Source organism: Pholcus phalangioides, unplaced genomic scaffold (genome assembly GCF_987345545.1).
Source record: "Pholcus phalangioides strain wild (caught in Gottingen) unplaced genomic scaffold, Ppha-v1.0 ptg000007l_1, whole genome shotgun sequence".
NCBI lineage: Eukaryota > Metazoa > Arthropoda > Arachnida > Araneae > Pholcidae > Pholcus > Pholcus phalangioides.
The window spans coordinates 10877385-11153572 of NW_028301600.1; the positions used below are offsets into that span (position 1 = coordinate 10877385).

A 276188-nucleotide genomic window follows, 5' to 3' on the forward strand; every position below is an offset into this window, starting at 1 on the left:
GCCTCTACCGATGAGTACCCAATGGGGGGGGGGTGTTACTTTATAAATATTTCACAAGTATTGATTACTTGTATTGCAATTTCCGTTAAGTAATCTCGAGTATCCGATGGCACTTATTTTTTCGTTTCCTTTTATTTTTTTTTATTCTTCAAAAATATAATGATATAATTATAAATATAATTATTTGCGTTAATTATAATTATCAAAAAGAAGAAGATTTTAAAATTCATTCTTTTAGTTCAATGTACACGTCAAAGAATTCGTTGCATCTTTTTCAATTGTTGACAGATTCACAGATCCTCTGATCTTCCATAAAAAACATGATATGGGTGCAATTATAATTTATATAACGTGTTGATAAATTTATATGAACAATTACTCATTGAAAAATTTTGCATTTCCATTCAAAACAAAATCGCAATTAAAAGTACTTCATTTATCTTGTGACAACCAGTAACGAATTTGCCTAGGGTAATTTTGAAACACCCTCTGAAGGTTCATTGACAAACATTTTGGATAATTTTGATATTTTCATCCGGAACAGAATTTTTCAGTTGGAAAGAAATTCGTAATTTTTATGATGCAAAATCATTTACGCCATAAAAAATCACGTCATTTAATGACCTTCATGGCTAATAAGGTCATGAAATGACCTGATATTTCATTAATGTCATCAAGAATCACGTTATTTCCTGACCTTTACTGTTCGTAGTCATTAAATGACTGAAATGGCGTGATTTTTTTTTGACTGACGTCATTCAGAGAAAATGACCAAATTTTCACGTCATATTTGACGTCAGGCGACTACTTGGGCTGATTTTCATGTATTTTCAACGAAGTCAACTTGAATTTTATTCTTCAAATCAACGAATAAAATTATCTCTCCCCAACTCAAAAATTACATTACGATACTTACGACTACAAATAAGAATATTTATTTCACATATTTGTCATGCTTTTTTTAATTCACTGCAGGTTGAGAAGTGGTGCTTCATTTTCCTCGATTAGAGACTTTTCTGTGATTATAGTGTAAATTGGAGACTTTGACTACTTTCTGCATCATTTTTGGCGATAATTGGCATGTCCCGTATTTTTCAGTATTTCGAAGCTCAATTTCACTTATTTTTCTTGAGCAAATGTGGTCAGCTCAGGTAAGTTGGCTTCGTCAACAGAAAAATCGGGTGACTTTCGTGAAACGTACCGTATTTTTTCGTATCCAAGAACTCTTAAAATACTCAATGATCATGAGGTCAACCGAATTTACGATTTAAAAAAATATCCTGTTTTTTTTCGTTTTTGCATCAAATTTACTTAAATTCGTTATCTTTACTCCTGTAAACGTGGAATGAAAATCGCTGTTTTTTCAAACTAATCATGAATCGAAGTTCTAGCCGTCTAGGATACCAATTGTTTGTTTGCGTTTGCAGTCGCATGTTGATGTGCTGAGTAATTCGTAGTAGCGAAAGCATACAAACTCTTTAACTTATTCATGTTTTTATTTCCTTAATCAAACATTACCTTTTCATCTAGTTATTTAGAAATAATTTTAGAGCCTATGTTTCGGTGGTCATGGCTCGCCATAGAAATGTTCGTGGAATGGATCTTGATGAAGGTAATGAAATAAATGGGAATTTTTTTTTCTTATTTATATGAATTATCCGAGATAATTTAGACCGGACCTACTTTGGATAACCGAAACTACGAATAATACGGACCTCACAGAATTTCTGGGTTAAATAAAAGTGATAAAGCCGTTTGAATGTCGAATATTACTTTGCTTTAAAATTACTTTAAACGTTATTTTCAATAAAAAGGATGAAATGAAAAAAGGTAAAAAGTTTCATAAACAACTTAAATGTAGTTACAGTTTACAAGATTTCTAAGATTGTTGCATACAGTACAGTAGTGTCGTGATAATTTGAAAGTTCGAGGTTCCAGATAATCTTAGGTGTGAAATTTTTCTTTAAAACCTCTTTTTTCTGCCAAGAACACAGTTTTCCCCATTTTCCTATGAATGTGAGTAATTTCAGTTTCATGTGGTTTTTGTCCCTAGGCTGAAGTCTTTTGGCAAACGTAGGCTACAGACCCTTCCATAGTGAATTTACAGATGTTAATGAATAATAATATTCATATTGGTCCCCAAAGGAGTTCCTTTCAATTTCCTCCCTTATGAAAAGCATTCGTCTTGGCAACACTAATCTCTAATGAGTTTAGCCGTTGAATTAAGAACAAAACAAATAATAGTATGTGTGAATATGTTGGTCCAAAGAAAACAATGTAAATAATTATATTTCATGAAATAAAAGTTCCTGTTTAATGTTAACTTCAGTTAGAATGTCCATTTCTTCATATAAGTGAATGTCACTTGTAGCACCCCCAAATTCTAAAAGTTGTTTTCTATTATTTTTTTAGTGTTTCTAGTTATCTGACTTGGTTTTGGTTCTGTTCACCCTAAATTTTCAAGACTAGTATTTTAAAAACATTTAAAAAGGAAGTCTTTCAATTCCATTTGTTATTGCACATATTAAAATGCTTCAGCAGTGCTGGCTCGTCCCAAAAAACTCTAGGAGGGGCACAAAAATCATTATGCATAGTATCATGATACAGGCTGGGCCTGATTTCTACATGGGCTAGTGAAGCATTTGCTGTGGACCTTGTGACTTTTGAGTCCCAAAATTTTAACATAGCCGATATGCGGCCAACAACCAAGGTTTAAACCTAACAACCCGGAAGGGGACCCCCACTAGTTTCTGCTTTTCTCAAAGTCCACTGAAGTCAAAATCTAACAAATGTTAAAATTGGGTGTGGGTTATCTACTATTTTTGTTTATCAAATTATTTTTCACATCTGTACACTCAGGGCTTGATAAACTTTATCAAGCCCTGGATGTATGCCCGAGGTTTAAGAGTCTAAAAATGACATGAAATTTTCTGATTTCATAATTATGTGTCTTTATACATGAAAAAGGGTCATTAAGTCTCAAATCAGTCAAAAAAACGTTATTTAGGACTTTTGCTGGGAAAAAAACTTTTGACTCCTAAAAAACTTGTATGGTGCCTAAGGATAGAGAGCAATATAGGCATGTGTAGTGCTTTCAATGACATTTTTTGCGTCCGTTTTTAATAGAGAAAATGATATCAATGTACGGGTGTTGTATGAGGTAATAAAATCCTCAACGATATTCGAGTGGAAGACATGGAGATCCTAAATCTTCTAAAAAATGTATGTGTAAGCAAAGCACCAGGACCAGATGAGATCCCAGATGACATTCTCAGGGTCCTCAGGGAATGTGCTAATGAATTGTTGGGGCTAGTCGCACAGATTTACAGGAATAGTGTTGCTGAGGGTATATCGTCCCAAGGAATTGGAAGCTTGCTAAAGTTGTTCCGATATTTAAAAAGGGTAGTAGAGAAGCTGTGTCCAATTATCGTCCAGTGAGTTTGACAAGCTCCCTCTCGGAAATTTTGGAAATTACTATCAAGAGGCAATTGGTAAAGTGGATAGACGAGAATAATGTATTGTAAATAATTTGTGCAGTGAGCCTAACAATGTTGAAAATCGAATGTGGTTCATCATTTAGGTTCAGCAGTTGTAAGTGGCAATCATTTTTTTGCAAATTGTGAAAAATTCACAGTTGTCAGCATAGAGTAAATCAGTGGTCTTAAACCTTTTTTTCAAGTAATGAGCACTGCCTATGCCCATTATCAAATGAAGATCATAATTTATAGTAAGTTTGACATATTTGTGCCTGAAATTTACATAATTTTAATCCTTTATTGTAAATTTTACAGGGTGTTTAATAAACGCGTTTATCAAATGCTCCTAAGCATGAAATCGGACACAAGCATTGAGCACTCTTAGTACTTTGAGGAGCTCCATGGTGCTTGCGAACAACCGGTTAAAGATGACTGCAGTAGACTCTCAACAATCTGGCCGTGTACTAATATCCGGCCCATCAAGTAATTCAGCTTGTTTAGGCAGGTTTTCTTCGAGCTCACGAAAGAAAAACATGCCATTTCAATTCTGTACACAGAAATTTATATAATTTATAAGTGGGTTTTTTCAATTAACTTATTATTATCCGGCAATATCTGTAATCCGGCATACTCTGGTTTGATGTGCAGGGCTTCCCCCCCCCTCCTACTTTTCTGTAAAATGTCCTATTTCATTCTACTTTCTAGTTTATGTTTTACTTTTCCTATTTTTTAACCAAATCGTATCGTAAAAATTATTTTTGTAATTAATTTTAAGGGAATCATTGATATATTGCTAAATACTACAAATGTAGTAGATTGCAACAAATGATTCAGCCAAAGCAAAAATTGTATTGTTTTTTAGGTTATTTGGAGGCGTATTTGGACCATTTAGTTTATTAATTTTTCTTTTGCTTAGTTGACAAGAAGAGTATAAAAACAAGAGACATTAAAAACTTCTGTCTGGGTGGAAAAAATAATTTTGTATTTACTACTTTATGGTCTTGGACAGTAACTAGCATTCATCATTTAAAATTATGGTGCACATTTTGTGTATAGGTGAAACAATTTGCATAACAAACCAGTTGGATACATAGGCTTATTCTAGATTTAGTGATTCTGATGCTACTCTGTATTTTTAGGGCACACAGGGGCATAAACAAGTTGCAATGCTCAGCAAAGAGCTGGAAATGAAAGTATTTTATTTGTCAAAAATAATGATACTGGCAATGAACAGTGAAATGTGAACTTGACTTATTTACATTGAACCTTTTAATTTACATATTTTGCACTGTGCTTTTGAACGTGGTTTCGTTTTTAAAAAACTTGCATGTCTTCATAGTTTTCAGAATATCAGCTTTTCTTAAAGTTCATCACATGTATAAATAAAATTTTTACTTTTTGTTTTAAATTCATTATAATATTCAGGATAATTTTAAGCAATTGGAAATGATCTTTTATTAAACACTTTGTTTTTTAAATATATGTTGAAAAAATAATTTTTTTAATGTCATGATATCGTTCATCAAATTTAATAAATTGTTCAGTATATCGTATCATAATATGGTATTATATACAGTCAACTTGGTTAATTCAAAGTCAAAAGTCTCTGCAAAAAAGTTAACAAATTGTATAATTAATCTATCCTGTATCTGTAAAATGAATGCAAATTGCAAATTAATCAAATATTTCCATTGGGTAATTATTATCAATTATTAAAATTTAATATCAGTTATAAAACTGTTTCCCACATTTTAGTAGTTTATCATACCTGCTACATCGTTCTAAGAAACAGTTAGAATATGTTGACCATGCTCAAAACCTGATTTACAGAAATGGTTCATGATCATCAACGGCGAAACTGTTTCCCAAATTTTGCTTATCATTCTTTTGCTATCAAGTAAATATACTTTTAATGTAATATAATTTGAACTTTCCATACTCTTAATAACAATAAAAAGTTTCAGATTTTGAATAGTGCACCTTCATCCATAGGTTAAACAACATAATTCATATCAAGAGGTACATATTCTCGATGCACTCCAGCTGAATGATGTTAAAATGGGCATTAAATTACCAAAGAAATATAAAACACTGAAACAGATTTTAAGCTTAAAAATGATTGTATTGGTGTTTTTCTATACAATTCATATTTGAAATAGCTCACTCGTCATTTAAACACTGTTGTTAGATTCATTCAGTGCTGATAGCCTTTTTACGGAATTAGATCATGGAGTTTTGCCTGTTTTCGTACATTAACAGCAATTATTTTTTTAACTGAGTTACAATAAATGTAACACGAAAAGTAAATTAAATTCTGACATGCGTTTTAGCATACAAATTGTGCCATTTCCAAAGGAAGAAGTATTCAATTTTTGTCAAAAGTCTATCATATACAACATATATGTAAAAAACCCTTTATCGTCATGACTGGCTCTATACACGTTGCCCAGTGGACAGAATTTCAGCATGGCAGTTTGAACCAGAAGTCAAGATAAAAAAAAAGACATCTATAGCAGGGTTGGCAGGTTTTTGACTCATGTCAGTTTTTGACGGTTTAAACTGTCACGTCCAAAACTTCTGTCAAAAACCTCAAATACTGCTTTTCAACATATAAATTCCCATTGAAAATATGCACATTGATTGCATGTAATGCTTAAAGTGACTATGCTGCAATACATAATGTGTGATTTTAAAATAATCTCCCCCCCCCCCTACATAATTATTTTGGACAATTATATACATGTATATATACTTGTAAAATATAGAATTTGAGTAGAGCATAGCATAAAACTACGGAAGGATATGTAATGTATTCAAGATAGTTTCAACCTTCTAAAATTTCTTCAACTGTTTATTTATATATGAATATATATATATTTGCATATCAACATCTGCTCTACTTTTCTTTTTTACAACAGATACATGTTTAAAAAGTTCTTTCATGCTTGCTATATATAATGTTGATTTCTGTTATTACATTATCTAGACAATCCCAGATATTTAAAACAATATTATTATTGTACATAACATTAGAATATATATATCCAGCAATCAAAATACTAAATTATCCTAAAATAATTTTTCCCCTGAAAAATTAATTAGTTCATTATAAGTCAAAATTTTTCATTGTTACCACAGTTTCTATTCTTGGGTTACATTTGGTGGTATATTTTTAAATGATAAGTGTTTTTTTTTCCCTTCAAAAAGACCTTATAAAAGTAGCCTGAATATACATATTTTTTATATAAAGTATCTTAGTTACTTAAGTTACATTACAATATCAAAATTGCTAATTCTTACCACATTTTCTAACCTTGGGCTATGCATTCTGACGTTCTATTTTTAGAAAATTCATGAATGGGGATTGCATCACAGATCTAAATGTAGTGGTATATTATATATCTCATAGGGTTTTCTTTTTCTTTTTCCTTCACCAAGAAGCAGCAACAGTAGTGACTGCATTATTATGCTAGGGGCAGATGGTCTTATAATCCAATCAAGACACCAGCTGCCCTTAGAGGACAAAGACCAGTGTACTAGAGAAAAGTCCAACTTTGCTATTTATTGTTTGAATTGTAAAGTAGTGAGGATTAATATGGAAACCAATTTCAGAAATTTCATTTGATATTTTTTTATGTTTAGTGAAACCAATTTCTAAGAAATCATAAATATTTCGTCTATTATTAGTTTAAAATATAATGAATCGTGGTGGAAGGCCACAGCATATAGCCTGGCAAAATTTTGATAAAGTAGAGAAAAATGGAAAGATATATGCAAAATGCATTAATTGTGGAGTTATGCGATGTAATCGTGTGGACAGGATGAAGAGCCATATAGCTCAGTGTATTGGAAGGGACAATGATGTTAAACAAATACCTGATGTACAAAAAGCAACTACATCAACATCTACAGAGTCCACTGCTTCACAGCCTATTATTTTGTTGGAATCAACAGAACCTGAAATTTTCACTCAAAAAAAGAAGCAAAAAATTGATGACTTCATTGTGAAATCAAATTCTGCTACAACTAAAAAAATGGATTTATTAGTGGCAAAGTTTTTTTATGCCAATAATATCCCATTCAGTGTTGTTGAACATTCAAGTTTCAAAGATCTAGTTTCTGCTTTGCGACCTGGTTATAATACCCCAAGTAGAAAAGCTTTGGCTCAGTCATTGCTTGATGAAGTTACAAGAGAGGTTGAGAAAACTGTAAAAGACAATCTCAGTGGAAAAGCTGTAACTTTAATTGAAGATGGATGGAGCAATATTCATAACGATCCAGTCATAGCTACATGTATACATTCTGAAGGTAAATCCTATTTTCTTGAAGCTGTTGAGTGTGGTGCTATTATGAAAAATGCAGAGTACCACAAGCAAATAATTGACAATTCCATACGTTAGCCCATGATAAATATTCTTGTGAAGTAAAGGCAGTTGTAACTGATAATGCGAAAGTAATGGAGAAAGCCAGGCAACTTTCGCTTAATGAGATTGACCAAAATTTAATAGAATATGGGTGCTCTTCTCACTGGCTCAACTTACTCGGACAAGATCTAACACCTGAAGCTGTGCTCAAACAGGTGATTAAAATACAAAAATACATTAGAAATCATCATTTGCCTTCGGGATGGCTTAATGAACATATGGGGTCAATAAAACCCCAATTACCTGGTGATACTTGATGGAAGAGTACACTTACTTGTCTTGAAACATTTTTACACAATAGGCCATTTTTTCAGAAAATAGTAGAAGATTACGAAAATGGCATTGACAAAGGAATTGTTATTTTAATCAACAATTATAATTTATACAAACAGTGTAAAGATCTTTCATTCCAACTCAAGCCAATAAGTGTTGCATTGGATATTCGTCAAACAGATACAGCTACAATAGCTGACTCATGCCGTGTTTGGCTAAGCGTTCTCAAAGAAAATGCTCTTCAGCCTCACATTGAAAAGATACAAAACAGGATGAACCAGATTCTGAGACCATTTCATTATTTGGCATATAATTTGCACCCAAAATATAAAGGTGAAGGACTGACTGATGTGCAAAGTGATTTGGCTCGCACATGGGCAACAGAGAAAATTAACGGTTGTCTGCCATTGCTAATTTCATATGAAGCGGAAGAAACTCCTTTTCCACCTTCTTATTTCAGTGCAGCAGGAAGAATGACAAACCCTGTGATTTGGTGGAAAGGACTTTCTAAATGTAATGCTTTTTCAGCTGAGCCTGCATCTGAACTCATAAAACTAGCAATGCTTTTGCTGTCCAGTCCCACCAGCTCAGCCTCCATTGAACGAGTATTTTCTAACTTTGGATTTGTCCATTCAAAACTTAGAAATCGTTTAGGTGTAGAAAAATGCGCAAAATTAGTTACATGTTATCGGATGCTACGTGGTAAAAATGAACCATACTATTAATTATATATCTATTCTAGACATTTTGTACCTCAAATTCAAAATCGCAAATTATAATTAATATTTTGTTTCAATTTTAATAAATTAGTGTTTGAAAATGAAACATTGTAATATCAAAGTGCCTCATCAAGAAAAAAGCGTGTTTGTACATCACACCCTCTATGGTTCACGGATAGCGTGCGGAACCTTTATCTTGAAAAGAAAAGAGCATTCAGAGAGTATAAAAGTGGACGAGGTGACCTATCATTGTTTACTGATAAAAGAAGACTGTTGAAGAAAGCGATAAGGGATAGTAAAAAGCAAGTTGAATCTAGGTTGGCAGATAACATTGGCTCTGACCCAAAATCATTTTTTCGATACGTCAATAATGGATGTAAGGGGACAGTTGGCCCCCTCTCGATAGGAGGCTCAAAAGTAGAGAGCAATGTAGGCATGTGTAGTGCTTTCAATGACTTTTTCGCGTCGGTTTTTAATGGAGATAATGATATTCGATATACGGGTGTTGCATGGGGTAATAAAACGCTCAACGATATTCAAGTGGAAGACGTGGAGGTCCTAAATCTTCTAAGAAATGTATGTGCAAGCAAAGCACCAGGACCAGATGATATCTATCCCAGGGTTCTCAGGGAAGGGGCTAATGAATTGTTGGGGCCAGTCGCACAGATATACAGGAGTAGTGTTGCTGAGGGTATCGTCCCGAGAGATTGGAAACTGGCTAACGTTGTTCCGATATTTAAGAAGGGTAGTAGAGAAGTGGTGTCTAATTATCGTCCAGTGAGTTTGACGAGCTCCCTCTCGAAAATTTTGGAAATTATCATCAAAAGGCAGTTTGTGAAGTGGATAGACGAGAATAATGTATTGTCGGATAATCAGCATGGGTTCAGGAAGGGGAAGTCATGTGTAACTAACCTCCTTTGCTTCTATGATTACGTGACTAAGGCTTTGGGTAAGAGCAAAAATGTCGACATTGTTTACCTTGATTTCCAGAAGGCATTCGATCGGGTCCAACATGGCAAACTCTTGAAGCGTTTACACGAGATTGGAATAGGGGGCAACTTGCTGAATTGGATAGAATCGTGGTTAAGAGATAGGTCGCAACGAGTTATGGTGAACGGGGAATTCTCTGGTTGGACAGACGTCACAAGTGGAGTTCCTCAGGGAAGTGTCCTTGGCCCCATACTTTTTTCACTTTTTATCGATAAACTCGATCAGGGTATCGATGGAATTACTAGCAAATTCGCAGATGATGTGAAGCTAATGGGGGTAATCGGGAATGAAAGCGATAGGGAGTTGCTCCAGACCAACTTAAACAAGATTGCAGCATGGGCAAATGAATGGAGCATGACGTTTAGCGTAGATAAGTGCATGGTCGCTCATTTTGGTTCGAACAACCCACGGTTCTCTTACGAGTTGAATGGTGTCACTATCCCGGATGCAACTAGAGTCACCGATTTGGGAATTCTCATTGACGAGCGACTTAAGTTTTCTGAACATTGTTCAGCGGTTGTCAAAAAATCGAATAGAATGCTTGGTCTCATTTTCAAAAAGGTCTCTTCGCGTTCTCCTAAAGTCATTCTTCCTCTTTTTCGAGGCTTAGTTCGCCCTGGACTGGAGTATGCTGTAAGGTTTTGGAGACCATACCTACAGAGGGACATAGACTTGGTTGAAGGGGTGCAGAGAAGAGCTACGCGTGTCCTTATTGGCACACAGGGCTTGAGTTATGAAGAAAGACTTCATTTTTTGAATATGTTTACATTGGATGAACGCAGGTGTCGAGGAGATATGATCGAAGTGTTCAAAATTTTCAATGGGATGGATAGGATGGACCATGAACTTTTAGTACACCGCCAATCGACTGCTTTTACAAGGGGACACCAGTATCGATTGGTGAGGGACAATGCGAGGTTATGGTGTCGCAGGGAATTTTTCTCCAATAGGGTTGTCAATAAATGGAATAGCTTACCCCCGGAGGTAGTAAATTGTAACACAATTGACACGTTTAAAAAGAAATACGATAAACATGTTGGGGGTAAATCGAGAAGCTATCCATTCTTAGAATAAGACAACCATAAGTAATCTTTATGGGCATCGTATAATATTTTATCATGTGTATATATTGTTTGTAATTTGTGTTAATTGCATTTTTAATTGGGTTGCTGTATTTTTGAAACATATGACAACCATATTTTTATGGGCATCTTTTTATCAGCCACCTCGTTGGGCATTTTGCCTGTTGTGGCGTTGTATTTGTATTTGTATTTGTATTTGTATCATTAAGTTATATACCTATTCGAAATATCCCAAAGCATTCATTTAGGTTTTTGACGGTTTTTGACAGTTTTTGATGGTTTAAACCAGTTTTTGACAGTTTAAACCAGTTTTTGACACTTGTCAAAAACCCAACCCTATCTATAGTGTGCCCAAATTATATCAGAATTTTCAAACTTTTATTTGTCTTTAAAGATTTGTTTGAGAAAAGCAAAGTCTGACTTCTTGTGGAAGTTTTCCAAACTACATTGTCTCATACGAAAACCATAATTTTTTCCCCTCAAACTCTATTATCCAAAACATTTGAAAAAGTTAAACAAGAAATTCAAATAAACCAAGAAGTTTTAACATTAAATTAAATGGAAAACTCAAAGGGGTTTCGTAAAAGTTTGAATTATCCAAAATTCAAATTAACCAAGTTTCACTATTACTGAAAGCATTATTTTTTTAACTTATTACAATTTTAGAACAAATTGTGAGCACTATTTCAAACTATAATTTACCAGGGAAAGTCAGGCAAATGAAAAATAGCCTGGAAAATGTAAAATATTTGTCAAAAGTCATGGGAAAATTTTGTTAAGTGAAAAAACAAACACGAAAAAAAAATCAAAATATAGAATGTTAAGGTTTGGAATTATATTTCTTTTTTAAAGAGTTTTTGTTGGAGAAATGATCAAGCAAATTTTGCTATGAGCCCTGTATGACATTTTATTGGACATTCCCATGTTATCTATAATTTTTAGCCATTTCACCTCTATGATAAAGTTATTTTTTTGCCATGAACATTATTTGAGTTTTTACTAAAATCGAATATGAAGTTAATCTGGGTATTGGTCTTGAAATCGCAAATTTTTTTTTCCAGTTTTCACCTGATGTTTTGATTTATTCTTATGGTTTCAGCCGAAAACTTTTCTTTAAACACTTAGCACTACTTTTTTAAACACTTTTTCAACAAACAGCATGCAAGTATGTCAATTTGAGTGAGCTAGCAGATTCTAACATGTAACCTATGTACAGTACATTTTCTGTTTACACTCCTGTATCTAAGTGTTTAAGCTGCAGCGTAAAAAGAAGTCTCCAGGCCTTAATCCAAAAAAAAGTCACAAAAAACTTATTTTGGATCATTTTTCTCAGAGAAAAAAATGTTTGGCTGGTGCCTAAATTATTTTTTGATTTATCAAACTATGGCATAGATCATACTCTCCTAAACTTTTTGTTTCATTGTCCCCCTTTAGAAAATTTCTATTCCGGGAAATTGCCCCCAACTCAAGTCAGCCCATAGGATCCTATACTAAACCCATAGCTTCTACTGCCCCCTTGGACCATTCCATCGCCTACTATGGGAACCACTGGTATAGATGAAGGGTTTTTATATATATGCTTTACTGTTTTATATTATATTAGATGGTGTATTTTTATATGCTCTGATAATAGAAATATAATAGAGATATGCGTACGCTCTGATTTAAGCCCGAAAATTCACCTTTTATGGTTATTGTTTTTTTTTCTTTGGCAGAATATGAGGGTTATTATTCCTGTTATGGACATTCTGTTGAAGAGGACAGTTGCATTTCCCCTCATACAGGTATTATGCATGTTGTGTAAAATTTTCAAATGAGAAATAAAGTGAAGTATGGAGAGATGAAAAAGTGTAAATTTGATCCAATACTTGTCTTCATCTTGGCATGCTGCCGTATAAACCCTACCAAGGAGCTAATTCTTTTTCTCTTCTTAACTGTTTTAATTTATATGAAAAACAGCACAATCATGTGATATTCAAATGACTGTCAGGAAGCTGAAAGTTTTTTATGACTTTTCAACAAACTATGTGCACATTTGTAGCCCCTTGTTTCTGTTCAATTTTTGATACTCTATGATCAGTGACCCCACTCAGTGTGATGTTGCTTTATTTTAATTTTCCAGGGATGCAGGATTTTACATAGTAATGTACAGGGTTTCTCGATTTAAATCCTGATTTAAATCAGGTACGTTTGGTATTTCAAGCAATTTTGAATGATATGGTTTTTTTTTCAACTTGTATGGTGTAATACAAGTAAATAAGAAATAATAAGATTCATATTTTAATTATTTACACATTAATTACTATTTAAATAAATGTGATACAGATATTTGTTTTTTGGGTAAATACAGCGAGCGTGTTCATTTAATTTTGCTTTTATGGGTCAAAGTTACTTGCTGTGTTAAGAATCAGGAATGTGAAAAATCGACCATCGCCGCTCACTGTTGGCAAGAAGGCCACAGATTCAAATTTCAAGAAGCGAGAGTTTTTCACAAAGTCAAGTCCACAGTTGATTTAGATTTCTACGAAGGTACATATATTCGGGCCTTCAAAAATACACTAGTCAACGATAATAAATCTACACCCCTGATCGCAACACCATGGCTTAAATTCATTTCGAGCGGGAATTATAAGAAAATTCGAATAGACCAATCAGATAGCACTGTTCCGCTAGTGTCCAATCAGGACGATGCATTAGTATCTCATGCAGGCTCACAGCTTCATTCTGACCACGAAGTTTCAAGTGAACAGACATACTTCTTCCGCTGAGCAACCGAGCGTTAAGATTTGGTATTCAACCCAAGTGGGAAACTCGTTCAGCGTGACTAGTGGTTATATTTTCCTCTGAGGACGGCACCCATTGGTGTTGAAATGCATTAGGACTTTTATTTTCGTGTATTTGCCTTATTCGTTGGTGTCTTCTTAATATTCTTGGGCAAAGTTGATCAACTCTTCTACTATTTAATACCACTGAATAAGTCAACATTTCAAACTTTTAATTAAAAATGTGTGAGTAAATATTGAATTTAAATAAAATAAAATGGAATTTATTTGATTTTTTTATGAAAAAAATCACAATTTTTATTAACCCTGGACGTGATAGAGGATAAAATTAGCAATGAATGAATGAACGCCAGAACTTTGCCTCTGTACTTATCCCATTACCAAGATTTCTTCCAGCCCAGCTTCGTGGCAGAGTCCAGAACACTTTATTTTGTGTCAAAAAAAAGAAAAAAAAACCATAACATACAAAATTTTTGCTACATATTTTCCCTGGTCAATTGGGTACTGTCGCGATTAACAAATTTTGTGGTGATTACAGATGAGATGGGATTGGGAGTCTGAGAAAAGTTTCTCTGTTTCGTTAAGACAGATGAATGGCATATTAGGAGGGAGGTATATTTTAAAAGCAATTTGCAGAGACTGCATGCCATCTCATCTGTTATATTACACTTGTCATATTATATACGCAGCATAAAAAAAAAAAGAAATGAGAATCTCTCTTATTGTGAAATACAAATATCCATCGGAGCGAGTCATCTCGCTTAACACCTTATTGGTGAGCAAATGGGTTTGATAACTTGTGGACTAGAAGCCAGCATCAGTTTTATTGGGTTGAGTTCACTCGCTCCAGTGGATTTGATGAAAATATACAAAATATAAATATATTGTGTGGGGGAATATATACAATTAGGGATCATCCGTGCCATCTCGCTTAGTACCTTATTTGGTGAGCAAAATAAATGTGACAATATGAGTACACGTGTGTTGTGGACATGAAATGCATGAAGAACTTGAATGAAGGAAAAGGATAAAATTAGCAGAAATTCTATCATTTTCCCTCTATGCATATAAATAAATTTTTGTTCCATATATGGCTATGCATTTATTTTATTTATCAAGTTCAATATTGTCTAAAAAATTAGTGTTAGTCTTATTTTTATACTAAATCCTAAAGATAAGTATATATTTTTCAATAATGTTCAGTCATATTTAGAGACAACATTCAAATTTAAAATTTATTATTTAAATTTTAGAAAAACAATATTTAAAAAAAATCAAAAAGTCTGATTTAAATAAAAATCATGATTTTTATCAACCCTGGTAATATAATATAACTGAAACAAATGGTATTGATGTTAGGCACAATATACATTGACTGATAAATCAATATATAGGCCTAGAGCTGGTCAGATTAATCAATCAATAGCAATTGTAAGACTAATCTGACCAGTCAAGTATAAATAATCATGTTTAAAAATTTTAATTGAATAAATTGACACAATATCAATCCAACTGAAATGTGACTAAAATTTTCATATGAAAATCTGCAAATTTACTTTGTTTATTTGAAAATCTGATTTGAACTTCTAAATTAGCTCCTTTACATAAAATGTTTTTTCTAGATGATCATATTCATAAAAAATTTTGCAGTTTTTACCAATGCACAACTGAAGACTGGAATTAAAAAGGCTGTAAGTGTCAAAATGTAAATTCCGAAGAAAATCAATGTAAAGGAGAAACCAATGTATTGGTAGATACATCAAATGCTACGTAGTGGGAGCTACAACAAACTAACCAATTTCCAGAAAATTTTCAGCCTTATTTCTTTGCATTGGAACTTAATAAGTGTCATGGCCGACAGCATCAAAAAGTGGCTCAGCGGAAATGAGTGATGCTACAAAACTAGTTGGACAAAGATCTAGCAAAGACAGCAAGGTGAAGTGAAGGTGGTTTGAAGCTGTAATGTTAAGGGGTTCGGTGCTGAACTTTTCCAATTGAGTGTGTCATAGAAGATGAGTTCATTATGAACGAGGCATTCTGGGAAATCAGTGAAGTAGATTACAATGTCGAGGATGGAAATGCTGAATGAGTGCCACATGGTTTTATCCTTTCGTTGAGCGTTTGCTCGTGCTAGTGTTTGCCGAGAGCCTTTGTGGTAACATTTCATTTTTGGCTTTAGTTTTTGGGGGTTATTATTATTTTGTCTATTGTTTCTATGATTTTGGGTAACTTTCATAATGGCAGGTAAAGGTAAGAGAGGTATACTTCAGAAGTCAGAGACGAAGAAGATATGCATGAATTTGAGGGAAAGGGGGACAGAAGCAATGTGTCTATTGAGAAGACAATGGAATAGGGTAGAGTAAAGGAATGAGATTTGGAAGCTTGAATCCTGGAGATGAAAATTCAGTTACAAAAACAGCAAAATGCTGGTAGCGAGATGGAAGAGGAGCTGAAAAAACTCAGAATGGAGCGATTGGGTAAAGAATCGTCCATGGATAATCCATCTTGTACAGGCACTAACACAGCAGAGAGAAAAGTTGATATAGTGGGCCAATTTTTTAGGCTAATTAAATAATCATTGGGAAGCTTTCCCAAGAATCTGATTGGGGTGATATAGGATTTTTCGAAACTTTCTGTGCCGGAATCATTAAAGAACAAAGTGTTACTGTGTTTATTGTAAGCAGAATTAATGAATTAGGTTTACAGAAAGTTGTATAGTGAAGAGATAATGACGTTTAATTTAGTTAAAAATACATTTTATGAAAAACTAAGAGTTTCTCCAGAAAACTTAAAGGCAAGAATTTAATTTTTTAAAGAGGCTGAAAGAGGAATCTTTTTTCCAGTTTGTCACAAAAAACAGTATTTGCGCTATTACATAGATAGTAAGTATGTCGAAACTTTGAAAGACCTCACACAGTTGTTGACTGCAAACAAGTTGAAAAATTGTCTACAACCAAAGATTAGGTCACACATATTACAACAGTAAGGCCAGGATAGATTAACAGCCCATGAAATAGCACAGAAAAAGCTGATATTTTCACTAATTCAATTTCATCCACAAATATTAATGGCACGAGTCCCCTAAACAATCATTTCCTAATCACAAAAATTTCAAATCTAAATTCACTTCTAAAAATCAATTTAAAAAATACTACATTTATAATTCCGCAATGCATATTGCAAGATTTTGTTCTAAGATAAAAATGGGTACAAAGGGGGGCATGGCAGAGGAAGGGGGACATTCAAGGGATGACTTGGTGGCAAGGGTCGGTGTGGACTTGAGAGCAATGAATCTCCTGCTCAAGGCCAAAGATATTCCTTTGACGCTGAAGAGTGTTGTAGTGGTGAGTGTGGAAGGGGAGGCAGATTTTAGGTTGGACTCGGGTGGTGATATCACTTGTATTCCTCAAGGATTGTTAGAGGAGAAAAAAGAACCAGTGAAAGGTTTTGTCTGCTTATGCATATCCTTCGGGGACAGTATAAGGGTACCTTTGAAAGTTCCAAGGTTGAGAATAGCTGAAAGAGGGCTACATTCCGGAGACAATGGGATAGAGAACGTGCGCTATTGCCCTGAAGCTAAATAGGGAAGATCTTCTGTCTCTCAGGGATATTAATGCATTGGCCGTATGGACAAAGAAGTTTTTCTGTCGTCTGAGAGGGACGTTCATGTCAGTCAAGTATCACTGCATTTTCAAAGGAGGAAAGAAGAGGTGGTGACCAATTTAGAGGAAGCCGTTTTACCACCCACAGAAAAACTGCAAGAAGAGATGTCAATGGGTGGATCTGATTGTGACAGAGCAGGAATGAGAATGTTTAGGGCCCATAAATGAGCAGGCAAATTCCAAGAAATCGGAGGGAGAAAGTTTGAAAGAAGAACAACAGGAAGACAATAGTTTGAGGGTAAAGTTCCAGATGGCTAGTAGAGGGGAAGAAGGTTTTGTTGTCATAGATGGTTATCTATACCATTGTGAATACATTTAGTATACTGTAATTTTCAACTGGCTTTGCAGATGAATCAAAGAAAGAGGGTTTTAGAAATAGCACATAAAGCTGTTTTTGCTGGTCATTACAGATTTAGAAAAGTGTTAGAAAGAATAAAACTTTATTTTTTTTTGCCTTGGATGAAGGCAGAAGTGAGGGACTATTTTGATCGCTGTCATGAGTCAGTTGAGAAAAGAAAAAAAAACTAGATATGACCATATACCCATAACTAAGGTAGAAAGACCTGAAAAAGTTTGGTCAGTAATTATTGTTTATTGCAATTTCTCCATCATTGAGAGGACATAGTTACATTCTTACGGTCATCCATCAAGATTCACGATATGCTGAAGCAGTGTGTTTACAATCTTTGTCTGCAAAGGCTACCTGTGATGCACGTTTGACCATCTTTCAGAAATATGGCATCCCTGATGATATTACGTCTGATTAGGGAACAAATTTCACTGAGTTAAATTTGAAGAGGTATTAGGTATATCTTCCCCCAAATTTAGTACTCCAGGTTATCTTCAGAGCTCGGGATTAGTTGGGAGATATATCCAGACTCTGAAAAATATAATATGTTTTGAATTAAGGAAGAACTCTCCAATGGAATGGGATAAATGCATTCCATTTTGTGTATGTGTTCCATTTTGTGTATAATGAGGTACCCAATAGCACTATTGGATGCACACTTTTTGAAATGATGTTTGGGCGAGAACCCAGAAAAGTGTTTTTTGTTGTTTTTTTTTTGAAAATTTTTTTGACCAATGAATTACCATTACCAACAGGAGAGAACTACTAAAAGTGACTATTAATAAAACTTAAATCCAGATTAGAAGAAATAGCTGAAAATGCTCATATTAATACTGAGATAAATAAACAAAAATATGTTAATTACCATAACAGGAACTAGACTCAAACAATTTAAAAAAGGTGACTAAGTAATAGTTTTGGCTCCGGTTTCCATCAATAAACTTTTTGCCAGATGGCAAGATCCTGTAACAATTTTGGAGAAGGTCAAGCAGAATAGTTACATTGTTGAAATGCCAAATGGAGGTCAGAGGACTTTTCATGCCAATAAGCTAAGAGAATCATGGTAATGAGGCAATGTTATAGGGGTAATTTTTCAGGAGGATACTGTCTTTGGAGAAATTGAAGAAGCCCCAAGGAAACAAATATCAGCATGATAGTATGGGAATGAGATGTTAGAAAATGATAATTTATCAAAAATTCAGGAAGAACAATTAAAGGAATTACTTGAATTTCCAGATTTCTTAGAAAATAGGACAACATGAAATTAAACTGAAACCAGGTAGTCAGCTTAAAATATTACATCGTTTTTAAGGTCCAATTCCAATGCAAGATAAGGTAGAGAAACAGAAGAATTGTGTGTTGCAATTGGATCCTCATTGAACCATGCGATGCAGAATTCAGTCATCCTATTGTATGCGTAATTAAAAAGGATGGTGGAATGAGGTTGTGTTATAATTATAGAATGATCAATGCCCATACACTACCAAGTGAATATCCAATGCAGCACATTCCAAACTTATTAGCAAAAGTTGGAAGGGCAAATTTCATCTCAACAATCGATTGTCCGAGAGGGTATTGGCATGTAAACATACTTCTTTTTTTCATTGCATAGGGGTCAATTTCAGTGGAAAGTTATGCCGTTTGGATTGTCAGAGGCAGTTGCTAGCTTTCAGGGAACAATGAACGTCATATTGTTGAAACATAAAAAGTACACTGACGTTTATCTTGATAATATTGCTGTATATAGTCAGACATGGGATCACATCTTGTACATTTAAGAGCTGTGTTATAGTCCGTTTCACGTTAACTTTGCAGTGAAGGGGAAGCTACGACGGAACCGCATCAGTAACGATCCTCCCTCTTCGTGGTCGAGTAACTGAACACGTACTCATTGATGAGTCGTCTTTCAAAACAATAATCATATTTATTTTGATTAAGGAGGATAGAGAAAAGTGCTACACAACGAGCACATCACACCTTACAACACCACACCAATCATAATAATAATCAGGAAAAAAGACCCCAGGGGGAGCGTTTCTCTTTTCTTCTCTCTGTGGCTCCCGCGCTATATTTTTCAGGGTAGTTTTTCCCTCTTTTGCTTCTTCGTTTAGCAGCTTCCCTGACGATTCGTCCCGGAACCTTACTCGTCCCCCCTTGGGAGCTCATTGTCTATCTTTTTTTTCAAGACAACTGAGCTTACCACATTTAGGAAAAGAAATGAACAAAGAAAAACATGTTCAAGCACACATACAAAAAAAAAATCACAAAATCAACAATTACCATCGTGGGATCAATGAAAATACCATACTGAATACACATTAGTAATACATATGCACTGAAATGCATTCACATTTACAAACATTTTCCGTGTACTTTCCTAATATATACATTCCCCGACTGCTGAACACGTCTAAAAATTCTTTCGGTTTCGAATAATTGCCGTTGCTGTGAACTTCCAGCTTATTAGATAACCCCATTACGTGGTTCTGAATGTCCTGGACTGATTTCATTTTTATGTGAACAGGAGCGTAGTCCACATCTCCAAATTCTACGTCCTGATCAAATATCAGTCCCACGTGTTGTACTCTGGCAATGTATGGCCTCTGCTTGACTTGGGTTCTAAGGGTCCAATGTAGTCAACGCAGCAGACCTCGAATGGGTTTTCGGGTCTCACAATTGGTTGGATGGGTAGGCGATCTCTATACGTGACGGTGCGTCTGACTTGGCATTCTCGACGACTCCTACGAAACTTCTGAACATCCTTTTTGATGGTAGGCCAGTACGACGAATACTTCATGCGTTGTTTCGTTTTGCGCTCCCCTAGATGTGCTGCCAAAGGTATTTCATGGGCCATCCGAAGCGTTTCCATTCGTTTGCAGGTGGGAACGACAACCTGTACGATATTTTCGCCGTTTACGTTCTCGGAGTGAGTGAGAACACCATTCCTTACGCCATAAGGTCTTTGGCCCAGACGTACGAAGTCCCAGCCCTTCTCGAGATCGCCATCTCCAATTAGCAAACCGATAAAGTCTTTGTCTCCTTTATCGGGGACTTGTGATGCATCAGGGATGCAGTTCCCTCCTTCCACGTTCGAATCCAGGAGTTGTACGACCGACATCGTTGAGTCTCCGGTATGCCGAATGGACCCAGTGAGCTGCACACTTTCCGACAGCGCCTCGTACGCAGTTGAGCATATTAACATGTCGTTAACAAGTTTCTTCGACACGGCACAAGTTACAGGAATGTCGCTGTGCATACCATCATCGATTCTCATCGGGATAACTTTAAGTGCCGCTACCTCAGTTTCCCCGAACGCAGATATTATTCGTATAGTGCCTTCTCCGTCGCAGTTCGAAGGCACCAAATCCTCTCTCAGAACTGATATCTGAGCTCCATTATCAATAATCGCTTTAAATTTTTTCGTTCCGCATTTGATGGGTGCAATTTTAAGTTCATCGATTTTCCCCGTGACCTTCGCAGAAGACACAGGAACCGAAACCTTCACCGTCAAAATATTCGAGGCTTCACTTGGTTCCACCGTCGTTAATTGACTCTGTGCATTCACAACGGCATGCCCTTTCGCGTTATTGTTGCAAGCCCTCGATATGTGCCCAACCGAGCCACAAGAATAGCAAGTTGGCTTCACAAAGGTTCTACGTGTTTCGGTTTTGAGTCCTGGCCTGGAATTCGGTGCTTTAGGAGGAAAACTTCTACTGTTACCATATTTGCCTGCTTCATCTTTCACGTTATCATTGCCCGAGCCCAACTTCTTGAAGTTTGACCGCACACTTTCGTATTCATCTAGCTTGTCAGCTAGGATAGACGGAGATATGAAAGAGGCCCATTCGTCCACGAAATGGTCACGTATATCGCCGGGAACTCGTCGTTTTAGTTGGTCAGTAATGACAAGGCTTTTCAGTGTCTCGAAGTCACCAACGTCCAGACCCCGGATCCACTCTTCGAAGAAATTCGCTATTTCGAAGACAAATTCTCGCCATGATTTCGCCGGGCTGCGTTGATGTTTGGTGAATTTTTGCCGGAAATGTTCCGCACTTAATTTGAATTTTCTAAGGAGGATCTCCTTAATGTACTCATAATCATCAAACTTCTCTTCCGATTCTCGGGCGATTAATTGGGTTATGTCTGACGGCAATAAGGTCAGCAAAGCTGACACCCAGTTTCTTTTGTCCACCCCGATTCTATTCGCCTGGCGTTCAAATATTATGAGAAATAAGGCGATATCATCCTCCTTGGCGTCAAATTTTGGAACAAGCCTCGTCAGTTCCGTACTGAATGAGGTAAAATTCTGTCGTCCATTTGTGGACACGTTCGTCCTTTCCATCTCCAGGCGGAGTTTTTCCATTCGAAAGAGGTGTTCTCGTTCTTCATGCATCCTCCCTTCAGCTAGGTCACGCTCTTCTCGTGCTTCCCTGTCTCCCTTGATGACGGCTAACTGCTCTCGGATGAACTCCTCGTCATAGCCGTCACATTTGAGGATGCTATTCCTCAAGTCCAATATGTTCGATCTGTCCTTGACCACCAGACCCAACTCTTCTGCCAAAACCACCAAATCATCCCTCCTTGCACGCCCGAGGTATGCCATGTTGCTTGGTATAGCGGTTTTTTTTTTTCACTTATATAAATGTTCGCACCTAGTCTACGTCATATACTAATGACTAATCATTCGAGAAAAAAAAATATATATAGATAGATATATGCACAATAATACTGACGTATTTCAAACAAACCCCCCAAAAAAAAAAAAAAAATATATATATATATATATATAAAATCGTACATTCGAAGATAATTGTAAAAAAAAAATTAGTATGTGCGATAATACTGCTGTTCAAAAAAAAAAAAAAAATCACATTCTCAATAATAAACTGACGTTTCAAAAAAAAAAAAAATCATTTTCTGAACGAATAATACTGACGTATCTTTCCAACAAAAAAAAAAATCAGTACTCGCGTAATTACCGCCGTTTCAACACACAACAGAGCAATGATGCTCTCACTTGATAAACAACAGAGCAATGATGCTCTCACTTGATAAACAACAGAACAATGATGCTCTCACTTGATAAACAACAGAGCAATGATGCTCTCACTTGATAAACAACAGAGCAATGATGCTCTCACTTGATAAACAACAGAGCAACGATGCTCTCACTTGATACACAACAGAGCAATGATGCTCTCACTTGATAAACAACAGAGCAATGATGCTCTCACTTGATACACAACAGAGCAATGATGCTCTCACTTGATAAACAACCGAGCAATGATGCTCTCACTTGATAAACAACAGAGCAATGATGCTCTCACTTGACACACAACAGGGCAATAATGCTCTCACGTATATCACTAGAGATGATGCTCGTCAACTATGCCGCTGGAGCTGATGCTCGCTGAATACGCCACTGGAGCTGATGCTCGCTGAATACGCCACTGGAGCTGATGCTCGCTGAATACGCCACTGGAGCTGATGCTCGCTCAATACGCCACTGGAGCTGATGCTCGCTCAATACGCCACTGGAGCTGATGCTCGCCACCTATGCCACTGGAGCTGATGCTCGCCACCTATGCCACTGGAGCTGATGCTCGCCACCTACGCTGCTGGAGCTGATGCTCACTGAATACGCCACTGGAGCTGATGCTCACTGAATACGCCACTGGGGCTGATGCTCGCCACCTACGCCACTGGAGCAATGATGCTCTCAGGAACCACCCGTCATCAGCAGTCCATGCTTTCTCTTTCTCATAGCTTGACAATGGAGGAACGCTGTGGCCATTTTGCCCTTCTTCATAAGTGTTATTCTTCAAAATGTTCCCCCGATTTTTTTTTCAGTTCTAAATCCTACCGACTGCGCCAGTAACGATCCTCCCTCTTCGTGGTCGAGTAACTGAACACGTACTCATTGATGAGTCGTCTTTCAAAACAATAATCATATTTATTTTGATTAAGGAGGATAGAGAAAAGTGCTACACAACGAGCACATCACACCTTACAACACCACACCAATCATAATAATAATCAGGCAAAAAGACCCCAGGGGGAGCGTTTCTCTTTTCTTCTCTCTGTGGCTCCCGCGCTATATTTTTCAGGGTAGTTTTTCCCTCTTTTGCTTCTTCGTTTAGCAGCTTCCCTGACGATTCGTCCCGGAACCTTACTGCATCACTCGTTGCTATGGGAACAAAAGCCTCTTAACAGATTTATTGATGCAAAGCCTTAGTAAGGTATGGCCGATTCTTGCCGATCTCACTGAGAAAAATCTTTTTTTGCATGTAACGAGTGTAAAAAAATTGCACAGTAAATTAGTAATAGTTATAGAATTAAAAAAAAGAAACCAGTGCCGATACTTTCAGAAATTAAAGTGAGGTTTTTGAAATAATTTTTGTTTTATTAGAGAAGTGTTTTAAAATTTAGAAAAATAATTATCTTACATCAGCGTGTCACTTACTCTTCATTGATGAGCCGTAAGTAACACTAAAAATTTCAAAAAACATAGTAATATTTTTCTGCAACATTTCCCTTCCCTTAGGTGAAATTTATTTATGAAAAATATTCCAAACAATAATCCGAAAGCAACGTATAATTTTAAAATACTGTATATTCTCAAAAACTTGGGGGGATTTTTAATTTTTTTTTTAAATTTATATGGAAAAAAATGCACGTTAAATAAAATTTTTGAAGCCAATAAAAAAAAAAGAAATTAAGAACAAGCAGATTAATTCTGTTTTCACTTGAAAATGCAAGAATAGCACCTAATAATAATAATGCAGAAAAGTTTAGAATTTTTTTACTCATTTTTCTTGCCAAAATTTCCGTCGCTCATCCCCCTCCCCGAACGGTATACGTCGATAACACTTGTTTTCACTACAATTTTAGTCTTTTGTTACCGTTGATGTGCCACTCATGGGGTTATTACGGATTATTCTTATCGAGTTTAGTTTACAGCAAGTATTCAAAAACCAAAAATATAGTATTGAGGAATGGAAGAGCCAGAGAACGTTTTAGCGTGAAAAGAGATATAACTGTCACATAAATGATGAAAGTCTAACCCACTGTGCCCCCCCCCCACTTATTTTATCTGAAGAGAAACTAAAGGCAAGGGGCATCTGGAGAAACAGGTGGCCTTTTGCTGGGTGGAACATGGTGTTCATGTGAGTGAAGACGTGACTTGTGCCAACACTCTCTATAGGGGATTCAGCAACCACTACTCTCCCAAGAAGATGGCAAGAAATAAATAATTAAAAAAAAGGAGCACCTAAAACCAAAACTTCTGCACCCATAAAGGGCCTCTCACAACGGTATCAACGCTCTCGTGGAAGAGAAACACTTCCTGTTATCTATGAGTAAATATCTGAATTCACTGAAGCCTATTTTCGGGAGAAAAAAAACTGATTTAATGTTTGTATTGATGTAAGCCTATAACTGCATGTAAAACTGAATGAAAAATTGTATCGTTATGGAAAATTCAACCGAATAGCGATGTAAAATATGTATGTATATTCAGTATATAATTGGGTGTAACAAAAAAAGCACGACAGTGATATTGGCGGAGAAAATTTCTAAGATATTGCACCAGAATGTTGTTGCCATTGCTATGGATTTTCGATAATGGTAACCAATTTTTTTTTCTAATTTAAAATTTTTAAATGATTAAACATCCGTTAAAAACAATATTTTTTTCAGTATTTTTTTCAAAACCATAGAAAAAATTGAAATATTCTGCATAAAGGATCACCGTAAACCTCCAATGTATGGGAACTATATTTTGCGGCGAAGTAATCCACTCTCTACCTTTCTCTTCACTGCAAAGTTAACCTGAAACGAACTATAAATTAACTTATAAATAATGGTTGGGACAGGTAATGAAGGAGAATATAAATTTGGGAAACAAAGTAAAATTTTTAGGATATATTTTAGGATCACAAACTCAAGCTCCTGATCCAGAAAGTTAAGTGCAATTAAGAAACTAGATCACCCAAAAACTAAATCCCAAGTTAAAAGCATGTTAGGATTCTTTGGATATTATAGAGATTTTGTATCGAATTATGCTGAAATAGCAGCTCTGACTGAAACAACTGGAAAAAGTTAGACAGGGTAACAAGGAAGAAACTGCATTTCAGATTCTCAAGGAGAAATTGTGTAATTTCCATTTATTAATGGCTTCAATTATTGGGAAAGATTATTTAGCCTGTGATGCAAGCCAACACAGCATCGGTGTGTGTTAGAGCCAGATGGATAATAATGTTGAGAGACCAGTCAAATTTACTAGTAAAAAATCAACTCACACCCAAAGTAAATGGCCCACAATTGATAGAGAAACTTACGCTATAATATATGGACGTAAAAAATTTTAAGAATGGGTTTTTGGCGAAAGGATAATGGTAATGGCTTCTGGGAAAGTAAAGTGAAGTAGTACTGTGTGTCACGTTCTACTCTTTGAAAAATTTTTGAACACTTTCTGCATTAAATGGTGGCCCTCCCTCACTCACCAATTCTGGTATTCCATGCCTTGCGAAGATGCTTTTCATTGCCTCTATTACTGCCTTTGCATTAGTATTCTTCATGTTTTTAACTTCTATGTATTTTGAGAAATAATCAGTCATCAAAAGGTACTGTTGACTTCTCGAATAGAAAAAGTCACATGCCGCTTTTTCCCGTGGTCTTCCAGGCAGATTTTGCTGACAGATTTTACATCCATTGATGTAGTTTTACACATCGTCATTTATTTTCGGCCAGTAGAAATATTCTCTAGCTTTCAATTTGCAAGCAATAATACCTCGATGCAAGACATGCATTTTTTCCAAGACTTCTGGTCTTGCAACTTGTGACACAACAAGTCTCTGGCCTCTGCATATTATTCCTTCTTTAGAATAATACAGCTCATCTCTACAGTGCCAGTAAGGCTGAGCTGCTGCTCTGGTTCTACTCTTTTTTGGCTATCCCTTTTGAACATGATGAAGCACATCCTGCAGCTCTGCATAACTCGCTGTCATCGAAGCATATTCGTGCCACTTATTGGGTGTAGCACATGCAAGGAGATTAATCGAGACAGCTGCTTCTTGCTCGTAATCCTCTTCAAATTTATCATTTGGTGACTGAGCTCTTGACAAGGCATCTGCAATCTTTAGCTCTTTACCAGGTATGAACAAAAGTTCAACATCATATTTGTTCAATCGCAACAACTGAAGTCTGGGAGAGATTGTATCATATTGCTTTTTACTCAACCCTAGAAGGGGCTAGTGATCAGGGCTTGTGAATCGATTTGAACAACTACTGGTCTTCCATGGGTGTAATAACTGAAATGTCCATAGATCACAGCTAGCAGATCCATATGCAACTGGTTTGTTATCTTGTAGGAGAACTGCTCCTAATCCATGCTGGCTGGCTGGCATCCACTGAAACAGTCACTGACTTTTTCACATCAAAATATTGTAGACATGGAGCTTGCTCTATCATTTGTGTCAACTTGTCAAAATCATGTTAAGTATTTTCATCCCACAGCCACTCAGTATCTTGTTTTAATAGCTGACGTAGCGAGTGAGTTAAACTGGACAAGTGAGGAGTAAACTTGGCTAGATAAGTTATCATTCCAAGAAATCTTTGTAGATCCTCATGACATTTGGGAACAGTAAACTCATTAATGGGCCTTAACTTTTTGGGATCTGGAGTTATTCCAGTATCAGACATTATATGTCCCAAATAGTTGACTGATGTTAAGGCTAATTGTGTCTTTTCAATATTGAACTTAAGATTAGCTTCTCTGGCTCGTGTCAGGGTTCAACAGAGTAACTGACAATGTTCTTGCATGGACAAAAATCCAAGGGCTATGTCATCAAAGTATAGATTTATTTCTGGATCATCTTCAAAAATTTCATTGATGGCCCTCTGGAACTCTTCAGGGGAATTGTTTTGTCCAAATGGTAAAACTAAAAATTGATATCTTCCCCAAGGTGTTATGAAAGTTATTAAAAATTATGATTCTTCATCAAGTGGGAACTGCCAGAATCCATTTTTTGCATCTAAAATTGTAAATACTTTACATCCTTGCAGCTTTGTTATCAGATTATCTGCTGCTGGTATTTTATAGTGAGGTCTTTGTATGGCATCATTCAATGGCCTTGGGTCTAGACACGTAATTTTTTGGGTGTATTTACCACAACCATGTTTCTAACCCACTCTGTTGGTTCCTCTATTTTTGCAATTATTCCATTATCACTCATGCATTTAATCTCCTCTTTCACTTTCCCATGAAGAGCCAATGGCACTTTTTGTGGTGCTGCCACATTTGGTGTATAATTTTCTTTCAATTTAATTTTTACAGTATCTTTGAGTCATCTCACACCAGTGAAAACATCTGAGATTCCCTCATGATTTCTTCCAGTGTATCACTTATGCGAATTTCTGTTCATTTCCATAAGGTCATTCAATCTTTTAATTAGTCCTAATTCATGGCAAGCAACTAGGCCTAATATAGGGCGGGAATTTAGGGTTGTTACAAGAAATTTGAAACTTTTCTTCTGATTCTTGACCTCACAAGTTAACGAACACTCACCCAATATTGGAACTTCATTATCACTGTAGTCTAGCACTGGTTGTTTACTCTTCTTTACAGTTGGTTTTATTTCCCATTTTAGCAGTTTACTTTTAAGTATGTTCACTTGTGCTCCAGTATCCAGCTTAAATTTGACTTCATTCCCATTAACTAGGATCTTCTGAAGCCACACATAGTTTGGTTTTTTATTATCTAAGGCATCGATTGATTTTAATTCACCTAAATGAACAGTATCTGAGCTGCTGTTGTCACTGGCACAATCTACTGTGTTAACTTGGTGAGTATTTGTTCTTTTATAGAAAGTTTTTCCTACATACCTTGGCCCAGTGATTTTTTCCACCACACTTGCGGCACTTACTTCCGAAGGCCGGATACTCTTTCGGGCACGCTGTGTTTTTTTCCACACTGTTTACAGTTTCTCTGCTCTGCGTTTTCGTTGTTTGTTGGCCATGACCCAGCTGTGTGGCGTTTATTTCTCCTTACGGCATCAACCGTTATTTTGCTTTCATCCATCTTTGTTGCCTGTGCCTTACTATATTCGCACTAATGATGTCCTGCAGTGTTTCAATGTTTTTGTTAATCTACTTGTTTCTCTGACCAGTTGTTCTTGTAGTGCTTTGTCACTTAGTCCTTGGATGATTTTTTCACGAAGCATTCTTTCCATTGACTGCCCGTTATTACACTCAATGACTGTGCATCATAGTCGCGAATAATAGTAGGCAAATTGTTCACCTTTTTCCTGTTTTACTTCAAGGAATTTGAAAGATGCATAAATCTTGTTCTGATAGTCTAAGAAATATTTGTCGAATTCACCAAGGATTTGTTCGATCGAGATCGCAGTGCTTGCTGCTGTGGGTGCGATGTCAAAGGATCGCAACTGCTTCTCCAATTCCTCTCTACACACATGACGAAAAAGAGCAGTTTTTGTAGTTTCTGCCTCCGAGCTGTATCTAAGCGCTTCTAAGTAATTCAGGGAGAGTCTTCCTTCCAATACCTCCATGCTTCAGACAGGTTTTGCACCAGCATCAAATGGCTGGATGGTCGGCAGGCTGTTCGCCATCTTTTTCAGATCTTCTTTTAAACGTAAATTCAGAAATGTGTGAGTATTTTTCTAACTGACACCATGATATATATTGATGTTTGGCTATTGACTGTGTGGTCCACTAACTATCGTGATGGACATAGATTGCAGGAGTCATAGTTTACTACGACCAGTTTGTAGAGCATCCAGAGTACGACTGCCATTCTTTATTATAATTATTACCATGTCACTAGGCAGGATGGTGCTGCCATCTATTAATGATATTAAGTAGTAAATATATTACAGCTGGAAGGTGTGGCGTTACAACCCCTCTATTTCGACTACCTATAACTGATACAAGGAAGAAGAGAAACAGAAGCAGGTGAACGGAAGGAAAAAGAAAATTAGAGACTCAAGGGGTAACACCTTCTAAAGCAGAAAGCTTTCGCTTACAATATTATCGATGTCGTGACGTCATCACGTTCTGGCCTTTTTCTTCCCCGTCGAAAGCTGCTTGTCCCTGATAATTGCCATATTAACAGCCGTTAGCACGCACATGCGCACAGTTTTTTAATGATAAATTTCTAGTTTAAATTTATTTCTTGGCAGGGAAATAAACAGTATTGTTTCCCAAGTACTTTAAAAAGAATAGTTAAAAAAAACAACAGCTAATCCGGCTGCCAGCAAGCTTTGTTTTGGGTGAAGGAAGTATACAAAATCAGGCGAGTTCATTTTTTACTATTACATGAAATGCATTAATACATATTTTATATTATTATTATTGCAAACATCGTTAATCTCATAATCCCAACTTCCATGAACTCAGTACTGTACATAGAAGTAGGGCTTTATGAAGTTAATTGATAATATTGGTGCTGTGCTATTTGAATCAGTTTTTAATGTTATCCTTCAACGTAAGAAATTTTTAACAAATAAACAGTTGAAAGGAAATTAAAATAATTATGGGAAATATATTTCATGCCCCTCCCTCCCTTCACATCCTGGAGCCAGGCTTCTATGATAAAATTTTTTGCGAATCCCACTCCAATATTTCTCACAGTAGCCTTCGATGGAATTTTAAATAATTACATGAAAGGAAATATTTTATTTCATGGTCCTCCCCCTTCTTCTGAAACTAGGTCTCTTTGTAAGCTCTGTGGAGTGCGACCTGCTAGGCTCAAAGTAATGAAAATCCCAAATTTTTTTAATGTTATAATTTCAACTAAATACATCCATAAATTTTGAAAAACTTCAAAGTGTCTAATGATGCTTTTATTTCATGTCAATTGAGGTGTGTATGACTTGACAGTATCATGGGATCATGTGAATTTGCTGAACACCCAAGAAAAGAGAGGACTGGAACTTTCTTCATTTTTAGGTTGGTGGTTATAATCATGGCAACAAATCTAGCAATCCATTGCCCAAGCAACGGTCTTGACTGAGATGTCTTCCATGGGAATTGCTTCGTGCCATCTTGCGAAACAGTACACAGGTGAACTGAAAGAGGAAAAAGACTAGCCAAGTCGAGGTGTGTGTGTGCACACATAAACATTTGTGAAACATTTTGATCAGATATAATTAACAATGAAGTAGCATGCTTGAAATGCAGAGAGGTGAAAAGCGTTTCGCCACATCCAAGTATCTAATGAGTCTTTTGGTAGACTATTTGTGCTTGTGTGTTTTATGTTTAAGCAGATGATGCAACGTTTGATATAGAATACAATTTGTCACTACAGGTGCATTCGTGTCACCAGATTTCACTCAGTAAATGTGAGTGATCTCAATGTTCCTGCATATTTTGAAAGTACAGTTGAACCCTGTTATAGCGCCTCCATTGTAATGACAACCCTGCTTACCGCTGGAAATTTTCAGTGAAGAGATCTTCCATATAGAGATTATAATGTGAAAAACCCGTTATATCACCAACTGTTGTTTGGATGTATCAAGTATGTATCATAAAAAGTCAGTCATTTTTTCCAAGAAAATTTACACATCTCTTCTCCCATTATTTTTTTTCTCTAAAAGGAGTTGAAAGGTGTTCTTTAACATCTGAGAAATGAGAAATTTGTGAAAAAAAAGCAATGCCACCATTGTTTTCCTTTGTTTATGTACTTATAAAATGCATAGTTAAATTTATGTAGAACTAAAATAGTTTCAGAGGTGAGTGTAAAATATGTATCTCTTAAGTTTTATATCAAGAAATATTCAAGTAATATTGCACAGTTTTTAAAGTTTTCTGAATTTTCTGAATGCGTGTAAAATATGTTATTTTACTTATGGAATAACACTAATAAGACAGAGATACAGTATTTCATTATAAATGTGTGAATTTATGTAATGAAGCCTCTCCAAAACGCTATTCCAACCATGATCGATATAACGCCAGAATTCTTTGGGACAGATGGTGCTGTTATAACGAGGCTCGGCTGTATTATGTTAAAAAAAAGTAAATTTAATTTTTCCATATAAATTAACAAATTTCTCTGACTTTATTAATACATTAGAAACACTTCAAAAGGCAAGATTTCAACTATACACTAATTCTTCACATAAAACAACTTAAAATATTGATTATTAATTAGTGATTAACAAGTGATTATTATATTATTGATATCAACGTGAGAGTAGTGTATAATCATAGAGTATTGAATAGAATTTTGCCCCATGTCTATATAAATTTGGTCAGATACATATTTTTCCTGTCTTGAACATAGATGGCTCATTGCTTCATAATGTAAATCTCAAAATTGGTCCAGGTTTGGATGTTATTTGCTTTATTGTTGTAGCCATTGCAAATGATAATTGCATTAATAGCAAAAGAGTGGGTTTGTCCACTAGTCCCCATATAAATTTCCGTGTCCATCCTCGCCATTCAATAGGGCCAGACCATTTTTTTCTCTGATAGTGCTTCCGATTAAAAATATCAGAAAATCTAGCTGTATCAAAAAATGGTGTTTTTTCCCCAAATAGAATTTTGCCTCCGCCTATAAATATTGTGAGGTTCATGTTTTGCCTTTCTTGAACATAGATCACACGTTGCTTCATGATATAATTCTCAAAATTAATCTGTTTATCGATGATGTGTACAGAAGGTGCATTTTCAAAATAGACTTGTTATGTGTTATGATAAACAACTTTGGGTTCTTTAGAAATTAAAGAATACTGTGTTGATGAATTGGGATTTCCATGTTTTAACTGGGAAATATATACAATACTAATTCAAAAGCCAGGTTTGGGAAATATAAACAGGTACTGGTATTAACAATATTTCTTTGAGGTAAGTTTTAGAATGGGGGGAATTCTGTGGACTCTTTTCTAACGTATTTCCAAAGAACCTTCGAATAAAAATGCACTTTTAAAAGGAAAGTTATAGTTAAAAAATTTTATAAAAAAAAGAAGCTGATGACATTTTTAAAAAAATCACTATTTTTGAAATAGAGTTTTACTACTTGAATCACATCTTAGCATAGAATGTTATGCATCTGTGTATGAATGAGAATCATGCAATATATCATCCATATCCAATCCATAGTGGAAAGAGCAAAGCAAAGTATATGTGTTTATTCATGGATGAGTAAACATTTTTTCTTCCCTTTAATGAAATACACATTACATGAAAAGTTCCTTTTACATATTTATTTTTTTTTATAAATGACTGAAAATATATATGGCATGTGTCTTAATGAAAAATAAAAGATATTACAGTGAAACCTGTCTAAAACGGACACTGTATGAGACGGAAACCTGTCTTAAACAGAATCGAAATATAGTCTGTTCAATGATTAGTGCTTTCATTTGCACCTTTTTAAAAAATGGAAATCTGTCTAAAACGGAATATTATTTCATTCCCTTGATGTTCCCTCTCATACAGGTTTCACTGTATATAGTTGAATTGGTCTCAATTTTCTTTTGGTATTCAATGAATATTTTTTTGGTTAAATCAACAGAAATGAAGAGTTCTGGAAAAAAAGCTCTTGGGGAAGTTTTGAGGTCAAAGAATAATTTTTTCAAATATTGTCAAGTTTTTATTAAAAACTCTGGCCCTAATTGATACTTGAAAATATTGTTGAATTATAAGCATAAACTCGTCTATTCGAGTGCTCAATTCTTTACTGATTCAACCTCTTTTTCTATGACATTAAGAAAAAATATACCAACGCGGGGCAAATGTATAGCATATAGGCATTACAGTGTGTGGTGCTGCTGGAAAACGATCTTACAGGGAAGATGGGTTCCGAGGACAGATCTCGATGACGTCACAAATCTTGGGGCGAGGCTTTCTGCTTTAGAAGGTGTTGCCCAAGGGGGTGTGAAGAAAAAGACTCTGAGAGGGAAAAAAGAAGAGAGGGAGAGAGAGAGAGTGACTTTCAGGACCAAAGTGAAAGGTCAGGGACTTGGATGGTCAGAGCAAAAAGAAAACTTTTACGTATGGATTTTTTAAATATATCATGATAACTATATAATATGACATAGTCAAGAGAATATAATGTTTTATGTTATTCTGTATTTTGTCTGGGCTACTTCTTTGTTCGAACTACACAAAATGAACCTGTGGAACCAGCTGGCCTCACATACGTTAATATGTAACAGTACAAAAAAAAAATTGATTTATTCAGTGAACACACAAATAATTTTCTATTTACTTTCTTCATACTTGCATTTTTAATAAACTTTAATCAAAATATAGAAAAAATTCACAAAAAATGTCAGATTTCAAACTTCAATCTAAATAATTTATAATTTGAAGTTTCTTAATTGATTAAAAAAATACTTTGAACTGTCTTTTAATAATAAAAAACTGAAAATATTTGAATCAATTTTGTTGAAAAATATTTTTCCAAAATCATAGACAGCACTATCACAAGCTTCTCAACAACCTCCAGTATGCGGGAACTATATTCTGAAGTGCGAAGATACATTTTCTACCCTTCTCTTTATTGCAAACGAACAATAGGGGTATTCTGCAATCTTGCTTGCTACAAAATCTTTTTGTAGAGAAACAAAAGAATTTGGTCTATCAACTGAATCTCACCTGTTTGATTAATAGAGTAGCCAGCCTATCATCTCAGGCTCTTCAGAAGTGCCAAGATACACTATTACCAGAACTTCTTAAGCAGGGTTTGACAAATTGAAAAAAAAAATCTAGACTCCCCAGAACAATTTTTTTAGGAGCCAAACAAATTTTTTTATCCAAAAACAATCAGTCCAAAACAATGTTTCTTTTGACTTTTCCATGGCATAGTGGCCATCTTTCATGTTTGCAAATATACTGATATAAATTCCATACATTCTGTGCTGTACTCATACTCCAATTTAGTAACTACACGAAGAAGGCTATGAAACGAATCTTTTAGTTGACCTGGTGCCTGGGATTTTTCAAGCCCTGTTCTTAAGTCCATTCAGCTTGCAATTTAAAACTGTCAAAAGCACATAGTGTTTATGAAATCCTGTTGGGTTTTGATTATCCAACTTGATTAACTGAGATACTTATCATATTCTATTTTGTTTAAAAATTAGGTGCAGTAACATTACATGTGAAATGCCTTGCTTCAAAATACACTGGTTCACAGAATGGCGCACACTGAAATGAATGCTTTACAAGTTGTGAAGGTAGAGACTTAGATCAGTGTTTCCCAAAATGGATGATATCGCACTTTGAGGGGTAGATGGTGGGCAATATAAATGCAAAATGGGATCATGGAGGGAGAAGGGGGGATTTAACCAGTCAAAAAATAGGGGGTAATGGGAATTCACTTTTTCAACATGGTTGTAGATAGGGGGGCAATGTCTCCTTTCCAGCATCAATGAGGGATCTGGTGTATACACACACACATATATATATGAATTGGGGCATCTTGATCATCATGCCCCCCAGCCTTCCATGTCCATCTCCACCTATGTTTTTGAGAGAAGGGATACAATGAGAAAAAAATTAACAAGTCTCTGGGCTAGATACAAATCTTGAACCTGTTGCTTACAAGCTACATGATGCTTCTTGAAGCATTTTGAAGTGTTTGATGAAAGAAGAAATTGAAAGACTATTTCCAGAAGTGTTGTATGTAATTTCCTAAATTGTCATAAACTAACAGTACTTCATGCATAGGCACCAGAACCTGGGGGCTGAAGCCATTTGAGCCCCCCTTCCCAATAAATTTTGTGAGGGGGTTGAGCTCCCCAAAAATTCATGAATCTACAATGGAAAATACCAATCTGCCTCCTTCACATGGGACGAATGGCAATTTTCAGCCCGTCAATGTTGGTGTGCTATTCAATCTCGGCATCTCTGACTTCATGTAATATTATACTATATCCATTTTATCATTTTATTTCATTATGTAGTAATGGAAAACAACTTTGAAGTAAATTTATGCTCCCACCATTCATGCCTTTATTTAATTTAACCTGAAAATTTTGTGAAGTTTGTATTATCTGGGGTTTTGGTTATCTGAGTTAGGTCCGGTATCCATTAGCTCGAATAATGAGGGTCCTGCTGTAGTATTAATTGAATATAGTTATGCATCATAAATTTGCTAGATTTACTTATAAATTTTAATAATCAATTTATTCAAGAAAGCAGGAAAGTTTTTCTGCTTCAGGGTGTTCAGTTTGAATTTTTTTATCTCTGAAGTAACACCATAGGTAAGATATGAATGTCCTGTCTTACCTATATTTAATTGACACATCACAAGCAGGGGACTGAAATCTCAGTCCAATCTTGTCTGACTGGAATATAAAATTTGTTCTTCAGCTACAGAAAGTTGCAGAGCATCGAATTCTTTGTCTCATTTTTAAAACTGTGAAAGAAATAGTTTTCGATTTAAGATATTTTTCTTCTCCTTTTAATTGGATGTTGATGAGAGGGGGAAAAATGGCAAGAAGGGCGATAGGGTTGCAATATATTGTGCCAGTGTTTGCGCCTATAAGAAACAACACACTTCTGCCATTACAGCTGAAGATCGTCTGCATAAGAAGTGTTAAACTCCATTTATACAATTTGATCTCGTGGTTATTTTTTCAACCAATTAATCTCATAAAGTGAGGTACACCTATATCACATCAAAAACTGCTTAGAGATGAATGTTTTGTTTTTTTCTATCGCAAATAGATGAGTAACATAGTAATATGCTGAACATAGACTTAAACTTGTATCCAACCTATGGGGCCCTAAGTCCTGCCCCCCCCCCCAATATTTGCCACACCATCCTCTATAATAATACTTATTACACTGAAACATTGGGTTTGAGCCTTCCCAATATTTTCAAAAAATTTATGCCTATGCTGCTGAATCACTTAATGCTGATTTGTGATAAAGGGGAAAAAAATAAAAAATTCTCTTCTTCATACAGAAATTTTTGACTGTTTGCATAGTTAATGGGTTAATCAAAACAAAAATACAGAAAGTGAGCTTCAAGTCAAAATAAAATCTGCATCATATTACACATTCACATGTGACTTTTTTTTTGCCTTGAAAATGGTTTTTTTTTTATCATTTTGTACACAGTTATATAAAGAAACCATTTTTGTTTTGTTTTGAATGTAATTTATTGTGTCTTTTGATGTTTAATATTTTAGGGGCACAGTTTTTATATAACAGACGAGGTAATGGGCAGACTATGTCTGCATTTATGGGCTTGCAGTCTCCAGTTGAAGATGAATACAGCAGTGAGGATAGCTTGAATGTGAGTAACAATGAAGTATGCACTGATGATTCTCGGAAAAACATAAATCCAATTGAAATAGGTGAGCACAGTTTTATTTTTTGTTTTCATGTTTCTTCATACTCTTTTCTTAATATGTAGCTGAAACATAGTCTATAATATGTTCAGTGAGTATAGAAAATAAATAATTTTTTTATTGCAATTGTTTTTTCCCAAATTTTTGTTCTCAATCAACTAAATATTTTTATTTCAATTATTAACATAGCATAAATAGTAAAGCATACGGTATACTTTGTGGATAGTGAAGTCAACCTATTCCACCCTGCCTAGGTGCCTGAAACCATATTGTTGGGAAAATCTGGGTAATTGCTGAGTAAAAGTGTATTGTGTTGAGTGGGGTTAAATAAAATTTTTACTTGTACTTTCCCAGGATTTCAAGTATTTGACACACTATAGAGCAGTAGTTCCCAACCAGGGCATGGGAAAGCAATTTTGGTGTTGAGAGAGGGAAAAAAATATAACATGTTCACTGTTTTATCAAGGGAGATTGAATTGAAAAAAGCCGAATTTTTCATCTCTCTTTAAACAATCATGTCTACGTTTTGACACCACATTTTTTAGCTTTCGCTCACTGAAATGTGTTGTGCAATGTTTGAATGTTCCTAGTTTGAAGGAACTTACAAAGACACTATGTTCACATCTTGCATGCAGTTTTCAGATTTTTTTGTATAAATTTCTTTTTGGATTAGTGATTGTAGGGGAAAGGTAGGTAAGCAGGGGTGTCATCAATAATAGCAGTTTTTTGAGACAGTTCACAACACATATAACTTAACTCAGTCATGGCACGGCCAAACTCAACACATGAATTGTGTTAGCCGTGGTCATGGTCACTTTTTACTTACCCTGTTGCCAACAGCAAAAAACTTACATGCATACTCTTGCCCACCTTTTCCTTATTTGTTTTCCATTTCAATTGAAGAAATATACTATTATTACACCCAGAATATTTTTGGCACTTTTTTTTATATTCTTACCTCGTGTTTTTACTGGCATGCTGTGTTTAAATTCAATATTGCTATGAGCAGAACTTGAGATAAATGTCAAAAAATTGTAATAGTGTCCAACAATTAATATAACATATATATAATATATCATTGTTCCTACTGGAACTAGTAAGTGAGATCCATTGAATTTTTCTCTCTCAAATTGTTTTAAAATATATATTTTTTGGTTTAGTTTTTGAAGAATCATCAATTTTTTTATTACTAAAGACAAAAACTAATTGCAGTCTGTAGATATTTGTGCAATATCCCGTTTGGTATGTGCCGTGTTTAACCTCCCTACCTCCACCAAGTTGAGGAACCAAATCACAGCAAACAATTAAATACCCACACATAAACTGCCCCCAAAAAAGTAGGCATGATCCAGTGCTGGAAATGGGGAGGGGCAGAGGAAGCAAAATTTAGGCGGTTAAAAATTTCATGTGGAAACAAAGAAAAAATGTTGTATAATCAAATTTTACAATGGTGCTCTCAGCCAAATTATTTTTTGTATGGCCCCCCATGAGAGTTAGGCTAACAGGGGTCCAGGCCTTGGATGATTCTCAACCGGGAATTTAAAATTTTTGATTTGGAACAATTCTGGTGTGTTCAGATGGAAAAATTTTCAACATTGGCAAAAAAAAAAAAAAAAAAGCTTTGCAAACGCTTGTACCATTTGCTACCGCCCACCTTTATGAAACAGGATTTTCTTCACTATTACAATTGAAAACAAAAACCAGAAATTGCTTGAACTTGAATGTAAGCAATGATATGAGGGTAGCTCTTTCGAAGTCCAATGTGCAGCGAATTATACACTGCTTTCCATTAATTTCATATCGTTCTAACAGACGATGCAGAAAACCTTGGATGACTCATGATATTCAATCAAACATAAATGAGAGAAATACACTTTTCTCCAAGTTTGGTAGAACACGCTCTGTTGATAACTATAATACTTTTGAAACATTTTGGAACCATCTACATAGTGATTTAATCAGGCAGAAAAGATATTATTTTCTTGCAACATTTCAAAACTCTAACACTAAAGAAACGTGGAATAAAATCAACAATTAGCTCGGTAATCAGCATGACAAATCTCCAAATTTTCTGATCCACAACCATTCCCGCATCACCCTTTTCCCTCAAATTTGCAACCTTTTCAACAGTCATTTGATCATTTTTGTTGCACCACAGTCATTTTCTGCACACAAGGGTGTAATTAGACTGGGACCTACAATTTTATTGCCGATTCCAAACGGCAGGCTTGTTTTTTTATACTCATTGAGAGGTTGGTGCTCTAACCCCTCGATGGGGGACTCCTTGCGGTAGCAATTTTTTCTGCGGTCATGTCGCCGTTTCTGTGGTACCCCTGTGTCAGCAAAGTTTTCTGACAAGGACGAACCAGGTATCGAACTCGCGACAGCTCTAAACATTCTTTGGTACTTTAGGCGAGTATCTTATCAACCTGGGCTATACCGGGCCCCCAACCTTTTTAACAATCATTTCATTCAATTACCCAATACCACAGCAAATTTTTGGGACTATATAGCATTTCATTCATCAACCATGTTTTTAGAGCCTATCAAAATAGGCAAGGTGGAATCTGTTATTTCTGTTCTTGCTTCGAAAAAGGTTTCTGGAAACGATGTTTTTTCTCCTTATGTTATCAAACAAACAGCAAAGCAAATTTCTGAACCTCTTACTTTAATTTTTAACCTTGCTGTTTCTCCTGGGACTTATCCCGATCTAATCAAAATTGCATGGATCTCACCAATTTATAAATCTGGCAGTCATTCAGATAATAATTATCCTCCCATTACAGTTTTACCGTGTTTTAAATTCTATTTTCAAAAAAAATTCTTTATAAGAGATTTAACTCATATTAAATGTCCCATTGTCAACATGGGTTTAGAAAAAATCATTCGACGGAAACTGCCCTTGTTCAAGCCCTAAATTTCATACACACCTGTCTTGAAAGTAAAGCTTTCGATACTATCTCTCATAATATCTTAAGAACAAAGCTCTATCATCTTGGAATTTGGGGACATCCACTTCAACTATTTGCTAGTTATCTTTCTGGCCGAAAACAATATGTACAAATAAGTAACATTAATGCGTTGTGAAATTGGGGTCCCCCAGGGTTCCTGTTTGGGACCCCTACTCTTTAACATATATGTAAATGATCTGGAGGTCTCCTTTTGGGTGGTAATGAATGTAATGAGGGTGACCTTGATTTTATTTTGTACGTGGATGACAAGTCTTATATCCTCTTCCACAGTTGAAGAGTTAGTTTTTGTCACTAACCACTATGCCAACAAAATTTTCGATTGGTTTTGTTGCGATTCTTTAACAATGAACTACATAAAAACAAAAAGTATCTTATTTCGACAAATTAACCAGCTGATTCCTCTTGTTATCCAACCAGTTTCCATTATCAACTTTGAAATTCAATACAATTCTTCAGTAAAATTCCTGGGTGTGATTTTCAGTTCTTACTTAGTATGAGATGACCATATACATACCACCCGTATTAAACTGAGACAGGCAACGGGCATCATTGCCAAATTATCTACTATCATTCTGTTAAAAATTAAACTTTTACTGTACAACACTCTTATACTTCCTACACTCATGTACTGTCACTTGATTTGGGGTCGTACATCGTCTGAAAACCTGAATAATCTAGCCACCATCCAGAGACGCTTCCTGAGAACAATTTCTCATCATTCCCCCTCCCATACTACTAAGATCCTTCCTGTTCATATACTCCACAATTATCTTCTTTCAATTTTTATGTTCAAGGCAATAAAACTACATATGTTCTCAGATGTTATACAACTGACTTCTATTAACCATGAATATAATACCCATAGATGTAATGTACTTTTCCCCGCTGGGGCTCACACTAATGCTTTTCAACGATATTAATACTATGGGCCCACGATGCTAGAATATCCTACCTGCCACTTTAAGAGAAATCAATAGCCTACGCATGTTTAAGACCCGTCTAAAAGTTTATTTAACACAACAGCCATCAGAGATTTAGTATATTTTTTTCTTTTTCCTAATAATAGCATCAATTTATGTTGTTTTTTTTTCAGACTTTTTCATTTTGTTTTTGCCAACCCTTCTTATCAGCCATGGAGCTCGTCAGGGCATTTCTATGCCCTTTTCTTCGTGATTTGACTGTACATGTACAGTTTTTGTTTATTGTTCAATGCTCTCACCTGTATCAATAATCATACAAGTTTTATAATGCACTGTAATATTTTCATGTACGGAAATAAAAATTGAAAACTGAAGAAAGAACCTCAGTTTCAAGAAATTATGACAAAAAGGCAACCGCAAATTACTTACTGATAGTCGAACAAAAAAATTAGTCAATTTACAAAAATTGATGTAGTTTTAATTTTTTTTGTTGATTTAATAAATTATAATAATATTATAATTATAATAATAAATTTCAATTTTTATTAATAAATTGATTTTATAATCCTTCAAGTTTAGTATTTTCGTAGTAATTAATTTAAGAATGATTAATGTAATTAGTTCCAAAAAATATGAATTTTATAATAGACAACATATTAGGGGTCATTCAAGTATTAAGTCATCATCGACGGGGGAGGAGGGGGTTTCCGATTTGCTGACTTTTGATGACAAGGGGGGGGGGGTTGGATAATGCTTACGTCATCAACCACCCTTTATGAAAATATGAGTTAGGATTCAGAAGGGGCAGAGCTGATGACGAAATTTTGCTGACAAGGGGGGGGGGGAAAGGGTCAAAAATGGCTGAAAATTTGCTACGTAATACTTGAATGGCCCCTTACACAGAGGGGTGCGGGAAGTAAATCAAATCGCACTGGGGGTGTGGCACGAGGAAAAGGTTGGGGAACACTGCTGTAGAGCATTAGTCCAATGATGGAAAAAAATGACGAGATAACAAATAATATTAAATAATACAAATTCTGTACTGTTATCATTGTCCATCTGGTTGAATATTTGTTCATTGTATAGATGCATAATTAATTTTGATGTACTTGTTTGTCTCCATTCACAGCTTTTTTGTTCTGTCCTTAAAATTGCATAGTAATTATTCACTAAATACTTTGTGTTCATCAGTGTAGATCCCTGGTGATCTCTTGATGAATTTGTTTCCCTGTTATCATGTACCATTTTATCATGATTAATAGACTTTTTTTAATTTTTTTTTATGAGATATGAATTGGTTATTCTGAAGCTTACCAATTTATTAATATGTTAATTTGTATAGTGATGCTGCAGTCCTGTGTGGAAGCTATTCAGAATGTTGTTGGTGATACTATTCCTGAATTTCTTCTAATTGAAGCAGCTAAAAATAACAATTTTGATTTCGAAAAAGCTTTAGATGCGGTTTTAAATAGTAAGTATTTCTTATGAATGAAATTATTATTTTAATGGAAATTGGTCAAAAGTAATTAATTTTTTTGATCGAATTGAAACATGACTTGGATTTGATGAGTAAATTGAAATAATCAGATGAGCAAGTGCATTTAAGTAGTTGAAAAGGGAAAAAAGCAGAAAATATATTACCAGTTCACTTGTTTAGAGTTGTAAATAAACTTATGGTACACCTCTTTCGATTCTGAATTAACTTTTCTGAACATTTGTTATGCCTTTTGTGTCGTAGATAACTTTCTTCATTTCTCATAAGAATAAAGAAATGGTGTTGTATCCTTTCCCATATTATGAGCATCTATATATTCCCATTATCTATGAATCCATTCCTTGATCTGTTTTAATTCACCATTACCAAAATGCAACTTGCCGTCTACACTACCTTTCATTGTTGCTATTCTGTCATCGTGCCTGACAATTGAATGTTCATTTTGTTTTCTTTGTGACATTTCACCTAATTAAACCTCACATTGAAATTCCTATATATTTGAAAAATCCTCTGCAGATCTCTATTTCTGTGTCCATGTAGTTCTGCTGCTTTTCAAGTGAGCTACCGTGGTGTTTTACTCGATTATTACTCCATTGCTGTGTTTATTGCAATCTTTGTTGCCAGAAACACATTTCCATGATTACATTTTTTTTTACACCCTATGTGTCTACTATGAATAAAGGCTTCACAGTATCTTTCCCTTTAATCTTGATCCATCAGATTATATTCATGTTCTTATTCTTTTGTTTTTCATAGTTCCAGTCAGGTATATGCAACAGTTTGATGTTTTCTAACTTTTGTTTATTCTTGATTGATTGCATGTGATTTCTCCTGCTGTTGCAGTAACTTTTCTTTCAATTAAATCTCATTTTTTCTAAGTACAGATGATTCAAAGGTCAGAAAGTATTTCAAAAAGTTCTACCACAATAAATAATCATGTTATAGTCATGCAATAAGAACAGCTAGGTATTGTATGGCATCATGTTTTATTTAACAGCAAAAATAGTTTAATAAAATCAGTTCATCATGCTGTACTCAAAATAGTTTGTGAGAAGCTACCATTCCAAGGAATCACACACAAGAGTTGGTAATGGTATGGATTGTTGATTTTAATTTAATGAAGTCGTGTTGATTCTATCATAATAGGGCAAGGATATCCTTTTGCAGAAAATAATCAAAAATGGATTCTTAATTCACATTTAAAAAATATATGTCTGAAGAAAATTTGTCATATACACCAATAATGAATTTCAGGATTTTGTGTGCACTGAAGCATTTTCACTGTATGCGCATGCACATGCTTAGCTTGCATGGAACATTCGTCCCAGCTGAAGGAATAGGATAACTAATGTGGATGTCACTTTGATATACCATCACTAATTTTGTATACCACTATTTAATTTTCATACCACATACATAATTTTGTACTTTACTTTGATATACCATAACTTCCATGTAAAAAAACATATCCTTTCTCTATTAAACCATTGAAAAATTTGTTATATTTTGACTTTTGGGAAATAAAAGTCAACTTTGTCACCTATTATAAAGCTGGATCAAAATTGGTTAAACATTTACCTCCTCGCGTAGGGGGGGGGGGCATGAACACATTAATGGTATCCTGACATCATGATATAGATCATGATAGCATAATCAGATCATCTTCTTTTGTTCAAAGCCACGTGGTTATATTTATGCTTTTTTAATCCGCTTGTTTTCCTCAGCTAAGCAATTTCTGATTACAAAAGGTAGTAAGATTTGCATTATCCCTATTCTTTTTCACGTGCAGATTGGCAAGATGTCTCAAATCTATCTTTTTTGACTAGGATTATTGGCTAATCAATTATCTCTATTCTATAGAAAGCTCTAAAAGAAATCAGCAGCATGGCACAAATTTTCAGGGCTCAAAATGTACCTAATATCAGAACCATTTTGATGGAGAAATTGGAAATTCATCCATTGGAATCATCACTTGAAATACATCATTGGAAATCATTGCTGAATTTTCGCTCCCAAAACTATGTTTATTTACTAATTTACTTTTTTTACCTCCATCATTAATCTGTCCTCTTTCATGGTTATTCCTCTAATACCATCACGTTTTGGGTTCCCCAAAAAAAACCTATAAAGGGATTTTTTCTATAGTTGTTTTAACCAATTTTTCCTTTCAATACCAAAAAAGAAAAAAATGTACACATAACAAAAAAGAAAATTTTTTAATAGCACTAAAAATGGTACATATGGAGACACAGGACAAGTCTGTTTTTCTTTTTCACATAACAGGTTTTAAAATATTAAATCACACATTTTTGTTTTTTCTTAAGTTTTCTTAAACATGATTTTTTCCCCCTCTAAGTTAGATTGTTTTTTTAATTTCAGAAATTGTATTCGAATGGAATTGTGTAAGTGGTGTATTGTGAATTATACAATACTTTTTCTGATGTATGATACATTCCATAGATACTCTTGTGAAAGAAAGTCTTTTAACCGAGGCAATGTGAATGTGGTCAGTTGGAAGAAATTGACCAAGAATTGAAGAAAGGAACTTTTTTTTTTACCTCATATACCAGAGGTACTAGTTCACCAAACACCAACTCTGGCCATATTTCTATATTTCAATTTACTGCCATTAATGAGTTGGATTGGAAATGAAGGTGCCATCTATCAGTGGTTGCCTCAAGCTCATTAAAGAAAATATCTTATCTACAGTGTTCCCCTGGTTTGAACCTGGAACCGTAATGGCAACCCTAACGGTGGTAGACGAGCATCTTACCACCATGCCACTCTGGCGCTTATACCAGGGCTGGAGAAATCCCAGGTTGCCATGATGACTTAAAAATTAGTACTGGTGCTTAGAATTCTCTTTGTGCAGTTACTAGATTGTAGGCTGAGAGCAGCACCAAATGTTCGGAATTTATAGCAGTGTATTTGCCAACATGCGTGTGTACGCACAGAAAAAATCAAAAACATTATTTTGGACCTTTTTGGGGGATAAAAAATTTTTGTATCGTTTTTTTAGTATCGTTTAGTAAAAGACAATTCCAGGTTGTTGTGTTGTGTAGGACGTTTTTCTCTAATAGATTGTCAATAAATGGAATAGCTTGCCTCCAGACGTCATGAATTATCACACAATTGACAGATTTAAAAAGAAGTGCGATAGACATAAGGGGATTAAATTGAGAAGCTATTCATACTTAGATAAGACAACCATAATCGTTTTCATGGGCAGTATTATATATTATTAAAATTTTTTTGGGGATATATTTTATATTGGGTGTTTTGATTATAGATATCCATATTTTTTATGGGCATAATATTTCTTCTACTTTGTTGGACAATTTGCCCATTTTAGCCTTGCATTTGTAAGGAAATTTTTAGTGATAAGGAAGCCTTCTGACTCTTCCTATGTAGTCTTGCAGATTGATAATGATAACTTTTTTGGGAAAAATTAGTCTGGTTATATATATTTCTTGGCTGAAAAACATGAAAATAGATCAAAACTAAAAAATTCATTCTGACCTCATTTCTTGTTGGAACAAAACAGGCTTTTCGGCTTTGATAATGGCACCCATGAGTGAAGAAACATATGTCAGTATGTTATAAAATGTCATTTGTTCTCATCACATCATGAATATTTTCTATAGATCAAAACTTTTAGTGAAAAAAATTGTGTGAAAAAAACATAAAGCAAAGTCCTGACAACTATAAACAAATTTTTCCCCAAGTAATACAAATACAAAGCCACAACAGGCAAAATTCCCAACAAGGTGGCTGAGAAAAAGATGCCCATAACAAGTATGGATGTCATATATCACTAAAATACAGCAACCCAATTAAAAATGCAATCAAAAAATTTATAAACATTATATATATACATGAGAAAATATTATACTATACAATGCCCATAATGTATTTATGGTTGTCTTATTCTAAGTATGGATAGCTTCTCGATTTACCCCAACATGTTTATCATATTTCTATTTAAACGTGCCGGTTGTGTTAGAATTTACTACCCCGTAGGTAAGCTATTCATTTATTAACAAGCCTATTGGAGAAAAACTCCCCGCGACACCATAACCTAGAACTGTCTAATATGAATCAATACTTGTGTCCCCTTGTAAAAGCAGTCGAATGACGGCAAATTAATAAATCATAGTCCATCCTATCCATCCCATTGTAAATTTTGAACACCTCGACCATATCTCCCCAACGTTTACATTCATAAATGGCCGCTGTGGTGGTCGAGTGGTTATAGTGACGGACTCGCGATGGGAGGATCCGGGTTCGAACCCCACAGTGGTGGTCGGCTGAAGTTGGTTTTCTGTGGTTCCCAACTTCACTCATAGCACTTCATAACAGCTCATAGCTCATAACACTTCACTCATAGTTAGAAAAACTGGTGGCAGATGGCAGTACTACACATAACAAGCATTACAGAGAAACAAAAAAAAACTTCACATCAGGTTTCACTACACGTACATGCACATTCCCGCATGTACCGATTCGTTGGGGGTTCAGCGGGGGGTGTGGGTGGGGTGCATGTGTGATGTAGCAGCAGTAGTAGGTAGGGCCTCCAAAAAATGGCTCGGGGATACATGATGTTCTTAAGTCAGCCACCTCGTTGGGCAATTTGCCTGTTGTGGCGTTGTATTTGTATACAATGTAAACATATTCAAAAAATGAAGTCTCTCTTATACAAATACAAATACAATGCCACAACAGGCAAAATGCCCAATGAGGTGGCTCCTAAAAAGTCATGTGAGTATGTATGTGTATATATGAAGGTATTGTGAAACGAAAAGGAAAATTCATTTCATAGACAAATTATTTATACAAGAAATATCTTAATTCAACAATTTCAGATCTCACAATTCAAATTTTTAGAGTGCATAAATTTTTGAAATATTCATATATTATTACATAACATTTATTAACAACATAACTCAAGCCCCTTGTGCAATAAGGACATGCGTAGCCCTTCTCTGCACCCCTCAGCCAAGTCTATGTCCCTCTGTTGGTATGGTCTCCAAAACCTTACAGCATACTCTAGTTCAGGATGAACTAATCCTCGGAAAAGCGGAATAATGACTTTAGGAGAATGGGAAGAGACAATGAAACCAAGCATTCTATTCGCTTTTTTGAAAACCATTGAACAATGTTCAGAAAAATTAAGCCACCCGTCAATGAGAATTCCCAAATCGGTGACCCTAGTTGCATCCGGGATAGTAACACTATTCAACTCTTAAGAGAAACGTGGGTTGTTTGAACCAAAATGAGCGACCATGCACTTGTCAATACAAAACTTCATGCTCCATTTATTTGCCCATGTTCAAATCGTGTTCAATTGGGTCTGGAGCGGCTCCCTATCACTTTGATTCCCATAACTACCCCCATTAGCTTCACATCATCTGCGAATTTGCTAACAATCCCATCAATACCCTGATCGAGTTTATTGATAAAAAGTGAAAAAGTATGGGGCCCAGGACACTTCCTTGAGGAACTCCACTAGTGACGCCTGTCCAATCCGATAATTCCTCGTTCACCATAACCTGTTGTGATCTATCTCAACCACGATTCTACCCAATTCAGCAAGTTGCCCCCAATCCCAATCTCATGTAAACGCTTCAAGTATTTACCATGTTGGACCCAATCGAATGCCTTCTGGAAATCAAGGTAAACAACATCTACATTTTTGCCCTTACCCAAAGCCTTAGTCATGTGATCATAGAATCAAAGGAGGTTAGTCGCACATGACTTCCCCTTCCTGAACCCATGCTGATTTTTTGACAATATACAATTGAAAGCACTACACATGCTTATATTGCTCTCTACCCTAGACCCTCCTATCGAGAGTCAGGACTGCTGCCCCTTACGCCCATTATTGGTGTATCTAAAAAATGATTTTGAGTCGAAAACAATGTTGTCTGCCAACCTAGGCTCAACTTCTCCTTTTTATTATCCCTTATCGCTTTCAATGCTTCAATGCCTCTCTTTTCTCAGTAAGCAGTGATAGATCACCTTGTCAACTTTTATACTCTCTAAATGCTCTTTTCTTTTCAAGATAAAGGTTATGCACCCTATCTGTGAACCATAGGGGCCGCGACGTACAAACACGTTTTTTTCAAATAAAATGAATTACTTAGTGCAAAACAGAAGATAGCTTTCTACTAAATTCTTCCCATTGACTCACCACCCCGACTGATTCTATAACTGGTCTTTAAAAACTTCCGCTAACCTTCTTCTCAAAACATCAAAGTTAGTTCTCCGAAAACAAGGAACCAGTCTTTTGTTATCAACCTTACCCAAAGAAAACCTACAGAGAAAACTGATGGCACGATCCCTGGAAAAAAATTTGTCCCCCCCACCGAAACATGCTCAACAAGATCTTCGGAACTAGTGAGAACTAAATCCAAAATAGCAGTATCTCTAGTGGCTTCTGATCAGGGCTGCAACTAGGGGGGAGCAGGTGGGTCTCGTGCCCCGGGCGCTGGACCAGAGGGGGTGCAAATTTTATTCTCAAACCTCTCCAACATTACAAGGGGACGCCAAAATTCGCACTTGGCCCGGGTGACCAAACATCTAGTTGTGGCCTGCTTCTTATACATGCTGATGTAAAAAATTATCGAGCACAAACTTAAGAAAGTCCCTTTCATGTTGATCTCTAGCTTAAAGATTCTCCCAATGCATACCTGGGTAATTGAAATCGCATAGTATTACAACCCTCTTACGTTTACATATGTAGGAAATTTCATCATGAAGTTTGGCGATGTAGTTTGGTGGATTGTGATAAACCCTAACAATAAGTTTACAGAGATGCTGCTGTGGGGCCCATTTTCCGGGGACCCAGGCTATTTGAAAAGTCTGGGTCCTTTTTGAGTGAAAGTGGGTCCCTCTCAAAAAAAAATTTATCTTGAAAAACATTATGCCCTCCCCCCTCCTCCTCATAATTCAGTGGTGTTTCTATGAATTTTCTTCCAGCATGCCCCAGGTATTTGATCACCTTCTTATATTTCTTTGTTGAGACTGTGCAGTGGGTCTTGTTCTGGGTAGGAGAAGGTATCTGTGAATCGAGTATAATTTATTTTTAAAAACATGTTCTATGCAAAGGTTCATACACTTTAATTGTCTACTAGTCGAAAAAGCTTGCAAAGAAGCTCATTAGCACTGAGAATTTAACGTATGGAATTCTGCACATGTAATAAATTTAAAACAAATATACATTTGATCCCGCTTAAAACGTTTCACCCATTTAGAATGTTTTTCCACTTAGTACACCTTATTTTCGTGGTCCTAACAATAAGTAATTCTCATTAGGATTTCCCGTTTAAAGTGTTTTCTTATTTAAAACATTTTTTATGACAGTTTTTTGAAAAACGTTATAAGCAGGATCCACTTTAATTAACAGTTGGAGGCACACATTTATATATACTTACTAATAAATCAATCTATAAATTCCCTTCTGATTTATTTTACATTTCGTTTAAAAATCGTAGCACTTTCAATATCTTCTGATCAAATTTGAAGCAAATTAGATTCTTTGTCCTTTCTCACACACTTATCTTCCGATTCCCTATTCATATTTTGGTTTTCCTGGTAAAATGATTTTATTTTCCCTTCCTGATGGTCCACCATTCTGATCTGTCGTCATTTAACTGCCACATATTTTCACACCTGAATATGGGAGCTATGTCAGATTTGTGTTACAGAAACTTAACAGTGTGCTTATGTGTGTGTGTATACTTTCTCAAAGGGGGCAAACACACATTTTGGCACACCCATGTAATGTACAAGAAGCAGTTATAAAGGGTGAATTTGGTGCCCCCTCCCCCCTAGTCCAGAGCCCAGGACACTAGACGTGCTTGTCCCTCCACCCTCCCAGTTGCGGCCCTGCATCTATCCTCCAAACTGGTAATGCATGCATTTGAAGTTTAATGTATACATATTTGTGTTGTAGGTCTGTGTGATTGCTGTGGCAACCAAAAGTTTTTCAAAGGAATAGCCAACTCAAAATTTGAAAACCTAATAGAAAATCACTTTTTAGCTGATTACCATTGTGCAATCGTGGGAGCCAAACTTGAATTTTCACCAAAAGCAAAATTTGGGTTAGGTTATAAGGGGCCTCTTCCCTTCCCCAAGATTAAAAATTAAAAATATTTTTGTAGAGAATTAAAATATTGGAATAATATAATTTTTTTATACTATCTGTTAATTTAAAATTATTTTCCAGTGTTAGTGACCCAAACTTTCTGTGAAGAATTGGATCCTTGTGCCCTTCCAAAAGTTGATTCTGCATACACACCCGTGATTTTCACAATGCGAAACGGTGTCTACCACACAGCAGATAGATGACAAAACTGTGGATATTAAAGGTCGAGTTTTTACAGATTTGGTTTTTTTTCCATGATCTCAGGATAGTTTTACAATTTGAATGGGCGTTCCAATCCTCTGAAAAAAATGTGCATTTGCAATATTGTAGGAACAAGGCAAATTTACGCCGTATAGACGCTGTCTTTGAATGCCGGCAGATAGCAGCGAAAGTACCGTAATTTCTGGTATGTAACCGGAAGGGAAAATCCATAGGGGAATAAAAACTCCAAAATTTGACAATTACACGGGCCCTCATTCAGGGAAGCAACAAGAGACATCCCTCATTTTATTCGTCAAAAACCCATGTGTATATTAATACAGTACAGTGTACAAAGTAGTAAAACCACTTTTTCAAGGGCGTGTGATCATGATGCACGGTAAAAACAAGAAAAAAAAAGAAAGGGGAAACAAAGTTGTGGAGGTTTTTCTCCCTACTTTTTTTCTTTCTCTTAGAACTAGGAAAGAACCCATCCTGGAGGACATGTGAACAAAAATTTTATGCGTCCTTTTCCGAAATTCCGGGTATTTAGCGCATTATAGCACGTCAATGGCATCTCTGGTTTGTGACATGTTTTGTTTTTAAGCTCAACCCATTAGTTTCAATATCACTTCTCTGCACGTTACTCTCTCTAGCCTTCAAACATGAATTCACGTATATCAACACTCCACCCCCTTTCCTATCAGATCTATTTCTCAAAAAATTATCTAACCTGAGATGTGTAAAAAAGATACATCCCCATCGTTTGCCCAAGATTCTGTAATGGCTATAACATCCAGGGCCTCCACAGCTATCAGTTTCTAAAAGATCATTTTTATTACCCAAGCTCCTGGCATTTATTAGCACACATTTTAATTTGCCCTGTGATTTAGTGTCAATCGAGCAGTCATCCAAATCGAAGGTGGGTAATTCCCTGTCACTACTGTTGTGATTATCATTAACTAACCGGCATTCCCGACTATGTGGTCTGGGAGTAAAAAACCTGACCTAAGCCTATCGTAAACCTCCCAGAACCCCCCCCCCTATTCAGACGGATCCCATCCCAATGAAGCCACCTATCGGTGAATGCGGGAAGCTTCAAGAACGTGATCCCAAGTGAGGAGCAAATGTCCTTCAGGGCTAAATTGAATTAGTGGATCCTACTCCTATACCCCTAGGCAGTACTAGAATCACTGCCAGACCTGAACTCCCTCCCTAGCAAATAGTAGTAAATCCCAGTAGTCTGACGGAGACTCACTAATATTCGCTCCTACATGATTCTTTCCCACCCACAGGATTACCCGCAAGGGCAACTGTCGGCGATGAAAAACGTCTCGAACGTTGCTAATGTTCCCCCAGGAAGACAACAGCACTCAAAACCCAGAAAATCCCTACACATTCTGTTCCCTAATTCCCTAACCATAGAATCGCTGATGATTAAACCCCTATCACGATACCCCTCTACTCATCCATGATCACCCATTCACCCTATAAACTGTTGTTGTTCATCGAGAATGCTTCTTCATAGACAGGTGGCTCCATAATAACTGGGTCCTCTAAAACCTTAACTCGCTCTCGTAACGCTTCCACCTCGAGTTCCAACCTTGCCCTATCCAAACACCCCTTATAGTTGAAACTATCAGCTACTATCCCCCAGATCACAGGGAAACCTCCCATCGCAACCCCTACACAACACTAATCGAGGTCGAAGCATACTAACACTATTGCTAAAAACTAGATTATAACACTTAAAAAATAAGAAAATGAGAAATGTTAATAGGAAATTGAAATAATGTAAATTGCATCACATTGAAAAATATACGTAAAAGATTATATGAAAAAAGAAGTGAAATAAAATGCTCAACACTAAATCACGAGGAAGAAATATATATGTATATAAAGAATGGAACACACCCCTAAAAAAGTATTAAGATAACGCAAATAAAATTTATACTTATTAGTATTAGCTAACTATCTATTCACTAACACTAAAACAATAGGACCCAAAATGAAAAAAAATTACTGAAAATACCCTGGAAAAAGTTTGCTAACACTAATGCCCAAAAAATTCACAAAAAAACATCAAAGAAACTGGAAAAACACAAAAAAATTATTATCGACAAAAAAACAACAGTCACAAACCTGTAAAAAGTACACTGGAAATGAAAAGAGAGAAAGAAAATAAAATTTAAATCGACCAAAAATACCAACGAAAATTGAAAAGTTGAGAGCAATAAGAAAAAACACTTGCAAATTGAGCAATAGAAGTCCAAAAAATTCAGTGACAAAATCGAACTAAAGAGAATAAACTCACAATCTAGAACAATAAAGAAAACACTGCAGTGTTTTTGATCCAAAAAATAAACACACTAAATAAAACTCATGAGAACGATGAAAAACACAAAGCAAAACAAAAAATATGTAATATTAGTCTATTCTGTATTTTGCGAAAGTGATAGAAACATCTAAATTACAACATTATCTGGTATTCTAATAAGCAGCATCTACAGTGCTTGAATTTTTTTCTTCCAAACTCATAAAATCAGTTGTCAATTTATATACAGTGACACTCCTGTATAATAATACTCAAGAAAAGTGGAGAAACATATCGTTATAGATGAAATATATCAACAATGTTAAAAGTGCATCGGAACCTGCGGTTAATATAGTTAAATAGACTATATCATTATAAAGGGTATCGTTATACAAGATTTTCAATGTAGTTTTATTGTTTCATTTGCAGAATCAAACAAAGAAAGTAAAGACAGTGCAAAATCTTTTTCTATAATGAATTGTGCTGATATGTCATCATTATCAGATTATGAAAACAAGTATGTGTTTGTATGGATATTAAAAATTTCTTATATTTTCAGCATGGCACATACAACTAGTGGCCAAAAAATTAGGAACACCCTACTACTCACCACTAATATCGTGTGCGACCTCCTCTGTTTTTGATGATAGCAAATATTCTTCATATTCTTCTAGGCATGAACTCTACAAGTTGCTCAAACCATTGAGGAGGAATATTAGCCCATGCTAACAAAATGGCAGCCCTTAATCCCCTCAGATTAGAAGGTGGTGTTTCACAGCTTTAAACAGACCTTTCAACCTTGTCCCACAAATACTCAATTGGGTTGAGATCGGGTGACTGAGGGCACCATTGAAGCTATTGGCTCTCTGAATCATGTTCCTCAAACCAATCTGAGATAATTCCAGCCATGGACTGGGAATTGTCCTGCTGCCATCATCTCAGGAAACATTATGGTCATAAACGGTTGCAGGTGGTCAACAATGATGTGGAGGTAGGTGCTGACATTGACGTGTTTCCAATGGAAATAAGGGACCAAGAGTATACCAGGAAAATGCTCCCCAAACAGTGATTCCGTTGCCACCCACTTGAACAGTTGTCATGTGTCATGCCAGATCCATGGCTTTGTGCTGCTGTGCCACACATGGATCCTGCCATCAACATCATGGAGAAGAAATCTTTACTCGTCAGATCAGACAACCTTCTTCCCTTCATGCAGTGTCAAATTTCTGCGGTCTCTAGCCCACAAAGGCATTTTTTTTCGGTTTTGCAGCGAAATCAAAGGGACTTTTGTTGGTTGCTGGCTATTAAACCCAATTTATTTCAAGATCTGTCTTGTACAGCATACGGATATGCTTTACAACGATTCTGAGTTGTATTGCGCTGCCTTTTGTTAGCATTGTAGTTCTTATGATACTTCACACAATGTGTATTAGTCGCCTGGCAACTCCTTCATTCACAAGCGATTTCCACTTGAATATTTTTGACTTAGTTGCCATTCATTGAAGACTCGAAATACTGTTGTATGAGAAAAGCCAAGAAGGTTAGCTGTTTCGGAGATACTGGCACCCACAATCATGCCTCTTTCAAAGTCACTCAAATCTCTTCTTTTCCCCATGAACAGGCAAATTGCAATGTTAACCGGTGCTTCTGACCGGGAGAAAGCTTTTATCAACAAATCCAGTTTATTACATCAGAGCACATGCTGCACGGATGAGTCAAAGTTTGAGTGAAGGGCATTTCTAATTTTTTGGCCACTGAGTGTATATACGACCAAACCTTGATTTAATGATTTCTTCAATTTAAGGATAAAGTTATGTAATCTGAACAGAACCTTAAATCTATGTGGCTATTGGGGGATTACTCCTGGGCTATGCTGCTGTGTCTTGAGTTACTGTCATCTATGCTCATTTTATGCATTTTCTATGTGCAGATACTTTGCTACCTTTGGCATTTTTTCAATCCCCCCATCCAAAGAACTTTCCCGCTTATCACATCTTGTTTATTTTGTAATTTTTTCTACAGATAAGGGCTTAGAAACCATCACCTTACTTAAAGCATACACATAGTTCAAAAGAGCACAAAGCTCAATGAGGGAATGTCTCACACATATATTAAGAAGTTTGGAATCATACAGAAAGTGTGAACAGGCAATTTTGAAATTTTGAAGACTTTTATCAGAAAAATTATTAAAATAAGACAACTGATAGAGAAATACTCTTAATTTTGTACCTATTGCATGCATTCAAATATAATTTTTACAGTAAAAATAAGGAAAGAAAAGACCTCCATATTCTCTAATCAGCAACATCGCAATGTTTGTCCGAAACAAAAGTATTTTAGTAATAATGATCTTGCTCATTCCATAGAGGTTTTTCAATTAAACTAAGAACAAGTACTCGGCCAAAAAACTAACAGAATACTATGTCTGACAAGTATTGAGTGGGTACTAAACCTGTAAAACCTTTGCACAGAAGGTGAATGTCTTGGCGATGTGGCTACTACACCCCTTTGTATATATTAATGAGTAGATATATATGCACATGTTTATATTCATTATTTAATATTATATTTATCATGCTTGGTTCATTGCAGAAATGACAACCAAAGAATTTGTACGGATATGATTGGTAAAGATATTATGAAGTTGACAATATCTTCAAAAGTTGATACCCAATGTCAGAACTCTCAAATAGATGAATCTGTTGTTCAATCAGATGTATTTCCTCAAGTGGTGTAAGGAATTTTCGTATTTAGTATTTAGTCATTCACTTTCATGGTATGATTGACACTTATTGCATTATATATGGGGAAATTGGTACCTTGAGCATGGTAAACATTGAAGCACTTATAATAAATTTAATAGGATTGCATTCTAGCTAATTTTTTTGGAGTGCATGAAATTAGAAATACATAACCTCACAATTGAATGTTATTTCAGCTTTTTGTGTGGGAACAGCTGTCGTATGGTCTGCCACTTGGCGATTTTTTGGCGCCACACATGTCTGATGGCCCGACGAAGAGTCGCCAAGGCCGTCAGACACTACGGACGCCGAAAAAAAACATCAGCATGCAAAACATAATAGAAACCACCAAGCATAAAAATATAAAAAAATATCAGTTAAAAAAAATTACACCTGACCCATTTTTTTAATAATAAAAATATCGGGGCATAAGGAATTTCGGGCATAAATATTCTATGCATTAAAACTAAAACCTGGACCCTTTTTTTTAATAAATGGATCCGGGCATGTTGAATAAATAAATATTCTATGCATTAAAACTAAAACCCGGACCCTTTTTTTTTTTAATAAACGGATCCGAGCATGTTGAATAAATAAATATTCTATGCATTAAAACTAAAACCCGGACCCTTTTTTTAATAAACGGATCCGGGCACGAAAAATTCTGTAGGTTCATTTTAAATAATAAACCGATAAAACAGAAGGCATGGCAATGGATGAATAACTAATAAATACAACAAAATAATAAAACGATATGATACAACCTGAGCAGTAGATAATAATCCAAATGACATAAGCTACAGAAGGGAAGAATAATAATCAAAGAGAGAGAGACGCGCTGGAAATGGAACAACGGCTGCTTAGAATTTTTTTAAAAACGCAGTGAACAAGAAAAATCCTGTTTGGCGAAGCCAGCACCATCTAGTATCACCCAGCGAAAACTGAAAAGATGTTAAAAAATACGGCAGCCCATAGCCCCATTATGACGGTCTTGGCGACTTATCGCAAGGAAAAAGTCGCCAAAGTCGTGGCGGACCATACTGCATCTGTTCCTTTGTCTGTACCCTTGACAGAGATCATCTAAAAGTATGCACATTTTAGTTACAAAATTGTATTCTTATTTTTTTGCTGTGTTTCTTCTCAATATTGCAAGTGTAGTGGACTAAATTTAGTAATTACAACCTACGCTGCCACCTGATAAATCATATATCATAACAAGTACCGTGAATAAAGTTATCTGTATTTTTTCACAATTGGTTGAATAGAGATTACCTTGGAACAGTTTATAATGTGAAATGTTTTTGTAGTTAACCTTGGAATTCTCAACTTCTAGTAATTTTTAAACTCTTCTTCCTTTCTTTTTATATTTAAATTTTAGTTTTATACTTCTCTCCTGCAAAAACTTCTGCTACACTGTGGAATACGCTATACAGCATGTATATATTTGACAAGGCTTGTATTCTGTGCTGTTGTGTTTTTTTTTATCTGAGTGAATCACTGTTTTCAGAATATTTGTGCATATGTAAATGCTTTGTAAATTTGCACTCTGTAGCATAGTGAACTGGAGTATCTACCATACCACAGGCATATTTATCTGTTCGGCAGCGTGTTTGTTCATGTAGATATTTAGGGAATGGGTCATGCCCTGTTATGAAGATAGTCATCTCCCTATTCCAGTTTAATGTGTTGTATGGGACTTGAGGGACATTTCGTGCACTTTCCTAGCTGTTGTTTCTTGGTCACAAAGTTGCTGCCATTTTTGGAGGGTTGCTTGTTTAAATTGTCGCTTCAGGAGCATTAGTAGGAAAGGGTTATGAAGTTTATTGTCACAGTTGATGGCAGCCTTGGTTAGAGAGTCTAGTTTCCAAGGATGGAGGAATCTTTTCATAAAGCTATGATTATGTAATCTTAAGGGTGGGGGGGGGGCTCCCCTTTTCTTGTCATACTTTTTCTAGTTTTTTGAGTGGGAGCCTTGTTGTGTGAATGCAATTTGTACAAAGTGTTTGATTGGAATGTGGATCAAGTACTCGAGGGCACAAAATCAGACCTGACCATGGAGCATTCTGAGTACATCAGGGAGTGCCATAGTGCTTGCAAGCACCGTGTTGAAGATGCCTGCTTTACAGAGAAACAATCGCAGGGCTCCCACTTGTCCTACTTTTTGGTAAAATGTCCTACTTTTGTTCTACTTTCTCAGTTTTGTCCTACTTTCTTGGTTTTGTCCTACTTTCTCTGTTTTGTCCTACTTTCTCTGTTTTGTCCTACTTTCTAGTTTTTGTCCTACTTTTCCTACTTTTTTACCAAATCCTATCGATAAAATTTGTGTAATTGATTTAATCGAGCAGGAAATTATTGATATATTGCCAAATATTACAAATGTTGGAGAATGCAATTAATGATTCTGCCAAAGCAGAAATTGTATCATTTTTAAGGTAATTTAGAGGTGGGGGGGGGGGGTTATGTGGACCATTTGATTAATTTTTCATTTGCTTAGTTTGAGGGTTCAACAAGTATAGTAGTCATTAAAAACTTCTGTCTGGATGGAAAAATAATTTTGTATTTATTACTTCGTGGTCTTGGACAGTAACTTTCACCATTCAAAATTATGGTGCAAATAGGTGAAACAACAGTTTGCATTTCAAAGCAGTTGGATACATAGGCCTATTCTAGGTTTGGGGATTCTGATGCTACCCAATAGCATTCAGTTGTCTTCTGTATCTTTAAGGCATGAACAGGCATAAACAATATTTACAATGCTCAGCAAAGAGCTAGAAATGGAAGCGCTTCATTTGTCAAAAATGATTACACTGGCATTGAACAGTAAAATGTGAACAAAACAGAAAAATTTAAAAAATGATGAGCAATGCAGTAAAACTATCTGGTTCACCTTGCCTTATATACGTCGGATCTTGTAATTTACACATTTTTTTGCATTGTGCTTTCGAAAGTGGTCTCGAAGGTGCATCATTCTTAAAAAATGTATGTCTTCGAAATTTGCCGTGCCTTGTTGAAGAGAGTTGACAAGCTCGTCACTTTGGAAGACTCCGAAAAAGAATGTAATATATATGAGGAGAGACAGCAAAGAATTATCTGTGGTTGCTAGTGCACTGTTTTGGCCAAAAATTGGTTTTGTAACCAAGTCATTTGTCATTTTGTTTTGGCTTGACTGAAATAGTGCTAGGGGGAAAAAAAGTTAATTCAAAATTAAAAAAAAAATTTTAATTATTTAAAAATAATAGCCTTTTTAAAATAATAAAGTCACAGCACTCGTCCGGCAATCGAGGGACCCGGGTTCGACTCCCGGTAGAGGCAGAGATGAGTTTTTTCCTTCCTTAAAAAATTAACATCTCAAATAATAAATATCTTCACAACATCCAGTCTTCCGTATATCTTGTATTAACAAGTGGAGAGCGACATTCATGTCATACATGTCATAAAAATTTTTCTTTTGCAAAAAAAATTTTTTTAGTGATTTTTTCCATTATTCTATGATTATGTTGTCTAAGGGGGTTACCCTCCCCCATCCTACTTTTTAGTCCTGCGTTTTCCTACTTTTTCTCATTTTTTGAGTGGGAGCCCTGCAATCGGAGACTATCCCAACCTTACCAAATTATGGGCTCGTAACCCATACCGGTAGAGAGCTTAGTCATCTCTAGTTTTGTTAATATAATTTATAATCTCAGTGTCAAAGTCCTCAAAATTTCTGCCTGCAAAAAAAAATAATAATAATACCGAATTCATAGTTCTGTAAGTCACTTATACTGCCAAGCTTTATTTATAAGAACTGTGAGCAATGTAGTATATTGAATGATGTTTCCAGAAGTGAGTGAGTATTAATTCTGTTTCAGAGATTATTGATCATGTGTTATATACATGGAGTGCATTATGACATGTTTTTCACACACATGCAATTGTTTTTGCCACTGTCCCAACAAAAATATCATTTTGTCAGCAAAATGACCAACCCTGATAGATGTGTAGTCCAAATTTGTTATGTAATGGAACTGGATCCAAATTGTAATGCCGGCCTCTTCCAGATACGCAGGTATGAAGTTCTTGAATCTTGTGAGGGTCATTCTCATGAAATTAAAAAAAAATAAAAATTATCAAAAATGAATGTCAATCCCAAAAATCCAAAAAAATTTTCCTTGATTTTTCTTTATTTTCCTATAACCAAAATATAGTCAGCAGTGAAGTGTGTTCAAAATTAATGGTGAAAAAAATGCATTTAAGTTTAACCATGTTAAGAGATAAGCCGACATGGCATTTTGTCTTTTTCAACTTGATATTTATGCTTGACACTTTCAACATGTTTCATATATTTTGGTAGTTCACTTTCAATGTGGACAAGCACTGATACCATGAGTAATTTTTTTTGTCAATCTTTTATTTATTTTTTATTTGTGTTTTTCGCTCTTTTTTGTCAATTTTATGGGAACAACTGATTTCTAATTTGTCTCAGTTTTGCTAAAGCATGAGTTACTCTCTTTAGATGCAACATTACTGCAGCTTGATGTTGAAACTAAGTAATTTTGGAATTTTTTTTACTACCCCCCCCCCCCAAACTTATGATCAAACCTTCCTTCTGGTTACCTAATGCCAGGGGAGAGACATTTTTAGATGTTTTGCAAACACTGATAAAAAATGTTGAAAAAATGCTTTTCAGAAATAATAGCAATCATGAGGTGAAATGAAAATAATTTTCAGTTATATATTTCTCACAAAAAAAGTAGCCAGAATAAGGACATTTGATAAAAAATAATCGCCTCTCTTTTCTCTAGAGTCTAGACTAAATATAATTTACGAATTAATTTCCAATTCTAATTGATGTAAGAAGAAATTCAAGTTGTTGTGATGCTCCCCGCATGATCTTGCTGTGGTGTCTCGCCAGGATATAATTATCATTTCATTTCTTCTGGTGGCAACACCACAAAAATCTAAGAGTAAAAGCAGTCTAGGTATTTTTATGTTTACGTTATGCCACTCATCGATGTATATGTCTCTGTCATCCTTGCGCACATGCTGTATATTTCTCTTTCAGTATTTGTTTCTAAGATGTAAATATATTATGTGTTGTAAATAAATAATTGTATATAAATGAAAGTCTAAAGAATTCACCAAAGATTGGCGACACCGGACATGAAACAAAAGAAACCACCATGGCAGAGGTGAGTGCAGTAGTTATACTGCCATTCAAATGTGCATGATGTTTCGTTATGGTTCATAACATGTGAAATCACTTTGAAGTTGGCTGTTCCGAAACCAATCACAGAGTCAAAAACAAAATACAACTACATCATTGTGAATCTACCTCCCGATAACACATCTCTAGTACAAGACATTCTCATGAACCCGCCAACTTCTGAGACATACGAAAAACTAAAGCCTGAACTAGTCATGCGTTGCAGCGAATCTTCATCTACCAGGGTGTCTACCATCAGGGAAAAGTCACGAAGTCCCAGAAAAGTCACGGAATGAGAAAAAGGTCATGGAAGTCCAGAAAAAGTACAAAATTTGAGTGAAGGTCACCAATTTTTTTGATTCTCCAGAGATCTTTTTTTTCTATTTTTTCCCTTGAATCTAGGCTTTAGAGAAACTGTGGTATTTAGTATTTTTTTCTTCTCTCTCAGGTTACTTTTCTCCCTTTTTTTATGTTGGAGGGATGAATGGGTGAGTAGCAACAGAAAAGAACAATGCCAATGTGTAGCCACTCAACATTGGGACAGACATTATATGGATGGGGCAAAAAAACTATTTAGCCTGGATGAAAAAAGTACTTTTCTTTCAATGCTTGTCTGGACCTTTCAACATCTGTAATATTCCCCTAAAGCAGTGTTCTTAGGATCACATGTAATTCTGAGGAGGGGTTGACCACTGCAGTAGGGAGTCCTCTTGGGAACAATATTGGTTTTCCTTAAAAAAGGATATGAACCAAAGCAGAGCTGACAGGACTTGATACCCAAAGCATTTGTTTTGCACGTTTAAATACAACTTCAATTGGAAAACCATTGCATTATAAATGCTAGTAAATATACCATATCATAGTGCAAAAGTAAGAATAACTAAGTTTGACTAAGGATAGATAACAGGAGTTTCTTAAGCATCATGTACAAGCTAGCATTGTCAAATTAAATGGCATTTTAGTCCTACAATTTAGTATTTTGATGCTAGATATATTTCAGTGTTATGCACAATAAGAGTATCGTTTTAAGTATCAGTGATTACCTAGATAATTTAATAATAACAGAAATCAACATTACATATATGATGTAATAAACTTTTTTAAACTCTTATCTGTTGTAAAATGAGTACAGCAGATGGTTTATATCAAAGCACATATATAAGCAGTTGAAGAAATTTTGGAAGGTTAAAAACCATCTTGAATCAGAGAATGTCAAATCAATTCCATGGTTTCCCCTTCGGTGTTTATGTTATGCTTTGTTCAAATTGTATAGGGGAGTGGTAGCCCAGGTCGATAAGATACTCGCCTAAAGTACCAAAGGATGTTTAGAGGTGTCGCGAGTTTGATACCCGGTTCGTCCTTGTCAGAAAAACTTCCTGACACAAGTACAACAAAAACAGCGACAAGACCGCAGGAAAAAGATTGCTACTGCAAGGAGTCCCCCATCGAGGGGTTAGCGCACCAACCCCTCGACGAGTATAAAAAACAAGCCTGCTGTTCGGAATTGGCAATAAATTGTAGGTCCTGGTCTAATTAGTCCTCGTGTGCAGAAAATAACAGTAGTGCGACAAAAGTGATCAATGATCAAATTGTATATTTTATAAGAAAAAAAACATGTGTCCCCCAAAATAGTTCCGTAGAGAGTAGAAAATTATGTTAGTCATATTAAATATTTATTCTTTGTATAACATAGTCACTTTAAACATTACATGCAATTAACGTGTGTATTTCCAATGGGAATTTTTATATTGAAAAAGGTATATTGAGGTTTTTTGACATCAAAAACTGCATGTGTCAAAAACCTGCCAACCCTGGGTTGTGGTAATCTACTCAGAGCCTTTTGCATTCTGTGATTATGACTTAGAGTCATCGGAAAGCACTAAAATGGCTAATTTGCTCCCTGTATAGTCAAGGTTATACTCTACCTTTAATGAAATTATCAATACCATTCAGACTATAACTCCAGTTTTGTATAGATTAGTTTACTAAACATGCTGTTTCATAATATTGTTTTAATGTTTTACTTTTATATTTGTTAACTGTTTTGACACTTCTTTTATTCAGGAAGAATACTGCTGACAATATCCTCCAGGTTTATAAAAAAGAAAGGGATACAGAAAAACCATTGTTAAATCTTGTTGTGATCGGACATGTAGATGCTGGAAAAAGTACACTGATGGGCCATCTTTTATTTAGGTAAACCTCTGTTTAACTGGCATGATCAAAGCCGAAAAGTGCACTAGTTCAACAATATGAATTTACATTATCATCATCATGCCCCCCCCCCCGACTTTCAAGTCTATCTCCGCCTATGCTTGGTAACTAAAGTGAGACCCAGGAACCATTGTTGCCCAACAGTTTTTCGCCCATTTCAGGCATTTGCCCAGCTTTGACAAACTTTTAAAGTAACCTATTGTTCAATTCAAATCCAGTTTGACATATATGCAAAATTTGTCAACGATAGATCTAAAATTGTAGAATTTGTACAGAGAACACAGACACACAGAAAATCAATTTAATATATATATATAGATGTACGTTGATGCTCATCAAACATTGAAGCCATTGTTGGAATTAATTTATTAATTTACCTTACTAAATGATATTGGTGTCCCCTTGGCAAAGCAGTCAATTGAGAGTGTATAAATAACTCACATGGTCCATTTTATCCATCCCATTGAAAATTTTAAGCATTTCAATAATTCCCCCAACATCTGCATTCTTCCAATTTAAACATTCAATAAATCAAGTTTCTCTTTATAGCTCAAGCCTTGTGTGCCAACAAGAGCATGCATAGCTCTTCTCTGCTGCCTCCTCAACTGAGTCTATATCCCTCTATAGGTAAAGTCTCCAAACGCTTACAGCATACACGAGTCCAGGATGAACTGAGCCTTGGGAAAAGTAAAAGAATCATTTTAGGGTAACAGCAAAGAGACCTTTTTAAGAATGAAATCGAGCATTCTATTCACTTTTTTGACCAGCACTAAACAATGTTCAGAAAACTTGATCCGCTCGTGAATGAGAATTCCCAAATCAGTGAGCCTTGTTGCATCTGGTAGTAATACCATTCAAACTCATATGTGAAACATGGGTTGTTTGAACTAAAATTAGCAACCATGGATCAAGACTGAAGGTCATGCCCATGTTGCAATTATATTCAAGTTCATCAGGCGTATCTTCTTATCCCTTAAATTCCCAACTGCCCCTATTAGCTTCGCGTCATATGCGACTTTGCTAGCAATCCCGTCGATATCATGGTCAAGTTTATTGATGAAAAGGTAAAAATGTATGGGCCCGAGGGCCCAATATTCTCCTGTGTTACATGTTTTTTGCGTATAAGATTTGTTACAGAGATGTGAGGCATGTATTTTCTCACATACAGTAGAACCTTATTAAAAGGTTCTCAACGAATAAGGCAAATACTCAAAAAATAAAAAAATTATAATGCATTTTGACACCAATGAGTGTTGTCTACAGAGGAAAAATATTTATCCACTAATCATGCTGACCGAGGATCCCACTTGGGTTGAATACCAAATCTCAACTCTCGCTTGCTCAGCAGAAAAAGTATGTCTGTTCACTTCCAACTTCGTGGTCAGAATGAAGCTGTGAGCGAGACTGTGTGAGATACTAATACAGCGTCCTGATTGGACGCTTGTGGAATAGTGCTACCCAATTGGTCCATTCAAATTTTCTTAGAATTCCTGCTCGAAATGAATTTAAGCCATGGTGTTGCGATCAGGGGTGTAGATTTATTATCGTTTACTAGTATATTTTTGAGCAACAGTCCTACAAACAGAACAAATATTCAGTCACTACACATCACTCACTTCACTTCTGAGATATAGATGGCAGCACTGAAAAATCATACACAACACTAGATATGCACTCAGACTGTTAGGCACACACACTTACACTTCCGGCACAACTCACTAGGTAGTAAATTGCCTATGGCGATAGACCTGAGTTGTGCTCGGTTTGAAAGAAAGAAAGTATATTTTTGAAGGCTCGAATATATGTACCTTCGTAGAAATCTAAATCAACTGTGGACTTTGTGAAAAACTCTTGCTTCTTGGAATTTAAATCTATGGCTCTCTTTGCCAACAGTGAGTGGTGATGGCGGATTTTTCACATTCCTGATTCTTAACACAGCGAGCTTGTTAATTTAATCTTGCTTTTATGGGTCTCCTTGTCTGTCCTATATAACCAAGAGGGCAATCACCACATGGAATGTAATTAATGCCCCATTTTTTATTCTGTGGTATAGCATCTTTAGGGGACATGAAACCAAAGTTTTTAGTTGGCACATTTATGGTTGTTAGAATAAACTTTTTGAAAATCGGTTGATGAGAGATGGATAAATTTTTGAGAAAATCTGATGTTTGATGTTTATTAAATAAGGGGGTAGTGAGACAGAGAAAGTCTTACAATGGACCAAGGTTTGGAAATGTGATTTCTTCTTAGCTACTAATATGTTCAAGAGAGTGCATTGCCAGTTTCAAATTCAGCTGTGAACTGAAGGTGAAGTTCTAAGTCATTCATAACGAGTAACAATTGTTTTAAGTCATCTTTAGAGTCCTCCCAAAGCACAAAAGTATAGTCCACATATCTCCAATAAAATGAGAAGGGCACGACGTTCAGTAGCTGACTCTCTCAATTTCAACTTGTCCATATATATATATATATGCATGCCTCTCCCTTGTAATTTTGAATAATTTAGTGCTCACTCTGGTCTAGTGCGCTGAGCATCAAATCTACCTGCACCCTTCTCTTTACTTGGAGGGAGGGTGGTTCCACCTTTCCCGGAAAGTTCAGTGTCTGAATTTAAGAGGTCTTGGACCAAAAATTTAAGTTATTGCTTTACGAAAAAGATGAGGTCAAACTGTGATTGAAGTATTTTTATCCCATTTTTGCGGCTCCTAAAATTTAGCGGCCCGGTACGGCTGCAACTTTGCACATGCCCAAGTCTAACTCTGCTTTATTTCACTGTTATATAGCTTTGTTTGGCTAGGATAGATGCTCCCAAACTAGTGTGCAATGCATTCCACATACCTCTGCCAGACTTGCAGATGAGAATATGTTGTTTTGGGTCACAACATTTCTTTGGTTCAAACACTCGACCCGATTATGTATCGTACAATAGCATCAGCCTCCTCGAAAGCTTTGACATCTGTGGCAAACTTCATTTGTTCAGGCTCGGTTGCATTTTCATTCAGCAGAGTAGGATAGGTGACTTCTCCCGAAATAACAGGCATCACTTTTTGGATAGTCAGCTGTAGTTCCACATCAAATTTCCAACTTGTCCAGTTTTGTATACCTTCCCTTCTGACTTGTCGATCATGGTTCGTATGGTTCTTGAAAACCTTGAAAAAAAAGTTCATTTTCAAGGCCTTGAAAATCTTGGAGAATCCACAAGAGTCCTTGAAAAAGAAATTTTTTTTTGAAGTCCTTAAAATTCTGTGAGAGTCCTTGAGAAAAAAAACCTAGTGTTTTCCAAAATAGTTTTTGCCAACTTGCTTTTTTTTGCTCCGTAAGTGACGTGCAAAGCACGGAAAAAGCTTTATACAAATACAAATACAACGCCACAACAGGCAAAATGCCCAACGAGGTGGCTGAGAAAAAGATGCCCATAACAAATATGGATGTCATATAATTCAAAAATACAGCAACCCAATTAAAAACGCAATCACAAAAATTATAAACAATATATACACATGATAAAATATTATACAATGCCCATAAAGAATATTATGGTTGTCTTATTCTAAGTATGGATAGCTTCTCAATTTACCCCAACATGTTTATCATATTTCTTTTAAACGTGTCAGTTGTGTTACAATTGACTACCTTCGGGGGTAAGCTATTCCATTTATTAACAACCCTATTAGAGAAAAATTACCTATTACACCATAACCTCGCATTATCCCTTACCAATCGATACTGGTGTCCTCATGTAAAAGCAGTCAATTGACAGTGTACTAACAATTCATGGTCCTATCCATCCCATTGAAAATTTTGAACACTTCGATCATATCTCCCAGACACCTAAGCAGCCAATAACCCTGGATAATTGGATTTAAAGATTGAAAGAGCGTTTTTTTCCCATTATTCTTTAGCCGGATTTTCCTAGGAGCAGGTTTTCTGTGCCTTAACCATCGACAGTTAATCTTGTAGAGACTTCGCAGTGAAACAAAAAGTTCAGATCTCACCACGTTTCAGGGCTCTCGAGCGACTACATCTCAGATGACTTTCTCATTTCTCCGCGAAATCCTTCTTGACTCCTGGAATCAGGTACTGCATATTCCCACGCGAGTCTACGAAATCAAGCATTTCAGTCCAGGAACCATACCACTGTAGATAAATGTGCCAAGGTTTCTCCATTGTTGCTAGAGTGTCCATGCATAAGATTTCAAGGCAAGAATCATATCTGAAGATCAACTGGAACAGTCCATTTTTTTTATCTTGATAGGAGGAAACAACTGGTTTTGCTTCAACGAGACCAAACTCCTAAGATATCTCAAGATGAGAACATTGTAAGGTTTATATTAACATTTATCCGGTCCAGCCAGAAGCAAAATGAATAATTGATTGATTGTTACATTTCAAACTAAAGAACTTTCAGCCGATGGCTGAGGATTAGTAACAAATACTTATTGCTAATTCATAACAAATTTAATTGGAAGGAAAGGTAGTGATCAATTTGTAGGTAGCTGAGGTATTTATACCAGTGGTTGAAGAAGATATTTTAGGATCAATTGTCCTTCTTGAAACTTCTGCTATAATATCTACGATTTACATAATTTCTCATCACAAGAAAAATTATTTTTGAACATTCTCGCTGCCATTCCACTGTAAAAATATTATCTACAATTGTTTGAATCTCAGGCAAAGGTCTGCGACCAAACACTCAGAAAACGAATGAGTACAATTATGCATTTCAGTTATTTGTTCATAATATGATGTTGGCGGTCAGTTTATTTCAATTATTCATTCACAATATAATGTTGCAGATTGCGACCAAACCCAGGGACCCTCAGACTGATTGGCACTGATACAGTCGATCACGACCAAATTAAGACCGATTTTCAAACCTCCATGCTGGCTTGTAACAAGTATTGTTACACTTTTTGCCAGACAATCTCCAGGGAGACCCGATTTCCCGCCAAGATGGGAGAGTCTATGGGGAGTATGATGTGTCAATACTAAACAATGAAGACACCCCCAATTATCATTATCTACTATAAAAGCTTGAATATATTAGTAAATAAAGATGATAGCCATGCAACATACAGCGTCGAAAAGACCCTCCACGAATCCACAGAAAATAGAAAGACCTCAAACTTTGACCAAAGACAACAGCATCAACCTCCATCTAAACCAGTGTTTTGCCAGCCTTTTTTGTCCCATCGCCCCCTTCAGAAGTTTTTTTCTCCCATAGTTATACTTATAACTTCTACTGCTCCCCCCCCCCTCGTAATATTCCATCGCCCCAGGGAGCGTTAACATCCACAATGGAAATCACTGATCTAAAATATTCAATGAAAACAGATGGTGTCAGAGCCTCTTCTATTAGTAAACCTACACAGACTATAATTTGAACCAGGAAACATAAAAACAGGGAGAAAATGGCTTCTTTACGGGCCAGGTGGCTACATATGGCATTTTTTTGTGTTCAAAAAGGACTTATCATAGCAACAAGTGCACCTGCAGAATTAAAATACATGCAAAAGACTGCTCATTCAATTCACCAGTTTTTTTGTTTGAATTTGCAGTGTATATGGCAGTGCCTCCTGAATGTATACTGGCACATTACAGACATGCAGAACGTATAAGTTCTACTAATACAACACAATTCTGACTCGGCCTGTAACATGTCACAAATCTCTTTAGAGCTCTGGCTTGTAATGTCCGTAACTTTTATGTAAATCATTAAGTTTTTGTTGTATTTATTTATATTTTGGTATCTGTCATTATCTTTGTTTAATGACTGGATAAATATCAGTCATGAATTAGGGCCGAAGCTAGAGGGGGCATCTGCCACCACCGGCGAAATTCAGGGGGGGGGGTGGCAGTTTTAGGTGGGAACAAAGAACATAGTTAAAAAAATTACCAAATTTTAAAGTTGTGAGGGTGACAAACATTCTAGTTACGGCCCTCCATGAAATATCTTTAATCATGTGTCCTATGTTTCTTGTTCGGTGTGTGTGCGTACAAGCATCCATCATTTGTGCAGAACCATTTTCACACATATTATCCAATGGATTATATGTTAAAAATATATCAGGATTTCTTTGCATCGATTATAAGCCACTGCATATCTGCAGCTTTTTTTTCTGAGAGGTTGTAATAATAACAAAAATTTTTAATAATCCATAAAAAAAAATCTAAAGTGTGGCATGTAGATGTTAATAAAAGGATCAGCATTTTTTTGTAAAAAAACATAACTCCTTCCCTTCTTCAAGATTTCAGTTGCAGTGATGCAGATAATTAAAAGCAATTTTTATATTCAGATTATATTAAGACTGTTTTCATCAAACATAGAGAAATTTTTATTTGTATAGATAGTATGCAATGTGTAATTATAGGCAGGAAATCATATTGTTTTAACTGATAAATGGAGTAGATACAAATCTAAATTTTGGGTTTAGATACTTGCTTAAAAGAAAAGTCAACATTAGCAAAAATGTGACATAAATCTTTATTCAGAAATAGGCTTTCAGTCATTTCAAAAATTTTTTGGTATCTTTACAACAAATTTTCTTATATAGGTCAATTTTATCATATGAAGACTTGCTTTTTTTCAATTCTTATTTCTTTTGTGTGTGCTTATTTCACAATTTCATTTATGTTGAAAAAATTTAGAGATACATTTTTTAAAACTTATGGGATACCTCTAGTTTAGGATGTGTACCAAAGAAAATGATGCACAAGTATGAACAAGATTCTAAAAAACTAGGAAAAGCTTCATTCATGTACGCATGGGTGTTAGATGAGACATCTGAAGAAAGGTATTTTCTAATGTTTTATGCATAATGTATTTATTTTATTTTATGTGTGAACCAAATTTGTAAGTAACAGGCTCATTCATAGTACATACTCATAACTGAGCTTTCTTTTGCAGTATTGCTAAAAGTTTAATCTTTCATATTTTTCCAAAAACATTAATTGAAAATTTAAGCTCCGATAACCTTAAAAATATGACTTGCCAAAATTTTGATGGACTAAAGTATGTTGCACTTTTGCAATCCCTGGTAATAAGGTTGTTTATAAGGTACACTTAGAAACATAATTATGCATTATATAATTATGTATGGAATGAATGAAATGTGTCAAAAGAGTAAAAATGGAGAAATATGTCATCTTCATTTGGAATGCTTCTTGATTAACATCATATTGCATCATGATGAGTACAGGGCTCCCACTCATCCAGTTTTTCTTACTTTTTGGTAAAATGTCCTACTTTCTCGATTTTGTTCCTACTTTCTAGTTTTTATCCTACGTTTAACCAAATCCTATCTACAAAATTTGTGCGATTGGTTTTAACTGAGCAGGGAATCATTGATATATTGCCAAATGGTACAAATGTTGTAGATTTCAATTATGATTAGTTTAGATTTCAATTTCAATTATATATATATATATAATGATATATAAAATTGTATCATTCTCAGGGTTATTTGGGGGGGGGCGGTATGTGGACCATTTGGTTTATTAATTTTTCATTTGCGTAGTTTCGGGGTTCAACCAGTAGAGTAGTGATTAAAAACTTCTGCCTGGTTTGAAAAAAAATAATTTTGTATTTACTACTTCATGGACTTGACAGTAACTACTAGTCATCATTTAAAATTATGCGCACATGTATAGGTGAAACAACAGTTTACATTACAATGCAGTTGGATACATAGGCCTATTCTAGGTTTGGTGATTCTGATGCTACCCAATAGCATTCAGTTGTCTTCTGTATTTTTAAGGCATGAACAGGCATAAACAATATTTACAATGCTCAGCAAAGAGCTAGAAATGGAAGTGCTTCATTTTTCAAAAACGATTACATTGGTATTGAACAGTAAAATGTAAACAAATCCCTTTAAAAAATGGATGACAATGCAGTAAAACTATTCAGTTCACCTTGACTTATTTACATCGGAACTTGTAATTTACACATTTTGCACTGCACTGTGCTTTTGAAAGTGGTCTTAAAGAAGTGTCATTCTTAAAAATCTTACATGGCTTCATAATTTGCTGTGCATTGTCAAAGAGAGTTGACAGATTGGACTGTGGAAGACTCAAAAAAAAAATGTAATTTTATTGTGAGGAGAACAGAAAATAATTATCTGTGGTTTGCTAGTGCAATGTTTTGGCTAAAAATTGTTTTTGTAACCAAGTCATTTCTGTCATTTTGCTTTACCTTGAGTCAATCTTATAGGATACTGAAATAGTGCTATTAAAAAAAATTAATGGGGGAAAAAATTATTTTGATAAAAAATATTTTTTTAGGATTTTTTTTGTTATGCTATGATTAACTGCTTTGATGATCCTACTAGATCCTATTTTTTAGTCCTGCTTTTTCTAATTTTTTGAGTGAGAGTGAGTAACATTTTTCTGAGAGGTGCACAATTCTGATTTTATACAAAAAAAAATTAAATTTTTATATTAACCCTTTGTACTAAAACTTCCAATCGTTGAAACCTGGTCTGAAAAGTCATTCACAGGAAATTTCATATTTTTAAATGCAATATTTATGAAGATATGAAAGATTTAAGCGATTACTATGTTATTTAATAGTCATATCTTACTATTAGGAATCGGGGAATAACAATGGATGTAGCTCAATCAAAATTTGAAACTCCTAACAGGAGCGTGAATCTGCTAGATGCACCTGGTCACAAAGATTTCATTCCAAACATGATAACAGGTTAGTTAAAAATTTCATGAGGTTTTAATTACATTTTTTCAAACTGAATATTTCTTTTAAAGGTGTGTGTGTAGTTGGATATAAATTTCAAGTTAATATGACAAGCAAGTTGTCTTGGTCAAATGTTCTACAGTGAAACTTATGAGAAATGTGAATCTTTCCCATAACATCCGTAAGCTGCTTACACTTCTTTCACTTGAATGAGTCCCTGATCCTGCTAACCTCTCTATTGTTGATCTAACTGTAAGCAACAAAAGAGGCATTCATACTCCATGTTAATTAAATTCCCCCTGTTGAATGTTTTACAACTCAACATCAGTATGATCATTTCTATTTGTTATTTAATTTTGGATTTTTGACGTTGGCACAAACAGTCCTTTTTTTATTTATCTTATGTATAAAGGTGCAGCTCAAGCAGATGTTGCTATATTGGTGGTGGATGCTACAAAGGGTGAATTTGAAACTGGATTTGAAGCTGGGGGACAAACACGGGAACATACTATGTTGATTCGTTCCTTAGGTACTAAATAGGCTAATGATTCGTATGTAAAGTGTTGCTTTTCATCCTTTTGTTATAGATTTATTTTGTGTGAATTTTTATACTACTCTTAGTACAAAACAAATTATTTGTAAAATATCATTTTTTAACATAAAAATAATTTAAGATTTATGCGGTAAGTATTTCACATATGAGGTGGAGGAAGTAAAATAATGATGATTAATATATTTTTTTCAACCACTTTTTGGAATTATAATTTAAATTTAAAAAATATAGCATCTCTCTCTCTCTCTCAATTGTAAATTTTATGGATGTGTTTGAATTTCATTCAGGTGAAGTAAATAAAAGAATAGGTTTTAATTTTAAAAAAGCCTAATTTTTTAATGAGATTTGAATCAGTAGCTTTTTTGGCTACATAATTTTAGCCTAAATTACCTTCAAGCAAGCAGACATTGGATGTTTACTGATTTACATGTTTAGTTATCTGAAATAAACCACAGAATTTACAGATGTTCAACAATAATCTACAATATTTTACAATCAACAATAATTTTACATTTCCTGACCTCAAATGCCAAAAAAAATGATATTGTATGTTCTTCACTGATCGAAGTTCCAAGTAAAAATTTTCTATCATTGAAAATAATTGTTAGGATACTTATGGTGATTGCTTATCAAGTACATTTTATTTTTTAATGTTTGCTACAATTTTTTGAAACAGGTGTGTCTCAACTTGCTGTTGCTGTAAACAAAATGGACAATGTGATGTGGGGTAAAGAACGTTATGATGAAATAGTTTCTAAACTTGCTTCATTTCTGAAGCAGGCTGGCTTCAAAGAATGTGATGTAACATTTGTTCCTTGTAGTGGACTAACAGGAGAGAATCTAACAAAACCACCTGAAGCACCTCAATTAAAAAAGTGGTACATAGGCCAAACACTCATACAAGTAATAGGTAAATATGATACCTTGAAAAAGTGATACAGTAAAACCTTGATTATTCTATACAATTGGGATATGCCTAAGTCAGTAAATCAAAATTTCTGTAATCAAATATCCATCAATTTAACAGTCCAGTAGTTCTCAACCTTTTTGAGCTGGGATACGTTTTTTGTTTTGTTTTTTTTTGTTTTTTTTATGTTAACAAATGTGAAATTTTTTATATTTGTTTTTTTTTTTGCAAATAAAAGCAAGATTTCTGATGTTGAAATTTTTTTGTGAAATTTGTGCATCTCCAGTCAATTACTATTGGCCAATTAAGTGACTGGAATATTGAAAATGACAGAAAAGAAAATTGCTCTGTTAATAATTTTAAAAACTGTAAATAACTTTTAGAATACAAGTCATGTATTCAACAGAAAATAAAATTTTAAATTAAGAAAATAATGGGACTTTTTCCATCTTTGTTCCCATATATACTTCATATTTTATTTTTTGTCCAAAAAATAATTGCAGTGATATTTTTTATGTGCGTTCACCCTTATACATGCTCCAAGTCGAGGGTGAAGGGGCTCTTTTGAATAAGCACCCATGCTTTCTTTGTATTTTTTAAGATAAGAATGAAAGATGCGATGTTTCGTATGTACTGTAGCTACAGTATAGAATGTGGGATATAAAGAACTTTCCAAAAAAGTCAAAGGCTCATAAAGAAGCATGGGATATCTCTGTTTGCATGCTTAACAGGTTCTTAGGTAATTGCTGGACATCAAAAGCCATCTTGAGTTTGTCAAAAAACAAAAATCAGTATAAAAATAGAATATCCAATGTTTTGCCATATGGCACATGGTATTCTCCATGCTTATCTCAAAAAATTCCAAGAAAGCATGGGTACTTATCCAAAAAAGCACTTTCAGTAAAGAATTCTTGACTTGAAGCATGTTTATGTCGCTACTAAAAACCAGAATCTGTCAGTTCGTAAACTTGCTGGCCCAGTTGACTTGTCAATGTTTGAATTTCATCCTTTTGCTGGCCCTGATATATTGCATCTTACATCATGCCTCCACCAATTTTCGCTATCGTAGCAGTAATTATTATTATTATTATCAGCAGCAGTATTATTAACAATTTTTCGAATTGGCTTAATGAACATAACCTCAAAATCTCAACAGAAAAAACACAATTTCTCTGTTTCACAAAAAAAAAATAAGTATCCCCCCAGGATAAAAATTAATGGTAAAAATATTAAATGTTGAAACAATCTCAAATATTTAGGCGTAACCATCCAAAAAGACCTCGGCTGGCAATCATACATCAATGAACGCAAACTAAAAGCGACTCGCTTCCATTTTAAACTAACTAAAATAGCAGGAAAATCCTGGGGCATCTCACAAAGCATTAGGAACACTATCTACAAGACGGTGGTCGAGAGATTCTTGGCCCATGGCGCCTCAGCTTGGTATAGGCATCCAACCAAAAAAACACAACAGGCTTTAGATAGTGCACAGAGGAAATTTCTTTTAACAATAACCGGAGCCTATGACACAACAGCTACGCTCGGACTCCAAGTGATCACAGGCAACTGCCCACTACACCTAAAGCTCCAAATGGAAGCAGTCTACACAAACACAGTTAGGTTTAGGAAAAACATTCAACCAGAACTTCTAGACTTTGACCCCAATAACTTTGAAGCACAGGAGCATGGCTGGCACCACCACCCCTCCTGCTCAACTATCCCCAATCAAATTTCGATTGACTGCCACGATATAAAACTAGCAAACATCCACATATACACAGATGGCTCCAAAACCGATAAAGGCGTCGAGGCAGCCTATTGTGTATCACAAAAAGTACAGAAAAGCAAACTATCAAGCAGCGCTAGATAAAAACAATAGTAACTATCGCTAACAGAATTGTTAGCGATAGAAGCAACTGCACAATACGCAACAGGAGCAGAAGAACGAGTTTTAATAATAACTGATAGCCGCTCCTCCCTTTAAGCACTTCTAGATCCAACAAATAGAAACACAATAGTACCGGTATTGAGGCGGCGTCTATTAAATAACCCAAAAATTTTCCTATGTTGGACCAAAGCCCATGTAGGTAATATTGGAAACGAGAGAGCATACTCTCTAGCCAAAGCTGCAATCAACTGTGACAATAAACTTGATAACCCTTTCCCACTAATGCTCCTAAAGCGACAACTTAAACAAGCAACCCTCCAGAAATGGAAGCAAATTTGGGACCAAGGAACAACAGCTAGGAAAGTGCACAAAATTGTCCCTCTAGTCACATACAACACACTAAACTGGAATAGGGACGTGACTATCTTCATAACAGGACACGGCCCTTTCTCTATGTATCTACATGAATGGAAACGCCGCCGAACAGACAAATGTGCCTGCGGTATGGTGGGTACTCCTGTTCACTATGCAACAGAGTGCAAATTTACAAAACATCTACATATGTACAAATATTCCGAAAACAATAGAAAACAATGGTTCACTCAAATAATCAAAAACAATAGAAAACAATGGTTCACTCAAATAATCAAAAACAATAGAAAACAATGGTTCACTCAAATAATCAAAAACAATAGAAAACAATGGTTCACTCAAATAATCAAAAACAATAGAAAACAATGGTTCACTCAAATAATCAAAAACAAAAACACAGCAGCAAGGATTACAAGCCTTGTCAGATATATACACGCCAATGAAAAACAAAAAATCTGTCCACCAGATTTATAAAATAATGTTTTAAATGTTACAAAAATAAGGGGGAGAAAAACAGAAATGGATAAAATCAACAACAAAAATCATATCCACATGACTTCCACTACTAATACATAACCATTACATGTACAAGATATAGCATGTGCTAACAGGACCCGAACAAGAATTTTCATGACATTCGTTACAATGATGTAAATGTGATAACTACAAGTGTCCTTCATGTTGCTATTCTAGCTAGGGTGCTAGGGGGGACGACACGAATGGTTTCATAATAACCATTACACATGTAGTTTATATTTTATATATATTCATTTTTTTTAAAAATATAAATATAACCAGCCAGAACGAGTCAACCAACACACCAAGACCGAAGCTTAGCTAAGGCTCTCTCCAGACAATCCCCATTTAAACCATCCCACATTCCTCACCAAAAAAGGGTAGTGTGAGACGACTCGACCTGGCAGTTATATATATGTATGTAAATGCGTATATATGTGTATTTCCTCTTTCCTCCATTCAAGTTCTTCATGCATTTCATGTCCACAACACACGTGCGTACTGATATTGTCGTATTCATGTTGCTCACCGAATCAGGTGCTAAGCGAGATGCCACGGGTGATCCCTAATTGTATATTCCCCCCACACAATACTTCTATTTTGTATATTTTCATTAAAACCACTGGAGTGAGTGAACTCAACCCAATAAAACTGATGCTGGCTTCTAGTCCACAAGTTATCAAACCCATTTGCTCACCAATAAGGTGTTAAGCGAGATGACTCGCTCCAATGTATATATATATATATATATATTTATTTCACAATAACAGGGATGGGATTGCTGCGCCATTAGCAATTTCCTGCTACATACTGCGCCATAACGTTGATTTTCTGAGAAAATTTGCGCCATAAAGTTGATTTTCTGAGAAAAAATAGAGTTGGAAATTCAGTTGTCATCATCAAAAGCTATGCTGAACACTGCAGAGAAAATGATAGAAGTGGGGATAAAGAGAAAATACTTTGTAGACATCAAAAGTGGGCAAGTTCGTCTGAAAACTTTGTTTGATTTGTAAACTTTTACTTTTTCTTCTTACGCTCAGCTTGGATTATGACTAATTTTTACATCCCTATAAGTGGATGCAAGTTTTATCAAACATATAAAACTGATTTTTGATGCAGAAACCCTATAACTGTTTAAAATTTTCAAAAAATTGAATAATCTGATTATCTCGGTTCAAAAAATTTCCATTTTTGATAAAGGTAATAATGATCCTGCACAGTGCTCCGAAACACTAAATTTACTGCTCTAAAACTGCTCCAAAAAGAGTCAACAGCAATCCCATCCCTGCAATAAGATTCTCATTTCTTTTTCTTGTTGTATCCTGTGTATATAATATGGCAAGTGTAAGATAACAGATGAGATGGCATGGGGGCTCAATTGCTTTTAAAACATACCTCCATCCTAATATGTGTACATTAATTTTAACTAAACCCCGAAACTTATCCAACTCCTAATCCCATCTCGTCTGTAATCACCACAAAATGTGTTAATCGCTACCATACCCAATTGTCCAGGAAAAATATGTTGTAAAAGTTTTTATGTCTTTTTTTTTTCTTTTTTACAACACAAAATAAAGTGTTCCAGACTCTGCCACGAAGCTGGGCTTTAAGAGATCTCGGCAACGGGATAAGTCCAGTGGCAAAGTTCTCGCGTGCGTTCATTCGGCCCTGATATAGTGATTCCTACGATTTAGGGTTGTCACCACCTTGGCGTATTTTTTGTTTGATAATTATGGCCATTTATAATTATTTTTTGCTATGGCAGCCTTAATGATCAAAGGAATCAGAATTTTGATGTCTTATGAATATATAAATATAGGGGCCTGGCAAAAGCTTGAAATTTGGACATTGACTGGGCCAACTGGGCTTGGGATTTCAGGCTTTGGCAGTAATATATATAAGTGTGTTCATATAAAAAATATCATGGGAAATATATTTTTGCGAACAAAAAAAATAGAAAATATGAAGTGTGTATGGGAACAAAGAAAAAGTCCCATTATTTTTTAAATTTAAAATTTTATTTGAACTCAAATTTTATTTTCGGTTAAATGTATAGATACGTGATATATTGTAAAAGTTATTTACAGTTTTTAAAATTATTATCAGTGCAAAAAGTTCTTTTGTTATTTTCAATATTCCAGTCGCCCAATCAGCCATTGGCATAAATTACAAATTCACGAATATCAATCTCCACATCACAAAAACAACGTTTAAGAGAAAGAATCATAATTTTCATGATTATTCTGGCTAAGCAAACACAGGGATCAACTTTTATCCTGGAACAAAGAAAATGTTTTTTTTATGTTAGTAGTGTAATCAATTTGAAATCAGTGAACACTTGATTTTACAAACCTTCAATTTATTAACTGCATGTTTTTATGAACCAGTCTTCTGGTTCCAGACAATATACCATTTGCTTAAACATGTTTTCCATTTACAAAATTTCAAATTTTATTAGCCAATGATTCAAGTCTGTATGGGTTTTAAAAACGGTCCTTGACTGTATGTTGAAAAGAAAAGGTGCTGAAAAAATATTTTTATTGAATGTTATGAAAGAAAATAGAATTATATTGTTTTTCTAAGCATCAAAATGTGTCATGCATTTTCCTAAATATGAAATGGCATTTTTAGATCATTTGTTTTTCATGTATAGATGCATTCAAGCCACCTGAGAGACCAATCATGAAAGCTTTACGAATGAGTATAAATGATGTTTTCAAAGGCATGGGCAGCGGAATATGTGTGTCAGGAAGAGTAGAGACTGGAATGATCCAGAATAGCTCTAAAGTTTTACTAATGCCTTCTGGTGAGCAGGCAGTTGTGAAAGGTATTAGTGATTTACTGTTGTGAATAGCTTTTTTTATTAATCGACTGGTTTAAAAAACCTGGTTTTTTTTCAACTATCATAAGCAAATTTTTCACTCTTTGAATAAACAAAAAAAGTCTGACATTCAAATACTATTTTTCTTCGGTTATAAAGTATCAGACACATAATTTTGCTCATTGCATAATACTGGAGGCTTATGCTTGAAACACTTTCAAGTTAGACATTTTCAGTAAGATTTTGCACACAGTAAAAGTGCCACACGTGTATCCTCTCCAGATTGCCCTTTCCCCCAATTCTTTGGCCTGGGTTAACACCAGCTTCATTTCCATTGGGACTCCAACTTTAACACCCTTTTAGTTTGGAGGATCTGGAGGACCAGTTATACCTACTCTAGTGCCTGAGTGGCGTGGTGGTAAGATGCTCATCGACCACTGTGAAAGTTATCATGTCCCATGTTTAAACCGAGAGAAGATATAGATAAAAAAATTTCCCTAACAAGCTTGAGTTGACCACTGATAAATGGCACCTCAATTTCTGACCCAATTCATTAAAGGTAGTAAATTGCAGTACAGCGATATAGCGCCTGAGTAGATGTGTGGTGAAGTAGTTATATCTACTCTGGACAAATATGCTGCAGGATATCATAGGGATCAGTAGGGTCTCTATAACACAACTTTACTACCAGCCTGGAGGGGGTCCAACAAGGTACCAGAGCCTCCTTTCATGTATTCAGTTTTTTATAATGTGATTCTGACTGAATTTGTTTTGATCTGATTTTCTTAAGCATTTGCTTACATAACATTGTAATCACATACATTAAGTTAACTTGATCCTGCCTACGATTTTTTATGACAATGAGCATACCATCAACGGAACAACTTTGCCACATTTTTGTTTTCTTTCAACTGCTTTAACCGTAATATACAAAAATGCTTCAGAATCACCATAAACCTATTCGTTTTGATCTCTAGTTCCACAATCTATAAAAACATGATAACATTAAAAAAAAAATTTTAAACTGTGTTGGCCAAATCACTCTAGAAGCGAGGCAACTATGTGAAAACCAGAGGAAATCAACAAAAAAACCAAATAAAATATTTTTTGAAACTAGGTTACACTTTACACACTTAGAACGTTAACACTTTACATGTTAGCATTAACTCTTTATTGTAAAGAAAGGTACACACAGAAATATTCAGAACATTAAAATCAGAAGGTTTAAAATTCACAAGTCAAAGTTCAAAGAAAATTTTGATATTTTTGTCAAAAAAAAGTTATATTTGTCAGGGTTTTCACTATAAGGAAGGTCAATATATTAAGGTTCTTGTACAATGAGTTAAGCTTCATCAGGTACATTTGAGAAGTAAAAACTTTTCATTCTGTCCGTCGTTCTAAAGATGTGACAACTCAAATTCTCCCTCTCCATAGAATTGAGTGAGTTTACCAATAAAATGCTTGACACCTTTTTTCGCCGAGAACTTTACTGCAAGAAACATTTGTTTATGAACCTTGTCATCCATCTCCTGGACCAGGTTAACATTCATGATTTTATTATGTTTGGCTATGATTGAATCATGCCCATCCTCACAGGGAAGAAGCAGAAGCGACTAAACTCATAATTTCTGTTCAAGCTCTTCAATAGGCTCTGCATCTTGCTCAGGTTCTGATTCAGATGTGTCATGTAAAGAAAACACACAATCAGATTCATCACTGCTCTGTGGTCATTCCTCCGATTGTTCTTCCTTTATGAATCCCACCAATATGATTCATTGTAGAGGTACTCAGAACAAATTGGTCCTTCTCCAGCTAGTGCGATTCGCCAATGGCTTCTCTCGGTGGCGCATCAAATATTCAGCTTCTTCTTTTCTGTGGACTCTGGCTGCAGCGTAGTATCACCATAATTTTGATACTAGCAGCCTCCCAACTAGGTACTAATGTATCTCGGCATCTGGATGACCTTTAAAACAAACCCAAAAAATTCATGATTAGAAAAACAAGTATGCAAGAATCTGAGAAAATTACAGAATCATAGGTTGGCAAAGGTACTCAATTTTCACCTAGCTTTCCTGGTGCAACATTGCCAAGTTAAATTATTAAACCTAAATGTAAAAAATAAAATTTGCATCTTAGAGGGGATTATAGTCGAACCTCATTAACTTCAAACTCAAGATTCTGTCAAACTTTTTCACATTTGCAGAATTTCATGTTAACCCATAAGCATGGTAGAAAAAGAATTTTTGACATTATCTTTGTGTTAGTCTAAAATTTAATACATGATAAATTTATACAAATATAATACATTGAACTGGTAATCAAGTTTTCTTTTTTTCACAACTTTTAAAAGGGAAAATTTACATACCCGCAGCATTTTATTATTTTTTGAAAAAGCGTGTAATAGACGACTGCTTAATTTTCTTCGTAGCACACGGGTACTGAAATTTTTCAATTTCATCCAAATAGTTTATAGTGGAAGGAGCATACTCTTGGTCCATCAAAAAATTCCTAAGTGTTTTCAAAGCTTCCAAAGCTTGATTTCCCAAGACATTTTGTGTCAGAAGCCTGCTTCTAGTTTGATCTTGGTTACATGCAGTGTTAATATCATCATCTGCCTGAATATCAACAGTTGGAATGTTTTCATTGACATATTCTTCAAATTGATCTCTCATCAGAATTCCACGATGTTCAGCTTCTTCAATAAAAGATGGTTCTTGTGTTTCATTTCAATAGCATTTGTTTTCATATCGGTGAATCCACCATGCCAAAAGCAGTTCTTGATTGTTGCAGAAGTGACAATTCCATGCACTTCTAAGCTATGTCATCGCTTCTAACAAATTCACTGAAAAGCTGGTTTTGCTGTCAAAACATTCAATCATTTTTTGCATGATTCCTCTGCAGTAGTGCATCTTCAAACATAAGACGATCCCCTGATCACAAGGTTGTAATTTTTTTGGTTAAATTCGGAGGCAAAAAGACATACCGTATATACTCGTGTATAAGCCGACCCCCCCCCCCCCCACTTCAGGACCACCAAAACCGCAATAAATTGAAAACCCGTGTATAAGCCGACCCCCAAAAAATCAGTGCATTTCAGAGAAAAAATCCTTACATTTTCATGCAAAATGAATAGCTTGCGGAAATTTACATTAGAAAATGATTCAAACTTTTTAATCCGTTTTTTCTGAGTCTTCAAGCTTATCGTAATCCCTCAGATCATGATAGGGGGTGCGGCCATCGCCCCTACAAGGGGTGGGCTGACAAGGCTCTGGCCCTGGGGCCAGGAGGATTTAAATCATTTTTTTGTTTTTCACACTATAAATTCATCATAAAGGAGGCCCCGTGAAAGTCTGGTCGGGGGGCCCGTAAATGATCCCAGCCTAGGGGCCCTGGAGATGAACTATCTCTGCAGTCCTTAGTAGTAACTACTAGTCCTAATGAATTACCGGTCGGAGGACTGAAGCTAAGGACCGCTTCAACTACTAGTAGTTAAGAGATACTATGTACTACCAGTCCTTAAGGTCACGTGACGTGAAACAGTAGTTAGAGGGGGAGAAAATTTTTGGTTTCGAGAGTAACAGATCTCTAACCAATCGGGATGCCGTTTGAAGCCCACAACTACTACTAATTATTTAACAATCGTTTTTCCGCAGTGGGTTGTGGCAGCGATTTCATGTTTACAAACAAACATGTTGTAAACAAACTTTTTTTTTTTCCGAGGGACTCGCCATACATTTTTTTGTCACCTGTATTTTGCATTTTTTTTTACTCTAATATCGCTGGCTAGTTTAATTATTTTGTAAATGTATGAGGACGTTGCATTTTTCATCTTGCGACTTTTTTTTAGAATAAAATTCAGTATATAATAATAGTCAAAGTATTTTTCTTGTCCGAGCTCATGGACCCCACTTTTGGATGCTTGAAGAAGCGAGTACAGAGGCGTCGGAAATGTTATGTACATGTGGGTGCTTGGCTTGACCTTTATGTGGAAAATTTTGATTTCTGGATGAATTCTGGGGGGTGCTCAGACCAGTGGTACAGAATACTGTGGGTGCTCAGGCACCCCCGGCTCCGACGCCACTGAGCGAGTATATGGGACCCCAGCTGAATATAAGTGGGTCGCATACTGATGAAATCAAAATTTGAAAAAAAAAAAAAAAATTCTTACAACAAAATGTAAGATTTTAAATTAAGGTTACTGGCACTAGTTGAGCCTATGGCCGTAATGTGCCTTTTCGGGGCAGACTTTCCCTTTTTTTGGGGGGGGGGCCCTCTTCTTGAAAGGGTTATTATGCAAAATAATTATAGATTTTTAGGCCCCCTATTCACCTCGGGAGCCCTACTTGAGGCCCCAGCTGAATACTATTTTTAATATTGAGTGCCACTTTTTTTTTAAAGACTAATTTGTTAAATGATTTTTTATTACCCATTTTTATTCCTTTTAAATTCATTGAAACAACGAATTGCAAATTCTTTTTGGAGCAACTAAAATAATAAATTATTGATAATTTAAAATGAAAAGAATTAACTGCCTTGCTGCGTATTGTAGTTCTGTATTTTGAACTATGGGTTTCTCCTCAGTATTAAAAAATATTATCAGAACATGATTTTCTATGAATGAGCACTTACCTGTTAATGCAAGTGAATACTTCAATATTTAAAAGATATATACTTCTATATTAAAGATCTTTCATCAATTTATCTGTTTCATATTTAGCTTCCAACAAATAACTTCCCCTGATAACTTTCATTTGATCGTATATTTCATTGCAGTTGATTAGAAGATGAATGATTGATTGAAGTTGATTAATAGAAACATGAATTAAATAACAACTTGCACACATGATTTGTCATACAAAAAACATTTTATTTCAAACATATGTTCATAGAGAGTTATCATAATCACAATTTATTTGTTGTACTTTTCTTAGAAATCGCACCTTTCAAGAATATAATTTTTTGAGATTCATTAATTTTCATCTGCATCTTCAAATGTTGATTTACCTGAAATTAGAAAGAGGAAGAAAAAAACACTTTTATTATGCTTATCAATCTTTAAATGTACTGTATATTTGATTTCAAATTATAACAGTCTTTAGTTGCATAAGTAGAGATAATTCGTGCACAATAGCACTTTGTCGACTCGCCACCATTTTATCACAGTAGGATCCAAAATGCATCAACTGTGTTTTACAAGGGAGGCCTGGCATTGCGCATAGATGCACTTGTTCATGTCTAGATGTATTTACCTAGGGCTTCACAAATCTTAGGAGCCAACATTGCAAAAAAGAAAATCATACTGACACCTAAAATTTTCTATGCAGATCACAAAATATTTGGAGTTTATGTCTGCATCTTCCAATATGTGAAGATCATCACTAAGTGCTGAAAAAGTTGAATAGAATTTTTTTTACTTTGGATTATTTCTCCTAAAAATATGATTGGCTGCCAAGAAATTTGGCTGGCGCCTAAAAATGTTTTTCAATTTTTCGAGCCATGTTTCTACCCTAAAATTTTGGTCAGACAGATGAAGTGAAAAAACCTATTGGCACGCAGCTTACTTAATATTTTCACTTTACTTTCAGCTTCGCTCTAAAACACATCCTTAGCAACCTCTTGTGGATCGGGGAACCCTATTTAAATTAACATAGAAATTTTGCAGTGTTGTATGGTCTCGCTAGTTAAAAAGTATGATATTATTTGTCGTCAATTATATTAATTGTTTTAATATTTCCATTCACAAAATTTGCTAATCAGTAAATATGATAATAACATTTTCAAAGAATTAATATTGCCTTTCAGTTAGCAAAGCTTCTAAAGGTTTTTTTTAATGTCCTCCCTCTCATTTATATAGCCAAGACAAGTTTTTCAACAGTATACATGTTTTTACTTGCACTGGTCAAATTTTGAGTGGTACAGGTAGCCATTGAGAAATCTATCTTAATTTGCTCAATTCAATTATGTCAAAAAGAGTTGTTCTTTCAATACTATCTGAAAAAATTATGATTATAAAGAAAATTACTCATAGCAAGATATTTCTCGAGAAAAACCAATATGGTATGGACTAAAAACAATGCCACCTTTCCCCCCCCCCCCCTGCTTATTTTGTTTTTGCACATATAAAATGTGTTGCTGAAATTACAATAATTTCAAAGGGGAGTATGTTTCTGTTAAGTTTTATATTGAGAAATATTCAAGTGATTTTACAGTTTACAATTTTTATGAATTTTCTCAGCTTAAAATTGAATGTGTATAAAATAGGTTATTTTATTCATCATGCAACATAAATGAGACACTGAAATACATTTCATAATAAACATGTGAATTTATGTAATACAGCCTCTCCGAAACGTTATTATGTCTGCGATCTGATATAGCACCAAAATTCTTTGGGTGGGATGGTGGCATTAAATCGGGGTTCGACTGTAGTTGTTCCGCTAGGGTTGTTGATACAAATGAAATCAGTGAAAATGATGCGACATAATGTTAAAATTCATGTCATTAAATCATGCATGGAAATATTTTATTTTACATGAAAATAATAATGGAAACTGTTGCTCAAAGTCAAATACAAAGAATTAAAATTACCTTTGTTTGCTGTGGTAGAATTTTTTGGTAACCTTGAAAACCTTCACATAACTTCGTAGCTACCTACAGCCAAGTTCCTGGGAAACAAAATTTTTCAAGAGTTAGAAAAGTCTCACAAATGTATATACAATATATATATTAGCTGTTTACTAACAACATCATTACAAAATAAATGCTTGTTAAAAGTTTAAATGTTAAAAGTTTCAGTTCCATAACATGTCAAAATGTTATATTTTAAAGTTCTTAAGTATTTGACATGAAAATTTTTTTTCTGTCTTTACCCATACACACAAAATCAAAAACAATTTTTGGCAAAAAATTAAATTTGAACACACACAGCAAGGCCATAACCCAAATACTGACATAGTAATATGTTTCAAACACTAATCTGCTTCCTTTCATTATAATGTATATATCTCAACACTAAAAACTGTGCCTGAAATTAAAATTTCATTTTTTATATCAACAAAGCAATATATTGATTCTTTATTAAATATTCTTCATCTCAGAGCAAGTTACAGAGTGCAATTTTTAAAGTAGTAGCACATGATTTTTTTCTGAAAATTTAACTTTCACTAAGTATTACAATATTGTTCATTTGAACAGTTCAAAATATCAAATCTATATTTTAATCCTTTACACTATATTTAGTGCATGAGTTTTACAAAATTTAATATTTAACATTACTGCCAATTTTTACCATGCTTTATTTCAATTTCACCATTACTCATCACAAAAAAATAATTAAAATTTTTGTCATTTAGGTGCTATAATTTATTATCAATGAATTGTAGCTTATTAGTTATTTTGTGCATTGAAGGGAGGTTGATCTAAAACACAAATTTTCAATTTACTTATTTATAGGCGATTATTTATAGCATAGTCATCCAAGCACAATTTTTATTGTGCCAACAATATTCAAATTATTTATTTACACACATGCTCAATTTATTTAGACATAATTTTTCATAAAAAAAAAATTAATGCAGCAAAAAAACATAGAATGTAAAATTTCAATCTGATATTATCGTAATTGCAGATTCATGTTTCATTTGCCATGTAAATATTTTCAATACAATCCAAAATATACATAGGCTATTTGATATTTTTCAGCATTACCAAATGGGATCCACTGCCCTATTGATTGCGTGACATTATGTCCATTTATATTTTTAAATAATGCATTTACCGAGCAAAAAAATATTGAGAATGTTTCTAAACACTTTTCTTATATAGTTCAATAGCAATAAAATAATTCTTACCTCAGTAATGAACATGCTAGCACTTCGTCGTGGCTTCGATCGCCGATGTCAACATACACGTATAGCACAGGTTTTGGAGGATATAACGATGAATCACTTCAACTTTGATGACACCGAAGATATAATCTAAGTTTTATCTGTCATTATTATCGTAAAAAAATTTTTAATTCGAAAAAAAAACAGCATATTTCATCGCTAAATATCACAGCGAGAGCTCGCGGCCAGAGGCAAAATTTCCTCTTTTCCAAGATGGCCACCGTGAACTACTTTTCTTGCTGCTTTAAGACTGGTGCTAGGCAGTCCTTAGAAGCGGTCCTAAGTAACTACTAAAAAAAAAGTCCTTAGCTTAGAGATAATACAGAAAAGTCGAACTACTGGCCAGCTAAGGACAAATCGGCGCTTAACTACTTTTTTTCGGCTAAGGACCACAGAGATAGTTCACCCCCTGCTTCAGGATGTGGGGGCCGTGGGTGCGGCATCTTTGTTTTTATCCTCATCTGGGCGGTCATCTTCATTGTCACTTTCAAAAAGAATATCTTCAGTTTCGTCCATCGCATTGCTGATGCAACACTTTTTGAAGGATGATAATTTCAGCGGAAACAGAATTCCACGCCTCATGTACCCATTGGCACACTAGGCTAATGTCAGGTTTCTTCAAAGCACCACTTTTTTGTAGTTTCTTTATCATCGGAACTCATCAATTCGATCCACAAATTCCTTAAATAGTTTTTGAGAGGCTTGTTGATGCTCACATCTAAAGGCTTTACAATCGACGTTAGCCCACCTGGTATCAAAGCCAATGATGTTTTCGATTTCTTTGCCTCTGTTGACATTATCGGTTCTGTGAGTTAGAACATATCCCATATCAATAATGCTGGTTTCTCGAACTCTGCTACAAAAATGTCTACTGATTTCGGAGGTCAATATTTTTTCATCAAAAACTGACCTGATTATAAGACGACACCCCCCCCCCACTTGAGGAATGAATTTTTCCACAAAAAAGCTCGGCTTATACACGAGTATATACGGTACTTTATAGCCTTTAATCTTGGGATTTCATGATGCGCACTGCAGTTGTCTGGAATCAAGTATATTTTTTGTTTTTCTTTTGAAAAGTTTCTGGTCTATATCTTTCAACCATGAGGTGAAAATTTCTTGGTTGATCTAGGCTCTTCTGCTAAATGTGTAGGTCAGTGGTAAAGTTTTCACATGTCACATGCTTGAGACAGCCTTGTAGCAGAAGTATCTTTTCAGAACCATCTATATTGCAATTGACAAGAACAGTAATTCTCTCCTTGCTCAGTTTTATTCCGGAACAGTTTTCATTTCTTAAATTTAATGTTCTATCCTGCAAAGCTTTATAAAACAAACCGGTCTCATCAGCATTGAAAATGTCTTTGGGAGCATAGTTTTTTTGCTAATGATTTGCTGTTTACTGCCAAAAAAAGTTAAACAGTTTCTTGTACAATGAAGCTTCTTCCCCCGCAGATTTTTTTTGCAGATTACTGTGTTTATCATTGAATCTTTGCAACCAAACAATAGAATAGGAGAAGTTGGTAATGCCAAAGGCATCAGTGAAAACCCTAGCTTTTTCTTAAAGCATTCTGGCTTTGAGTTCTCTTAACTACTTTATTAATGCCGCTTCAATTTCTTCATTTTCTCCCATTTTTAGTTGTTTTCTTGCTGGTTTAAATTGATATAAATTATAAATGGCTTCCATGTTTTCCTTTTTTTCAAAATTGCAGAAATTGTGCTGTTAGTGATTCTGTATTTCACTGCGATTTGTAATTTTTTAAAACTTTTTTTTCTTTCTTTCAAACCAAGCACAACTCCAATCTAGATCACCATGGGCAATTGAGTTTGTGTCAAAAGTGTGAGTGTGTGCATACCTGTCTAAGTGTGCATCTATTGTTGTGTCTGATTTTGCAGTGCTGTCATCTATATTTCAGGAGTTAAGTGTAATGATTGAATATTTGTTCCATTTTAGGACTGTTGCTCTCTTCGGCGAGACTTTTTAATGGGGAGATTGGCTCGCATTCATTTCGAAGTTGGGAACTGCAAAAAACTTCAGTCAACCACCACTGTGGCAATGATGGGGCTCGAACCTGGGTCCTCACGATGCAAGTAATAAAATGATGAGCCAGCCAGGATTTTTTACACTACCATCATTAATTTCATTCAAGATTTTTCGCTTGACCTTGAGAGGAATTGACTACTGCTGGCAATTCATGGCGAGCCGCTGTGGTTGTGGAGTGGTCATAGTGATGGACTCGCATCATGAGGTCCTGGGTTTGAACTCCACCATTGCCACTGTGGTGGTTGGCTGAAGTTGGTGTTCTGTTCCTAACTTCAAGGCACAAATGTGAGCCGATCTCCCCATTGAAAAGTCTGGCCACAGAGAGCAACAGGCCTACAAACAGAACAAATATTAAATCATTACACTTCACTCTGCTTCTGATGTATAGATGGCAGCACTGAGAAATCAGACACAACACTAGATACACACTCAGACTGTTAAGTACACAAACGTACACTTCCGGCACAACTCATTAGGTAGTAGTGCCCATGGTGATAGACCTAAGTTGTGCTCAGTTTAAAAAAAAACATGGTGAATAGACAAGCAGCTAATGATCCACAGCACATCCACAGAAAAGTAAATGATGGATACGGCAGCAAATTTCAAACAATCGCAACACTTAATGATGGAAAACACAACATTAACTATGACATTCACTGGAATAAAAATTACAGACAATACACGGCGTGCGCACACGACATGATGTTCAGTTGCCAACTATGTATAACATGGAAGAAAAATATGCAATAAGCTTTTCTTTCCTCCCTCTTCGAGGGTTCATGCCACCTTAAATCATTACAACAGCTTTTGAAAACAAGACAACAATGAGAGATGTCTATTTCTATGGTGGAGCCGCATGTAGGCCTTTTTTTTTACTTTATCAAATTTATGGATTTATTTTCCCTCGAGTTACCACAGAACCCCTAGGATGTGCACATGAAGCCCAAGTTGAGAACCACTACTTTATACCATCATTGGTAAATAGGCTTTTGTATATTATACAAATACAAAGGCCACAACACAGACAAAACGCCCAACAAGGTAACTGAAAAAAGGCCCATAAAAATATAGATGTTGAATTCAGAAGCTATCTAAGACTATATCAAAAATGCACAGCAACCCAATAAGAGCAATAAAAAAACCAATAATTATGATAAAATATAAAAAATTATGGTTGATTATATGGTCTCATCCAAGTATGTCGCTCCTTCCCAATGTATGATGCTCAGAGGCAATAAATCCCTCTCCATAATGACAAAGTCATGTCCCCTGTTTTCTAGCGCATTAACTACATTCAACCAATTCTTGCTTTCCCAGGATCCCCCTGGATTCTACCAGGCATATTTTTTTTATTAAGGTTGACGAATCCTTTCAAGTTAAGCAATCTTCTATATTTAAAAAGCTCACGTTGAGAATATTTTTCAACATTATATTGCCATAGAAGATGATAGGACCAAGAATTATTTTCATATTAAGCAGGTTCATGTTAACAAAGTTTAACTGTAGCCTATATGCTGTATCAAGCAAAACACATATTTTCTACTTACTTTTGAATGAATGGGCAGGACGGGCACTTTTTGTAGACCATCAAACAATCCTATTCTACAAGTTCAAAACACTAACTCTGATAGAGACCTGTAAACAGCTGATGAAACTGAGGAATGCTTTAAAAGGTGATCATTAAATGTCTTCTCTCCAAGATGAAACATTGGCGTCTCTATTGGTTGGTTCAGGAACTTGGCAGGACACAAAACATAATATCTTTTCCTAAACTGGGCAAAGTTGTCCTGTTGGCTGTACATACATTTGAAGAAATAATTATAAAAAAAATTAACCAAAGAGCTTAATATTGGGGAATATATATGTATAATAATATATTTGTGAATAGAGTAGAGTCTCGATAATCAGAGGTAAATGAGACCAAGGCCAACGAGAATTACTGAAAACTCAGATTATCCAAAAGAAATTTTAAAAAATACTTTCTAAGTGGGGAGGGGTGTACTACTCCCCGTTTTGCCCTCAATTCATTACACAACTGCCTTTAAACTCTGCATATGACCCATGGATTCTGCATAAAGGTGGCTGACAGGGGCTTCAGGCCCTGATATGAATGGTTTTTTTTACACTATAAACTATCTACAGAGGGTCCTGTGGAAAATTCTAGCCTGGAAACCCCCATTCTAGGAATCAAGACCTCCTTCTGAATGGAGTTACTCACATTAAAAAGGTAAATGACACAAAATAAAACACAACTGATTCTTTGTGCAAGAAGTGGGTTCTTAAAGGAATTTTGAAAAATTCTAGTACCTCGGATTATCCTGAATTTCATTCAGTATCCTCAAAATTTCAAGACTTAAATTATCGAGATTCTCTACTGTACAGTATTATTCACATAAATATTAGTATAGTAAATAAAATCATTTGTTTAATAGCAGTTTGGTATCTGATTTATATTGATATAGCTATTTCCATATTAAATATCTTTGCCATATCTAAGTTTTCTTTTCTAATGATAGGTGTGACAATTGATGGTACAGCTTCGCAGCATGCATTTGCTGGTGATAGTGTGGTGCTTCAGCTTGTTGGGACTGATATTAACAATATAACTAGTGGAAATATTTTGTGTGATATAAATAACCCGGTCAAAGTTTCTGATCATTTTGAAGCACGATTAGTTGTGTTCAGCATTACAAGGCCAATAACTAAAGGTTTTTCAGTTGTTCTTCATTACCAGAGCTTGAGTGAGCAAGCAATTATAAAAAAACTTGTGTCTCAGCTCCATCGCACTACGGGTGAGGTAGTAAGAAAACATCCAAGGTAAATTACATTTTCCAAATTATTTTTCCTCAAACATATATATAGAACTTATACTGTTTTGAGTATGAACCACAACATTGAATTATAATAAATATAAATTGAAACACTCAAGTACAGCAATATTTAACAAAAGAATGCTAATGTTTTGATAGGTGGTAGACCTGTGTCTTTGTTTCTTTTTTGTATTGCTCTGTTGCCATCATCATTCCTAAAGCTTTAATAAACCTGATCCGACGTTTTAGATCTGCTAATAAGAAAATGTCCACAAAATATTGGTTTTTTTTTCCATTTCCAAGTAGAATTTTCTTTGGTTGTGGGGTGCTTTTCTAGTTGGCCATGTCAAATCCACTGTTCGAAATGCAAAAAAAATATGGGGTAGTTTAATTCTCAAAATTTAAAGGGAGATCTGTGGTTGCTGAAGCAACTCCAGAATTTTTTCAGAAATCAAAATCTCTCATACAAAGCTCAAGCCTGGCATTCCACAGGTCTAAAACACTTCTGTTGCCCCTGGACCAGATCCTTGTTTTCCCACAGATACACACTTATAAGTTTAATGCAGAATCAGCTAAATCAAAAAGTTTACTAAAATTTGGTAATTAGTGTAATTTAATAATAAAATATCAACATATCAACTGTCACACGCTTGCTTTTTCTCTCCCCTATTCAAATAGCCTATATTCCGTTTATGTGTGTTACAACAGTCGTGGATGCTACCCAGAGGTGTACGCCAGGGGACTTGTGTTGTAATGTACCGATTTACAGTACATTCCCGGTCATTTTTTGTTACCCAACATAGAATTAGCATTTGTGAATGACAACAATGAAATACACAATTTTCTTTCCACTAATAGGTTTTATTACAATATTAAGTTTTTTAAATTTTTTAGAACTTTTAACTTGCTAAAGGAGTAAACACAAATACAACAATTTTTTAGAGTTCTTAACTTTAGTAAATATTGCACATTAATTGAGTGACACTCATCGATCTGTCAGTCTGTTAGACGAGGTTCACCACGTTTCCATCTCAGCATCTCTTTTCTTCAAACTATGCGATATGCGAGTATCTCCTGCATGTGTCCCAGGTGGTCAAGGTTTATGATGGTGTCAGCTCAGTGCTGCTGTCATAAGCGAGGTCTCGTTTCTCCACGTTAACTGTATGAGACCAGGTTTCCAGATGGATGATGGGTCGGTGTCTCTGCAAGACATCTAATACTCTATCAGGCTCGTGCTATTTGAATATTATGGCTGACAGGAACAAGAGCCCCAGGTGGCTTTAAGCCACTATGTCTGAACTCGATTAGACTGTCGGATCACCAAAATATGAAGACGGAAATGCTACCCAGCGCACACCTATTTGGGGCAAAATGCCTTAATGACTAGATCGTTCTGTAAGTAACTTTTGTCCATTGTTTTCAGCACACTGGCGACCTTTAAAGGGAATCTTTCCATACCAAGATCCAATCAGACAGCAGGATCAGTAGCCTGTAAAACTTAGTATATTCCAGAAGTAAAACTCATTTGCATATCATACAGAATAAAACATTATTTCAACTTTTGACATATAGAAGTTGGCAACATATAAGGAATACACATTGAAGACCTGGCCAGGGTCCCCAACACTAAGCCTATTGTACATTGATTTATATTATGAAGCTATAAACCGTAAAGTGGTCCATGTCCCACAGACAGCATGAAGGTAAAAACATTGCACATTTTTCTTGTATATTGCAAAACATTTATCACAATTTAATATTACACAATTATATTTTCATATTCCTTATACGGAGTTAGATGACGACTCTGCGGGATCCCCACCAGTGATCCGTGGGACCCTAAGATCGGGAGAGGTAGGTAATATGACAAGCTCCAGGATCCTCCACGCGGGTATAAGTGGAATTTATGCGGGACATCGGTAGCCCGACCTCTGGCCCCGTTCTCACCCGACAGCCAGGAGACCCCACCCTCTGACTGCCAGACTTAGTGAACATAACTGGCACGAGCTGGAATGCCAGCGGGTACATCGGGTGGTTTCTGGTAATCGTAAGGTCCCTGAGGCCTAAACTAGAATTAAATTGAAATGAATGACTTCATGAAAGATCATAGGTCGTCATGTTCTAATGTTACCTCCCCCCCCCCCTCAAAGACAACACCCTCCCTTTATCCTTTACAAATGTTTGAGATTTGTAGTTTGAAATATGAAAAAATTATTCTCAATCCTCCCACTTGCATAACAATGTTTTTGGCATTAACCCCATTGCTTCGGACCCTATAGTGTTCAGTTGTGAACATTTTCATCCCATACTGATCTTTATTTGTCTTTATGATTGCTTAAAAAACAGGGTGTTGTATATCTTGGCATCATAACATATATAATGTCCTTTAAGTCCTAATATGGCCTTCATCTCATCAACCGTTCGTTGTAGAAGTAATTTAAAAAATGTTCAAAATGTGTTGAGGAATCACCGTGTACCAGTTTTGAAAGTGAAAATAGTCAGTCATAAAATAAAAAATCTAAATTTTCATACAGCTCCGTCCTGTTTCTTCCAATTAGAAAATTGTTGCAGTATCTCTCCTGAGACCAACAAAAAAGGTTCCATGTTTCTAAAAGCAATATATGCTTAGGTAATTGAATTCAAAAATCAGAGAAGGGGTAGGAAAGAACAGCAAAAATTAAGGAAAAGAGCTTTGCATTAGTTTATGCTGCTATTTCCCTACTTTTCTCTGATTTTCAAATTCAAATATCTCAGAGAATATTACACTTGGAAATGTGGAACATTTTTGTTTGAATTAGAGGACAATGGAGAACATATAAAAACTTAGATGACAATGGAGAACATATAAAAACTTAGATGACAATGGAGAACATATAAAAACTTAGATTTTCTATTTTATGACTCACTGTATTTTAACTCTTGAATCTGGCATAGAGTCATTCCTGAACATATTTTGAGCATTTTTTAAATTGGCATCATACCTCTACCGTGAACAGTTCATGAGATGAAAGCCGAATTAGGACTTACAGGGCACCCCATGGTTGTAGATCATCCTCATTTCTTCACATTTTTGGCTACTCTACTCCTACAGTTGTAAAATAGCCTTTCATCGTGATCTGGACTGAAAAAAAAAAAAATCATAGCCATGTCATAACTTGCTATGTGCTTTCTACAAAAGCAAAATACCTACCCAAACTCTTTCTACTTAAAATTCAGTGCTTCTCTTCAGATCTTATTTCCTTTGTTCATCTGTTATGTTTTCATGAACATGGTCATAAAAATTAGTCCCATGTAAGAGGTAAGAGCGACTTTCTTATTTTTTTGCTTCAAAAGCTCTTTGTATAGTTTTCACATTGTGGTATCAGGATTTGTAGTTCTCATGTTGGCTGGTACAGTTTTAAGATTTGAAACTGGAATCTTGCCCCCCACCCCTGCTATTTCTTTCCCAAGCAGTACTAGAATTTTCAACAAATATTGTCCATTTTTTTTTTGTATTGCATCATGATCACAGTATTATTGTTATGTCACAGTAATTTTTCTAATTTCCTGAGAATTTTTCTTGGAATTTCGAGAATGGAAAATCATTAAAAATTCCTTACTGGAATTTCTTCCCACTCAGAAAATCTAATAATGACATTACTAGATTTATTAATAGGCATTACTATTTTTAATTATTATTATCTAGTTTTAGCAATAGTGTTAGTATGCCTCAACTAGTGTTGTGTAGAGCTTGCCCTGATCTAGTGGTACAGTAGCTGATAGTTTTAATTGCAAGGGGTGTTTGGATAGGGCAAGGTTGGAAATCGAGGTCGAAGCGTTACAGGAAAAGGTTAGGGTTCTAGAGGGCCCAGTTATAACAGAGCCACTTGTAGTCGAGCCACCTGTTGATGAAGAAGCAATCTCCATCAACAACGACAGTTTAGAGAGTGAATTGGTGGTCGTGGATGAGGTAGAAAGGGATAGTGATAGGGATTTAATCATCGCGATTCTATGGTTAGGGAAGTAGGGAGCAGAGTTTGTAGGGATTTTTGGGGTTTTGAGCGCTGTTGTCTTCTTGGGGGGGAGATTAGCAACATTTGAGACTTTTTTCATCGCGAAAGTTTCCCTTGAAGGTGGTTCCCCCTGAAAGTTTCCTCTGTGGGTGGGAACGAATCAGGTAGGAGTAAATATTAGCGAGTCTCTGTCAGAGTACTGGGATTTACTATTATATTACTATATTGCTCCTCACTTGGTGTCACGTTCTTGGAGCTTTCCACATTTACCAATAGATGGCTTCGTTGGGATGGGATCCATCTGAATAGGAGGGGGTCGTCTGGGCAGTGCCGTCTTCAGCCATGGGCCCGGAGGCCTCACAAAAATGGGATGTTGTTGAGATTTTCAAAAATTTGCCTGGTAGGGCCTCAGAAAAATCATTTGGCCCAGGGGCCCATGATGCTCTTAAAACGGCCCTGGGTCTGGGAGGTTTATGATAGGTTAGGTCAGGTTTTTTACTCCCAGACCACATAGTTGGGAATGCCGGTTAGTTAATGATAATCAAAACAGTACTGATGGGGAATTACCCACCTCTGACTTGGATAGCTCCTCGATATAAAAAATGAGAATCATCCATACAGAAATAAATATTCCTTTCTGCACAAGAGGGATGCTAACAGGACTGAGTGCTGGACAATGCTGTCTTAACACATGGACAGAATGGGAGACTCATAATACAAGAACTGCTGCTATAATTTTTGAATTTGAAAACAGTGGAACTCTGTTATAATGGCACCTCAACGATGATTTCAATAATTTGTAGTGTGGGCCGATTTCCATTGAGAATAATGTTAATAAACCTAGTTTATAATGGAGATGAAAACACAATGACATTATATATCAACCACTTCAGGGTCAATCAATGACCTCAAAAAAAGTTTTTGACATTATCTCAAAAAATTCTTAGAATTACAGCTGATCATATTCAAGGAAAGTTCGCCTGTTATTCTATTGATAGGCCTACCTATTGATAATTTTTTTTACATGTTTGGCATTTTGACTTGCTTGTTGATATAACATATATATGAGACATTCCTGTATTTTCTCTCAACTATGCCACCCTTGTAACTTTCTTCATAGAAATGTCCTGTTTGATTATTTGTTATTTGTTCTTCACACATCACTACAGTATTGACTTTGGTATATTCAACTGATTAGCAATGGCCCTGATGTTCGATTGACAATAAATGCCAGTAATTCATGCCAAGAGCTTGGGTAATAAGAAAGATTTTTTAGAAACTGGTGGTTGAGGAGAGCCTGGATCTTATAGCCATTACTGAATCTTGGACACATCTCAGGATACGATACTTTTTTGAGAAATAGATCTGATAGGAAAGGGGGTCAAGAGTGTTGATATACGTGAAATCATGTTTGAAGGCTAGAAGTATAACGTGAAGAGAAGTGATATTGAAACTATATATGGGTTGAGCTTGAAAACAAAAGACTGGTACCTTTTGTGTGTGTGTGTGTTTTCTCAGAGAACTAACTTTGATGTTTTGAGAGGAAGGTTTGGGGAAATTTCAAAGATCAGTTGGAATCAGTCCGGGTGGTAAGTCCATGGGAAGAATTTAGTACGAAGCTGTCCTCTGTTTTGCACATTATACCTTTTGTTCAAAAAAGCGTGTTTGTACATCGCACCCTCTATGCTTCGTGGATAGCGTGCGTAACCTCATCTTGAAAAGAAAAGAGCATTCAGAAAGTATAAAAGTGGACGAGGTGGCCTAACATTGTTTACTGATAAAAGATCATTTGATCATTTTCGTCGAACCACGGTCATTTTCTGCACACGAGGGTTAATTATACCATCACGTATGTTTTTGTTGTACCCCTTCGTCAGGAAAGTAGTACTTATAAAAGAAGAGCGGTGAAGAAAGTGAAAAGGGGTAGTAAAAAGGAAGTTAAATCTAGGTTAGCAGATAACCTTGGCTCTGACCCAAAATTATTTTTTATGATACGTCAATAATGGATGTAAGGGGACAGTTGGCCCCCCTGTCGATAGGAGGGTCTAGGTTAGAGAGCAATGAAGGCATGTGTAGTGCTTTCAATGACTTTTTCGCGTCAGTTTTTAATGGCGATAATGATATTCAATATATGGGGTGTTGCATGGGGTAATAAAATCCGCAATGATATTCAAGTGGAAGACGTGTAGTTCCTAAATCTTCTAAGAAATGTATGTGCAAGCAAAGTACCAGAACCAGATGATATCTATCTCAGGGTCCTTAGGGAATGTGCTAATGAATTTTTGGGACCAGTCGCACAGATTTACAGGAGTAGTGTTGCTGAGGGTATCGTCACAAGGGATTGGAAGCTTGCTAATGTTGTTCCGATATTTAAAAAGGGTTGGTAGTAGAGAGGCTGTGTCCAATTATCATCCAGTTAAATTGACTAGCTCCCTTTCAAAAGTTTTGGAAATTTCTATCAAAAGGCAATTGGTGAAGTGGATAGACAAAAATAATGTATTGTTGGATGGGTTCAGCAAGGGGATGTCCTGTGTAACTAGCCTCCTTTGCTATGATCACGTGACTTAAGTTTTGGATAAGGGAAAAAATGTAGATGTGGTTTATCTTGATTTCAAGAAGGCATTTGTTTGGTTCCAATATGGTAAACTCTTGAAGCATTTTTGCACAAGATTGGGAGCAACTTTCTGAATTAAATACAGGGCGTCCATAATTAAAAGACCCTATTTTAAAGTAGCCTACAGGTGAAACCAGTCATCAGAAAATTGTGAAATTTTGTGGAGGACTTCATGAAGTAATGAGAATTTTTTTCAGGGGGAAAATAGTTGCATATGTCGCCACCAGAGGGCGTTTTATTAAGAAATGACACATTTAGACAAATGTTTACAATTTTAACAATTTTTAAGCACTTTTATAATCGTTACTGCGACAAAACATGTTCCACATGATGGCCATCATTTTCAGATTCCATGTGAAATCGCAAGATGGCATGTTCCACAACTGACCAAAGTATTTACGGGGAAATGTTCAGCACGTGACATGAAATGCTGCCTTTAAGGTCCGGTAAAGTTTTTGTATTGTCTCAACTTACCAGACGCTTCAAATGCCCCTACAGCCAAAAATCACATCGATTAAGGTTCGGGGATTGGGGAGGCCATAGAGTAGGGAAGTGCCGGCTGATGACACATTCTTCTGTAAAATGTGTTTTAAGAACATTGTTAACACACACTGTAATGTGTGGAGGAGCTCCATCTTAAATAAAGATTGTGTCTGCAAGGTAGTGACTTGCTTGCAGAGCCGGAACAATTTTGTTCTGTAACAGCAATGAATATCACTTCCCGGTGATCGAACATGGGAAGGATCACTGGGCCTGTAGAACGTAGCTCCTCATTGAAGTAGGGACCGAGAATAAATAATGCAGTAAATCCACACCATACCTTCACTTTTGGTGAATGCAACAGAACCTCTAAGATAGCATGCAGATTTTTTGGTTCCCAAATTTGACAGTTGTGAGTATTGACTGCACCATCCAAGTGAAAATGCGCTTCACCTGTTCAGAGGATATTCCAAGGCCATTCTGAATCACCCTCAATGAGCTAGAAACTGCAGTGAGAACCAGAGTCGAGCTACATAATCATGTGGAAGCACCCGCTGCACAAGTGGTTGCCGCTGTGGTGGTCGAGTGGTCATAATGAAGGACTTGCATTGCGAGGATCCGGGTTCGAACCCCACCGGTGCCACAGTGGTGGTCGGCTGAAGTTGGTTTTCTGTGGTTCCCAACTTCAAGGCGCGAATGCGAGCCATCTCCCCGTTAAAAAGTCTTGCCACTGAGAGCAGCAGGCCTACAACATTACAAATATTCAATCATTACACTTCACTCACAGTGGCAGCACCGAAATATCAGACACAACACTAGCTACACACTCAGACTGTTAGGTGCACTCACTCTGTTCCAGACTCTGCCACGAAGCTGGGCTGGAAGAGATCTCTGCAATGGGATAAGTCCAGTGGCAGAGATTCTGGCGTTCATTCGCTGCACAAGTGAAAGTTTGTGCTGATAATATTCTGCATGATCTTATGGAACGGGGCCTAACCAACGCCTATGCTACATGCCTGACACCGGTGCTACCATAGAACTTCCCTTAATAGACACTCCCCATTAGCAGACACCTCCCTCCCGACACTGGATGGACACTTTTCAGATCCCCAGTTCCGTGAAATAGGGCTTTAATGTATTTCACTCCCCGTTAGCTGACACTCTCGATAGCGACAGTAAAATCGGACAAAATTTAAATTTTTTTTCAAACTCTAATGATATTATTAATTCAAATTTTATATTATAAATTATTATATTTTTATTGAGAATTTATCATACTCAATGGTGATTATGTGTAATTCCAAGCTTGTATTGCTAAATATGACAATTTGTCAATTAATTATTTGATCAACTCAACATAACTACGCTCCAGGATGCTGATTCCAAATGGTAATGTTGGTTTTGTTTGCACGTGTTTATACATGTGAAGAAAGCCAACATAATTAATAATTTTATGAGCATTTATTTTTATTGCAAAATATGTCTAGTGCACATACCATGTACGGGCAAAAATAATTAATGAGTTTAATGATGACAACAAAGGTTATAATTTGATAAGTATTTATGAGACTTTATTTGGGAATTATACACAATCACCAGTAAAAAGTGATAGTTGAAGTGAACTTTCTTTATCGAGATGATTGGTGATTATGCATAACCACCAGTGTAAGATTTTTACACATAGTAACGTATAGGAACCAATTGCAACCGAAACCAAATGCCGTATAAATGTGAAAGTCGTATAAAAGAGGTTCTATTGTTCATTGTATCTCCCCAATAGTGGACACTCCCCGTTAGCAGACAATTTTTGGTACCATGGGTGCGGTTCCAGAGGTTCTACTGTATCACGAGAATTTGAAGCTCTGTCCTCTTCCACCTGAATTGAATCCTCTTGCACTGTGTCTATAGAAACAGGTTTTCTTCTTCTTTCAGGACGAACAGCCAACGATCCTGTGATTTCAAATTTTGTTATCATACTCAGAAGGTTTTTAACATTCATTGGACCTTCTTCTGTAGAGCAGTTACTGTGGAATTTCTGTTTTGGTAAAACAATTTGACCAAGAAAGCGTGATCTTGTAAACTTACCGTCGTTGTGCACAGCAAACACATGGAGAAACTAAGATCTGCGCGAATGTTTCTAGGTTTTTGTAACAGCTGCTGCGTGACATCACATAAATTTACATGTGTACTACAGGTATTCAAAGTGAAATACCCTCTGGTGGCGACATGTGCAACTATTTTTTCCCCCAAAACAAATTCCCATCACTTCATGAAGTCCTCCAAAAAATTTCACACTTTTCTGATGACTGGTTTCGCCTGTAGGCTACTTTAAAATAGTATCTTTTAATTATGGACATCCTGTAGAATCGTAGTTAGGAGATAGGACACAATGGGTTATGGTGAACAAAAAAATTCTCTGATTGGCAGGCATTGCAAGTGGAGTTCCTCAAGGAAGTGTCCTTAGCCTTATACCTTTTCCACTTTTTATTGATAAACTCAATCAGGGTATCGATGGGATTGCTAGCAAATTCACAGATGACATAAAGCTAATGGAGGTAGTTGGGAATCAAAGTGATAGGGGGTTACTCTAGACCAACTTAAATAAAATTGGAACATGGACAAATGAATGGAGCATGATGTTTAGCACTTTGATGATTTTTGCACTTTGACAAGTGCATGGTCTCTCATTTTGGTTCGAACAACCCACATTTCTCTTATGAGTTGAATAGTGTCACTATCATGGATGCAACGAGGGTCACCAATTTGGGAATTCTCATTGAGGAGTGGCTTAGTTTTTCTGAACATTGTTTAGCGGTGGTCAAAAAAGTGAATAAAATGTTAGTTTTCATTTAAAAAAAGTTGTCTTCGCGTTCTCTTAAAGTCATCCTTCCACTTTTCGGAAGCTTAGTTCATCCTGGACTGGAGTATGCTGTAAGGTTTTGGAGACCATACCTACAGAGACACATAGATTTGGTTGAAGGATTGCAGAGAAGGCCTACATGTGTTCTTGTTGGCACAAATGGCATGGCCTCCACAAGGGGTGGGCTGGCAAGGCTCCAGCTCTGGGGCCTGGGACGATTTTCATTATTTTTTGTTTTTTAACGCTATAAATCCATCATAAAAGGGCCCGTGAAAGTCTAGCCGGGGACCCGCAAAAGATTCCAGCCTAGGGGCTCTACTCCAGGATGTGGGGCCATGACAAAGGGCTTAAGTTATGAAAAGAGAATTCATTTTTTGAATATGTTGGCAACAGGTCATCGATGTTTACAAACACGTTATCGGACAGCTCTAGCAAAATAATTCTAAATATAAGTGTTGTATAAATAAATAAAGCCAGAAACTCATTTGTAAAGTTGCTGGAGCATAACAGTTGATAAATATGTTATTCTAATGGAATATTGGTTGAAATAATACCCGAAGAATAAGTAAATGTGTAAGTAATACGTTGAAACAACATACCAAACAAAGAAATACAGATTCGCCTTCTGTGAGCAAAAATACAAACTAAAAACGTACCGGTTTTTTCCCTCACCTTTTCTGTGCTTTCAGTTAATGACTACAATGGAATATTCTGGATGCAGTGTATGTAAGGATCCAGTGATAGACGAATGAATTCTACAAGTGTTCAAAATGTCAAGAATTTACGCACCCTGTATGCATTGGAGTGAACGAATCTGCCTTCAGGAGAATGTCTAAACAGGAAAAAAATAATTTTATCGGAAAAAAATGTGAAAATGAAACAGCAAAAAGTAATAGGAAGATGCTGACAAGCAAAACTGGATGGACAAATACGCAACAGAACTTAAAAAGGAGGTGAGAAATACTATTGAACAAGCAACAGAAAAAATTCTTCAGAGACAGCAAGACCTGGACAAAAAAATGAAAGAAATTATGAAATCGGTTGAATTTACCTCAAAATGCATAGATAATTTCACAGGGCAGATGGAGAATTTGAAAGATCTAATAGGACAAACAATTAAAAAAAACAGAGAAATTAAAATGGAAAACAAGAAGTTGAAATCAGATATAGAAGGCTTAAAGTACCGTATGAATGAACTTGAGACAAAGAGCCGAAGGAACAACATTGAACTAAACGGAATACCAGAGATGCCAGATGAAAATTTAAATGAATTAATACAAGCGGTAAAGACACAGTTGGGTATCCAGGCAACAACAGAAATTGAAAACGCACAGAGTTCCAACACATAATGAAAATATACCAAAACCAATCATCAGATTTAATAGCGAGAACTCAACAAAAAATCTTGTTACAAAAAGCCAAGGGTCAAGACAATCTTACAGCAGACAAGATAAATGAGGTTTTTCGAGACACCAGAATTTATGTAAATGTACACTTAACCATGGGAAACAAGAGATAATTCTACCTCACGAGACAGTGTAGAACGAGAATCAAGTACAAGTTTGCCTGGGTGAAGGAGGGAAGGATTTTTCTCTGGAGGTGCACACACGATAACACAAAAGTAATTTGAGTACTAAATGAAGAACAAATAAGTTAGAGGCAAATGCCAATAATTCCTGAGGACTTTTTCGAGAATCAAGATCAACAATCTCTGGAGGAAATCATTGAAGTCAAGAAATTCATCAATAAATATGGAAAAACAGATAAATCATTAACATTTCTTATATTGAATATTCAAAGTCTTAGGTCTTAGTCTTTGTAATAAATTACGAATAAATAAATTAAAAAGAAAGATTGTACAAAAATACAAAAAACACCTACTTATTTGTTTCATACGAATTAGAATACAAGAAATATAATAAAGATCTGAAAATGTATATTAAAAAATAAAACAGGAGCACATTAGGGATACATTTATGCTATGTGGAAATAACAAGAAACAGCAATGGAAATGTATAAATCACAATGTTCTAAATAAAAATGTAAAGCACAATACACATTTCTGACAGCAATAAACATCTAGCAAAAATATTCAATGAGGACTTTATAACAAGAAACAGAAGAAATGAAATTAGGTACAGACTAATTGTGAGAAGGAGCAAACAATAACTCTAACAACTCTATGTATTTTTTCGAAATTAATGATAATGAGATCAAGGAGATTATGACAAAATTAAAGATTAACAAAGCAAGTGGATACGATCAAATAACCCCTAAGATGTTGAAAATAATTGTCCACTATCACATAGGCATAATAAAAAACCTAATTAACTCATCTATACTAAATGAATTCTTTTATAGGGAGTTAAAATATGCCATTGTACATCCCATTTATAAAATAGGAGAAACAGATAACTTATTGAACTACAAACCTATATCGATTCTTCCCATTTTTTCAAAAATAATGGAAAAGTGTATGAAAAAACAGCTCGTGAGTTTCTTAAATTATCAGAACTTTATAGTACCTAACCAATATGGGTTTCAAAAAGGTAAAAATACAGAAATGGCCATTTTAGAACTAAGTAATTATTTTAACACCAGGTTTAACTATAATAAATATTCAATAACGGTTTTTCTTGATTTAAAAAGAGCTTTTGACTATGTGGATCTAATGATACTAACAGAGAAATTGTCATTAGCTGGTATACACAAGATAATACAATAAACTGGTTTACAATATATTTCTTTAATAGAAAACAAGCAGTTAAAAAAGGTGAAGAATTCAGTACATTTCTAGAAGTGAAAAAAGGAGTACCCCAGGGATCGGTTCTCGGGCCAATTTTGTTTCTTGTTTATAAGAATGACATATTTAAACTGAATATAAAAGGTAAATTAATTTCTTTCGCTGACAACACAATACTGTATGTTGAAGATACTAAAATTACAAATTTACTAAATAAAGTCGAAGAGGACCTATTCAATATCAACAACTGGCTTAAGAAAAATAAACTTAAACTAAATATACAAAAAGAGTAAAATACATATGCTCAAAAGCAAGAAATATAAATAATTTAACTAACATAAAAATCAAAATCCACGATCACTGTCCATGCCAATATATTTCATAATGTAACTGCCATGAAATTGAGAGAGTTCAGGAATACAATTACCTAGGAATAATAATACAAGATGACCTGAAATGGAACCCGCAATGTGAAAAAATAATAAAGAAATTAAGAACGCATGCTGCCATTTTATATAGATTAAAATACACAATCGACAATAACTTTCTAAAAGATTTATTTTATGCTTGGATATACTCAATTGTAACATATGGAATCACTGCTTGGGGAGGTGCTTATCAAACAAATATACAAAAACTAGATAATATATATAATAGAATAAGATCCCAAATAACAAACACCACAGCAAACAATTATATAACAGAATGTCACAAACTAACTAAGACCAAACTATATTTATAGACTAATAAAATTTTAATTCTTAAACAATAAATTGCTAGAAACAAAACAAAATACAACCTCATCTAGATTGAATAACATATATCAAGTGCCGGGAAAAAAAAAAAAGGGCGCGGTAGCCCAGGTCGGTAAGATACTCACCTAAAGTACCAAAGGATGTTTAGAGGTATCGCGAGTTCGATACCCGGTTCGTCCTTGTCAGAACACTTTCCTGACACAGGGGTACAACAAAAATGGCGACATGACCGCAGCAACAACTGCTACCGCAGGGAGTCCCCCATCGAGGGGTTAGCGCACCAACCTCTCGACGAGTATAAAAAACAAGCCTGCCATTCGGAATCGGCAATAAATTGTAGGTCCCAGTCTAATTAGCCCTCGTGTGCAGAAAACGACCGTGGTGCGACAAAAATGATCAAAATGATCAATGACAAATAAAATGTTATTCCAAAAGAGTTATAGATATAACCGCCCCAAAAATAATGAACCTATACCATGCAATCAATCATACAAATAATAACATAAGATATATTTATATTTTCAATAAACACTTGTCTTGAATCCATACTACAATAATAGATCATAAAACAACACAAAATAAATCATTTTAAAAAATATATACATAACCATTCCTGCTATCAACTGAAAAGTACATGTGATTATATGACCATACCTGAATTCGGTGTATGTCAACTGAATAATTTTTTAAGTTTGTATTTACACACATATATGTATGTATGTTTCCTTTGTTCAGCTAAAAAGGAAAAAAAACTAAAAATATAAATACGACTTTATAAAATATTTAACCAATTAGTACATTAGCAAGGCTGTTGTAAAATCCAATTAACTCTTGAATCTAATTTGTATTGACCACTGGAAGGACTTGTAGTCCGGGGTCACAGAGTGTCATTGTAATGTCATTTTTTGTGGTTTTTTTTTTGTTTTCCCTTTCTTGGTTGTTTTGATTGTATGTTTTATGCGTTGTGTTCAGTCCAATAAAAAAAATATGTTTGCATTCGATGAGAGCAAGTGTTGGAGGATATGATCGAAGTGTTCAAAATTTTCAACAAGATAGATAGGATGGACCATGAATTATTAATATGCCGTCAATTAACTATTTTGACCAGAGGACACCAGTATTGATTGGTAAGGGCCAATTCTAGGTTATGGTGTTGTAGGGAATTTTTCTCTAATAGGTTTGCCAACAAATGGAATAGTTTATCCCTGGGGGTAGTAAATTTTAACACAATTTACATGTTTAGAAAACAATAAGATAAATATGTTGGGGGCAGGGTTGTTTGGTTTAAGCCAAGTGGTTTTTTTAAAAAAACCAGTTTGCTTTTTTTCAAAAAGTCAAATAAAAGTGGCCTAAATATTGTTCCGGATAATTTTCCACAAGACTTCGTGGTTGCAAAACAAGAAGCGGTTCGATGGACAAACACAGATTTATTTACAGAACAGCAATTTACACGTATTTACAAGCTAATCAAAGAGCTTACAACTTTCTCGTAAAGTTTAAACACAACTGACTGTTCATCGGATCTCTCTATTCGAGTCTCTTTGAGCCTGCCATCTTGTGAGCGCCACGGTATTTATAACCCCGGAGAAACTTCGAGAAAAAGAACATTCCACAAAATTCTATTTTACAGTTTCCTAGTCGGCGGCGCCACCGTATGGAGGGACTGAACCAACGTCTGGAGGGGTGGGACCTTCTAGAATATTCTCACCAATAGCATCTCTTTCCGATAAACCGAAACCGGCATCAGCCGATTTCGATATTTCTGAGAGCCATCGAACAAATCTCGCCATCTATCGCCTACAGATCGTAACAATATCATTTTTTCCTTGAAAAATATATTGGTTCATTATTAGCCAAAATTTTTCATTTTTATCACATTTTATATTCTTGGGGTATATTTTGATGGTATATCTTTAGCAAATTCATGAATAAGGATTGTATCACACATCTAAATGTAGTGGTGTATTATCTCACAAGGTTTCTTTTTCCCTTCACAAAGAAGCAGCAACAGTAGTGACACTATCATGTTAGGGGCAGGTGGTCCTATAATCCAATAAAGACACCAGCTGTCCCTAAAGGACAAAGACTAGTGTACTAGTAGTTACATTACCTCACAGACATTTTCATTTTCTTTCCCATAAGAAGTAGCGCATCTCCTACTGTATATCTCTCAGTTTTAATATTCAATAGTTTTTTTTATATTTTCACTGTTAGGCCCAGTTAATCAGGGTTCTACTGTATAATAGTAGTAAAAGATTTATGAAAAATAATCAGCTATATACAGGGTGATTATAATTAAAGTTTTTATTCAAAAACTATACAATAAGTACTGGTCAGAATGACTTGGAAATTTACATGGATACTCCTGAAGCAATTGAATTTTCTTTGGCGAAAGAAAAAAGTAGTGCAAAATGCTCAAGTAGATGATGCTGTACTTGGCCAGCAGTATAATCTATTTTGTGCAACCACATCATTTCGGTACTTCCGCAGCATCAGTGTGTGGATAGAACAACTTTTATCAAGATGCACATTGCAATACCAGCAAAACAGCTGTTGAAGACCCATTTTGACAATAACAGGATTACACGCCACCTTGCCCGCCATCATTTGACCTTAACCCTTGCAACTTCTGGCTGTGGGGGGTACCTCAAAATGTTATGAACAGTGGTTGGATTGCAAACTTTGGTGAATTGCAATCTTCAGCACATCCTCTCCTCAGGAATATTAACGTGGGGGTGCGTTTGATTTAATAAAGGTGAATTTCAAGCGCATCCACATCATGACCATGGCATACGCTGATCTGTTGTTAAACAAGAATTTTTGTGCTTTCACCTCATAGCCAGAACACGGTGGACAACATATTTAACTTTTTTTGAGTAAGTTGTAGTTATTTGTTCAATTATTTCACTTTTTGTGATGTTTCCATGAATTATGAAATCGTGTAATGTTATAATTAAGTTATTTTGCCATGACTGGCTATTGTTTCCATTCTGCAAGCAAATTTGCCATGTGCTGGATGATGTCATTAATTTTATATTTTAAATTTTTTTCCACCCCTTTACTTAATAAAATTATATTTCTTCAAGAATATTCATGCCAATTTTCAAGTCATTCTGCCAATCACTCTTTTTTTTACAGTGTTTTGAAATCAGAACCTTAGTTATAATCACCTTGTATATTGTAAATCATCGTTAATTAATCCGCATTATTTATGCTTCATTAAATACATTATATTCACCTAATTTTTATTATAGTTTTTGCAAAATAGCTTCCTAATTAAGCATACTGAAAGTAACTGGAGAAAACATCTTTATATTATATGATTAATAATAACATTAAAAGAATTTTCAAACACACAAAGTAATTCATTGAGTTAAGCAAAAAAATAATTAAATTGCCAAAGTTGGTTTTTGTTAAAATATAAGAAATATTTATTGATTAATTAAATATGGGAATAGTGTTAATCATATTAATAAACATTTTATTTTAATTAATTATTAGAAGTTTGAATGATTTTTCAGAAATTTTATTGTTTTTAATGTTAGTGCTATTTAAAACAAAAAACCTGGTTTAAACCAAAAAAACTGGTTTGAATGAGACAACCATAAATATCTTTTATGTAGAATATTTTAATCATGTATATATGGTTTTTAGTTTTTATGATTGTGTTGCTGTTTTTTTTAAATATATTACATCTATATTTTTGTGAGCATATTTTTCTCAGCCACCTAGTTGGTTATTTTGCTTGTTGTGGCCTTGTATTTGAATGAAAAATTACTATATTTCAGAAAAAGTTAATTAAAATTGTTTAAACTTTACTTACCTCAAGTAACTTTTAACTTTTCAGATGCTTAAATAAATACATGAGTGCTGTTGTTGAAATAAAAGTATCACGAGCTATATGTTTAGAGCTTCATAAAGACTTCAAAGATTTAGGAAGGTTTATGTTAAGGTCAGGAGGCTCTACAATAGCAGCTGGTATAGTTACAAGGGTAAGCTATTTTGTTATTGATCTTTGATATTCCCTCAATATTAAAACTATCAGGAACACCCAATAGTAATTAAACTTTAGATTAAGTTCTTTTGTTGATGATGTCAACTATAGGGCATGAGAAACACTAATTAAAAACACTTGCCAGACTGTCTTTTTCAGAACTTCAAATGGTTTGTAAAATAAGAAAGACATAAATATAGAAAGCATAATTCAAGCACTCTTGAAAAAGAAGCTTTTGCAGGTATTTAAATAATTGGCATGAATTGCCAAATAGCCTCAAAAAAATGAGTTCATGTCATTATTACGTAATACTCATAAACCAGGAGCATATTTATAGGCAGATAAAAAGCTGTAGAGTGAGTAGGAGCCATGTAGGCCATACACAAAAACACACTAGCTGCGAGCTGCACTCAAAAAAATCAATTGTATCTATCAGGCAGAATCAGTAGCAATAGAAGCAGCTGCATGATACGCAGATTTGCACTCTCTATCTCCCTTTTAATATTATTTTCCCATAAGAAAAAGTTTCTTACTGGCAAACTGAATATTGAATCCAAAAAAACCGATCATGTCCTTTTTATTTTTATGCTACTTCTAAACTGCACCTGCACCTCATAAACATTCCTCTGAGGAACTTCTAACAAATTGGTGCATGTCTGAGTGTGTCATGTATGTGTTGTGTACCTAATGTGAGGTTTGTCTCTATAAACTGCCTATTATGTGTTTAAGAAATGCTGCCATTTTCATACCAAATTCAGAAGTAAACACTTCGGTAATTTATTTTTTGCCTTTGTATTATAATGTGAATTTTTTTCAGTATTGTAAACCTGATTGCTCTCTCTCTCTCTCTCTCTCTCTCTTTGAAAAGTCTCTGCAGAGAGACTTTTTCAAATGGGATATCGGCTTGCATTTCCATCTCAAACCAAGGAAATGACAGAAAACCAATTTCAGCCAACTACCATTGTGTTGCCTGCAGGATTTGAACCTAAATCCTCACAATGTGAGTCTATCATGATGCCTACATGACTGCACAGGGGCTCTATCTTCAGCCTGTTGTTCATCCACCTGAGTCACTTTAACCTTAAAGAATTGGACCAGAATCAGAAGAAAAAATTTTATTTTCTAAATGAAGGTGTGCTTTGTTTAATAAATAAGCATAATTATATAATGAAGAAAATAAGCATGAATAATGAAAAAAAAAATAATCTAGATAAAACTCTAAATAAATGAATACTTTAAAGAAAAGCTTTAATAATAAAGTGCTTATTACCTTACTATGACATCTACAAAGATCTTTCCTCTAACAGCAAGCTAACAAAAACAATTTTTTTTTCTTTTACAAAAAATTAAAGCATGGAAATGAAAATACTGCTAAAGGAAGCTCAAGAGATGAGGATATTTTGCTCTGGAAAAAAAATGCTTTGTGTGTACAAGCTGAGAAAAACAAACAATTAGGCTACTTTGAAACAAATTTCAAAACATTTCACAGCTAACACGTCTACATTTCATATCTTGGGACAACCATAAATGTTTAGCTATGCTTAAGTTCAACATATTTTCTTAATTTTATAAGAAAATAATTATATATAGTTTTTTTTAAACTTCTGAACTTTTTTTTAACCATATTTTTGTAGTGTCCCTTTTTTCATATAGCAACATTTTTTAGGAAAATAATGACCATGTTTTCTAGAAGGAGGAGTACTTGTAAATTTAAAAAAAAAAATTGTAATAGAGAATACCAAGGCAAGTGTTGTCTAATGGGGTAAGATGACAAATCATGTATTTCTCCAAAATTTCAATAGGTACCAGCATTTCCTGGATCCATAGTTGAAGACTGAATAATTATGAAATAGTTCTCTGTAAGCGTGGTGTTGATCTTACGAGACACTGTTCACTGCTCAGGTAATTTTTATTTTCTTTGTCTTATAAAAACAGGCATTGCCATATAAGATATTAGCATATATTTAGCCCCATTTACAAGGGAAATAAAATATCCTGGGAAGTTACAGATAACTTTGATTTTTGCTAAAACCCGTTTACATGGCGTTTAGTTTATGCCAGCATTCCCCCTTCCTTCTGGAAGTTATCAGTGGTCAAGTCGGTTGAACAGAAGTTGTTTGCTCGAGATGACTGACAAAGGATCTAACAGTAGTTTTTGAGGCGCAAAGGATTTGGGGAGAGGAGGTTGGAGTTACCCACCATTCCTCTGCAAAAAGGATGGGCTTCTTTTGAGGGATCTCCGTGCCTCCTTTTTTTCCCGATGTGGAAAAAAAGTTGTTGTGTAAATGGTAATCACCAAAGCAGTCTTGCACATGTAAGGGACCATTGTGCACAAGGAAAAAGTGCTGGAATTTTCATGTTATTAACATCTGGGAACATACTTTAATGCAGTGTTACTCAAAGTGGGCAATATCCCCCCGGGGATGATGGAATGGTCCAGGGGAGCAACAGAAGCTATGGGTTTAGTATAGAATCCTATGAGTTAGCTTTAGAAGGGCGGCTGGACAATGAGAGGGAAAAATATCTAAGAAGGGGGCGAGATGGAACAAAAAGTTTGGGGAACTATGTGTTAACCCTTTTTAATGTCGTGGGAAGTATACTTCCCATCTTACGCAGGGTTTAAGCTAGATAAAAAATTCCTTTATCAAAAAAGTAAAAATGGGGGGGGGGGGAAGCTTTAGGAAAATGCTACAATGCTAATGATTTATCGTTGGATATCTTCTCGTTTAGTACCTCCTGTACTCATTTTTGCGGAAGTGGCTACTAATTCTTTTGCATTTTGCAAAAAATGCGACCGTAACTTAAACCCTGACCTCACTTCTCACCTACTTATTCTTATTGAATACTCTTTTGAGAAGTGCTATTCTCACTGTGATAGTTTTGTGTTGCTATTATATGACTGAGATCACTGGTTGTCACCTCAAGATTGTAAATTTTCAGGGGAGAGGGAGACAAATACCTCCCATCCCCAATAAACTTAGCATGGTGGGAACATATTAAATGAAATAAAAATTTTCTTCAGTGGTATTCTCAATGGATAATAAATCACTAAAAAAATTCTAGAAATTCGAAAGAGGAAAAAATGATTCTTTAAAATGTAAATTAAGAGAGCTTGCTGTCTGTGGGGGGGCGCGTGTTTAAGGAAGTGGAATGGGGTTAGGCATCAAAATTACCATCCTGCTGCTTACAGGTTAATCTTGTATTAATGACAAAGACTAGCTTTTATTTTAGTTATGTAAATATTTTTTGTTGCAACAAATAATGAAAAAATATCAAATATTACAAAAAATTACTAAAACAACTCAGAAATAAGTTTTAAATTATTTACTTGGGGTATACTTTAAAAAAACATTTAAGTGCTATAGTTGTAGGCTACTTATTTTGTTTTATTTTATGTTTCAGGCTAAACTTGTGCAATGTCCAGTATAAAGAAAAATGGTGCATATAGAAGCTGAATAAAAACAAATAAGATTGCAGCAAAAAGAAAACTTGAGTGTCAGTGCTCATGCTTTAGCATATTCTATTTTAGCAGCAACTCTTCTGAGATATTTAAGAAACGGCATGATTAATCTGAAATTTCCAATTCATTCTGGATGGATTTTGTTCTGGATTGTTATTTATTCATCAATTTACTTCAGTTGGTTTGTCATCTTTCCCAACCCAAGGAAAAGAAGATTGACAAAGTAAAATTTGCATTGATAAAAATATTTGACCGCCTATTTCGTTTTACAGTGGTGTCACTATGCCATGGAGAAGCCTATATAATTCCCTGTGAACTTGAGTTTGGTATCAATCTTTTCTTAAGCAATAGTTTTTTCCCTTGGTATATTTCTCACCCTGATTCCATTCAAGTTGTAGACAGAACCAGCACACTATTTCAGAGACTTTATTTTAGTTCATGTGAGGAAATGTTGATGATTACAAGACTGTTTGTTGAAACAAAATCATGTAATATGTATGTAATCTTCTCATGGTTTTAAAATTATAGCCACTAATATCATTGCTATCAATGAAATGGTTAATATTGAAAATCCTTAGTTAATTCTGTAAAATAAGTTTAGATATCACATATGTGAAGATGTATGCCTATATCCTGCTCAGCATTGAGATAATTTCAATATTTCGATTTGTTGCTATGTATGATGAGAATTTGGTCTCATAGAAATACTGTTGACAAATGGTGCAGACAGTTGTAGAGCTGCAGCTAGTAGATCTAGGAAGTTGTTGGTCTTATCTGAAAAATCCAGCAATGAGTAGATCCATAAACTTTTCCTTCAATGGTGCACGCAATTGACACTTGCAGGTTGATAAGCTGATAAGATTGGCTCAAATTCATAGTGGGATAATTACCCCGAAAAGCCAAAAATAATATGAAAAATAATGTGGTTCTGTCATTATATATGAAAAGAAGCTTTGCCTGATTTGAATTCAAAGACATTTTTAACACATTTTATAAACAAATGTAAATATTTGTCTTAAAACGTATTAAATTTCTCTTTGAATGGTTCTTTCTTTTGAAATACATTATGCTGTTCTTGTTCTTGCCAACTACCATACCATGCTGAAAACACTGGTTCTCGTCCAATCACTGAAGCATGTATGTTCACCATATAACCTTTACCCCCATTAAGTTGCCCCCCAACAGTTTCCCAGGATCTGCAACAAGCTCTGAGATGAACAAGTGATGATATTGGCTTAAAATTGGGCAATTAACTCAGCATAATACTGTTTTCCTCAAGGAAGTCATGCAAAAGAAAAAAAGAAATTGACAATGATTTTCTCCATAGCAGAGAACTTATTTGTGGGTTTTTTGCCCTGCACAACTATGTTCAGCTTAGTGAGTTTACCAAACACATTCGTTAAATATGTGTGGTTATATAGCCATTCAGAATCGTAGAATTCATTTTTAAATAGTTAAAAGTGGTGGTGTGTCTGTACCCAAAAACAATAATATCTATCAGAGATTTTGAAAATGTGGATCAATACATAACCGTGTGAAAGCTTTGACTACTTTGATGTTTGGTAAGAGAAATGTGTGCCTTGGCATAAAGTTTTGAATACTCTTGATTTCAAAGGTTGGGCTGATTTGATAAGATATGCAATCACTTTGCTTTATCTACTATAACCTTCAGTGCTACCAGGACTGGTTTTGCCTCTAAAATTTTGCAGTTGCTATCAATTTTGCTTTTTTGTTATTTGTTGTACCCAAGTTACGAAACCTTTTAGACAACCGGTCCTTGCTGCTGCTACAATAACCAGTGTAAGCTACATGTTTATGCAGTTTACTTAAAGGAAACTGTATGACTCTAAATAGCCATTCATAGAATGAAATGCAGTTTCTCCTGTAATATTAGTTGCCAGAGATCCACACAGTAGAAGATGCTCACACACAGTGCTGACAAAGATGTATCTAAAGAAAATGAGCAAAACTGATACACTACTGTGGACTTATCAGCCGAAGCGGGAGTATTCCAAGCTGATCGTTGGTATACTTCTGCAGCTAAACATTGACATCTAAAAGTATCATCAGTGGGGCAGACTTAAGGGCCTCAACCTTTCTTCCCTTCAGAAAAGTGCTGTGCTGCTTCAATTATACTACACTGCTCAACCTACTACTTACCAGCTGTTTGAGATTCGCCAGCATGACTAGTGAAATAATAAATCCTGGAAAGTACACTTCTGTTGAAACAACTCAAAATCTTTGGCATCTTAAACGTCTTCAAAAGTGGGATGGTGAGTGCCTTATGAAATCTGGATGTTTTGTTGTGAAGTGGTTTTTGAAATGTAGCAACAAATTATTGCTAAGGAATGCTTGACAAACAAAACAAAGAGTTTCAGGTTTCTCTTTATGTGTCCAGTAGATACAAATATTTAGTTCACAGAGCTAGGGTCATATTTTTTCACAGTCTGATTAGAGTTTCATGCTTGTCTTTTGTGGAATGCTTTTAGCTTTTAACAACTGGTTCAGACGCAACAATGTGGGCATTATTTGTTTTTGCTGAGCTTGGCCTATCATTTATTTTCCACTCACTTCCAGCAACAGACCTAGCTGATTTCATGGCAATTACAAACCGTTATACCAACCTATGTATACCAACACTCTTGTAAACCTTTCATCAGATATTCTAGTTTTAAGTTAACGTTTCATCTTGCAATATTGATATTGTCCCATATGAAGGTATTTCTATGAGTGTGAAAAGAACTCAAGAATCATGAAATGGCTGACACAACATCAAAGAGTGGCTCCATCACAAGTAAATGCCGAGTTTTCTGGAATCTGCCATGTTTTTCATTTGTCTCTTAACCTTAACTCTCAATTGCTGATTATTTGCTGTGAGAACATTGCTGTGTTATTTGGAATATGGCATCTCAAATTTTTCTCTGTGGTTTCTCACATAATTATGTTATTTTCGCAAATGTGGTAAATGTATCTCCAACATACATATCACGCAATGTTCTCTCTAAGCTGCATGCGTGTGTGGCCATATAAGGCTAAAAATTCTTCCATGCAAACAGATATTTTGCTGTGCAGAAAAAACTGAAGATATTATAAGTGGTAACATGTTGTTTCATCAATTCTATGCAGATGTAAAAATTTAGAGCAAAAACACGTCTAATCAAGTAAAAGAAAAGTTGGAGGGCCTGTTGATTATATGCATATTTTCCAGTTTTCAACAAACCTGACAATATGTAGTAGTCTAGGGTGGTGAATTTGATAAGTAATGAATGCATCCTTGCTGAGTAGGTTTTCTTTTAACAAGATTTATTTGAGTCTTGTAATTACATGAAATCACTGGTAAAACATAGCATTTCGGTGAAATTTATCAGACTCACCAAAATGATTGGTGATTATATATAATAACCGGTCATTTCATGCAGTTATCAATTAATTAATTTTAAGACCCCATGAGGGCAGAGATGAATTTTCCTTTCCTGAAACATTGATATCTCCTCACTCAGTAAGTTTTTTGCATCTGTCACATTAACAAGGGAGAGTGATGTCTTTTGTCATATATGCCGCTATCTGATAGTCCTGATGTCATCTGCAAGCTATTAGCACAATCTTGCCGCAGTCCATTGCACAGAGCCATTGAACATATGCATATGCTCCAAGGAGGGGAATTCTGTCTTCATAGCTTAGTTGGTAGAGCACTCATCCGGCAAATGAGAGATTGGGATTCGGTTCCCTGTGAGGGCAGAGATGAATTTTCCTTTCCTGAAACATCAATATCTCCTTACTCAGCCAGTTTTTCATGTCAGATAATGCAATTGTTGTATTATTTGTTTTTTGCAATTTGAGCAGGAAACAAAAGAAAGCCCCCAAATTCATGATGAATTTTGCCTTAAGCAATCAACACCTGTGAATAGACATGGAGTCCTATTGCTCCAGGATAAAAGTGCTTGGCCATGTACAACAAAGTCAATCATATGGCAAATCAACAATTTGGGAATGAAATTAATATAAGATAATTTTATAATTGTTTTTCATCCTCCATACTGTTCTGATGTTTCTTAGAATTAGTATTTGTATATGTTCTGTATATCATGTATTTTTGCTAATAAATTTTCAAAACGTTCAGAAAATATTGACCAAAAGCTATATTCATGCTGTATTGAATTTAATTATATACAAATACAACACCACAACAGGCAAAAAATGCCCAACAAGGTGGCTGAGCAAATGTTGCCCATAACAAATATGGATGTCATACTTCAAAATTAAAAACAGCAACCCTAATTAATAAAAAAAACAATTACAAAAACTAGAAACAATATATATATACATGATAAAATATTATACAATGCGGATGAAGAATACTTATGGTTGTCTTATTCTAAGTATGGATAGCTTCTTGATTTACCCCAACATGTTATCATATTTCTTTTTAAACGTGAATTGTGTTAGAATTAAACAATATGCTGCTTATAAGCTTATTTTCTATCTGCAACAATCCCTTAATAATTCCATTTTATGCATTTATACAACTGCTACATAATCTAATTTCAAGACCTTGCTAATATATAAAAAACATGTTTTTTTATAACTAGAGCCCGGTGGGCGTAATGTGATAGGCCTCCTCATGGTGCACACCCTCTGGGTAACTCTAAATCTATCACATGTCGTTGTCTTCACATATGTGTGCTCATATCCTTCACTTTCAATAGCCCAGATTATGTGTTATTTCCACACATCATACAGTACTTGTCTTTGTTATTATTTGGTCCTGTCCATGTGCTTGTCTTTTGTGTACAACCCCTCATTGTGGGCCCCACTTGTTCATGGAGGTGGGGAGGGGTCCTCCCAGATAGGACATTGCTTCAAGCATATGCCCTATCTGTGATGCTGTTTATCCCTCGTGTTTGTTCTGTGTGGAGACCCGTAAGGCAGGAGATGGAATCCTGGTTAGCCTTATGTGTTAACTTTGGCCTCGGATTCAGTTGAAATAGGATGCCTGGATTAGCCCCCGTCCGGGTCAATCGGCTGGTTGCTCAGGTTTATCCAGTGGCTTAAGGGGTTAAGCTATTTGGCAGGTAGAGAGACTAGGTCTTCCCGGATGGTGTGGGGTTTGTCGGTGCGGCCTCATGTCGATCTTGGGTCTAGAGCGCGTCTACTCGCCTGCTGTGTGTAGTCTATAGCTCTCTACCTAACCTGGTGTTGCATGCTAATCTTCATTGGTTATGCATGCACGTTCCCTCTTAGGGATCCATGGTGAGCATGGTTGATAGAAGTGGAACATCACCCATTTTAAAATGGGAAAAAATTAAAATGCACTGAAATGTCAAAAAACTGCTCATGAACAATCATCAGTAAAAGATACTGCCATAGAATCATTTTTCTTCCTTCATTCTACTGACGCCAAAAAACAGCTTGCTAATAATGTATCTCACATTTTTTATTGACAAAGCTCTGTATGTTGCAATAGACACATTAAAATCAGTGAAGGCTCTCCGATCTGGAAACCTTAGGGAAACTAACACCATCGAACAATCACGCAATATCCGGGAAACCAGAGTTGGTAAAAAAACCGGGTTTTTTTTGTTTAAACTGGGTTTTTTGTTTTAAATAGTATTGACATTAAAAACAATAAAATTTCTGAAAAATCATTCAAACTTCTAATAATTAATTAAAATAAAATGTTTATTAATATGATTAACATTATTCCCATATTTAATTCATCAATAAATATTTCTTATATTTTAACAAAAACCAACTTTTGCAACTCAATGGATTACTTTGTGTTTGAAAATTCTTTTAATGTTATTATTAATCATATAATATAAAGATGTTTTCTCCAGTTACTTTCAGTATGCTTTATTAGGAAGCTATTTTGCAAAAACTATAATAAAAATTAGGTGAATATAATGTATTTAATGAAGCATAAATAATGCGGATTAATTAACGATGATTTACAATATACAAGGTGATTATAACTAAGGTTCTGATTTCAAAACACTGTAAAAAAAAGAGTGATTGGCAGAATGACTTGAAAATTGGCATGAATATTCTTGAAGAAATATAATTTTATTAAGTAAAGGGGGGGGAAAACTTTAAAATATAAAATTAATGACATCATCCAACACATGGCAAATTTGCTTGCAGAATGGAAACAATAGCCAGTCATGGCAAAATAACTTAATTATAACATTACACGATTTCATAATTCATGGAAACATCACAAAAAGTGAAGTAATTGAACAAATAACTACAACTTACTCAAAAAAAGTTAAATATGTTGTCCACCGTGTTCTGGCTATGAGGTGAAAGCACAAAAATTCTTGTTTAACAACAGATCAGAGTATGCCATGGTCATGACGTGGATGCGCTTGAAATTCACCTTTATTAAATCAAACGCACCCCCACGTTAATATTCCTAAGGAGAGGATGCGCTGAAGCTTGCAATTCACCAAAGTTTGCAATCCAACCACTGTTCATAACATTTTAAGGTACCCCCCACAGCCAGAAGTTGCAAGGGTTAAGGTCAAATGATGGCGGGCAAGGTGGCGTGTAATCCTGTTATTGTCAAAATGGGTCTTCAACAGCTGTTTTGCTGGTATTGCAATGTGCATCTTGATAAAAGTTGTTCTATCCACACACTGATGCTGCGGAAGTGCCGAAATGATGTGGTTGCACAAAATAGATTATACTGCTGGCCAAGTACAGCATCATCTACTTGAGCATTTTGCACTACTTTTTTCTTTCGCCAAAGAAAATTCAATTGCTTCAGGAGTATCCATGTAAATTTCCAAGTCATTCTGGCCAGTACTTATTGTATAGTTTTTGAATCAAAGCTTTAATTATAATCACCCTGTATGTAGCTGATTATTTTTCATAAATCTGTTACTACTATTATACAGTAGAACCCTGATTAACTGGGCTTAATCATTAAAGTATAAAAAAAAAAATACAGAATATTAAGACACGGTGATATACAGTGCGAGATGTGCTACTTCTTATGGGAAAGAAAATGAAAATGTCTGAGGTAATGTAACTACTAGTACACTAGTCTTTGTCCTTTAGGGACAGCTAGTGTCTTTATTGGATTATAGGACCACCTGCCCCTAGCATGATGGTGTCACTACTGTTGCTGCTGCTCTGCTTTGTGAAGGGGAAAAGAAACCTTGTGAGATAATACACCACTACATTTAAATGTATGATACAGTCCTTATTCATGACTTTGGTAAAGATAGAGCATCAGAATGTAGCCAAAGGTTAGAAAATGTGGTAAGAATGAGAAATTTTGGCTTTTGTATATAACTTTAAATCACTAAGATGCTTCATATGAAAAAAATATATACATTCCGGCCACTTTTATGAGACTTTTGAAAAAAAAACCACTTATACCATTTTATGCCATTTAAAGATATAACATCAAAATATACCCCAAGAATATAAAATGCAATACAAATGAAAAATTTTGGCTAATAATGAACCAATATGATATTTTTTAAGGAAAAAATGATATTTAAGCCACTTTTATTTGACTTTTTGAAAAAAAACCACTTGGTTAAAACCAACGTGTTTTAAACCAAACAACCCTGCGGGAAACTAACACAAGTTGGAGACGTACTCATTACAGTGAAAATCCATCCTACGCTGAATTATTCATGTGTAATTTCCGATAATAACTTAATTAATATGGCCAAAGAAGAACTAACCCAAGATCTGGTGTCTCAAGGCATAACATCTGCCAAACGAATCATGAGCCGCAAGGACGGCAATCCAGCTTTCACATGTAACATAATTCTAACATTCGCATCATTGACATTACCCAAAGATATGAAGGTTGGTTATTATAACCTCAAAATCCAACCATACATACCTAACCCTGTTCGATGCTTTAACTGCCAAAACTTTGGTCACTCACTAATTGTGTGCTGTAGTAAGACCACCTGTGCTAAATGCGGCAAAAAAGATCACATTTCGGCCAACTGCACTAATTTATCATTCAAGGTCAATTGTGGTGATAATCATCCCGCATTTGATAGGAAATGTCCAAAATGGACTGAAGGAAAAGAAATCCAGAAGATCAAGGTCCTCAATAACATCTCGTATATTGAAGCACGTCATCATATAACCTCTAATCAAGGGCCAATAATAGGTAGATCATACACTAAAATATGTCAACAACACCATCGTTAGCTAATAAGACTAACAATGTCACTAAAGTATCCATTGCTACTCAGACTGAACCCATAGCTGACACATCTACTCAAACATCATCCAACCAACCATGCAATAGTTATGGCTGCTGTTGCTCTGCTAGATTCCGGAGGGAGTCTACCTCCAAAGAAGCAGGAAAAGCAACGGCTAACACATTTAAAACTTGGGTACTAAACCTAAAACCTTAAGTAAGTCCAAGAAAGCACATTTCAAAACTGGATACTCTAAAAAAGCCGTTCAAAGAGCACTAAAAACCCTACACTGAAAAATATGGCACTACTTGATGATAAATCAATTGGTGACATGGATCTCGATAATCCATCAGAATTGGCTAGTACTCATCGTAAACAAGACAAGAATAAATTCAAGGACCTTGAACTGTCCACCTCTATTTAATTTTTTAATTTAAGGCCGACAAATTCAATGGAACATTCATGGTCTTATATCCAATTACAAAGATCTCAAGGATTTGATCAATCGACATCATCTTGTTTGCATGGCACTCCAGGAAACTTTCACGAAACCCTTGGAGTCATGAAACATTAGGCGGCATTCCCTGTTTTGTATTGATTACGATGATGGGAGTAGAGCTTGCTTTGTTGTTGCTTCTACATCATGTGTTGTCGCACATTTTACCGTTGCGCACGAACCTGCAAGCCATCGTGATGGAAATCTACAGGCCCAAGAATTACCATCTATTCTATTTATTTGCCACCAAATGACACCGTCTTACAGAGAGATCTTGAAGATCTGATTGATCAATTACCTCCGCAATTTTTTCTTCTTGAAGACTTCAGTGCTGATAACATGGTATGGGGGATCTAACAGCAACACCCCTCATGGGGAAATGGTCGAACGACTATTAGACAAAATTGACCTCGCCGTGATGAATGATGACAGTTTCACTCATTTCCCTGCCCCAAACAGTAGTTTCACTACAATAGATTTATCCTTATGTTCACCTTCACTTTTGCCCAACTGGCCCTGGTTGGTTAATCCAGACCTCCATGGGGGTAATCATTTTCCTCTAGTGGTTAAGTCCCTTGATCACCGCCATATCATTCCTGAGGGGCCCCTCTCGGTGGAAGCTTGTGGCAGCCCAATGGGCTGACTTCACGGACGAGGCAGAAATCATGAAGGATATGGTTTCCCAACCTGACGTCGACCTCGTGACCAGTTGCATGATCTCGGCAGCTAATGAAACAATACCCAGTCTCCTTGAAACTTCCTAAATTTCATATACCTTGGTGGAACCACGAATGTAATCTTAATATTAGAGTACAAAAGAAATCATGGAGTAGGTTCTGGCAGTGCCCTATCCATGACAAGTTGGCATTTTTAAAGGCAAAAGCGATAGCAAGAAGAACTAGGCGCCAGGCTCAATGCAAGTCCTGGCAAAAGTTTACCATGGGAATCATTTAGGACCGTATCCGAAAAATTAATGGTCATTATCAGTTTCACCCAATCACTATCTTAAATACCAATGGCACTATCATCAGCGATGTGAGGGATATTGAGGACACCATCGCGACTCATTTCACCGCTGTCTCCAGTAATGCGAATTATCCCCCATTGTGTGTGTGTTTCATCCCATTAAATCATCAGCTGAATGCACATCGTACACCTTCCAGCCTTTTACACCAGAGGGGTACAAGCCATTGTTCACCATTCATGAATGTATGATGGCCTTGCAGCGAAGTCCAGACTCCTCTGTAGGACCCGATGGCATACATTATTTCATTGTTTGGCACACCTCATTTGAATCACTCTCACATTTGCTCATATTTAATCAGATGTGTGTCAGTCATTCATTTCCTCATGTGTAGCGAGCAGCCATCGTACATGCATTCCCGAAGCCTGGCAAAAATCCTCAGCAACCCAATAGTTATAGACTTATCGCATTAACCAATTTTCTGTGTAAACTCATGGAACGCATGGTCAACTATCGCCTTATGCACTACCTTGAGGTTAATAATATTTTATCTAATCATCAAAGCGGCTTTAGACGGTTCAGGTCCACAACATGCAATCTGTTACACCTTGAGACATCAATCAGACAAGCTTTTGTACAGAGGGAGCACACGATAGCCATATTTTTTGACATAGAAAAGGCTTACGACTGTGCTTGGAGGCACATAATCCTTTCTGACCTCTATAATTATGGCTTGCAGGGCAACTTGCCCATTTTCATTAAGAACTTTCTAGCTCATTGTATCTTCCAGGTACGGATTGGAAGCATATTATCAGTTCCCCAAATTCAAGAACAAGTTGTACCTCAAGGTAGCATTTTAAGTGTTATGCTTTTAATTTTAAGACTCACCGGGGTGTTGAACCAACTCCTGTTGTCTGTTACTGTTTGTCAGACCAGATACAAGCCCTTTACCCATGTTGGTTGGGTCATGCTGGGGGAGGACCAGGGGTGCCGGGCCGGAGTGCCCACCGATGAAACCACCAGCAAGCGCCCCCTCCCGGCATCAAGACCCTCTAAGTCCTAGCTGCAAGCAAAGAGCCTGGTCTTTAGGTTGTTCGTTGTCTGTTACTGGCGCACTTTACATGGACTATCTGCTAATATCGTATCAATCAGTGAATATGAGGTCAGCCAAGAGACAGTTACAAACCTCACTCAACAAGATCGGCAAATGGGCACATAATAACGGCTTCTCATTCTCCGCTGACAAAACTGTTGCTATGCTCTTGACGAGTATAAAAACAAGCCTGCCGATCGGAATCGACAATAAATTGTAGTTCCTGGTCTAATTACCCCTTGTCTGCAGAAAATGACTGTGGTGTGACAAAAATGATCAATGATATCTCTCTATTGAAATTTAAGGTTTTTATGAAAATTTAAACTTTGAAATTTTAAAGTTTCTTAATTTTTAAAAACACTTTCACTTTACATATCTTAAAGATCTAGTTCATTGCATTCAAGAAACATTTTAAGACACAAAACCGTTTTTTATACAGGAATTCAAATTTGAGCAGATGAAATTGCATATGCTTTGGTGGTGTGTATGATTTTTTTTAAATTTGCAAATTTTGCTTGTAAACAAAAACAAAAAAATATTTTGCAAATTTGATGGATGCACATCAAATTACACATACTTTAGATGTGACCCTCAGAAATTTGAACAAATTTGGTGAATTAGGAATTTCGAATTATAAATATTTTTATGAATTTGTAAATATATGCTACATTTTTCTGCATTTCTCGACTTTCACGTGTTCTTTGTCCTTTTAAAGGTTGAGCACCCTTGGCCTACACTGTGTATTTAAAAGGCAGTTGAAACCTTAAAAAGTATGTTATTCTCATACTTTTCTTAAAATGTAAAGGGTTCTCAAAGCTTTTTCACCCATGGTGCCTCTCTCTAATCAACGCTTATCCATGGCTCCCCAAAGCAGTTTAACAAAGAGTCACTTCGAGAAACCTTTGTCAGAGCCACCACTCCGCAGTGCCGCTGACAAAGGTGGGTGGTGCACAATTTGAGAACCTATGTTGAACGGAAAAATGTCTAGTCGTGAAGTGTGAAATTCATTTTTCTGTTATACATGTATTTTGTTTGTCCCTACAATTGGTGATTGGTGTGTGTGAATGGTATGTATGGAATCAAACATCTTCCAGAAAAAAAAATTAAAAACTTGCTCTCCAGTTTAGCATATGAACAGCATTGCTGTCTTTCATTTGTTTAGAAAAACAAAACATTGTTTCTCCTGCATTGAATCTGTGTGCAAGGAAAATGCAAAAAAAATCCAGTATAATATTCAGGTGACCGAAAATAGACTTATTTATAAAACAAAGGTTTATCTCGTGGCAAGTTTTGTGGGGTGAGAATTTTTCTTTGGAAACTGACGTAGGGTGAACATAATTTCCCAAAGTTCAAATTACCGAATTAATTAAAAAATAATATTTTTGAAAATTGACCACTCATTGCAGAATGAATGTTTGTTTTGGTGCTCCCTCCCCTACAATTTTCAGCCACAAGCCGCTACTGCAAGTTACCAACCTTTCAGTCTGCTGGCTAGACTTGCAAGATGACTACCATTTGCTGGATACAAACTGGTGTACTTATTGTGTTGTGTTATTGGTATATACAGGGTGATTATAAAAAAACTATCCCGACATATGGGCCCCTAACTATCATACAATTCACAGAAACTGAATGAAATTTTAGCATAAGGTATTTTGATGTATGCGCTCAAGAATGATATGGAAAACAACAGTGTCACTCTAACAGTTACGGTTACAGTGAGAAAATTTCGGAAATATCAAATGGCAACACCAAGTTTTTTGTACTGGAATGTGATCTCCATTGTGAAAAACCCTAAACAGCGTTCGAACTGCAACTGTAGCATGAAAATCACCGGCGGTAGATAGGCTAAAAGTGAGGACAACCAATAAGGACAGAGAAGCAGCATAAAATAAAGCATTTTATTGTGTTTCACAAATTTTCCACATGACCTTGTGGAGGACTAATCAGGCTGGGATCTCAGCCGAAGAAACGGTGTGACGAATGAAACGAACATTAATGCTCTGGTGCACGGCAAAGTCCTTTTTACTTTTTCCTTGCCTAGCTCTGGGGATTTTCGTGCTACAGGTGCCATTCCAACGCTATTTAGTGTTTTTCAGTATGGAGATCGCATTCCAATACCAAAAACTTGGTGTTGCCATTTGATATTTTCGGAATTTTCTCACTGTAACCGTAACTGTTAGAGTGACACTGTTGTTTTCCATATCATTCTTGAGCGCATACCTCAAAATACCTTATGCCAGAATTTCATTCAGTTTCTGTGAATGGTATGATAGTTAGGGGCCCATATGTCGGGATAGTTTTTTTATAATCACCCCGTATTTTTTAATAATAGATCTCACGCAAGAACTGTTTCGTTGCATTTCGGTGCAGTTGTTTAACTTGATGGTAATTGCTCATAGGCATAAAGTTATTGGAAATATTGGGAGGGACAAACCTAATATTTCTATAGGAATTATGGAGATTGTGACAAATATATATATTCAGGCAAAGGTGTCGACATGAAGAAAACATTGGAGGGGCTGAAGAAATTGTCATTCATCCCGTATATACAGGACTCGAGCCTGTAAGCAGGAGGTGGAATGGTGCGTTCCATTGTATATTCATGAACTTTTATGAGTCTCAAATGCCTCAGTCCCAGGTTCCAGCCCCTATGTATTTGAGGAGGGGACTTTGACCCATGGGCCAGATACAAGTTTATGCCTATGTAATTGCTGTGTGGCCGCGAAAGTTGGGTTGGATATAACCTTTTTTTGGTTGGCCTGTTCACACCTGCTATAGGGAGTATTAATAAAACCCAGATTGTATTTTTATCTTTGCAAAATCTTACCCTTGTATAGAAGACGTTATCCACCCTCCACAATATTGAAATGAATTTTTGAATGAAATTACTTGGCTGATATATGAGTATATACGGTTTATTTACAAACTTTTAATGTACTGGGCTGGTCTCAATCTTAAGCCTCTCCCTCAATAACTTGTAACAAAAAATTTTAATGAATTTCAAATGTAATGATCAAGTTGATTAACTCCGCTCAAATTTCTTACAGGGGGTTAACACTTGATTGGTTAATTGGGCAAGCCATAGTTGTAAGTTTACTTGACTGTGTATGAAATGGCAAACAGCTGGTCGATCTCTTTACAAATTGGCCAGTGTCTGAACTCTGAACAATGCGCGAAGGTGCTAAATTTCGGACTTCGACCATAATAAAACTTTTTGTGTGAATGTATTATATATGCAGTATATTAACAAATAACTTATTACTCTTTTTTTTTTTGCCTAGATTTTTTGAAGATCCGATATCTCAAGGGAAAAAACTTTTGAAGAAATCTGAGAAGAAATTAGATTTATCTGAATCTGTATAAAAATTGCCTTCAATTTTGAAAGATTTGTAACTACGCTATTATAAAAACTTTTTCTCTATCTTACTGAGCTATTTTGAATCAATAGTTTGGTTTATTGAATATTGCTGATGAGATTGATTATATTATGTGTAATAACTGCACTTCTCAGTAGTGCTGGAAGCATATAGACTTGAAAGTCTGGGGGGGGGGCACGATGATGATGATGATGTAAATTCATATATACACATATGCATTAGATCAGTTGACTCCACTTTTTGATGCTGGGGGCGCAATCCCCTCCCCATATCTCCACCCATGGCCAGAAATCAAAAATAACTGGTGCATACTATATACACAGGGTGTCTCATCAAGACTGCCCAAACTCTGCACAGCCAGATTCCTTGCTTGGAATACAAAAAATGCCCAAATAACTGTATACCTGTACGACCCATAGTTTTTGAGAAAAATGTGAAAGAAAAGTATGACATCATATCCTGTGCAAGAAAAAACCTTGAAATGGCTTTATATGGTGCATGCATGTCTCGATATGCACGGTGGACATTTTGAACATCTTCCTATGTAAACATGAAAATGCTGATGTTCGTGTTTCATATAAAGATTTTTTTTCATGCACTGGATATGATGTCATACTTTTCTTTCACATTTTTCTCAAAAACTATGTGTCGTACAGTTCTTTGGGTATTTTTTTATGTATTCCAAGCAAGGAATCTGACTGTGCAGAGTTTGGGCAGTCTTGATAGGACACCCTGTATATATTTCAGTGGCATTTGAGCAGGGCGCCGTCTTGAAAGCATCATGGGCTCCCGAGCCAAGGGATTTTTCTGAGGTCCTACTTGGCAAATTCTCGAAAAATTCAACTACTATTCATTTTTCTGAAGCCCCGGGTGGGCCCATTCGTTAAGATGGCACTGCATTTGAGTGCATATGTACGATGAATGTATGCAGGACTGGCACCAGGCATGGAGCGACAAGGCAGCCGCCTAGGGTGTCATTTTCACATGGCGGCATTTTTCAGACAAGTTTTTAATGACTGTTTTCATCCTCTTGTGCGTCCAGATCAAAACCATATAGAGAAAAGAAAGCATTAGTGGATAAATAAGAGCGCAAGTAAATATAATTCTTTAAAGTGTTGAAATGCTATTCAACACATTCAACATCTCCTTTCTTTCCCTTCGAAGAAGTTTAGGTCTTTTCAGAAATGGAATTAGGTTTTTTCTCTTTTTTGTTAAAGATCTTTTCACTCTTTATCAACATTTTTTTTTTTACGATTGACTGTCCTTTCTTTCCAATCTTTCACCCTGTTTGTATTCCTTGTTTATCTTCTGACAAATGCCCCTTTCGTTTCATGGATGTTTTGACTGCCTATTTCTGTATACCTATATCTCTTTCCCTTGAGTCTGTTCTAGGAACCATTGATTGGCTCCTCTTCTTGGGAACAAGGTTTTGTGAAGAGCCATTGCCTTTGTGTCATTCTTCTGTGGCGGCCTTCATGATGTTTAAAAAAATAATATTCTATTTTGCTTGTTTTGACCCTATTCTAATTTGACAGCATGAGGGTTCACCAAAAATGTTGGCAGTTTATTTGAGCCAAATTTGTATATCTCCTGAAATTCCTAGTTTACTTATTTTTGGCAGCGTTTCTATGGGATTAGACTGGACACAACTTTTTGTGTCAATTATAACTCTAGATAGGACAAAGAATATATAAGATGACACCATTTATACTACCAATCTGGTGCCTTTCAATAAGGCTCGGTTGAGTTGCAAGTAATTTTTATTGTGCCTGTCACCAACTTTCAGAGCTCTTTCTTCCACTTATGCTAGATAATTTCACTGCAACATATAATCTATCTCATGAACCTCTGGAGGGATTGCGACCCACACTTTGGGAACACTTATTATATTGAGGTGAAGAAGTAAAACTCTTTTCAGGCATTCACACAATGAGGACGGCAAAATATTGTTTGCCTCAGGCAGTAAAAGTACGGGGACCAGCCCTGAACGTATGTCCTGTTTTCTGTCTCTAATTTAGTATTTTTGAGTGCAGTAGCCTAAGTCGATAAGATACTCACCTAAAGTACCAAAGGATGTTTAGAGGTGTCAGGAGTTCGATACCTTGTTCGTCCTTGTCAGAAAACTTCCCAGACACGGGTACAACAGAAACAGCAACATGACCGCAGAAAAAATTGCTATCGCAGGGAGTCCCCCATCGAGGGGTTAGCGCATCAACCTCCTGATGAGTATAAAAACAAGCCTGCAGTTTGGAATCAGCAATAAATAGGTCCCTGTCTAATTAGCCCTGGTGTGCAGAAAATGGCAGTGTTGCGACAAAAATGATCAAATTTAGGATTTTTTCTTGGTTCTATTTTCATTCGATAGCATTTATGGCAATAATTTAACCAATATGGCAAGCAGTTAAGAAAAAAAATTACAACATAAACACATGTACAGAAGTTTGATTTTTCCGTATGTTTCCCCCATGGACATGATCTTTCAGGAATCTTCACAACCAGAAGTGACGGGGACTTGAAGTCCTATGACGAGGCTGGGCTTTTGGGAAACTTCTCAAAACTACCCGAACATTTCTAAAGTGAGCACAAAGCAGTTCCTTCACTTGTCGGCAAATAAAGGGATGTAGCACCTTCTTGCACGAAGACAGCATTCTCTAAAAATTCCAGTTCTTGTAAAGTAGGAATGATTCGCTGCTGCAAAAGTTTACAGTAACGGGTGCTCGTAATGGAGCATCTTTTAGGATTGTGAGAGGTTGGTGGTTTGATTCCATGCTGGAAAGGCACAAATTTTCTTTCTGAACTTCAGGTTAATTGCTGATGAGATCAGTAGCGTAGCCAGGTTTTGGTCAGTGGGGAGCAAAATTCGGAAATGTGCCATTTTTTGTTCCTGCTTTAGGTGCACACTTAAAATTATGCATTAGTAGAAAACTTGAAATTTTTCAATTTAAAAAATCAAATTTATTTTTAGTTTTCAGTTGATGTTTTTTTTAAAATTAATATATTTTTCAATCGATTAATTTTTGTTTATTTTTTTATTAATTTCAAAAAAATGCAAATTATGTTTTATGTTCTTACACCTAAAAAACATAACTGGGAAATCACCAAAAAGGTGTTTGGAAAAAATTTAGAATAAAATATAAAAAATAACACACACACCTACGAGAATAATAGGAAAAGAAAAATATGTATTCTTCCTCTCCAAAGGTAATCCAAGATATGAAAGTACAGAAAAATCTTCATGCTTTCATCATGTTACACTCTTATTGTAAGCACATATACACTACTACTACTCAATCATATATATATACTTCCAAGACATTTCTCTTATAGAATTTCTAAAAAATTGGTGCATTTTATAAAGTTCTTTCTGATATTATGCATGACTATAACATCTATGCTGTCATAGTTATGCGGGGTTTGTGTACACAAAGTTTTTTGCCATCTGTTTTCCACGCTGTTGTATTAGAAATAAAACTAGTAGATGCCTGAAGTTTCCTGTCATGCAAATGCCACGTTGAAACAAGATTCCTCAAAAGACTGGTGATATTTTTTTGGAGAAGATGAGTGCAAGGAAGAAAATTCATCTCTGCTGCCACGGGAACTCAAACCCGGTCTCTCGTTCACCCTTGCAGCATATATATATATACAAGGGCGTAGCGGGGGGACTTGTGGGGGTCTGCCCCCAATATGTTTTTTTAACCGAAAAAAGGGGAAAAGATGGCCAAATCTATTGTTCTATCACTTTGGTCCCCTCCGAATGAAATTTCTGGCTATGCCCCTATATATATATATATACACTGCTGGCCACCGTAAATGCAACACCCTGAAGGAAGCATGCAAATAATATGAAATTTACAACATGCATTAGCGGAGGTGAGATATGCAAATGATTAGAATTTCAGCGCAGACGCACATCACGCGCGCCTGTGGCGCCACTTCAAAGCGCTATTTAAGGCTTGGAGATTTCGACGATTTGAAGTACGGCAATTGTGTTTTTCTTGTGGTTTTTTCAAAGAAACGATCAATTATGCCTCGTAGAAAACAGCGATCATCTTTTGATCAAGTATCCGAGTTCGACAGAGGAAGGATAGTGGCCTACCGAGATTGTGGATTATCTTTCAGGGAAATCGGTAGTCGTGTTGGACGAAACCAAACAACTGTAATGCGGATATGTGATCGTTGGATGCAGGAGGGTACGACGGACCGACGTGTTCGATCGCATCCACCTCAGTGCACCACTTCACGTGATGACAGGCGTATGGCAGTGACGGATCGCTCAGCCACATCACGAACCATAGCACAGCACATTCAGTCTGTACCGCATCATCCAGTGTCTGCGCGTACCATTCGACGCCGTTTACAGCAGAGTGGTCTGTCCGCAAGACGTCCATTGCTTCGTCTACCCTTGACGCAGAACCACAGACGTCTCCGCCGCCAATGGTGCGATGAAAGAAGGATGTGGACGGCACAATGGAATGAAATTGTCTTTACTGACGAGTCACGCTTTTGTCTGCAACACCACGATGGTCGGATTCGAGTCTGGAGACACCGTGGAGAGAGGATGCTGAACAGCTGCGTTATGCACCGGGTATTATGGTATGGGGCGGTATTGGATATCACTCTCGCACTCCTCTAGTACGCATTGCCGGTACTTTAAAAAGCCAGCGCTACATCTCCGAGGTGTTGGAGCCAGTTGTCCTTCCTTACCTTCAGGGCTTGCCCACAGCCATATTTCAACAGGATAATGCGCGACCACACGTGGCACGCATTGTCCAAAGGTTCTTCGTCAATCGCCAGATTGAATTGCTTCCCTGGCCAGCTCGCTCTCCGGATCTTTCGCCGATAGAAAACATGTGGTCCATGGTTGCTCAACGATTGACCCAGATTACATCCCCAGCTGCCACACCAGATCAACTTTGGCAACGCGTGGAAGCTGCTTGGTCTGCTGTACCCCAAGAACACATCCAAAGTCTCTTTGAATCAATGCCGAGGCGTGTGGCAGCGGTGATCTCCAACAATGGCGGCTACTCTGGCTACTGATTTTGGCAGGAACCACACTTCACAGAAGTCTATAAATTTAATCATTTTATGCTTGGTCAACATGTTATCTACAAAATAAATATTGTTGCGATATCTTTTGTCTTTCTTGGTGTTGCAATTTGGGTGGCCAGCAGTGTATATATATCACTATGTTCACTATATATATATATTTATTTAGTCTCATCGATGTAGTTAAAAAATACCAAAAAAAAAGTCGCTGAGAAAATAAAACTTGTAAAATAAAGGAAAAAGAAAAATAATAAATGCAATAATGACATAGCTTCGTTATCTGAAGTTTATACCGCAAAAAAGCAAAAAAAAAATCGGACTACAGAATTGTTTATTCCAGTGCTATTATTAAAATTCAAAGCTCAACATAAGTTTAAATAAACAAATACAGACATAGAAACATATGTATTAAAAAAACATTCTAGTGGAATGAAATGCTGTATATTGAGATTTGAAAAGGAAAGAGAAATGGTTCGACGTTTGTTTTTCCATTTTTCACGACTTCTGGTAGTGGGAGGGATAATTTGTGAAAAAAAATACATAAATGACTTCAAATAAAAAGAAAATATACACAACGTTTAATTATCGCCATGAATTTATCGTCTAAAACAGTGTTTCTCAACCGCCGGGCTGCGGCCCGGTACCGCGCCGTTAGGATATATTCATTACCCTTTCATTTTTCAAGCATTTCCACGAATAACTAATTGGTTTGTTTCACTATTATGAAACGTATTATTTTAATTTTTCAGCCTAAAAATCATACAATGGGAAAGATGAAAAACCCTCCTACAGTTCCAGAACAAAGGCTTCCAGGCGCAATTGTAAATTTGGAGGATCCCTCTCTTCTTATCGCACTGAAAATCCTTCGTCTTGTTGCAAGGCCCAAAGGAAGGGGAACATGTCTCTGGTCCTCCCCTCCCTCTCGAAACTAGTATTTTTAATTGTATTTTTTTTTCTTTTCGTATTTTTGAGTATCCGTCTTCATGAGACCCAAACAATACAGCAGGGGTGATTCAGCGTGACATAATGATGAACTACGTTCTACCCCACGTAAGTTTGCTTTATAAATTACATTTTTTTTTTGCTTTCTTTTGTGTAATTAACTGTAGAAAAACCATCCGCTGTCGTTTAAAGTGGGAATGTTGTCAATCATTTTCAAGTTCAACTCTTAAATTCGATAAAATTGTCGGGCAGATGTCGACGCCCAATTTCCGTATGGTCAAGTTCGGCATTGGACCTCACAAGGGTGGGGCTGACACGGGAACAGCCCTGGGGCCTGGGACAATTACCATAGTTTTTGGGGGTTTTTAAGCTTTAAATTCACTACAGGAGGGTTTTGTTTGGGGGGGCTGATGCGGATCGATTAAAGTCTGTTGAGGCCCCAGACGCAAAATACTGGGCCCCTTAAATTAGAAGTGTTACGTTTGGGTTTTACGGGTCCAGAGTGCGCACCTGGTAAGCCCGCATTTAAATCCGCCTCTGTTCGGGGCCCGCCAAAAATCCCAGCCTGCGGGATGTGAGGGCATAGCCCAGCCAACAAAATTTAAACAACAGATATTCACTGACTAGCCAAGCATCTCTTCACCTTAGTCTCCAGGGCCGCAACTAGATGCTTGGTCACCCGGGGCCATAGCCCCCCCAAGGGTGGGGCTGACAGGGCTCCAGCCCTGGGGCCTGGGACAATTACCATCATTTTTTTGCTTTTTCATGCTATAAACTCACTATAGAAGGGCCCGTAAAAATATCCCAGTCTAGGGGCCTTTCTCCAGGATATGGGGACCATGCCCGGGGCAAGCACGCATTTTGGCGCCCCCTCATAATTTTGAAGGAGAGGTTAAAGAGTGAAATTTGCGCCCCCTGTAGTCCGGCGCTCGGGGCACCAGACTCACCTGCACCCCCCCCCCCTTAGTTGCTGCCCTGTTAGACTCAGCACCTCGTTCCCCGATTCTTGCTTTGCCCTCAGTGGAAAAAACGGTTGAGGCTGTCAAAGAGAAATGAGGAAAAGTGATTTCCGCTGTGAAAGTGAGAGCTGTGTGCTATTAGGAATGTGCGACAGGAGCGGTCGCATTGGGCACCGTGCTTTGTGGACCCCCACACTCACGGTAAACTATTGGAGGCTTTCATAAATTCTGAAAATACTTCTTTCAAAAATTCTGAATTTTCATTGGTGCAGGAATTATTTCTTTCAATTATTTTTGATTCATCAAGTCCAAAATCTTTATCAATTTCAGGATTTTATTTTCTCTCATTAGTTTAAAATTACCTTCAGTGCTGAATTTTCGCCAGTTTTTGTGTTAATTTATTGAATTGTGTATTTAACATTTTTTGTATGGATATTTCAGAGAATTCTTGTATATTTTGAAATAATGGATGCCGATTCCTTCCCAAATATATAAAATCAAGCAAATATTTTTCGTGTCCGAAACTATTGAGACGCATCGGGCCCCTTTGGTAAGGGCGGGAGTGCCGTCAAAGAGAATGGGCCCACCCAGGTACGGCTCGGGGGTCCAAGAGAAGAGGAGCCTCACAAAAATTATATCTGGTTGAAACTTTCGATAATTTGCCTAATAGGGACTCAGAAAAATCACTTGGCCTGGGGGCGCGTCAAAGATCTTAGCGCAGGCAGCGTTGGAGGATGTGTGGGGCCTCTTATACACTTAGATATTATGTCAGGGGTTCTCAAACTTTTTCCACCCGCGGCACCTCTTTTCCTAATCAACGCTTATCCGCGGCTCCCCAGAGCAGTTTAACAGTCTCTTCGGAAAACCTTTGCAGGGTGCCGCGGCACACAGTTCGAGAGCCCTTTCATTATGTATTTGTACTTTCTGTTTTCAAGCTTTTAAGCTTCCCCAATATTCTGAAACATTATACTCAAATGACCAGTAACGTTACTGTGTGGTGATGGTTGTCAATTTAAATTATCGGAGAACTTTAAACGCGCATTCAACTAAATCATCAACAAAAAATCCAATCCAATCATTGATTAAAAACTGTAAAATACATACGATAGAACTATTCGATTTCAGAATACGCATTAGCATGGTTTTAAAAAATTGATAATCAAAACCATCATTGATTGATGATTAAACCCATTTTCCACCACTTTATCGGTTTGTAATAGAATTTGACAGTTTTATGTGAATATTATGAGGGGGGGGGGGGCACAGGGCATCTGTCTCAGAGACATTTTGAATTCATTACCTCAAAAAAACATTTTAAATTAACAGAAATTGAAAAATATAGCATGTAAAGGTATTTTCTTTCAATATTTTAATATTTCAATTTATTCAAAAAAATAATTTTAATTTTTGATTGTCTTGGGCAGGGCCGTCTTTAGAGCATTAAGGGCCCCAGGGCCCAGTGATTTTTCTGTCGAATTCTCGAAAATTTTAACTGGTTCTCATTTTTGTGAAGCCCGCACAATTGAAAAATAATTGAAATTATTTCTAAACTCATAAATTATTTTATGATAGTTACAACTATATATGGGATATTAATCTCCCACATTTGCCTTGGTAAACGTTTTTTTTTTTCGTGGAATACATTTTAATCCACTGCAATTTGCAGTAATGCATCATTTCCCGCCATTGTGATTTATCCGTAATTTCAGCAATATTTGGCAACTTTGTTTGGTTTTGGCGATAATTGGCGGTGTCCCGTATTTTCCCGTATTTGGTATCCCAATGTCCCGTATTTCTCTCGAGGAAATATGGTCAGCTTACCTGTACAGAGAAATGACTCGCATATACTTTGAGCAACACCAATCATTTCTGACTTCCGGCGTACCTGAACACATAATTTCAATTCCAAAATAAATGAAAGAAATAAATCCAGAATTAAGAAAAAGGGATAATTCGAGAATTAAGGAAAGAGAATTCCAAAATTAATGAGATAATTTTTTCCGAAATTAATGATATAATTTCAGAATCATTGAAAGAAATAATTCTAGATTAAGAAATAATTTCCCAATGAATGAAAGAAATAATTTCCGAATGAATGAAAGAAATAATTTCAGAATGAATGAAAGAAATAATTTCAGCATTAATGAAAGAAACAAATCCTCAAAATTTATGAAAACAATTATTCCAGAACTGATGAAAGAAATAATTATTCCAGAACTGATGAAAGAAATAATTATTCCAGAACTGATGAAAGAAATAATTATTCCAGAACTGATGAAAGAAATAATTATTCCAGAACTGATGAAAGAAATAATTATTCCAGAACTGATGAAAGAAATAATTATTCCAGAATTAATGAAAGAAAATTCAAGAATTAATAGAGGAAAATTTCAGAATTAATAGAGGAAAATTTCAGAATTAATGAAAGAAAATTCAAGAATTGATGAAAGAAATTTTTCACCATTAACGAAAGAAATTATTTCACATTAATGAAGTGATTCCAGTATTACTGAAATAAATAATTTAATCTTTTTCATCTTTAGATGAGTTCCCAATCCTTTTTTTAATCTTTAAAACTAGGCTGACCATATTTCCTCGAGAGAAATATGGCACATTAAGATTCCAAATACCGAAAAATACGGGACATCGCCAAAAATGACGCTAAAGCCAAACAAAGTTGCCAAATATTGTTGAAATTACGGAAAAATCAAAATAGCGGGAAATGAACCATTACTGCAAACTGAAGTGGATTAAAATGAATTCCACGAAGAAAAACGTTCACCAAGACGAATGTGAGAGATTTTTAGATCCGCTTTTATAGATGTAATTATCATAAATTAATTTATGAGTTGAAAAATAATGTCAATCTTTGATTTTAATAAAGAGTAGATATTCAAGTAGGCTGCGTGTAAAATACGGGAAAAACCGGGACACTTTTGCCAAAAAGTCGGGATGATAAAAAAAAATAGAAAATACTGGGACATACGGGACGTATGGTCACCATATTTAAAACCCAATATTCAGATACCGCACTGTACATTTCTATGTGCAAACGAACTTTGTTTTCACCAAGTCACGTAGTTTCCTTGCATTTGATGTAACTGCCGTCGTGGCGGCTGGATGCTCCTTCCAGTAATATAAGCTCGACGCTTTTCTTCCTTCCTCGGAGAAGGACTCCGAGAACGCTGTCTTGTAAATTGTTCTTTTCTTCGTTCCGGTTTTTTTCGGTTACATGTACATGTTTATTGTTAAAAAAAATACAGTAATAGAATAGAAATACGTAGTTCAAGATATCCTCTGACATGCATAAAAATTGATATGCCTGATGTTAAAATGTCCTCTGTTTTCTCCTATGGGACGTATCTGAAAGGAAAGAAAATGAAGGCCACCCCACGGGCTCCCTTGACTCCCGGGCCCCAGGACTGGGTCCTTGTCATCCCCCCTTCCCACGTGGGGGGGGGGGCATGGGGTTTTGGTAACCCTTTACCATCGAAATTTCCATATTTCTCAGATGAAATATGGTCACGATTTTATGATACCAAACTGCCAACTTCAATTCAACTGAATGAAATGAGTTAACATTCCTCAGCTGGCAACACGATTTGAATAAATTTCCGTTGCTTAAATTGCTGTACCCTAAGGGTATTGTTTTGAAAATTTTTAGATCTCTAAATCTTGTGGAAATCGAGGTTCAGTGCATATTTAACTCTGTTTATGACATAATTAACATTTACTTTTATTTAACAACAATTAAAAATGCCACGGTGCTTGATTTATTATCCTTACTAGGTATGATTTTATAGATCGCGGATTTATAAAAACTGATCATAACGTAAGTGATCCCATTCGTTACAGAAATAGATTATTCTTTCATTGTTATGTGATTGTTTTTTAATACCATTAAGTGCGATATGTGATCTCTGGTACTCGTGATTGTGTTGTTTTTTGTATGAATACAAAAATTATTTTTTTACACATCTTGATCAAAAAGTAAGTTCATTTTTGTTTCATTTGAAGTTTGACTACTTAATGAAATTAAATACAACTGAACTCTAATTATGCAAATCAATTGAGACCAGACCCCATCCGGATAATCAAATGTATAGATAATTGGATAATTCACGAAGAACGATTATTTCTTAGTAAAAGAATGAATACTGCTTTTTTATGATGTAATTTAATGACTATGAAAAAAAATCTTGTGTTTGTGTACTGTATTAACCCTTAACTGGCATGGTGGAGTCATTTCCATCCCACACATTCTTAATTTTGCCACCCCCTTTAGAAAGAAATGCATCTGGACCATCTTGCACAAGTCTTTTTTTGTCTGACAGTATGAGTGTTCAGATCGGAATGGCATATCGGAAGAGCACCAGTTTTCTCAATAATGGTTTCAAATTAACTGTGAATTATCGGCTATTTGATGTCAGAATGAGGATCGTGTTGTTAGTGAATTGTACGTAAGATCGGTGTGATCAACATGTCATTGTGTTGCTCCCCAAAGCAGAATGTGCCAAAACCTGCGACGTACGTCGCAGAACAATTAGCGCTACTGCAGAACAATTTGGAAGAATTTTAAGAAAAAGTGAAAAAAAAACCACTATTACATGTATGGGGATTTTTACCGCAGAACATCTCCAGTCAGCTGAGGGCTCGTCCCAGACGAGTGCTAAACATTCTGCTTTGGGGGTGTTGCTTGCAAGTACTGTGTTTCTGAGTTAAAATAAGACTTAATTTTGGTGCTTGTGAAAATATAGTAAATATAATTTTTAATTGTAAATTTTATTTTCTGAGTATATTTTAATTATATCTTCATTTTTTAATCATGAAAATTACATTGAAAAATTATTATATAGTTTTAAAAAATGATTTATTTATTTAAAAATACAAACTACAGGCAAAAGACCAGTTACAGTTTGCATACGTGAATACAAGTTTAAGATAAAAACATATGTATGTACAAAATAAAAATTTAAAAATATACATCAGTATTACTGCATCTTAGGAATCGGTACAATGGAGAATTTTTCAAAACATCAGAACAATATCGAGGAACATAAAAAGATTACAGCATCTAAGATTGATTGATTCGTGGGCAATAAAAAGCAATAAGGTTTAGAATATCAGGTGCATCAATATCAAAGTGAAGAATTTTTACAAAAAATCTAGTAAGGGCTAGATTTTTAGGACTAAAATGTTTCAAAAGTCATGTATTTCTCCATTTCTTCTAAATGTGTGTCTTGATAAAAGACAGTTTTTGGGAAAATAATTAAAAAATTTGAAAAATTATTTAGTGAATCAATTGACTGATGAAGTAAGTCATGTAAAAAAACCATTTCTTTTATGAAAATTTCTTTTGTTGATTTTTAATATGCATTAATACTTGCAGGCATGGTTGTTTGGTTTAAACAACAACATAAAATTGACCTAAATATAATTTTTTCTCTTGAACAATATCATATTGGTTCATTATTATCCAAAATGTTTCATTCTTATCACATTTTCTATTCTTGGGGTACATTTGATGGCATATCTTTAAATAGTGTCAGATAGGCCTATAAGTGGTTTTTTAAAAAAAAAATCTCATAAAAGTGGCCTGAATATAAATTTTCTTTCACATTAAGTATTTTAGTTGCTGAAAATTATATACAGTACCAAAATTTCATTCTTATTGCATTTTTTAACTTTGTGCTATATTCTGATGTTCTATCTTGAGCAAATTGCAACACATATGTGTTGGTGGCGTATTATCTCACAGGCTTTTTTCCTTCACAAAGAAACAAATAGTGACTTCACTGGTATGCCAAGAGCAGGTGGTCTTATAATCCAAAAGGAGACCAGCTGCTCCTTAACCGTTTAAAGGCTAATGTTCCATAAATGAAACATAGTTTTTATTTACAAAAATATCAGATAAAAATTGATTCAAACATTTCCGGTTTTTTGTCGTATATAGAGGAGAGTTCAAAGTATTTTTTGAAATAATTAATTGGCTAATTCTGGGTAATATGACACAGAGGAATGTGCTCTCTGGGATGGATTGTTTATATTGGTTGAACACTTTTTTATTCTTGCATTCTTAGAAATGTATATTTTTGCAAACTTCAGACTAATCAAACCAAGTTCAACAATCCTAGATAGCCTTGTGTTTAGCTGCATGTAACCATATCAAAAAGATATCTCACATTAGAAGAAGCTGTAGGATATTTAGAAACTCTTTCAGATTCTGAGTTAGAGGATGTAGATATATGCGAATTTTAAGTGCTAATGAAAATAAACATCATGGATGAAGATGATATTGTTGAAAATGATCTAGCATCAACAGTTGCAACTTATGTATGTGAAATGCTAGATAATTTTTCAACATTGGGGATGGGGTGTTAGAAAACTCATAAAACGTGTTCTTCAAAAGATGTAGGGGCAGAAAAAAAGGACCAAAACGTAAGTGTAACACTCAAGTTTTAAGAAAAGGCAAAACAGTTTTGAGCAATCCGAAAAAAAACTATTGCATAGGATAAAAAAAGTTCTTTTTAGAATCCGATCGAAACCTTGGATCTGGATTCCACTGGAAAAGATTTGCTATATGACCATTATAGCACGTTGGACAGTTCATTCAGAGTTGCGAGAAGCGGATCGTATTTTGCTTTTGAAATTCCGAAGAGAAGTGCAGGGGTGCAAGAGCTGCGGCAAACTGCACTGAAACGGTTCTCTTGCTACATGGTGCGCCAAGGCGTCAAATCCCTGCGCCAATTCTTGTTTGTGGTTCGCAGAGGTACTGCTAATGCGCTGTAGTGCGTCAAATATCCGGGATTTAGGAAAAAGAAGCATGAAAATTTTGTTCACAGGACGCGTTTTTTCCGAGCCACAGAAAAAGATGCGGAGGGAGAAACTTCAATTTTTTTTTCACTTCCCACCATCTACCACAATAGCGTTATCTCGTGACCTTGGAAAGTAGTTCTGCTACCTTGAAGTATAAAGTCCTAGGCCTATACTGTTATTGGTTAACCGGCGAGCTATCAAAGTCCCTGAATGAATATGCTGAATTTTCCGATTTCAGAGACTGTTTTTTCTCTTGCAGTGGTGCAAGAGCTGCGCCAAACTGAGCCGAAACAGTTCTCTTGCTACATGGTGCACCAAGGCGCAGAATCCCTGCGCATTTGCGCCAATTCTTGTTTGTGGTTCGCGGAGGTACTGCTAATGCACTTAGCACGTCAAATACCTGGAATTTAGGAAAGAGAAGCATGAAAATTTTGTTCACGGGACGCGTTCTTTCCGAGATAAGGAAACAGATATGGAAGGGGGGAACCTCAATTTTTTTTCACTTCCCACCATCTACCACAATCGCATCATCTCATGACCTTGGAAAGTAGTTGTACTAATTTGTAGTGCTCCCCAATAACGGTACAGGACAAACCTGCAGGCTATCAAAGTCCCTGAATGAATGTGCCGAATTTTCCGATTTCGGAGAGCGTTTTTTCTCCTGCGGGTTATATACTGAAAATAACGGTAATTTCGCTGCAACCAACCTGCGTTCAAAGACAGCCTTCCCACAAGATTGCACATGCGCTTTTACGAAGAATCGAAAAGGGGGATTGGTTTACTCGTTTAAATTACTGAATTTTTTCGGAGATCGTTGGGAAAAAAACGGGATCTGTAAAAAGTAAAGCTAAAATATCAATATTTTTGTCATGTAGCCACTGTGCAGTTGTGTGGTTATCGTTGGTGGTTGTAGATCGTGACAATTTCACATCGCGAAAATCCTGATTTGGCAAACAGGGCTGGCATGAGGGAAAAAAATTTCTACCCATGCAGAACCTATTTTTGGCGCTACTGACCATGTTTTTTTTTGGTCACCAAATCTTTTTTCACCCTTTCAACTCCATTTGGCATCCCTCCTAGAGCGACGCCCGATATAGCTGCACGGCCCGCCTTTGCGTTGGGGCGAGGGGAGAAGGGACATGCTCTTAACAATAGTCAAAGGAAGGAGTTCGTACTAGGAACATGCTCATTTTACATAACTTCTGTGTGATACCAATTATATATAAATGTCCTACCTTTCCAAAACATGTTGGAGAGAATGACATGTTTGCACCCTCTCTTGTTTTTCGCACTCCCTTGTGCATTGCTGGGATAGTACATTACTCCTTCACATATTGCTAGGATATTGCTTAAAATTATATCACCAACAGAACTATCAATTATAAGGGATGAATGAGTTGCACTACAATGCAAAGAATTACAAGAAGTGAAATCAGTTCAGAAAATAGATGGATATTGGACATATTCAAACTTTTTGTAACGATGAAAGCAGCCCAAAGTTCAAAATTTTGCCAGTTTTTGTGAAGGCTTTTTTATCTTTAGCACATGGTAACGCAGACAGTGAAAGAGTTCAATGTTAACAAAAGTCTGTTTAAACAGTGAAAAATCTGTCCATCTAATCCTTTAAAATAATAAGATACACAAAATCTTATGTTTAAGGGCATGAAAAATTCAAAAAAATTGTTATTAAGATGCTGAACTTCTGAAAGCGACTCGTGAGTCATATAGAAAATATTGTAACAGGCTTCAGGCTGAGAAAACATTAAAAAACATTTTTAATTTATTAACATGTTATATCATGTTGAGAAATTGTTTAAGTAAATAAAGTATTATATATTTTTTTTCTCGTTTTTTCCATTTCGCTTTTAATAATTTCTTTAAATTCTGTGATAAGCTAACTTTTTTTCACGGAAACCCTTATTATATTCTGACACACTTTTTTTTGCCATATCAGGATGGATAAGATTTTGGTGTTCAAGCAGCAGAAATTCTTGCTGCCTATGTTTTCAGTATGCATGGTGCTTAATTTGAAAAGAGTCTAATAATTTTTATTCATTTCAGTAATTCATGTTTTAGTAGTGAAAGATACACTGCTCAAAACAAGTAGGGGAGCAAGCAAAAAAGTGAAGAAAACCGTGCGAGACAGCCACGTATTGGCATACAATGGATAGTACACGCGTATCAATGCGCAATACAGAAAAAAGACGTAAAAAAATTTGGAATTAAGCTTTAATTCTTTGAAAATATGGAAAAAACATGAAAAGATGATTTAGGGCAACAATTTGGTTACATGTAAACGATAAAAAAAAGTACTGTTTAGACATGATGCATGAGTTTTAATAGAGCGTGTGGTCTCCTTGAACAGCTAAGACTGCTGCACACCTGTTTGCCATGGATGCGATGAGGTTATCGATCAGACTTTGGGGAATACTGTTCCACTCCTCAAGAAGTGCAATCTGCAAGTCTCGGACAGTAACAGGCGGCCTTGGTCACGCAGCAATGCGTCGTCCGAGCATGTCCCAAACATGCTCGATTGGATTCAGGTCAGGAGAGCACGCTGGCCATTCCATACGCTGAGGTCGCAGTATCTCGTCTGGATACCTTCGGGCCGTCAAAGTGCCAATGATGTGCCAAAGTCCGAATGATATGCAGGTCCGTACGTCCGCCTATGCAGATTCCACCCCATACCATCCAACCAGCTCGTCTGTATTGTGACCTTTCACGAACGAATGTGGGGTTATTTCGAGTGCCCCTGTCCCTCTATACCAGAACACGTCGGGTGTCACACTCCAGACTGAATCAGGACTCGTCTGTAAACAGCACTTGGCTCCAATCATGTTGCTCCCAATCTTGATGTTCAGCAGCCCATCTTCTTCGGGCCGCACGGTGGCATGGGGTCAACGGAATGCAGACCATTGGCCTACGTGCATAGAGCCCTCCCTCATGAAGCCGATTATGTACTGTTTGGCTGGACACCCTTCGTCCGGTTGCCAAGAGCAACCGTCTTTGAAGCTCCGTCTTTGCAGCTGCGTAGCATTCTCTGTTCTGTTTCGACGGGCTGTTAACCGTATATACCGGTCATCAGTTGCTGTAGTGGCGCGTGGCCGACCTTGCCCTGGTCGACGTCTAACATTTCTTGTTTCTTGGAATCGATTCCACAGCCCTGCAACAACACTTCTGGCGACTCCAACAGCGTCCGCGACACTACGTTGTGTTTGCCCGGATTCCAGTCTGCCTATAATATGCCATGGATTCCGGTAAATCACGTTCTTGAGACATCCTCAAGTCACCTTGTCTCAAAAAAAAAAATACTGCGCAATCGAATTTCACAGTACGGCAGTAAAACAGACGTTTCTGCCACATCCCGATTTCTGCCCTTATCTCCTTTTTCTGGTTTTTGACGTCATGAACTTTGATTTGCATATGAAGTTTTCTTCTTCCGTTTTCTGCTAGTCTTTAAATTATGGATGATTCATTTCATGTTACTTATCGGCATACATCTTTGCGTAATTTTGTTAAAACCATGTGCTCCCCTAATTGTTTTGAGCAGTGTACTTCAGAAAAAATTTAAGTGCACTTTTTAATTTGTGAAGGAAATTTATTTAGAATTATTTGTTCCAACCATTTTTGGCATTTCACAGAAAAATTACTCCTTATATTGCAGATACAGTTAGTTTTTAGTTCTCCATTTTCAAAGTTTCTGCTCCAAAATGGATGAGGGGCACTTGCACCCCTGATCAGGGTTGGTAAAAAAACCTAAAAACCAGGGTTTTTTTGGTTTAAACCGGTTTTTTGTCCGGTTTTAACTTCCAATAATTAACTAAAATAAAATGTTTATTAATGTAATTAACACTATTCCCATGCTAATTAATCAATAAATATTTATTACATTTTAACAAAAACCAACTTTTGCAATTTAATTATTTTTTGCTCAACTCAATGGATTACTGTGTGTTTGAAAATTCTTTTAATGTTATTATTAATCATATAATATATAAAAGTTTTTCTCCAGTTACTTTCAGTATACTTAATTAGGAAGCTATTTTGCAAAAAGTGATAAAAATTAGGTGAATATAATGTATTTAATGAAGCATAAATAATGCAGATTAATTAGCAATGATTTACGATATACAGGGTAATTATAACTAAGGTTCTGATTTCAAAACACTGTAAAAAAAGAACAATTGTAAAAATGACTTGAAAATTGACATGAATATTCCTGAAAAAATACAATTTTATTTGGTAAAGGGGAAAACATACTTAAAAATTTAAAATTAATGATATCATTCAACACTTGGGAATTTTGCTCACAGAATGGAAACGCTAGCCAGTCATGGCAAAATGATACCTTAATTATAGCATTGCACGATTTCATAATTCATGGAAACATCACAAAAAATGAAGTAATTGGACAAATAACTACAACTTACGTAAGAAATGTTAAATATGTTGTTCACCGTGTTATGGCTATGAGGTTGAAAGAAAAATTCTTGTTCAACAACAGAATCGGAGTATGCCATGGTAATGATGTGGATGTGCTTGCAATTCAGCTTTATTAAACCAAACGCCACCCCCTCCCCCGTTAATATTCCTGAGGAACTTCTAACATATAGGGAATGTGCTGGAGATTGCAATTCACCAAAGTTTGCAATCTGACCACTGTTTATAACATTTTCAGGTACCCCCACAGCCAGAAGTTGCAAGGGTTAAGGTGCATCCTGTCAAAATGAGTCTTCAGCAGCTGCTCTGCTGGTATTGCAATGTGCATCTTGATAGAAGTTCTATCCACCCCCTGATGCTGTGGAAGTGCCGAAATGATGTGGTTGCACAAAATAGATTATACTGCTGGCCAAGTACAGCATCATCTACTTGCACATTTTGCACTTTTTTCTTTTGTGAAAGAAACTTCCATTGCTTCAGGAGTATCCATGTAAATTTTCAAGTCATTCTGATCAGTACTTATTGTATAGTTTTGGAATCAAAACTTAGATTATAATCACCCTGTATATAGCTGATTATTTTTCATAAATCTGTTACTACTATACAGCAGAACCTTGATTAACTGGGCTTAACAGTGTGTGTGTGAAAGTATAAAAAAAAACAACTATTGAATATTAAGACTGGGAGATATGCAGTAGGAGATGTGTTACTTCTTATGGGAAAGAAAATGCAAATGTATGTGATGTAATGTAATGTAACAACTAGTACACTAGTCTTTGTCCTTTAAGGACAGCTGGTGTCTTTATTGGATTATAGGACCATCTGCCCCTAGCATGATGGTGTGGCTACTGTAGCTGCTTCTTTGTGAAGGGAAAAAGAAACCCTTTGAGATAAAATACACCACTACATTTAGATGTGTGATGCAATCCTTATTCATGAATTTGCTAAAGATAGAGCATCAGAATGTAGCCAAAGGTTAGAAAATGTTGTAAGAATGAGAAATTTTGGCTTCTATATATAACTTTAAATGACGAAGATACTTCATATGAAATATATATATATATTCAGGCCACTTTTATGAGACTTTTTGAAAAAAACCACTTATAAAATCTTATGCCATTCAAAGATATACCATCAGAATGTACCCCAAGGATATAAAATGTGGTAAAAATGAAACATTTTGGCTAATAATGAACCAATATGATATTTTTCAAGGAAAAAAATGATATTTAGGCAACTTTTATTTGATTTTTTGAAAAAAACCACTTGGTTAAAACCAAGGTTTAAACCAAACAACCCTGCCCCTGATATCAGGTTATCAAACAATTGAAAACTGAACTGTCTTGAGGTTAAATATTAGATTTATGGAAACATGAAAGATACAAGAATGGGATAGAAATTGTCATGTGAAAATTGGAAAAAAGCAATAGATATGACTACAGAATGAAATTAAACTTACGTAATAATGGAACACTAATAATCAAGCGCAGCTGTACCTTTTAACATTCGATAACACATAACTAATTTAGCTGCCTTATCTGTGCCAAGATGATTTCTAAGATAACAAAATTTGAAAATATTCTTTCAATTGATGCATAACTGGGGGACACGAAAATAAAAAAATGTGTTAAAGACAGTCTTTTGCTAAGCCGTCTTTCAGTGTTTTTCTTATTGCTTTTGTCCCCCATGTGATAGAATTGTGAATATATAGCTTGAATTTATTTGGTTAAATATTAGCTTCTAGCCTCATAAGAGCAACAATTTGAATTCAACAAAAATTTTGGGTCTTGAAGTCTTTTATCATCATTTAGGCGTAATCAGTGTTTGTGAAATTGTGTTCTGCTAATCATGTGTAGGTGCTACATAGTGGCCTCATTTTCTTTGGATATTTTCCTTTATTTATAATTAGTTTTTGAAAATTGAGAATGTAAAATAGAAAGTTCACTCTCTTGAAACTTTGAAGAAAAAAGTTTGAAAAGTCAAAATAGAACAATTTGCATTAAATAAACACTACACCATTGATATTTATTCACATATTGTATTGGTATTTAATAAAAAAATATTTGTTTTGTTTCACAATAATGCAATGATTATAACTGTGACTATTGCGTAATTGGTACCTTCAATATAATGTACTTTTTAAAGATAAATGTTTGGATTTGGCATGGTTTTGGACAAGCACTGTCCTAAATACAGTACCTGCTTCATAATCATACATGAAAAATAAGATGTGAAGTAGAAATAACATTTGCAACAAACTAAAAAATTTAAAAAAGTGTTTATTTAAACATTTATATGAGTGATATTAATTTACTATCAGATTTCCAGCCTAAAACCATAAATTTGGTGAAACAATTAACTTAGAAAAAACCAAATGACACCTTTTTGAAATATTTTTGATTTAGTTAGTTTTATATTCTGCAGTATTTTTTTTATACGTTACTATCATGGAAAAAAACCAAAAAAAACAAAGGTTTCCTCATAACATTTTGAAACTTGGAGGTTTTGGACAGTTTTAGACAGTTTTTCCCACGTGTCCTGTCCAAAATCCCAACCCTGATTAGAACTAAAGTACTGATTTCAAAACATTGTAAAAAAAAAAAAGAACCATTGCCAAAATGACTTAAAAATTTACCATGAATATTCCTGAAGCAATGGAATTTTATATGGCAAAGGGGAAAAATATAATTAAAATTGTAAATTTAACAATATCATGTACTCATCCAACATGTGGGAAGTTGCACAAGATAGCCAGTCAAGGCAAAATGTTAACTTAATTAGCATTGCATGATTTCATAGTTCATGGAAACATCACAAAAGAATAAAGTAATTAAGCACATAATTACAACTTACTCAAGAAATGTAAAATATGTTGTCGACCGTGTTTTCACTATGAAGTGAAAGCACAAAAATGCTTGTTCAACAGCAGATCAAGAGTAGGCCATGGTCATGATGCGGATGCAGTTGCAATTCACCTTTATTACACCAAATGCGCCTCCACGTTAATATTCCTGAGCAACTTTTCTATCGTTTAGGGGACATGCTGGAGCTTGCAATTCACCAAAGTTTGCAATCCGACCACTGTTCATAACATTTTGAGGTACTCCCCACAGCCAGAAGTTTCAAGGTTTAAACTTAGGTGAACTGGCTGCTGGCCAGGTGTCATGTCATCTTGTTATTGTCAAAATAGTTCTTCAGCAGTTGCTTTACTGGTATTACAAAATTCATTTTGATAAAAGTTGTGCTATCAACATGCTTATGCTGTTGAAGTGCCGAAATGATGTGGTTGCACAAAATAGATTATACTGCTGGCCAAGTACAGCATCATCTACTTGTACATTTTGCACTACTTGCATTTTTTTTTCTTTTGTCAAAGAAATTTCCATTGCTTCAGGAGTACCCATGCAAATTTTCAAGTCATTCTGACCAGTACTTATTGTGTAGTTTTGGAATCAAAACTTTAATTATAATCACCCTGTATATAGCTGCTTATTTTTCATAAATCTGTTGCTGCTATACAGTATAACCTTGATTAACTGGGCTTAACCGTGAAAGTATAAAAAAACTATTGAATATTAAGACTGGGTGATGTACAGTATGAGATGTGCTACTCATGGGAAAGAAAATGAAAATGTCTGAGGTAATGTAACTACTAATGTGTACACTGGTCTTTGTCCTTTAGGGCAGTAGTTCTCAACCTTTTGGGAACTACGGCCAGGTGTAGTTCCTGAGTCTACGGCCCGGTCTGGAATAGCTTACTCGTTCATAAGTTAATAATTAATAAATGACTAATTACCTTTTGATTGCAAGCTAATTAATTAATTAATTAAAAACTCATTTAATCAATTAATTAAACCCCTCTTTAATTGAATAATAAATTTAAACCATTCGAATTAGTTGATTAATTAATTTAAACCCTTTTAATTAATTCATTAATTAATTAAAACATGTTATACACACATTAATTAATAAAACATGAATTGAATCCATTATTATCTTATGGAGTGATGCAACCTTTTTTGTCGGTAATGTATTAATAACGTGCAGGCAAACATAAACGAAGGGTTTCATCAGCAACTGCAGTAAACATCCTCATTGCTTAGGTGCCGGAACCTGGGTACTGAGGCTGTTTGATCGTCCCAATATATTTTACGATGTAGCTGAGCCACCAATAATCAATATACAATGCAACGATCCACCCCTTCTCCTGCATAAGGGCTTGGACCCGTATATACAGGACAAATAGCAACTTTCAGCCCCCTTAATGTTTTCTTCATTTCAGCGCCTCTACCTCATTAAAAGATTCAATTGGTCATACATAAATCAATCTAAAAATATCTTAATATGCAATTTTATAGAATAATTTTGCATAGGGTGTAAAAATACGAAGTTTTCATTCATAGTGGGAATCAATGGAATTTTTTATGCTGACATCGACGCAGCACTTATATTTATTAGCACTATTTTAATAACTTAATTAGTGTAAAATATATTTTACGATCAAACGTTGTATTTAATCTCAGCTAGAAAGAAGGTAATGATATAAAATAAAAATGTATATATCGTAACTCACCATAAAAAAAGTAAACCGAAGAGCAAAAAATAGTTCAGTTTTGGGCGAGACTCTTTTTGGTATATCCACGATAGATGCTTATGTGAAATTGCGTAACTTGATAAATTTCAAAACTTTGATTGTGATTTTTCTACTCTAAAACTTAAACTTTTCTCTATTTTTTAACAAAAAATTTAGATTTGTGAATCTATCCACACTGAAAAAAAAATCAAAACGAAAACCCTCGCAACGTAAATCACAGCGTTTTTGCAAAGAAAACAGTATTCGAGTTATCACCAGTAGTTATGTGCACCTTGATGACCAATTCAAAACACATTATTTTCTGTGTGCAGCAGGTGTTTCACTGATTAGTCGCTGACATTTGCCACGCATATGTAAAATACTTCGTTCGTTTCTGAGAACACATAGGCCTACTAAATCGTTATAATGATTGCTAGAGGTTTTTACCACTGGCCATAAATAACGGGTCCAATGGTCGAAGGTGGTTTTCTATAATATTGCCCAAAAATTCCTAATCACTCACAATTATTCTCCTTTGAAGTTATGCGGCTTGGTCAATGGCGAGTAGCACAGATGTTTTTCCAGCCTCCAAGGAACGTGGGTTACATAGTTTTCTCATGGCATTATTGTCTTCAGGACGTTTTCTGTGGCGCAGACAATGGCAAACTGTGAACACGCAAACAACAGGGTCATCTGGTTGTCAACAGAGAGCCCTGAAGCAGTAGTATATTTTCGATGGAAAAGCACGGAGAGTATGGAAAAACGCTCCCAACCCCTGCTGTATTGTTTGGGTCTCATGAAGATGGATACTCAAAAATATGAAAAGAAAAAAAAAAATACAAGTAAAAATACTACACTCATGTCCATGAACTGAGGATAATGCCAGCTCCGGCAAATAAAGGTTCAGAAACAAAACAAACGTTACTTATTCATAAAGCCCATTTATTAAACAAAAGATAAAGAACAAAAACGATGGTGTATGTATGATACCATTCATAAAAACTACGATTTTTGCTCCCTGGAGCAATTGTAAAAAATATCTCCTTTACAAAAACTTACTATTACATGGTTGGTATGATGGTTAATACATTGCATGTCTCCCATGCGATGAAATACAGTCCGTACAACGCCTAGGCATGCTGAGTATCAAATTATCGATCTGATCTTTGGGAAGATCACTCCACTCAGCAAGCAATGCTCTCAGAAGTTCTGGTACACATGTAGCAGGTGGTTGACGGGCTGCAACTCGTCGGCCAAGCATGTCCCACACATGCTCTATCGGATTCAAGTCAGGTGAGAATGCTGGCCATTCCATACGGGTTATATCCTCAGATTCAAGGCATTCGTTTACGATATTTGAGGACGGGCGTTGTCATCCATAAACACAAATTCAGCGCCCATGGCACCCGTAAACAAACGTACATGTTGTTCCAGAATGATGTCCCGATAAATTTGGGCTATCGTGGTTCCGGGTTGAACATGCAGATCTGTTCTGGAACCCAGTATAATTCCACCCCAAACGAGCAATGCTGCACCACCGTAACGGTGTCGTTCAATGATGTTGTCTTGGTGGTAACGGGTTCCTGGCGTTCTCCATATGAAAGTCCGACGTGAATCAGACTGCAAGCTAAACCTGGACTCATCTGAAAACATCACACAAGCCCACTGTGACGATGTCCATATTGCATGTTCTCTACTCCAGGCTAATCGCTGCCGACAGTGAGTTGCCGTGAGCGGAACACATCTGACAGGCCTGCGAGCATATAGACCAATATCTTCCAAACGTCTGTACACGGTTTGCCTTGAAACTGTGGTACCCGTGGCTGCAGATAGCTGACGAGACAGGTCGGATGCTGTGCTCCGTCTGCTTCTTTTGGCAGTTACTACCAAATACCGGTCTTCATTCGGCGTTGTAACTCGGGGGCGACCTGTACTGTAACGTCTACTGACGTTTCCGTTATCTTGGAATCGTTGCCAAAGCCTAGAGATGACACTTTGGGCAATTCCAAGTTCCTCGGATACTTCCATCTGAGTACGCCCACATTCCAGGCGGCCGATAATTCTACCACGTAAAAAATCATCCACATGCGTCCTCTGTGTCATAACTATTCGCTTGTGGCACTGAGCGCCTTACAGAACTCTGGTGAACAATTTCACTTCTTTGCCACCATTCCTTATATGCCCCCCTCTTACACTCTTGTCATTGTGACGTACTATCGGCATCATCTGGTGGCTTCCTGAAATTTGCATATCATTCTTGCCAGGGTTGGCTGGTTTTTGACACATGGTTTCTGTCACGTCAAAAACCCTCCGTCAAAAACCTCAAATATTGCTTTTCGATATAAAAATTCCCATTGAAAATGCAAACGTTAATTGCATGTAATGTTTAAAGTGACTATGTTATACAAAGAATAAATATTTAATAAGATTCTAAAATAATTTTCTACTCCCGACAGAATTATTTTGGACAATATATGTTTTTTTTTCTTATAAAATTTGAATAAAGCATAACATGAACATTGAATGGAAAACTGTGGAACGATTTGACATTCTTTGATTCAAGATGATTCTTGACCTTCCAAAATTTCTTCAACTGCTTATATATATGCATTGATATAAACTATCTGCTGTACTCTGTTTACAACAGATAAGTGTTTAAAAAAGTTTATTACATCATGTATGTAATGTTGATTTCTGTTATTATTAAATTATCTAGATAACCACTGATACTTAAAACAATACTCTTATTGCACATAACATTGAAATATATCTAGCGATCAAAATACTAAATTGTAGGACTAAAATGTCATTTAATTTGGCAATGCTAGCTTGTATATGTCAAACTTGGTTTATTCTTACTTTTGCACTATGATATGGTACATTTACTAGTATTTATAATGCAATGGTTTTCCAATTGAAGCTGTATTCAAACGTGCAAAACAAATGCTTTGGGTATCAAGTCTTGTCAGCTCTGGTTTGGTTGAAAATACTCTTTAAAGCTGTGTGAATTTATACACACTGATCTAAGAAATTTTCAGGCGAAAATAAATGAGTTTAGTTAGTACATTAACAGATGCTGCGTCAGAAATTTTATATGGAATAAAATTTTGGGCAGATCAGAAAATTTAAAATATCAAAATATATATTTTTCCTCAGTAATTATAATTCTGAATATAAAACCCTTTAATCTAAATAAAAGTAAGTGTTTTGTTATTTAACATATCTATCAAGTTAACAAAAACTATTTGACATCATTGAGAGTAAGATTTTGATAGTTTTAATACCGAGTTAGTTTCTGGGGTCAAAAACCTAACCCTGATGCCCTATCATACATATTTTGAATAAGCAGCTCTAATCCACTTAACAAATTGAACACAGGTAATGAGTAGCTTAGATAAATAAACCATAAAATTATATTTTATATGTTCTAGGCTCTTTATGTTGAAAAATTCAAAAGTGCAAATTATAATTAATATTTTGTTTTAATTATTGTAATAAATTAATGTTTAAAAATAAAACATTGTAATATGCCAAAAAGTAAGGTTTTCATCATGTTGTACACCTATTATGTTCAAAACATTATCAAAAGGCATTCATTTAGGTTTTTGATGGTTTTCGACAGTTTTTGACGGTTTAAACCAGTTTTTGACAGTTTAAACCAGTTTTTGACACTTGTCATGTCAAAAACCCAACCCTGATTCTTGCAGATGTGTGTGATAATTCTAAAGGTGAAATTTTTACTTTAGATTTCGATTTCCGTGTGATTCTGAATTATCCTTAATTTATGGACATGAGTGTAGTTTCGAGGGGAGGGAGGACCAGAGACATGTTTCCATTTCTTTGGGTCTAGCACAGGGTTTAAGCTACGGTCACATTTTTTGCAAAATGCGAAAGAAAACCATAGAATGCGAAAAAAGTAGCAACAACTTTCGCAAAAATGCTACAGGAGGTACGCAATGAGTAGACGTCCAACCATCAATCATTACATTAGCATTCAGGGGCATAGCCAGAAATTTCGTTCTGGGGGGGGGGGGACCAAAGTGATAGAACAATAGATTTGGCCATCTTTTTCCCTTTTTTCGGCCATTTTTTCACATTTTGGGGGGGGGAAACCAGACCCATAAGTCCCCCCCCCCCTCCATACGCCCTTGTTAGCATTGAAGAGGGATCCTATAATTGCGGCTGGAAGCCTTTGTTCTGGAACTCTAGAGAAGGATTTTCATCTTTTCCCTTTTATGATTTTTAGACTGAAAAATTAAAATAATATATACCATAATAGTGAAATAAACCAATTAGTTATTCGTGGAAATGCTTTGAAAAATGAAAAGGTAATGAATATATTCTCGCGGCCCGGTACCATTGATGTCACGGCCTGGCGGTTGAGAAACACTGCTTTAGGGGACTGCTGGTGTCTTTATTGGATTATAAGACCACCTGTGTGTGTGTGTGTGTGCCCTTGGCATGATGGTGTCACTACTGTTGCTGCTTCATTGTGAAGGAAAAAGCAAAGAAAAAACCCTTGAGATATATAATACACCACTACATTTAGATGTGAAGCAATCCTTATTAATGAATTTGCATCAGAATAGAGCATCAGAATTTAGCCAAAGGTTAGAAAATGTGGTATGAATGAGACTGATGATTTTGGCTTCTGTATATAACTTTAAATAACTACGATACTTCATATGAAAAAATATATATATTCAAGGCCTCTTTTTTATGAGACTTTGGAAAAAAAACCACATATATCATCTAAAGATATACCATCTGAATATACCCCAAGAATATAAAATGTAAGAATGAAAATTTTTTGGCTAGTAATGAACCAATGTGATATTTTCTAAGGAAAAATATATTTAGGCCACTTTTATTTGATTTTTTGAAAAACCACTTGGTTAAACCCAACCTTTTTGTCCCATCGCCCCCAATTCAATCTAACCCATAGGATCCTATGTTATACCTGTAGCTTCTACCGTCCCCCCAGGGGGGGGGGCGTTAATGCCCACGTTGAGAATCGCTGGTTTAATAGAACCAGTGATTCCCAACTTGTAAGTAAGTAAAAATTGGAGAATAATCGAGAATACCCATTTTTCTTTTAAATAATTTAAATTTTTTTACTAATTTTATTTATATTATGAAATATAAATCAGTTTTCATTGCCTAAAACATTTAAAACAAAGTAATTTTTGGTGTAATCACCCCTTAATGACAACTTTTAGTTCGAGAATATTAGAATATATTCTCCTGGTCATGATGAGAGGTGTTAAAAAAGTTTGGTTATGAAGATTTTATAAACCTTTAGATTAAAACCTTAAAAAGTTATTTAAAATTTGATAAATTGTCAGACATTAGTTCAAAGCAAAGCATAAAACTCAAAAGTTGATTGACAAGGGAGCTATTCTTATACAATCACCTTCATTCTAAGAAGATACAGAACTGTTGTTTTCTTTAATCTAGCCCACGTACACTTAAATTCTGTATCGCTCACATTCCTTTGCGAGTTGTGCAATTCAGCCATGTTCGTTTCATTTTCTTGCTTTTAAACTTTAATATTGTTAGCTACAAACTTCTCAATATTCCCTGCTTTCTTGACAATAAGAGAGATGGGGACATAGAATATTCTCTCAAAGGGCTATTATAAATTACCAGAGAATATTCTTATGTCGTAAAATAATAAGAATTATTCTCAAGTTATTTATAGAGATTACTTGTAATAACATGTATTATATAATAAGTATTCTTGAGAATACTCTCAGGAAGGACTTCTATAACTGGAGAATATTGTCATCGAGGAAAATATTATTTGCAAGGACTATTATCAATGACTTGAGAATAATTCTTATTATTTTTGATAAGAATATTCCCCAGTAATTTGTAAAATTAGTCCTTCCAGAGAACATTTTCAAGGATATTATGTATATTGGGCACGGTAGCCCAGGTTGATAAGATACTCGCGTAAAGTACCAAAGGATGTTTAGAGGTGTCGCAAGTTCGATACCCGGTTTGCCCTTGTCAGAATACTGATGGGTACAACAGAAATGGTGACACGATTGCAGAAAAAATTGCTACCGCAGGAAGCATAGGCATACGCAGAATTTTCTGAAGGGGGGTTTCAATTTTTCTCCCTCTCGGGGGGGGGATTACGTTTTTCCCTGTAAAATAACACTATAATCTCAGCTGGGGGGGGGGGGGGGTTAGAACCCCAACACTCCCTTGCGTACGACAATGGCAGGGAGTTCCCCCATCAAGGGGTTAGCGCACCAACCTTTCGATGAGTATAAAAAAAACAAGCCTACCATTCGGAATTGGCAATAAATTGTAGGTCCCGGTCTAATTAGTCCTCGCATGTAGAAAATGACCGTGGTGTCACAAAAATGAATCAAATGATTATATATATTTATATTATAAATAACATGAGAATATATTCTCATCAAGAATAATAAGAATATTCTCAAGTTATTTAAAATATTCCTTCCAGAGAATATTCTCCTCAAGATTTTTCTCGAGAATTTTATATTTCTGGGAGGGGGGGGGGGGGCTAATTTTTTTCAAGATACTTTTTTCCGAGAAAGACCCATTTTCACTCAAAAGGGACCTAGGTAAATTTGAGTACAGCAGCATCTCTGAAGAGGGTTTCAAGAAGGAAAAGGGTTTCTGCTGCAGAATAATTTTAAGAAGGATTTTAAGAAAGTGTAAGGAAAAAAGAACACTCCTTTACTTTCTCGACTATTATGGGGATATGTACTGCAGAATATTCTCAGTCACCTGAGGGTTCGTTGCAGAAAAGTGCAAAACATTCTGTTTTGGGGCCCCTCTGTATCTGCCTGTAAGATAGAGACACATGCTTAAAATTTCTAACACTCAGAATGATAGAAATGAGATCTCTTACAGTGCACTTTAAAACGAAAGAACCTGCATAAATGTGAAAATTATTTTGTATAGGTTTTATTGTATTTATGATTCATATTCTGTATTTATGGTTATTATTCAGTGAATGACGCAAGCTTTTTCCTATAATTGCAGAAAATTATTCAGAAAAGTCATGTCTTCTGATGATGATTGTGAAGAATTTGGTAGTGTCATCATTATAAAAAGAGATGGCAGTGATCAAGTCAGATGTTTGGTAACAAAGCGCATGTTTGTATTTGGGAAGTAAGTCCATTTATATATATGTAGGAGACCATTCTTACTAGCTGTAACCCGTGGCTTTGCTCACGTCGATTTGGTCATTTGAAAATTGTTCTGCAATGTGATTTCCCTCACATAACATTTGCACCCCATTGGGGGTTCAATTTTCAGAAATTCTGTGGTAGAGAGTGATTCTCTATATTATAAAATATAATACTCACCAAATTTCATATTTACAGTGTCTGCTGTTTCGACTCAGTAATAATTGCACCATATAGCCTTCAACCCCCCCCCCCCATATGATCCACTTAGATGTTGACTTTTGGAATATCCTTTTTTAGTTAGTCTCTACATTACAAACTAAAACTACTGACCAAATTTCATAATTATAGCTTCAGCGGTTTTGGCTCAGCATGATTTCTCTGTGTTAACCTTTGAATTTCCTTATGACCCCCCCTGAGGGTAAGAATTTCGAAAAACCCGTTCTTATTGAGTCCTTATGGGATAAAATGAAAGTATTGACTAAATTCCATGTTGGTGGTTTCAACGGTTCTGGCTAGGCATGATTTCTCTGTATAACTTTTGAACCCTCTTTTGACCACTCTTAGGGGTCGAATTTCAAAAATCCTTTTTTTAGTTTGTTTTTACATCATGAAATAAAACTACTGACCAGATTTCATGAATATTGCTCCAGCAGTTTTGGCTCAGCATTATTTCTCTATGTAACCTTTGAACACCCTTAGGGGTTGAATTTTGAAAAACCCTTTCTCAGTAGTAGCTACTGACCAAATTTCATATTTATAACTTCAGTGGTTTTGGCTCGGCAATGATGAATCTGTGAGTCAGAACATGTTATTATACATACAGGGTGGGCAAAAAGTCTGTAAAAACTTTGAAAGTTCATAGAAACCGGAAAAATAACCGAAATAAAAAACGGTTGAAGGGTTAGCATCACTAGGTCACGGGAATTTTTTTAAGACAGGAAAAACCCTCAAAAACAGCTGATAGGTGGCGCTGACATACACAAGTCAAAGAAAAGATATTTAAAGCAATTTTTGTAATCTCTCTATTTTGTTTGGTTAGGATAACAAATATTTTGGTCACCACTGCGACAATCAGCGTTATATGTATCATAGACAATACAACATATTGAATCAGCATTCTGCTCCAGTCTGTAGAGTCACAAACATCGACTTGCGCCATCTCCACACTTGGCGACTGTTGCCACAGTCTTTGGTGAGCCGCTGCAAACTTATGAAAAAGTAATGCAAATGTGTAAATATTTTTTGAATGAAAATTCAGTTTACATACATTGATTTACTTGTTCACAGAGGCTTCAATTTATTTGTACAAGGATTTGTGCGTGTGTGAAAAATTATTGTGTATTATAAATAAAGAATAATTTCTGTGGATATGCTTATGACATATTGCATATCAAGTATATTTATTAAATTAAGGTCCATTGTTACATTTTCTGCTTGCTGTTTCTTGTAACATTTTAATATGTGAATCTCTTACCTAAATGGTTACATAAAAAAAAGGGTATGCAGCTATGTTTGGAATACATAAACTAACTTCAAAATGAGATTTTAACGTGAAAGCAACACATTTTCTTTGACAACAAACAATTTCCTCCAAAAAATCCTATTTTCCCCAAAAAACCCGGGGTTTTTAAGGTAAAAAACCCAGCCCAGGAGGAAAATAAGTATCTACCTGGGGAGCAAATTTGACAACCCTGATTCTTCTGACCGACCATCTTCATTCAATGGTGCAATATTAGTTCCCTGATTCTCGACCTGTGTTCCAAGATGTAATTCGCCCATTCACACTGCTGGAATTGTTGGAGACTGGTATGTGAACAGAATGATGAACTGCAGCACCTTGTGTGGCCCGCTGAGTTCCCTGATCTTAATATAATTGAACCTTTGTGGGGTATTTTGGAGGCCGAACTGTGCAGTAGGTTTCCACCTCCAAAGACACGTTCTGAATTAGTGACCTTTTTGCAGGAGGAGTGGCTACATATCCCTGTGACTGTGGTGCATGACTTGTATTTGTCCATCCCACGATGGATACAAGCTGTAATTGATGCAAAAGGAGGGCCAACAGCCTATTAATAAAGATTTTCTCATTTCACAGCTGTTCATATTATTTTGTCCAACCCCTGTAATTCCTCTTTTTTTAATCAGGGAACCCTCGTGCCACATTACAATGCATTGAAAATACTTAGTGCAGTTATATCTAAGCTTAGCTCTCCCTATATTTTTTCTGCAGTTTTTTCCATGCATAAAATCTAGAAATAGAGAAGCTTTTTTCTGCACTGTATCTGGAAGTTCAAGTCTATATTTACCCCAAAGATGTTCAGTACTTATTTTAATCAAGAACGTTACCACATATCAATAACATACATACCATACCAGGTTACCTTTACTTCAATATCATTGAAGTTATGTAAAGAAAGAACAAAATTTAAATTTCCTGATTTAAAAAAAAAAAACACAAGTGATTTAAATGGTGTTTTTAATCGTAAATCGGTGCACCCTGACTACTCCTTTAAAAATATTTCAGAACTTAATTTAATGAAGCAGGGATATATTCTTCAACAGTGAGGAATTCAAGAAAAAGAGAGCGTGTGACGTTTGGGTTCGATTAAAAAAAACTTTAGTTTCTGGTTACATAGCTAAAGGTTTCATTTTTGACAGCTCAGGGCAATTCCGGATTCATTTTCTGTGGGGTTTGAAAAATTTGGAGAAAAAAAATTCAGTCACCATCCTGATTTCTCAGAATTTTCATTATCTAAATTCATTTATTTTACCACAAACAATCTTCTTGCTACAGTTCTGCATACAGCTCAAGGTTCAGATACAGTTCTGCAGAAGTGGGTGTGTTTGTGTGTGAACAACTATTCCCTTATTGTATGGTCAATTTTATTGATCAAATACGCAGTTTAACATGCACCAAAAAGTATATTTAGGCATGATATAAGAAATGTACACATAAAGGATATACATACATGTTTAAATTAGATATTTTCAGGTTGTGTGGAAAAAAGATATTCAATTTTCCACATTTTGCCCAAAAAAAATCCTGGGTTTTTTTTTTAGTAAAACCCGCCCGGGCTGGGTTTTTTATACTACAACCCTGGGATACACCCCTGATAAGGGAATCATCATTCAAAGGAATACTGCCTTAGTATAATTTTCTATATTTTTGAATATGTGTATATTTTAGTTTCATTTTTTTATTTTTCAGAGATGAAAACTGTGATGTGAGAGTTTTGCTGGAAGACGTTGCTGATAAACATTGCATACTAAAAGTGGAAGCAGATGGAAAAGTGTGTTTTATTGAGAAGTACATTTCTATGATAAAGCATTAATATGTTACAGCCAAAGTTTCAAGTCTGACTGGCCTGAAAATTGGCTGCAAGTTTTGGAAAGTCTGATTTTCAAAAATGGCTATTGGTTTTTCTGGCTTTTCCCAGCTGAATTGCACAATGATTAGAGATCCCTGGCCAAAGTTTGATGTACAAAATGTGATGTTATTATGTAGACGGTCTGGTAGGCGCCACATCCATTTTTTTTTATTGCCAACGTATGATATATGGCTATATATAGATATTGCAATTCCTTTGATCATTAAGTTTGCATAGCTAATGTGACCATAATTATCACGAACAAATATGATTTTTTTTACCTTTGGCAGATCACCCACAGCCATTTTGCAAACTTTAGCTATGTAGACATATTACATTGTGACCTCTGTATGATTTGTTTCTTGTGTGAATCAGTATGAAGATAATCATTAGTGAGAGCTGTGGCTGCTCCCTACTGTAGCTGTCTCATACCTCCTCTTGCTACGTTGGTGAATGGGGGACAACACCCCCAGACCCCTCTCTGACTAGCAGTACGATATTACACATCTTAGAGAATTATAAACTAGAGTTGATAGTTTAAAATGTGATAATGCACAATGAAAGCATGATAATTCAGTTATACCTTGGTTTCCATCGATAATCTGTCCCAAAACAATTAGCAAAATCTGAAACCGAAAAAAATGGAGGCAATTATTTCCAAATTAATCAATGTAAATCAAATTAATTTGCTCTAGACACTCCAAAATAAAACCAAAAAACACATTTTATAGAGAATAAATACAGCGTTTAACACTGAAAACAATGAGAAATTAATATGAAACAAATATGAAAGACTAATGTAAAGAATAAATTAACATTCAAACAAGTCTCTGCTGGCCTTGAAATCACCAGGTACACTAGCACTTGTCTCAGGCATTTTCTTAATGGGATCAGTTTATTAAGTCTGGCCTTTTCACATGATGGTCTCCGAAACAGAATCACCATCTGATTTCGATTGATCCAAATTAATAACTGTGACAACTTCAATTGCATGAGATCTGTTTCATTAACATATTGATACCTTTCGCTACATTAGCTTCCTTTATTGTTTTCCTTTTCACCACAATGGAACTTATCATGGATGGCCACTTCCTGTACATGCAGCCGATTTCAGAAATCTTATTTTCACTCTCGTATTTTTCAATGATTTCCCTCTTCAATTCGATTATATTTCTGCCCTTCTTTGAAGGGCTGCTGGCTCTGGAAACTTTCTTTGGTACCATAGAATTGTTTGAATAGACACGTGGGCGCGCTGATGCTTGCACAAAACGAGAAACAACGGCACACTGAGCAGGAGAAGAAAAATTTGCAGCGTGGTCACGTGAGCACACAGACAAAATCCAAGGCAACCAATGAAAACAGAGATTAAATTTTCTCGAAATCAATGAAAACTGAAATCAGTGATATAATTGAAGTCAATGAAAACCGAGGTATTTCTGTAAATGATATAAAGGATAAAAAAAGTTTAAGCAAAAGGAGCATCATAAAATTATATTATTTGAGATATTGATATTCCGATTCCTTTAATCATTAGGGTTGCATAGGTAACATGACCATAATTATCACGAACAAATATGCCATTTTTTTTTAGTTTGGCGGATCATCCACAGCCATTTCACAGACTGGCTGATTTCAAGCTTTGGTTGTAACATATATACATATCGTCATGTATGGGTCATTCCTAGAAAAGCATCAAAAATCGTATCCACACTTTTGATTTTTTTTACAAAATTCCTGAGCTTTCTGCCAGCAATTGGATTTTCTAGTGCTACATTTAATGCTCTGTCATATGGTGTTTTTAATTTGTTTCAGATAGTACCTAATTATTAGGGGCGATTTGCTATATTTTATATTGTTTTTTTTTAAATGATAATTGTGTTCTCTCTCTCATTTTGGGTTGCTGTACAGTGATACCTCAGCTAACGAATGCTTCTGCTTCAAAATTTTTCAGCTAAAGATTTTTTTGTGGTACTTCTAACTTAGTTGATGAATACGAATTACGCTAACCAACAATTTTTCTCGATATGGATGTACATGCTAACTTAGCACAGCCACATTGTGAACTGAAATTTGGCACAAATAATCATCAGAATTGTCACTCAAACCTAATTAATTTACTGGGTTTGTCCAATCCTTGAAAAAAAAGTTCTTATTCAAGTCTTCGAAAGTCCATAATGCTTTTACTCCATAATGGAGCATATTTTTCCTCCTGATATTGAATTAATTTGCATGTGTGCACAAACTCTAATTTTACCTTTTCTCTGTCTTTGAACATAATTTTTTTTCTCTTCGGAATCTCTTCTCTTGGTGATAGAAAGTGATGAGAGCTGGTCATATTAAACAGTGTAAAATCATGTAAAATACACGAACACAACAAGCGAACTGACACCAGAGTTGAGAAGCATTTAACAAACTTCAAGCCAAAATTTCATTGAAAAACAGCCCTCAAATATTAGCACTCTTGTGTTGAAATCTGATGAACATAATTTGAATTCCAACTATTGGTGTCCATATATGGGTTTTGGTCCAATGGAATGAATGGTTAAAATGGTGTCTGCAACTGCATCTAAGGGTGAACATTAATCCTTTATATCCTGAATTAATTTACCAGTTACTTTTTAATAAAATTGTATTTTTATATCATTAGATAAGTTTATGTGCAGAATAACACTAGGAAAAAAAGAGTAAAATACTTTTTACAGGGTTTTAGTTATTAATTATGCAGCTGGTACTGACAGGAATAGGGGTAATATGTAAGGGAGAAAAAAATCAGACGCATTTTTATTTACACTACTCGAGATGATACTTCCGAAAACAATTCTTTTTCATTACAACAGAGAAATACATAGCTAAATGGACATTTTGAGTAAGGACTTTCTGTCCCTGTCATATAGTGAGCCCAGAATATTTGTTCTCTCTTGCCTTGTTCGCTCTGCCTATTGATGAATATCATAGGTGATACATCTTTTTTCATCCCATCTCGATCTCGATGACTCAGTGTAGTTGCCTCAGAAAAAATCATTCCCAATACATAGCTGCCAAGTCTTCCGAATTTTTCGGGAATCTCCCGAATTTTAGCTTCATCGCTCGACCTCCCGAAAAGTTCTTAAATCTCCCGAATTTTTACGAAAATCACAAAAATCCCTAATTGTCCCTAAAAATTCCCTACTTCATTAAAAAAATCCCCGCTTATGAAAACAATCCCTAAGGAATTTCTTGTGGGGCATGAAGCCTCTTTTTTTTTCCCTTTCGAAATGACGTCACACGTCGTAAATGGGGAAATTCCCTTTTTAAGGAAGTTTTACAAACCCTCTGATGGTAACAAGAAAGTTGTTTGTCTTATCGTGCAGGGAAATGGCTTAGCAGCCAATAGTCCTGGATAATAATTGAAGATTCTAGTGACGCGCATATGGTCAAAATTTCTTTTGTTGAAGTACGTACGTGTGATATAACAAAGCATGAATAATGATAAGCAAAAACATATTTAATCAATTTTAAAGATAATTATTCCGATGTAACGTTCCAGAAGAGGGCCGACTTTTCCTTTTCGTACAAGTTGTGTTACGGACATAAACATCGGTCATGGAAAGACTGCCATCATCAATCGTGAAATGAAAAAAAAACATCAAGCAAGTGTCACAAAAAGTCAGTGTTCTTCAAAAATTGACGGTGTTTTCCTTCATCTTCCGATGATTTTGGGGCCATTCGCGCAGAGTGTTTGTTCACAGCGTCTCTGATTGAACACAATATTTATTTTTACATCATTGAAGTTTTGGCCTCCAATTTCACTTGTTTTTTGCTTAGGAATTTTATTCCCAAGGGTTTAACTTCCATGTGTGTAAAAAAAAAATCCCTATTTTAATTTGACTTCAGTAGGGATTTTATTCCCTACGCTTTAACTTTTATGTTTGGGAAATCCCTATTTTATTTGGAAAAATCCCTATTGTATTTATTAGGGAGTGGTTTTAGCATAAAATACGGGTTTGCGCGAAAATCTCCAGAATTTTCATTTTCAAAAGTTGGCAGCTATGCCAATATTTTGTTTTCCACATTAAAGTAATTTTTATTATGGAAAAAAAATTACTCTCATTACTTGGTGGTACTTTACAGTACTGGCATACATTTTTGACCCAATAATAGAAAATAAAATAGTAATTTCAAATAAAATGTAAGGAATGCTTACCTATAGAGTATAGAAGAAAATAAAAAATAATAGCACCAATGTATTGGTAATTAGTCTCTAAATTCACGCAAATAAAAAACATGCAAATCAACTCTACTGCAAAACACCTTCCTAATGCTACATGGCAAAGATAAAATGCCCACAGCAAAACGAAAAAGGATTTCTGTCTTTAGTTGCCCTCCACTGCCTAATGTAGGAACTACACTCATTGTGTCCTTGTAGTCATATAACGAAGCCCATTAGTAAAAGTGGTCATACCATGAAGATATAAGCGTTTGATTAAAGCAGTACTTTCAATTACCGTCAGGATATAAAGGGTTAAGCAGGGGTTCGAAATACATAATTCAAATAGGCTTTGTGCTGGGATATTTTTATTTGGCCGGGCTATCGCACATATGAATGATAAAGAGTCTATTGTAAATTATTATAATTATGAAAACATAATAAATACCATAAGTAATTGTAACGACTCCTATTTTTTTCATTCACTCCCATTGTTTGGTTTCCTCATCATCATCTATTCCAGAAAAAAACATGCCTTTTTGTGTTCTAATTTTTTTAATTAGAGGTGTAGGCTCGCGTCCTTAACTTTACATGTTGAGTTTTATTTCTCATTCCCCACACAGGCCAAACAATCCAAAATCTTTTCATAATATAGTACACAGTGTTTCTATTATAATACCTAGTGCTTCTATCATAGTACTTTGAATTTTTAAAAAATTAATGTGATGATTATTGTCATTTTAACAGGCTTATTTGGAGCCCGTGAAGAAGTCCAACCTTACTTATGTGAATGGATCAAAAATAGAGTGTTCATGGCCGATAAGCCATAGAGATATATTTACAGTTGCAGATAGAGATTTCCGATTTGAATATCCAAGAAATTCTTTTCATTGTCAGTTGCCAGTGACAGTAAATGTATGTATAATTTGATTAATATCAAAATTTAGGGATGAACAACTGTGAAAAAAATTAGCTTTTATTGAATTCCTGATAAGAAGCTGTATGCGCAGAACCCAGAAGTTCAAATAACTTTTCTTGTACCCTTACTGTATCTTCGATCTCTACAGATATTGACTATCTCTACCAATGCTGGTGTAGCATTAAATACAAATACAAGCACAAAGGCTATAACAGACAAACTGCTCAATGAGGTGGCTGAAAAAAGGATGCCCATATTTTTTTTATACGGATGTCAAATATATAATCAAAATACAACAACCCAATATAAAAGCATATGTCTAGAAAATAATTGAAAATATATATGTAATATATATAATATAATAATATAGTAAATATATATAAACCACTCGTAAAAAAATATTTATGGTGGTTTTATCTAAGTATGTATATAGCTTCTTGATTTATAACCCAGTGTTTCCCAAAGTGAGCAATATTGCTCCCTGAGGGTAGATGGAATGGGCCAAGGGGGGCGATGGAAGTTACGAGTATAACATAGGGTCCTTTGGGTAGGCTAGAGTTGGGAGGCGATGAGGAAAAAATTTCTTAAGAAGGGGACAATGGGAAGAAAAATTTAGGAAACTGATTTAACCAAATATGTTTATCATACTTTGTTTTAAATGTGTCAATTGTGTTAAAATTCATGAACCTCGGAGGTGAGCTATTCAATTTGGTACCCTTATTGGAGAAAACCTCCCTGTGCGATATCACAACTTGGAATTGTCCCTTACAAAACGATACTGATGTCTCTCTGTCGAAGCAGTTGGTTGACAATGTATTAATAACTTCTGGTCCATCCTATCCATCCCATTGAAAATTTTAAACACAAATTCGAAGAGATCATTTTGAGAATCAAACTGAGCATTCTATTCACTTTTCTGACCACCTCTGAACAATGTTCCGAAAAATGTTGTACATATGTTTTTAGAAGTAGAAATTTTTTAGAATTTTGTCAGAGGGGCACAAGGATTTCTTTCACAGAAATTTTGGGTCAAACACTTAAAAAGAATATTGAATTAACTTGTGGTATAAGAATATATATTTTTTAAATATTTTAATTTTCTATGAAAAAGTTTCAATTTCGGATTTTCTTTGAGGGGGCACTTGCCTCCTTGCCTTCCTCAGATTTCCCCTTTAGCAAAAATCCTGGTTTAGAACCTGCGATTGCACAGTGGTAATTGGCTAAATACGATTTCCTAAGGTTTTCCAACTTTCAGTTGGCTATTCCCTTTAAAAAAAACATACGCTGCTGCTATGATGATCACAGACCTACAACAAAAATATGTATACATTAAACTTGAAATCCACACATTAGCAATTTGGAAGTTAGATGGCATCACCTACTGAACACAAAAACACCAAATGCTGGACTCATGCATAAGCACACTGTTAAGTTTCACCAACACAATATGGTCTGACAAAGCTCCTACATTCAGGCGTGAAAGTATGTGACAGTTAAATGGTTTTAGATCAGAGTTGTGGACCATCAGGGAAGAAAAAGAAAATCATTCCACCAGGAAATAGCTTTGTAAGGGTTTATATTAATAGAGAATCACACACACAGAAGATAAGCGTCAGAATCATTCGCTTAAAGAAGAAAATTTATAGACTGACTTATTATTAATAAATATATAAATGTGCTGCCTACATTAATTATATTTGTTTTAGATTTAATATATTTTTTAAATTACATATGGCTAATTTTGTTAAGTGTTAATTATAGTGTTAATTTGTTTCGTAGAAAGCTTTCCATGCTAGTAGAAAATAAAAGAACCTAGTTATATGAGCTGAGCTGTCAAATTAACCTTTTTTCAATGAACCTTTGGATTGAATATAGTTTTAGAACTCAGTTATATATATTTGATTCACAGGGATATCAGCGAATTATGGGGAGCCACTGTGGTGGTGGAGTGGTCATAGTGACAGACTCGCATCGGAGGGACCTGGTTTCGAGCCCCACAGTTGCCACAGTAGTGGCCCGCTGAAGTTGGTTTTCTGTGGTTCTCAACTTTGAGGGGCAAATGTGAGCTGATCTCCCTGTTAAAATGTCTCACCACAGCAAGCAGCATAGCTACAAACAGTACAAATATTCAGTCATTACACTTCACTCCTGAAATATAGATGGCAGCACTGAAAAATCAGACAGAACACTAGATACGCACTCAGACACATAGGTACATACACTTACACTTCCGGAAAACTCACTAGGTAGTAAATTGCCCATGGCGATAGACCTGACGTTGTGTTCGGTTTGCAAAAAAGTGAATGATAGGGAGATGGAGGGGGATATAATTTAATTTTTTTAAAGAAAAGGAGCCAGGGAAAAGGACTTAAAAGGACTTTCATTCAAAAATGACCCAGATTTTGCCAATAACCTGGGTTCTGGGCAGGCTTGGCACTATATTTATCGTTGATGGTATTTACTGTCCTGGTAAAAACATGTTTTTCCCGCCTTATGAAAAATCCATGCTTTTTCCTCCTATAAAAGGAAAAAATTGCTGTTTCTGCCATTATTTAAAAAAATTATTGACTTTATTCTTCATTTTTATTTTACGTTTATCACTAATCTTTAAAAAGTAATCTTGTGTGCTCTTAGTAGTAGTAAAAAAAGTGGAAAAGAATTGAAACACATTAAATACATTTTTATCACAATAAACCAAAATTTCTCTGGTTGTAGAATTTCTGAATGAAAACAGAGCTCAATTTTATATCATTTCTATTCACTAATGAATGATGGATATTTTTGTAAAGATCAAATCAAAATAAGTTCAATAATTTTCCTTCAATCTGTTTGATAATGACATAACAAAATTTATTATAAAATAGAAAACATAAGAATACATTGATTTTTGTAATACAAAATCATATAGCCATAAAAAATGTAATGTGACAGTCTACCAATCGATGTCTTTATGTCCTCTTAGCATCCTGTAACAAAATACAAGCTTTGCAGCTTTCTGCACACCAAATCTATTTTTTAGTTTATTGTGAATGAGTGAGAAATTTGAGAAAATTCGCTCTCGATGCAGAACTACAAAGAATAGAATGCAGTTTCACCATAAGATGCACAGTCAGAACTGATTTCCTTATTATTTATAATAAGGAATTATTCCTTTATTAATTAGTTGTTTCATTTTCTTTACGTTTGAACTTGTCTGTACCACAAATTGCTGCAAATCATTTTGCAATAGGTTAGGGCGTTTACACTGTTTGAGACAAGAATCACTATTTTCTGCTTCTTGACTAGAAGTTGATTTATCTCTTGCTATATATTTATCAGATGGATTCCACTTTATTTTCTTCATTTTTGTCAGAATCCAATGTCCCAATTTTCATAATACTTTGAGATACAGCTGGCTTCTTACATTTGGAGAGATGAATTTTCATCCTTTCTACTTTTCCTCCCATGATACAAGAGCAAATTTTACACTTGGGCATTGTTTTTTCCTTCTTTTATACAACAAAAATCAGTCCATGTGGGATTTTTCGGTCTTCCTCTTTTTCCCATGAAATGTTACCAGTATAACTATGGGAACCAAAATTTAGTAAGGTAATCAAGTTTAGATTCCTTTTACAACTGAGCTGAACAATTGGCAGTGCTAGGAACGTTTTGTAGAAGCCTTTCGTTTATATCTCTGTTTTTCAAAATTTTTTACCTACACTCATAATAAATTAATCACTATAGCAGCGGTTCTCAACCGGTGCTCCACAGAGCCCTTGGGGCTTCTTTTGTGCTCTCCAGGGGCTCCGCGGAAGCTGGAGGAAAATTTAAAAAACAATTATAAATATTTTGAAATAGTAAAAATTAATCACTAACTTTGATGAATAATTAAAAAATTGGCATACAGGGCTCCCCCATAGAATTTTTTTACTTGTAAGGGCTCCGAGAGTCAAAAAAGATTGAGAACAGCTGCACTATAGTATCACTTCTCTCTTTCTTTTTATGCCAAAAACATAAAGTATATATACACACACATGGGCATCTTTTTCTCGACCACCTTGTTGGGCATTTTGCCTGTTGTGGCCTTGTCTTTGTATAGAAAATATTATTCATGCAAACAGATGAAAAAAGAAATTAAAATAGATTTTTGCATTGACTGAACTCAAGGGCCCCCCACCCCAATAAAGACTCAAATATTGGTCGTCATGATAAAACAGTTTTATGTCTACAACTGTGATTATTCCACTATGACTGTGGTTATTTATTTATTTCGATAATAAATAAAACCTTATTGGCAAATTAGCAGTCTAATAATAGGATTTTACTAATAGAAACATTTTGGCACACACCCCTCCCCACAATTACAAACAAGATTTCTATATCTTTTTGGTAAATTGATGGATGAACATAAATTTTAAGAATTATTTAACTAAAAATGTTGAACCAATTCTGCTATTCAGAATCACAATAATCTATAGGTCCCTGTCTAATTAGCCCTCATGGGCAGAAAATAGCCGTGATGCGATGCAAAAATGATCAAATAAATTATTTACCTTGTAATGAAAAATTTCTCATTAACAATCAGCATTCATTTCAGTGGTTTAATCCAAAAAAGGGGATTCATTTATCCAATTTTTTCTTCTATTGATATATGACAGAAATTGAAAAAAGTTATTTCTCTGGTTCCACCTCCCTTGAAGTCACTAATAGAGAGGTCCAAATGTACATACATAATATGTATCTTATTCAGTGCACAAACAGTTATACTTATTTGTTTATTGATTTATTAATTATTAATAGTTAATAAAGCAAACAATTAACGTCTGTGCATCGGTTATCAATGCACAGAGACTAACACTATTTACCAAGTTTTTACCATTATTACCATGGCTTTTACTGGTAAAAACCCAATTCTGGTCCCGGGACCCAGTTAATTCAGGGTACAGTGGCATATCTGTTGTCATCCAGTGTAATTAGCAATTTAAAATGTCATTGTGTTAATTTTTATTGTAACAATTCTCAAAAATATTTGCGAACTTAGATGGGGTTTGCAAAGTAATTGTTTGAGGAATGTGGAAAAAGAAAGATATTTATGTTTTGACTGAGGCAGTTTTATTCAGATACAAAGTTGCCAACTGCTACGGATTGTCTGTAGTTTCTATGGACAGCCTCAATAAAATACGGAGCTATGGGAAACACTCAATACTATGGAAATCGGTTTAAAAAAATAGGGTCTTTGAGTTTTTTGTAGTCTTTTACTTTTATTATTTTTAAAATTACATCGATCTTTACCATAACGATGAATTCACATATGTATGTGAGAGAGTTCGAAAGAAAACAAACTTGGAGCTGATCTTTATTGTCTGTGCGTGGAATGCAATCTATAAAGTTGCGCCCAAACCTGCTGCTCTACTCGATGCCCAAACATGCAAAGCCCTGATTTTCTGGTGAAACCGCCTCACACTTCGGGCTAAAACCAGGTTTTTGAGTAGTTCAGCATAGCGGGTATGAACCGGCTTTATTTGCATCGTGCATGGTCGAGCTCGTGAAACTTGTGTCGGAAAGAATGTTTCATCATAGGTGCCATAGGCAGGGTTGTAAAAAACCCAGCCAGAGCAGGTTTTTCGGGCAAAATGGGGAAAATTTAATTTCCTATTTCCACAACATCAACATATCTAATTTAAACATGTATGTACATCCTTTATGTGTACATCTTACGTTATGTCTAAATATACATTTTTGGTCACGTTAAACTATGTATTTGATTAATAAAATTGACCATACAACAAGGGAATAATTTTTCACACACAAACACACCCACTTCTGCATAACTGTATCTAAACCTTGAGTTGTATGCAGAACTGCAGCAAGAAGATTTTTTGGGGTAAAATGAATGAATTTAGATCATGAAAATTCTGAGAAATCAGGATAGTGACTGAATTTTTTTTTCTCCAAATTTTTCAAACCCTGCAGAAAATGTATTCAAAAGTGTCCTGATCCGTCAAAAATAAAACCTTTATCTATGTAACTAGAACCATTAAGTTTTTCTTTTTTTAATCGAACCCAAACTTTCAGGAGCTAAAGTCACGTGCTTCTCTTTTCTTGAATTCCTCACTGTTGAATATCCCTGCTTCATTAAATTAAATTCTGAAATATTTTTAAAAGAGCAGTAATAATTAAAAAATGATCTGGTTAAGAGGAGGTGGTGATAGTCATTCTGAGGATTCATTACTCTGGAGGTGTTTTCCACTTGTCCAAATTAGCGAGTTTTAGGAACTTAAAACTACAGAATAACTTGAATTATCATTAAATATAAATGCCAATTACATTACTGTATATTAATATCACTTTATAACAAGGCAATCTGTCATGTATAGCAACAGAATGCCTTCATCTGGCTGACGATTTTAACAGGCTAATTTTCGGGGGAGTGGGGGGGGGGCTTATGAACATCTTGAAAAATGGAGCTAAGGCTTATTTTCTGGTTAGGTCTTATTGTTGGAGAAAAACTGTACTTTTTGTTCTGTTTCAATTGAAGGTGTTCGTTACTAATGTTCAATTCAAGAATCTCACAAAGTTATTTTCTTTTCGTTATGAGATAATGCTACTCTTAATATTTCAGTTATAGAAGTCTGTACCTGTATCAAACTTATAAAAATATAATGCAAACATGTAAATATTTTTTGAATGAAAATTCAGTTTACATACATTGGTTTACTTCTTCACAGAGGCTTCAATTTATTTATACAAAGAATTGTGTGTGTGGAAAATTATTATGTATTATAAATAAGCACTAATTTCTTTGGATATGTTTATCACATATTATATGTGAGGTATAATACATATATTACATATCTAAGTTCATGGTTACATTTTCTGTTTGCGGTTTCTTGTAATATTTTAAAATGTGAATCTTGCACCTAAATGCCTACATAAAAAAAGGTAGTCAGAAGAATTATAAAAGAATGGGATTGTGATTCCAAGAAATTATTTGTTATCACATTTGTTCCTAAAAAAACATTCAAAAATATACATATTCTAAACACTGCACTATGCAGCAATTTTTGGAATACATAAACTAACCTTAAAATAAAATTTTAACCTGAAAGCAACACATTTTCTTCAAAAACATTCCCCCAAAAAAACCCATTTTCCCCAAAAAAACCCAGCCCGGGGGGGGGGGGGGAAATGGGTATCTGCCCAGAGAGCAAATTTGACAACTCTGGCCGTAGGAGCGCTGATACTAAGAAAACGGGGGGGGGGTGTCCAGGGTTGCTAGATGTCTGTATATACAGCCTACAAGAAATATGCAGGTTGTGATTGCAGTGAATATTCATGAATTATTAAGGGACTCTGCAACCTCAGAAAGTTGCTTCGGGAGAGGGGGCTCATGTTGCCTGAGCCTTCTAAGTTTCAGTGCCAATGAGCTGGAGGTGCTGTATTTAATGAACTTTCAATTAAAATTTTTTAGTGATTATTTTTTATTATACTATGATTATGTTGTCCCCCCCCGGCAAAGCTGAACATTTATCACTAATGACAAGCTTCAAGCCAATGTTGGTATGTCTGCAAATATCAATGGCATGTAGAATGCACCACATGACATTTTATACTATTAGATGAATTTGATTTCTGTCTAGTCACTGCTCTTTATAACAACTGTTCCATTGCAACAACCAGCATAGTAAGTTCCAAAGGTTTTCATATAATGTTTATTCTATATGTTTTAATTTTGTCACCACCTGATATAAAGCCACCCTTCCTCCTATATACAGTTTGTTATAAAGTAGTGTGGGAAAATAATGCCAAGGTAGAAAGAGTAAAAAATTGAATTCTGTACATAGGGTTACCAACAAACATCAGAATGATGAGAGGGAAAGAAGCGAGAGAGTTCTGAAGTGCAGTGGCCCCTGTTGTGCCAACCCCACTTAGCATGGTTGCCAATTTTCTGTAAACAAATCTTCCGTATAGGAATTATAATGTAAAAAACTCATTTTAACGCCAACTCGTTATAATGCCAACTGCTTTTGAATGTATATAAAGTCTGTCATTTTCCAAGGAAATTTCCACATTTTCTCCTCCCATCATTTTCTTCTTTTTTTTTCAAAAGGAGTTGAGGATTTATCCTTTTTTCATTCCACTGTTATTATCTATCAGTATAACAATAATAGAGCAAACAAATTTAAGAACAAAAAAACGGTGTAATTAGGGGGTCTTAGAATGCACATTGAATGGAATTTAACCCATTTAGGGACCAATGTATTCAATGAAGCAGATTCATCGATGAGTGATTGTGTACAATGAGCATACTGCACTAGTTTTTTCAACAATGTCAAGGAAATTTTTTTAACAGTGCATGGTTTTACTAGCTGGTCATTAAATTTCGTGTGGTATTATCTCCCCAATCGGCTCCATTCAAATTATGTTGGAAGGAGTTGTTCTTTCAACGTGTGGAAAACAGGAAATTTGTGATTATTGAACCTATACAGACTAAAAAATAAAGCAATGCCATCATTATTGTACTTATTAAATGTGTCACCATATTTATGGAGAATTAAAATGATTTCAGAGGTAAATGCGTGTATCTCTTTTGTTTCATATCAAGAAATATTCAAGTAATTGTGCATTTTTTGAAATTTTACGAATAATTTTATGTATGATTTTCTGCTTAAAATTGTATGTGTATAAAATAGGTTAACTTATTTATTGAATAACACTAATAAGACAGTGAGAGACATGGTAGTTTTTAATAAACTTGCAAATTAATGTAATGATGCTTCTCTGAAACGCCATTCCAACGATGATCCGATATAGTGTCAAACTCGTAAGCGCAAAAATTCTTTGGAACAGATGGTGGCATTACAACAGGCTCTGACTGTATTTCTTCTATCTACTGTAGTACCAGATATCTCACTCTTGTGTGGGAAAAGGTTGAAGCTATCTTATCAACAGTTTAAAGATTCCACGCAACTTCCACTGGAGTGCACTTCATCACTGCTAGATTTGCTTCTTTCAACAGAAATAAATTACAATCATATTCTTATTTTTAATCAACAAAACTTTGAATCATTTTTTAGCTTTTTGATATAAGATACCAGGGTTTTTTGATTTAAACCTTGGTTTTAACCAAGTGGTTAAAAAAAAAAAAAAAACACCAGTTTGGTTTTCAGAAAATCAAATAAAAGTGACCTAAATATAATTTTTTTCTTTGAAAAATATTCATCAATCCAGAATTGATGAAAGCAATTATTCCAAAAGTTATGAAAAATTATTCCAGAGTTGTTGAAAGAAATAATTCCAGAATTGATGAAAAAATTCCAGAATTGATGAAAAAATTCCAGAATTAATGAAAAAAATTATTCCAGCATTAATGACAAAAATTATTCCAGCATTAATGAAATAAATAAATTCAGAATTAATGAAAGAAATAATTTAATATTTTTTTATCTTTAGTAGAGTTCTTTTTTTTAGTCTTTAAAAGGAAATTAATTGCAATATTTAGAGACTAAACTACGTTTCAATGAGGAAATTGACAGACACGAACTTTGTTATTCAATGTGTCATATGTTTTGTATGATATATATGTGTATGTGGCCTCCTTTATTCATTACAGATGATGTGAAATAAAGTAGGTAGAAATGTAATCTCTGAAAGTTTTAATCAAAATTAAATATGCGCCTATTCATGTTAAAAATATGCTTTTGTAAAAAAAGTCCTTGAATTTTTAAGTTTTACCTTGAAAAGTGCTTGAATAGTCCTTGAATTTTTTTTCGTTGGAAGAGTACGAACCATGTTTAAAGTTATATACAGAAGCCTAAGTTTTTCTCATTCTTACCACATTTTTTAACCTTTGGCTACATTCTGATGCTCTATCTTAAGCAAATTCATGAATAAGGATTGCATCACACATCTAAATGTAGTGGTGTATTATCTCACAGGATTTCTTTTCCCATCACAAAGAAGCAGCAACAGTAGTGACACTATCATGCTAGGGCAGGTGGTCCTATAATCCAATAAAGACACCAGCTGTCCTTAAAGGACAAAGACTAGTGTACTAGTTGTTACATTACCTCACATACATTTGCATTTTCTTTCCCATAAGAAGTAACACATCTCCTACTGCATATCTCCCAGTCTTAATATTCAATAGTTGTTTTTTTTTTATACTTTCACACACACACTGTTAAGCCCAGTTAATCAAGGTTCTGCTGTATAGTAGTAACAGATTTATGAAAAATAATCAGCTATATACAGGGTGATTATAATCTAAGTTTTGATTCCAAAACTATACAATAAGTACTGATCAGAATGACTTGAAAATTTACATGGATACTCCTGAAGCAATGGAAGTTTCTTTCACAAAAGAAAAAAGTGCAAAATGTGCAAGTAGATGATGCTGTACTTGGCCAGCAGTATAATCTATTTTGTGCAACCACATCATTTCGGCACTTCAACAGCATAAGTGTGTGGATAGAACAACTTCTATCAAGATGCACATTGCATTACCAGCAAAGCAGCTACTGAAGACTTATTTCGACAATAACAGGATGCAATTTAACCCTTGCAACTTCTGGCTGTGGGGGGGGGGGGGAGGGGGCACCTCAAAATGTTATGAACAGTGGTCAGATTGCAAACTTTAGTAAATTGCAATCTCCAGCACCTCCCTTATATGTTAGAAGTTCCTCAGGAATATTAACATGTTGGCGCATTTAGTTTAATAAAGGTGAATTACAATCGCATCCACATCATGACCATGGCATACTCTGATCTGTTGTTGAACAAGAATTTTTGTGCTTTCACCTCATAGCCAGAATAGGGTGGACAACATATTTAACATTTCTTGAGTAAGTTGTAGTTATTTATTCAATTACTTTATTTTTTTGTGATGTTTCCATGAATTATGAAATTGTGCAATGCTGTAATTAAGTTATCCTTTTGCCATGACTGGCTATCATTTCCATTCTGCAAGCAAATTTCCCACATGTTGGATGATGTCATTAATTTTACATTTTTAAGTATTTTTTTTCCTCTTTACCAAATAAAATTCCATTTTTCAGGAATATTCATGTCAATTTTCAAGTCATTCTGACAATCGTTCTTTTTTTTTAGTGTTTTGAAATCAGAACCTCAGTTATAATCACCCTGTATATAGTAAATCATCGCTAATTAATCTGCATCTGCATTATTTATGCTTCATTAAATACAGTATATTCACCTAATTTTTATTATAGTTTTTGCAAAATATCTTCTTAATTAAGCATACTGAAAGTAACAAGAAAACATCTTTATATTATGTGATTAATGTTAAAAGAATTTTTTCAAACACAAAGTAATCCATTGAGTTAAGCAATAATTAAATTGCAAAAGTTGGTTTTTGTTAAAATGTAAGAATTATTTTTTGATTAATTAAATATGGGAATAGTGTTAATTACATAAATAAGCATTTTATTTTGATAATTAGAAGTTTGAATGATTTTTCAGAAATTTAATTGTTTTTATTGTTAATACTATTTAAAACAAAAAAATTAGTTTAAAACCCAAAAAACCTGGTTTAAACCAAAAAACATGTTTTTTACCAACCCTGTAAGATACACATCTTATATTTTTCCTTATACACGTTGAAAACATGACTTTATGTTAAATAATCATTGGTAATTTTTTTTTTTCATTACATTTTTTAGATGGTTGAAGACATATACAAGAATCCAGTTAAATCAGACACAAAGAGGAAAAATATGTCAAGTGAGTGCATCTTTTTCATATATGCGCAAATATTTCCAAGTTACTTTCGTTTCATGTTTTTTTTAATGTTGCATAATAATTTGATCATTTTTTTCCCGGATCAGTACTTAATTCTTATAGAAAAGTCTTAATGGGGTTTTTTCTATGCCTCTTGTGGTACACTAACTACTCTGTATGTGTGTGGTGGGGGTGGGTGCTTGTGGTAACCATGTGCCTGCAAGTTTGTCTTGGTGCTATCTCTCTCAAAAATGGAGAGATTTTGTACCTCTGTGTCAGCAAAGATTTTTTCCCTGATTACTTCTTCATTATAATGCAAGACTTTTTCTGTTACTATTAATTGAATCTAAATCTATCTGTCTAATTTTAATGTGTTTTTTCATGGATCTAACAAGTTTTTTCCTTCAGCTGAATAAAATTTGAATCATTTATTACTTTACCACACACCAACTCAGTCACATCGCCATAGAGGAATGTACTACCAAACAAGTTGGATTGGAAACGAAGGCACAATTTATTGTTGGTTGCCTCAGGTTCGAATGGGAAAGAAATTATTTATATTCTTCATTGAGATTGAACCCGCAGACCTGACGGCAACCGTCATTGTGGTAGATGAGCATCTTACAACTGCACAACTCAGACACTTACTGGTTTATAATAAATATTTCTTTCCTTCTATGTTACCTTGTCTCAATATTAACCATATTTCCCCATGAGTTGTGACTATTGTACAAAAAATCGTGCTGCTGAAAATATTTGGGAATTTTTTTTTCCATGGGGTATGATATACCACTAGATAATACCATGCACTGGTATTATCTATTTTGTTTCCATTTTGTTTTAATTTTTTGAAAGAGATATCAAAGTTACATTTGCTGCACAGGGTTAGTACTGTCCATGAAAAAAAGTTCATTTTTAATTTTTATTTTAATAAATTTAAATAATTTTTTTTAAATTTAATTTCAATAAAACATTCAAGTCTTTAGATGTCCTTGAAAAATCATTAGTCCTTGAAAAAAATACCCATTTTCCAGTGCTTGAACATTTTTTTAATGTGAATTTCTTCCATCAATTTTTTGTCCCCTCCCCCCACCTAAATCCCATTTAAACAGGGTTTAAGTTATGGGCGCATTTTTCGCTAAATGCAAAAGAAGTGGTAGCCAACCACAGTGGTTGGAAAAACGCGTACAGGAGGTACGGAACAAGTAGGCATCCAACCATTAATCATTACATTAGCATTTTGCTAAAGCTTTTCTCTCCATTTTCACTTTTTTGCGAAAGGAATTTTTTATCTAGCTTAAACCCTGCATTTAAACCATGATCTTGTGAGGCAAAAATGATTAGAGCAATAACTATGAGTTATAACAGGGTTCGCACATCCTTACAAACTCCTTAAAAACTCCCAACTTTTTATTTCCCTCTGGAAGGGCCCTTATAACTCCTTACTTTTTGCAGCCACGCCTGAAAAAGTCCTTTTTTTTTTTCTCTGAAGGGATGATCTTTCTTAGAATAGGCATTCCCCATGGTGATGAATAGCATCGCCTAGAAAAATTCCCCCGAAGCTTCCCCCGAATATAAAGAGGAAGAAAAGATTAAAAAAAACGCTCTCTCCCTTTGTAATAGGAAATGTGAAAGCAGGGGATGGGATTGGAACATCCAATGGTTGTGCATACCTGCCAACCATTACGATTTTGTCGTATTTAGTAAGTTAATACGATTATACGCTTTTGCTTCTAAAAATACGATTTTTTACCGAATCGCTAGTTTTGACTAAGGCGCCTTCATATACGAGCGGAACCATCAAGCATTCTGGTCCTCGCCGAAGTCCAACAGGGTTGCTGCACGAAATCGTCGCTTCGGAAATGACCGCCAAACAGAGGGAAAAAACAATCGCGTCAGTAAATCTGGCATAGCAACCTAACAAACAGATTTCCCCGCGCGCTAAAAATGGGTAGCAAATACGTATGGGAAATTCAATTTGTGGGAGAAATGAGGAATTTCAAGGAACAGATTTTTACTACGGGAAATAAACCACGTTTCACGAAATTATTGGTAAACAACAGGTTAAATTTGTAACAGTTCATGTGATTACGATCAAGTAATTAATCTTAAACACAAAAGTATGTAGCAAAAAAAAATTAACTTTTTTTCAGGTTTTTAGTGAAAATAAAATATTCCTATATATCCCCTACCCCGATCCTTAATTTTAGGATAAAAGTCGGCATACAAAAATATGTATAGTCAATTTAGATTACATGAAGAAAATTTCTTCTGGATATTAAATGATTGTGTGAAGTTAAGGATTTGATAAACTACTGCCTCTAGATATTGGAAATTTAGTAAAAAAATTCTTAAATATTTTAAGAGCATTTATTTTATCAGAATTTTCTTCAGTATATTACAAATTCTGAATAGCACACACAGGTTCAATAATGTAAATGATGGTTGGGATGAACCCCTCAATTGAATCGTATGGCTCTTGTGACGGTGGTCCGATGCTACGTAATTGGTGAGATCGAAGCTTTTTCTAGAAACTGTTGTTAAAAGAACTTTTATGTATTGTCATGAATCGTTGATTGAGTAGCAGACTTACGCATGGCTCCGCCTGGTTGCCGATCGCCTCTACCAACATCATGTGCTAACTCTGGTCATCAGATTTCTTCACATGGCTGCTACGTTATTGATTGAATTGGAATACATAGATTCTACTGGTACGGAAGTTCATCTGAGATGCCGTTGGCCGCCTGCTTCCCTGATGCCGTGGTGACATCATTGAGTGATGGTTGGGATGAACCTCTCAATTGAATCGTATCGCTCTTGTGACGGTGGTCCGATGCTATGTAATTGGTGAGGTCGAAGCTTTTTCTAGAAACTGTTGTTAAAAGAACTTTAACGAAAAATCGAATATTTATAACCAAGGTTGAATGAAATATTAATTGTGTACGATCTGATTCTCAAAATGTTAAAATAAATGTTTTAAAACAAAGAAAAAAGTGTTAATTCATTCTTGTCATCTGTGGTGCAATATTGGAATACATAAAGTAATTAATTGAACTGGGAATGCAACATTCTTGCTTTGCAACGTCATGAAGTAAACCTTCTGACCAAATTTCATGAATATCAGCAGTTTTGGCTTGCATGATTTCTGTTACCTTTGAACCACTGCTTTTTGACCCCCTTGGGTGTCGAATTATGAAAAAATCCTTGGTTAGTCTTTATGCCATAAAAGAAAACATCTGACCCAATTTCATGATTGCTACAGCGATTTCGCCTCAGAGTGATTTCTCTATTTTACCTTTGAACCCCTCTATTTACTCCCTCAAGCCCTGTTTACATGTGCAAGGTTGGGGGGTCGCTTTGGTGATTATTACCTGCAGGGCAACTTTTTTTCCCCATGGGGAAAACAAAAGGGGGGATCAACATTCGTCAAAAGAGTCCCATCTTTGTTGCAGAATAATGGTGAGTGACTCCGAACCTCCTCTCCCACAATCCTTTAGACCGCGAAAACTACTGTAAGCTCCTTTGTCAGCCATCTTGAACCAACCACTTCTGTTCAACCCACATAACCAGTGACGATTTCCGAAAATAAGAGGGGGAATACCTGCATAAACTAAACGCCATGTAAACGGGTTGTAGCAAAAATCCCTGTTGTAGGTAACTTCCTGGGATATTTTATTGCACATGTAAACGTGTTAGGGGTAGAATTTTGGAAAAACCCTTATTAGTTAGTCTTTACATTATGGATCAAAACTTTTGACCCAATTTCATGATATAGCTCCATCATCAGTTTTGCCTGAGCGTGATTTCTCTGTTACCTTTTTGGCCCCCTTAGGGGTTGAATTTCGAGAAACCCCTTCTCAGTGAGTTTTTACGTCATGAAACAAAACTTTTGACCAAATTTGATATTTATAGCTTCAGAGGTTTTGGCTTGGCAGTGATGAATCAGTCAGCCAGGACAAGTTATTATATATACACAGAGATGCCGCTGTACTCTAATTTAACTAGTTCCCGGGACCCAGGGTATTCAAAAAATCTGAGTCCCTTTTGAATGAAAGTGGGTCCCTCTTGAAAAAAATTACTTTGAAAAAAGTATGGTCCCCCCTTCCCCCATAATTCACTGGTATCTCTATGAATTTTTCCCAGCATGCCCCAGGTCTTTGATCATCTGCTTATATCTCTTCCTTGAGAGAGAGCGGCAGTTTTTTTTTGGGTAGAAGAAGGAGGTATCTCTGTGAATCAAAGAATACGGAAGTCAAATACCTGGAATTTCTGCAAAGAATGCAAAAAAATTTTTTTGCTGCGTCCTTCTGGACGCATTCTTTCCTAGTTCTAAGAAGAGAAAAAAGTAGAGAGAGAGAGAGTAAAAGTAGAGAGAAAAACCTCCCCAACTTTTCCCCCTTTTTTTCACCATGTATCATGATCACACGACCTTGAAAAAGTGGTTTTACTACTTTTTACGCTGTACTGTATTGATATACGATATACATGTGGGTTGTTGATGAATAAGATGAGGATATCTAGTTGCTTCCCTGGATGAGGGGCCGCGTAATTGTCAAATTTTGAAGTTCTTATTCCCCTGCGGATTTTCTTCCTTCCAGTTACATACCGGAAATTATGGTACTTTTGCAGCTATCTGCCGGCATTCAAAGACAGCATCTATACAGCGTCGCCTTGTTCCTACAATATTGTGAATGCCTGTTTTTTTGAAAAATCAAAGGATGGGAACGGCCGTTCAAATTGTGTAACTTTACCGTGATCGTGGAAAAAAAACAATCTGTAAAAACTCTACCTTAAATATTCACTCTTTTGTCATCTAGCTGCTATGTGGTAGTCACCGTTTCACATGGTGAAAATCACGGGTGTGTACGCAGAATCTGCTTTTGGAGTGGCACAAGGATCTAATTCTGCACAGAAAGTTTGGGTCACTAACACTCAAAAACAATTTTAAATTAAGATAGTGTAAAAGAAATTATTTTTTTAAATAAATAAATAGTTTATTAAGGAAGAAAAACAAAGGGAAAAACACTATATATAAATACAGTATTCTACTCAAGGGATTGCTTGATCTGTCCATAGTATACAAATGTAAATTTTTCTGTGGTGGCAAACACTTTCATAAACTAAACAAAATACAATTATACAAATACAAATAGACAAATATTACAGAGACCACTGTTTACTGGGAGCCAAAAACTACCTTCCCATTGTAGTAAAATATTGATATAATTGATTATTAGTTTTTTGAAAGCCCTTAATTCATTTTCATATTTTATTTCATTTGGCAGGTTATTAAAATATAATGGAGCCGGCGGTTAGGAATTGCTTTTGGGTTAATGTTTTTTTAGGTTGTATAATATATTGAAAACCTCGACGGAGACATTTGTTTGTTGGGCATTGCTTGATCTCAAACCAAGTAGGATTTTTATAAATAAACATTAGACCTTGGTATATATATATAGTTTTTCAATATTAAATCTATAGTCTGATTTATAATTATAGGCACATGGTGTAGGGTTACGGGAGGAAATAATGTTTATAGTTTTTTCCCAGAGAACTTATTAAAACATTTAAGTTGGACTCATAATCACCTTCCCAAACACACATAGCATACTGAATAAGTGAGTAGAACCAAGCAAAATAAAGTGTATGAATGAATTGAGGAGATATAATATTTTTTAAGCAATATAAACAAACATTCATGTTTATTTTGTTACCAAGTGCACACAGTTGCATGCTATTTTATTCCAATATTTTAATTTTCTACAAAAATGTTTTTAATTTTTGATCTTCGGGGTGGGGGGGGGGGGAAGAAGAGGCCCCTGATAACGCACCCCCAAATTTTTCTTTTGATGAAAATCCGATTTTGGAACCCATGATTTCGCAATGGTAATCAGCTAAAAATGTGATTTTCTATTAGGTTTCAAAGTTTAAGTTGGCCATTCCTTTGAAAAAACTTCTGGTTGCCATGGCGATCACACAGATCCACAACACAAATATGTTTACATTAAACTTCAAATGCACACATTACCAGTTTGCAGGATAGCTGCAGGGCTGCAACTGAGGGGGTGGAAGAACAGGCGGGTCTAGTGTCCTGGGCTCTGGACTATGGGGGGCACCAAATTCACCTTTTATAACTGCTTCTTTTACATTATATGTGTGTGTCAAAATGAGTGCTTTCCCCGTTTGAGAAAGTATCTATTTGCTAGATAGATGTATACATTAAATATGAAGCAGCATTGTCAATTTGGATGATAGCTGCTGGGTTGCAACTGGGGGGGGGGGGGAAAGCAAGCAAGTCTAGTTCCCCGGGCTCTAGGGGGGGAGGACTAGAGGGGTGAATTCACCCTTTAAAACTATGCTTCTTCTACATTACACAGGGTGCCAAAATGCATGCTTTCCCCATTTGAGAAAGTATCTAGTTGCAGCCCTAGATAGATGGCACCACCTACTGAATACAAAACATGCCAAATGCTGGACACACACACATAAGCACACTGTTAAGTTTCTCCAACACAAATCTAACATAGCTCCCACATTCAGGTGTGAAAATATGTGGCAGTTGAAAGGCAGATCAGAGTGGTGGACCATCAAAGAGAGAAAATAAAATCATTCTACCAGTAAAAACCAAAGTATGAATAGGGAATCAGAAGATAAGTGTCTGAGAGAGAGAATAAAATTTGCTTTAAATTTGATCGGAAGATATTGGAAGTGCTAAGATTTTTTTAACGAAATGTAAAATCAATCAGAAGGGAATTTATAGATTGATTTATTAGTAAATACATAAATGTGCGTCTCTAACTGTTAATTAAAGTGGATCCTGCTTAACGTTTTTCAAAAAACCTCATAAAAACGTTGTAAATAGGAAAACACTTTAAACGGGAAATCTTAATGAGAATTACTTATTGTTAGGACCATGAAAATAAGTTGTACTAAGTAGAAAAACGTTATAAGCGGGATCAACTGTATACAGTCTGCCCCATATTCGCAGGGGCTATGTTCCAGGGGTGACCTGCGAATATAGGAAATCCGCGAACAACCGAAACCATAATTTTTTCATGCATATCTCATTTATTGAACAGGATAAGAAGAGCAGGGTAACACAGAGGTGTAAGGGAATGTAAAAGAGGGTGCAGAGATTTTTGGCAAAGTTTTGTGAAAGAACATTGTGATTTATGTTTGCCGTTTCTTCTTCATATCATCAAGTATGTTGGAATATGATGACAACAGCTTCCTCTACGTGTGAATTTTCTACATGTGAATAGGGTACCATAGAGGGACCTATGTCATGAAAACAATCTATTGCTGATTTGAACGCGCGAAGTCCTTCCGCTATGCTACTCATAGTGAACTTCTCTTCTACTTCTTTATCTTAATCTTCTTCATCCAGTACCGCTTCAATTTCAAGAGCAGTCAACTGAATTAATTCCTCCTCGGGCAATACCTCCGAATTGATATTAATTAGCTGTTTGACTCCTATATCCATATCATTGAACCCTTCTCCAACCACCTGTTTCGCTAACGCGACAATGTCTTTTATAGTCTCTTCAGTTGGCTCTGTAGAAATGGTTGTGTCTTTTAGCGCACTTCGTGGCCAAAGGTTAATCCAACCCAAGGTGACTATTTCTCTCTTGGGAGCTGCCACGACTTTAGTGATGGCAGTAATGTCATTAGCGAGCCATCCAAAAATGAGATATTCTAAACATGCACAACTCAAATTTTGTAAACAATTTGCATGAATGACGATTTCTGAGTGTTGTAAAAAAAAAAAAAATTCAAATAAAGGAGAAAAAACATGTGAAAACAGGGGGCCGACTGTATTTGTTTTAGATTTATTACATATGCAGAATTCCATATGTTAAATTCTCAGTGCTAATGAGCTTCTTTGCAAGCTTTTCCTACTAGTAGACAATGAAAGTAAATGAACCTTTGGATAGAACATGTTTTTAGAAATGAATTATACTTGACTCTCAGATGTGCCTTCTTCTCCTACCCAGAACATGACCCACTGCTCAGTCTAAACGAAGAAATATAAGCAGGTGATCAAAGACCTGGGGTGGGCATGCTAGAAGAAAATTCATAGAGGTACCAGTGAATTATTGGGGTCATAATTTTTTGAAGATAAATTTTTTTTGCAAGGGACCCACTTTCACTTGAAAAAGGACCCAGATTTTTTGAATAACCTGAGTGCCAGGACTCAGGTAAATTTTAGTACAGTGGCATCTCTGCTTAGTACAACTTGTTTTCGTCATCCCAACTCTAAATTATTCTCATTAAGATTTCCTTTTTAAAGTGCTTTCCTGCTTAAAACGTTTTTTATGAAAGTTTTTGAAAAACGTTATAAGCAGGATCCACTGTAATTAAAAGTTAGAGGCACACATTTATATATTTACTAATAGATTTAATTTATTAATTCCCTTCTGATTGATTTTCCATTTCATTAAAAAAATCTTATTTTTTTCAATAATATCTTTTGATTAAATTTAAAGGAAATGAGATTCTCTCTCAGTACTCTCTTTCAGAGACGTATCTTCAGATTTCCTGTTCATCTAAATACTTGCAAAGCAATTTCCTGGTAGAATGACTTGATATTCTCTCCGTGATGGTCCACCACACTGATCTGTTGCTATTTAACTGCCACATATTTTCACACCTGAATATGGGAGCTCTGTCAGATTTGTGTTGGTGAAACGTAAGTGTGTTTGTGTGTGTGCCCCAGCATTCAGCATGATTTGTGTTCAGTAGGTGGTGCCATCTATCTAGGGCTGCAACTAGATACTTTCTCAAATGAGGCAAGCACACATTTTGGCACCCTATGTAATGTAGAAAAAGTGTATTGGATCAGGATGGTATCCTTCTCTGGCAGATTTTCTCTGGAATAATTGTCTTGTTTATGTTTTTCTTTGTTTAATATGTATAACTTTGAATACCATGATCGGGGAGCCTGGCCAGCTTGCCAGTTACGTTTTTTGTTGCCAATCGAAATAATGTTTTATTTTTTGAAAACTATTCCAAATGTAAATTAGTTTTTTTGTGATGTCAGAGTTTTCATCTTGAGATGAAGTGTTATACCGGTGGATGAATGGTCCTAGATTAAAACTGGTTTAAGATATATAAAAGCATGTCTCTCGTTCTCACTAATCACAATCACTTACTTCTTGCTTTCGCTACTTGAGTAGCTAAAATAAGTTGTTCTCGGCTTGGGTCGTGAAATCTTAACATAATGTTGTGATAACATATAACTAGTTTTCTTGTTCCCGGCGGGTCCTGTAAAGATGTTTTTATGAAAATCTATTAGTGTTATAACAAGTCTTGTGTGTGTGCAGTTTTGAGGTTGGTGACTAGCTGCCCTCACTAGGTGATGAAACTCAGAGGGGTTTAGTCTTGATGAAGTTTCTAACTTGGTGCTAATGGAGTTGTCCAGCATTTCCTCCATCTTCCGACGTGACTTGGCCTAACTCTGATGGACTTTCATCTATGATCATGGAGAGATTTTCTACATGAAATTGGCTGCTGCTGACTTGTATTGAAACATGAAACTCTATTCTTCAGTTGGTTCTACTGTGTGCCCGAGTGGCATGGTGGTAAGATGCTTGTCTACCATCGTGAAGGTTGTTGTCAGGGTCCCGGGTTCGAACCCAAGGGAGGATATTGATAAGATATTTTCCCTAACAAACTTGAGGCAACCACCGATAGACAGCGCCTTCACTTCCAACCCATCTCACTAATGGCAGTAAATTGCACTATAGCGATATGGCCAGAGTTGGTGTTTGGTGAAATAGTTGGTTCTACCAGGGTGAATTGTAACATACCGGCTGTCGTTACATCCCAGATTCTATTTTTATCCTTCCCAACATAATTTTGCTCTTGCGAATGACAACAATGAAACAAACAATTTTCTTTCCACTAATAAAGTTTAATACAACATTAAATTTTTTACATTTCTTAGAACTTTAACCAGTTAGAGGATTAAAACATTAATATAACCTTTTTTTAAAGTTTTTAACTTTTGTAAACACAGCACATCAAATTATTTGTGCCTCACCAATTTGTTAGTCTGAGTTCATTATATCCATGCGTCAGCGTCTCCTTCAATAATATTGATGTCACCCGCTCATGTCCCAGGTGATCAAGGCGGCGCCCGCTCGGTGTCCCATGTGACTGAGGTTCTGTATCAACATCAACTCGCTTCGTTGTCTCAGTCAAGATCCGCTTTCCCCATGTGAAGTGACGGCTAGTGCTCCATCTATATCATGCTATGGTTGAGAGAAGTAAGAACCCCTAGGTCGCTACATTCAACATAGTTAGACTGTCACTTCACCAGAACATGACGAGACACTGCTCGAGTTGAGATGCCTTGTTAAATGATTTGATCTATGTATTTAAATCTCAATCCGTCTTTCTCAGCACACTGGTGGCTTTTAAGAGGGAGCTTCCCATTTCAAGAACCAATCAGACAGCAGAATCAACATCCTGCAAAAACTTAACATACTTAATAGTAAAACTGATTTACATATCATACAGAATAAAAACACTATTTCAGCTTTTGACATGTGGAAGTTGGCAGCATAGAAAAAGTAAACATTGAAGACCTTGCCAGTGCCCGCAACAATGGGCCTATTACACATTGAAATTCTCATGAAATTATTGACCGTGAAGTGGTCCATGGCCCACAGGTGGCATGAAGGTAAAAACATTGCACATTTTTCTTGTATAATTATATTGCAAAATATTTATCACATTTTAATATTGCACAATAATATTTTCATATTCTTTATACAGAGTTAGACTATGACTCTGCGGGATCCCCATCAGCAATCCGCGAAACCCTAAGACCGGGAGAGGAAGGCAATATGACAAGCCCAACAGCCAAGAGACCCCACCCCCTGACTGCCCGACTTAGCAAACATAACTGGCCCGAGCCAGAATGCCAGCGGGTACCTTGGGTGGTTTTCGGTAACTGAGAGGTCCCTGGGACCTAAACCAGAATTTAAAATTAATTGAAGTGAAAGAATTTGTGAAGGGTCCCAGGTCATCATGTTACAGAATGAACCTGCATCGTAATCGTGACTAAAACACCAACCTGGTTGGATTGAAGTGATACAAAACAACTTGTTTTTATTTCCTGCTTTTTGTCTGCCTTAACTCAGGATATTTCAAAATGGGCGTGTAACCCACATAAATGACATTACAGAAGCAGTTATAAAGGATGAATTCGGAGCCCCCTCTAGTCCAGAGTCTGGAGGGGGCACTAGGCCCGCCTGCTTCCCCCCTAGTTACTACCCTGCATCTATCCAAATTGGTGATGTATAGATTTGAAATTTAATGTATACATATTTGTGTTGTAGGTCTGTGTGATTTTTGTGGCGACTAGAGTTTTTTCCAAAGGAATAGCCAACTCAAAATTAGAAAACCTTGGAAAATCATATTTTTAGCCATGTACCACTGTGCAATCATGTGTTCCAAACCCGGATTTTCACCAAAGGCAAAATCGGGCTCAAGAAAATGAAAAATGAAAAAAATTTTTGTAGAAAATTAAAATATTGTCTTATATATATAAAAATATAGTCTTATACTATGTCAATTTGTAATTCTTTTTGAGCGCTAATGACCCAGAATTTGTGTGGAAGAAATTCTTCTGCCCCTATAAAAGCTGATATTCAAACACACCAGTGATTTTCGCGATGCGAAACGGTGACTACCACTCAGCAGCTAGATGATTAAACTGGATATTCAAGGTAGAGTTTTTGCAGATACGTTTTTTTTCTGAACGATCTCTTGGAAAATGTTTTACACTTTGAACAGGCATTCCAAATCCTTTATGATTTTTAAAAAAATGCACATTCGCAATCTTGTAGGAACAAGGTTAATTTACGCTGTATTGACACTGACTTTGAATGCCGGCAAATAGCCGCAAAAGTACCGCAATTTTGCAGGGGTATAAAAATTTCGAAATTCCCCTGCAGTTACATAGTTTTTATTCCCCCCCTTTTTTCAGAATTGATCCTGCCTTTCAGGTAATGGTATCTGAGAAGGCATGTCTGGCATATTTGCTCAATGCAATATCGACATGGTGGCAGCAGTGAGATGCCATTAGGAGATTCTAGAATGGGACCCAAAGCCAGGGGGTGACGTTTTGGAGTCTGGAACTAATAAGAGAAGACAGGAAAAGATAGAAGGAGGAAGTGTTTGTTTGAAGGGGACTGAGAGGGACAAGAAAGGACAGGAGTGAGATATAACAGGGTTTTGGTTTGAAGTGGTGGTTTTTGGTGGGAGCTTTTAAGGACTGAGGAATTACATACGGAGAGCCAGAGAAACATTAAAATGACAGAGGGAAGAGGTAAGTTTTGCATTATTGCCTTCATCTCTCTCCCACTCAAAGATTAACATCATCAACCTGTATGCAACTTTCAACATATATGCATTACACATGTTAATAAATATACTTTAACCCGAACTGAGGAATTAATTATTAATTTATTGGTATTCATGTGTATATGATTACAAACCAGTTCAGAGACTGAGAGCAGCTCTAGGAAAAGTCACATTCAATAATGCAATCAGCCCAGAGTTTTCTACAAGAAGAATTAAAAAAACTTCAAGCAAACATACGCATGGTTACACTGCTACACCTAGTTTCGTATTGTAAACAGTCATGCTTGCACATGTGCTTATTTTTTTGAGTGAGGCACGCTGACTAAGGACTGTAGGTGAGAAATCGTGTACCCACAACTCCACAGTACACCTGTGGGCAAAAGCGGAAACCATCTGCTCAGTTTTGATAACGTGAAACAAAATGCAAAATGCTTACTCATAATGCAAATCATTGCTCTTTAACTGAGTCAAAATTTGTTAACATTTTTTGCTTAATATACAAATTGCTCATTAACCAAAGTTTCCCTGTGTTATGAAGAACTTCACCACATTTCAATAACATGCATGCCATACTAGGTTACTTATATAAAAGAAAACTGAAGTTAAAATTTTGGGATTTGAGTTAATTTTTTTTTTAGATCAAGCAATTTAAATCACGATTTTAATCAAGCTGATTTAAATCGGCATACCTTGATAAAAATCATGCCAAAGGTAAGTAAAGTTGCAGAGATCATTACTAAAATTGCCAAAAATCACTAAAGGCAGAAATGGTTTTCAGTGGAGAATAAAAATTCAAATAGGTTTTATTTAAAATGTATGTATATGCAGGAAATGACAGAACATTTTTATGAAAAAGTCGGGACGGCCGTAAAATTACTTAAAAATACAAAAACGTCCTGGGAAAACGGGTTGTATTGTCACCCTACATATTCAAGGTGAAAGTGACCTAATCTGCCAAATGAAAGGAGGTTATAGACGAGATCAAGTAGAACATAAAACACCCAATTAGAATTTTGTCTTACCTTGAACTGTTTTTGAGTTAAACTGAAGAGCCAAAAAAAAAAAAAAAAAAAAAAAAAAAAACTGGTACAGGCATGCGTATGCAAATAAAGAGATATGGAACCAATCAGAGTACGGCGCTGCGGTCGGCAATGCCTATATAACACAACAAGTTTCTGGCATAGTTGTTAGATCGGTTACTGCTGCTACAATGGCAGGTTATCGAGATTTAAGTGAGTTTGAACGTGGTGTTATAGTCGGCGCACGAGAGATGGGACATAGCATCTCCGAGGTAGCGATGAAATTTGGATTTTCACGTACGACCATTTCACGAGTGTACCGTGAATATCGGGAATCCGGTAAAAAATTAAATCTACGACATCGCTGCGGCAGGAAAAAGATCATGCAAGAACGGGACTGACGAGAATCATTAAACGTGACAGACGTGCAACCCTTCCGCAAATTGCTGCAGATTTCAATGCTGGGCCATCAACAAGTGTCAGCCTGTGAACCATTCAACGAAACATCATTGATATGGGTTTTCGGAGCCGAAGGCCCACTCGTGTACCCTTGATGACTGCACGACACAAAGCTTTACGCCTCGCCTGGGCCTGACAACACCGACATTGGACTGTTGAGGAGTGGAAACACGCTACCTGGTCTGACAAGTCTCGGTTCCAATTGCTTCGAGCTGATGGACGTGTACGGGTATGGAGACAACCTCATGAATCCATGGACTCTACATGTCAACAGGGGACTGTTCAAGCTGGTGGAGGCTCTGTGATGGTATGGGGCGTGTGCAGTTGGCGTGATATGGGACCCCTGATACGTCTAGATACGACTCTGACAGGTGACAGGTACGTAAGCATCTCTGTCTGATCACCTGCACCCATTCATGTCCATTGTGCATTCCGACGGACTTGGACAATTTCAGCAGGACAATGCGACACCCCACACGTCCAGAATTGCTACAAAGTGGCTCCAGGAACACTCTTCTGACTTTAGACACTTCCGCTGGCCACCTAAATCCCCAGACATGAACATTATTGAAGATATCTGGGATGCATTGCAACGTGCTGTTGAGAAGAGATCTCCACCCTCTCTTACCCCCACGGATTTATGGACAGCCCTGCAGGATTCATGGTGTCAATTACCTCCAGCACTACTTCAGACATTAGTCGAGTCCATGCCACGTCGTGTTGCGGCACTTCTGCGGGCTCGCGGGGGCCCTACACGATATTAGGCAGGTGGACCAGTTTTTTTGGCTCTTCAGTGTATATTGGATAATGTATTATGGAAGGTAAATGCATCAAGTCTGAAAAACTCATATTTGCAAAGTTTCTGAAATACCTACATGCAAATTTAGCACATATTTGGTAAGGGCAGAAAAAATCCTATAAGGTGACATAATTTCCATCAAAGTATTTAGATTTATTGTTGAGCTACAAGCGCTGAAAGATTGGCAAAATCCAATATCAAATTGCCGCCAAATTCTGTAATTGTTAATTCCGCAAACACACTTCTAGCTACAATCAGTCAAATTTACCAAAAATTTGTCCATTGCAACAGCTTTCAAAAGAGTCTACAATGACATATCAGTGTTGTAGTTCAGGAGAAATTCAGCCTTTGTTTGCAATGCATCACTGAAATCAGTGTTTGTCGAAGTTAGCATTTTAGTAGATTTTGGCAATAATTTGATTTTGCCACTTTGCCAATCTTTCAGCGCTTGTAGCTCACCAATAAATAAAGATACTTTGATAGATATGGTGCTACCTTATAGGATTTTTTCTGCGCTTTCCAAATATGTGCTCAGTTTGTGTGTAGATCATTTAGATACGACACAAATTCTGGTTTTTCAGACCTGACACATTTCCCTCCTTTCTTGACACATTTTCCTTCTATAATACACCATAACTCAAAAACGGTTCAAGATAGGATAGGGTTGGTAGGATGTTCTATGTTCCACTTGAGCTTGTCTATCACACCACCCCCCTTCATTTGTCAGATAAGGTCACTTTCTATTTTAATATCTACATGCTTTCTGATGTTTTTTATAAAAGGCAAATTTCAATGCTCTTTCGAATATAAAATTATTTCTGCTTAAACGTATACCATGGTTATATTTCTTTTTTAAAGCTAGAGCTTTACTACTTAATATTTTCTTCGAGTTGAAATGCAAACTATAATATTTTTTAAATTACATACCTTTGGAACTCAAAATTAAAAATGAGTAAATGTGGAATAAAAATTAAAAAAAAATCCAATTAATTTCATTTTTTGAAAAATCATGAGTGTTATTAACCACAATATGAAGGTCCTTAAATTTGAATTGTTTTACTTTCAAAGAGAAATGTAATTTTTTAAATTTTTTTCTTATCCCAATGTATGAAGGAAAGACTTTTTTTCTAGATTCTCTATGCCAAGTGAATTCAGAAAGAAAATTCAACTGGTCACCACTGGGAATCAAACCCAGTCCTCTTGCAAACTGGGCAAGAACACTTTGGAAGAGGACTATAAAACCAGACATGGCCCAGGCTCTGTCCCATGGGGAATTATGCATTGTACCCCGAAGGGTTGGGCCATGCTTTAGAGAGATTAAGGGCTGGGTAAGAGGACTGGGTTTGATTCCTTCACAGAAAGTAATATTTTCTTCCCAAGTTCGCACACATCTCAGGATAAAATCCAGAAAAAAGTCTTTCCTTCAGTATGAACCATGCTACAGACTGTCACCTTACTAGGCTCTTGCCTGTTCAGGAGTCTGTCCAGACTTTTTTTGTAGGTCCTGTTTTTGTGAAAATTTTACTAGCTAATTAATCACAAAAGGAATGCCAAATTTATGGTTTTATTAATTTTGAATTTTGTGAAGGGTCCGGTTTTTACATCTAGAATTTTGTGAAGAATCCATTTTCCATACCCAAATTTTGACTGGATAGACCCCTGCTGTTTTTTGTTAATTTATCTTATGTTTTGATGTATAGAAACAAGGTGCTATTTTAATGTTAGCCATCTTTATAGATCCTTCTGAGATTGAAATACAGTAATACCTTAGCTAAAGAAGATTTTTGTCATTAATTTTTATACTCTGCTAACAAATTTTTTAGTAGATGCATGCAAACATAACAGCCATGTTGGGAGCAGAATTTTAGAGCTAATCATCTTAAAAAAACTACTGTCACTCAAATTCAATTTCCAGAAATATTGCTATTTCTCTTTCAAAAAGCTTCTGATCTGTGTATGTGTGTAAGATTAGAGATGTGAGGTGAGAATATTCTCGGAGAACGAGAATAATCGAGAATATTCATTTTTCTTTTAAATAATTTAAATTTTTTTACTAATTTTGTTTATATTGTGAAATATAAATCAGTTTTCATTTCCTGAAACATTTACAACAAAATTTTTTGTATAATCACCCCCTCCCCATGACAACTTTTAGTTCGAGAATATTCTCCAGGTCATTATAAGAGGTTTTAAAAGTTTGGTTATGAAGATTTTAGAAACCTTTAGATTAAAACCTTAAAAAATTATTTTAAAATTAGATAAATTTTCAGGAATAAGTTCACAAAAAAAAATTAAATCAAAGTTGATTGATAAAGGAAGCTATTTTTATGTATAATCACCTTCATTCTAAGATACAGAACTGTAGTTTTCTTCAATGCACATACACTTAAATTCTGTATCACTCACATTTCTTTGAAAGTTGTGCAATTCAGCCCTGTTGGTTTAATTTTCTTGCTTTCAAATTTTAATATTGTGGTCTACAAACTTCAATATTCCCATCTTCTTGACAGGAAAAGAGACGGGGACAGAGAATATATATTCTTCCATAGGCGGAGATAGACTTGAAAGTCTGGGGGGGGGGGGGGGCGTGATGATGTTGTCAATTGATACATGCGCAAATGCATTAGATCAGTCGGCTTTACCTTTGATGCTGGGGCGTGGGGGGGCATCCCGGTATCTCCGCCCATGTATTCTTCATAATATCCTCTCAAAGGACTACTATTATAAATTACTAGAGAATATTCTTATCGAAAATAATAATTATTCTCAAGTTATTTATTGAGATTATTTATTATAATACCTGTTATTACATATATTCTTGATAATACTCTCTGGAAAGATTTTGGTAACTGAAGAATATTCTCATCGAGGAGAATATTCTCTGCAAGTACTATTATTAATAACTTCAGAATAATTCTTATTATTTTCTATAAGAATATTCCCAAGTAATTTATGAAAGTAGTCCTTCTGGAGAATATTCTCAAGCATATTATATGTAACTATATTATATAAATAAGAGGAGCATATTCTCATCAAGAACTTATAAGAATATTCTCAAGTTATTTATAATATAGTAGTCCTACCAGAGAATATTCTCCGAAAGATTATTCTCGAGAATTTTACATCTCTATGTAAGATGATTGCCTTATATCGTTTAAGATGAATGAATATGCTGCACCCCCCTCCAGAAAATGCAATACTTTTTTTGAAAAAGCCTGGACTTGAATGTTTTCAATGCACATGGGGGGACTTATCACAAAAATAAATGCGTTGAGCCATTCTAGGAGTTTATCTTCTCTGTCTGTATTTGAAAGATCAAAATGAGCTAACCATATGGCATAGGGTGAACCCATGAACCTGACTGGGTATGGTGTTTCACATGGCCAAATAAAAAGATTTCCAGTTTTTCATCTTCCTTAAAATTATTATTATTTGAATGATGAAGTTGTTTATATCAGCCTTTGGTCAACTTTTGTGGTTTTTTGTGTTTTTTTTGCTGTTTTGTGAGACATATATTTAAAGTTAGTTCCACATCCAGAATAAAATAAACTATTTTGCATGACAGCATTTCGGCTAACAAATGTTATTCCTGCACAAATAATTTTTGTTATTTGATGTATCACTGTGTTTAGTTGAATAATATTTTTTCCCCTGTATCATACAAAAATTTAGTCTGGAGATGAGCTATTTAAATTTTATCAGCTAATAAAATTTTATCTTCATTTGAAAATTGTATTTGAATTTAACAAAGCACATGTTGTCTTAAAACTTTTGATAATTAAGAAAAAGAAAATTTTTTCTGTATTCAGAGTCAAGCTTTATTTCGGTCTATATGGTTTCGGTTCTTAGATTGCTTATATTTTAATTCGAACAACAAACGCAACATATTTTTAGCATTAGAGATGTAGTTTTACTGCATAAGTTGATATGTTCAATTTTTTTTAGGCCCAGTATCTAGATGTCGGGGTATGAAAAGAAGCCATTCAGCCAGACTTTCCATCATAGCAAGAAAGAGGAAAAAAGTGTCTTTTGGTCCTGCTCTCAGTCCAGAGCAGTTTGATAAAACTATGCCACCTGCCTCACCATTGAAAAGAGGTAGTATTCCTAGACGGTTTTCTGTATCCCGTAGATCTCATGGTCATAAAACTTCTTCTTCATCTTTCATGAGAGGCAGTGAAAGTTCTGCTGAAAACTCAAATGTTCAAGTATCAAGAAATGATTATTCAAGGTATGGAAGTGATAAAAGTGAAACTCATGCAGTTGGACATAATAGTACAGAGCTATCTAATGATAGCTTGACAACAAGCCGTGTGAATTCAAGCTCATCTCATGATAATCTCACAAATCTGAGTGATGTGTCAAGAAAAGGAGAAATTCTGCAGGGTTTGAAAATGATAGATTTTTCAAAATCTGTTAGTCATTGTGTATCATCATGTGATAACACAATTTCCAATGCCATGTGCCAAGAGAATATGGGTTTGCTTGACAACTCTGATACATTATCACCTGAAACAGAGAAAGGTCTGTCTAATGAGTCAGTAGCATGCAAATCTAGACATACAAGCACTTTGCTTGAAGACAAGGAGCATAAAGTTAGCAAATCTGATATTTCTAGTAGACATGTGATAGCTGATACCGAAAAAAATGGTTCTTGTTCATTTATGGGAATCGCAGTTGTCGATGACACTGAAATGAATTCAGTTACTGGTGAAAGTATTTGTAGCAACAAAAGAACAAGAAATTCAATAAGAGAACTGCCATCATGTAATAAAATAGATAGCACATCTGAAAATACTTTCATTCCAAAATCTACAAAGAAATGCATTGAGGGTCCAGTGAGAAAACATCTTCAAGACATTGAGGTGTCTCCAATCAAACCATTGCAAAACAGGTACCTTAAGAAATATGGACGATCTCAGAATATTTCCTTGTTAGTTGACACTAGTACTCCTGTACATATGAATTTGGGTAGCAAAAGAAAAACTCGCTCTTCATTTACATCACAAACATTCAATCCAAGTGATGAAAGGAAACCAACTGCATCTGTTGAAAAAAAAAGTAAGCAGATAAATGACAGTTTGACATACAATACATCTGAATTGATACCACGAAACAGTCTGTGTGAATTGAAAGAATCTGTGATTTCTGATTTCGCAACACCTTCTGTATCTGCAGAAATGTTTGTATCATCAATGGTTAGCAGTTCCTCATACAAGGAAAAAAATTTGTCATCAAAATCAGTTCCATCAACTGAGGAAAAAAATCCAAAACACCAACGTTTCCACAAAACTGTCAATTATCTAAACCAAAAGAAAAGGTCTAGAAGTAAATCTGATTATGGTTTGGTGAATAAATACAAGTCAAGTGATTTGAATGCTCCGAGAATATTACGTAATAACTCTGCTAAAACACTGAGTGCAAGTCTACCTGAGAATATCAGATTGGGCATTAACAGTAAATGTGAGGAAAAAAAGCGTACCCTTTCTGATTTTTCACACATTACAGAAGAAACCACAACACGAAGACTTCGTTCTAGCTCTTCAAGCCTTAGGAAACCAAAACAGCATAATACTTCAAATCCAAATGTCTTCCAGAAACCAAGAACAAAAAAACGTTTGCCTGCTCATTTAAACGTTACTCAAGGCTCTTTACTTGAGGTGAATGAACCTGCCGCTAGGCTAAATCAATATCCTAGGAAAACTAGACATTCTGTTCCAGCATCAGCTACTCAACAGAAAATGCATGCGCAGAGAAAAAAAAGGTCTTTATTTCTACAATCTAAAAAGGTAACACCTATTTTAAATAACAGTGGAAACAAGTACAGCATCTCATTTGAAAAGCCAAATATAGGGATCAGAAATAGAAAATTTTCCTTGATTAATGCTAGCATCTCAGTTTCAACTTCATTATCACCAAATCAGAAGATAGTTTCAGAATGTGTCAATATGCAGACTTCGAAAATGCTTGATGAATTGGTCATGTCCCATAGTTCTAACAAGGAGTTTTGTACTTTAGAAAATGACAATATTCAGCTGAGAAGAAAAAGTAATAAGTTAGCTGATAAATCTGTTGAACACAATGAAGCTTCTGTGGAAAAGGAAAACACAACAGATCTACAACAGATCTCATCATCTTCACTTGGTTCTATAAATCCTATAAATGTTTCAGGAGTTCTAGAAAAGTGTAAAGAAGTGAGTTCTAAGAATGATGCACATATGAAAAATCGGACACCTTGTCCACGATCTACGAGGTCATCTAGAGGATCCAAAGAACTACAGAAACCATGCAATAGTATGCAATATGAAGTTTCCATAAGTGATAATAGTAAAAAGTCAAATTCTCTGAATGGAACTTTCGACAAAGATATGAATGATCTGTCATCAAACTCTGAATTAGAAACCGGAACACCCTTTTCAGGCTTGAAGTCTACATCCTTTCAAGAGAGTGGTTATATATCAGCCCGTAAACAAGGATCATCATTGAAAAATGTATCAGATTCATCTTTTAATGACAAATCCCTCAGAAGAAGTCCAAAAGTACTTGCAAGTGGTAAACCTAGTAAACAATCACCAAAGCAGCAACAGAAAATAATGTCTCAAGTGGACTTTGTTCAAAGTGGCACTGTTGAACAGAACAGTATTATAAATTCAAGCAATACTAGTATCGATAAAAGCACGTCAGTCCAGCTAATGAATAATTACAGCACATCTAGGTCTAATGGATCTGCAATGCATTCAACTTTTCAGAAAAACTCATTTTTAGGAGATGATGCTTCTCTCTCAGATGCAAACTCAAGGAATAAAATTGCATTAGATTCTACCAAAAAATGGGTATTTGTGATATGTAAAAATCCATCCATAGTGAGCCATCCTACAGTTAGCAGCTCATCAAAAAAGAGTTTTCAGTCAGTGCAATCTACATCAGCGATACAGAGTTTAAAGTTGTATTACGGCAATAAACCAGCAAAAAAGTCATTAATTTCTAGATCTGCACCATCAGTTTGCTCTAATTTAACAAATACTCAGCGACGTGGCAACAGACGGAATGTCAACACTGTTAACCAATCTAACTCATTGTGCCAGAAGAAGCGTGAACGAAAAACTGACATTTCACTGAATGCTCATACCACTAATTCACTTATAGATGACTCTAATTTTGATGTACCTTTATTCGTAGGAAGACCATCTAAAGATTATAGCAGTGCAAGTAGGAAAAGTATTAATCAGGTAAATTGTGGAGAGAAAAATACTAGACAACCTAGACAACCTGGCTTGGTATTAAGATCTACTATTTCTTCTTCTGATGGATATAGAACAGCTCATGATTTTCAAAGTGTATCTGATCAAAGTCTTCCACACTTGCTTTCCACATCTAGAGCTGCTCAGATTGCACAGAACTCTGAAGGAAATTCTAAAAGATACAGATCTCTTCCTCAAAGCATGAAGGGCAAAATTACTCCAAAGTCTTTATTTCAGAATAATGTAGTCATATCTTCTGATACAAAATTTAAAAATCAACATGCTGTTAAAAAGCTATCACCAGGAAAAGAACTGAAAGTAAAAATTATCAAGCCTAAGTTAAATACCACAAAACAGAATGAAATTTCAGAGCTTCCATCATTTTTCTCAGAAGACTCTTTTTATGAGAATCACAGTACTCCCAAGAAAATGAATACCTCAGCAAAATCCAACCTGAATATTCATATATCATTTAATGAGTCAGCTGCAAAAAGTACCAGATCTGGTAGAATGAAGAAAAAGAAGGGGTCGAGTACAATAAAAGGTATAAACACTACAATAAAAGATCATTGCACTATAAAAGTTGTTGACTCAAATAAATCTGTTATGAAAAATAAAAAGTTACAAATGGATGAGAAAATCTTGAACAAAAATTCTAATTCAGCAACAAAAGCTCTGCGTGAGAAGAGATATCCTACAAGGAATGGAAAATATTCACATATAGATTCCAAGCCTTGTGAAAGCATGAGGAAAAAAAGAGAGGGAGTAAAACAAGCATCCAATGAGACGAAGATACCAACCCCTTCCATGTCCAGCCAAACAAGTCAAAGAAGTATATTGCGACGATCAAAACAAAAAATTGCGCCGAAGAGAAGTACGAAGAAAAAAACAAAAATTCTGGTTGGGAAACAGAGTTCAAAGCATGCATTAACACCATCGTTTGCTGGTTATAGAAAAACCTTGAGGAGAAAAAATGTTTCATATGGTTCTCCTATTGAAAATAAATTGCCCTCTGAATCCACACGTAAGAGCAACCCAAAAAAACTAGTGCAATCTGCGCAAAAAATATTGATGCCTAGAAATGCAAAATCAAGAGGCTTATCACACACTCTCTCAGTGGGTGTAATGGATGTAGGAAAGACAAGCCCTGGAGTTAAAGAGGAAGTTAAGAAATCAAGTAAGATTAATTCAGAGAAAATCAGGATGCTTAAGTATTCTGATGAGAAAACTAAATCAACTTTGAATGGCATAAAAAAATTAGAAGAAAAGAAGAAAATTGTTAAAGAAAAAGATTTCTCAAAAATAAAACAAAGCAGTTCAAGAAGATTATTACAAGAAATGAGAACAAAAAAAAACCAAGCTTCAAGAAGATTGACACAAAAAACAAGACCTCCAAATAAGCAACCCCAAGAGAAAAAAATTGTTTTTGCCAGAAAAGAGTCGCTATCTGGAAAAGATTTTTTGACTCGTAGTTCACGAAGAATGACAAAAAAAAGTAAAATCTCTGAGACAGACCAAGACAGACAGTCTCAAGGAAAAAGAATTGCCAGAAATGTCAGCAAGTCCAGAGAAATCCTTTCTACTCAAAGTTCGCAAAGATTGCCAAAAAAATCCATGAGTACAAAGAAGGGAACCCAAGAAAAAATAATTGCCAAAAATGCCACCAAGAAGTCATACAGAAAAAGCATTTCAACTCAATGTTCACAGAGAGTGACAAAAAAAACTGAGACTCTAAAGAAAGAAACCCAAAGAGGAATCACCAGAAATGTCAAGAAGAGGGGAAGTCTTTCTGCTTCAAAGAGAGTAACAAAAAAAACTGAGACTCTAAAGAAGGAAACCCAAAGAAGAGAAATCACCAGAAATGTAAAAAAAAGAGGAAGTCTTTCTGCTCAAGGTTCAAAGAGAGTGGCAAAAAAAACTGAGACTCCAAAGAAGGGAATCCAAAGAAGAGGAATTGTCAGAGATGTTAGAAAGAGAGGAAGTCTTTCTGCTCAAGGTTCAAAGAGAGTGACAAAAAAAACTGAGACTCCAAAGAAGGGACTCCAAAGGAGAGGAATTGTCAGAAAGAGAGGAAGTCTTTCTTCCCAAGGTTCAAAGAGACTGACAATAAAAACTGAGACTCCAAAGAAGGGACTCCAAAGGAGAGGAATTGTAAAAAATGTCAGAAAGAGAGGAAGTCTTTCTGCCCAATGTTCAAAGAGAGTGGCAATAAAAACTGAGACTCCAAAACAGGAAACCCAAAGAAGAGGAATTGCCAGAAATGTCAGAAATAGAAGAAGTCTTTCTGCTCAAGGTTCAAAGAGGGTGACAAAAAAAATTAAGACTCTGAAGGAGAAAACTAAAGTAAAAAGAATCACCAGAAATACCATAAAGAAACCATCCAGACAAAGTCTTTCTAATCAAGGTTCTCAGAGACTGACAGAAGAAACAAAAACCAGAAAGAAACAAACACACAAAAAAGTCACAGATGGTGTTGGCAAAAAGTCATTATCCAGAAAAGGCCTTTTTGAACCGCCATCTGAGAAATCAGAATTTGAGTCTAAAGAGCAGAATGCAAAGAAAGCTCAAACTTGCAAAAGAAACGAGGTTGTTCCCAATGGCATTAATGAGAAAAAGCAAAGAGGTAAAAATATTTTTTTTTCTTTATGTATCAGACATGAATATTGGTGGATTCATATCTACAGATAAACATCACTATTTCAGTAATTACAAATATTTTTTATCCCAGTGGTTCTCAACAGGCCTCTACAGCCACCCCCTGGCCCTGGAATATTGTTAAGGCCCTTTGCATGTACATTTCTGTGTGCACGATAGCTGTAAACATTCAGAACCGCTGTCAAGAGTGTGTGTGTAAAGGCGGAAATAGGAATACATGGTGGAACTAGCCATTCCAGCGTTCAATCGCGAACTCATAATCACACATCTAAAGGCAAACCAAATACCCTACTGGCAAAAATGTAGTGAATCCCTCGTTCCCCACATCATCTTCCTTCATAATCGCTTAAGAAAAAACAGTACAATATACATAAATTTTATCAGTGATTTATCTCTTGCGCTCATTTTTTCAGTCTACTTCATGATATTTTTTTACTGCAATACAGGGTGTCTACCAACATGGGAAAGTCACAAAGTCCTGGAAAAGTTACGGAATGAGAAACAGGTCACAGAAGTCCTGAAAAAGTCACAAAATTTGAGTGAAGGTCACAGATTTTTCTGATTCTCCAGAGATATTTTTTTTCGATCCCCCCCCCCCCACTCCCTAAAATCTGCTGTGGCATTCATATTTCTTTTCTTCTCTCAGGTTTTATTCAATCTTTTTTTTTGCCCTGAAGGAAAGGATGGGTGAGTAGCTACATAAAAGAACAATGCCAATATGTAGCCACCCTACATTGGGGCAGACATTATATGGGTGGGGCAAAAAGCTATTTAGATTAGATGAACAAAAAAGAATTTTTCTTTCTTTGCTTGTCCAGATCTTTCAACATCTGTAATATTCCCCCTAAAGCAGTGTTCTCAGGATCACATGGTAATTCCTAGGTGGGGGGGGGGGGGGAACCGAATGAATGAATGAACACCAGAACTTTGCCACTGGACTTATTCTGTTGCCGAGATCTCTTCCAGTCTAGCTTCGTGGCAGAGTCTGGAACACTTTATTTTCCAGATGGGGGACTGTAATAGACCATCACAGTAGGGAGTCTTCTTGAGAACAATATTGGTTTTCCGTGGAAAGGACAAGATCTTCCTCCGTACATCGTGGAGCAGTGCTGTTGGATCTTTCGCGGGTCTGAAATCCAGAGTTTTTACTGAGGAGGGGGCCTCTGTAGTAAATTTATAGCATGAAAAACCAATGATGGTGATTGTTCCGGGCCTTAGGGCTGTAGTCCTGTCAACCCCATCCTTGTGGGGGACAGGTGAAAGGGCACCAATTTTTTTACCCAAGAAAGAATTTAAAAAAAATATTATCTATTTTTTTATTTATCAGTAAAAATCACGTCAATATTTACCGACTAGCTATAGCAAATGACGAAATCATACAATATACACATGTGACAGAACAAGAGAATTCAAGAGAAGACTGTGACATCAGACTCATTCGTCATTAATTGTGTTGCGACATAACTTTTAGGCAGAATTTAAAGGAGTACCACAGTTCTTCCAAAAGTGTGTGCCGGGGCTTCTAGGACTGTCGTGGCGAGCTGAAAACACGGATTTGTGCGCGCAAAACCTATGCTTTAAAGAGGTTCTTTTATATGGTGAAAAAAACTGCCTAACTTCTTAGGAAGCCGCCGATGAACCATGAATTAAGCAAGGGAGGCAGCTGACAAAAGAGAACCATTGGACTACGGTAACAAGTTTGTGATCTAGACTGAAGGTCTTTAACCTTTTTCCAGTTGTGAGCACTGCCTGTACCCATCATCAAAAGAAGAGCACTCTTATGTCATGTTTGACATACGAATGCATAAAATCTGGATGATTTTAATAGTTGAATACAATTTGCTCAAGGTGTTTAAATGAAACGTTGATCAAGTGTTCGCTCCAAATCGGATGCGAGCATCAAGCACTCTGGGTGCTTTGGGGAGCACCATGTGCTCGCGAGCAATGGATTGAAGATGCCTGATCTAGACAGACACCTAAGCATTATGATAGAGCAAATAACAAACGTCTAATATCAGACTTTCGAAAAATGTGAATAGGAAAAGGAATATGTGAAATTCATCCTTCGAAATGGTCCTTGGTTGGTCTAGTGCAGTGTTCCTCAACCGTCGGGCCCTTGCATCCACCAAACTGTGCTGTGAGTGGTTTATTGTTTCATTTTTACTCATTTGTTTCCCATTAATCTTGTGTATTCTCAGGCCTTCCAATCAAGAAAAAGGAAATCAACCATGCAGCAGGATTCCAAATGTTGAGAAACACTGGTCTAGGCCTGAGCTTGGCCTGAGTCTGGTCCGGCCGTCCATGTATGGTCCCTTTCAGTGTACATGAGCTCCAAGGAAAGATTGAGAGATTCAGTGCCTCTGTAGTCTAGTGGTCTAGGGCGTTCACCCGGAAAGTGAAAGGACGTGGGTTCGATTCCCAGCAGGGACAGTTGAATTTTCTCTCTTTCCAAAATATATCTTCGCAACATCCAGTTGTTAAAAAACCTTCGTACTGGTCTAATAGCCCCACATCTTGTAGTAGGGCCCCACTAAGATGTTTGGCGGGCTGAGGCCAAATTTTTCACGGGCCCTGTATAGTAAATTTATAGTGTGAAGAAACAAAAATGAGAATTATCTCATTTAGAGTCCTTGGACTGGATCTACTGTGCCCCCCTTCAAATCAGATTGATTTTAATTAAGAAGGGAATCACATGGACATAATGCCAAATAATACAAATGTAGTAGATTGCAATTAATGATTCTGCCAAGGCAGAAATTGTATTGTTTTTAAAGTTATTTGGGGGGTGAGGTGTATGTGGACCATTTGGTTTATTAATTTTTCATTTGTGTAGTTTGAGGTTTTACCAGAATAAGTCACTGGGATTTCAGCACTCCAGCTTTTAAAAATTCGGTCTAAGGCCGGGATTACACTATAAAAGTTTTGTAAAAGGACTTTTATCACCAGCCAGCCTTAGGAAAAAATTACCACAGACACACAAATATACTTGCTGAGTAGTAGGATTTTAATTTTCAATTGGCAGGTGCTAATGAAGTCGTCCAAGATTCGGTAAAACACCAGGTGCAGTGGCAATTATCAGATAGTGAAACTGATACTATAGTCATTGCTTCTTGGAATAGAAACAAAAAAGTTCAGATTTGTTTGTATTGCTATTTTTAATGTTTGAATTTAGGCTGCATGCTATATTCTAGAAAAGATCAGTGAACCACGCAATAAAGAAAAGGCTGACTGAAAGTTAGCTAGGAATTTTGAGAAAAGAAATTTTTCAAATGACATCTGAATGAAACTTTGAATTATTTAACACATGAGGGAAAAAATCAAATTAAGCAAGTAATTTCGACATTATAATGAATGAGAAACTCAAGGGGAGTTCCCAATATTTTAATTATCCCAAAATTTGAATTAACCAAGTTTGCCTGTATTATAAATTTCTTTATTATTTTAATGACAGAAAGCACATCGATAACCAGAAAAAGGACAAGGTAATTGGGGAATTTAGGGAATAGCAAACGAACACAATTTCACATGGTAAAACTATGGTCGTAAACGTACGTTGCATAGTAGAGGGCTATGTGTCCATAATTTCTGGTCATATGCAATGTTGTCTAAATACTGCAGCCGTTCGTCTTTCCACTTGGTGATTTCATAGAAGTAATGTAGTAGATGTAATAGTACTAGTAGATGTAATAATGTAGTAGAAGTAATGAAGTAGATTATGAATTTTTGAATTTGCTGAAATGCATGTACCATAGCCCTAAAGTGCAGCATTGGAAGCTATCAGAGAGCTGCAAGGTTGTATAAAGAATGTTACCAGGGTGTGTACCATCATAGAAAAGTAACAAAGTCCCGGAAAAGTCATAAAATTTGGGCGAAGGTCACAGATTTTTTTTATGTCTTAAAAAAGTTTTTTTTTTCTAAATCACTATTTTTCCAGGGCATTCAATATTTTTTCTTTCTCAGTTTCTTTTCTCCAACTTTTTTTTGCAGGGATGGGGATGGGTAAACGAAAAAGAATCAGAAGAAAGACATTATCTATCAATGTCTATATTGGGGAGGAGGATGGGTATCATTATGTGTAGGTGGGGGGGGGGGGGGCTAATAGCAGGTAAAAACAATGATGATAATTGTCCTAAGCCTCAAGGCTATAGCAATGTCAGCTCACCCGCACCCTGCTGGGGGCGGGGGCATGAGAAAGGCCACTAATTTTTTTTCCGCGAAGGAAGAAAGTTGTGGTTTTTGCAATCATATCAGCCTTTTTTGTCACACGGATCTTTACAGACTAGTTATAGCGAACGACAAAATCGTGCAGTGTGCATGCGACAGAACAAGAGAGTACGAGAATACAAATCCTGAACTAGAATAGGGTCTGTGATCCAATTGGCGAATCATTCACCATTAATTGTTTTGCAAGGTAAAATATGTGTCGCAATAGGGCTGTTACTAAGATTTTTGCCGCCCTCAAAATTCTAAAATTCGATAATTTTATGATAGTATTCTCTTTGCTCCCACCTAAAATGGCTGCCCCATAAATTTCATCTCCCAGGGCAGTTGCCCCACCTCGCCCCAAAGTTCCAACCCTGGCAAGCTTGAGGTATTGATTTGTGTGCCTAGTGATTCTTTAAGATGAGAAAATCTGCCAAACTACAGTAAAACCTCGTTAAGTCATCACTCTGGTTAAGTCGTAATTTTTCTTCAGGCTCTTCCACCTCTCATAGAAAACAATGTTATTAAACCCTTGTTTACCCGTCGCTAATTTCGGTTAACTCGCCACTATGAAAAAATTTGAGAAAGTGGAACAGACTATTTTTTTATGGCTCCCATTGAAAAAAGAGCTTGTTAACAGCATTTCCATATGCTTTTAAAAGTCACCATAAAATCCTATATACCCAAACGGAACAGTTTAAGTAACGAAAGTTACGCTGGAGAAGTTCATTTGCCTTATAAGGTTTTTGGAATGTTGGGGACTGTTCAAGCTAGATCTCATTTCTGCAGGGGCTCTACTGGAGAAACTATGAGACACCCAGGCTCTGTCCAGCGCCATCTTTAGCTATAAAGTGTTGCTCTATCGCAAGAAGCAACATAAGCACTTCGGGCCCCCCCCCAGGGGGGAGGACCAGGGCATCTCCGGCAAAACCAAAATTTATTGATACGTCAAAAATTACACATAGTGCAAGGAAATCAAAAATTATGTAAATCCAGGGGTGGGAACTCTGTGGCAATTGCGCCGCACTGCACCAAAACTGATATCTTGCGCCATCCTGCTCCAATAGCGTATTTTCACATTTTTCTGCTCCAAATAGCGAATTTTGCTTCAATATGCCCGGAATTTAGGAAAGGGCGCCAAAAAATTTTTGTTCCTGCTAGCCACGAAACGTTTCTTTACGAGAAGAGTGTGTTTTATTCCACTATACTTAAACTATCGCCTTAAACTATCGGCCCCTGATCGGACTTTCCATCGCAAAACCCCGATATTGTCCGTGATCATGGAACTGAAGATGGTTTGCAATGCCTTTCATCTTTAAAGTGCAAATTCGAGTGTTTCCGTTTTAAAAAAGAAGTCGTCACTGGAAACAGCAGAAATTACTGTAGTCAATTGTGATTGTATTGAATCCCGATGTTTCGTGTAAAAATTTTTCATTCCGGGAGTAAAAAGCGCATGTCCGCCGAATTACGAATGTTAGTTTAGAAACTTTGCCGAATAACAAGCTTTAAATTGCCAATGTTGCCGAATAATGAGCGTTAAATTGCCAATGTTGCTAAATAACGAGCGTTAAATCGCCAATCTCACCAAATAGCGAGTGTCAGTTCGCCAATCTCGTCAGATGCTGAGTGATGAATCGCCAATCTCGTCAGATGCTGAGTGATGAATCGCCAATCTCGTCAGATGCTGAGTGATGAATCGCCAATCTCGTCAGATGCTGAGTGATGAATCGCCAAACATCGAGTTGATTCTTCCGAAATTCTCTCCCATTTTGCAACAATTTCTTTCCAAGTTTCTTTCTTTCCATTAAAAACTTATAAAATTGTTTTAGCTCATTTGAAGTGCTGCTGTTCAAGGCAGCAGATAGTGCCCTCAGTAAGCAAAAATCATCTTAAATAAACGGGTGCAAAAAATTTTATGACAGCCGCTCTTTCAAACAAGGTGTCAAAAGCCTAAAACACCAAAAACAAAAATCAAGCTGACGAAAAGATGTTTGATAACAAAAGACAGTGCAGTTTTATTTTGAAAAGGGTTGAGGGTTAACAAAAATATTCTTGTTAATTTCACTGCTCCAATTTATAAATATCTGCTCCAAATCCCATATTTTGCTGCTCCAAAATTGCTCCAAATCCTGAATTTGCTGCTCCAAAACTGCCCCAAATCCTGAATTTGCTGCTCCAAAACTGCCCCAAATCCTGAATTTTCTGCTCCAAATCCTGAATTTTGCTGCTCCAAAGCTGCTCCAAAATGGACTTAGTCACTTCCCACCTCTGTAAATCGAAAAATCAAATTAATCAAGTCAGTGCAACGGGCATGGAATAAATAATCATAAAAAGCATGGTCTCTACTAATTTAGGGCTTAAAATTTAAACAAAATATCTTTGTTGAAAAAAATTAGACATTCTTTCCCAAGTTGAGGTCTTTTGTTTACTTTTCCCTGCCCAGGGCCCCTCCACCAAGTCAAAAGCGTTTGAGATTACTTTGTAGCTGCATCATGAACTACTGAAGAATTAAAATACTAAAATTAAATTTGATGTCTATGTAAAATTAATGTGCAAGTTGAGTTCTATTATAAAGAAAAGCTACTTGAAGCTACATGAATCTATAATCTAACAGTTGCTCTGTCAGTCTAAATTAAAAATTGCTAGTATAAATCAAAGTGTACAGTGCATTTTACCACAGTAATTTAAGTAATAGGAGATAAAAAAGGTAAAAAATTGCTATTATTTTTTCTTTTGCGATCTATAAATTTTATTAATATTGTTATTTTGATTCATACTTTAATAAATTTCATATTACTTTAAATTTATACTATTTTCATAACATTGCACATTGAAACTGACGGCACTCTGCTTAAGCCGTCATAATTTTTCGATAACTTGCGGTGATGACTTATAGAGGTTTTACTGTATTCTAGGAAGTCACAGATGAACCATAAATTAGGCTAGGGAATCGTGGGTAACTAAAGCTTGAGAACTACTGGAATATGGTGACAAGCTTGCGATCTAGGCTGATGATAGAGCAAATAACAAGCAGACTTCAAAACATTGGACTTCAAAATACATGAATAGACATACAGTAGAGTCTCGTTTATCCGACGTCCCACCAAAAAAAATCATCAATTGGCAACAAGAACTGTAAGTTGCGAGTGTGAGCGTAGTCTAGTTTTTGTTGCAAATAGCAGTCACAATGAATAGGACTTCAATGAAAGGGACCCAGATTTCACAGCAAGTGTTGGTTGGTTCGACTGATGGAAGAAACGCTGCGGTATCCGTTAGTCAAGTGTCTGTGGTAAAAACTATCATCGAGTTTTGATGAAATGGAAGCATTCAAGAAAATATTTCAGGAATATATTTAAACTGGAAGCCTAACAGGTGATCCGATATTTAACTGTGATGAGTCAGACATTAATTACAAAATAGTACCTAGTAAGAACCTTGCAGCCAGAACTGAAACGGCAGCTCTTCGCTACAAGTGTAGTAAGGAAAGGGTGACAATTTTAGTATGCAACAATGCTACAGCAAACCTCAAAATTGACCTTGTAATGATTGGAAAGCCCAAAAATCCTACAGCCTTTAAAACAGTTTCAAAAAATGCTCTTCCTGTAAAATACTACTGTCAAAAGTTCATGGATAGGCAGTGAAGTTTTCAGAGATTGGCTTTTTGAGGAATTCACATAATGACAGAGTCAAAGCTCTAAAAACTAAAATTAAATATATTTAGCTATAAGACGGAGCTACAGGAATCTACATAATGACACTGCAAAGATGGCGAGACTAGGCAATGAAAAAACGGCACTCGTCAAGAAAGCAGACTGGTCAAAAATTTCTTAAAATCATTACAGGACTGAAATTTTTATACTGTATTTCACTTCAGAATATTCTGTAACTAAGTTCATTTTTTCAGTTAATTTTTTGTTTTGTTGTCAAACATGATTATTAGGTTCATAATGGGCCAAATTATAGCATAGTTTGACGTTTAATAGGCTTTTTCTTAACATCTCCCTATTATTCAACATTTTCATTATCCAACATTCTGCCGGCCCGTATTTGTCGGATAAGCGAGACCCTACTTTATATGAAATCCATCCTTCGGAAGAGCTTTTGGTTGGTCGAATGTTCCCCTCCCACATCGTGCAGCAGGGCCCCCTAAGTTGAGATTCTTTGCGGGCAATGGCCAGCTTATTCACGGGCCCCTGTATAGTGAATTTATTTTGTGAAAAAATAACAATTAAGAGTTATCTAAGGCCGCCCGAGTTGGAGCCCTGTCAGCCACTACTGCGCTTCCCTGCTAGAGTGTATGAGTCATTGGCTTCAGAATCGGAAAATCGACCTGTGTGTGTCCTCACACTATGGTTTCCTTTGCTATGAGCAACATTTTCTCTAATTTCTTACCTTCACCAATATGTTTTGTCTGCTTGGTAATGCGATCAGTAAGGAAGTGGGCTTATTCGTGCACATTCTATTTAGACAGCATTTTCTTTTTATGCACATTGCTATCTAGCAGTGAGCATCAATTTTGACTGCAAACTGCCGATCTCTGCAGTCGGCGCCAATCGTTGAACCGATGAGATGAACTGTGTGTCACTCAATGATGTTCTGGGCTGTTTTGAGCCTACTATTGCTATGCGTCACAGCGCTTTGATACACAACACAGCTTTAAACGGTCAATAGTAGTTATGCATCTGCAGGACGCGTTTTCAACATGTGCGAACACCCCCTCCCCAGAGCTTGTTCCAGAAAGTTTCGTTGTAGGTGCCAAAGGAACTCTGATACAACATAAACAATGGGGGGAGTCTAGAGTTGCCAGACATCTGTATATACAACCCGCAATCAAATACTTTCAATAGTATATGCAATGCGCCTTCAGGGGAACCAAAGAACATAGTAAATTTCTCTCCAACACCAAGAGCAGCTGCCTGACAACTGCCTCCTTACTTTGGTAGGAGATATTAACTAATCTTGACACTTCTTCACCTTCTATGTTCAAGTCAGCTATTCATGTAATTGATTCTGTATCTTTATTTTATTTGGTCGTGAATTGTGAAAGTTCAACATCTACAAAAGGATGAGGGTTGTTCACATTGAGCAAGAGATTTCAAGCCTTCAATACCAGCCTCCTTTGCATGTTAACCATGATTTTCTTCTACAATCCTTTTTTTTCTTGACTTGTTAATGATCCATCTTCTTTAAGAGTGATATGGAATTTTCAACTTGTGTTCTTGCAGCTCACATGATACTCTGATGCTCTTTCCAACAGCTAGCAATACTAATGGAAGGATGTCAGAGTACTGTTGTATATTCTTTTCACATATAGGTTCAAACACCTACTTTCCAAGCACACGTTTGCTCTGGAAAAGAAAAAAATGAACTGTAAAAAGTAAATTAAGTAAAAATACTCAAGTAAAAAAAAAATTCTTAAAAGTTCAATTATATGTTAGGCAAAATAGCTCCTAACAACTAAGTATTGGTTAAGCCTAATGCTATGATCACTTTACCCCACATTGTTTAAATTACTATAAAATATGAAATATAATGTTTACAACTTACCAATGAATGAAGTAATGTTCTTGAGACACTACTGGAGTGCCCTGCACAGCCAATCTATAAAAAGTTTGAGAAACTAAAATGGTAGAGAGAAGTTATTCAGGCACTTAAAGAATGGAACCCGAGCTTGAACAATAAAAAAAACTGTTTATTTCCACTAAAATGTAGCTTGGCATAAAATTTTAAGTGAAAAGCTCTGCTGCTTGCAAGTGAAAGTTAAAACAGAAATTTGATAGCAATATCAATTGAAATTCTGAAGTTATGCCATTTTATGTTCAGTATGACCATTTTACCCCACCTGACCCTATGTCAATTAGGTCTTGCAATGATAACTCTGTTCCATTGCAAAAATGAACAGTATCCCACTTTTTATGAAATTGTGCAGCATAATGATTTTAGTCTTGTCTCATTTTCCTAACAATTTTTTTAACAAACAAGTTGACAATACACAGGTAAATGTCAGAACATTTTTGAACAAAAAATTGAAAAGCTTGCTTATCATTGAGGAACATGCTTCTGTTTATCTGAAGCTTTTGACTGTCATGTTAGCAGATTTTAATACATAATGTCTGTCCACGCCTGCCATGGTAAGTGTCTGTATACATATGAATACACCTAATCTGTAACAGTAAGTATCTGTAGATGTGAATCCATCTTTACTACTAAATTCCTTATTTCAGATACTGACACACTTGTGTCTAAAAGTTGAGCATAACCGTGGTAAAAAAATACGTAATCAGAAATTGATTGAGATATATTGTACATACATGAATAAAATAAGCTGTATAAATAATTTAAGGTCACAACAAACAAGAAGTACAGTTCTTTTATTTTGCAAAGAAGTGCAGTTGATTCATAAGCTCCTGACACTGGGCTTCTATCATTGTTAATTATATTACGTAGTTGTATAAAAAATGAGAATCATCCATACAGAAACAAATATGCCTTTCTGCACAAGAGGGATGCTAACAGGACTGAGTGCTGGGCAATGCTGTCTTAACATATGGACAGAATGGGAGACTCATAATACAAGAACTGCTGCTATAATTTTTGAATTTGAAAACAGTGGAACTCTGTTATAATGGCACCTCAACGATGATGGCAATAATTTGTAGTCTGGGCTGATTTCCATTGAGAATAATGTCAATAAACCTAGTTTATAATGGAGATGAAAACACAATGACCTTAGATATCAACCACTTCAGGGTCAATCAATGACCTCAACAAAAGTTTTTGACATTTTCTCAAGAAATTCTTAGAATTAAAGCTGATCATATTCAAGGAAAGTTTGCCTATTATTCTATTGATAGGCCTACCTATTGATGATTTTTTTTACATGTTTGGCATTTTGACTTGCTTGTTGATATAACATATATATGAGACATTCCTGTATTTTCTCTCAACTATGCCACCCTTGTAACTTTCTTCATAGAAATGTCCTGTTTGATTATTTGTTACTTGTTCTTCACACATCACTACAGTATTGACTTTGGTATATTCAACTGATTAGCAATGGCCCTGATGCTCGATTGACAATAAATCACCGGTAATTCATGCCAGGTGCTTGGGTAATAAGAAAGATTTTTTAGAAATTGATGGTTGAGGAGAGCCTGGATCTTATAGCCATTACTGAATCTTGGGCAAACGATGGGGATGAATCTTACACATCTCAGGATACGATACTTTTTTGAGAAATAGATCTGATAGGAAAGGGGGTCAAGAGTGTTGATATACGTGAAATCATGTTTGAAGGCTAGAAGTATAACGTGAAGAGAAGTGATATTGAAACTATATATGGGTTGAGCTTGAAAACAAAAGACATCATACACTCTTATTGTTGGGGTTTGTTACAATCCACCGAATAGGGATCCAAACTACATCGCCAAATTTCATGATGAAATTTCCTACATGTGTAAGCGTAAGAGGGTTATCATTTTTTGAATATGTTTACATTGGATGAACGTAGGATGAGGAGATATGATAGAAGTGTTTAAAATTTTAAATGGGATGGATAGGATGGACCATGAACTTTTAGTACACCGCCAATCGACTGCTTTTACAAGGGGACACCAGTATCGATTGGTGAGGGACAATGCAAGGTTATGGTGTCGCAGGGAATTTTTCTGTAATAGGGTTGTTAATAAATGGAATAGCTTACCCCCGGAGGTAGTAAATTGTAATACAATTGACACGTTTAAAAAGACATACGATAAACATGTTGGGGTAAATCGAGAAGCTATCCATACTTAGAATAAGATAACCATAAGTATTCTTTATGGACATTGTATAATATTTTATCACGTGTATATATTGTTTATAATTTTTATTAATTGCATTTTTAATTGGGTTGCTGTATTTTTGAAATATATGACATCCATATTTTTATGAACATCTTTTTCTCAGCCACCTCGTTGGGCATTTTGCCTGTTGTGGCATTGTATTTGTATTTGCTGTGGTTACTGCCTCAGCCCACAAAAATAATGGTAGTTTCTTGCTATAAGCATTGATCAAGCACTTTCCATTATAGTTCTCATATTTCTCTTGGCTCTCCCATTTTGTGGTGTATTTGTATTTGTTTCTTCAAAAAGTCTTTCTTCTTTGAAGTGTGAATTCAAGCTGTGTTTTTTCTTTCTATAAATCTCACCACACTGAGTAACAAACCTTAAAACATTTAAATTGCACTCATTATAACGTTTGTATTCATATTCATGTTTAGAAGGTAGATGGCAGCACCTGAACAGCACATGCACATAAATGTACAGTTAGGTCCCACAATAATTGTTTTAGATACAGCCACCTTTTTCAGGTAAAACGACATTAAACTTGACGTATAGTTCAGGACTGTGTACTGTTAGTATTTCTTCCTTGATTTTTTCATCTACACCACCTGTATATTCGTTGACATCCATTGTCTTATGTCGATCTGCTATGTCCATTTCTTTCACACATGGTGCATTGAGCCTAGAACTGTCCTTTGAATATTTGCAATAAATTTAAATAAGTTGCACTCGTGCTCCAGTGCATTAGAACTGTGAACTTGGTGAAAACTTGAAATCTAAATCGAAAATTATATTATTAATCTTTTGTTTGTGATCCACATTTTGCACATTGTTTAAATGTTAAAATACATCATTCTTCTGAATGTGCATATGTTACTGCATCCACAATGCAAAATTGGTTTCCAGATAAGGAAAGTGTGTGTATGAGAGAGTTTCTGTGTGGAAAAACATCTTTTTAATCATCTTCCTTAATCAAAGTTTATTATTTTATAGAATCTTATGCACATTTCTTGTTATTAAAGTTGTTTCATATCAGGTAAATCAAGGGGTTGAATATTGTTATATTTTAATTTCAGGCAAGAAACGTTGAAAAAGTTGTTCCAAAGAGCAAGACCTCTGTGACAATGTAAGCAGTTTAGTAAATATCTTGTATTTAATTGCGGTTGCATCTTGTTTTAATCAACTTTTATGATAATTGCTTTGATTCAACCATAATGTCTGGAATGATAATATGCAATGCCAATATCTTGAATGATGGTGAAATAAAGACCTCTAAAAATCAAATAAGAGAACACTTTGCAGCCCTATTCCTCAGGGCTTTAAAAACATCTGTCACTGTAGGTTTTTGTTGATAGGAAGTGTCCATTATTGAAGGTTCCACTGTATCAATAAGGAATTTTATTGTAACTAATTGTTGTGTGCGTGTATTATTTACCCTATTTTCAAAATGGTTAAAACTTCTATGGATACATCAAAACCTTCAAAACATAAAATCTCTATGGACTGATTTTAGCACTTCCAGTTTTTCGATAGTAAATGACAAAATTATGAAAATAAAATTAATTTACCACTTAAAATATATTGACCCCCTTTGCTGAGAATTGATACTGGTTTCAAACAGGAACACACTGAAACAGCAATCACTATAAAGTGAGTGAATGCAGTTGAACCCCATTTTAATACCATCTATTTAACAGGATTTTGGCGTTATAATAAGTTAAACATTGTGTTGAATCACGGTTGAACCTGTGTAAACTCGATTTATGGAAGGCTTCACTGATATTTCCAGAATTTAAGCAATGCTAGTGTGACATCCGTGGCTCTATAACAGGGTATGAGGGTTGAAGCTATGGTTGAATTTTTTTCACAAAATGCGAAATAAAATCTTAGAATGTGTAAGAATTAGTAGCCACTTTCGTCGAAAAGTATACAGGAGGTTAGAAATGAGTAGACATCTATCCATCAATCATTAGCATTTTGCTAAAGTTTTTTGCCAAAGGAATTTTTTATCTAGTTAAAACCCTGCAGGGTATGACTATAGGATTCAGACCTGCATTGATCTAAAAAGAGCTTTTGATGATGCTGATGTGACCCTGTTGATATTTTTTCTTGGTCTTCAGAGTATCATTACATCTAGGTTTCATTTTAATATAATTATTGAGTCCCTAAATTATCAGAAGTGTTTTTTTTTTAAATAACTTATATCTATATTTATATTTCAGGTGACTTGAAGATCATCATTTGATGGAACTTGCATCATATTTCCTTCATACACATCATTATATAAATTCATTATTGTAATTCATCATCATTCTATTACACTATAAATATATATTGACTTATTGAATCATCTGGTCACAGGCACATTCTTTGAAATATTAAATTCTTACGCATGTGTGGTGATCTTTTACTCTTTTTTGTTAAAAAGAATATTTTTATATATATCATTATGTGTAATCTATTTCTTATATTCATACATAAAAGAGATAAATTATTAAGCTGGTAACAGATAGCCAATGATGAAGACAAGGATAGCTTTGAATTTTTTTCAGTGCTCCATTGCTATTCTAAAGTTGCCAACTGCTATAGATTGTCCATAGTTTCTGCGGATGGCTGCAGTAAACTACAGAGACTACGAAGACACTCTCAATACTACAGAAATAGGTTTAAAAAAAATTGGGTCTGAGTTTCTTGCGCCGTTTCACGTTTTTTATTATTCTTTTTAAAATTGCATCAATCTTTACTATAATGATGAATTCTGCACATGAGAGAGTTCGAGAGAGGACAAACTTTGAGCCTATCTGTTTTGTCTGTGTGCGGAAGGCAATCTGTAAAGCAGCAATCCAACAACACCTATAGCAAAAAGCCTCAGTGTGAAGTTTTGACGTCACCAAAGTTCATTTCACCTGCAGCCATTGGATATAGCATGCCAATATATGTAAAATATTTACCTTTTTTTTGCAGTATATTCAATGACTATAGGTGAAATATACAATTTCAGTGACGTCATGAACTTTACGCAGAGGCTTTCTGCTATAGACAGTGTTGCCTAAACCCACTGCTCTGCTCGATGCCCAAACTTGCAAAAACCAGTTCTCAGTCAAAACCGCACCACGATGTGTGCTAAAAACAGATTTTTGAGTGGTTCAAGGTGGTCGAGTGGACAGGTTTTTGTGACGGGTCTGTACCCAGCTTCATTTGTATAGTGCATGGTCAAGCTTGCGGAACTTGGGCAGGAAAGAATGTTTCGTTGTAGGTGCAATATGAGCTCTGATAAGAAGATGGGGGTCCGGTCTACGTTTGCTAGATATCCGTATATGCGGACCACAAGAGCGTTTGCAGGTCAGGATTGCATTGAATATTCATGAATTATTAAGGGACTCTGCGACCTTGTAAAGTTGCTTCGGGAGGTGGGGATGGGGCTGATGTGGCCTTAGTTCTAGTTCCAATGGTGGTTCTTCTATGTCCCAGTGCCAACGAGGTGCTGTATTTTAATGAACTATCAATTGAAATTTTTTAAAAAAATTAAATTTTTGAGTGATCATTTTTTACTGTATTATGCTGACCTAGAGGGCTATCCCCTCCCCATAGCAAAGCTTAACATTCATCATTACATTAATCACTGACAAGCTTTAACACTAGAATGGCCACACACACACAAGAGCAGTCATTTTGACTGCTATCTGTAAATTGTATATGCTTTCTCCTTGTGATTGGCATTTACATACTTTTGCTTTTATGTTTATTTCCTATCATTCCCTGAGGGCACACACAACATAAAATATATTCATGAGTAACATACCAATAAGAAAAAATAAATAAAGTAATGCTATTTTTTGTCTCATATTACTGGGCAATCTAAAGAGTATTGACAGGGACAGTATGTATCCACAATCAAAGCCCTATCTTATTGAGCTATAGCCTCTGATATGAAAGTTAAGGAAACTTTTTTTCTGATCGTATACTTGGCAAGCTTAGTTTTTGTTTTGGTTTGACATTTCATAACTCTTCATACCAACATCTGCTTTTAAAGCTTCCTAGGAAATTGTTTATTCACAGTGTATAAATGGCTCTTAGAAAAAGTATGTATTAGAACAAAATTGTCTAATTTTATCAGTGCTGAATATTTTGGACTATAAATCTTAGGAGACTTACGATGCAAACTCTGATCATGATGATGATCATGAAGATCATGATTTTCTGCTATATCTACCCGAAAGAAAAATAGTGATTCTGGAAGTGATGGCTTGAATCAGATAATACTGACAAAAAAGAAAGAAAGATGTATTTTTTTAAAAATTGTATATTTTTCATAAGTTAATTTGTAGTATGAAACTTTAATGGTGGCCTAGTTTTTCCTCGATAGTGGAAATTTACAGTGGCATAATACTATATGTTATCCATAGCGTGCGCGAAAAATTAAATAAGGTGAATAAAAAAGACAGTGGATAATATAAAATGTATACATTATCAAAATGGAGCAATGTAGGATGTGAAGTAAATGCAATGTTTATCTTTGTTCATGGTAAATCTTTTCCCCAGTTGCCCTCTAATTTTTCATATTTGTAGTTGGAAAGTCATTTTATAGACACCCTGTATGCTTAAGAAAACACAAATTTCTCCAAAATGAACAAATTAAACATGTGGGATAATGCTTGTTATTTTTTATTGTAAAAATTCAGTGTGATTAAATATTTTGCACTAAAAAGAAGCAGCAGTCAAAATGACCGCCAGTGGCTCGTCTAGGTATATCATATACAAATACAATGCCACAACTGGCAAAATTCCCAATGAGGTGGCTGAGAAAAACATGCCCATAATAAAGTATGGATGTCATATATTTCAAAAATACAGCAACCCAATTAAAAGTGGAATTACAAACAATATATATACATGATAAAATACACAATGCCCATAAAGAATACTTACGGTTGTCTTATTCTAAGTATGTATAGCTTCTCGATTTACCCCAACATCATATTTCATATATATCATATTTCTTTTTAAACGTGTCGATTGTATTACAATTTACTACCTCCGGGGGTAAGCTATTCCATTTATTAACAACATTATTAGAGAAAAATTCCCTGCAGCACCATAACCTAAAATTGTCTCTTATCTATTGATACTAGTGTCCCCTTGTAAAAGCAGTCGATTGACTGTGGACTAATAATTCATGGTCCATCCTGTTGAAAATTTTAACACTTCGATCATATCTTTTTGACACCTGCGTTCATCCAATGTAAACATATTTAAAAAAATAAAGTCTTTCATCATAACTCAAGCCCCGTGTGCCAATAAGGACACACATAGCTCTTCTCTGCACCCCTTCAACCAAGTCTGTTTCTCTGTAGGCAGTCTCCAAAATCTTACAGCATACTCCAGTCCAGGACGAACTAACCCTTGGAAAAGTGGAAGAATGACTTTAGGAGAATGCGAAGAGACCTTTTTGTAAATGAAATTGAGCATTCTATTTGCTTTTTTGATGACTGCTGCACAATGTTCAGGAAACCTAAGCCGCTTGTCAATGAGAATTCCCAAATCCGTGACCTTAGTTGCATCCGGGATAGTGACACCATTCAATTCGTACGAGAACCGTGCACTGTTTGAACCAAAATGAGCAACTATGTACTTGTCAATGCTAAACATCATGCTTCATTCATTTGCCCATGCTGTAATCCTGTTGTAAGTTGTTCTGGAGCAACTCCCTATCGCTTTGATTCCCAATTACCCCTATTAGCCTCACATCATCTGCAAACTTGCTAGCAATCCCATCGATACTCTGATCGAGTTTATCGATAAAAAAATAAAATATGGGGCCAAGAGAGGACACTTCCTTTAGGAACTCCACTTGTGACACCTGTCCAACTAGAGAATTCCCTGTTCATCATAACTCGTGTTTTATCTCTTAACCATGACTCTATCCAGTTCAGCAAGTTGCCCCCAATCCCAATCTCATGTAAATGCTTCATGCATTTACCATTTTCGACCCAATCAAATGTCTTCTGGAAATCAAGGTAAACAACACCTACATTATTGCCCTCACCCAAAGCCTTAGTCACGTGATCATAGAAGCAAAGGGTGTTAGTCACACGTTACTTCCCCTTCTTGAATCCATGCCGATTATCCGACAATACATTATTCTCGTCTATCCACTTCACGAACTGCCTTTTGATAATAATTTCAAAATTTTCAAGAGGGAGCTCGTCAAACTCACTGGACGATAATTTGACAGCTTCTCTACTACCCTTTTTAAATATTGGAACAACATTAGCAAGCTTCCAATCCCTTGGTACGATATCCTCAGCAACACTACTTCTGTAGATCTGCGACTGGCCCCAACAATTCATTAGCACATTCAGAATGGGATTGATATCATCTGGTCCTGGTGCTTTTTGCTTGCAAATACATTTTTCAGAAGATTTAGGACCTCCACATCTTCCACTTGAATATCGTTGAGGATTTTATTACCCCCATGCAACACCCATACATTGAATATCATTATCTCCATTAAAAACCTACGTAAAAAAAGGCATTGAAAGCACTACACATGTCTACATTGCTCTCTACCCTAGACCGTTCTATCGAGAGGGGGCCAACTGTCCCCTTACATCTATTATTGACATATCTAAAAAATGATTTTAGGTCAGAGCCAATGTTATTTGCCAACCTAGATTCAACTTCCTTTTTACTATCCCTTATTGCTTTCTTCTATCAGTAAACAATGATAGGTCACCTCATTCCCTATTATACTCTCCGAATGCTCTTTTCTTTTCAAGATAAAGGTTACGCATGCTATCCATTATCCATAGGGGTGCGATGTACAAACATGCTTTTTTCAAACAAAGGTTATGACGTCATGCAAAACAGGACAGCTTCATACTAAATTCTTCCCGTTGACTTACCACCCCGACTGATTCCAACTGGTCTTTGAAAACTACTGCTAACCTCTCTCTCAAAACACCAAAGTGAGTTCTGCAAAAACAAGGAACCAGTATTTTGTTATCAACCTTAGCCAAAGAATAGTTACAGTGAAAATTGATGACACGATGTGATCACCGGAAGAAAACTCGTCCCCCAGTGAAACATGTTCAACAAGATTCTTGGAACTGGTAAGAAATAAATTCAAAATATCAGTAGTGGTAATAGTGGCAATAGTGGCTTCTGATGCATGCATAAAATTATTGAGCACAAACTTAAGAAAGTGTCTTTCATATTGATCTCTAGCTGAAAGGTTCTCCCAATCGATACCTGGGTAATTGAAATCTCTTAGTATGACAACCCTCTTATGCTTACACATGTAGGAAATTTCATCATGAAATTTGGCAATGTAGTTTGGATACCTATATGGTGGATTATAACAAACCCGGACAATAAGTTTATGATGTCTTTTGTTTTCAAAGCTCAACCCATATAGTTTGAATATCACTTCTCTGCACATTACACTCTCTAGCCTTCAAACATGATTTCAAGTATATCAATACTCCACCTCCTTTCCTATCAGATCTATTTCTCAAAAAAGTATCATATCCTGAGATGTGTAAGAAAGATTCATCCCCATCATTTGCCAAAGATTTTGTAATGGCTATAAGATCCAGGCTCTCCACAACTATCATAGTTTCTAAAAAATCTTTATGTCCCAAGCTCTTGGCGTGGCCCCCCTTCTACCCCTTGGCAGTACTGGAATCACTGTCACATCTGAACCACCTCCCTAGCGGATAATAGTAAATCCCGGTATTCTGACAAGAGACTCACTAATATTCACTCCTACCTGATTCGTTCCCACCCACAGAATTACCCTGAAGGGCAACTTTCGACATGAAAAACACCTCGAACGTTGCTAATCTTCCCCCCAAGAAGACAACAGCGCTCAAAACTACGAAAATCCCTACACATTCTGTTCCCTAGTTCCCTAACCATAGAATCGCTGATGATTAAACCCCTATCACTATCCCCCTCTACCTCATCCACGACCACCCATTCACCCTCTAAACTGTTGTTGTTTGTGGAGATTGCTTCTTCATCAACAGGTGGCTCGACGACAAGTGGCTCTGTTATAACTGGGCCCTCTAGAACCCTAACTTTTTCCCATAATGCTTCGACCTAGAGTTCCAACCTTGCCTTATCCAAACATTCCTTACACTTGAAACTATCAGCCACTATCCCCCTAGATCAGGGAAACCTCCCAACGAAAGTCCTCCAATGTCGCAAGCTCTACACAACACTAGTCGAGGTTGAGACATACTAACACTATTGCTAAAACTTGATAATATTTAAAACATAGGAAAATGAAAAACGTTAACAGGAAATTAAAATAACGTAAAATACATTGTAATGCGAAATATATGTAAAAGATTGTATAAAAGAATTAAGTAAAATGAAATGCTCAAGACTAAATCACAAAGAAAATATATATTTATATGAAGAATACAACACACCCAAAAAAATATTAAGCTACAAAGTACTTGTACTTATTAATATTAGCTAAGTATATCTCTATTCAATAAAACAATAGGGCTCAAATTGAGGAAAAAAAATTACTGAGAGTACCCTCGAAAGAGTATACACTGTTTGTGTGCTAACACTAATGTTCAAAAAATTCAGAAATTTATATCAAAGAAGTGGGAAAAACACAAACCTGGCGAAAGTACAATGAAGAAATGAGAGTGAGAATAGAATTTAAGTCAATTGAAAATACACAATGAAAATGATAAAAATTGAGAGAAAGAAATAAAAACCGCTTATCTCGCAAATCAAACAATATACTAATATACAGCACTAAAAATCCGGTGACAAAATCAAACTAAAGAGTAAATTAAACAATCTAGAAAAATAAAGAAAACACAGTAGAGTATGACCCAAAAATGAAACACGGTAAATAAAATTCATGAGAACGAAGAAAAATGGAAAGAGACACAAAATGGTGCACTGACATGACAGATGAGTATAGTCCGGCCCTTCTAGTGTTAAGCCAATGATGGCATGTCTGCTATTCTAAAAAGCATTAGTGTTTTTCTCTATAGCATGTTTTCGAGTATTTTTTTTAACCTTACTTTTTTGGAATTTAGGTCTGCCCCAAAGCAGAATGTTTTGCATTTTTCTGCAACAAGCCCTCAGCTCACTCGAAATGTTCTGCAGTAAAAATACCCATAATAGTGTTTTTTACACTTTTCTTGAAATTCTTTTAGATCGTTGTGCAGTAGCATTGATTGTTTTGCGACGTACATTGCATATTGCGGCATATTCTGCTTTGGGGATGGTCTGTATCTTCATGGTAACATTTATACAAATAAATGCATTTTCAATTTAATTTGGAACTTTTAAGGATATTCATTTACTGTTTTTCCTAAAAAATCACAAATATATTTTACATATGTGTAACAAAAAATAGTTTCACCGAGTGAATAATTTATTTCCTTTTTCCAAGTTTGTGCCTTTTTTAAAAAATAAAATACAAATACCAGTGATTTAATTTATTGTTTATTTATTCTAACATTCTTTCAGTTTTCCAAAGCTTGATTGCCATAGTGTTAGAATATATTGTATTTCTTTGATTTGATATGTAATGTATGGATCATGCTGATAAGCATTCACATGTCTCACAGGAATGTGTCTGCGAAGGAAGTCGCTACTTTCCTCATATTGGAAATTTGTCAATTGTTTCTTTGGGTATTGGTGTTTTGCATACAGCAACAACAGTCAAGCACTGTTGTATTTTAAAGCTCTTTGCCATTCATGTTTATGCTTTGGAATTCTAAGAAGAAAAATTTTGTTTATGCTTGTGAAGTTCTCTGTCTTCTCAGATCCATATTATTTTCATGTTGATTTATGCATGAAATTGATCTGTTTTGCATTGCTTTATGAACATCACAAACTACTATAGCCTTAACTATATTAGAGAAAATACTAATGAAAACACAGTTGAATCCCCTGCTCTATAACATACTTCAAGGGATTAAATGTTCGGCTTATTTTGAACTAATAAAGTATTGCAGAAGAATTTTGAAAAATAACCAGCGTAGTCACACCTACCAGACACAAGATGTAATCAAACCCAAAAGATGAATAGGTATAAAGAATAAAATATTAGTTTAATTACAATTTTAGTTTTGTATAGTGAAAAAGTCTGAGATGGACATTATAAGATAGAAACCTGTCTTGAACAGAATCAAAAGCTAGTCCAGTCGATGATTAGTGCTTTGATGTGAAATTTTATAAAATAGGAAATTATTTTGGTTCCTTGATGTTCCCTTTCATACAGGTTTCACTGTATATTAATTTTTTTCTTTTTTTGTTCTAATTGTTATACAGTGAAACCTGTCTAAGATGGACTCTGTATCAGACGAAAACCTGTCTTAAATGGAATGAAAATACAATCTGTTCAATGATTAGTGCTTTGATTAGCATCTTTATAAAACGGAAATATATCTAAAACAGAATATTATTTCAGTCTTGGCATTCCGTTTCGTACAGATTTCACTGTAGTTTTAGTATTAATTTTAAATATTTTAACATATTCCTGTTTTATAATAAAGCTGTAACCCTTTAGGTAAGATCTTGGGTACCATTTCACCCTGAAATGTTAGAACACCCAATGTTGCTGGTGGAATTTATGTGGTTAAAGCTACCATTAATTCACCAGTTTTTCCCTAACAAGATCCTTCCTAAAAAATTCTAAGGTACAATATTGTGATGGCTTTACATCATGAAAGCTTGCGTCCATCCCTAGCAGGCAATACAATAGTTGTTGGCTGAAGTTGGTTTGATTTTCCAATTTCAAGGCTCATGGAAGCATGCCAGCTTCCACTCAGTTTCTTCACAGAGAACAGGCACACTCTTAAGCACTATAATAATGTAACATAAATAAATTTGATACTATAGTTGGTTTGTGGCTAACTTTGCAGTGAATGGGGAAGTTATGAGGGAGCTGCATCACTCGTTTCTATGGCGATGAAAGCCTCTTAAAAATGTATCAATGAGTGGCCTCAGTAAGGTATGCTCGATTCGATTCGTGCCAACCTCATTGTACAAAAATTATTTTTTGTGTGTAACGTAATGCAATGTAAAAAAATCTCATAATAATTGTAATAAGTATGATGATGGAAAAAAGTGTCGATACTTTCAGAAATTTAAGTGTTATTTTTTAAATCAAAAATGGTTGTCCCCTAGGAAATAAACAAACTAGAAAAGTTAAAAGTACATTGAAAAATAGAAAAAAAAGATTATCTTATATTTATAGTAGGAACTTACTTTTCATTGACTTCAAATTGATGTGCAGTAAGTAACACTAAAAGTTTATAGTATTTTTTAACATCATCTCCCTACCCTCGGCTGAATCTTGGGTATTGTCCCAAATGGTAAATACAATCACTATCTGCTCTATAGGTGCTAAGGGCCAATCGGTCAAAGCCTAAAACTGTTTGGACTCATTACAGTAATTTTATAAGAACACTAAACTGAAGAATTTCTAGACAATGTTGGGAATAGGAGGTTTTATTTCATTGCGCACTGCAAGACATAACTACCCTTACCATCATATAAAAGGGAAAAAAATTAGAAGTGAAACTAAAAAAACCCTGGTGGGGCCCTTTTTTTTTTTTTTTGCACATTCCTTCGCTTGCACTTGTCAATCTATATTTTTGTTTATTTGTTTATAGTTTACAGTTTGAGAGATACATTCAGCGAGAAAGAGAGAAATTATCCAATAAACAACCACATATAGAGTGCACTCCTCCCTCTCACACAGAATCGTTTAACCCCCTCAAATTTTCCCCTCTGCTTACAGCGACTGTTGACACATACATATTGCCTATTGAACCCTCCCACTACTATGGAGAGGCTTGGTTCCAAGGCTGGCATGTATGAGGATATGATTATATTAATATAATTAATTAATGCTATCAATTCTGGGGGGTGCTCGCACCCTTGCTTTGATGCAGAGCGGTCTTAAAAGCAGCATGAGCCCCAGGTCAAGTGATTGTTCTGAGGTCCTACCAGGCAAATTTTTGAAAATTTCAATCAGATCTCATTTTCATGAGGTCCCAGGCTGTGCCCATGCTTTAAGATGATACTGCTTTGATGCCACTGGCTGAAATCACCTAAAATTCTACCAAAGTTCAATGAATGGATACTTTTAACACATGTAGCCATAATATGTAAATACAAACTTTGAATGCTTCTTATTATATACGATAAAGCAACAAAAATGTTTGAAGCATTTTTTTTGACATTTTTAAATCAAAATAATATTTCATTTGTGGAAACATTGATGAATAAACATGCTGATATTTTTAAGTTAACTCATCATTCCAATTTAAAGTGGTTTTACAGAAAAAAATCTCCTATGTGCAATTTTGTAACATGTTATGGCTAACATAATTTTAAACTTGAGGACAGTCATCCACTGGAAGCTACAAGGAGCAAAAACAAGTCACGTATATGCGCATAACTATTATATAGCCCTCAACAGGACCGTCATTTCAACTTTTTCTGGGGGGGGGGGGGGGCAAAGCACATGTACTCAATGTATGTATATATATATATACCATTTTTAGTGTATTTTCAAAAGCCAGGGGCCCCTGCCCCCCCCCCCTGAATGACTAAACAAAATTGAAAAAAAAAGACAAAATACAGATCAACACGTTACAGTGATTTTGGTAGTGTAACTTTCAAAGATATAGAACCACACGCACACAAATATGGATGCAGTTGCTATGGATTATTTGTGATTTTGTAACCAATATATTTTTTTCTAATTTGGTTTTAAATTCACTCTGTTCGTTTTAAACAATATGTTTTTCTTTATTTTCTCCAAAATCATAAAATAACACTGAAAACTTCTGTATATATGTTTTGCAACAACCTCTGATAAGTGGGAACTATATTTTGCGGCACTAGATTAATTTCACTGACTTTTTCAGTGCAGTTAATCACAAACAGACTATAATGAATTCATCTGCCACGTTCACTTTCAATTCGGAAGGCAATAGCAGTAGTTTTCAGATGCATAACAAATTTGTTGAACATTAATATGCCTCAGATAATCATAAATATGTTGGGGACTCACTCACTTTCACACTACACTGTTTTAGCATTCACCAATTTATTAGGATTTGCCCGGGGAAATGTTTAGATGCACGCACTGTTAAGAAGTGGTAGTTTGATGTTGTTTTCAGCACCCATGGACGACAAAGAAATAGGAAGTGATGAATGGTATATGTAAGAGAACATGTTAGTTTTATAATGATATTGATGTAATGATCTTTTTTGTTGATGAGGAAGATGGAGGTGATTTTGAGGGTTGAAAATTTTATTTAAAATAAAAGCAATAAAAATACAAAAAAGTGTTCAGTTGAAAACATCAGTAGAGTTTGTTACTTCTGATTTCCCATATTTTTTAGGATTGTTCTGACAACATTTTGATGAAACCAAAAATTTTATTCCTTACATATGTAAGTTTACTATAGCTTGTATTAAAAAATGATTTTAGATTCAATTTCTAATAGTTAACAATGCTTAATTTCATTTGGTAACATCATTGACCATGAAATGAAATTAAAGATATCTAGATCATGAAGTTGATGCATCTAATTGTGATTGTTTATATATAGGGTACTTTATCACAGGGTGTGCCATCAGTTTTTTTTCTGCATAACAAACAAAATAACCAGCCTATGATAATGAAATTCTAATTTAACTTATCTAGACCAAAATGGAACAAATAATAATATATAGAACTGGTCACTGTTGACTTAGAGACATACTGAAACAATCATCTGTTCACCAATCAGAAGTTCAATGTTGTGGAAAATGTTTCCTTGAGTTTCTTGATAGCCTGTAGCTTGGATAATTGTCTCAAAGGGACAGAGACTTCCTGGTTATGTAAGGCATATTTAAATGTAAGTTGGGTGCCCCCTCACTTCACATGATTAATTGGCTCTGTGAAATAATCATTGAAGTGATAAAGTAGAATTTTTCATGTAATAGTGGTTGCTCTTGGATGATAAAAGAATGTAAACTTTATACCTGTGAGCATACACTTATGCTAAAATACTCAGCAGGTTTCATTTTATTGCTGATCCTATTCTAGAAAAATACTAGATCAGGGATGGTGAGAAATTCTTCAAAATAATGTCAAAATAAGAAATTCAGTTTTATTTTTTGCAACATAAATAAAAATGTCAAAAAATGCCTTTACTCAGCTTAGCTACTTACCATGTGTCATATAGGTAGTTTGAAATTTTTCATAATGAAATAGTTTGCCAACCAAATATTGAAAAATAATTTTATTCCATTCATGATTTACATACAAATTAAAAGTGAGAGGAACAGGCATCCCGAAAAATGTTTTTTGGTGTACATTTACTAGGGAAAAAAATCGGGAACCTCACGTAGGGGTTCACGCTTCAAAAAGTTTGGGAACCACTGCTCTAGATCAGTGTTTCTCAACCACTGGGCCCTAACACTAGTCACATCGAGCCATGAGTGATTCACAGTTTCATTTTTCCCATTAATTTCTTGCTAGTTGTGTGTATGGTATGACCGGGCCTTTCACTTACACAATAGAGATTTACCGGGCCGCGATCTTCTCCAAAGGTTAAGAACCACTGCTCTAGATCATAGCATTTGATTTGGAGGCTTGTGCAGTAAGCTTGGTAAAATGTTCATTTTTTTGGGCCAAAAGCAGTATAGAAGAAATAAATTATTTTGAAATTTCTATTCAACTCTCACTTTGGTACTTGTAACATTAACATTAAGGAAAAGAGGTTCTGGTTCAGAAAAGTTTATTATTTATTTTTATCCTGACTGAATTGAAAACGGGTTTTTGGGATTCAAAAGCTGTTCATAAGTACAGCTCCCATTAGATTAAAACAAAGTAATCTTATCAGCAGCAATTATGAGATATCTTGCCTAACTTAATGCTTTGTATTTCATCAATCCAGAGGTGTCTTGCCTCCTTAAAACCCTCTTATTTTGGCAATGATGAGTCCAGAGAGACTGTGTTGTTTTTTTGCCTTCTTGAGCATGTTTTCTATTCCCAATCAACTCCCAGTGAGCAGAGCAAGCTTTTGTTCTGATTTTGATAACAGAAGGGGAAGAGGGTGTTTGAGATATACTTCCCCCCTTATTTTGGGATAGTATAGGAACATGTGCACAGTATAAATAATGGTGAAAGAGTATTTCTCTTTTTGGGATTATTGTTCTTTGAGAGGGTGGGGAAGCACGATCACCTTCACAAAATTAGGAAAAAAGAAAATATGTAGCATTTCACAGAGGGTTTGGTTATTTCCACTGTGCCAGTTGTAATGCAGATCAGTGTTATTTTTATGGGGTTAAAGAAAAAAATCTTGGTTTTTGTGGAAAGAATCTTTAGAATTAAAGGTTACAATATTACTCATACACATGTGAACATCAATACTAGAAATTCAGTAGCCAGTTTGCTTGTTCCATTTTATTTTTGACATACCCTGTACGCCATATTCCACTAAAGGGTTCATGAGCCATGAAGTAATCAAAGGCTTAAGTTAATAAAATGTTTTTGTACCCCACATCTAACAGTTTTCACTGATATTTATTTGCATTGTATCATTGTAAGTTTTAGTAGCCACATATGTGAATTTAACCATGCTCCATCCTTATCTATCTGTGAATTTAACCTGAATGTTTGACCACAGCAGCTGTGGCAGATATTTTGCCAATTTCTGCATGTGTTGAAATGTGATCAGGGGCATGGTTGCTCTTGATACACCCATGTTCTTGGGCTATTTGTCGAAACCTCTAAAAATGCATAAAAAATTATTCGTATATGAATGTTTGTTGAGACTGACATATCAAAGGTTATAAAAACCGGGAAAAAAAGTTATCTTGAACGGAGCAGCACGGAGAAATCAAACAATAGCTTTTGTTACTGATAAAAATAATCACTTCAAAGTATGTTTTTAACAACCCAGTTCTGTTGAAATAGGCAATATGGATTTGAATGAAATAACAAAATATGTTTTTTTGTTTTTGCATCCTAATTTTTTCAGAGCCATTTCTGAATACCTTGAGTAACACATGAATGATTGGAATTGAATCAAAACATACTGTGGCACAAAACTAAAATATTTAAACATTTGATTTATTTTTTCTTAGACATTTCAATAATGCTTTTGACCAAGTTTTTAAATTAAAACTTTTTTTTGTTTCATTATTTAATTAGAATTTAAAACTTGCTTGAAATTGTGCAATGAAAAAAGTTGATGTAAGTTAAAACTCAGTTTCTTCATTTTTATTTGAGAATGAATTTCTAGTGTTGAAATTAAATTTCAAATGAAATAAATGTTTCCATAAATATTTTGCTATGGATTATGTTTTGAATCTCAGTATGTAATATTTTATTTACACAATCAATAATTTTGATTACATGCTTGGAGCAAGCATTAAAAAAAAACGTCATTCACGATTTCATTTGCTTATTATAGGCTAGGCATCCTGATGTATTTGCAAGTATCTTAGCATGCCATTTTTTACATTGCAGTATATGTGCTAACAATATGTCGTCCCCTCATGTTAGAAATATGAATTTGCAAATTTTCACCCTTTTCATTATCAGCTGGTTGGATACCTTATTTTGCTATCTAAGTTTTATCTGAAACATGAAGTGTATCCCTATGCAATGCAAACACGGGTTACAAAACATTTTAGGAAAATAACCTCCATAGAGTAACATGGGTAGAGTAAACATTCAAACGTCATTTCCCACTTTTTTTCTCGATGACATTGCACATTCCTGCTCCTAGTATGGGGGGGGGGGGGAGGCAATATATAGGAAAAGTTTCAACTTATACATATGTACATTGTTGTTCCATGATTAAACATATGAATATTATATGTTGAAATGTTTTTTTAAATCGTTTAAATGTTACATGTATGCATTTTGATTTTCAGCCATAATGTATATGGGTGAAGGGTTATTACATATAACAAAATATATTTGTAGATGTTGTCTGTTTTCTACTTGTATTGCCTTACATTGTTCTGTTTTATCAAAAAAAGACAAGTTGAATTTTTTATGATTACATGCAAGGATGAAGAAAATTTGTTGTATAAGATCGAATAATAAAAAATGACCGCTATTTTCTTTGTCACTTTGTTGTTTTGTATTCAATGTGACTTGTTATTTAATTATTTTCTTGAACGAATTTTGAGGATTTCGTTTTCTGATAATTCTTTTGATATTGCGGAAATAAGTATCTTATAATAAAGAAAGTATTCTGAAAAAGTTAAGTTTAAATAGAGTAAGATTGAAAATGAAAAAAATGGCTTTTTTTTTTGTTGGACCAATGTGCATTTTTCACTAGTGACCTATTTTAGGTAAGATGCCTTCATATACCAGTGGAACTGTCAACTATTTTGGTCCTCGCTGAGGTCCTACAGGGTTGCTGCACTTAATCGTCACTTCGGAAATGACCGCCAATTAGAGTAAAATAAGATCGCATTGGTGACTTGGCATGGCAACCTAACAGAATTCTCCCCCCCCCCCCCCGCTGAAAATGGGACAAATGCGTATGAAAAATTCGATTTAAGTGAGAAATGATAAATTTCAGTGATCAAACTTACTACAGGAAAATGGAATGTATGGTTACTAATAGTAACCACGAGTGGAATTTGTTAAAGTTTGTGCACGATTATGATTTAAATTTCAATTAAACACTAATATAATAGTTTATAGCAATAATATTCATATTTACTTTCGAACGTATTTTGTTTTCTGTTTTAGCAAAAATTATAAATACGAAAATATATGAGGTGAAAAAAAGGGGTGAAATTAATTTCTCTCCCCCGATCCTTAATTTTAGGGTGGGGGAGGGGGGCGGGCAGCATAAAAAAAAATGTATTTACAGAAATGACAAATTAGATTACATAAAGGAAATAACTTCAGAAACATTTAACACCCAGAAGAAAAGGATTTCATAAATGGACACGACTGACTCTGAATATTGTAAAATTTATTACAAAATTTATATAAATTTTAGAAGCATGTCTCATTTCATTTGAATTTTCTTTAAATGCTGAAATGGCACACAAGTTCAATAATTTCAATCGATGAGCTCAATGAGTGAATAAATTTATTCAATAAAAAAATATTCAGACACATAATTAATGTACATCACTTTTATGAAAGCAAGACTTTACAAATATCATATTCATAACACCACGCATGTTTCTATACTATATAATTAACTACCACCCTACTTTAGAGGATTTAGCCAGCAAATTTTGAATTACAGAAAACTGGTAACAGATCAGGAAACTTCAAATTTTATTGGACCATTTTACTGCAGACACGTTACTGAAACAAATATAAATGATATGTAGTTCTTTGCTCCAAACTGTGTGACCCAACAGCAATTCATTTGGAAAAAAAATTTAAATTATTCAGATCAAGCAATTCAGATCGGCAAAGCGTGCCGCTGTGGTGGTCGAGTGGTTATAGTGCCGGACTCGTGATGCGAGGATCCGGGTTCGAACCCCACAGTGGTGGTCGGCTGAAGTTGGTTTTCTGTGGTTCCCAACTTCAAGGCGCAAATGCGAGCCGATCTCCCCGTTAAAAAGTCTCGCCACAGAGAGCAACAGTCCTACAACGGTAAATCATTCAACCATAACACTTCACTCATAGTTAGAAAAACTGGGGGCAGATGACAGCACTACACATAACAAGCACTACACAGAAACAAACTTTACGTCAGGTTGCACTACACGTACACGCACATTCCCGCATGTACCGATTCGTTGGGGGTTCCGCGGGGGGGGGGGGGTGCATGTGTGGTGTAGCAGTAGTAGGTAGGGCCTCCAAAAAATTTTCGGGGATCCATGATGTTCTTAAGTCAGCCACCTCGTTGGGCAATTTGCCTGTTGTGGCGTCGTATTTGTATTTGTAATTATTTCTGGTAAGAATCCAGTGTTCATGGGGTTTTGGATTATGTGCAATACAAGAGCATTCTACGCATGACACAATGTTGAGTTTTCATAAGTGTTACTACAGCATTGCTTCAGTACCAGTTATTTGGTGCTGATGATTGCAGAATGATTCCTGGTAAGAATCCACAATGTTCATGGGTGTTTCGATCATATGCAACACAAGAGCATCTAAAAAATCTCTAAACATGGTGTCCAACTCATAACCTGAGAGTAACTTTTGCAATAGTCTTTTTTTACCCCTTCTATATTCACAATACTTGCCTGCAAGTCTTTTCGTTTAGTTGAAGGAAAAACTGTTATTTACAAATTGACAAATCTCAAGTCCATATGATGATTATAAAATCTGTATTGACACTTAAAATTTTCTTTGTTATAGCTAAATTGAAGTCTATTTTCTGATTTTCAAGACAGATTTTTAATATAGAAAAAGAATAGAAAGTCCTGAGAAGTAAAAAAAATATATATGACTGTTTTTCTTGAGATTAAGATCATCCTTGGCTCCTAAGAAATTTGGCTGGTGCCTAAAATTTTTTTTGATTTTTCAATTCCTGATCTACACCTTTTCTTAAAACTTATACTTTCATTTCGTGTATGTGTATCATAAAGTCCATAATGTACTCTTGAGTTACATTACCGGTTCATTATTATTTCACTTATATTTTCCTAAATCATTGTTTCTTGTTCAGTGAAAAATTATCCTTTAATTAATCACAATAGAAATAAAAATAAGTGGCATGAACAGAGTTTTTTTTTAAAGTAACCTAGGTTGTGTGATGGTAAAGGAAAACATCAACAATGAAAATATATTGAGCATACAAGAAAGATTGAACTTGTGTGCATGCAACAGTTCATATCTTCAGTGAATATCATTAGTGTGATTACAATCTGGACAATGAATATAAAACCATTTTCATGAAATGAGGAAAATTTCATAAAATACGTATTTACATGTAGTATTGTTGTGTGATTAGTTGCGATTTTGTGTGTTGTGATAATAGACATACGAAATAAGTGTCCACCCATGAATGAGAGAAACCTGATTTCCATAATGTTTTTCTTACAATCATAATGTGTTATGCACCTGTATATCTGTGTAATGAGATTTGCTGTTGATAGTTGTCAAAAAAATTTTTGTCTTCTACATCTTTTGCATACATTGGACACCTTAATGCTTATTTTCTGAAATAATTGAATTCATATTTTTGCATTACACTTACCATGATATACTAAAATGTCACTATTAAGAAAAACCCAATAACATTGAGGATGCTTTTTTTTACCCACAAAGTCAAAAAATAACGAATCAATGATTATAATACCAATTTGTTTTTTGTCAGTTTTCTTATATATCAGTTGCTAATTCCTTTAAATATTATTCACAGAAGATATTAAATGTAAAATACAGACTGCAAAATAAATTCAAGTGAATTTTTGCTGCGTTAGTTCTCAAATCTGTGGCTTTTTTTTTTATCTTGCTGTTTGTTGAGCATTTGAAGCTGCAGGCTTCTCTAAGCATTAAATGGCAAATTAAAGAGAGAAAACACACTGGCAATATTAAAAACTGATGATATTTTTGAACATTGAGGTTATTTTCATGTATCTGTATGGTTTTGAGTTTGAGGAAAAAATAATTTCATCAAAATTCATGCGTCACAATCTTTGAATGCTTTTTTCATGAAATGTCAATTTTTGTCATTGTCACTGTTACACAAAAATGTTTTGACCGATCATTATGAAATTTTCTACACTTACTAAACTAACTTAGGGCTATAGAATGGAGTATGATCTTTGAGATTCATTGGAAATTAAAAATTTTGAAAATAGTGAAAAATTTTAAAATTTTATATATATAAATTCAAAATAATAAAAAAAAAACTTTCCTTCATAATTTCTTAGAACCCCAAATACATTGAAATTTCACATTCATACAGGGCCGCAACTACATGCTTGGTCACATGGGGCAAGTGCGCATTTTTGCACCCCCCTTGTAATGTTGAAGGAGAGGTTTGAGAATAAAATTTTCGCTCCCTCTGGTCCAGCGCCGGGGCACTAGACCCGCCTGCTCTCCCCTAGTTGCGGCCCTGCATTCATATCATTGAGAAGGAAACACAAGCCATAGATCTAAGTAAAAATTACTCGTGTAATCATGCGTGTAAAACACACGTTTTTGTAGAGGCAAAATTTTATGCTCACGTTTTTTGCTTCAAAACTCAGTGTGAATGAAAAATTTAAAAACATTTTCCATGCAAGATAATGATACAAGCTAAACACATTTGATGAATTTTAAAATATCATTAAACTAATTCTAAATTAATTTGCAGAGTAATCACTGCATATGCCTTGCATGAAATCCTGTCTCCCCTTGAGGAAACCACACTAGATGAAACAGTTAATTGTTCATCTTCTGGCTTTATAATACAGAGAATAAAGAAAATAAGGTTATTCGAACACATATTAAATAAAAAATCATTGCTCAGGACTTTTCCCTTTGGGAAAGAGCACAAACCATCCCGAGATGGTCTCTCTGGGCGGTCAGCGGTCATGTCTTTCTGTCTGCTCAGAACTTTTGGTAGGCCTATATTTTTTTTCCGTTGAGAAATGAGAGGTTTTGGAGGATTGTGAACCAGGAACTATGAGGCACAGCAGTTTGCTTCAACTTCTTCCAGCCATCTTGCCTTTTAAACTTGAAATGTACCTGATTTGAAAAAATGAATAAAAAAATTATTATTTTTAATCTTGATTTATATAAAATAATGTCAAACAAAAAAAGTTCATATCGCTTAACATGTACGAATACATATACAGTAGAATATATAGTAAATCTATTATATATATTTCTAATTGACTCATATTGTGCAGATCTTTATTAACTGAAATACAGACAAACCTCCTTTTAAAAAATGCCTTTTTTAAATGCAAAAATATGTCTGCCCCAGTTCTTTGGAATAAGAATTTCAGTAATTTACTTCTGAACAATGGATACTCATACAAGTTCTAATAGTTATTTTCAGTTAAAGTGATAAGAAATTGTCTGAATCTGTTCCAGAATAAAGCATTTGAATTCCAATTGAACACTAACAACATAAATACATTAAATACATACATATAAACTAAACAGCATAATTTACCTGTAATCTAACAAGCGATATAAGCACCATTTTGCTCCATTACCACCAAAACAGAAAAAAAGAAAAACCATAAATTTGAGCCTTTCCAAAATCATGGCATTGTCTCAATGTAAAGATTAAGAGTAGAATGAATGAGCTCTGTAACATTTTGTGCATTTCTAAAAATATGTGAAGAACTTGCAAAATAAAGTTGTGGTGTAATCCCGATCTAACATTGACGGGGAGGGGGATCATTTAATTTATTTTCCTGGACTGTTGGGGGGATTATGACCGATAACATTGACCTGAAAGTCATATCTCATATTGAGGTTCCACTGTACTTAATTTGGCTAGAGTCCTTTGAACAAATATCTTGATAATTGGTCCCTTAAATTTGCCTAGTACTGTAATACTAATTAACGATTACTAACATACATAATTTTCTTGCTTATTTTAAAAAAATAATGAGAGAAATGAAAATAAATTGAACTATGTATATTACATTTATTTTTAATCCTACGGAACACTCAATGCACAAGCAATAAGTCGCCAAATCAGAAGAGCTCACTAGAGTGATCAAGCAAGATTGCGGGGCTGACGTCTAATTAATTCGAATTCAACTTGTTTTGTTAATCAGAAATTTCAAAATTGATAAAATATTTATGATTCAAGCATGTCATTTGCTTTAAACGCCTAACAAAATAACTTGCGAATCTTTCTCTGAAACAGCGGTAAGTCGTTAGGGGCCGTTCAAGTATTACGTAAGCAAATTTTGGGTCTAGGTCAATTCGTCGCGCTCAACTTGTCGCGCGACAATTCGTCGCAATCAATTTGTCGCAGCGTCAATTCGTCATGCTACAAACTCGTCGCGGTACAAATTTGTCGCAGAGTCAGTTCGTCGCAGTACAAATTTGTCGCAGAATCAGTTCGTCGCGGTACGAATTTGTCGCAGAGTCAGTTCGTCGCGGTACGAATTTGTCGCAGAATCAGTTCGTCGCGGTACAAATTTGTCGCAGAGTCAGTACGCGGATCAAATAAATTTTCAAAATTCAGTTTTCATGGTATTCATGCCACACTTCCCGCTTTCTGGCGGGATCTCCATTTCTCGCAGCGAGGGGAGTTGGGGGAACACACGAAGATGATAGATAAGTTATGATAAAATAAATTTTCAAAATTAAATTTTCGCCGTATAAGCCGTACTCCTGCTTTCTGGTAGGATCTTCATTTCTCGCTGCGAGGGGCGTTGGGCGAACACACCAAGATGATAAATTAGGATCAATGCTCATCCCAAAGCACAATTTGCCTAAGGGGTCATTCAAGTATTACGTCAGGATCGGGGAGGGAGTTTCGGATTTGTTGACTTTTGATGGCGGGGGGGGGGGGGGGTTTGAAGGTCGCTTACGTCATCAACCACCCCTTTTTGAAGATATGAAATATTCTAAGCTGCTGGTGAAATTTTGCTGACAGGGGAGGGGATGGGGGTCAGTGTTTTGCTGATTTTTGCTGACGGGGGGGGGGGGTCAAAAATGGCTGAAAATCTGCTTACGTAATACTTGAATGGCCCTAATTCACTATTGAATATATATCTGCCATGTAGAGAATACATCTTTGAGGAATTTTTTACCGACAATATATCTAAGGCCAGCATTACACTATGAAAGTGTTCTAAAAGTCCTTTTATAAAACTTGAAAAATTCAACTAATAAGATTATCTGTTGCATTTGCTCGAATGTAACCTATGAACTTTATTGGTTGGATTTTTTGAGTTTTTAACTTGAGCAACTTATCCGGTGCAAATTAAATTTTGAAAATGTATGTGATCGCAATTTATCATCTCGGTGTGCGCCCCAACTCCCCTCGCTACGAGTAATGGAAATCTCGAGAGAAAGCGACAAGTGTGGCTTATCCGGTGAAAATGAAATATTAATTAAATTAAATTATTAATTATTTCAGGTTCTTGTGGAGATACTGTAGTGGTTAATGTTGGTGGGAGTCTCGATTCCACATGGGACAGATACAAGTTTACACTTAAAGAGAGCCTCCGCTGTACTGTAATTTGGGGAATATCATAAACACCGACATTTTTTTACAGAATTTTAAAATTTTATCATAGAAAAAATGATTTTTTTAACATTTACAATAATTGAATAATAAAACATTAATATCAATTGCAATTTTAATTTCGATTTAATTTCGATGATTTTTTCGAAATGACAAAAAAAAAAAATTTAGTAAACTGTGTGCATTTCTTGATGGAAAAAAAATTTTCTTCATGTTTATTTTTTCACCTACATACAGATCGCGTGACGAGTTGACTCTGCGATAAATTGACGTCCCGACGAATTGGTTACACGACAAATTGGCACTGCGACGAATTTGTACCGCGACGAATTGGCTCTGCGACGAATTTGTACCGCGACGAATTGGCACTGCGACAAATTGATGCGCGACGAGTTGAGCGCGACAAGTTGAGTGCGACGAATTGACCGGCTACGGCAAATTTTTAGTCATTTTTGATCCCCCTCCCCCCTTGTCAGCAAAATTTCGTCATCACTGCCCTCTACCTCCTAACGCATATTGGTGGGATCAGAAACGTACTTCGGGTGGGATCAGAAACGGGAGGGGGCGGGGCTCGTGCGCTTCCCTCCCCCAGACGAAAAAAAAAATTAATGCAAAAAATATTTAAAAAAAAAACAAAATTTCGAAAGAAAATACCTTTTTATATGTTGTTATAATCGATTTCTTTTAATTTCAAGGCTATTTGAAGGGTAAGAACTCAAAATTTCTCTAAAAACTTTATTGCGACCCACCCTTTAAGCCATATATGGTAAACCCTTCACCCGCGGACTAAATGTGGCCCTGAAGGTTAGCTGATGTGGCTTGCCCCCCCCCAAACCTAATTTTGTAAAAATGAACTAAGCGGCACATTTTTACAAATCGCTTAAATGACCCGTGGCACATTTTCAGATCACTGAGGTAGACCTCAAAGATCTAAGTAACCCGCGACACAGTTACAGAACACGTAAACGATCCGTGGCACATTTAGAGATCCCTTGAGTGACATGTGGCACAGTTTTAGAGCACTTAAGCAGCCCACAGTGCGGTTCCGCATCACTCAAGTTACCGGCGGAAAATTCCCAGATTACTTAAGTGATCCGTGGCATAATTACGGATCACTTGAATGATGCGTGGAACAGTTCCAGAGCACTTAAGCGGCCCGGAAACATTTCCAGAGCACTTGAAGGATCCGTGAAACATTTAGAGATCATTAAAGTGGCTCTGTAGGGGACTCATCAATGGGTAGAATGCTAGTTCAGGGGTGCCCAATAACTATCGAAAAGTTTTTTTCGTTTTGGCGCTCCGAATAAGATGCCATAAGAATATTTCATATCTTCATAAAGGGTGGTTGATTACGTAAGCATCAAACAAATCCCCTTCCCCCTTGTCATCAAAAGTCAGCAAATCGGAAACCCCCTCCCCCCATCGATGCTGACGTAATACTTGATTGACCCCTCACTAAGTAGCGATAACTCGCCAAACTAGGAACGGAAAACGTGAGCAATCAGAAATGTTTCAGGATTTACTTCACAATACATCATACTACACTCATGTCCATAAATTAAGGATAATGCCAGCTCCGGCAAATAAAGGTTCAGAAACAAAACAAACGTTACTTATTCATAAAGCCCATTTATTAAACAAACGATAAAGAACAAATACGATGGTGTATCCATTCATAAAAACTACGATTTTTGCTCCCTGGAGCAATTGTAAAAAATATCTCCTTTACAAAAACTTTCTATTACATGGTTGGTATGATGGTTAATTCATTGCATGTCTCCCATGCGATGAAATACAGTCCGTACAACGCCTAGGCATGCTGAGTATCAAATTATCGATCTGATCTTGGGGAAGATCACTCCACTTAGCAAGCAATGCTCTCCGAAGTTCCGGTACACATGTAGGAGGTGGTTGACGGGCTGCAACTCGTCGGCCAAGCATGTCCCACACATGCTCTATCGGATTCAAGTCAGGTGAGAATCCTGGCCATTCCATACGGGTTATATCCTCAGATTCAAGGCATTCGTTTACGATATTTGAGGACGGGCGTTGTCATCCATAAACACAAATTCAGCGCCCATGGCACCCGTAAACAAACGTACATGTTGTTCCAGAATGATGTCCCGATAAATTTGGGCTATCGTGGTTCCGGGTTGAACATGCAGATCTGTTCTGGAACCCAGTATAATTCCACCCCAAACGAGCAATGCTGCACCACCGTAACGGTGTCGTTCAATGATGTTGTCTTGGTGGTAACGGGTTCCTGGCGTTCTCCATATGAAAGTCCGACGTGAATCAGACTGCAAGCTAAACCTGGACTCGTCGGAAAACATCACACAAGCCCACTGTGACGATGTCCACATTGCATGTTCTCTACTCCAGGCTAATCGCTGCCGACAGTGAGTTGCCGTGAGCGGAACACATCTGACAGGCCTGCGAGCATATAGACCAATATCTTCCAAACGTCTGTACACGGTTTGCCTTGAAACTGTGGTACCCGTGGCTGCAGATAGCTGACGAGACAGGTCGGATGCTGTGCTCCGTCTGCTTCTTTTGGCAGTTACTACCAAATACCGGTCTTCATTCGGCGTTGTAACTCGGGGGCGACCTGTACTGTAATGTCTACTGACGTTTCCGTTATCTTGGAATCGTTGCCAAAGCCTAGAGATGACACTGTGGGCAATTCCAAGTTCCTCGGATACTTCCATCTGAGTACGCTCACATTCCAGGCGGCCGATAATTCTACCACGTAAAAAATCATCCACACGCGTCCTGTGTGTCATAACTATTCGCTTATGGCACTGAGCGCCTTACAGAACTCTTGTGAACAATTTCACTTCTTTGCCACCATTCCTTATATACCCCCCTCTTACACTCTCGTCATTGTGACGTACTATCGGCATCACATCTGGTGGCTTCCTGAAATTTGCATATCATTCTTGCAGATGCGTGTGATAATTCTACAGGTGAAATTTTTACTTTAGATTTCGATTTCCGTATGATTCTGAATTATCCTTAATTTATGGACATGAGTGTACTTTACAATACAATAAATTCAAGATTCAACTAGTTCTGTTCGTTAAAAATCCTCTACTTATGCGTCATTTCTCCAAAATCAAACGGGGGGGGGGGAAATGATTGCCATTTTAAAATCACCGTAACTAACTACACACAAAACAAAATTATGGCGCCAAATATCTCGTCTGCTATTTCCCACTGATTTTTTTACTTTCATTGATATCATTTAGTTCTAAAATTTAACATATATTAATCAAAATTATGATTGTAAAAATTTGATAAAAAAATAATTAAATTTCATTAATTATTAACGGAAGCTCCGTGTCCCTGTGAGGAACTTGGCGCTCTAATGCACAGTTCACGATTCTTGCATCCGTCTTTATCAGTCTGGAAATCCTTTTTTTATCCGAATTTTAATATTCTAGAGCCGAAAATCACGGAATTTTTGCAGTAATTTCGAAAAAAATTGACAAAAAATGATTCAAAAACATTAATAATAAAAAAAGGAAGTGGTCCTAAGGATCTCTTACATGGATGATAGCATTGAGCAGCGCTACAGAGGACCAAAATGGCGGATGCGTCGGCCTGTGTATATAGGGGTTCTAATTTTAGGTATCCCTATCTACAGGGTGATTCAGAAAAGATGGGAAAAACTTTAAGAGGTGACAGTACACACCAATACAAACAATAAAAGAATGCACGGTCTAACACGAAAGGCAAACGCGCTAGCGCGGTTGGAAACGCCCGTTCCGCAAACTTTAAAACGGCATTCCTGTTGAAATTCATCGGGAGGAAAAGAACATCATGCATGCAAATGTAACCTGGGGGAAAAAGAAGAAACCGTATACAAATATGCGTCACAGTGAATAAAAGGCGCGGATGCCAGCCCTGTGAATTTATTCCAATGTGGAGTTGTAACTAAACAGTTCTAACAGTTGTAACGTACGGGATAATGGCGCACTTTAGTAATACTGAAAAATCAGACATGCATTTCATTTACGGAGTTGCGAACGAAAGTACGGTGAGCGTTTTCCCCACAGGCGAGTTGAAAAGTCTGGTGTATGAGACTCCTCTTGATCGTGAAGAGGGCCTAATCACAAAAGACTCGGCTGCTTTCTTTTTTTTTCTTTGTTTCAAACCGAGTACAACTCAGGTCTATCGCCATCTATGGGCAGTTTACTACCTAGGGAGTTGTGCCGGAAGTGTAACTGAGTGTGTACCTAACAGTCTGATTGTGTATGCAGTGTAGTGTTTGATTTTTCAGTGCTGCCATCTATATTTTAGAAGTGAAGTGAGGGATGTGTTATGATTGAATTGCATTTGTACTGTTTGTAGGTCTGTTGCTCTCTGTGGCGTTACTTTTCAAAGGGAAGATCTTCTCGCATTCGCGCCTTGAAGTTGGGAACCACAGAAAAAAGACTCGGCTGCTGCTTGGGAGGTTCGCGATATGCCTGGAATATTCCTGAGCGTTCGTCAATCCCTCCTTCGCCGCTGTTCCTCTTGCATCACCGTTGGCGGTTGCTCTTTTCTTTTGAGCAATTGTAAATTATTCATTAAAATTGTTTTTTTAACGTATACGTTATTCTTGTGTTTTTTCCTCGTATCCTCGGGTTTACTATGTTGCGCCCTGTAGCATGTTTGCATTTCATTTTAGACCATGCATTCTTTGATGAAATTGTTTGTTTTTGTGTGTACTACCATCTGTTCAAGTTTTTCCCGTCTTTTCTGAATCACCCTGTGTATAAAATAACATCTAGAGTGATTCGTAATCGCCGAGCCGAAACCGCTGAAGCTATAAATATCAAATTTGGTCAATAGTTTTGTTTCACGACGTAAAGCCTCACTAAGAAGAGATTTTTGGAAATTCGACCCATAAAGTGGTGAAAAGGGGTTATAAGGTAACATAGAGAAATTAAACCAAGCCGGAACCACTGAATCCTATAGTCACGAAATTTGTTTAGAGATTTAATTTCATGACGTAAAGACAAGGTAAGAAGGGTTTTTCAAAATTCGATCCCTAGGGGGGGGGGGGGGGTCACAAATAACATGGAAGTTACGCCGTGATGAGACCGCTGAAATTCGGTCAGAAGTTTTATTATTTATTTAGAAGACGTAAATAATAGGTAAGAAGGGGTTTTTTCGAACTTCAACCTATAAGGGGGGTGGGGAGGGGTTCAAAGGTAACATGGAAATTACGCCAAGACCGCTGAAATTCGGTCAGAAGTTTTATTTCGTGACGTAAATAATAGGCAAAGAAGGGTTTTTCGAACTTCAACCTATGGGGGGGGGGGGGGTCAAAGGTAACATAGAAATTACGCCGAGACCGCTGAAATTCATGAAATTTGGTTAGCAGTTTTATTGCATGATGTAAATACTAGGCGAGAAAAAATTTCCGAAATTCGACCCCTAAGGGGGTCATGAGGGTGTTCAAAGGTGACACACAGAAATCACGTTGAACCGAAATCGCTGGTTCTATAATTTTGAAATTGGGTCAGAAGTTTTATCGCATGACGTAAAGTAAGAAATGTTTTTCCGAAATTCACCTCATAAAAGGGGGGGGGGGGGTTCAAAGGTGACATAGAAATCACGCCGAGATGAGACAACTGAAATTCGTGAAATTTGGTTAGCAGTTTTATTGCATGACGTTAAGACTAGATAAGAAGAGGATTTCCGATATTCGACCCCGGGGGTCATAAGGTAACAGAAACTACGCGAAGCTGTAATCACTGAATCTATAGCCATGAAACTTGGTCAGATGTTTTATTTCACTAACTAAGAAGGGGTTTTTGAAACACGAACCCTGAAGTGGGTTCAAAGGTAACATAGAAATCACGCCGTTCCGAGACCGCTGAAATTCATAAAATTTGGTCACCAGTTTTATTGCGTGAAGACTAACCAAGGAGGGTTTTTTCTAAATTCAATCCTTAAGGGGGGGGGGGGGTTTAAAATATAATAGAGAAATTACGCCGCTGAGCCGAAACCACTGAAATCATTTGATCATTTTTGTCATACCACGGCCATTTTCTGCACACGAGGGCTAACTAGACCGGAACCTAGAATTTATTGCCGATTCCGAACAGCAGCCCTTTTTTATACTCACCGAAAGGTTGGTGCGCTTAACCCTCGATGCGGGACTCCTAGCGGTAGCAATCGCTTTCTGTAGTCCTGCGCTGTTTCTATTTTACCCCTGTGTCAGAAAAGTGTTTGACAAGGACTAACCGGGTGTTGAACTCCGACACCTCTAAAAATCCTTTGATACTTTAGGCGAGTATCTTATCGACATGGGCTGCCACACCCGAAATTCTTGAAAGTTATCAGAAGTTTTATTTCATGACATAGAAACTAACCAAGAAGGTTCGTTCGAAATTCGGCCTTTAAGAGGTTAACTAAGTGAGGGTGATCATATGGAGAAATCACCCTGAGCTAAAACGGCTGAAGCTATAAATATGATATTTGATTAGTATTTTTGTATGGTAAATGTCAGACTCACTCTGAGAAGGGATTTTTCAAAATTAGGCTATTTGGAGCAATCATCACTGAGCCGAAATCGCTGGAGCTATAAATATGAAATTTAGTCAATATTGTATTTTATAATGTAGATATGAACTAAAACGGATTTCTAAATGTTCATTTCTCCCCTGAGGTGTTCAAATATTATGGCCACTGGGTACAGTATTAATATTGGATGAGGTATTTTTTGATTGGTACCAAATATTCTATGGTGATGCAGAGATGATTTTAAGGTTTCACCGCCACCCGTTCTAATTTTCTTGGCAACTAGTTCGTAAAATTTGCCGCCCTGTCTAAATACGCTTCTTATGAGATGTAGAAATAATTTTTAATCACTATACCTGATACTGGAAAGTATCAGAGGAACTGGAGACCGAAAATGCTCACCTACGTAGTACGAAATATTTCTATAAATTGCTGATATGGGTATCTTATGCTGTCATTACAGAATCGAATGTGACTTAACTGCGGCGTTGATACAATATCGGGTTCGAGTCTTGATCATCCTGAATATGGTATCTTTTTATCGTAAAGAAAAAATGAATAGGCAACCATCTTGAGAAATGTTCATGACATTGATCGTAAAAAATGCTCATAGGCACGGTGGGTGTATACAAATATCGCTCTAAACTAGTGGTGTCCTTTTTTTGAAACTTATACCTCAAATATTAACTAGCGGCTAAAAATCCGACATTCCCTGGTGAACTTGGCCAATCACAGAGGAGCGGGAGTGAGTTACTCTCGAACCGGTTGTTACTTCGTGTACAATACTTCGGAAACTGTCGTGACTTCGGAAACTGTTCGGAACTTACAATGCGCAAGCACGTTCTCGTAATTTTGTAATATTCTGCGCTCTTTTCTAATTTTTTTTCTGGCTCTCATCTTCATTTTTTCCCGTCAATATTTTCTACATAGTTCTCTTTTTTTCATCAATTTCCTGTTGGTTTGGGTTCATGTATTTGAGGTTAATTGATTTTTCTTTTATAATTATTTTTCCTATATTGTGTATAATTCTGTTTTTATTTTTTTCCTACATTACGTATATTTTTTTATTTTTCCTACATTAAAAGTACATTTTCCTGTAATTTTTCGTACATTGTGTATTTTCCTGTAATTACTTTTTCTACATTACATGTACCTTTCTGTTCTTATTTTTCCTGCATATTAACTTGAGAAAATTCTACGTACACCTATGCTTTCCTGTAATTAACTATACATTTATTTTCTGTCAACCCCTTTTAAATATGAATCAATAGAATTAAAGAAATCTTTGGGATGAAATAAAATAGAATTTACAATGTCTAAGTCTCTTCGCACATGCCGTTTCCATGATTTATTCAATGTGGGAATAAAAAAGGAACCAAAAACAAAATAAAGCTGCCTAAATTCATAAACATTTTTCGAGCACTTTCAAAGTGGTTTACTATACAAATACAAATACAAATACAACGCCACAACAGGCAAAATGCCCAACGAGGTGGCTGATAAAAAGATGCCCATAAAAATATGGATGTCATATGTTTCAAAAATACAGCAACCCAATTAAAAATGCAATTAACACAAATTACAAACAATATATACACATGATAAAATATTATACAATGCCCATAAAGAATACTTATGGTTGTCTTATTCTAAGAATGGATAGCTTCTCGATTTACCCCAACATGTTTATCGTATTTCTTTTTAAACGTGTCAATTGTGTTACAATTTACTACCTCCGGGGGTAAGCTATTCCATTTATTAACAACCCTATTGGAGAAAAATTCCCTGCGACACCATAACCTTGCATTGTCCCTCACCAATCGATACTGGTGTCCCCTTGTAAAAGCAGTCGATTGGCGGTGTACTAAAAGTTCATGGTCCATCCTATCCATCCCATTGAAAATTTTGAACACTTCGATCATATCTCCTCGACACCTGCGTTCATCCAATGTAAACATATTCAAAAAATGAAGTCTTTCTTCATAACTCAAGCCCTGTGTGCCAATAAGGACACGCGTAGCTCTTCTCTGCACCCCTTCAACCAAGTCTATGTCCCTCTGTAGGTATGGTCTCCAAAACCTTACAGCATACTCCAGTCCAGGACGAACTAAGCCTCGAAAAAGCGGAAGAATGACTTTAGGAGAACGCGAAGAGACCTTTTTGAAAATGAGACCAAGCATTCTATTCGCTTTTTTGACAACCGCTGAACAATGTTCAGAAAACTTAAGTCGCTCGTCAATGAGAATTCCCAAATCGGCGACTCTAGTTGCATCCGGGATAGTGACACCATTCAACTCGTAAGAGAACCGTGGGTTGTTCGAACCAAAATGAGCGACCATGCACTTATCTACGCTAAACGTCATGCTCCATTCATTTGCCCATGCTGCAATCTTGTTTAAGTTGGTCTAGAGCAACTCCCTATCGCTTACATTTCCGATTACCCCCATTAGCTTCACATCATCTGCGAATTTGCTAGTAATTCCATCGATACCCTGATCGAGTTTGTCGATAAAAAGTGAAAAAAGTATGGGGCCAAGGACACTTCCCTGAGGAACTCCACTTGTGACGTCTGTCCAACCAGAGAATTCCCCGTTCACCATAACTCGTTGCGACCTATCTCTTAACCACGATTCTATCCAATTCAGCAAGTTGCCCCCTATTCCAATCTCGTGTAAACGCTTCAAGAGTTTGCCATGTTGGACCCGATCGAATGCCTTCTTTAATCAAGGTAAACAACGTCGACATTTTTGCTCTTACCCAAAGCCTTAGTCACGTAATCATAGAAGCAAAGGAGGTTAGTTACACATGACTTCCCCTTCCTGAACCCATGCATGTTAACTACAATTTCTGCTTGTATCGCTGAACTCTTGTGACAAGCTTATGACTTTTGAATTTAGAAAATTAATCATTTCCACAACCCTTAAGGTTTTTCTTGACTTGGTACACACTGTGGATACAACACATCCTCAGACCAATATTTTGGGATTAGCTCATGATTAGTGGTAAGTTATTAAAAGTTGTTTTAGCCCCACTGTTTGGGATAGTCAGCTTAAGTTGGTTTTTCAATTTTAAGGTGCAAATCTAAGCCAAACTCCCATTTAACCCTTTAAATGGTTTTTGAAATTTTCCTGATCAGCATTATAATTGCCAATTTGAAATTGCAAAATCTTGCCATTACGTGTGTGGCTTTCTACGAAGAGAACCCTTTTTGTATTACACTGCTGGCCACCGTAAATGCAACACCCTGAAGGAAGCATGCAAATAATATGAAATTTACAACATGCATTAGCGGAGGTGAGATATGCAAATGATTAGAATTTCAGCGCAGACACACATCACGCGCGCCTGTGGCGCCACTTCAAAGCGCTATTTAAGGCTTGGAGATTTCGACGATTTGAAGTACGGTAATTGTGTTTTTCTTGTGGTTTTTTCAAAAAAACGATCAATTATGCCTCGTAGAAAACAGCGATCATCTTTTGATCAAGTATCCGAGTTCGACAGAGGAAGGATAGTGGCCTACCGAGATTGTGGATTATCTTTCAGGGAAATCGGTAGTCGTGTTGGACGAAACCAAACAACTGTAATGCGGATATGTGATCGTTGGATGCAGGAGGGTACGACGGACCGACGTGTTCGATCGCATCCACCTCAGTGCACCACTTCACGTGATGACAGGCGTATTGTGCGTATGGCAGTGACGGATCGCTCAGCCACATCACGAACCATAGCACAGCACATTCAGTCTGTACCGCATCATCCAGTGTCTGCGCGTACCATTCGACGCCGTTTACAGCAGAGTGGTCTGTCCGCAAGACGTCCATTGCTTCGTCTACCCTTGACGCAGAACCACAGACGTCTCCGCCGCCAATGGTGCGTGAAAGAAGGATGTGGACGGCACAATGGAATGAAATTGTCTTTACTGACGAGTCACGCTTCTGTCTGCAACACCACGATGGTCGGATTCGAGTCTGGAGACACCGTGGATAGAGATGCTTAACAGCTGCGTTATGCACCGCCACACTGGTCCTGCACCGGGTATTATAGTATGGGGCGGTATTGGATATCACTCTCGCACTCCTCTAGTACGCATTGCCGGTACTTTAAAAAGCCAGCGCTACATCTCCGAGGTGTTGGAGCCAGTTGTCCTTCCTTACCTTCAGGGTTTGCCCACAGCCATATTTCAACAGGATAATGCGCGACCACACGTGACACGCATTGTCCAAAGGTTCTTCGTCAATCGCCAGATTGAATTGCTTCCCTGGCCAGCTCGCTCTCCGGATCTTTCGCCGATAGAAAACATGTGGTCCATGGTTGCTCAACGATTGACCCACATTACATCCCCAGCTGCCACACCAGAACAACTTTGGCAACGCGTGGAAGCTGCTTGGTCTGCTGTACCCCAAGAACACATCCAAAGTCTCTTTGAATCAATGCCGAGGCGTGTGGCAGCGGTGATCTCCAACAATGGCGGCTACTCTGGCTACTGATTTTGGCAAGAACCACACTTCACAGAAGTCTATAAATTTAATCATTTGATGCTTGGTCAACATGTTATCTACAAAATAAATATTGTTGCGATATCTCTTGTCTTTCTTGGTGTTGCAATTTGGGTGGCCAGCAGTGTATTTATATAATTGAGCATATATTTTTCTTTTTTTTCTCGCTTCTTTTCTTCTTATCTAACGTAGAACAATAGCTAACTCTGCCCACTAACAGTTGATTGGTTGGAGGGGAATGGAAAACATTTTATTGTAAAAACAGTTTCACTGCATTTTTATAGAAGACAGAATATTTCGGGGTGACAGAAATAAAGCAGATTAGGTTTGACAAGATATCTCAGGATTGCCACTGAAAGAGTAAAAAAGGTCTCTTTGGGCAGAGCAACACGGTCTATAATATTAAAAATTTAATTCATGATCATGTTTATTTTTAATATTGTAGAATCGTGTCACCAATCTCTTATTGATGGCCTTATCCTCTCGGCTATTAGAATAATTGTTTATTCTACAGTTTATATCTGTTTATCTACTGTATATATATGTTTATCTTCAATGTTATAGAATGTCTGATCTCATATTGATTTTGATGGTCTGATCCTCTCTGCTATATCAGGAAATTGCTTATTCTATAATGTATAAAAATTCAAAACACCACGTACATCTGCACAGTATTACAGAATCTATGAAAAATAGCATTTTCAACCCATGGAAATACAAGTAGGAATTAAAAAAAATGTAAATTTCAAAATATATAAAATCATGCTTATTTCTAATTGCCTTTGGGACTATGACATAGTGTGTGCAACTTTGTTTATTTATGTTAAACGTCATTCAATAACATATGACTTAATCAAAAATGTTGTGTTCAAAATTTTTTTCCCTCTCACTGTGTATAATTATTTGTGCATTTCTATTATTCTCACAACCGTTCAAATATTACGTAAGCACCAATAGGGAAAAATAGGGTTTTATATTTGCTTTTAATAGCAAGGAAGGGAGGGATTGGAATGAAGATTATCTAAGCATTTGCATGAGAACATATTGGCATGGCTTTATTCAAATCGGGTTTGAAGAAAATTAAATATATCAGTTTGTCAAGGATATATAACTACAGTACCTTGGCTAACAATTTTTTTTTTCACAGTTTTTCTGCCTTGGCTAACGGATGCGATTAATGAACATTTTCTTTGATACAAATGCAAGCAATGACATAAATCAGCTGCATCATGAGATGAATTTAAGCTAATCATTGTCAGAATGTCACTTGACCATTGATTTACTCACATCCCCTTTTTTGTAATCTTTTCCCCTGATGTACCAAAACACAAATGGATGGGGGACACCTACACACTCGACTGTGTTAACACTGGCTTAAGCAGAATAAAGCTGGTGTTTGTGTGCATAGTTTAAAATAAAAATATCTGTATCTTATACTCCTATAAATTCCCATTTATAGCTCTCAAAGCTATTCATTTTAGCATTTGGTCAGTTTTTATCGTCTTTATAACATTCCTTGGTATTTTAAAAAACAAACTTGGTATTTTAAATTTTGAGCCATACCTGGAATAAATCAAACAATATTCCATAGAAACTTATGGGAAATTGTGTTTCAACAAACAAAAGTGATTCTGGAGCAAATTTCTTCATGCAGTACTGTATCCTCATTCAGAGCTGCAACTAGATACTTTGTCAGGCAGGCAAGCGGGAATTTTGGCGCCCCTTGCATGTAGAGGAAGCAGTTAAAGAGTGAATTTGGCGCCCCTCCTGGTTCAGCACCCAGGGCACCAGACCCGCCTGTCTTCCCCCCAGTTGCAGCCCTGTCCTCATTTCCAACCAAATCTAATACAGTATCTCATACTACTAAAGACATAATTATCAAAAATTTCCTGTTAATTGAGCATTCATCGCACTGATATAGATTTTTAATAGAATCATTTTTCATCGTTTTAATCAAAGCATTGATATGTGATTTGGAAAATGATGCATCAGTACTTGGACCAGATTTTGACCACATTTGACATTTTAATGAAATGAAACTCACGGGGCACTTAGATATGCTACACATATTAGTAAACAGCTCAGCAAACTATGCATTGAAGATTATTGTTTAGATGAAAGGGGTTTTGAAACCAACTTGATCGATGCTCTTCTGGGCATTCAAAATGTACATGCACTATTAAGGAATCAAAAAGTTATTTTTTTAGTTTTGCTGGCAAAAGATGTTAGTAAAATATTATAAAGCACAATGACAATTGATAGTTGTTTTGTTGATTGGTAGAGGTGCTCACCTCAGCAGTGCAATGCCCTGAAATCCCGATCTATTCTACTAGGTTGCTTCAGATCAGCAAGAGAAGTAAACAGGGGGGGGGGGGCTTACACAGGACCTACTTTTAAGGGGGGGGGGGTACAGGGTAAAATATTCCCTCTCATCACAAGCTTTGTAAAAAACATTTTAAATTTACAGAAATTAATGAAAACAGTACAGATATTTTTATACAATATTTCATTAAAATTATTTGAATTTAAATTTTTAAATTCAATTTTTATCTCTTGGAGGTCACGAGGGGGGGGGGTGTACAAATACAAATACAAATACAAATACAAATACAACACCACAACAGGCAAAATGCCCAACGAGGTGGCTGATAAAAAGATGCCCATAAAAATATGGTTGTAATATGTTTCAAAAATACAGCAACCCAATTAAAAATGCAATTAACATCATACAATATGTTATTATATCCCCCACCCGCGTATCTCTCGAGAATGGTGAGGGCAGCCGAGAGAGAGAAGTCCCCTTGGTTAATAACGGTACTAATCTAGAAGGTTTTGGTCCAGTTTACTTGATTTTGCGGACAAGTGGGGTTGGGGAGGGGTAAAAACCCATAAAATTTTGCTTAAGTAATACTTGAACGGTCTATGGTTACGGCCCAACCACTTCCTTCTGAAACTATTTTAACTTTTCTCCAGCTCGGAAGGTTTCAATCTGTTTTTTACACTTCTTTCAGTGTTTACGCCGCTAAATTTACGGTTCGAGAGTTACTCATTCCCGCTCCTCTGTGATTGGTCGAGTTCACTAGGGAATGTCGGATTTTTAGCCGCTAGTAAATATTACGGGTGCCTCTCTCGGGCAAAATTTGTTTTCGGAAAACACTTTTTTTTTGTATACAGGGTCTTTATAATTAAAGTTCCACTTTGAAATGACCATAAAAGGAAAACTACTGGACAAAATGTTATCAAACTTAGTAGCAGTTTACAAGAGGTCATAGAATTCAATTTTCCGCAAAAAAGTTCAAAACTCACCACCAGCAGCGAATGGCGCTGTATGCAATATTGTTAAATGACATAAAGCACGAAGACATCGGTTTAAAAATGTGTTTCTAAACTAAAAAAAACTAAAAATCGTTTCTAAAACGAACATGTGTCAAACAGTTACTCCAGCACCATTTCACGGATGACCGGATTATAAGCCGACACTTCCCCGTTTCTTGGCCACTCCGGTCACCTGATCTCAACCCCTGAGACTTCTGGCTATAGGGTTACCTGAAAGCCACTGTTTATGGTGATAACATAAATAATTTGGCAGAATTGAAAAATGCGATACACCGACACATGTCCGTAACATTCCACCTGATATGCTAAGAGCTACGGTTGAGAACGCAATAATGCGATTTAACTTGCTTTTAGAAAATGGTGGACACCACATTGAACATGTTTTGTAACAAGTTTTAGAAACGATTAAAAACATTTTAAACCGATTTTTCATGTCTTATTTCGTTTAATAATATTGCGTACAGCGCCATTCCCCGTTGTTGGTGAGTTTTTTAACTTTTTTGCGGTAAATTTAATCCAATGACCTGCTGTAAATTATTACTAAGTTTGATAACATTTTGCCCAGTAGTTTTTCTTTTATGGTCATTTCAAAGTGGAGCTTTATTTATAAAGACCCTATATATCATTGCTCTGATTTTTGGTTGTTTGACGTCCCGTACCCAGTACCCCAAAAAGATGAATTTAATAAATATTGCTTTTCCGAACTCGCATTTCTATGTGACAACATCATCATTGATTCACCGTATAGACTTTAAACTGGTTATATTACACTAGAGATATCTCTATTGATGTTGCTCCACCTTGGCACCCAGGAACAATCAACTAGTTGCTATGCAACAATGGCAATGTATGTTACAGTTGATGAAGAAGCCGTTTTTGATCATAAATGTGGACACAAGAAATTATATGCCCTTAGGCAGGACCCTCTTAAGAGCACCATGGGCCTCCGCGGACAAAATGATTTTTCTTAGGTTCTTCACCTGAATAGGAGTGCCTGCGTACCAACTTACAAGCTTAGGCACATAAAGGTTTTGGATCTCTGGTGTAGACTATTGTATACTGGTGACGTCAGAAAAATATGCGTTCATTTAGAATCTAAAATTCTTCGCTACAGAGTGATGCAAACGGTACACGTAAACAAAAATTTCTGTCTTTAAAAATTCCACCATTATGAAAACTTTTGTAGCAAATCTCTCGCGTCTCATTCTCAGTAACATGGCGTGCTACCGAATAGCATGCGTGCCGTTGGTTGGTTTTATTTGGAAGTGATTCCAAACACTGGTGTGTCAGGATCAACATTCCTTCTGATTTTTATTTTACGTGTGCGCGGACCAGTTTCCTTTCCTCTGTGTGCGGAATGGCAGTATAGCATATCTACCCATGGTGTATTTTGTGATTTGGCGTGCACGTCCACGCACGTGCGCTGCTTAGAGGAAACAGTAGTCAGGATGACACTAATGTACTTGAAGATCTGAGAGGGGCAAAATATTCAGGTCGGATGAGAGTTTAAATTTGCATGCCTGTCTATGGCATACGAGTTAGCTGACCATATTTTCTCCCGAATAATATGGGAATTTGAGATATTCTAAATTATGTCCTCAAAATTGTCTCATTTACAGTACTTACGCCAAACATTGTACACCGAAAACCACACAATTTATTTGAATAATTTTGGTACTGTATGTTTTTGTGGCTGTTGTCTGTGCAATGAACTAAAAATTTTAAGATACATAAAATCTTCTCTGAGATGTGGGAGTTTTCGTGAAACAATGCGTAAATTTTCACAAAAAACTCAAAGTTTTTTCATAATACAAACAGCTGTAAAATATTAAATTTTAAACATATGGTCAAGATCGTAGTTCATTGCACAGCTAACGTTATCTGGAACGCTGTTGAATAATTTCATAAGAATATCTTCATTGTTTTTGAGAAATTAGGTTTCTCGTGGAAAAAAGTAACGAAAAAATAAATCTTCAAAAAACACGTTTGAGAATTGTTTGTTGACTTCGAAACGAATGTTCCCCAGATGATTTAAATCAGCCGTAACTTTGTTGTTACTTATCGCATGCACAGGAATGAAATAGTTTTGTATTCTGTGTAAAAAATTATTTTCCAAATGAATTTATAAAACCATTTTCGCGTTCAAACCCAATTTTCGAACAAATTGTCATTTTAACGTAGTCAGTGTCCTTAATGCAGGCATCTTCAACCCGTTGCTCACGAGCACCACGGTGCTCCCTGAACCATTCAGAGTGCTCGATGCTCGTGTCCGATTTTGTGTTCGCGAGCACTTGATCACCGTTCCAATTAAATACCTTGTACAAATTGCACTGAAGGATTGAAATGATCCTGATTTCAAGCATTCGTACGTCAAAATTGCTGTAAAGGTGCTCTTCTTTTGATGATGAGTACAGGCAGTGCTCGCGACTAGAAAAAGGTTGAACACCTCTGCCTTAATAATACATGAAACGAAGCATGGATCAAACGTGGACAGCAACTCTGTTAAAGACACAAAGAGCTGGCTTCGTGATTCATTGTAGTTGCTGTCCATGTTCAGTCTAACAGCCAGTTTTACCATAACAGTTGATTGAAATGCCATTATTGCATTATTTATATATATTTGTATTTTATGTATTATATGTGTTTGTGTAATCGCATTCCCCCAACCCCTCTTCCTATTTTAATGTTTTTTCATAATTTTTTGTTTTCAATCTCAAAAATCACTACATAGTGACTCTTTATTTTACACTGTATGACAATTGAAATGTTATTGAATTAACTTCATTGTAACAACCAGTATGGGGACCTTGGTGTCTCCTTGGTGGTTTTCACTAACCTAATGTATTGTTATCATTCATCTAACATATTAATAAAATTGAAATTGAAATTGAAAATATACATTAAATCAGTGAAATACAATTCATAGGCGGGCGCAGAATTTTCTCGAGCGGGGTTTAGATTTTTTTTCATTCTGGGGGGGGGGGTGGCTTACGTTTTTTCCTGCAAAATAACACTAAAATCTTGGCTCGGGGGGGGGGGTTAGAATCCCAAACCTCCCCTTGCGTACGCCAATAACAACATTTATTAAACACACAGATACAGGCGGTTACACACATACACGAAGTAGCGTCGGAGCCAGGGATGCGGTGGGTGCTCGGGGAAACAACAGTATTCTGTTACCACCGGACTGAGCATTCCTAGAATTCATTCAGAAAGTTTGCCATATGAAACTCAAGCCAAGCTCCCACAGGTGCATCTGCATACATGGGCCATCACAGTACACGTCAAACACACACGTCCTTTTTTTATACCACCCCAATGATAGCTTTCGAGTATACCTGAGTGCTGTTATTAGGGTGGAATTAGATTGGATCACTGCAGAATGACGCCATTCTAAAGTCATGAGAAAAGTAGGTCGAAGATGGTTTTTATCCGATTTGAAAAGGGTAAAGAAAAAACTAGTGAATTAAAATTGACTTTTTTTCGTAAACCCAAGGTAGCGTTTCCCAAAATAGGTGATATTGCCCCCTATGGAGACACTGGAACAGATCATGAGCATGGCCCGTTTCTCGTAAGTTCGGGCAAACATAAATTTTTTGGTACTCTTTATGTATCGTGATGGCCAACTTCTCACTGTTTAAGGGTCAACATGATGATCAGCTGCAGCGTCGCGGGCCGCACCAAGGACGACACTGGTGTATAAGCCGCACCAGTAAAATTACCTGGGAAACTCGTAGATTCCCACTCGTGAGTCCGACATAAGCAAAAATGGGCAATTCAGTCATCAAAATTTTACCCTGGCCCTATTTTCTTCATAAACTCATTTGTTTTGAATCCATTGTTTTTCTGGTTCCCAGCTAGTACGTACAATGCATCAAAAATTACTGGTTTTTTTTGCAAATAAGTTCATTTAATTACATGAATAGTTTGAATTTTATAGGCAAAACATTTTTTTTTAATTTTTCTGCAATGATTTTAATCCCTTACTTCTGATTTGACAACCGATGGAGTCGCACGAATCGAATAGATGCTCAAGGAATTGATCCACGCACCGGACCGGTAGACTTTGAGAGGAGTTTTGTTATTGGGATGGAAAACGTGCCAAAAGCTAGTCATGTGTATAGTATTGACTATCATGGGTAAAACCGTGATAGTACTAAGATAAAATAGACTAACTTCGCACGGACTAGACAGACTAGTTGTAGATGTGAAAGGATGCACACACGCACCATTACCTGGTGCTCCTGTATGTACATGAGATTATACAAATGCAAATATAAGCACAAAAATACAAATACGACTGGCTAATTGTCCAACAAGGTGGCTGAAAAACGATGCCCATAAAAATATGGAGAGAGAGAGAGATGTCAATTATAATTAAAATATAGCAACTCAATATAAAAGCACGTATCACGAAAGAAAATAATAATAATTGATACTATATAATAAATACACTGTCCATAAAAAAGATTATGGTTCTTTTATTCTAAGTATGGACAGCTTCTCGATTTATCCCACTATGTTTATCGTACTTCTATTCAAACGTGTTTGAAGTCACGATCCCTGGAGGTAAGCTATTCCATTTATTAACAACCCTATTGGAGAAAAACTTCCTGCGTCAATGGTGGAATTGCCGATGAAAATTTTAAATACTTCGATCATATCCCTCGACACTTGCGTTCCTCTCATGTAAAAATATTTAAAACATCGAGTCTTACTTCATAGTTCAAGCCTTGTGTGCCCATAATAGCATGCGTAGCTCTTCTCTGCACCCCCCAACCAAGTCTATGTCCCTCTGTGGGTATTGTCTCCAAAAACTTACTGCATACTCGATTCCAGGAGGAACTAATCCTCAGGAAAGCCAAACAGTGACTTTAGGAGTACGCGTAAAGAGACCTTTTAGAGAATAAAACCGAGCATTCTATTCGATTTTTCTACCACCGCTGAACAGAAAATCTAAGTCACTCGTCAATCAGAATTCCCAAATCGGTGACCCAAGTTGCATCAGGCATATATACTCATTGCCATAAAAATTTGCTCACCAAGAAGTAATTGTCGGATCGTAACAAAACTTGGCATGAAGATACGTGTCTGGCAGATATGCAAATGATTAGATGCGCAGCGTGATTGCGCAAAGTGTAATGCCATCAGAGGGGCGTTGAACTTCGTTCTTCTTGGCGTATAAAAAAGCTACGGAATTTAGCCTGTACTTAATCTGTTGCAGAGGGATGCTTCCTCATTAGGAATGCCGTTACGCCACCATCGAGACAATATGACCAGCTGTCAGAGTTCGAAAGGGGAAGAATCATCGCGATGATAGAAGCTGGGCTCGGCGTGTAGCCCGCCTCGTAGGCCGATCTGACTTTACTGTGAGGAGGTGTTGGCCAGTGGAGGAGAGAGGTCGCATGCACGGGGACCAGGCTCAGGACACCTTCGGCAGACCAATATCCCAGAAGACCTTTACATCACCTGACAAGTACGCACAGTGCCAACTGCATCATTGTCTGCTATTCGGACACTGGCAGCAGCTTCACTACAGGCCCCTGTGTCTGTCCGTACCATCGCGAGGCGCCTCGCTGAAGAACATTTGGTATCGCGACGCCCATTACATGTGCAATCAATGACAACCACTCATGGCCCCCACATCCTCTAGCGGGGCCCTTAAACTAGAATCTTTTAACGGGCCCCTTCTGTAGTTAATTTATAGCATGAAAAAGCAAAAAAAAAAAAAAATGATGATAATCGTCCCGGGATCCAGGGCTAGAGCCGTGTCAGCCCCCCCCCCCCATGTGGGGGCCATGCAACCACTCACCGTCGGCTCCGTTTGGGGTGATGTCGAGCTCGACGGGTTTGGACCGCTATCGAATGGAATCAGGTCGTCTTCAGTGACGAATTGAAATTCAATTCGGGCAGTGATGACAACCGTGTACGTGGGTGGAGGCCCAGTGCCCTCAACCCTGCCGTCAATATACAGCGGCACACCGCTCGCAAAGCTTGTGTGATGGCATGGGGCGCCGTCGCACACAACACCCAATCACCTTTAATATTCATCTACGGTACCATGACAGCCCAGCGGTACGTTCGTGACATCCGCACATGTGTTGTTCAACCACGTGTGTTGCCACTGATGGCAGGGCTCTCAGGAGGCATTTTTCAACAGGACAATGCTCCACCACACACAGCAAGGGTGTCACAGGAATGTCACCCTTTATTGGCCTACCCGCTGGGATCACTCGGGATGGCAAGTTGGGCAGCCTAGGAATTTGATTGAACAGAGGCACGCTTACAGCAACTGTGGAATAAGATGACGCAGGACACCATACGGGACCTGTATGCCTCATTGCTCATCCGTATCGCATCGTGTATTCAAGCTAGAGGTGGCTCAACAGGGTACTGCAACATCCATTCATTAGTAGTTTTTCCTGTAACAAATGATTCTTTTGCTTTAATTATGTAAATCACTTAGTAATATCAACATTGTACTCATATATATAAAATTTCGTTCTATTCGGACAACTCTTTCTTGGTGCGCAAATTTTTATGGCAATGAGTGTGTATATATAGTAATACTATTCAACTCGTAAGTGAAACGTGGGTTGTTCGAACCAAAATGAGCAACCATGTACTTATCAAGACAAAAGGTCATGCTCCATTCATTAGTCCATGCTGCAATTATATTCAAGTTCATCAGGAGTATGTCCTTATCGCTGTAATTCACGACTGCCCCCATTAGCATCACGTCATCTACGAATTTGCTAACAATCCCATCCCGTCAATACCTTGATTGAGTTTATCGATAAAAAATGAAAAAAGAATGGGACCAAAAGGACACTTCCTTGATTGACTGCACTTTCACATCTGTCCAATCAAAAAATTCCTCGTTCACCATAACCCGTTGTGACACATCTCTCTAACACAATTTTATCCAATTCAACATGTTGCCTCCTAATCCCAATGTCGCATAAACGCTTCAAGAGTTTATCATGTTGGTCCCGATCGAATGCCTTCTGGAAATCTAGATTAACATCGACATTTTTGCTCTTACCCAAAGCCTTAGTCACGTGATCATAGAAGCAAAGGAGGTTGGTTAAACATGACTTCCTCTTTTTGAACCCATGCTGATTATCCGATAACTCATTATTCTCGTCTATCTATTTCACCAACTGCTTTTAATAATAATTTCCAGAATTTTCGATAGGGAGCTCGTCAAACTCACTGGACAATAATTGGACAAGGCTTCTCTACTACCCTTTTTAAACACCGGAGCCACATTAGCATGCTTTCAATCCCCTGGAATAATAACCTCAACAATACTATTTCCGTAAATTTATGTGACTGGCCCCAACACGGAACCAGATTTACGATTCATGTATTGTTTGCTTGAGTTACCTTCTTGGAGCAGGGTATCGATATTTCGGTTTTAAAAAGTGTAAGAATCTTTATTTTTGCTGTCCTCTTGAGCTTCGAATTTACCATTCTTGAGCTTTGAATTGAGGGCCGGAACTAGAAGGGGGCAACTGCCCCGGGCCGCAAAATTTATGGGGAGGTAGTTTTAGGTGGGAACAAAAAAAAAAAGACACCGTTAGAAAATTATCGAATTTTAAAGTTGTGGGAGTGGAAAAATAATGTTTGCCCCGGGCGCGAAAATCATAGTTACGGCTCTGTTACCAAGTTTAACTGTATTTGTTCTTATTCTGCGCAATAGTCACGCTGCACCTTCGTAGTACCATTTGAATCATCATAGGGAAATAGTCCATTTTCTCAGTCTTGAGCCTGTTAATATTTTTTCTTGAAATTTATAGCATCCAACGATATATGTATACATCAAATATTGGCTGTAGATGAATGGTTTCTTTTTTGATTTACATGAGTCTATGCAAACTCCTGTTTTAGGAAAAGTAACTTGTAGGTCCTATAGGGACCATTTAAAAATTACTCGAAAATTTCACAACATTTTGAGAAATAATTTTTTAAAAAGAAATATTTTTAATTAGTTTTAATTAATAAATATACATTAATTTCCTAACTTTGTAAGAAATAATTTCTTAAAAAGTTCTTCTAAGTGGTTCCCGGCTTCTTGTGTTAGGCCAGGATTACACTATAAAAGCTTTATATAGAATTTCTTTTATAAAACTTCACAAACGTAACCGATAAGCTTATCGATTGCGTTCGCCCGCATATAACCGATAACCTTATTGGTTGCATTTTTCAAGCTTTATAACAGATCTTTTGCGAAACTTTTATACTGTAATCCCGACCTTAATGAGTTCTTCTGAGTTCTTAAACTTCAAAAGGCTTGTTGGAGGTCTGAAATATTTTTTGTGTAATTGGAAGTCTTTTCTAAGGTTAACGGTTGAGATATTTGCCGTTTGATAATGATGAGAGTGGACATTGAAAATATTGAATTTTATAACATCATGTAGACGTAATTAGACGACGCTATCAGAGACAGCCATGTTCGATCGATAGATCGAACATGAGATTAGATTACGAGACATTCTTATACTGAGAGACAAGCAAGGATGAATTTTCCTCTGTTCTATGGGGAAGTTATCGAAAATCTTTCGTATCTGAACGAGAGAAGAGAAGCTATGAAGCTTTCGTTGAATTTTAATAATATGCGCTGTAAAACATGAGACGTATTAAACCATAGCTGGCACATGTACGAGGTATACAGTACAATCTCATTAACTCAACTTTATCTTTAAATGGAGGATATTCTTCCGATGAGCTCTAACTCTACCGAACTACTATTGAATCTCATAAAAATCAATATGAAGTGTCACAACAACAACAGTTCTTGTGTAAGAGTTCTTCTGAGATCTTAAATATCACGTTACGTTCGTGTAACATCAAGGATGAACGATAAATAAACAACAAGCAGTGAATCGTTCTATGATAAAAAAAAGTGAAGCAATATCCGAGGAGAATCAAATATGTAGGCTTAAGTCCCTGAGTGCTCTACAGATCACGATCAAAGGAAAGTAATATGTCCATCTTGAATAAGTTATCATGAAGAAGTAAATGATTGATCATACGGATCTTATATACACAGATGCAAGCACTTACCCTTAACACACCCTTCACCTACAACTTATATCCTGAAACTTTTTTCCTGCATTTAATGTGGCAAATAAAAAAATTTCCATGTTTCCGAACAGAATTTTAGTCGAGATATAGTCGAACTTGGTTAATTCGAAGTACAAGGGGAACTGCAAAAAAGTTCAAATTATTCAATTCATCAATACAGAATGGGAAAACTACTTACAACAAAAAATAAAAAAATAAATAAATCTTAATAATTACAAAAATGTATTGAATGCATATCTCCCTTCCTTTGCCAGTTTCTTCGTTGTTGCAACTAGTGTTTGTCTAAAACGTAAAACGATCACGAAAACTATGCACAAGTATTTAATTTGTAATCTTCATTTGTTTCCTGAAAGTGTTAGGCCCCTTTCACACGGAGCGGATGCGGATGAGGACGCGGGTCCGGAAGAAGTTTTAACAATTGGAATATACTGAGCCTTTCACACACACACACACACAAACGAGCCGAAATTTCCCCGCACCTACGAAATGTTCATGCAGGTCCGCATGTGTCAAAACCTAAGTGCGGGTTTCGCATCCGCACATAGAAGTTTTGACGATTGGGTTATTCGGAGCTATTCACTCGATGCGGATGCGAAACGAATTCATCCGCATCTTTGGCTACTTTTTAAAGATAATTTTGCACTGAATTTTTTTAATTATTTGCCCTTAAAAACATCATATGAAGGTCCCTGTTCATCAATAGGATGTACCCACATACGTCTGTCCCTCCGTTTCCTTCTGAGATGGAGATATAGCAACACTTTAACTGCCTTTTGTCCATAATTTACAATTTTATACAATAAAACTTGTCAACTACGGCCACTGACGGGACCAAAATTATAAGCCGTTCTGTTCATTACGAACATTTAATTGACTACATACTTTAATAACTTTTAAATTTAATTTAAAATTTACTTCTATTATAATACTTTTATTAAACAACGTTATCCACGTACGGCGTTCACTTAGGGCCGGATTAAGACGTTTGAAGGCCCCAAGCACTTGAATAATTTTGGTGCTCCCGAAACCTACAAGTATTTTTTACTCGATATTGAGTCCATAAACTAAAAAAAAAAGTAAAATTTTATATTTCAGAAGTGACTAATCTAAGGATGGGATTTCACTCTAAAAGGTATATGAAAGTTATTTTTAAAACTTGAAAAAAGCAACTAATAAATTTATCGATTGTATTCGAGCAAATGCAACCGATCAGCTTATTGGTCGAATTTTTCACGTTTTATCAAAGAGCTTTTACAAAACTTTTATAGTGTAATCCCGGCCTAAGGCTGGTATTACACTATAAAACTTTGATTAAAAATTCTTTTATAAAACTTGAAAAATGTAACCAATAAACACATCTGTTACATTCGAGCGAACTTAACTGATCCTCCTATTGGTTGCATTTTTCAAGTTTTATAAACGAACTTTTATCAAACTTTTATAGTGTAATCCCAGCCAGAATTGTGATGTGAATATTTCTAAGCACAGACATTTTGAAAGTCTCCACCTCTCCCCTTTTTTTCTACTTGCAAAGTGTGATATCTCCTGAATTTTTTTTTTTTTTGGAATATCATTGGATATTTTTGGAATTTTTCTTTCATATTTTTCCGAAAAGACTGATTTTTTTTTTCAAAATCTTTGAAAATATTTTAAGACATTTTCAGATTTAGTCTGACTAATGATTCTGGAAACATATACATCCGGAGCAAAGCCGCTTGAAAGATACTCTTAAGCCGAGTTTTCCTACGAGCAGGTTTCCTCAGCGCACGCAGCGTGAAAACGCTGATTGGTCAAAAAAACCTGAATTTCAGGTATTTAACCAATCAGCGTTTTCACGCTGCACGCGGCGCAAAAGTTCTACTCCTAGGAAAACCCGGCTTATATGCAGCTTTGCATCCGGAGAGAGCGGGGAACACGCAATGACCCCACCAACATCATCGAAAGGAACCGGTATGGAGGTGGCGATTTCTCGTTTGGCTTGGTACCCGTACATCTTCCAAGGAGGTTCAGTGGTGCCCGCTATTGTACCGAGGTTCTTCACGTGCGTTTTTTTAGAGGTCTATGGGTCCTCAGTTCCTCTTTATGGACGACAACGCTACACCTCATCGTACAGTTACTGTCGCAGAGCTGTTGGAGGGTGAAGATATTCAACGCATCCATTGGCCAGCAAGGTTCTCGGATCTAAATCAAATCGATTGACACTACAACAGGAGTGAGCAGGAATGCCTCACAGCTCGTTGACAACCTTGCACTCAGCATGGGCTGACGCTGTAAATCCTGTATAACAGTCAGGGGTGATCATATCCCTACTAAAAGCTGGATTTTCCTTGCTAGTAATCACTTGTCACTTGGACGTTTCGGTCTTCTGTCCAATTGTACTCGAAGCTAATTTTTCAATAAAGCTCCTTTTTATCCTTTGGATTTCTTTTTTGGAAAATTTTGTTTACTTTTCCCATACTCTTACATCTTGGGGTTCTTATAGTACTATTTGTGTCGATATATAACACTTTTGCTCGACGTTACATTAGAAAAGCCCTCTCGTGCATAATTTTTGCACACCAGGGAATACAAATACAACGCCACAACAGGCAAAATGCCCAACGAGGTGGCTTCTATAACTTGGTCATTTCAGTGATCTTGCCAGCTGTAATGTAGCATATCATTTAATTGGAGTTTCTTTTGTACCCATAAATTGCTATCATGTTTTTACACATGACCTAAGCTAGTGGTTTTCAAACTTTTGTCACTCACGGCTCCCTTGCCTATTCATGGTTCATCTGCGGCTCGGCAGGCTAGTTCAGTAGATATTGTATGCATTCATAAAAGAACCACTTCAAAGCATAAATAGGCACATATACATCAATATTTCCAGCTCGTCGCGACTACCTTGACTAAGGTTGCCAATGTCGCTAGGTGCTGTGATGCACACTTTGAGGACAACACCAGGACAAATACAAATACCAGTGTATCTCTGGACGCGTATTCAGAATATATATCAATCTTTTGATGTCTGAGGGTAGATCTGTGTGGTTACGCAAATACCATAATATTACTCTGGTTTAATATCTCTTTTGGTCTGGGCAGTAGGTTCATGGCCCGCTTTCGTAACGAAATTGTTTTATGCTGTGTCTAAAGGTCCGCAACGCAAATAGAAGCCAACGGTGCAGTTCACCAGGCTCACAGTCACTTTCGTAACGAAGTTGCTTTACGCGATATCTCGGGAGTTTGGTAACGCATATAGACGACAATGGTATCATCTGTTGGACATTTCAAAGAGAAATCTGATTATATCCTACAAATGCTGATACTGCCGCTGTGGTGGTCGAGTGGTCATAGTGACGGACTCGTATCGCGGGGACCCCCCGAGCGTATATATGGGCCGAACGGAACCGTGCAATGGACGGTGAACCGATCAGCCAATAGCTCATGGACGACGAGCCACCAGATGGCTATATATATGACATGACAGAGCTATTGGCTGATCGGTTCACCGTCCATTGCACGGTTCCGTTCGGCCCATATATACGGTATAGCGAAGGAAAATCTCTATCTCCTCTGTAGCTTAGTGGTCAGAGCACTCGTCCGGCAATCGAGGGACCCGGGTTCGACTCCCGGTAGAGGCAGAGATGAGTTTTTCCTTCCTTCAAAAAAAAAAACATTAACATCTCAAAATAATAAATATCTTCACAACATCTAGTCTTCCGTACATCTTGAACTATGTTTTTCATGTCAGTTGTACGAACGAAGTGAAAAGGTATAGTCAAGTGACTATGTCAATGATTCTCAAACTTTTGACAACCACGGTTCATCTGTCTTTTCTTGGTATTACTCATATTATTGCGTCCTCGTTAAAATTATAACTTCAAATATTGAGGGAAAATCTGCTAAAAATTTCAACCACTAAATAAACACACATCAATATATTTCACTCACGACGATTCTCCTAGGAGTAGCGTCTCACATTTTGAGAAACACTGGACTTGTATACAGAAATAAGAACAACAACGTAAGTATACCTAAAATTTGATGAAAACAACAGTTTTTTTTGGGTCTTGATGAGAGAGCAACCTCTGATATATGGGGTTATATTTTTTGTCCGCTTTTTGCCTTTTTCTACGCTACTGAAGAAATATCTCCCCAACTCTAAAAACTAGTACCGCGTAATTTTTGAACACTTTTTGAACATTTTTTAAATTGGAATCATACCTCTATGACTGACGGTTGATGAGATAAAGGCCACATTAGCACTTACAGGACACCCTGTATACTGATGCTATTAGAAGATGTTTAATTTATAATTAATTACTTGACAGATATGAAAGTGTAAAAATGCAAAAAATAAAGCGGCAAAAGCTATGGACAAAAAACATACAAACTTGGGGCGCGGTAGCCCGGTCGATAAGATGCTCGCCTAAAGTACCAAAGGATGTTTAGAGGTGTCGCGAGTTCGATACCCAGTTCGTCCTTGTCAGAAAAACTTTCCTGACACAGGGGTACAACAAAAAACGACGACTTGACCGCAGCAAAAATTGCTACCGCAGGGAGTCCCCCATCGAGGGGTTAGCGCACCAACCTCTCGATGAGTATGAAAAACAAGCCTGCCGTTCGGAATCGGCAATAAATTGTAGGTCCCGGTCTAATTAGCCCTCGTGTGCAGAAAATGACCGTGGTGCGACAAAAATGATCAAATGATCGAACATACAAACTTACAAAATAATATGTTTCTTAAAAGTAATATGTTTCTTAACAGTGGTTTTGTGAGAATCTTTCAGAATATTGCAAAGTTATTCGAATGGCGTTTCACTCACTCTAGTGGCGTAAATCTTAACTTCAGAAAGTTCGAGAGAAAACTATCGAACCCACCAGCAGAACAACCTGAATAACTTAAGCAATAGTACTGTGGACCCCACTCCTGATATTTTAATTTCACTCTAAGTTTTCACACATCATTATGTCTGCAACATATGTGCGGTAGGGTTTTCATTTTTTTCCAAATACATATAATTTTATGCTTTTTGCAGAGAAAAGCTATAAAAATTTCAATTTTTAAAGTTCGAGAAAATCAATTGCGACGACTAAACATCAGAAGCAAGAGCACCATTTCGGGAAATTCAGTAAATGCAGTCTGATTGCCTTCACAGTATTAGATGCAAGAAACCAAAGAACGCTATAAATTTCCAGTTGCCAAGAAAAGGTATATTAACTTTTCAAAACCCAGCTAAAACCGCGATGGAATTTGTAGATGCTTCGAACAGAAGCGGTGCATCAACACACGTAGCGCTTATTTTAAGAAAAATACGGTATTTATGAGAAGAAGCGTGTTTCATTTGCATTAAAAGCTAAGTAAAACGGAAAGGAAGACTATTGGGAGAAGTAAAAGACTGAAACGTGGAATTCGTGTTATCGATTAGCTGTACTCTGCATTGTGTTCTCTACATTTGGGGTTTTTCAATTGATACTAACCGAAGTCCCCTTTGGTCATAAATACAGAGGAGAACCAAGGACCCGTTCATTATGCTTATGCAATAGTTGGTGACGGTAGGGTAAAATTCAAGGTATTTCAAAAAGAATCATCCAATTTGAAATGCGTATATTACGAAAAATATTGAACATATACACTTAAGATCAATTTTATATTATATGGCTAATCATAAAGTTTTTTCACAAACCAAATTAAAGGTGCTCAATATGTCCACCTTGGAATGTATGGCATATATCTATACGGCAGTCAAATTCGTCCCAAACTTTTGCAAGCATGTTTGCCTTTACGGCTGCTGTTATGCGTTTCTTCAGTTCGGCTAATGTAGCTGGAAGGGGAGGCACGTATAGACGTAGTCTTTCAATTTCAATTTTTCAATTTCAAATTTATTTTACAATTTGTGTGAATACATGTTATATGATATTATTGGCAACCAAGGAGATAAATGTCCCATACTGGTTGTTGCAATGAATAGTTTTAAAAAATACAGTACAGTGATATTAGTTTCAGATATATGATGGGGAAAAAAATACAAAAAATATAATAGTTACAGATAAAAATAGTATAATTAACAAAAATAAATATGTTAAAAATTACAATATAAATAATAAAGGATATTCTCATGCAACGGCGGAGGTGCTATAAAAATTAAATATGAATAATATCAACACGAGTTCTTACAAATACAAATACAACGCCACAACAGGCAAATTGCCCAACGAGGTGGCTGACTTAAGAACATCATGGATCCCCGAGCCATTTTTTGGAGGCCCTACCTACTACTGCTACACCACACATGCACCCCGCCCACACCCTCCCCCCCTTCCGCGGAACCCCCAACGAATCGGTACATGCGGGAATGTGCGTGTATGTGTAGTGAAACCTGACGTGAAGTTTTTTGTTTCTCTGTAATGCTTGTTATGTGTAGTGCTGCCATCTGCCACCAGTTTTTCTAACTATGAGTGAAGTATTATGATTGAATGATTTATCGTTGTAGGACTGTTGCTCTCTGTGGCGAGACTTTTTAACGGGGAGATCGGCTCGCATTTGCGCCTTGAAGTTGGGAACCACAGAAAACCAACTTCAGCCGATCACCACTGTGGGGTTCGAACCCGGATCCTCGCATCGCGAGTCCGTCACTATAACAATATAGACTTAATATTGACCCGAAGTACACAAAAGAAAAAAAAATGAATAACATATTAACGATATACATAATAAATATGAAGCCAACTCATGAATTTGTACAGGAATATGGAAGGTGATTTAAAGATATAATTTAATTAAGCATAATGTTAGAGGATGTAATCAGAAATGGGACTCAATGTTAATGAGTTCGAGCAGGTAAAGTTTGAGGCGTTTTTTAAATGAAGTAAATGTAGTAGTGTCAGTGATTTCTCTGGGTAGATTATTATAGAATTTCGGAATCAGAAAGCAAAAGTGTTTTTTAAGAATATTTTTATGAACTAATGGCAGTGAGTAGATGGCATTTAGACGTGCAGAAGTACGTGATACGTTAAGAGGTAAGGAGTATTGGTGTTTTTTTATTATTAATAAGGATTTATAAAAGTAGAGGTAACGCACTGGGAGAATTCTTAATTGATGAAATTGATCAAATAGAGGGGTAACATAATCATTAGTGATGCATCTGATAGCTTTTTTTTGGAGAGAAATAATAGGCTTAATATTAGTTAGATAATCTCCTCCCCAAACTGAGAGACCATACATTAAATATGAGTGAAACATTGAATAATAGAATGTTATGAGAAAGTGGTTATTAATGTATGGTTTCAGATGATAGAGCTTCTATAAAATGAAACGGAGCCGAGTTTGAAGTTATTTAATATGCGAATTCCATTTCAAATTTTGGTAAATATGAACGCCAAGGTACTTAATGGATGTTACTTGTTCAAGACATTGGCACGTGCACGAGGTGAAATGGGTGAAATGTGAACAGACATGGAAAGTTATATCATGGTTGATTTGCGGAATGGATTGAAGGGAAAAATTTATAAATTTACTTTTTGTTACATTTATTTGTAAATCATTGAAACCAATTTATAATTTAGATGAGGTCGTTGTTAATAATGTTGGTGAGTGCCAAATACTCCGTTCCTGAATAAAGTATGACTGTGTCATCAGCAAAGGTGATAATTTTACCTACTATGTCGAGGTTACAAAGACCGTTAATAAAAATTATGAATAGCAGCGGGCCCATAACCGATCCTTGAGGGACTCCTTTTTTTATTTGCATGACATTACTCAGAAAGCTATTGCATTTTACCATCTGGGTTCTATTGCCAAGATAAGATTTCATGATACTAAATGCATTTCCTCTAATTCCATAAGCATATAATTTAGAGAGTAGTATACTATGATTAACACTGTCAAAGGCTTTCTTGATATCTAGAAATACTCCTATTGTTTTCTTCGAGTGATCTATATTCTTATAAACAAATTCAGTGAATGTCAATAGAGCAGATTCTGTATTTCTGCCAGGTAAAAAAACCATGTTGATTTTTCGAAAAAAATTATTAGTAGATAAAAAAAGAGTAAATTCTGTATTTAATAACGGTTTCAAAAATTTTAGAGGTTAGAGATAAGATAGAAATAGGTCTGCAGTTATGCAAACAGATCTGTAAGAAGTTGTAAAGTACAGGAAGGAAGACTTTTTAAAGCCTTTGCAGTTATGATATCAAAACAAGTAGCCAAATTGCGCAAGGACCTTACAATTTTTGTAATTTCACCAATATCTGTTGGAGCAAGAAAAATAGAGTTTTCATTGGAACATACGAATTGTGGAAAGTTATTTTGTACCATTGTATGTTGTGTAATATTTATGAAATGAGTGTTAAAGTTATTAGCAAGGAGGTGTTAATTTGTTTCAGTGGGTAGAATGCGATTTTTGATGTTGGATCCTAGTATTTTATTTGTTAGTTTCCAGCGTTCAGTTGACGTATTGCACTTTAAAAATTGTACTGTGTAATAGTTTTGCTTAGCTATTTTTATTTTGTCTTTGAGAAACTTTGCAACATTTTTGTAAGCATGTTTGTATATTATATCGTATGGATGTTTTTTAGTTTTTAAATATAATTTTTTTTTGATCTCAATTAAATGGGCTAGATCTGAATTTATCCAAGGTTTGTAGGATTTCTTGTTAGGAGTTTTATGGTAGTATTTAGAATGATTGTGTATTAGAGTTTGTAGTTTTAACATAAATTCATCAAAGATGAGTCCAGGGGTTTGGCTCTTAAAAACAAAATGATAGTTTTCTAAGTAAGATGTTAATGTTATAAAATCCGTTTTTCGGATGTATTTCTCCATCTTATCATCTGATTTTAAAGCATGATAATTAAAGTTTATTTTGCAAATAATAGGGAAATGATCTGTTATTTCTGTATTGTAAATAGATGATGAAATTTCATTAATTTTATTAGAGTTTCGAATAAAGATATGATCAATGCAGGTTTGCGAGAGAGATCTAGTTGTATTCATGATTAAGGGTGTAAAACCATGACAACTTAACATGTTCTGATAGTCACAATGCATACCTGGGGCATTGTTTAGAATATCAATATTTATGTCGCCTATTATTAGTACATCTTTGCATTTGTTATTCTTTATCATGATTTCAAGCTCTTCAATAAATTGATTGACAGGATAAGAATGTGATCTATATAGGCTAATGATAGAGAATTTTAAAGTATCATCAAGAAGTATTATTGCTTCTCCAGATTGCATAGTAAAATTAATCAATTGAGTGAAATGGAAAGATTTTTTAGTATATACAAAAATACCGCCCGATCGATTGTCATTTCTGCAACACGTGAATAAATTAAATTCTGGCAATGTGTAAAAATTGATCTCGTCCTCAAATACCCATACTTCAGATAAAACAAGTATATAAATAAAATCAAGGGAATCGTTCAATAAAACAAGAAGCTGGTCAAAGTTAGCTCTAATACTTCTAATATTTAAATGCAAGTTTAATTAGCAAATAATAGGGAAATGATCTGTTATTTCTGTATTGTAAATAGATGATGAAATTTTATTAATTTTATTAGAACCCCTATAACCCCCCCACAAGAAGAGATCACACACTGAGGTCCGGCGATCTTGGACTCCAGTGATGTTTAGCTGAATCTCGTCAGGTCCCGTACGGCCGATCCATCGTTTAGGAATGCGATTGTTCAAAAATTCTTGAACGTCCAAGCTCCAGTGTGGTGGTGGTGCCCGTCCTGCTGGAAAATGAAGTCATCCGAATCGGTTTATAACTGTGGGAAAAGCCAATCTCTTGACAAACACTGAAGTGGCGGCTGAAGGAAGAGCGCTAACTGTCGGCAACTACCTGAAACTCGAGATTTCCCTCTTCTTACCTATACATTATTCGATCAAAACGTATAAAAAGCTGAATAGTTATTTTGGTTTTTTTCCGATTTTTTAAAATCGGATGATTCTTTTTTAAACACTCTGTATAACTTTATACTTCTCCTTTGATCTGAAACTCATCCTAAGCCACTTCTTACGGACGCTCAGGGTTCTACAGGACACTTTTCGAAAAAAAAAAAACTCTATACCCTCTTTGCTCCAAGTGTATCTTTGTCGTCAAAGGTTTTGAATGGTTTTAATGATTGCTTTTTTCAACTTGAGACCTGAGATTTTGAGAAATTTGAATTTATGAACATTTAGTTCAAATACAAACATTTACGGAAATAAATAATATTTACTCATAATGTTTAATGGATATATGCAGCCAAAAAATTAGGATCACCCTGCTACTCACCACTAATATCGTGTGGGACCTCCTCTGGCTTTGATGAGACCAGATATTCTTCTAGGAATAGACTCTACAAGTTGTCGAAACCGTTGAGGAGGAATATCAGCCTATGCTAACGAAATGGCAGCTCTTAATTCCCTCAGATCAGAAGGTGGTGTTTCAGAGCTTTTAACAGACCTTTCAACCTCGTCCCACAAATTCTCGATTGGGTTGAGATCGGGTGACTGAGGAGACCATTGAAGCAATTGAAACTCTGAATCACGTTCCTCAAACCAATCTGAGATAATTCCAGCCCCGTGGCAGAGTGCATTGTCCTACTGAAAATATAGCCATCATCATCAGGAAACCATTATGACCATAAACGGGTGCACGTGGTCAGCAACAATGTGGGGGTAGGCGCTGGCATTGACGGATGTTTCCAATGGAAATAAGGAACCAAGAGTATACCAGGAAAAGACTCCCCAGACCGTGATTCCGCCACCACTAGCTTGAACAATTGTCATGTGGCATGCCGGGTCCACGGCTTCACGCTGCTTGAGTCACACACGAATCCTGCCATCTACGTCGTGAAGAAGAAATCTTGACTCGTCAGACCAGACAACTTTCTTCCATCCATACAGTGTCCAATTTCTGCGTTCTAGCCCACAAAAGCTGTTTTCTTCGGTTTTGCAGCGAAATCAAAGGGACTCTTGTTGGTCGCTAGCTATTAAAACCAATTAGTTTTAAGATCCGTCTTGTAGAGCGTACGAATATGCTTTGCGATGATTCTGTGTTGTATTGCGCTGCAATTTATTACGTTGTAGCTCTTCTGTTGCTGCACGCAATGCGTGTCAGTCGTCTGGCACCTTTTTCGTTCACAAGCGATTTCCGCCCACTATTCTTCTTTTCGCTCGAATTTGTTTGGTTTAGCGGTCGTTCTTTGAAGACTCGAGATACTGTTGTACGAGAAAAGACAAGAAGGCTAGAAGCAGCTTCAGAAATACTGGAATCACCCCTTCTGGCAAATACAATCATGCCGCGTTCAGTCACTCAAATCTCTAGTTTTCTCCATGAACAGCCAAATTGAAACGTTAGCTGGTGCTTCTGACCAGGAGAAAGCTTTTTATCAGCAAATCCGGTTTATTACGCCAGCGCACGTGCTTCACGGACGAGTCGAAGTTTGAGTGAGGGGGGTGTTCCTAATTTTTTGGTCACTGAGTGTATATATCTGTCCTTTCTTTCATATGTGATGCCACATGTAAACTTTTGAAATGAAAACTTTTAATATTATTTATAATGAATTGAATTCTTCCGTGTCGGAAACTGACAAAAATCAAATTAGTGTAACCAAAATTAATCAGCGCAGTCTTTAAGAAGCTATAATCATTACATGTAAACAAATTGTTTGTCTTCAATGAACGTTGTCAGATAAGCAGCTGTGACCTGAGCATTCATCTTCATCAATTGACAAGTCGGATGCTAAATTGCTATTTACCGTCGAGTAGATTTTAAGGCTGTTGTTAAGATTAGATTTAGATCGCAGTAATCGATTTTGATTAATTAAATTGGATCGAAGTCTCAACGCCGTCTGAGGAAAAAGATCCTGTACTTAACTTTTTTGTGGTCTTCTTTGTTGTGCGGTCTATTAAAAATCAATGGCAATAGAAACTATGAAGTGTCATATATCTAGGTTCTCCAATATTCTCAATTCGTGCTAAAATATTACGTTTTATTTTTTTTTGAAGTAGTCACTTTTTCCAAGATTATGGGCAGAGATAGAGAAAGCTGCTATCATATCAAGTTTCACGACGGGAAACTATGAAGTCAAACCTGAAAACCGGTATAATTGCCAGCCGTATGGGTTATCTTAGAATTTGAATCGAGAAAAAATTGTCGATACTCCAGATTTTAAATAATTAAAACTCTGAAGTATTTTTCCAATTTGAATTTTAAGAAAGTTAATGGTTTAATCATTACAAAGAATGTGAATTATTTTTCCTTGACAAATCATTAAATATTCCAATGCCATTTTCATATGGAAGTACTAAGAACGAAGAGCGCTGGAATAAGGAAATCGGTTTCGAACGCTATCTCCATTGGTAAATATGATTTAAAGAAATACTGAGAAAAAAAAAATTCTTAACCCTTTTGCTGTCCAGAGGTTTTTTTGACACTTCGTTGGTACAGTTCATATTTTACAAGGCCGCCCCCCCCCTCGCAATAAGGAAGGCCCCTGTTGGATGTTTATTCCTTTGTGGTTTTTGTATAACTTATGAGTTCTGCTAAGAAGCCGAATTCACAGCGTCCTTCCTGTTATCGTAAAGGCCCGTTGTAACAATGAATCACCGTTGTTCCCTGATGCGGTTCTATGTCAAGTCCCCCTTGACATAGCACCGCAGAAGGTTAAAGCTTCATCGTAATCAAATAGTTTGAGTACGTTCCCGTTGTATAACTTTTCTTTGTTGAAGTTCGGGTAACGATGCATTTTCGTTCAGCTATTCAGAATCAGTATTCAACGGTACTGTCGTGATCAAGTTGGGTTGAGAATGCATCAATGGCCATACCGTGAAAAATTTTAGATAATTATTTTGGAGGGTGAATCTCAATTTTTAACTTAAATAGATTTAAACCATCGTGTCAAAATGGAAAATAAATAATTTTGTTTTGAGATATCTGTTATTACTATTTCACTTTCTTGTAACAATCTAGTTTGTCTGAATGGAACATCTCCCTTATCAGGGAAAAGTACAGCGAGCTGAAAGTCTATTCAGCTTATATTTGTTTTAACCCCGGTTAATATATATCATGCTATTTTGTCTGTGTCGAAGGCAACTTTTTTAGCAATTATAGTGAAACTCGTGAACTCGTTTGTGAGCTCAGTTCGTTCGTAAACGTGCTCGTAATCTTAAATACTTGTACTATATCGAATCAAAATTACCCATAAGAAATGATGAACTCAAAAAAACGATACGTTTCACAACCGTCTCTTCCACGTCAGCTACATTTTCTTAAAGATAAAGTTTTATGGTTGATTTATTTTATATTGTATTTTTACTTGTTGGTATTTTCCTAATGGTATATAAGAGTGAGGGATGGCACTTTGAAACTTTCTCCTGCATTTACCTTTTTGCGGTCCAGAGGTTTTCCCGTTGGTGCCCTTTATAGCCTTCCCCCAATCACGATTGCACGAAGGTCCCTAGATGTTAGCTTTTCTGTTTCATAAACGATTATAGTGAAACTGTCTTCAACAAAACCTGCATTAAACGGAAACCTGTCTTCTTTAACGAGAAAAAAAAAATCTTGCTCCCGTGATTCCAAAAATGCCCGCATACACATTTGAACCTGGATTAAACAAAACCTGTCTAATGCGGAAACAGCAAGAAGAAAATTGTACCCTCTTTACGAAAAATTTCACACAAACACTTCGAGTATTTCCCCACCAATAGACTAATAAATTATACAAAATGTTAAAGTGCTAAACCGAAATTTTTTATTCAGTCTCTACTTGCAATGGGAGTTCCACATCATCCCCTCCCAAGATTAGCAAAAAACGTTTTCGTACTTGATACTGTGGTTTTAAATTAGCTATATGTAGTGAAGCAATTGCTTTCTGAAATTGTAGCGAAGTTTTTCGGAAAAGTAGGCATTTCTATTGGAGAAATCTGTACAAGAATTGGATTTGCAAATGATATGCAAGACTTACAAAATTGTATGCAAGCTGCTCTCCGTGATCACAATGTTGAGCAGGACCGGGATTAGAGGGAGGCAAAGATGGAAACTGCCCGGGTGGCAAAATTTGAGGAGGGGGTGAGAAATTTTAGGTGGGAACAAAAACACCGTTATAAAAATCATCGAAGTTTAGTGGTAGGGTCAGCTAAATCATGTTGTCCCCCCCCCCTCACAAAAATCCTGGTTACGGCCCTGGCGATGAAGACTACATAAACATAGGGAAGAGTAGATAAACTTTCCGAGGATGATGTCACTTTCCGCTATCCACACGAAGTGATAACTTCAACAGCTGACTGATGCGAAGATATATTTAGGAAAGAGAGAAAATTCAACGGCCACTGCGGGGAATCGAACCCACGTCCTTTCACTTTCCGGGTGAACGCCCTAGACTGCAGAGACTCCAAGGAAAGATTAAGATATTCGTTGCCTCTGTAGACTAGTGGTCTAGGGCGTTCACCCGGAAAGTGAAAGGACGTGAGTTCGAATCCCCACAGGGGCAGATGAGTTTTCTCATGTCCTAAATGTATCTTCACATTAACCAGCTGTTAAAAATCTTCGTATAGATAAACTTTGCCATTAGACAGTGAACTAGAAACCATCAGAGCAATTGCTAAAGACAGGGAGTTCAACACCAAAATCGTTCACGAAATGAGTAGAACATTCACGAAACCTACAAGAGGAAAATATCACTTACTTTGGAAAATATTACAGAGAGGCCACTCAAAGAAAGTGTAGTTGTACTCTACGATCCAATAGTTTCGCTCAAGATCAAAACCGAGTCTCAAAAAGTTTAACCTAACAACCATTTTTTTTATGTGCCTTCTAAAAACTTCAGTTTCAAACCCCCACAAAGATGCTATACCACAAAATAAACAATGGGGCATTTATTACAGTTCATGATGTGATTGCCCTCTGGGTTATTTAGGACAGAAAAGAAGACCCATAAAAACTAGATTAAATGAGCACGCTCGTTGTGTTATAAATCAAGAATGTGAAAAATCGACCATTGCCGCTCATTGCTGACAAGAGGGCCATAGATTCAAATTCCAGGAAGCGTTGGTTTTCCATAAAGTCGACGTCTGATTTAGACTTCTACGAAGGCACATATATTTGGGCCTTCAAAAATAAATTTGTAAACGACAATAAATCAACACCCCGATCGCAACACCATGGCATTACGAGCAGGAATTATAAGAAAATT

General features: G+C 36.0%; 2 protein-coding genes and 1 non-coding gene across 6 annotated transcripts; all 3 read left to right on the forward strand.

Annotated features, from left to right (window-relative positions):
* Nucleotides 1-1384: 1384 nt before the first annotated feature.
* HBS1 (translation elongation factor EF-1alpha (GTPase) HBS1) lies at nucleotides 1385-126802 on the forward strand. 2 transcript variants are annotated; one of them, XM_089232644.1, is made up of 17 exons: nucleotides 1385-1612; nucleotides 12680-12748; nucleotides 36919-37086; nucleotides 42315-42443; nucleotides 53555-53642; nucleotides 55718-55858; nucleotides 63113-63244; nucleotides 69946-70056; nucleotides 71851-71963; nucleotides 72367-72483; nucleotides 73184-73417; nucleotides 78844-79017; nucleotides 91455-91755; nucleotides 109040-109184; nucleotides 110989-111088; nucleotides 112589-112869; nucleotides 126658-126802. In XM_089232644.1, exons 1-15 carry the CDS (start codon nucleotides 1570-1572, stop codon nucleotides 111022-111024), a joined length of 2001 nt encoding a protein of 666 aa, XP_089088770.1. In that variant the 5' UTR covers nucleotides 1385-1569; the 3' UTR covers nucleotides 111025-111088; nucleotides 112589-112869; nucleotides 126658-126802. The 2 variants fall into 2 exon arrangements, with proteins under 2 accessions (XP_089088770.1, XP_089088771.1); XM_089232645.1 differs by lacking the exons at nucleotides 110989-111088; nucleotides 112589-112869 and having other exon boundaries at nucleotides 1398-1612.
* A 10497-nt stretch (nucleotides 126803-137299) lies between these two features.
* Nucleotides 137300-215852, forward strand: LOC149084911 (uncharacterized). 3 transcript variants are annotated; one of them, XM_089232646.1, is made up of 8 exons: nucleotides 137300-137532; nucleotides 156553-156681; nucleotides 159907-159988; nucleotides 165000-165167; nucleotides 176832-176892; nucleotides 195484-201399; nucleotides 214534-214583; nucleotides 215680-215852. In XM_089232646.1, exons 2-7 carry the CDS (start codon nucleotides 156572-156574, stop codon nucleotides 214545-214547), a joined length of 6351 nt encoding a protein of 2116 aa, XP_089088772.1. In that variant the 5' UTR covers nucleotides 137300-137532; nucleotides 156553-156571; the 3' UTR covers nucleotides 214548-214583; nucleotides 215680-215852. The 3 variants fall into 3 exon arrangements, with proteins under 3 accessions (XP_089088772.1, XP_089088773.1, XP_089088774.1); XM_089232647.1 differs by having other exon boundaries at nucleotides 137317-137489; XM_089232648.1 differs by having other exon boundaries at nucleotides 137327-137389.
* TRNAS-GGA (transfer RNA serine (anticodon GGA)) lies at nucleotides 203788-203861 on the forward strand. The gene has a single exon. It is a non-coding gene; the product is annotated as a tRNA-Ser (tRNA).
* Nucleotides 215853-276188: the final 60336 nt, after the last annotated feature.

Bases quoted from the DNA above. Each gene is read 5' to 3' on its own strand.
- HBS1 (XM_089232644.1), top strand. From the start codon at position 1,570: ATGGCTCGCCATAGAAATGTTCGTGGAATGGATCTTGATGAAG. The intron at 1,613-12,679 runs GTAATGAAATAA...TTTCTTTGGCAG, and splicing joins TGGAATGGATCTTGATGAAG to AATATGAGGGTTATTATTCC. The intron at 72,484-73,183 runs GTACTAAATAGG...TTTTTGAAACAG, and splicing joins TATGTTGATTCGTTCCTTAG to GTGTGTCTCAACTTGCTGTT.
- LOC149084911 (XM_089232646.1), top strand. From the start codon at position 156,572: ATGTCTTCTGATGATGATTGTGAAGAATTTGGTAGTGTCATCATTATA. The intron at 156,682-159,906 runs GTAAGTCCATTT...TTTATTTTTCAG, and splicing joins CGCATGTTTGTATTTGGGAA to AGATGAAAACTGTGATGTGA. The intron at 159,989-164,999 runs GTGTGTTTTATT...TCATTTTAACAG, and splicing joins AAGTGGAAGCAGATGGAAAA to GCTTATTTGGAGCCCGTGAA.